Genomic DNA, 223,049 nt, shown 5'->3' on the forward strand with positions numbered 1-223,049 from the left:
TGAAGTCTATTTTTTGGAAATATAAAAACGATTCCTGTGCTACGTATAGTTTAGGAGCGATGTGGTAAAATGTCCCAACTGGCTTAAAACTTGACTTGCGAGTAAATCATTAAAGATTAAATTAAAGGTTATGCAAATTAAAATACGTACATATATTATTTTGAAGCCGGCTGTGAAAAAAAGTGGCTTCGAAAAAGAGAGAATATATGCTATTAAGTAAAATTTCTTAGTATTTATATAGTAAAACTCCATATATAAAATTGCAGCCGGCTTCAAGATTTTTTGAAATTTTTTTGATTTTTTCACATATATTTTTCAATAAATTCCTTTGATTAATTACCATTCTCAGATTTCGAGGAAAATGAAATTTTTTTTTAATAAGGGAAAATCAATAAAAATAAATTTTTCAAATTAATAAGTTAAAAAATCACTAAACTTGTCATGATCGCTTCTAGTTTTGTTGTAATTTACCTAAAAGGAATCTTTGAACCATTAAACCTAACTTTCTTGATTATTGACCAATTTCAACCATTTTTTTTTCACCTGGATATTCATTGGATATTCCAAATCTGATATCGTACTTTACCTAAAATGACTATTTGAACCATTAAATCCAACTTTCTTGTTTATTTACCAATTTCAACCAATTTTTTCCCTTTCACCTGGATATTAATTGGAGATTACAAATCTGATATCGTAGTTTACCTAGAATGACTTTCTGAACCACTAAACTCAACTTCCTTGTTAATGGACTGATTTTAACAAAAAAAATTTCTTTCACAAAGAAAATCATCTATCTATCTATCTAACGGACTATCTATCTATCTAACGGACAATCTATCTATCTATCTAACGGACTATCTATCTATCTAATGGACTATCTATCTGTCTATCTATCTAACGGACTATCTATCTATCTAACGGACTACCTATCTAACGGACTATCTATCTATCTATCTAACGAGCTATCTATCTATCCAACGGACTATCTATCTATCTATCTAACGGACTATCTATCTATCTAACGGACTATCTATCTATCTAACGGACTTTCTATCTATCTAACGGACTATCTATCTATCTAACGGACTATCTATTTATCTAACGGACTATCTATCTATCTAACGGACTATCTATCTATCTAAAGGACTATATATCTATCTAGCTAGCAAGCTAGCTAGCTAGCTTTCTAACTATCTATTTATCCATTAAACGGACTATCTATCTAACGGACTATCTATCTATCTAACGGACTATCTATCTGTCTATCTATCTAACGGACTATATATCTATCTATCTAACGGACTATCTATCTATCTAACGGACTATCTATCTATCTAACGGACTATCTATCTATCTAGCGGACTATCTATCTATCTAACGGACTATATATCTATCTAGCTATCTAGCTAGCTTTCTAACTATTTATTTATCCATCAAACGTACTATCTATCTATCTTTCTATGTATCTATATTTCTATTTTTTCTATCTCTCACAGGCCCCGGGATAATTGTAAAATGCTAAATCTTTTTTAAGAAAGTAACATATGTCTGTTAGTGTGTAGCATAAGATCTCGATAACTGCTGAACAAATATAAGTTTAATAAGTTAATAAGAAATTGAAAGTAAGATATTTAACAAATTGTTGTTTTAAACTCAAATATTTATTGTCAAGTGTTCCTTCATAACTACAAAACTTCTAGCTGTTGTAAAGTAATAAAAAGGGTACACTAAAAAGAAATATTTTGGTTTCTTGTGTTATAGACAGAACATGGAAAGGCTAAGTGCTAACACATAAAGAAATAATTGCCAAAGTGGGTATGTGAAATAATAGGAGTGAAGCAAAAGGTAGTGTACGTTTGTGCTGTTTTGTCAACCACACTGTTTTAAAGTTTTAACTACACACAACAAATGTCAAGTTTAATCGTCCAATGTTTCCTGTTACCCAAAAAAAAAATATTCTTACACAAAGTGACAAAAGTGATTCTTATAATAATAGAAATATCTATAAATATTTCTATCAAATATTATTTTCAAGGAATCTTAATGATGTCATTAGGTGGTTTTGATTACTGCCTTCCCACTCCCTTAGACCTTTGTCTGAAAGTCTTAACTATGCATGGCAATGATACAAATGTATTTTTAATTCAACAATTACATATATGCTTAAGAAATTAAAAATATATTATCTTAAAGTAAATGTTTCCCTATCCCTTTTAAAAACCTATCTTTAACTATTTTTCATATATGAAAAACTTTTCAAGATCTGTTAAAAATAAATAAAAATCAAAATTTAAATAAATACAAAAAAAATGAGTATTATGCTTTAATTAATTTACGTGAGATAAAAGGTCATACAAACATTTCACACACTCCCCGGGGGGCTAAAATGTAAAAACTTTTCCTAAAAGATATTCATGGATGAAGTTAACAGTAAAGTGACAAGAAATAAATATCTAATACTTAGTAACAACATTTTTATTACAATTAGTTAATTTTTTAAAAATTAACATTTGAAAAGAAGAAGTATGTATCTATATTTCTGGGTAAAATAGCCTTAATCCTGTTCTGGTCTAAATTAAAGATTTATGAAATAAAATATAGTTTATACCTTTCTTCATAAAAATACCAAAATCTTTCTCTTGTATTTTTTTCCTTTTTTCCTGAATTATTTGATACTAAAACCCAAAATGAAACGTGTGAAAAAAGGGATAGGGAGAATAAAATAATTCTCAACATTGACAACCAACATTTCCAATAATGATAAACTAAATTACCCCTATTGCACATTAAAATAAATTGTTAAAAAGTTTGATACAATCATATAAAAAATCAATAAAAATACCCAAAGTTTTGAATCAATAAACAAATAACGTAGTTAGAAAGCTTTGGGTACCAGTGAAAATGTAGCCTATCGTCCACATCATCCCTGAAATATCAATACATGGGGCCAAAGGACATTTCCAAAAACTATATTCTAAAAATAAAGTAAAAAGTAATATAGTATCTGTATGTTTTAGCTATGAAATTTTTGTTACGTTAGAAAAATGGATTATAAAGTTCGATATCCCATTTCCAAGATATTTTGCTTTTAACAAAAAAACTTTAATTTCTTATCTAATGGGTCATAGCCAATAGAATCTGTACTTTTGAGAGATTGCGTTTTAAAAAAAGCATTAAACCATTGTTATAGTATACATACAAAAAAATCACATTTAATTATTATAATATAAAGTTGTATTACTGTATAATTTGTATTTATAAAACATCTAATTTTAAAATCATTTATTTATCTTTATTTTCCAGCTAAAATTGTTCCATATTTGGTAAATTTTTATTTCTATTTGAGCTTAACTTAAACATTTTTCTTATCATCCAATTATAGGATACTTTTTTTGAGGAAAAGTAGCGTAGCAACTCTACTTTATTTCAGCTTTATTCAAACAGTGGCCATACATACTCAGTACAGTCTTCCGTACATCTAGAGATTTAATTTCTTGTTAAAGAAGCGCAGCTACTAAAAACTTTTGCTGCAGATACAACTATTTCCACATACCTTTGTTTACTATCTAATTATCTAAGACTAAATATATTTTTAAAAGATTAAGATCTAACTTCAAGTGAGTTATAGCCTAGATTTGCTACAATTAAATAAACTATAAGAATAAGTTTTGAAATTATGGATAATTTTGAGCGAAATCACTCCTTTACCCCCCCCCCCCCATCTCTTTGGAGGGTTGTGATTCCATTCAGAAAAGACCTATAAAAGCAACAATGTGAAAGAGAACTAATGGTCCAGTGGTTAGCGAGATTCTTGGTACACACAGGCAGAAAGACAAACACACACAGTCACAATGTTACTATAATCTAATTTAAGAATAGTTACCAACAAAGTAAAATTGTTAGAAGTGAAGCTTTTCTATAATTAGGGTCGGTCCGTCCGTCCGTCCGTAACAGATAGCTGTTTTCGTTAATTTAGGCATGTTAGAATTATCCTATTTATTCCTGTAGTAGTTAGGTACGATTTAGAAAGCGTAGCAACTCTATAATCACTACCAGAATGTCCGTACGTCCATTTTAAACATGTTGATTTCTTTACTTTTTTAACAACAAACTTTTATGTGATCTAAGTATCCGATTGATCTGTTTTTTGGTATACTGATTCCTGAGACAACAAAGTACAAAATCATAAGCGAAGCAACTCTATAAAAATGTAAGTATGTCCATAAACATTATCCTGTATCAAGCCGTTTTTCAACAAATTTATTTAAAATTTTGGTTCGACTCTTATTCATTTATACTCTGATTATTCAGTTCAGACACTATACAAGCATTTTGTCCTACCATTTCAGTGCTTCACTTTAATGAATGTTGTCATCCTTGTTATAATGAAAACCTATTGAATATGCTTTGTTTCTCTAAATTTTTTTATTTAGCTACATGTCTAACTATCTACTATCTATATATCTATATTTTGGTCCAACGAAATCTCTGCTTTTGCATGGAGTTAAACATAATTGTTTGTTTTTTTCAATGGGTAGTTGCACGAAATGCATTTAAATTTGAATTTAGTCAACTGCATAATTTTTCCTAATCAATGGTTTAAATTTACATTTATAGGACATACATTTGAAAGAATTTCAATATTCTACCATGTAGTTTAAAAATATTAGGACTTAAAATAGTATTTTTGTGATATATGTAATTTATATAACTGGCTATACATACATTCATAAAAAACAGCATGACGACTAATTTAGTTATGTCTAATTGTTTGTTATTTTGATTTATGTCCCCAATGATGATTTACAAAATTACCCTTTCTGTAGATTAAAATTAGTGTTTGTTGAGGCAACGAATAAGAAAACATTATCAGAAAACTTTGAGGACAAACAGACAGTCATCCAAAGACAATTACAAAGCTTCTTGAAAATTTTCAAGATTGAAAATAAAAACCTCACTACTCATTTAATTTTATTAAGGAAAGCATAATTATCTTCTATTAAATTAAAAAGCTGTGATTTTTAGTGAAGATTCACTCTATACATTGTTTTTGTCTGTGCGTCTAATTTTACTACTTACTTTTTCAGTCAGTTTATTTGACTCTTTGACTTTTTGCTGCCACAAGTAGATCCAATACCCCAAAGCCTTCAGCTTTAATAACAAAAAGTTTTAGGCATTTTAAAATGACATTTTATGTACAATGAAAATTTTAAAATATTTTCATTGCTTATGTTAAGAAATTTAAAATTAAACTACAAAGCCAAGAAACAAAATTATAAGCTTATTTTTGTCATAAATTTAGGTTGCCAGTAACTAATTATATTTTTACAATAAAAATAAGCATTTTTTTAGTAAAAATCATTAAAATAAATCAAGTTTAACTTACATTGTACCAAAAGTACTGTAGTATTTCAAGCCAATCAGAAGGCTGAATCAGCTCAACAACCAATCACAGGTGAGCTTGTATTTAGTTTTATTTGTTTCCGCTATGTTTTTATTGTAAAAAAATAATCAGTTACTGGCATTCTAAGTTGTTGATAAAGATAAGATCATAATTTTGTGTCCAGGCGATATGTTTTAATACTGTAATTTCTATTGTAAGCAATTGAAATCTTTCAAAAATTTCATTGTACTTAAAATGAAATTTTGAAATGCCTAGAACTTTTTTGATATTGAAGCTGAAGGCTTAGAATTTGGGATATTGGGTCTGCTTGTGGCAGTCTTTAAGCAGTTAAAACATTTATTCCTTGCAAATTCGTGCAAAACATAGCTTCTCTGTCCTGAAATAGCAAAATCTCACAAAACATAGCTTTTTGGTCATTCACATAGCAAATTTTTTCAAAACATAGCTTTTTTGTCCTTCACATAGCAAATTCTTGTTAACCAAAGCTATTCTGTCCTTAATATAATAAAATCTCACAAAAAATAGCTTTTCTGTCCTTAATCTAGCAAAATCTTACTAAACTTAGCTTTTCTATCCTTAATATAGCAAATTATTGCAAAACCTATTATAGGAAATTCTTGCATAACTTAGCTTTTCTGTCCTTAATATAGCAAATTCTTGCAAAACTTAGCTTTTCTGTCCTTCACATAACAAAACCTCACAAAACATAGCTTTTTGGCCCTTCACATAGCAAATTCTTGCAAAGCAAAGCTTTTGTGAATAACAGAAAAGCTATGTTTTGTAAGAATTTGCTATGTGAAGGACCAAAAAGCTATGTTTTGTGAGATTTTGCTATTTTAAGGACAAAAAAGCTGAGTTTTGCAAGATTTTGCTGTATTAAGGACAGAAAAGCTAAGTTTTGCAAGAATTTGCTATGTGAAAGACAGAAAAGCTACATTTTGTGATATTTTGCTATGAGACGGACCAACAAGCTATGATTTGTGAGATTTGCTGTGATATTTTATAAGATTTTGCTTTGTGAAGGACAGAAAAGCTAAGTTTTGGAAGAATTTGCTATGTAAAGGACAGAAAAGCTATGTTTTGTGAGGTTTTGCTATGTGACGGACCGACAAGCTATGATTTGTGAGATTTTGCTATGTGAAGGACAGAAAAGCTAATGTTTGCAAGATTTTGCAATGTGAAAGACAGAAAAGATAAATTTGTTAGATTTTGCAAAGTAAAGGACAGAAAAGCTAGGTTTTATGAATAGAAGGGAGGCTACTTATGTCCTCCATCTTAAAATATCTTTGTTAAGGTAGGCAAGTTATGCCCTTAATCTAACAAATTTTCACTCTAGGAAGGCTACTTATGTCCTGTATAGGAAGGTTACTTCTGTCCTAATTAAGGAATGACTTTGTTTTTTTTCCATGATCCGAAAACTTAAATATGCATAGAAAAAAATAATTATATATAATGATTTATATATTTGAAAACCTGTAATGGGACATTGATGTTTAAATTTTTATAGAATATTATGTTAGAATATTATATTAGAAACTGTACAGCAATATAACGGCTATTTATTAGGGTAATTTCTATTCAGTTTCCATAATTAGATATTTTGTAATTTTAGATGTTTTCAGCTGTTAAACAGCTGCATCTAAAGATTTCACACTTTGCATGGTGATTCCTGTAGTAGTTAGGTAAAATGTAGAAAGCGCATCAACTCTATAATCAATACCAGAATGTCCGTACGTCCATTTTTAACATGTCAATTTTTAACTTTTTTAACAACAAGTTTGTATGTGATATTATTATCTAATTGATCTGATTTTTGGAATACTGATTCCAAGGACAACAACGTACAATGTTATAAGCGATGCATATCTATAATTAAGTCCTAAAAATGTAAGTAAGCCATTAAACATTTCTCTGTATTTAAACAGTTTTTAACAAATTTACTTAATTTTTTTCTCAACTTTTGTACTTTTATATTCTGATTAATTAGTTCTGACACGTGTTCTGACATGTGTTAATGTTCGTTTGACCCACTCTTTCGAATCAGATTTTCGCTTTTATGAATGTTGTCATCCTTGTTGAATAAAAAAAATTAAAGGTAATATTTGCTGCCAATGATAAAATATCATTTGTTTTGATATAAACCCATTAAAATATATAGTAAAACCGCTACAAGTACTGACATGTACTGAAAGAGGTGTACTAAGCTCTACTATCCTTGTAGCATAAACTTATACCCCTATCTTATTCTATATTATAGGTTAGGATAAATGCAATTTTTGTTGCCTCCTTTCTGGTAAAGAGCATAAATATTTTTTGGACTTAAACAAAGTATTTTATGTTACCTGAGCAATCTTACAACAAATTCATATACAATTGTGCTTTGTGGATGTTTTAATCATTGTTTTCATAAAAATTCACAAAAATTATGTATAATAAAAAGAGTTTTCATGGCTTTTCATGATAAAAATTTTTGTATAGCACTGACTCTTTGTCTAATTCCGATATGAACTCGCCCTTATGGATGTATAGACAGGAAGACATGTTTTACCACATTTTCAGAGTTCAAAATTTAATAGATTTTAAGTTCTAATTGGAAATGTATGTGAAATCACCTATTTTTTCTTACTTTGCAAGTTACAAATTTCCTATATATTGAGAACTTTGAATAATCTATATTGTTTTTTTTATCGTATACATGCTAAAAAGTAAAAAGTCAGTGCAATAAAAAGATTTTGATCATGGAAAGAAAACGAAGTTGCAGGCTCCGTAGTATTTTCACAGTAGCTTTTCTCCTATTTTTAGCCCTGTGGGGTATATTTTCTAACCCTGCAGGGCAATCATTAACATTTACTTAACCTAACCTAACCTAAAATAACCTTTCAAAAGCTACTGTGAAAATACGATGAAACCCGCAACATAGTTTTCTTTCTATGACCCAAAAATAAAATTCAATTTTATGTTGGAAATTTTTAAAGAAGGTGTATCAACTATTTTTTTTATAGCTAGCCGGTTCTTTTAGTAAGTAGTAGATGTAAAATTTTTCATAGAATTCAGATATGCAATCGGTTTTTTTGTAGACCTCTTATTTTTTAAGTAATTTAAGTTTAAAAAAAAAAAAATTAAGTCGATTTTAAGGTACTAAAATGCAACAAAAAAAAGAAAGAAAATGGTCATTATGAACAAAAATAGTAAGATCTTTAATTTGACACCTTACTTTTAAAATTCTGTCAGGTAATTATTGAAAAAATCGATTTTTTTAAACCCACGAGAATAAAAACTTTGAACTTAATTTTATTATTTCACAAATAAAAAAATATGGGTTCATATATACCTTTAGAATCAGAAAAATATTACGAATCCATTGTAAGCAAAATTGAAAAAAAAAGTTTACAATATAGTATATAAACTACTGGGTCACCTCCGGGTTCCAGGGACAAATGTAATCCTTTATCACTACTTCACAGGACTACAATCTCTCACCAATGTCTCCTTTCCAGATCAGCGACGCATTAATCCCTGTTTGACAAGTATATCTAACCTTAGAATGGTGGTATTATTTCACACCGATCCTAAACCCAAATACACTTAAGAGATATTCTTTTGTCTATAAGCCCTATTCCGAAAATGGTACTAAGATATTACTGATAACTTTATACTGTTATTTAGTCTAAGAATTTTTATTCCTAGGTAACTAACTTTGCCAACACTTTTGGACTGAAAGTATCTACTGTGATTACTAGAGTCATGCGAACATGACTACAATATTCCGTTCTGCTGCCTGTATCCCCGTGAGGCGTGAAGTTCTTTGTTAGGTACCTTTGTCAGGTAAGAAAATCACTAGGCTAGCTCCGAACCGATCTTCCAGAGTATTAGCAAAGTAAAACTACCTTTAAGACGTGAACTTATTCAGAGTTCTAATCCGAAAATGTTAAATTGTCCGAATAGATAACGATCTCCAACTTTCCTGGACTTCAGAAGCATGGGGAGGATCCGGTTGTTAGTATCGGCCGTCAGATAGCAAGCTATAATCAACCGTTGGTAGCTGAGCCACCACCGTATCTCCCTATGTTATCCCTATTTAGCCCCGTAGTGACTTGCGACTTATGGTCGTACCGCGCTATAGGAGTTCTCTTCAGAACAAAACTTGGAGATAACTATCCGTCCGGATGCCTAAGCTTTTAGGCCCTAAGAAGGCCTTACCCTTAAATTTATCTCAATTGACCAACATCAAAATGATATTCTATAATTTATTTAAGAAAGTATTATGAATTTATCTAACAAAACTTTTTATTTTTTAGGTATGTTTTAAATGAAAAATCCTAAGTTTGAGCCGCCAGGACCCTCCAGAAAATTCCAAAGCAAGAGAAGGGAGTCTTCCCTTAAATTTTAGAATTTTTGAAAAGAGTCAGTGTGATATAGTAATTCCGTATAACGACTGACTGTTTCTCTCTTCCAGGTTTACTTTTATAGGCCTAAAGCCTAAGGAGAAAAGAGAGACAAAAAGGATGATTTTGATTTTTATGTTGATTTTTATGTTTTATCAGGAATTGGCGACCTAATTTTTAAGATTTTGCATTTAATGGTGTGTGTATAGCTCAACTAAATTACAATATTCATTTCATAAATTAGTAAGATCACATTTTATTTTATTTTACATCAAGAATACATTAAACTATTGGTTTCAAATTAGTTTTTCTAGTAATGTTTTTACAATATCCTCTTTAATTTTTACAAATTTTCATTCTTTTAATTTAGTTTTTTTATCACGAAACCTCTAATTTTATGATTCTTGTGTTGTTTTACTAATGTTAATTTGTACTGACAATATTTGCTAATAATTTTTTAGCTGTACTATGACCATTCTATTAAAAGGGTTATTGTCTAACATTTCATTATAGGGTCTTCGTTTTTTAAATCTTATTTCCCCATTTTAATAAATAGGTCTTTATACATGCTTTTTTACTTAAAAATTATATTAAATTGTTTTAGATTTGTCTAATTTTGATAATATTTTTATAGTCTTTTATTTTCATTAGAAAAAAATACATAATTTAAAGTATGGGTTGGATTTTTCCCTAGTAAAGCTACTCTACAAGTTATTCATAGAATCGGTTCAAGGGAAAAAGACGATCCATGTACCCCCCTCAAAAGAAAAGCTCGATTATAACACGTTCAAGAGGCTAAAAATGACTCGTGTTTCATACAGCCTTGTTTTTGAGGTGTTTTAAATCATAGAATATTATTTGTTTACTATTTTAATAATTTTTTTGTGTTTTTTGGCACAGACGAATTTTTTTATATAATATTATGGCTTTAAGACATGATTTTAAGTTATTTTTCAATTAATATCTTTATGTACTACATTAAAAGTTGAAGGCTCTTAAAAACTTATACCAAAACATTAATGTCGTCTTACCTACATTGGTGAGCGCGCTAATTTATGGATGCCGCGCTAAAATTTGAGTAGTTCTTATTTACCGCATGGCGACACTGTATAGGTTTTAGACTACAAGCTAAAAACATTTTTTAAACATAAAATAAGGAAATATACGAGTTAAAAGTTGCTTTTTTATGCTCGCTTTAAAGTGAGAAATAGTAATAAGAAAAGCTAGATCATTTGTTGCTATAATTTGTCATTTTCCCTAAAAATTGGTGATAAATTTTAATAAGAGCCTTCGTGATATGATAAATATGAAAATCTTAGTTTAATATAAACATTGTGAATATTTTAGATTTATCTTGCTTTATGTCGGGTGTTGCCATGGTGAAAATGTGCTTAGTTTTGAAATGATAAAGAATTGACTAAAGAAGAAATAAGCACACTATTACTGGTAAACTAAATTTTGTTTATGTTTTTTAAAGCTATAATTCAATGTCTTTTCATGCGTCGACTATTTAGCAAGTTAAACCAAGAGGTTTTCATAGACAATGGACATTCGGCTTCGAAACCGATTAATATCCGCTGTATTTGAACCAGCTCTCACCCATTCTAAAAGTCATGAAATGCATCGTATTACAGACAACTTCCCACGAATATATTAAAAAATTAATACCTTCAGCCCCTAGAGTTCAACAAAACTGGTTTTATACTTATATATTTTCATTTTAATGTAAGAGAAAACCTGTCTATAACACGATGCGATAAATTATTCTTACATCATTATATTATTTGTCTATATATTTTTTATCTCTTAGATATTAATCCACTCCTATCGGGAAGAGTTAAAAAATAGAAAGACATTCCATTAATTAATTATCTTTCATACAAATTTGGTCATTTTATTACTGTTTTATTCGAAAGTTCGTTTTTTAAGGTCATTAATCTTATGCTACGTTTTTATTATATAATATTTAGTCCTTCCTTTATCTCTCACTAAACAGATGTTTTTTAGACTAAATTTTATATGTATTTTTAAAGAAACAATATTTTTAAAATGTTGTTTTCCATAAAATTGCAATCATATTCCTGCATTATGACCTGAACATAATTATTTATCAATGATTGAATTTTATGTGTTTTAAAAATTGGATTTATTCTTTTTTGATTAGATCTAAAAATTGAATTTCTTATTTTTTCAGGCCCTTTTGCAGTAGTTTGGCTGTTTTTTGTTCTTGATTGTAGTCGTAGTTTGGGCTCTCAATTTTTGGTAAGTATCAAATTTGTAACTTTTTTATTTTTGACCTTTAAAACACTAGTTTTACTATATTGAACTAATGTCAAGTGGACAAATATGATAGCCTCGTCATATTCATCTCCTTTCTACTAGTTGTACATTATATAACATTATGTGTGTTGAAAAAAAATATAAGGTCCACATCAACTTCTTGGGAAATTGTTTTAAAGAGCAGCTGGGTTGTTTCAGTTTATTTGTTATGGGCCAAATATTTTTCCAACAATTACTTTTGTTATTTTATTTTATTTCCATATCTAGTTATAGAGCAGTTCTATTTAAACTGTTATAGTTCTTTTTACGCGTTAGCAAAAGCTACTTATTTTATTGATTTTATCCTATTTTATAAAGTAGTAAGCCTTTTTTGTCTGTAGCGAAAGATCTCGCTAACCGTTGAACCGATATGGTTCACCTTTAAAATGAAGCTTCTTATATGTCTATGGAAGGTTGTAAACTATTATGGGTGAAAAGACCTCACACATTAATTGCCCCTAGAGGCTTCTAAGGGCGTAACCGCTAGTGGGTATATGAAGTATTTTACATTTTTCTCATAGTCGGTTCTAATTTTGTAAAAATTACTTAGATCCTTTCAGATATAAATAATAAACTCTTAAAAAGTCCTTTTATAAAAAAAATAGCTAAAAACCCGACTATACAGTCAAAAAGACCCTAAAGTTAGTTGCTATTGCATAAATTTCAAGCAATATCATATGCCCAGTTTTGTTCTCACTTATTAGTTTCAATCTCTCGATGTCATGAGTCATCAGAAAGTTCCCAAAATAGGCATTAAATATTGAGAGATTGTCATAGAGTCTTAATTCTTTTATTATTAATACAAGTATAAGTTTCCCTGGTAGCCATACTGTTTTATATTTAGGAGGAATCCAGTCAAATCACCCCACGAAGACTGAGAGAAGGCTTCCCTAACAAGACTAAAGTTTAATAATTTAAAATATGTCAAGGTAAAGTCACGCAACCTATTTCTTCACCACAGAGCAAAAATTAAGTGTCGGAAATAATGTTAATTACTTACAAAACTTAAATTTATACTAAAATGTAATTGTTTAATGCAAAAGCCATTTTTATTTTCAAATTCATTTTTAGCAAAGAATATTTAATTTTGTAGAAAATAAAAATGAGAAAAATATTATCCAATCTATATATGTGATTAACCTATGACGCGCAAAAGGTTCAAATCTCTATATTCGTTGTATCAGTCTAACGTCGCCCGTCGGCCATCTTACTAAAAGCAAGGGAAAACAGTCTACATAAAAACTTAAAGAAAATTGTTATTTTTTAGTACAGAATACGCATTTAAATCAATTCAAAGCATTTATAAAAACAATTTGAACTTTTTTATTTCCAATTTTAGTAGTTTTCAACAACTTATTTTGTTTCTTTTAAGAAAAGATTGGTTAAATTAACTATCGTGAAAAAGTTTTCAAAATGTAATATTAAACTGTCTCTGCGGAGATACAAGGTAAAACAAATATTAAGATAGTCAATTCATTTACCCAGCGAAGCCGTATATGCAAAGATTTCATTTAAACCAAAATTGTAGATATGATTCCATTGAATTCACTGTTCCTATTTAATTGTAAAGAACCAATAAATGGGTACCGTAACAGCCTCCAAGTTAACTTTAAAAGCATTGTAGTCCATTAAAAGTTTGGGCTTAATTTGATATTATTAAGGCCTGGAATTAGCTGAACCTAAGAAGAGTGGATCTGCCCTCCCCATCTCTAGTGGAGAACTTTGTTGGTGCCCCTCGTGATGGATCAGAAGGAAAACCTGAGCACGAAGAACCATAGGTAAAATGTTGTTGATTGATTAGCTACCTAATGAAATTTGGAATCAAAGTTATAGTGTAGATTGCGGCCTATCCAAATATCACCTAATTATGTAAGTAAGTTTTACATTCTTTGACTAATGAACCATTGGATTGTTTTAATGAAATGTACTATTCTGAAAAGCCCTAAATCGAAAAAAGACTTTAAAAAGAAACTAACAAAGCAATGCAAACTTTAGTATTTTATTTATGTATTATACTTTATTGTTTTATTTGTAGTTCATTTATAACAACCTAATTTTGTGATTTTATTTTAGGTTGTTTAAAACCGCTGTATTCCACCTGAATAAACGAGTATTGAAAGCCTCTTTGATTGTTCCACCGGCAGCTGCTCATTCTGGGACACCTGCCGCATTGCTACATCTCTAACTAGTGGGTTGTAATACACATACAAAGTAAGTATATCATTGCATGTAATGGGTAAATTATGAATGGGAAATATATATTGTTTGAGTGTTTTTCACCTAAATTTTTCAGCTCTCTGTTGAGTTTCCTATCCCTATTTCCCTGATAGTTAAAAAAAAGAAAGTTTTTTAATATTCTTTACAGGGGGAGAAAAAGGTTGATTGAAAATATCGAAACTTTTAAATGCCGTCTTCTTTTTTTTTGAATATTTTTGTTAGGAAGAGATAAAAATGGACCATTTCAAAATATTTGAAGTCTTTAGTAGTTTAGTTTTTAACAGTCATTCGTTGGTTTTTTGTCTCAAGTATGAGACTGATATGGTTCTCCATTTTCGGATCCTAGGAAATTGATGATTACTAGCTGTTTTTTCTGGTGTTATCCTATAATAAAGGAGTTAGAAACCTGAAATAAAATTATTAAATATCATTATTGTTCCAATTAAAGTAGTAGAGTGTGTATCTATCTTAGCTTTACATTTTTTAAAAACATGGGTATCTTGATTTAATTTAGGAGGTGGTGTGGTAGTGTTGTGGTCCAAAAAGCTGTTTTTTCTTCCAATTTTTAAAGATTATTGAGCAAAGAATAAAACGTTTTTTAGATTTATGCACTGCACACCGACGACAACGTGATTAGACACCTTGCCAAGTTTTTTACATCATAAGAGCAACATCCTCTTTCACTTTTAAATTATAGCTTTTTTAATGATACAATAGATATATGGAGTATTAGACCGATACTTAAAAGATTGATTTTTCTAAAATTGTATAGCTATTTTAATATTTTTTAATTGTTCTTATTTTTCAGTTGTTTTGAGAAAGAAGATGAGATTTTTTGGGATTTGTTTGGGCCGCTATTTATCCGCCAAGACAACCTACATGGAGCAGAATGTTCCTGTCCTGGAACAAGGTTCCAAGAAGCGTGGTGTTTGCCGCTATTTGTGGGATGACGATGTAGGAGATCCTTTCTAATTTGGTTTTGTTATTTTATTTGGTAAGTTATAATTCTTTGATGAATTTTTAAGTATCGAACTCATATTTAATATTGGATAAGAGACTGTGTTTCTTCAAAACAACTAATAATTTTATCTTGTTGTTAATTTTTAAAATAATGGTGTTTTAATTACAAAGTTTTTTGGTTTTTTACTATTGTCTTATTCATTGTTGTCTCATTTTACAATTATTTTTTCTTTGTTTTAGATTATCATGTAGCTGTTTAGCTATTTGTTCTGCCGTTTTCTCACTTATTGGGCTTTGTTGTTGGTGTACAAAATTTACTTAAGATAGCAGTTATGAGGTAATGATATTATCATTTAGACTCAATTTAGATGGGTATTAATTTAAAATATTTTATTTATTCGTAATTTATGAGCTGTATAAGTTTTCATAGAATGATAAAAAAATTGGTTTATATTTATAATGGATTTTATGATGAGAAAAAAAGTATTCTGAACAAGAGTAGAACAAGAGTGTAGTGCAGATAATTAAATCCTAAGGTTTTTAGATGTAATTTTTTAAGTGTGAATGTCTTTTGGCTTATTTTCTGTGTGCTTTTCTTTTTCGAAGAATCCTATCTACTACAGTTTATATTTTGTAGAATATTTTTTAGCTTGATTTAATATTTATTTTTTCTGTTTTTTCAGTCATATCTCCTCGGCTCCCAGTTTTAATACAACAACTGTGGTTCCAACATTGCATTGCTGATCAAGTAACTGGTGAATGTCCGCCCTATATTTGATTGCAGACGGAGTAGCCTGTACACTGATTTTCTAGGTAAGTGTTCCTTTTGCTTCTATTTTGGTCCTTTAGGGCCTATGGTGCTCCCATCCCTTTTTATAGGATTGTGAAGCTAAAAGAAGACCCCTTAATTATTTTTTGGGGGATAAGATACATGCATGCTTATTCTTATTTTAGGTGAAGCAAAAAGATTAGGCTTTGTTTAATGTAAGCAGAATATGTGACTGATATATTTATAATTAGATAGTTATTTGCTTAGCAAAATAACTTCTCCCCCTTTGCAAAAAAAAATTTTGCTCAATTGGAGGGGTTTTAAAATAAGTTAGAGATAAATTTGAGAGTGATTTTTATTAGCTGCTTTATTTTTCAGTTCATTTTGTTGGGAGTTGGGAGGGTGGTTTATATTTTAAAAACTTAAATTTATTTTGTTAATATCATTCTGTATAAAACATATAAGGCATTATTTTCTGTCTTTCTATAGAGTAATTGACATAAGAGACATTGGCCTTTTGACTTATAGATTTAAGACAAGAGTGAAAGAAAGTGATAAAGAGAGGGGTCGAGAGAAAGAGAGAAAGAATTAATATCGCTTTTTTGTTTTATACTGATAGCTTTGGTGTTTTGTTTTTATTAAGGAGTGTCGTGTAAGGTGAAAAATCAAGGTGTGTGTAAAAAAAATATTGATAAGTAAAGTTTTAGTTTATTTATGTTGATTTTATTTTTATGTTGTGTGAAATGTGCATGTGCCATCCAGTTTGTTTGATATTTTCTTAATTTAGAGTTTTTTGTAAGTTTGTTTTAATAGTGTTGTTTTATTTCAGCTGTTAGCTTTTTAGCTATCCAGGCTAGTGTATGTGTGTAACCGATTTGGTTAGAAGAAAAATAGGCAGCTGATTTCTGCTTTCTCATTTAATTTTTTCTCAGCTAAGTGGGCAGGTGTGTGCTTGTCGCTGTTTAGTCTGGTAGAGTGTACTCTACAGCTAAATAGGCTGTGTGTGTGTGTGCCTAGGCGGCATTAGTTTTGTGTGTCGCTTAGGGGCTTGGTAAAGTGTACTCTACAACTAGCTAGGCTGTGTGTGTGTGTGTGCCTAGGTGGCACTGGTTGTGCGTGTAGTTTAGTGGCCTAGCAAAGTGTACTCTACAGCTAACTAGGCTGTGTGTGTGTGTGCCTATTGTTAGATGTTGAATAATGTATTTTAGAGCTATATAGCCTGCGTGTGTGTTCCGCCTAAGTGGGTTGGGAAACAGCTGAGTTGTGGTGTGTAAAATTGCTGCTTTAAAACATATATGTTTAGTTTCCCATTTGTTTTTAAATGACCTTATATTTTTTTGTTCATTTTAAAAGTTTAAAATTTTATGGCTTAGCAATTGTAACTTTTTATGTATAAATTTACAAGAAAGAAGATTTATAAGTGAAGTAAATATTTTAAATGTAGCAAAACAAGGATGACAACATCTATAAATAGCGAAACACAAAAAGGTCATTGATGGTAATATTTACAAGTAGATTTGTAGTGTATTTATTAATTGATTTATTGGGTAAAATAAACACTAAAACTTGTTTTTATTTATATAATGTTGTCGGTCAAAGTAACTTACATAAAGGATGCTCATAACTATGGGAAGAATTATTTTGATCATGATATCTTAAAGAGTTTTAAGACTGGTCCAAAAATACCAAAAATATGGGGGAAAATGTAAAAAATATAGAAATAGCCAAAAACCTGCAAAAAGGAAGTCTGATCGTCATGTCTGTTTTCTTTAAACAACAGGAAATTTTATTTTGCAACTAAAAAAAAATCTGGAAATCGTACCATAAACACTGAGGATATGTAAAGAAATGAAAAAATTACAAAAATAGCTTAAAAACCTATTCTATTACGCAAAAATTTTGATTGTTTTTATGCGCACGAAAACGAATTTTTCCAATAATTGTCTATTATTTTGCCAAAAATTGACAGAAAAATTATTCGGCGTTTTTATCTTCCTATTTTAAAGAGAATAAGAAAAAAAATTTATTTTTAAGGCAAATCGATTTAAAAACTGCTTTCAAGAAATGTTAGAAAGTAATTTAAGATTAAGTTGTCCTAAATCTTAGAAATTGTTATTAATTTATCTTAGGCTTGCGTGTGTGTGTTTAAATATTGCAAGTTGTACTTTCAAAATACGCATTATTTAAATTAAAAACTAAAATAATTTTGATGAGGTCTGTTTTCTATCTTGACATGTGTCAACTTTTTTCAACACTATATTTATGCATTTACACAAAAATTTTAATTATATTATTTCGGAGCAAAGCATTTCCTTAATTTACTATCTATCAGTTTAATAATATTAGAACCCTCAGAAAAGTTTTTATCATATAAAGTTTTTCAAATTTTACTATAAAAATTCAATTTACTTTCCATAAACAACTAATTTCAAAAAATAAACTGCATTTAGAAATATTCTTTGTTTAGGCCAAAAATATACAAAAAAAACTCGCCATTTTATCTACACATCCTAAGAAATACATGTTTCAAAGCATAAAGGCCCTATTCTTTACACAATGATACAACTATTGGCTGCGCCCCTATAAGAATATTCTTAGGGAAAAGCTTAAACTCATATTTAGGTTCTTAAAACCTTTTACAATGCCATAGATGCTTAGTGCTGTAAAAAGTATGAACAATATTTTAATTAGCTTATAGAAGAACGAAAGGTTGTTAATAGTTAATCATTTTAGCTTGCCACAATGCTATCTCTTATTTTAACATCGACTACAGCTATGATTTTTATCTCTAACACTACCCAACTATTGTAAAAATTTGGACAAGATTTGCTATAAGACTACTGATATCAATGTGTGAAAAATTAGGAAAAAGTATAAAATTAAGATATTTTTTACAAATCTGAATACAATGTAAACAAGGAGTTTGATACTTTTGCTTGTGATATTTTTCTACCGGGCGCGCGTGACCCCCGTTGTCAAAATCCTTAGCTCAAAAATGTAATGATTTACATTAAAATTATGTATTTTGATGGTGTTGTAGAGTTAGCAACAGTAAGGTGTTTACTGTTTAAGACCAGTGAGTTTCTTCAGGTTAATGCTGTAACAGGTTATGAGATCCGTAGCTTCTTATTAGGTATTTCTGGTATTATGGCTGTTGGTGAATATTCCAGTCCAAGTCAGGTGGAATCTTGCTAGGATACTGTGGATACACATCTGATAAACGTCTGATGACTTGTGTTGTATGATGCAAGGCTGGTTTCTTGACGTATTTGACTGTAGATCTACTGATTTTCAAGCTCAAGAGCAATGGTTAGCTGATTGTTTTTATCAGAATCAGCTACTTTGTTAGGAGCTAGTAGATGATGAATCTGGAACTCAAACTTGGGCATATTTATTCGCTTAGGTATTGACAAGGCTACGACATTTGGTTTTGTGAAAAAAAATCAGCAAGAAATCAGTTGCAAAAATATAAAAACTTGTATTCAAATTGGTCTTAAATATCTTTGCAAAAAGGAATTAAAAATAGAAAAACTTTTGTAGATTTTATTTGTTTTAACTTTTATTGGGTTTTAAATCTTAAATGTCATATTTTAATTTCGTATTATTGACAAAACTACCCCTCTATCTATAAAAGATGAAAATCAGAGATAGTGTAGCATGCTAATGTCCTTTTTATCAAAGCTAGGGTTATGTTTTTAAAATCGGTTTACAGTTAAGGAAAAAAAATAACTGTCAAACAGTTTACTTTTTGTTTGACAATAGAAATCCACGTAGGAGATTTAAATTTGAGTCTTTGTCAGACAGTTTTAATTGAAATATTTCGCCTTTATTATTTAACAATTTTAACTATATATATGGGAGAGAAATGGGCCAATTTAACTTACTTGGACATTCCTGTTTTTTGAGTTTGTGGTACTGGAAATTAAATAATAATGTTGTTCATTCTTATACTTTTTTTAATTTGCATAAAAAAGCAATTAATTGCAAATCCTTTGCATCTAGAAAAAATTTCATATTTTGGGTAATTAAGTAGAAAATTTCGTTTTTTAGTGAAATAAGAATTCTTTTTTCCCTATCTTTGGGATTATTCTTGAGATATTAAGGTTTGATAATCCGATGAGAAGTCCTTTATTTTAATGCTATAGAAATCCTTTATCCTGCCATACATAATCAAAAGGCCTTTATTTAAACATTTTCAGTTACATGCTACAAAAAAAATTAACATTTTATAGGTTCAGGGATAGCAGGATATGTAAAAATTGCTTTGAATCCAATTATTTCCCGATGGATTTTAACCGGTTCTCGGCCATATTAAAGCTAGTATATAGCATCGAATTGTACATAATTTTCAACCAATACTTAATTAAAAATTAATTTAGCAATTTTTCATTTTAATGTCAGCGGGAAACTGTCTATAATACGATGCGACGAATAATATTTTTTCCTAGATTACTATATGAAGTTCGAGGATACTTGGAGATTATTTATTTTGTATTTTTTAGGAAAAAGTATAGGCAGAAAATATTTAAAAATTGCAAGATTATCAATTTAGAGATAGGATAGAGATAACTTTTTAGGGGTTAATTATTGCTCGCCTAAACTACAAAAATTCCTGCTGGGGACATACAATAAAAGAACTGAAACCTAAAATCATAGTAAAGCCTAAAAAAAAAGATAAAATCTTTAAGTCTAAAGTGAAACTTAAATCAAACTTATACCAGATAGAGAGCCTAATCAGTTCAGTCTTATAATGTTGTATAATTTGTAGTTGAAAATTCAAGATAATCAATTTAATGTATTTAAAAGTTTGTAAAAAGTTGAATTAAATGTATGTTTTGGAGCGATTTTTAACACACATGTCTAAAAATCAACACATGTGTTCAGAACTAGGTCATAAACCTCAGAATTTATAAATTCATTTTCATAAAAATTATTAGCTAAAATTAGGCTTATTTTCAGGGATCTTAAGGGATAAGACAATGGACGATATTTTGTTGGAAATTTAAGACACATTAACTCATAATTAATGAAAATTGGATTTAATTATACAAGGATCTAAAGGGATAAGACAATAGATGATAAATTTGTTGGACTATTTTGCTACATAAACACATAATTTATGGAAATTGGATTTAGTTAGACTTTTCTTATGGAAATTTTTATTTCTTTTGGGATTAAGTTCATGCTTATTTAATAAGGTCTTGTAATTTTGGATGACACATTTCTGTTAGTAAGTTTTTGCCAATTATTATTTCAAAAGTACGGTGTCATTCTAATTTATTATTGTGTGGTGTTTTCTGATTATTACAAAAAATTTAATAGCTTATTTATTTATTTGTTACTAATTCTTGTATTTTATTTTTAGGTATCATGCCTGTTCAATATCCTGTGGTTGGAGGATCGAGTTTTTGTTGAAGAAACAGTAGAACTGAAATTGGTTATTTGTGAAATTCCTCCCTTGGGACCTTCGCAGATTTTACCGGTTTTTGTCTGCAGATTTGTATCTTTTACCCTGCTGACTGAAAGAAATGTATCTCCGAAGTTAAGGAACCTGTTTTGACTTGGAGATGGGGAGTGGTGCTCGAGCTTAGCCAGCCACATATTTCCAAAAAGAGTGAAGGGCTTGAGGATACTAATGGAGGTATAGGCAGGTAGGAATTTATTGTTTTTTAAGCAAGAAAAATTTATCTCTAGGTTATATGTTTTCTGCAGTTTTGTGGGGAGTTATTTTATAATTTTGATTGTATGTTGCAGCTTGCTACATAACTAGATATGTCTGTACTTGATAAATACTAGAGAGCATATCTGCTCTAAAACTAGAATTGTCGTCTGTAATTATTTTTTAATTTTCTGCTGAATTTGTTCATTTTATTAAGCACACATAATTGCCCTACTTTATAGTTATAATGATGTCTATTCTTGTTCAAACTTTTTATTATTTTTTCTTGCCTTTTATAAATAAAGCATTAAAGTAATGTATATAGAGCAACAAATAGTATATGTAACAACCACCCCTTCTCAAAGACCTTTTACACAACTTTTGGTTGGGTCTTTGACATAAGCTGAATCATTCTAAAATGTAAATACAGCCGGGTGCTGGCAAAAGAACCAAGAGCAAATTGCAAACTAATGTTAATACAAGGACGCCCAAGCTTTTTACTTAGCATGGGGGTACAATGAGGATTTCTATATGTTCAAGGGGAGTAATGTAAGGTATTTAAAAAAACTTGAGGGGTGTAAGGGACAAATACACCATTACCCCTTTTCTTGGACATCTATGTTTCACCTATAATGATTTCTGCATTTTGCCTAGTTAATTTTGTTTTTGTATAGTTTAAATACTGTTCATTTGTTAAAAATTATTTTGAAAATTATCTATTGATCTCTTGAACCTGACAATAACCCAATAATTGAAATAAGGACATAGTTAATTTGTCACCCCCACAAGGGAGAGCTCAACCATTTATGGAAAAATAATCGAAAACAACGTAAATACAGGCAAAAATTAAATTTGGGAACATCTGCTATATATTAGTTCTACATTTGTCGCTAGATGTCACTAAAAACTTGATAATTTTGATTTGCTACAAAGTATATATATCATTTGGAAAAAATGTCTTATTAATCACAAATAACTAGGTTTAAAAATGCAGTATTGTAAATCGGAAAAGATGATTATGAATATAATGGCAGTTTTAGTTACTTCATATAAGTTTAGACAGAAATGACAATTTTTCACAAAATTGTCCCTTTCTTTTTCAAAAAGCAGTAAAAAGCATTAAACAGCTATACTTAGAAAGCAAAATTTAATGGAATTATTTTTCGTCTGCAACGCTCTAGGTCTTTGCAATTGGAAATCAAATAATATGCTCTTTATACATTTATACTATAAATTTATTAATGAAACTCTGTGTCTCATTGTATAGTTCTAAGAATGGGATCTGGAGATTCTTAAAACGTTTGGATAATGGCTATTTTATACCTTATCTTTTTAGTTAGATAAACCCTAATATAATTTAAGACATTAATTATTTTATTTAGGGTTTTAATTAAACGGTTGATTGATTTAATTGGCTTAAACTCTGGCTTTGTTTCAAGCTTATTCATATCAATCCTGTTAGTTCCTCGTTCAGTCAGGGCAATGAGTAATAATCTCCCATCTGACATACTAATGTATGCACTGATAAAAAATAATAAGCCAAATAGCGCAAGAGTACTACCAATCACCATACTTGTTAATAGAACTAACATGATTGTCATGAATTTATTTTGAGAAGGAAAGTCTTCTAGATATTGGAGCCATGATAAAGCCTTTGTGTTTCTGGCCCCATTTTTCATGCACAATGCACTTTTAAAATCTGATTTTTCTTTAATTCTATTATTTTCAGATATGTCAGTGTTGTAAGAGGACTGTACAGTTTTGCAGTAGTCAATTTTCTGCTCATCTAAATCCTCAGGGTAATTTTCTTTGCTTTCTATTTTACTGATGTTTGTCTGTTCGTCTATTTCCTCTTTTTGCCTCAAATTATTTTCTAAATCGACTTTGTCTATTTGTACCTCTGGGCATAGCAATTGTTGAGACAAATTAACAGAAATTTTATTGCTAGATAATTTTTCAATTTTTTGACTTATTTTTTGATCCGTCGCGTAATTAGTGGATTTGCCAATATAATCCAATTTTGTGTTAGTCACATTTTCTTTTATATTGATAATTATTGGCGGATTAATTTTATCTATTGGATTATTAACAATAGAGTTTTCTATTATTTTAAAATCATTGTTTATAGACGAACAGTTTGATGTTGAAGTATTAGATGTTTGACTTTCCATTAATATATTTTCTATTAGCTTATTAGTATTATTACTATTTACACTATTTTGGGTATTATTATTGACATTATTTTGGGTAGTCGAACATTCTAGTACTTCAACATTCTTAATTTTTATATTTTCATTTTGATAATCAATATCTGAATTTTTCAGGTTTATCTGAATGGACAAAGAGATGTTGAATTTGGGACCAGTTTGATTTAATGGTGAGGTTTTCTCTAGAATAGGGGTGCCGGGTATGTCCCAAGAATCCGTAACTTGTGGTATTTTTACCTGTAATTGTATGTTTTTGCTTTCTTGAGAAATACTCGGCTGCCCTACTAGTTTTTTTCCATTGTTGGCGGGAGTTTGCACTCCGACAATGGATGGTATAGTCTTGATACACCATAATTTAAGCAGCGTGGGCATTGTTCTTTGGAGAGAGTGACATTAGGGAAAGTGAAACACTCCCCACTACCATGGGTGTCAGAATTACACAATAAACAAACTATACTGTTAGCTTTTTCTTTATTCTTTTTATACCACCATTCCATATTTGCTTTTTTAACTGCTTCATCTGGATGTTTTAAACAGTATCTAGAATAGTGAGGCTTTTGGCAATGTTCACATTTGGGTTTAGGTTGAAGTGCAACCTCTTGGGTAGGGTTTTTTTCCTTTTCTACCTGGTTTACATTTGCATTTTTTTGTCTGTCTATCTTTCTTTTTCTCTCAATTGCTGAGTTATAGAAGCTTCTATTATTACTAAACCAGCTTAAGATTGTCTCTTTAGAGAAGTTAGGAACATTTGTGGATGTCAAAAATGCAGATTGTAATAATGGTGGTACCAAATAGGTACATATTTTTTCCCTAAGTTTGGCCATTTGATTTTCATGACTATTGCCTGTTTTTTGCAACATGGCTGCCAAATATATTATTATTTTATTTGGTCTGTCTTCATCTTCAGCAGTGAATCTATAAGTGTAGAATTGTTTCTCATATTCATGTGGGTTGAGTAATTCTGCACCTATGGTAGTTAGGATCGATTTTACAAAATCCTGAGCACTAAGGGCATTAGGATCTATTTCTAGCATATCTAGTTTATTCCTTGATTCTGTATTAAAGTAGTGAATAAGAATATTGTTGTAGGAACTATGAGTAAAGGGGATCTCATATTCCTCCAAATATTTAAAAGTGCTAAAAAAAGTGTAAGGGTTAGTTTTTTCTCCATATTGGGGTGGGATTTTACCCAATATTTTGACTTGTCTGTGAATACGTTCGTGTTGACAACTGCCCCACACTAAATTATTTGGTATTAGATTAATTATTTTTGCTGTATTTAGGTCAGTGGTAGATGTGTTTGCCTGTAACAGCTTCTGGAGGACGTGTATTTGTGACTGGGAGAACATATTTCCAAGTAAGTTATTGTCTTGAGGTGTCTCTCTATGTCTATTATCTCTATTTGTCCTTGGAGTTCTTCTATCTGACTCTGTGTCTGAAGAACTTGTACTAGAACTAGGACCACTACTGTCGTCGTGTCTATTCATTCTCCTTGGCATAGAGAAATTCTGTCTGTCTTTATGCCTGTCTTCTCTGTCACTATCATCTCTTTTATTTTGTCTTTCTTTATTTGACTTAGTTTTGTCTTTATCGTGTTTATAACGATTTTCATGTCTATCATGATGTTGTTCATGGCGTCTCTGGTCCTCATTGCCATGTGGGTTAAGTGGATCATACATTCTGTCAGGCCTTTTTTTAGAATGTTTTTTACTTTTTTGTCTGTCAAAATCCTCACTATAATAGCTAGATTCTGACTCATAACCCGAAAAATCTGAAGTTGGTTTAACTACTTTTTTATTTTGGGGTTTATTTCCATTATTTTCTTGTTTTATTACTTGAATATTTGGCTCATGTTCATGTATGGGAGGAATGTCTTGTAAATGTATTTGAGGCCTATGTAATATGCGATTTTGTCGCCTATTGCCTAAGACAAGCATTGCTGTTGCTGAGTGAATCTCAGGCCTAACATGAACACTAGATATTTCCTCCAGTCTTAGATAATGATTTACTGCATTATTTAATCCAGGTTCATATTCTGGATTATAAGGTGGAGGATTTAATATTTCATCTTCTAATTGATCAATAATAATATCATCCATTTTAGGTTATTGCTGTACTACACATGGGATGAGGCCTAAATCAAAGATAAATGGAGCACCATTGTGCGTGGCCTATGCTCTGGCTAGAAGAGATAAATGTCAATGATGATGATGACATGTTGAATGTTTGTTTGTCAATGAGGAGCTGCGCTTTTATGGATGCTTTACTGGTAAGACTTATTTAGTGGCCTTGAGCCAATATCCCACCTAAAAGAAAAAAGTTAAATCTTACCTGGGTTTATCCGTGGGTAACGGAACCAATTTTATGGGTCACCTCCGGGTTCCAGGGACAAATGTAATCCTTTATCACTACTTCACAGGACTACAATCTCTCACCAATGTCTCCTTTCCAGATCAGCGACGCATTAATCCCTGTTTGACAAGTATATCTAACCTTAGAATGGTGGTATTATTTCACACCGATCCTAAACCCAAATACACTTAAGAGATATTCTTTTGTCTATAAGCCCTATTCCGAAAATGGTACTAAGATATTACTGATAACTTTATACTGTTATTTAGTCTAAGAATTTTTATTCCTAGGTAACTAACTTTGCCAACACTTTTGGACTGAAAGTATCTACTGTGATTACTAGAGTCATGCGAACATGACTACAATATTCCGTTCTGCTGCCTGTATCCCCGTGAGGCGTGAAGTTCTTTGTTAGGTACCTTTGTCAGGTAAGAAAATCACTAGGCTAGCTCCGAACCGATCTTCCAGAGTATTAGCAAAGTAAAACTACCTTTAAGACGTGAACTTATTCAGAGTTCTAATCCGAAAATGTTAAATTGTCCGAATAGATAACGATCTCCAACTTTCCTGGACTTCAGAAGCATGGGGAGGATCCGGTTGTTAGTATCGGCCGTCAGATAGCAAGCTATAATCAACCGTTGGTAGCCGAGCCACCACCGTATCTCCCTATGTTATCCCTATTTAGCCCCGTAGTGACTTGCGACTTATGGTCGTACCGCGCTATAGGAGTTCTCTTCAGAACAAAACTTGGAGATAACTATCCGTCCGGATGCCTAAGCTTTTAGGCCCTAAGAAGGCCTTACCCTTAAATTTATCTCAATTGACCAACATCAAAATGATATTCTATAATTTATTTAAGAAAGTATTATGAATTTATCTAACAAAACTTTTTATTTTTTAGGTATGTTTTAAATGAAAAATCCTAAGTTTGAGCCGCCAGGACCCTCCAGAAAATTCCAAAGCAAGAGAAGGGAGTCTTCCCTTAAATTTTAGAATTTTTGAAAAGAGTCAGTGTGATATAGTAATTCCGTATAACGACTGACTGTTTCTCTCTTCCAGGTTTACTTTTATAGGCCTAAAGCCTAAGGAGAAAAGAGAGACAAAAAGGATGATTTTGATTTTTATGTTGATTTTTATGTTTTATCAGGAATTGGCGACCTAATTTTTAAGATTTTGCATTTAATGGTGTGTGTATAGCTCAACTAAATTACAATATTCATTTCATAAATTAGTAAGATCACATTTTATTTTATTTTACATCAAGAATACATTAAACTATTGGTTTCAAATTAGTTTTTCTAGTAATGTTTTTACAATATCCTCTTTAATTTTTACAAATTTTCATTCTTTTAATTTAGTTTTTTTATCACGAAACCTCTAATTTTATGATTCTTGTGTTGTTTTACTAATGTTAATTTGTACTGACAATATTTGCTAATAATTTTTTAGCTGTACTATGACCATTCTATTAAAAGGGTTATTGTCTAACATTTCATTATAGGGTCTTCGTTTTTTAAATCTTATTTCCCCATTTTAATAAATAGGTCTTTATACATGCTTTTTTACTTAAAAATTATATTAAATTGTTTTAGATTTGTCTAATTTTGATAATATTTTTATAGTCTTTTATTTTCATTAGAAAAAAATACATAATTTAAAGTATGGGTTGGATTTTTCCCTAGTAAAGCTACTCTACAAGTTATTCATAGAATCGGTTCAAGGGAAAAAGACGATCCACTACAATAAAAGGAATTATATGAAAATATCATATTATATTGTACAGGCAACGTCTTAATTCTTCAATTGAGTATAAAAATGGGAAGGGGGTAAGGAGGGGGTAAAGAGGGGGTAAAGAGGGGGTAAAAAAGGGAAGACAATAGTGTTGCCTGAACAAAAAATATAATTGGCCATTTGAATATTTTTTTATTTTTTTACTTTTTTTCAATTTTGCTTACAATGGATTCGTAATATTTTTCTGATTCTAAAGGTATATATGAACCCATGTTTTTTATGTCTGTTTGAGAAAATATTTAGGTTAAAAAAATAGATTTTTTCAATAATTACTCAACAGAATTTTAAAAGTAAGGTGTCAAATTAAAGATCTTACTATTTTTGTTCTTACTGGCCATTTTCTTCTTTTATTTTGTTGCGTTTTAGTACCTTAAAACCGACTTAATTATTTTTTTAAAAAACTTAAATTACTTAAAAAATAAGAGGTCTACAAAAAAAACGATTGCATATCTGAATTCTATGAAAAATTTTACATCTACTACTTACTAAAAGAACCGGCTAGCTATAAAAAAAAAGTTGATACAACTTCTTTGTCAAAACTAATTAGCAACCCCCCCCCCCCTCCTGTATACCGATAAAAAAAAATTTTAGGATGGTTAAAAGTAAATCTTTTCTATATTTAGAGACTGTTCGTCCATTCGTCCAAACATATGAATATCAATAACGGATGGCTCTTATCATTAATTTATAATTGGGATTTTTCTGTCTATTTAAAGCTTGGCATGATGATTTAAATCTGTAACAAATAAGCAATAATTTTAGAAGCAAAGCATCAAGTCCTAGTGATATAAGTACATCGTGTATTTAGACAATCTTACAACGAATTTAAACACAATTATGTTTATGCTTAAAATGTTATATTCTGTTTATTAACCCTTAACAGTCGGGCCCCTTGCCGCACCTTAATCGGTCATGGGGGAGGGGGGCGTTCTCAGTTCCCTATTATCTCAGTTCCTATTAGAGCTAGAGGGCTAAACATTTTCAGCAGAAGTCCCCTGTTTGATAATAAATTTCCGACCTTAAGTAAGTCAAAGTCAAATTTCGCTTCCTTCAACCTTTTATTTAATAACTTTTGTTTTTAGGTCCTTTTTTACTTAAAACTTTAAAACGGCTGTAATTTTCTTATTTTCGAAGCTAGAAGAAAAATATTTTTGCAGAAAAAGTTTATCTATATGTAAATTTTATATTGGAAATATCAAAATATAAATTTCAGCGGCCGCAACTGTACTTGGCAGATGCCAGCCGCCGCAGTCGGCGGGAAAACGGCGGCGGATCTTTAAAAACGGCGGCGGATCTTTATGAAATTTCAATACGTTATGCAGACATGTAAGCAAAGCTTAAGTTTTAAATTTGAAGTATCTAAGTCAAAAATTGAGGCCACAGTAGCCTTTTCAAGATTTCTGACCTGGAGGATCAGGACCTGCAGGATCATACCTGGAACCTGAAATTGATTTAAACACATGTATTTAATATTAAGATGTACATTTAGAGGATATTTTAGTAATTTGGTAAGTTTAAGTAAAAAAAATATTTTTGCTCCTTACCTGGATGACCCTGCCAGGTTTGCTGGTATCCTGTGCCCACCAGGATGGAGGTATTAAAAAAATTCTAACTCTCAGTTATGTGTCATACCCAAACTTAAAAAGTCATGCAGTTTGGGCTCTTTATCTTTCACACACAGAAAATGAGATGGAAAAAACCGGAGTGGGGGGCCTTCAACGCCCCCCCCCCCCTGACCGTTAGGGGTTAAGTTCTAACAATCTACAAGGGTTAATGTTTGTTTTGCTATCATATTTTGGATTTTCGCTTTTATGGATGCTTTCATCCTTCTTTTAATAAATATATTTTTTTAATTAGTTAAAAATCTGATTTTACATGACATAGATATCATTAAGTATTGTCTTATTCATTATATTAATTAAATTAAAGGTAGAATATTTAAAGATTAAGTGTCAAAATTTTGATGAACAAGTTTTTTTCAGCAGATATGAAAATTTAGGGGTCGGCAGCAACACTTTCAAGCTGCTGAGTTGTCTTCCTAGCCCTGTGGAAACTTTATTCATGTATTCTTGTTGTTTTTTCTTGTTTAAGTAGTTTATATATTTTCATCTAATAATTCTATCTACAGTTACTTTTGAATTGAGCTTCAATAAATTATTCTCTCTTCCTCTACCCCTGTATTTTTTTGAACAAATATCCCGCACTCTTGTATCAAAACGAAAACTTGGTCTTTTTGGTCATAGTGATTCTAATAAATGTAATCTATGTAATGTAGAAAGTAGTATAGAACACTCGTTATTCTTCTGCCTTTACCCAAAATTCTTTATACATGCACTTGCCTTATATTTAGACTATTATTTTAATAATGACACCCCAGAATTCATTCATCTCAAAGAAAATTTTTATCTTTTTAATGTTTGGTACCTTATATTTGCTAAAAATGAAATATTTTTTCAACTATCATTGCTAATTCTAATTGCCAAAGAACGCTCATTAAAATTAGTAAAGATGAATGTTTATCAAGATGGACCATTTAAACTGTTTCTCTCAATCATTGTTTGTTGTAAAATCTGCACTAACAAATTTGAATAATATAGGTCTAAATTCCGATTTCCTAAATGATTTTCTTGAGTTTCTATGAAAACAAAAAAAATAATATCTCATACTTTAAATGTACATGATTTATATTCCTTAATTCGTAATTTATCTATTATAAACATTTAAAAATACATAAATTCATAGTTTGTTTCATGTTTAACTCGAAATAAATTATATATAAACAACATTTTCATCTAATAAAAATAATAGAATACTAATAATAGCTATGATAAATCATTAATTTCATTTTGTTTTTCCCCAATTAAATTATCAAAGAAAGGAACAAACAATAATTTTAATATTATTGAATAAAACAAGGATGACAACATCCATAAAAGCGAAGCTCTGAAATGGAAGGACATACGAACATTGACACTTGTAGATTGTCAGAACTGAATTAGCAGAATATTAATGCATCAGTACAAACAATATTGTTAGTAAATTTGTTGCAAAACTGCATAAATAGATGATACTGTTTAAGGACATACTTACATTTTTGGGACTTGTTTATAGAGATGCTTTGTTTATAACATTGTACCTTGTTGTAATAGGAATCAGTTTTTAAAAAATCAGAAGAATCGGATAATTTTAACAAACAAAAATTTGTTGTCAAAAAGTTAAAAATCGACATGTTTCAAATAGACGTACGGACTTTCTGGTATTGATTATAGAGTTGCTACGCTTTCTAAATTGTACCTAACTAATGCAGAAATCATCATGCAAAGTTTGGAATCGATAGGACAATTCTAATCTGTTTAAATTAACGAAAAGAGCTAACTCTCTGTGACGGACGTACGGACGGACCGACGTACGGACGGACCGACCCTAATTATAGAAAAGCTTCGCTTTTAAAAAGTAGAGTTTACATCCTATTAGTAGCAGGTTTTTGGTTGTGTAGCTCAAAATTATGGTAACTACTGAACCGAGTGAGTTCTTTATTTCAGGGAAGCTTCACATTGGTCCCAGAACTTTATTTTAAGTATTTGGATATCTTTTGGCCATTTTTCTACCCTTTTCAATGCAGAGCATATACGTGCTCTGCTGGGGACGCAATCGATAGAAGATAAAGTTATTAAAGATATATATGGGCTTGCTAAAATTTAATTTAACGTATTGTCATTTCACTCAAGAATCCCTTCAAAAATTTTTTTGATAATGGTTAGGACCCATATGATTTGGTATTAGGTTAAGTAAAACTACTAATAAAACTAATTCTTGTGCATGCAGTAATGGCCGTATATGATTCTTTAAAGTTCAATAAAAAAAAACATTTTTTGTATATACTTCATATGAACATACTGCTTTAAAATTTTGTTGTTTAAAGAGACTCTTAACTATAAAAATTTGAAATTGAAACTGCCCTTAATGACCTTACTATGGACATATTATTACTTGGCTTTTACATCAGATTTTCATGTTCTCTAATAAAATAAAACTTGCAGCGAGCTAGAATAACAATTACCCCCTTTCCACCCCCATGACCCAATCCACTCCCTTCCTATCTCCAACCCAATATATCTTTTTATGAATAATATTCCTTTATTTTTCAGAGTGACTTTATATAGGTCACAGAAACTTATTCAGAGGTTTATAAGGTCAAGACATTCCCCCCTCCCATCACAAAAGTCTATCCATCTTTCTATCTGTCTGTCTGTTTATCTTTTAACACTTTTTTTTCAAATCTAGCTATTTCAGATTTAAAAATTATTTATATTTCCAGAAAAAATGAAAATATGTGGTAAAAATAATATAATTAATTACTTAATCTAACAAGGGAACATTTGTTGGAAAAAAGGTGTCAGATATCTCCCACCTACTTGGCAAAAATTGAAAGTTCTTTTTCTGTAAAAACAAGGATGACAATATCCATAAAAGCGAAGCTCTGAAACGGTTGGACAAACGAACATTGAAATTTGTAGAGTGTCAAACTGAATAATCAGATTATAGATGTATAAAAGACGAATCAAAATTGTAAGTAAATTAGTAAGTAAAATACTGCTGAAATACAGAATAATTTTTAAGGACATACATACATGTCGGACAATTATATCACATAAAATTAATTGTACAAAAAGTTAAAAATCAGATATTCTGGTAACGATTATAGAGAAGCTATGCTTTATAAATCGTATAAATCGATAAGACAATGCCTAAATTAACACAAAAAAGCTATCCGTTCCAGACGGAGTTCGGACGGACGGACGGACTGACTGATTATAGTAAGGCTTCGCTTTTATGTTAAAAATCAATTGTAACCAGGATGATAATATCCATAAAAGCGAAGCTCTGAAACGGTAAGGCAAACAAACATAAGTGTCGAATCAAAATTGTAAGTAAATTTGTTGAAGGATAATGTTTAAGGACATACTTACGTTTTTAGGACTTTATTATAGAGATGCTTCGCTTATAACATTGTTTTTTGTTGTCCTAGTAATCAATATTCCAAAAAATCAGATAAATCGGATAATATTATCTGATAAAAATTTGTTCTTAAAAAAGTTAAAAATCAACATGTTTGAAATGAACTTACTGACATTCTGGTAACAATTATAGAGTTGCTACGCTTTTTAAATCGTACCGAACTACTACAGTAATCACCATGAAAGTTTGAAATCGATAGGACAATTCTAACATGCCTAAATTAACGGTCGGACGTATGGACGGAAAACCCCTAACTATAGAAAAGCTTCGCTTTTAAAAAGGGAGTACTTAACAGTTGAAAGGGGACGGAGGGTTATAAATAAGTTTTTAACATTTCTTGGACCTTAAGGGATAAGATATTGGAGGATGAATTGATAAACATCAAGCTCAATAACGGTAAATTAAATTACCCCATCTCTACATCATTTGTTGAAAAGTTTGAAACCAACAAATAAAAATTCAATAAAAGTACCCAACGTTTTTTAGTCAACAAATAAGATAAAGTAGTTTGAAAGCTTTAAGTACCAGTGAAGTTTACATTCCAATGTCCTTTCCATCCCTGAAATATCTACCCATCATTAAAAATATTCAAAAACCCATTTTTTAGGAAATGTAGCACACCAACTCTACTGTGTTGTGTTTTATTTAAATAGAAGCCATACAAACTAAATCTATATACGTTATTCAATTGCATTATTCTAGCAAACTTTGTGTTATATAAATCTCTATCTATCTATCTATCTATCTATCTATCCATCTATCTATCTATCTATCTATCTATCTATCTATCTATCTATCTATCTATCTATCTACCTATCTATCTACCTATCTATCTATCTCTATATCTATCTATCTATCTATCTATCTATCTATCTATCTATCTATCTATCTATCTATCTATCTATCTATCTATCTATCTATCTATCTATCTATCTATCTATCTATCTATCTATCTATCTATCTATCTATCTATCTATCTATCTATCTATCTATCTATCTATCTATCTATCTATCTATCTATCTATCTATCTATCTATCTATCTATCTATCTATCTATCTATCTATCTATCTATCTATCTATCTATCTATCTATCTATCTATCTATCTATCTATCTATCTATCTATCTATCTATCTATCTATCTATCTATCTATCTATCTATCTATCTATCTATCTATCTATCTATCTATCTATCTATCTATCTATCTATCTATCTATCTATCTATCTATCTATCTATCTATCTATCTATCTATCTATCTATCTATCTATCTATCTATCTATCTATCTATCTATCTATCTATCTATCTATCTATCTATCTATCTATCTATCTATCTATCTATCTATCTATCTATCTATCTATCTACCTACCTACCTACCTACCTACCTACCTACCTACCTACCTACCTACCTACCTACCTACCTACCTACCTACCTACCTACCTACCTACCTACCTACCTACCTACCTACCTACCTACCTACCTACCTACCTACCTACCTACCTACCTACCTACCTACCTACCTACCTACCTACCTACCTACCTACCTACCTACCTACCTACCTACCTACCTACCTACCTACCTACCTACCTACCTACCTACCTACCTATCTATCTATCTATCTATCTATCTATCTATCTATCTATCTATCTATCTATCTATCTATCTATCTATCTATCTATCTATCTATCTATCTATCTATCTATCTATCTATCTATCTATCTATCTATCTATCTATCTATCTATCTATCTATCTATCTATCTATCTATCTATCTATCTATCTATCTATCTATCTATCTATCTATCTATCTATCTATCTATCTATCTATCTACAGTATGACCCTCGAAAAAGTATTTTTAAGCATCTGCAGCCCTTATTTTTCAATGAATTATTAAAAAATGCATATGTCCTTGTTCTCCATAGTATTCCACGTAAGTAGATATAAAAATATTTTTTTTATCTCTATTAACACCAGAGATTTTTAGTGCTAAAGTTTTGAAAAAGTGACTGAGGAAAAAGTAATTTTTAACATGAAACAATTTTTTTTAGCAAAATTAAGCTAGAAATCCTTTTATTTTTGTTACTAGCAGAAACTTTATACAAAAATGAAATAAAAAATTTAGTTTTTGAGTGAAAAGCATTTTTTTACACATATTTTTTGAGTCTTTTTAGTTTAATGATATTTTGAAAACCCTACTTATTAGGCAAAATTGTTTAGGATTAAAAAACCAAATAAATCTCTATGAATATAGCAGGAAAATTGTTTTTGTTTCACAATCCTAACTTTAATAACAAAAAAGTTATAAAGAAAATAAAAATAAAACATAATGATTTTTCAGTCTAAAAAGCTTAATTTACCCCCTATTAAATAATTGAGATGTCAGAAAAGTAGGCGGAGCAACTGTCATAATTAATCCTTTTCTATAAATAAGGGTTAATAAATAACTTAAAATTTGCAAATAATCAATTCATTCAGTAGTATTTTTTGCCATTAAAAATTTATATTTTTTGTGGAATAAAAAAGAAATATTTAGTTAACTTGTTTTTCTTTGTGTCTCATTATTCAGTTGTCAGAAAAACATAATATAACCATCCAAAAAATAAGAGAAACAAAAAAAAATTCTTTTTCTCAGTCACTTTTTCAAAACTTTAGCTCTAAAAATCTCCTGTGTTAATGGAGGTAAAAAAAATATTTTTATATCTACTTACGTGGAATACTATGGAGAACAAGGACATATGCATTTTTTAATAATTCATTGAGAAATAAGGGCTGCAGATGCTTAAAAATACTTTTTCGAGGGTCATACTGTATCTATCTATCTATCTATCTATCTATCTATCTATCTATCTATCTATCTATCTATCTATCTATCTATCTATCTATCTATCTATCTATCTATCTATCTATCTATCTATCTATCTATCTATCTATCTATCTATCTATCTATCTATCTATCTATCTATCTATCTATCTATCTATCTATCTATCTATCTATCTATCTATCTATCTATCTATCTATCTATCTATCTATCTATCTATCTATCTATCTATCTATCTATCTATCTATCTATCTATCTATCTATCTATCTATCTATCTATCTATCTATCTATCTATCTATCTATCTATCTATCTATCTATCTATCTATCTATCTATCTATCTATCTATCTATCTATCTATCTATCTATCTATCTATCTATCTATCTATCTATCTATCTATCTATCTATCTATCTATCTATCTATCTATCTATCTATCTATCTATCTATCTATCTATCTATCTATCTATCTATCTATCTATCTATCTATCTATCTATCTATCTATCTAAGTTGATTTTCAATTTGGAAAGTTTAGTGATTTTTTTCCCTATTAAAATATTTATCTCAAGTATTAAATTGATAAATATAAATTGAAGCCAAATTACATATATTCTGAGTTTTTTTAGGTTGGGGTTAATTTTGGAAGAAAAAAGGGTTTTAGGGGTTTATTTTTAGTAAAAATGGGTCTAGAGCTGTCAACATATATTTTTATCTTTTTTCGGCTTTGAAAGTGTTTTTTACAGCCGGCTGCGAAATAATATATATTAACATTTTTAAAATTCTAATTGCTCAGCTTGTGTTAATAGTAGAAAAACGTTATGCATACCATTAGAACCGCTATGAAGTCTATTATTTGGAAATATAAAAATGATTCCTGTGCTACGTATAATTTATGAGCTATGTGGTAGAATGTCCCAACTGACTTAAAACTTGACTTGCGAGTAAATCATTAAAGATGATATTTTTCCACTTTTCTCACATTTATCAATACAGCTCCTAAACTAAAAATAGCACAAAAATTGTACTTATATTTCAATAAAAAATAGAGCTTATGACGGATCTAACGATATACATAGCATTTTTCTACTATTCACACAAGTCAAGCAGTTTGAATTTTTAAAATGTCCGCATTTTTGCACACACTTTTTTTTATCTTTCATGATTTACTCTCAAGCAGGGACAAGGGAAGGCTATTCTGGCAAACAATGCTTTAGAGCTGATTTCATAGATTTCCAGTTAAAACTAGATGATGAGATTATGCAACTTTTGGCAGAATTTGATAAGAATCTCAAGCATTATTTTATTAGTTTTTGCTCACTTTACTACAAGCCATCCAAAAATGATAGTCAGAGATTAGTTCCATGTTCAGTTTTGAGATGAACGAGTTGAATAATGCTTTTTACATATCCTTATACTAAAGTAACAGGATGTCTGTGTGTCTGTGTGTCTGTCTGTGTGTACCGAAGGATCTCGCTAACCGCTGAACCGATTGGGTTCTCCTTAACAGGGTAGATTCTCATATGTCCCGGGAAGGTTTATAACTATTTTGGGGGAGGGTACCACCACCCTCCCTAAAGAAATTAAATTTTTAAAAAATTTACCAATTTTAGAAAGAGAGTTCAACGAAAAATAAACATCAATCGTAAATTTTTTTAAACTTTTTCTTTTAAAATCTAAAATAAGAAATTGAATTATCAAATTCGACTCTCTCCTCCTCAAGTGCCCCTAGAGGCCTCTAGGGGCGTAGCCGCTAGTTTTATATATTTTATCTAAATCATAGACTACTCGTAAATTATATGTTTAATAGTGAATAAAATTTATTGAAAATCCCAAAGAGTGGATAGCTGTAATATTTTCAAAAATATTTAAGATTGTTTAGATATTTATCTCATCAAAAAATTTTACATAAAAAAAGTTTTTACAACACCTATCAATAAAATTCTGAACTACATAACTATTCTTTTCCAAATCCTAAATTTTATAATATATGTTGTGGTTTAATTTGGTATTTCTTGACAACATCTTGCCTCTAATTGCGAAACAAGTTGGAGGGAAGTGTCGAAATAGGAAATGTAAATAAGGAGCTTCCCTGAAATCATAAAATGATTTATCATGTCCTGCAATATTGAACATAAAAACAACTAATATTCTCGAATATTAACAATTTACAAACTTATTACAGAATTTAAAAATGGGTAATTTTCCCCAAAGTGCCTTGTAGAGCACAGAATCCCCCCTTTCCCCAACATTAACTTAAAACAAATTGTAAACGATCAAAGGGGCGGGGGTCCTTTTGGTATAGCATTAAGGAAACCAAAAGATATAATCTTAATAAGGAGGGGGATCAGTGCTTAATAGGCAACTTTGTGGTAAGGCACCAATATATATATTTTTTATGCTTATTTGTTGTTCTACTATTAACACAAGCCGCGCAATTTAAATTTTAAAAAGGTACATATTTTTTTATATACTTTAATCTTTAATGATTTACTCGCAAGTCAAGTTTTAAGGCAGTTGGGACATTTTACCACATCGCTCCTAAACTATACGTAGCACAGGAATCATTTTTATATTTCCAAAAATTAGATTTCATAACGGTTCTAATGGTATGCATAACGTTTTTCTACTATTAACACAAGCCGCGCAATCTAAATTTTAGAAAGGACCGCATTTTTTTTGCACACCCTTTAACAAAAAATATTAGGTCTTTACAGTTATTTATTTCAGCCAATGAAGAAAAAGAGGTATTAATGATTGATTTCTGTCAGTAATAAGTGGGTTAAATTAAACAATAGTTTTGATCCAGAAAAAAATCATATAGAAAAATTAAAATGTACTAAGGTCCAATTGAGAGTGGCATCCGTAAAAGGAACCATCAATATATTTATGTTCCAACCTTAGTCTAGTTTAATACTGAATACATTATAATGTGAAATAGACCTACATACTAGACTATAATAGTATCAGTTGGGGAAAAAAAATGGGCTTTCTATCTTCAACTTTATCATTAGACTTAAAACAATTTCTCTACATTTCACAACATGCAAGAACCTAAATCTGATTGGATCATTATTGTCTTCCAATATAAATATTTAAAATTGTCAAAAACCAATATAAACCTTTACAGCAACAGTAATTCAGTAAATACGTGTTCCATTTTCATAAAATACAAATACTCTTGGGATAGTCTTAAAAACCCCTTCTTTTGTCGTTTACAATAATGTGCTATTGTGAAATAGACAGACTTACATAAGTTAATGATAGAGTAGACTTAATATTCAATTCAAAATGCAAACAGATTTTTAAGTATTTATTATATTGGATTAAATGCAGTTTTTGAGTAAATAAGATTATATATATACTTTATTTAGAAATGGTTAAATATATTAATAATTCAAAACTACTGATTATTTAAGCTGGAAAGTTCTGAAGTAGCAGGGTGTCTGTCTGTATATCAGGACACCAAGCAACAGGATGACTGACCGTTTAATTAATACAATGTATTAATTAACTATGCACTTTGAAGGGGTAGAATATTTGCCTATGCAAACTAGCTAAAGTAGCAGGATGTCTGTAAATAGCTGTATTGGTCTTAATAAAGACTCGAACCCAAACCAGATAATGTTCTGTGTTAGGACTCTCAATATCAACTGACTTAAATATATTTTCTCTTTATTCTGTCTGAGAGCAATTGAAGAGTAATTAAGAGTAACAACTAAAATATGTCTGCAAACTTAAATATATGACATCACAACATAAATATATGACATTTACCCCCTTCTGAAACCATCCAGCTAGGGATGGTTTCACCATCCATCAGGCTGATCCAACAAACTGGGATCAACGTCTTCACTGGGTGAACCTACATCGAAATTAACCCCGGCCTCAAGTCCTTCATCTCCTTCACCCACTGGAGGAGGAGTGTTCAGCGCCCCTCCACCAACCTCAGCCGAGACACCCACTGTTGCCGCCATGACAGCATTACTCGCTGCAGCAGCTACTGGCCCTCCTACAGCAACCATCACAGCATCATTTACAGCCGCGGCAGTATCATTCGCAACAGCCACCTCTGCAGCAACCGCTGACCCATCTGCCGGCATTGCCACCTCCATCTCAACACCACCAGCGACCTGAACACCTCCCGAAACCATCATCACCCCGTTGTTAGCCTCAGCACCGCCAGAAGTCCCAGCCTGTTGCAGCTGCCAATATGCCGCCGCCGGTAAGTCATTGTTTATTCTGCGCCGGATCTCGGACAGCTCGCTAAAAATATTAGACAGGTGCCTTTGCACTTCAGCCTCTTTTTGCGCCATCTCAGAAATAGCCTCTTGAACCTTAGTTCCCTGCCCTGCCAAAACACTTTCTACTTGTTGCCCCACCTGTTGTCCCAACTTGGTTGAACTACTGTCCCAACTTGGTTGAACTACTTTCCCAATTATCAGCCACTGCTGTCTGTACACGCTGTACCAGATAAGAAGCCTTTTGCTGTGCAGTAGTAGCCACCATTTGCTGTACCTCCGTATTTACCTTCCTAATACATTCCATTAGATCCTTCTTATGCGTGGCCAACATGTCTTTAATCCGTTTATGACCGTCTGTCTGCCAAAGTTTCTGTGCAGTGTTCAAACTTTTGACTGATTCTTTTACAGCCTCACGAATTTTTTCCTCAACCATAGGCTTTAAAGTCACAGCAACAGAATTACTGATTCTACCTATATCTTCATCACTGAGCGGCGCCAAACCACGTCTGTCATTCTTGCGCTCAGCCTTATTCCTCTCGACTTCAGCACGCAAATCTGGTAACTCCCTCTTCTGTTTAGGCCCAAGAGAATCTGCCCCAGCAGGACGCTTCACCACGCCCCTTCTGGAAGTACCTTCCCCAGCATCATCATAAGCCTTGCTGGCTCCTTTAGTCCTGACCGACCCAGCAGCCTGTTTTGGCACAAACTTACCAAACCTGCGCCGTCCCTCACCAGAACTAGTATCTGCCACCTTTTGTTCAGGCTTGTCCGTTGGAGGCTCAGCCCAACTGTCTAGCTCCGAACCACTCTGTTCACTAGGCAGACGATCCCTGGAATCAAGCTCAACCTCAAGGCCCACGTTGCCAACATCGTCCTCGTCATCATACCCAGGCTCATACCTGGGCGACTCTACCTCATACTGCCTCCTCCGGGACCCTTCTCTATCATCTCTTCTATACACAACATGCCGCCGATTAGCTCTATCAGCATCCAGCATCTCAACAGACGGTTCACGCTCCTCCCGCCGTCCAGACGCCCGCTGATACCGCCTCTCGTTTCCATCTCCATTTCCTGATAATAATCAATAATTAAATATTAACATTTTAATATTATAACATTTTTCATATATAAGACGACATTCAAAACGAAATACTTTACACAAATTATATTTATCAGGGATGCCAAATTTTAATTACTGCCTCCCCGAAGGATAACGCGAAAATTTAACGCAGTTACACAGTTTGCCCAAACAACCAACACACAGCAATCCAACAACCACCCCCGCAGCACCAATCACAGCCATAACAAAATGCTGCCAACTATTAGTCAACCAATCAATCGAGGTATTATACAGATGTACAAACCAATCTTCTGTAACCTCTACAACAAAAGCATGTGAATTAGCAGCCAATTCCGAAAGTTTAGCCTCTTCCACAGACTCCAACACCTGTCCTATCTCTCCCTTATCCAACAGATGCTCAAAATTCAACGGTACCTTCAGCCAACTATCCTCCAGCCGTTTAGTCTGAACCCTTGTTGCCCAGATATAATCCAGGTTTAACTCTCACAAATACTGGATTTTTCCTGCACTCGACAGCCATCAACAAGGAAACATTTTTAACTAATCTTGTGAACGGTTCTACAGCAACAATTCTATTGTCCATGAACAAAGAAAAATGACCAAGATAACACGGCAAATTCGCTCCTAAAGTCACATTCAACCATCTTTTTTTACACACAGACACAAGTTCCATCTCCCCTAGATGTTGTACCAACAAATTTCCGACTTGTTTGATGTTGGAATGAAACAAATTATTCTCCCAACACCCCTGCTCTGCCTGCAAAATCCTTTCCACCTGATGGTATGAAGAAGTCAGCTGTAATAATAAAGCACCATCCTCCTCCTTTCTACGCATCCAAGGAAAAAAATTCTTTTTAGCTGTTGTAATCCACAAAAATACATCCGGAACGTTGGTATGAAAATAATGCAAATCAGTCAGTAAGTCAGAAAACTCCACTTTTTTCCCCAGTTTCAATCCCAACGAAAACTGTGGAGAAATCGCCAACCAACTTTGGCCACCCTGATTACTAGCATCATCCGCCATATTAGAAAATGTAAACAAAGTTAAATTTACAATTTCAACAGTCCGAAAATAACTAAAATGACGTCTATCTTCATGTGATTTATTGTGAACTATCACTCGATCAAGCCCAAGCCGCAGATCAGACTCCAGACAATGTGCACCAATGAACTGATCCTCAAGAAAACAACTGTTATCAGGTAACATTGAAATTTGTATATTTTTCAAATAACTTGTAATTTGAACTTCTTGAAAAGAATTAGGCACAAAGGTATTATTTAAATAAATACCATCCCCTCTGCACTGAGGGTCAATTCCGTACGTCATCATATCCTCATACAGAATGGTACCATTTATGAAATAAGTCATTGACCGGTCATAAAACGCTACAGGCAACCGTCGTCCATCTATGTCTAACACCCTCTGTTCCTCCATCCTTTTACAATCTTCACTAGAAATTAATTCATCACTACTAACCACAGCTGGTGCCCCTAAATGTTTATGGCTATATCTGCCACAATACCAGGTGTGAACCGTTCTGTCGACGTGACATTGTACCGCGGGCAGAAATCTCACTCCTACTTTTTTTAACAGGTGACCACTGATTGTTCCATTAAACTCATGCTGTCCAAACACTGTACATTCTGAAGCCCTCAATTCAGGACCGTCGCCAACACACTCCTTTACTAGCACAGGTATCACGTCAGCCCCACAGGATATTAAATACAATCCCCAAATTAAAAAATATTTACCTGATTTGAATTTATTATTATGACCAGACATTATTAGCTGATAACTGTTCACCAGTCCACCCGCAAATATCAACTGATTTAGCCTTTCATTGTAGAACAACTCTCCACCTACTAGCTTTGTCAGCACATATTTGTTATTAAAATAATCAAATAACAATTCATGAACTCTTATTATAATATATTTTTATAATATATTTTTTTCAAAAATAATTATTATCAGTTCTCCTTTCCCTACTTTTTCCGTCCTCGAGTTCCTATCTGAACATGTACCACAGGACCCCCTACCTGAGATCTTAACCTCCTCCCAGTGTCCCATAAATATTTCGCCACCCGTGATCCACTTTTCTTAATTGTTACTAATCTTTCAGGTGAAGATTGCGGCGGCGCCATAGTCAAAAACGACTGTTCCAATGGAAGCTCAACCTCGTCAAAATTACCCTCAACTACAGGAGCAGGCACCACAGATTCATCTGTCACTCCCACCTCTACTCCTTCACCTACAGGTATATTTTCCCTATTAATATTCCACTCATTTCCATCCCCTGAAACTCTGTCATTATCAACCGCAATCTCACTCTCCTTCTCCTGGATCTCGTCACTCTGTCTTTCCTCTGCCAATTCAAAACCATCATTTTCAGATGACAAATACACAACATCTTCACTCTCTCTCTCCTCTACAGTTTCTCTCTCTACAGGCATATTATCCACCTCCAAAAATATCTCATCGGAAGGGAAAATTTCAGGTAAAGGAAAAACGTTAAAATTAACCTCCTCTCCTAAAACTTCCGTTCGAGCATGAATTTTTCGAATTTTATCTCTAGCTACAACCTGATTTTTCTTGATGGGATTATTCCCAAAAGGTGCCAATTCATACAATGCATCCGAAAATTTCTTAACTACAATAAAAGGCCCCCCATAAAAAGACTGTAATTTCTTGGACACGTCAGTCTTCACAATATTAAAGAAAGCATAACAAACATCTGTCACCCTCAATGCCTCCTTCTGTACTCTGTGTTTATTTTGAACCTCTAAATATAACTTGGATTTTGTAGAAATTCTCTTAATTACGTCCTCCATATTTTTCAGAAATTCCAAATACGACCGCGAGGATGAAGATTCAACAGACGGAACTGGTGATAGAAAATCGAGGGGAATACGTGGCTGACGACCGAAAACCAGAAAAAATGGAGAATAGCCAGTTCTAGAACTCTTGGAGCAGTTAATCACTAACGTAGCCAAAGGTAATTTTTTAGCCCAGTCCTTAGTTCCATGATTTTCATCTACTTTCAAAGCAGCATACAAACTCTGATTTTGCCTCTCTACAGGATTCGAATTTGGATTCCTGGGAGGAAATAGGACAGTATCCACCCCCAATCCTTTCATCACCCCTTTAAACACACTGCTTGTAAAATTTGTACCTCTATCCGATCTCAAAGCCCTAAATAAACCATAGGTAGGTACAAAATTTTCCAATATAGCCTTTACAGTTGTTTCAGTTTTAGCATCAACCAACGGACATGTAAAAACATATCTAGAAAATAAGCAAACCATGATTAAGACAAATTTAACCATCTGTCCCTGATGATAACATGGAGTCCAAGGACCAACTAGGTCCACTGACATATTAGCAAAAACTTCACTACTTTGAACAGAATGAGTTATAGGTGAAACATGTTTAGGATTACTTCCAGCCTTTTTCAAACATGTAATACAACTTCGCATTCTCGATTCCACAAACTTGTTCACGCCAGGCATAAAAAATCTCTCATTTATTTTACGTATTGTCTCCTGAACACCTCTATGTCCAGAACCATATCCACCATGAGCTGAATCAAATATATCATTGTATAAGGAAAGAGGCACTACAGGCCTCTCGACAAAACCCCCTTCGGCCAAAGGCTGTCTGAAAATTACAACCCCCTCTAGCACATACATATGGCCAATAAGATTGTACAATAGTTCTTTTCTGCCCGATAACTCCGCCCTCTCATAAGAAGACAACTGTCTCCTTTCCAATATCCATAACCTTATTTCATTTAGAATCTCGTCCTGCTGAAGACTACGTTGCCAGACAAACTCAACATCCACCTCATCCTCTGCAGAATGTACCTGCATAATGGAATAGATTTGATCCAGAAATGGTGAATCATCCAGGTAAGGATCCAAAATTTTATTATCAGTCTCTCTACACTCCTGACAATCCTTCAGTCGATGTTCCTTACAATCTAACTCAGTTCTCGACAAATAATCTACGTTCACATGCTTAGTCCCCTGTCGATGGATAACTGTAAAGTCAAAACTTTACAAGAAAGTTATCCATCATTAGGTGACACCGTTTATTGATCCTTTAGCCCAACGTTTATAATGCACTAGTGAAATACTGTCTGTCCGAACCAAAAATTCACGAAACCTACAAAAGTGTAAAAAATTCTTTAATGCATATACTAATGCACCTAATTCTCCTTTATAAGAAGGATAATTTTGTTCCGCAGCATTACACTTTTTACTACAGACACCGAACACTCTCTCTACACCATCCTGTTCTTGCGAAATAATCCCTGCAAAATACTGAGAACTATAATCTACGTCCACGATAAAAAGATTAGGATTATCCCATTGAGGATAGCCTTTACACATCTCAGTCTTGAACATTTCCATAAATTCAGTCCATACTCTATTCAATTCTTCTGTCCACTTTATTATAGTGTCATTCCTGTGACTATCCAACATGCACGACCTCTTGGCATAATCAGCAAAATATCCTCTGTAATAATTGGTAAATCCCAAAAACTTCTGTAACTCCTTCCCTGTTCTAGGCTTGCCCCAATCCTTAATCCGTTCCAAATATGCAGGATTCATTTTCAATCCATCGGCACTAATAATATGCCCCAAATAATGGCATTCTCTAGTCAATAAATCACACTTATCTAAATTCAATTTCAGGTTGACCTGCCTAAGAACTTGAAACAGTGCCTGCAGATGCTCTACATGTTCCTCTGGACTTGATGAAAACACGATCAGATCGTCCAAGTAACTGATACAGAATCCATACATTCCTGGCAGGATAGACAGCACCTTATCCATCAGAGCACAGAACAGGCTGGGTGCATTACACAACCCAAATGGCAACCTGTTAAACAAATACATCCTGTTTGCTGCACTAAAAGCTGTCAACGGTTTAGAGTCTTCATCCATAGTCATCGAATGGTAGGCAGCTGTCAAATCAAGAGTACTGAACACCTTGCCAGAACCCAGCTTCGTCAGATTATCAGAAATCAGTGGCAGCGGCCACGCCACCCGCTTAGTCACGTTGTTCAAATTGCGGAAATCGATGACAAACCTCAACTTCGCCTCTGCTCCAGGTGCAGCCTTCTTTTTCACAGCAAAAATAGGACTAGACCAATCCGAGAAACCCTCTTCAATAATGCCGGTGTTCAACCATTTGGTTAACTGTTCTTTCAACTTAGCATCGTACTCTGGATTCAACGGAATATTTCTGGCCTTCACAGGTTTAGCTCCAGGTAACAATTCTATATTATATGTCATTAATCGACAATCACCAATATCTGAATCATTCATTGAAAAGATATCAAAATTTTCCAAACAAATTTTAATAATCCTAGGTTTCAATTCTGGATTTTCTTTAATCATCTGGTTTTCATCTAACTTCAATTTTTGAATAATAAACTGTACCCGTTCATGCATTTTTTGCCCCGACAACTTTTCTGGCTTATCCAACTCATTAATTGTTTTATTACAGGTGACATCTTGATTATCCATGACGAAACAATGCCCCATCTTCACATTTCTCAGCAAGGTAATAGGTTTTATTGACGCATTAACTACATTAACCACGCAGGACCCATCTTTCCGTGGCTGATACACTCCCTCAATAATCATAATCCCATTGCCACTTGTCATCTTAGAAGAATTAGGGGACACATACCAAAACCCATCATTCTTTAATCCAGCCACATGCACAACAGCTGTAGATCCTCCAGGATAAAAAATAGTTTTGTCCAGCAACTTCACATTATACTTCGTTGAATATAACTCTCCAAACCCACCCCCCTCCTTTATCCCTGGCAAGGTAGGTTTAGATGGAATTTCAGAATTCATTCGTCCGGACAAAATAGGAATTTTCTGTATCTCCGCCACCACCTGTTTCTGTAAACAGGAATTAATAGGAACAGATTCCCCACAAAATTCAAACTTATCCTCATCCAAACAAATATTAATTTTATTCTTTTTCAGGAAATCAGATCCAAGATTCACCAACCTACTCGTCACCTCAGGTACATAAAATATCTCCGTAAACACAGCTTGAGTTCCAGCAAATCTAAATTTCAACTCGACATATCCAATAATATTAACTTTCTTTAAATCTACTGAATACGCTGATAATTTAGCAGGACAAAACTCAATTCCATGTTTATCAAGAATTTCTCTAGATATTAAAGAATTAAAATTATTTCCTGTATCAATAATTCCTAACTCCTTCACCGTAATATCAGCCCCAGGCACAAAGAAATCTAAATCCGCACAAATAGGCATTTTCGTTATCTTCAAAAACTTCACAATCTCTTGAAAACACTAGTCATTTCTATCCATATATCTTCGAATTAAAATCTCAATGCAGGATTACAAATAATTAATATATCCATGTTAATTAATTTTAAATTTTAGATATACATCATTCCACTACACAGCAGTCAGCCCTCCATCCGTCACCAGCCGCCAACATACTGTTCGATTTATGAAATCCTGTACATCTTCCAGACTACCAGCATCACACAGCTACACACCAAGCCTTTTTTCATACAAGTAAGTACCTCTCAAAGTTTTAACATTTACTTCAACTTTGCATAGGTACCTATCAAAATATAATATATAATAAATATATATATATAAATATATATATATATTGTTTTCATTAACACGATCACACCTTGACTGAAGAATAAGCAAGACAGTAATACTTTATAAAGTTGAGAGCAATTATCTGAATACAAAACAGCAAAATTAACTAATTACACATAGCAAACCCAGAAAAAATCAACTACAGTACTATAGCCTATATAATGAATACGAATAAAAGAACGATCTATAAATTTCATCCCAAAATGAAATTTATATATCGAATCAATCATATCCATTACATAGGATATTGCTGAAAATTGTTCCTAGCTATGTCAGCAATCATAGCCTCATACTGTTTCTCATCTCTGCTCTTTTCAGAATCCACAACAGGCCCCACCTGATTGACTGTCTTCTTCAGAAACTGCTCAGGTATTACCCTATTATTAGGCACTCCAGGACCTTCTTTCTTCTCGCTACCCGCTGAGAAAAACCTAGCTTTGGTCTTTCCTATGCGAGAATCAGGAGCTGGCGGCTTACCGTCTCTCTTCTGCCAGCAACTAGCCACTACATGACCTTTTTTCCCACAATACCAACAAATCATAGTTTTAGCCTTCGAATTCAGAGCCCCAATCACGTTCTCAACCTGATCCCAAGGAATATCATCATCCCCTTCAATCCACGCATTATTATCGCCAATCTCAGTCCTGCCCTCCAAATCAGATACATGCACTTCACTGATTACAGGCCTAGCTTTTACCTCCCTAGAATCCTCTAGCTTCAACCCTTCCATAGCCTGAGAATAACAGGACGTTACATTTTCAGGTGAGACGTGTCCAGAACGGGCCCAGCTTGTGTAATGCTGACCTCTGCGAATCAAATAAGTCAAGAAAGCACTGTAATCTTCCAGGTAATGCATAGATTCAATGAAATTAGCCATATCTCTAGCTAAATCAGAAAACAGCAAATTCTTAGCCACATTATTGTAGAAATCACGCCAAGATTGTCTAGAAATTTGACCAGGATGCATAAGCCTAAACAGCCGTAACTTAGCATTGAAGAACACATCCACATTCTGACCACTCTTTTGTTTCAGGGCGTAGAAGAATTCAGTAGCTGACTCTGTATCTGCAAAGGGTATCACCAACCTTCTTATCAACAGGTAATAACCTAAAGCACTTAGGGAAGCATTAGCCTCCGGCGTAATAAGCCTCCCCATCTTCTTCCCTTTGCACTCAAAAATCCTATTGTACAGGACGTCCTTGAAAAGCATAGGATCCTCCAACTTTGCGAACCGAGCAACCCTCCATAAGGATAAGAAATAATCCTCAAAATCAATGTTTCCATCCCAAAATGGAGCATCCCGCACAAAATCACTATCCCACTTGACTCCTCTTACAAGACAAAACTCCTTAAACTGCTCCTCTACAGTCTGTTGGCTTACACTACCGCCGGCCACCTTTTTATAGGCCTTAAGCACTTCAGCCCTTTCCTCAATTAAAGGAAATATATCCAACAATTGATTCTCATATTCGGTCAGACAACTCTCACGAACATTCATCCAATTTCCATTCCCAACCGGACCCAAAAACTCAATCTGCGAAAACTTCAGATGTCCAGGAGCACTTTTCACCCTTTTAGCCTCGAAATTGGTAGAATCCAATTTAGCCTCCACACTCAAACGATTAATGAAAGATGTATTAAACGAATCATCTCCCGTCAATTTGACTGCAGATACACTAGCCCCCATACTTGTCTCATACAAAAAACCGCTAATATCCCCATCCGCTGGCAATTGCGCCACCTTTTTCTTAATAGTAGCCAAATCAACATCATAGCCTAACTTCTTATGCTCATCAGAATTCTTGAACTCTTTCACCTTATTCTCCAGCCGTTTATTCGCCGCCGTTAGCTTATCCACCTGACCCTTGACAGTCGTATGCTCCTTTAACATTGCCCTAACATATTTTTTTATGCTTTCAGGCACAACGTCATTCTCCACCTCGCCCAACGCCGACTCCACATTCGCATTGGCACCTGCACCAACATCCTCAGCCACAGCATCATCCTCCTCCCAATTTTCGGGAGTTCCATCATCATCCTGACTGTCAGTCTCCCGAGGACGCTTAGGCGGCCGTCCACGCTTGCCTTCATTTTTACCCCGCTCTCCTTTTTCTCCATCAGCCATATCCGAGCACTAGAACTAGATTCGCCGTGAAATTTAGATCAGAAGAGTTAAAGAATGAAATTCCACAGAAACCTAAAATATAAATCAAGTTAGAAATATAAAAAAATAAAAAAACTGTGAAAAATCCGAGATAAAAAATCTCAAAAAGTGATTGAATTCAAATTAAACACCACTTCCCCCACCCTTAACTCAGTAGCAGGTCTAAATAACACGTAGCACAATAAGACTGCGCCAAATGTGAAATAGACAGACTTACATAAGTTAATGATAGAGTAGACTTAATATTCAATTCAAAATGCAAACAGATTTTTAAGTATTTATTATATTGGATTAAATGCAGTTTTTGAGTAAATAAGATTATATATATACTTTATTTAGAAATGGTTAAATATATTAATAATTCAAAACTACTGATTATTTAAGCTGGAAAGTTCTGAAGTAGCAGGGTGTCTGTCTGTATATCAGGACACCAAGCAACAGGATGACTGACCGTTTAATTAATACAATGTATTAATTAACTATGCACTTTGAAGGGGTAGAATATTTGCCTATGCAAACTAGCTAAAGTAGCAGGATGTCTGTAAATAGCTGTATTGGTCTTAATAAAGACTCGAACCCAAACCAGATAATGTTCTGTGTTAGGACTCTCAATATCAACTGACTTAAATATATTTTCTCTTTATTCTGTCTGAGAGCAATTGAAGAGTAATTAAGAGTAACAACTAAAATATGTCTGCAAACTTAAATATATGACATCACAACATAAATATATGACACTATATTTACATTCAACAATTTGGCCATTAGGAGTCTTGTAAAGTTTTTTTTGGGAAATAATCGATTGCAACATCATTTAACAATGAACTATACCAGAACCAATATTCTCTTACTAATGGGAGTGTAAACCCAGCTTCTACCAATAACGAAATAAATTCGGGAAAAAATCACGAAACCTATACGTGTTTTTCAGCTGTCGTTGGGGGGCAACACATTGTAAAATTGACGACATCTCCATTTGCCCCCCTAAATATTATTTTAGATTTAATTTGCTTGTTGGTTATACCTAAACCCAATGACACAATTATGAAACAAATCCTTCTTATGTATTAGAATATATTTGTTAAGAAAGCTGCTATTCTTACCATATTGCACAAATACAGGATTAAGTTGGATGTATTCAAATTTCAACCAAATTGAAGGCACAATACAAACCCTAATTCATTTTACAACTTCAATTGCAAGTCTTTTCAGAAGGGTTTAAACTAATATGAGTAATTCACACACAAACATATATACATATTAGTTGGCTTCTAAATTAAGGGATCGAAGGCCGCTTCCTAATATACACCAGCCTGGAATCGTCTGCGGCGTGTACCTTATTTGTTTGAATGCAAAAACATTACGGCTGCGTTTGATTGAATTGTTTTAGCCGCCATATGGTAACTGTCCCAAATCTTAGTAGCGGTTTTTTATCAAAGTTCGTCTTGACTGAATTATTTTATAGTCAAAAAGTAAAAAAAAGGACCTACGGAGATTCAGGTAAAAATTATGGAGAAGCTAAGCTTTCTTAATCGTACCCAACTGTCACAGAAATTTCATGCCAAGTTTATTATTAAGTGTTTAATATTGATTTTTATTTATTGAATATAATAATAAAATATTAACATAGTTACAATGCCTTTGATAATAAAATTACATATCACAAAATAAAACAAATAAGATATAGAAGAGCTCGTTCTTATTTCAAATGCTTAGTTAGAAGTGTAACAGTATCCACGGAACCAGACAGCACCCAGGTCCTAAAAATGGTTCATAAAATAACTCAAAAAAAACTCACTTTAGCAAACAATGATCAGGGGCTGTTATTCACCCAATTAATTCAATTTGAAGTTGCCAAAATTAAATATTTTGTTAGAGTAAAGTTGGAGTCAAACTTGTTTTTTAGTGTAACTAAATGGGAAGTGGATAAGAAGGGGAGAAAAAAGAGAGGGGAATTGAGGGGAAATTTTAACTTAGAATTGTTTGTCAGAATCACATTCTCTTTTCCCTGACAATTCAAAACTTGTTCATTTATAAAGAGGAATGGAAGAATAAATATAATTCTGTCACAAACGTGGCAAAATTAATTTTTATTCATTTCAGAGTATTTAACTAAAAAAAGCTTTGTCGGTGATCGGAAGAAAATCCACGGTTACAAATGAAAGTTTTTTACTTTTGATAATTTATCAAACATGAAATGTTTCATTACAATCTTGCATTTAATAAAAATGTTTTAATAAATAAGAGGGGGGAAGTTCTGGCATATTTGCGTAAACCTGGTATATAATCTTTATCTTTGGACTGCGAGGATAGGTTATAAAAGATAAAATCATTCTTATATGATGAATTTTCCCAAGTTTAAGGATTTTTTGGATAGGCCTACAGGTTCCGGAGCTCCAGGCCTCCAGGTGGTCTCCGTACAGGTAAAAATGAAAAAATATTTTTTAAGAGTTAGAGGTCAACTTAAAAAACAAAATATGCATCTTTTTGAATGTTATTCACATATTTGAAGAAAAAACATTCATATTTTGTTTCATAAGCTGACCTCTATATCTTCAAACAAAATTCTTTTTGTTCATTTTTACCTGTACAGAGACCACCTGGAGGCCTGGAGCTCCGGAACCTGGAGGACTATCCATAAAACTTAAAACTTGAGAAAATTCATCATATAAGAATGATTTTAAAATCTTTAATAACCTATCCTCTCAATCCAAAGATAAAGCATATATACCAGGTTTACGCAAACGTGTCAGAACTCCCCCCCCCCCCCCTTAAATAATCTCATACCAAGTATTAGAATTTTCATCCATATTTTCATCCTCGTTTTCGATAGCAAATTCTATTTTCTAAAAACATAAAAAAAAACTTATTTTCCGGGTAAATATGAGTCATAATCTTAATAAAAATAACATACTTCCCATCAAAATAAATTATTAGAACTAGGATATCTGAGTACTTTGGGCTGGACTGGGAAGTGTAATTTTGCCCCCTTTTTTACCTTAAAGTTTAAATGTCAATAAGTTATGAGTTGTGTCTGTTTTGGGGCTAAGAAATCCACCTGCGCTGTCTATTATAAACTTTTCTGTCGTGAATTGTGTCATAATTCGATCACTTCACCTTCCGGGCGATTTGATGCCTCAGTCACGGGATGTTGATTATTATTATGAACAAAAATGTATACCTTTTGAAATAGAGAATACGTCACACGTTTCACATCAGGAGCTGTTAATTGGTTCAGGATCGGATATTTGTCTTATAGTATTACAATACATTAATACTAATTACATGGTATTGAGCTATTAAAGAGAAAAGCCAATTAAAACGTATACAGATAGCTGTATATAATTTAAATTTTAAAGGATAATTTAGAAGGCCAATTGTTTTACTTTATGTACTAAAATTGAAATTCAGACAGGGGTGTGTATTCTGCACAAGATTTATTTTTTTTCCCCTGCTACAAATTTTTTTATTTTTTTCCCCACCCTAGTTTTTTCTCACCAAGTAGGGGGGAAAATGGAAAAATATTTAAAGAACTCTATATTTTATTTATTTTATCCCTCCTACCACACATTTTTTTTAGTTTTTTTCACCAAGGAGGGGGGGAAATGGAAAAAATGTTTTCAGTTTTCTTAATTTTTACATTTTTTTCCCCTCCAACCACTTATTTTATATACCTCCCCCCCCCCCCCATGAGCAGGGAATCCCATGTAGAATATACACCCCTGAATTCAGATGAAGCCTCAAATATACTTAAATATATAGGGTGCAAGAAGGAGGTGTAGAAGGGTTTTCACAACCCCCCCCCCCCAAAAAAAAAAAAAAAAAAATTTGAGATTAACTACCTTATTCATTATTTCGTAACCCTCCCCCCCCCCCCCCCCAAAGAAAAAAAAGCTAAACCCCCCTGGTAAATTTCTGTGCACGCAACTGACACTTGCACTAACACACAGACAGACAAGCACAACAAGTGTATTTATAACTTTAGTAAATAATATTCCAAGGCTTAAATAGATTTAATTAAATGTGTGAATAGAGAATAAACTGAATACTCGGGCAAATTTCATTATCATGACGCCTAAAACTTTTAATTGCTGCCTTGCATGTTCCAATGTTAAAAATATCTACTCTATAATTTTATCTAATCTTAGAGAAAAAATTATAAATTTTAGTTTTTGGAAAAACATTAAAAAGAACAAGAGGGGGGGGGGGAAGTTTTGACACATTTGCGTAAACAGTGAGTATAGCGTTTATCTTTGGACTGACAGGATAGGTTATAAAAGAAAAAATCATTCTTATGTGATGAATTTTCCCAAGTTTTAAGATATTTTGGATAGGGCTCCAGGTTCAGGAGCTGCAGGCCTCCAGGTGTTCTCTGGAACGGTAAAAATAAAAATTAAATTTTCTTTGAAGAGGTAGAGTTCAACTTATAAAATAAAATATGCATCTTTTTTCTTCAAACATGTAAATAACATTTGAAAATATGCATATTTTGTTATATAAAATTTCTTCTAACTCATTAAAAAATTTTAAAAAAACTTTTGGTTTTGATTTTTACCAGTCTAGAGCAACTGGAGGTCTGCAGCTCCTGAACTTTAGGGCCTGCAGCTTCTAAACCAGGAGGCCTATCAAAAAAATCTTAAAACTTGGAAAAATTCATAATAAAAGAATGATTTTATCCCTAATAACCTATCCTCCATATAGTCTAAAGATGAAGCCTATACTCACTGTTTACGTAAATGTGTCAAAACTTCCCCCCCTCTTGATTCAATGACAAAACCTACGTTATAAAATACACTGGAAATTAGGAAGGGGACATTTGACAGTAAATTTTACTGGCACCCAAAGTTTTATAACCACGTTTTCTTAGTTGTTGGCCAAAAAGCTTTTATTTAATATTGATTGGTTGGTTCCCCACTAGTAGCGTACAAACTTTTCAACCATTAATTTTTATCTGCAGAAGGAGTTTTTACATCATTCTTGGGGAGTACTTCAATTTATCGTTCGTTGTGTTATCCCAATTATCATTGTTAAATGCCATGCGATGTGAAGCAGGAGCGGAGCCGCACGACATAGCTAATTAAATGAAACAAAAGTCAGATGTATTGATTTTCCTGTAGTTTGAGTTGATATAGATACTGTGGAAGTGACTATCTTCTCTTCACGGACATCATTGTCCAACAGAGCAAGAAATCTGTCTCTTTCTAATCCATCATTCCCTTAAACAAATTTTACAGATAAATAACTTGTCTGAAAATAAATCTTTTAAAAAAAATACTCGTTGATTCTTCACAGTTCCATCTTGTAATAGATTAAAGCAACTGTAATGCCAAATCTAATTGTAACCCTATTTTATAACTACGCCTCTAGCATCTATTGGCTCTGTATTCAAAAGAAAGAAAAAAATGCTTTAAACCATCCCAAGACTTAAATCTGGAAATGAAATAGCCTAAATCCATCACGGGGCCTATGTGAAGATTACCTAAAATTGAGAACCCCATGATAAACAATCATAAAACAATTACTGACGAGCTTTGTGGACTGGATTTCTTGTTATTGAAAAAAATGGCACATCCTTTACAAAATTAGATATCTTTATACCTGAGAGAAGCTGTCTATTTCCATCAATATTTCTGGATACAACGTCCAAACTCAAGAATTCCAGAGGTGACAATTCTTTAGAATATAATTTCTCAGAATATATAAATCCAAGAGAATTCTCAATCACACTTGATTCTAGAAATATTATTTTTTCAAAGCTTTATGTTTAGACAGACATAAAAAAATAGTAAATTTATTTCTTTATAACCAAAAAGTAATATTATTTGAAAGGTAAAAAAGGGTAAAAATTGATTCCCCTCCCCCCTTTAAAGTGTTCAAACAGAAAGGCAGAAAGTAGTACAATTTTAGCAGGGGCAAATTTTCTGTATTTCTACTGACCTATCCCTTGTGTACAGGTATTAAAAATGTTATAAAGGGGTAGTTGCACGAAATGCATTTAAACATGAATTTAGTGTACTGCGTATTTTTTCCTGTTTAATTGTTAAAACTACATTTATGGTGCATCATATATTTAAAAATATTTCAATTTTCCACGACCTAATTAAATAAATACCAAGACTTCAAAATCACATTCTTGTGCTATATGCAATAGGCCGACTCAAGATGCAAAATTTTTTGGCGCGCTATTTTAACCCATTCTATTCATAAATATAAGACTATTGATACCTTTAAAAGTGTTCTCAGACTATTTTTTCAGCAATATGTCAAATTCGAATTTCATAAAAAAGGGAAAGGTTCCCCCCTGGGGGTGAAATTTTTTTTCTTTCAAACCATGGCTTTATACACCTTCCTGAATTCGTCTTGAAGAGTACATTAAGAATCAAAAAACGTTTTTAAAAAATATTGATCCCAGAAAAAGTTATCCTCAAATAACCGTCAAAATCACCTGATTTTGCTAAAATGGCCAAAATTGTTAGTTTTTTGAGAATAGCTCTTGCTATGATCAAAATATTTTAAAATCGTTTTTTGATCCTTAATGTACTCTTCAAGACGAATTCAGGAAGGTGTATAAAGCCATGGTTTGAAAGAAAAAAAAATTTCACCCCCAGGGGGTAACCTTCCCCTTTTTTATGAAAATCGAATTTGACATATTGCTGAAAAAAAGCTACTAGAACACTTTTTTTGGTATCATTGGTCTTGATATCATAAAAGGAATGGGTTGAAATAGCGCGCCCATTGAATTTCAAAAAAAGTGGTAATTCTGAGTCGGTCTAATATGCAATTTTTACCTATACTTGGCATATTTTCACTAAAACAGCATGACGACTTATTTATTGATGTCTAATTGTTTGTTATTGTTTGTAATACAAAATTATAAATGTTTGATGGCATACTTGTAACTTTTGCTCTAAATCAGTTTTCTGAAATGTACAATTTCATGCAACTATCCCTATATAATAATATAGTAAAAATCCAACCTCTCAACACTAAGAAGAGATCCAATTGAAGCGGAAAAGATTGGGTATTTAAATTTTCCATTGGTATACTTGTATGTAGAGCATCTTCTTGTCTAGGCAAAGTTCTACATTACTTTAAAACTCAATTTATACAAGTATAAACAGTTTTTATTTTAGTTTGAGTTTAGAAGTTTGAATAAAGGGCATAAAAATCATTAATCCTATAATTGGAAAATAGGACGATTACACCCAAAGGAAGCGAGGATAATTTGATGGACATGGAAAAAAAGAGAAAGATTAGTGGTGTACGTGCAAAAAGGGAAAAATGGTAGAAAAGTTAAGTTATAACTCAGAGGCAGACGAATTAGCAGGGTTGACTATCAGAACAGCTTCGCAATTAATTATGACCATTTTAATAACAAATGTATAAATATTAATTTACCTCATGTTAGGCACAGGAACTGTTCTTTCAATTGTATCAAAACTAATCGAAATTACAAATATCTATCTATAATACAAAGTAGAACGATGTCTGTCTGTCTGTCTGTCCGTCTGTCCGTCTGTCTGTCCGTCTGAAGCTTAAGATCTCAGTAACCACTGAACCGATTGGGCTCTACTCTTCAGGGAATATACCTACTGGTCCTGTGATGGTTTTAAGCTATTTTCTTGGGGGGTGGGAAACCCCTAACCCCCCCCCCCAAAAAAAAAATACCCCCTCCCCCCCCAAAAATTTTTTTTTACTTTTTCTTTTTAAATCTAAAATACAAAAAATTAGGTTGATCAAACCTCTTGGGACAAAGCCCCTAGAGGCTAGGGGCGAAGCCGCTAGTCACTTATAAAGTATTTAGAAAGTGGGAGAGCGAAAGGGATGATTAAAAAACCAAAGCAAATGAACTGATACTTAAAAGGATTCGAGTTGGGTTTTCCCTAAAAGTAAAGTTTTTTGTATGTTTTGAATGGGAAAAACTATAAAATTAATTCCGCCTGCAAGAAATACCCAAATACCCCTTTGAGATGCTTTAAGCGGCACAGAAAAAAAATACAAGAGTAGTAACTTTATAAAATATTTAGAGAATTTACTTCTGATGGTTGAATTTGTAATTTTCCTAGTTTGAAGAACCAACTTGAAAATGAAAAATCCTTGTTTAATTTGTATTTGGGTGTCTGTAAGCTTGATAATTACTGATAACTTGTGAACAGGATCAAATGGAAAATTAAAATCTAAAAATTTGAGTATAAGTTTGATAGGTATATGATTATTTTTTTTATCTAAAATGTTATATTAAAAAGAAAATAATGCTTAGATAAATAATGAATTTTTAAGTAAAATTATATTATTACCTTGCTTAAAATTGGCTTCTACCTCAAATATTTTATCTTCTTGAATTGAACTAATCAATATTAGATAGATATGATTATTTAATTGATAAATTTTGAAAGCGATTAATATACAAAGTTGATATAACTTCTTTACTACGATTTTTATATATCATTAACAATTTAATGCATAAAAAGGGGGAAAAGGAGGCAATAAACAGCAGTTATCTATAATACAAAGTTGATAAAAAGTATTTAGGCAAACCTGAATATTCTAATATGATCTAATTTAGTTTGTTCAACAGCCAACATCTCATCAACATGACCAACTTTTCTAAACAAAATATTAAAATACAATTATTTTTATTGAATCTGCTAAGTATCTAAAAAAGTTTAAATAGTTTTTTTTGATTGGATTGGTTTAAACGTTCATCTTGGGAAGCTTCATATGTGTCGTATTAAGGTAAATTTAGCTTTTTTCAGTGAAGATAGAATTTATGAATCATGAGACATACAATCTGCAATTTGAGCTTCCTTACCCTCCATCCATCCCCCTTTATATCAATTAAATATTTGAATAAAATAAAACATATGATAAAAATAAACCTGGATAAATCAGAGACTGAATTAAAAGCAGCTTCAGTTGAACTTTTAGAGGATTCTTTCAAGTCCTTAAAACATCATTTGAATTATGATTAAAAGTATAAAGAATTGGTTGGTTATATTTTGATTTTATAGGTAATTATTTTTTTATTTATCGAAGTATTTTGTCAAATCTTTTACTAGGTAACAAGATTAGTTTTCATGAAAATTTTATTTCAATGAAAAAAAGATTACTGTCCATAAGCGTATAGTACAGATATACAAACATAAAAAAATATTTTGAAACTTACTAGGTAAATAAATTGGAAAACGGAAGAAAAAAGGGCGAAATACGCAGTTTTATTGAGACATACTTACTACTTTAGCAGATTACTGCATAGAACAATTGAAATTTTTTTCCAAACATGCAGGGGTGTATATTTTCAAATTTGACCCTGCTCAGAGGGGGGGAGGGGGGGGGGGGGTGGGGGGGTAAAAAAATATAAAAATATGTGGTTGGGGGAAAAAATGTAAAAATGAAGAGAACTGAAAGCGTTTTTTTCCATTTTTCTCACCTTTTTGGTGAAAAAAACTAAAAGAATATGTGGGAGGGGGGATAATATGAATAAAATAAAGAGTTTTGAAATTATTTTTCCATTTTATTTCCTTCCTTGCTGGAAAAAACTAGGACAAAAAAAATATAAAAATTTTGCAGCAGGGGAAAAAAATGAATCTTGTGCAGAATATATTATACACCCCTGCAAACATGCTAAAAAAGTTACCGAAATGCAACATATTAATATTTTGTTATCATTCCTCAGAGCAGTTAAACAGCCATTCGCTATAGAGAACCAAGATATCTGAATAAACAAGTATCAAATGCTATTGTAAAACTAAGCTAACACAATTCAAATAAGTCACATAACAAGATTTTATACCCAGGGATCTAAAGGGATAAGACAATGGCCGATAAATTGAGGTAAGTGAGTTTTGCCTTATTATATGATAATAAACTAGCTTAAAAATGAAAAACTTATTACTACTAGCTGTATAAATGTATACCTTTATTCTAATATACCTAATTTAAGGGGGGGGGGGGGGGGGGGGTTGACACATTTACGTAAAGGGTGGGAATAGACTTTTTCTTAGGAGAAAGAGGATAGATTATTTGGCAAAAAAGAGTTTCCTATGGGAATGTAATTTCCCTATTTTTTTTAATTGGATTTGGACACCAGGTTAAGGTAGGACTGCAGGCCACCAGGTGGATTCTGGACAGGTATTTTAACATTTTAGCATATATAAACATTAAATAATTTATAATACCTGTTTAGAAATGCTATATTTACCAGTCTCATCAAATAAAATCAAGCTTCCACAGGCTAACAAAATCACTTAATAAAAATATGTATAATTTAGGGATGGAAATTTTTAAACTACAAACTACCCCACGTTTCTTTTTATTTTCACACTAGCTATTCAGGCTTATTTTTGGTTATGTTAGGTTAAGTAAGGGTTAGAAAAATGGCCGCTAAAGAATTTTTTTTATTTATAAAAAGACTTTTAAAATATTGTTAAAATCCGCGGAATCATTCGCTTTTATTGGCGGATTTTAGTAGGAATCCGAATCCGACCCAAAAATGCGGCGGATTGCCATCCCTAGTGTAAATAATATATATATAGAAGCTTTAGTTATGTTATCGAGTGTCAGGTCTATCCAGAGCAATTTGATACAAACAGTTGTTAATGTTATGAAATGCTACTAGTTGCAAGATAAGGTGGGATTCCTAAGACAATAACAGGCATATGAAACTTAAAGAGCTGGTTGATTATTAGATGTATAATCAGCAAGATATTTTACTCACTGGAAAACCTACAAGACATTTATTTTTTTAACCCTTAAACATAGGAGTTAATAGAAGGTACAATGTATTTCATACCTGAGGCTTTTGAAGAGGTCTATATTTACACTATGTATTAACCACTTTTAGGGTAAATAATAAGTTTTCAATTGAAAAGCTTACCAAAAAATAAGTCACATATCTCAATTTGAATAATTTCTTGTTCAGAAAGGTATCCATTCATTTTCTAAACAAGGACAATGAAAGGGTGAGCAAAAAAAAATGCGTAGATTTTTAAAATTCCAATTGCGGGGCTTGTGTTAATAGTAGAAAAATGTTACGCATACCATTAGAACCAAAAAGAAGTCTATTTTTAGGAAATATAAGAACGATTCCTCTGCTACGTATAGTTACGGAGCTACGTGTTAAAATGTCCCAACCGACTCAAAACTTGACTTGCGAGTAAATTAGTAAATATTAGACAATAATTCTTGCAAAAAGACGTGCGTACATTTTAAAAATTCAAATTGCGCGTCTTGTGTTAATGGTAGAAAAATGTTACGCATACCGTTAGAACCGCTATGAACTGTATTTTTTGGAACTATAAGAACGGTTCCTGTGCTACAAACAATCTAGGTGCTAGGTGGTAAAATGTCCCAAAATTTACTCGCAAGTCAAGTTGCGCAATTTGAATTTTAAAAATCTACGCATTTTTTTTTGCTCACCCTTTAGCTATACTAATGAGGTAATCATTAAGAACAACAAAAATAAATTCAAGTGTTGTAAGAGTTTATGCTCTTTTTCTCATAACGTAGATGTTGTCGCTCACAGCATATCGCTGCGTAGAAATTAAAGTTTTAAATGGCGCTCACAATTTCCTGCTGCGTAGAATCAAATAGAGAAAGAGACGTAGTAAATGACGCACATACCCTAATAATACAGTAGCTGCGCTATTAAAAAACTAATCTTCAGAACTCAATTATTACCTTTTCTGTGTTAATGTTATTTAGTAAATCAGCAAAAGAATTCAACGATTTTTTCTCTCTGTAGAGTACAACATATTGTAAAATAAAGCTCATCTTTGAACAAAGACTGCGCCTAGATGGATAAAGAAGTTCAGACGATTATAACGTTAATATCTTTGAGAGAAGGGGGAATATCATCATATTTAACAAAGAGGTAATTGCACGAAATGCATTTGAACTTGATTTTTATGAACTGCATATATTTTCCTGTTCAATGGTTTAAACTACATTTTTAGGGCATATATCTTAAAGAAATTCAATTTTTTACCATGTAGTTTAAAATATATCAAGACTTGAAAATCATATTCTAGTGATATATGCAATTTATATTAGCTGGCTTATTTTCACAAAAACAGCATAAGGACTTAACTAATGATGTCTAAATGTATGTTATTTATTGTAAAACAAAATTATATGTAGGATGTTTGATGGTTTACTTGTAACTTATGCATCGAATCATTTTTCTAAAATGGACTTCATGCAACTATCCCTTTACAGGTGTGATTAAATTACAAAGAAATTAAAATAGTAAAAATGCTTTAGAAAAGCTAGTTAGTTATTACATGCATTTACTAAAAAAACCGCAATAGAGAAGGGGAAAACTTAGCGTTACAGATCGACAACAGAGGCTTAAAGCTACTTATAGAATAACTTTGCCACTTTAAAAAATAATACCTTAAAATTGGAAACTTTTGATCATTAAACAACAAGCATGGGTTAGATTCATTCCACACTAAATATATCAAATATTTTTTTTGTTTTCCTAAAATTTTTGACCCTAAGGGATGGAACAATGGACGAGAAATTAATGGACTCAACATTTATTATAACAAAATTACCCTTTATTAGTGAAAAAGTTATGAAATCGAGTGTATATAGTCTAGACAAATTAACCTAGGAAGTTTTCAAGCCAACGAATCAATGAACTTGTTTAGGTACATAATTATGGCTGTCCAATTAAATCATACATAGAGGTTGCATTTTCAAGCTAAAAATGATAACTATACATTTATTTATCAGGGTTGCAAAATAATTTTTCTTCAAATTTCAAATGAAACATCCACAAAGCTCATGTAATGAAATGTATCATTATATTAAACTTTCAAACAAAACAAAAATATTCCTATAAGCAAACAATCTTCATCTCCAACATCCAAACTCATTTTATTTTCAACATAAAAACTTTCATTTAAGTTTCTTCCCCTCGCGGCCAACATCCATTTTATTTCACTTTTACAAGCAAATATTTCCGTAGCAGAATTGTTGTTTAAATGAATAGAAGTTATGCTCCAGTTTTTACTTTTGTTGTTGTTTATTGAAAGGAATAACTGGTTGTTAAAAAAGTTTGTTGATTTGATTTCTTCATCTTGATTTATTTCTAAGATAGTTTCTTCGCGCATTTCATCTCCCTTACTTGTCTGATTAAGATATTTACAATATAATAAAGGAAAATAAACCATAACTAGGAAAATATAATTTAAGTTTAAATTTTCTTATTTCTGTAAAATAATTCAAATATTTTACAGATTAGGTATGTTTTACTTGATTTAAACGAATAATAATATTTTTAAGCTTCTCAAGACATCCTGACCGAACCTCTGGCCGACTAGCTTCGAAAATAATATAAAGATTATTATCTAGGAAAAAATCAAAAACGAAAATGATTTTAAATAAAAATTCACCTTAAAAACTTTGCACCTTGTTGCAACTATCAAATCGTCTAGAAAATACATTATAATTTAAAAATTTGGAGTTTTATTTTTTTCATGTAGTTTTTAAAATATGAAGAATTGAAAATACATATTTACTGATATATATTTAATTTTGGGATACGTCATGTCTTCATTTATTCAGCTTGCTGACCATTTAAGTAGTGACTAAGAATAGGACTAAACTTGAATAAACATAACAAAAACGTTTAGAGATATTGATATAACAATCTATTGTTTTTTTTTTTATATAAAACATTTCACCAAAACATGTACCACGTATTTATAAACTTATATAAAAACATTTTACGCACAAAAATAAACAAACCATAGATAAAACAAATCCCAGATTTTTTTTATGTTTGAGCTTGACTTTTATTTTGTGAGATACATCAACTGTGAATTAAAAGCATTTTAATATTAGCATAAAATGTTTAAAATAATGCTAACATCACACTACTTTAAATCAGTTCTACAAATGACATAAATAATACGTATTACGCGTTTTCTGCACAGACTTGAACAAAATGCTCTATCCTAGACCTACAGAGAGAAATAATTGAAACGTTTTATCCATAAACAAAAGGTTTGTTATAAAACTAAAGTTTTGTTTTGTTTACCTTTGAAAAGAGCAGCACTCAGAGGCTTATCTGATATTCTAATATCCTCACTCATCAAATATTTTCATAAAAACCAACAAATACAAACAAACAAAGTTTCATTCGAAGAAAGGAATTAAATTTTATTAGATACTTGTTTAGTTAGGGACAAGGAATCTGTTTATAACAAAAAGATTTAAAATATATGCATGATTATATTCTTCTTTTAACCAAGATCACGATTGGTAATGTTTAACATTTTTTAACAGTTCCCCCAGTCTTGTTTCAGGCTAACTTTAATAATGGCTGTAAAAAAATGTTTCCTCTTAAAAGGGTTTTATATCTGTAACTTTTCATTAAGAAAATTTGGATTTTTCTTGGTAATTTTGGCCGCGACATGGTAATTTCAAACAATGACAGATCTAGATTATTTTTGCCTAATTCTGAGACTTAGACTATGATGTGTTAGACAGAAAAATGTCATATATCATCACCGGGAATTACAAAATCTTAAAACTCGTGGTTTTGTATGCCTGTTATTAATGTTGTTTATTAGATTAGAGCAGTGGTGATGGAGTGTCTTCTCAGATATATTTAATCTAGTTTTATTTATATTACTTCTTTTCTATTCTATACATACTCATTTTTCCTTAACTTCATTAAGATTATTTATTAGTCTAAGAGGAAATTAATACTTAAGTGGTGTTTTTCTTAAAAAAGGGAAAGGCAAGCCTTTCCAATTTCAATTTTGGGTGTTGACATACACCGATAGGAACATTCTTGATATTTTTCATGGAAACTGATATCTTGTTGAAAAAAAAAGAGAAAAGGTAACTGTCCTTTCATTATATACAAATAGCACAACATAGAACGTCTGAAACTGTTTTCTAAACACAGAGACAAACTTTTTGGAGATAGTTGTTTTGGAGGTCTCAAGGGCCATAAAAATTACGAGGAATCATATTTTTCGTCTTGAAAAAAACCACAAACTACATGCCTTTCTTCCAAAAGCAATGCCATCTTAAATATTTGTATAGAATAGAAACATGCCCTTGATGATCATCTCTGCCATGTCTCTTCCTCTTGTCATATTGTTGTGAGACTGGTGGTGAGCTTGCAAAGCTGTCCTCTTCATCGCTCCACATTGTTCAATTAATAAATAATAATCATCTGAAAATAAATATTGATTGATTGCTCTTTGTTCAGCTTGACATCGGCCAGGACTTATGGAGTAGTTAATTCTGGCATCGTATTATAGACAGCTTTCCGTGGATGTTTTTTTCCAGTATGGCTCAGAACCGATTCTACGCTGTACCCAATATAACCTAACCCTAAATAATAAACGAAAAACTATCCCCTCTCCCCTATTTTCACTTTATCTAAAAATTAAGGGAAGGGGGGGGGGGTTCTGTGCTCAACTGCACTTTGAGGGAAAATCCAAGTAATATTACAAAGCCGCTGGTTTCAACATTGAAAAGCTATTCAATTAGAATGTAAAGCAAATATATATTTAATTTGCCAAAAGGATTTAGTCTATGTGTGTGTATATTAGAGGGTCCACAGATTTTGCCAAGTCTTGGTCTTGTATTATAGTTTTAAGTTCGTTGAGGCCTGTTTACATCATTATACTTTTATGAATTTTTTTTAAAGGTATTATTGTATAGTTTTATTTCTGTATTCAAATACCAGATGCTTTGCCCCTAGCCTCGAGGGGAGGGCGGTGGAAGTTAGGAAATGGCCTAAAACCATCCCAAGACATTTATGAAGGTTTCCTAAAAATTACAACAAATTCTAAACATTATTTTCCGAGGTTCAATCAGTTCAGCGGTTACCAAGATCTGAAGCTTCAGACGGAAGGATAGACGAACGGACAGACAGACATCATTCTACTTGGTATAATAGATAACAAATTCTGTGGTTCCTCGGATGTGTATGTGTAATGTGTATATGGACTTACATTCTACTCTACTTTACATAATATACAATTTCAATATAGAGTTAGTAGATACAAAACACCATTAACAAGCCACGGATAAAGGTTTGGATAAAGGTAAACAAGGTTTGGTAATATAAAATTAAAGGGGGGGGGGGGCGAAAGTGACACTTTTTGAAACCAAAACTAAAAGTCAAAGTAACTCAACTAAAAAAAGAGTTACAGGTCTGACATTTTGCATGGCAGTTGCTTTATAGGGGTACAATATGGAACTGTGAAGAAACGGCGGCGCAACCGCCGAAAACTGCCGAGAAAAGGCAAACAAATTTCGGCGGGAAACGGCGGTTTTCGGCGGTTGCGCCGCCGTTTCTTCACAGTTCCATATTGTACCCCTAAAAAGCAACTGCCATGCAAAATCTCAGACCTGTAACTCTTTTTTTAGTTGAGTTCCTTTGTTGACTTTTAGTTTTGGTTTCAAAAAGTGTCACTTTCGCCCCCCCCCTTTAACTCTTTCAGGGAGAGGACAACTAATGTTTAATATTGCTCGCAAATTTTAGCAAATGAAATTCCGCATTAACACAATCCTTTTTTTAGTATCAGATTTATAAATCATTACGAAGTTTCTAGCTGTAACCAAAAACTGATAAAATTCGAAAATTTATTTTTTTCCTCTAAGATTTTGAGGGGCAACTTATCGTAGTAAAGACGACCTTTTTATCTGCCTCATAAATATTATTTAAGATTTATTTTGCATTGGATATGCCTTATTACTGCAAATTTTCACTTAAGATTTTAAGAAACCTACTTTAATTCTAAGTAAACTTAACTATTAAATCTATTTAACCATTTTTAGATCCTTAGAAACAATAAAACGATTAAAAATATATTGAAATTTCTGGAATTTCTATGTCCTTGTCTCTCTGTGACCAGGTGGCCCTCTCTACTCTGTGTATCTGGCCGGATACAAACAATTATAAACTATACATTTTACGTATGCATAATTTATTCTGATAGAATCAACAAAACTTAGATCAAAATGCATTTCTCTCTCACACACACTGACGGAGATAGAGACTTGGTTGGATTAGTGTGTGTGTGTGTGTGTGTGTGAGTAGCCACATAAATGCAATCCACAGTTTCAGATAAATACAAAAATATGTTGACAAATGACAATGTAAAACTGAATTATTTGCTCTATTTTGGTCAAAAATGTTCATTTTTGTTCATTTCTAAAGGATTTTTTAAAAAATATACGTAAATTATTTACTTAAAATCTTAGGTAATTCTTTTTTTTAAAGCAATTACAAGCAAAAAAATGAATCATTTAAACTTAAATTAAAGGCCAGAAATAAAAAATATAGGCTTACTTTAATTTTTTTAAATGCTTATGATTAAAAAAAAGAGGAGTGAAATCTAATTTCTCCAAAGAATACCAAGAATATATTGCTTAATTCAGTTAAAAAAGAGTGTGTGTGTGTGTTGGTCCTTTGAAGATGGCAATATACAAGTGCTGAAATTATTTACTCCTTCAATGAATCTTCAAGCTGTAGTTGATTCTTTCAAGTATGCTATCAAATTAGCACGATCCTTCTTCTTTTTCAAACCTATAAGATAATTTATTTCATTAAAAATCCTTTAGATAAAAGCATTAAAAGAAAAATTAATATTTGAAAGATGTTATTAATAAAGGGGGACGAATTTAATCATGCAATTAAATGAAATGAAACTTAATCTAATAACTTGTAATACTTGAATATAACAAAAAAGTACAATAGCCAGTTGTTATGTGCATTTACAAAACATTGTGAAATCTTCAAAATTATATCATTTTTATACATTTGTCCTTAGCCAAAAAATATATTCAATTGCATTCAGTGGCGTGCACATTGAATAACCAGGGGGTTGTGAAACCATTAGAGGAGGAAAAAAGGGAAGGTCAAGGTTTCCTTTTTTCAATTTTAAGGAAGTTTTTGACACCCATCTTCACCCCCTACAGAACACAATTGATTGTTAATTTCTCAATTTTAAGTGACAATTGAACGTGGGGAATCCTGTCAAAGATGGTAAAGAACCATCCTCCCCCTCTTTTTCATGATTCATCATTGCCATTTTTCTCTAGGTAGAGCAAGGGCCATGTACAATGGATTTTCAATGTCTTGGGAAGCGGCACCTTGTGAAGCATCGCTAAGAGATGAGATTTTCTCTTATTAAAGATGAAAATTAAAAAAACTGTGCAAGGTCATAATAAAAGGGGTAGTTGCACGAAGTGCATTAAAACTTGAACTTGGTGAACTGCATATTTTTTTCTGTTCAATTGTTTAAACTACATATATAGAACATATTTGAAAGAATTTCAATCTTCTACCAGTTCGTTTTAAAAGTATCAATATACTTGAAAGTTGAAAATCATATTTTTGGATATATTCAACATAAATGGCTGTCATGTTTTCACAAAAACACCATGATGACTATTTCGGTGATGCCTAATTTTTTTCCATTTATTGTAATACCAAATTATATATGTTAGATGGTATTCTTGTAACTTATGCTTGCAATCAAACTTGTTAAATGCACTTCAGGCAACTATCCCTTTTGAAAAGAATGATAAAAACCTGCAAAAACCATCTTAGTTCCAGGAATGTACTTCTTTGGGTTGGTGAGGTAAACATCTAAAGTTTCATCTTCCCAGGTAATGCCCTTCTCTATGTTGGCCTAGATATAATATGCTATATATATTAACTAGCGGCTACGCCCCCTAGAAACCTCTAGGGGCACTTAAGGTAGGTGGGGGAAAAGTCGACATCATCCCATTTTAAATTTCAGTTTCAAAAGAGTAAACAAATATTTTTTTACAGGGGGTGGTGGGGAGTTGAAGACACCCTCCCCAAAAATAGTTTAAAACCTTCCCAGGACCTATAAGTAGCTTCACTGTAAAGGAGAATAATATCGGTACAGCGGTTGTCGAGATACTTCGGGACAAGCTAAAAAACGCTTACTACTTTATATAATAGGATTACTCAAAAACCACCACATGACTATAATCCCTGAGAAGTAGAACCTTGTTGGTTCACCGTATACCAAGATCTATAGCTTTAGACAGAAAGACAGACAGACATCGTTCTATTTTATCCAGAGTAGTGCAATCATCTAGTGTTTCTTCTACCAAAGCTATTCACTTTTCAAGGGGGGGGGGGGAAGTTCTGACACATTTGCGTAAACAGTGAGTATAGGCTTTATCTTTGGACTTAGAGGATAGGTTATTAGGGATAAAATCATTTTTATATGATGAATTTCCCCCAGATTTAAGATTTTTTGGATAGACCTCCAGGTTCCGGAGCTCCAGGCCTCCAGGTGGTCTCTGTACAGGTAAAAATGAAAAAAAAAAATTTTAAAGAGTGAGATGTCAGCTTATGAGACAAAATATGTATGTTTTTTCTTCAAATATGTGAATAACAATCAAAAAGAAGCATATTTTGTTTTATAAGTTAATCTCTAACTCTTAAAAAAAAAATCTTTTTTTAATTTTTACCTGTACAGAGACCACCTGGAAGCCTGGAGCTCCGGAACCTGGAGGCCTATCCAAAAAATCTTAAATCTGGGGGAAATTCATCATATAAGAATGATTTTATCCCTAATAACCTATCTTCTCAGTCCAAAGATAAAGCCTATACTCACTGTTTACGCAAATGTGCCAGAACTTCCCCCCCCCCCTTGTAGCACAAATGAAACATATTTTCATTAGTAAGAGAAGAGCATACAAAATTACATATTTTGATATAAACAAAGCATTTCACTATTTTGACAGCAAGGGACTGCATTTGAATATTCCTATTTATGGATAATAAAAACTACTATAAATAGGTAACTTAATAAATACAAGGCTATTATTCGACAAATACATTTTGACAAAATAAACCACCTCATACAAAAAAAACAACTAAAATGCCTGTAACCTGTGTATATGAGAAGCCGGTGGCCTGTCCAGTTTTCCTTCCAATAAGACCAAACAGGTTGGGTCCCTGCTTGTGTTTTCCTCCCTCCTCAACAGTGTGACATTGGGCACAAGCCTGTAATTCAATAATGACATCTCAGGGGTGTATATTCTGCACAAGATTTATTTTTTTTCCCCTGCTACAAAATTTTTTATTTTTTTTCCCCCCTAGATTTTTCTTTAAAAGTAGGGGGGGAAATAGAAAAATATTTAAAGAACTCTGTATTTTATTTATTTTATCCCTCCTACCACACATTTTTTAGTTTTTTTTAACCAAGGAGGGGGGCGAAATGGAAAAAATGTTTTCAGTTTTCTTAATTTTTACATTTTTTTTCCCTCCAACCACTTATTTTTTATTTTTTTCCCCCCACCCTGAGCCGGGGATCCCATGCAGAATATACACCCCTGTGATATCTTAAATTCTTAAGTTTTAAATGACGGTATCCGAGCAGGGGTTAGGCTTGAAGAAAACGTGTTTTTTTTCTTACCTTGCTTTCGTTACATTTGTTAATGGTTCTAGAATATTTGTAATATCCATTCCAACATAATCAATAGCCTTTCTCCTCTAATTTTAAAAATGTCAAAATTACCTTGGTGAAGATCTTTTTTCCTTCTTCAGCTGACATTTTAAACTAGACAGACAATATACACTCTGAAATTAGAAGTTATAAATGCTATTTCAAGGCACTGGTTTACTTTTCCATGATCACATTATCCATATGACATTATAAAATGTCACATTTTTCAAATTGGAACATCATACATTTTAAGACAATGGACTATAATATAAGGGGGGGGGGAAGTTTTGACACATTTGCGTAAACCTGGCACCCTGGCTTTATCTTTGGACTGAGAGGGTAGGTTATTAGGGATAAAATCATTCTTATATGATAAATTTCACGAAGTTTTAAGATTTTTTGGATAGGCCTCCAGGTTCCGGAGCTCCAGGCCTCCAGGTGGTCTCTGGACAGGTAAAAAAATAAAAAATTTCTTATTTGGACAGTTAGAGGTAAGTTTATAAAACAACATAACCTTCTTTTAATATATTATTTACATATTTGAAGAAAAAATTACAATCGGCCTCCAGGTTCAGGCGCTGGAGGCCTCCAGGTGGCCTCTGGACAGGTAAAAAATTAAAATTTCTTATTTGAACAGTTAGAGGTCAACTTATAAAACAACATAACCTTCTTTTAATATATTATTTAAATATTTGAAGAAAAAATTACAATTGGCCTACAGGTTCAGGTGCTGCAGGCCTCCAGATGGCCTCTGGACAGGTAAAAAATCAAAATTTCTTATTTGAACAGTTAGAGGTAAGTTTACAAAACAACATAACCGTCTTTTAATATATTATTTAAATATTTCAAGAAAAAATTACAATTGGCCTCCAGGTTCAGGTGCTGGAGGCCTCCAGGTGGCCTCTGGACAGGTAAAAAATCAAAATTTCTTATTTGAACAGTTAGAGGTAAGTTTATAAAACAACATAACCTTCTTTTAATATATTATTTAAATATTTCAAGAAAAATTACAATTGGCCTCCAGGTTCAGGTGCTGGAGGCCTCCAGGTGGCCTCTGGACAGGTAAAAAATCAAAATTTCTTATTTAAACACTTAGAAGTAAGTTTATAAAACAACATAACCTTCTTTTACTATATTATTTAAATATTTTAAGAAAAAATTACAATTGGCCTCCAGGTTTAGGTGCTGGAGGCCTCCAGGTGGCCTCTGGACAGGTAAAAAATCAAAATTTCTTATTTGAACAGTTAGAGGTCAACTTATAAAACAACATAACCTTCTTTTAATATATTATTTAAATATTTGAAGAAAAAATTACAATTGGCCTCCAAGTTCAGGTGCTGAAGGCCTCCAGGTGGCCTCTGGACAGGTAAAAAATCTAAATTTCTTATTTGAGCAGTTAGAGGTCAACTTATAATACAAAATGAGCTTATTTTTAGATCTTTTAAAGATATTTTAAGAATAAATTACAATCAGCCTTCAGGTTCAGGTGCTGCAGGCCTCCAGGTGGTCTCTGGACAGGTAAAAATCAAGCTTTCTTCTAAACAGATGGTGGTAAACATATGAGGCCACCTGGAGGCCTGCACCACCTGAACCTGGAGGCCAATAGTAATTTTGTCTTCAAATATTTAAGTAATATAGTAAAAGAAGGTTATGTTGTTTTATAAGTTGACCTCTAACTGTTCAAATAAGAAATTTAGATTTTTTACCTGTCCAGAGGCCATCTGGAGGCCTGTAGCACCTGAACCTGGAGGCCAATTGTAATTTTTTCTTCAAATATTTAAATATATTAAAAGAAGCTTATGTTGTTTTATAAACTTACCTCTAACTGTTCAAATAAGAAATTTTGATTTTTTACCTGTCCAGAGGCCACCTGGAGGCCTCCAGCACCTGAACCTGGAGGCCGATTGTAATTTTTTCTTCAAATATGTAAATAATATATTAAAAGAAGGTTATGTTGTTTTGTAAACTTACCTCTAACTGTTCAAATAAGAAATTTTGATTTTTTACCTGTCCAGAGGCCACCTGGAGGCCTCCAGCACCTGAACCTGGAGGCCGATTGTAATTTTTTCTCCAAATATGTAAGTAATATATTAAAAAAAGGTTATGTTGTTTTATAAAATTACCTCTAACTGTTCAAATAAGAAATTTTAATTTTTTACCTGTCCAGAGGCCACCTGGAGGCCTCCAGCACCTGAACCTGGAGGCCAATTGTAATTTTTTCTTCAAATATTTAAATAATATATTAAAAGAAGGTTATGTTGTTTTACAAACTTACCTCTAACTGTTCAAATAAGAAATTTAGATTTTTTACCTGTCCAGAGGCCACCTGGAGGCCTCCAGCACCTGAACCTGGAGGCCAATTGTAATTTTTTCTTCAAATATGTAAATAATATATTAAAAGAAGGTTATGTTGTTTTATAAACTTACCTCTAACTGTTCAAATAAGAAATTTTGATTTTTTACCTGTCCAGAGGCCACCTGGAGGCCTCCAGCACCTGAACCTGGAGGCCAATTGTAATTTTTTCTTGAAATATTTAAATAATATATTAAAAGAAGGTTATGTTGTTTTATAAACTTACCTCTAACTGTTCAAATAAGAAATTTTGATTTTTTACCTGTCCAGAGGCCACCTGGAGGCCTCCAGCACCTGAACCTGGAGGCCGATTGTAATTTTTTCTTCAAATATGTAAATAATATATTAAAAGAAGGTTATGTTGTTTTATAAACTTACCTCTAACTGTCCAAATAAGAAATTTTTTTATTTTTTTACCTGTCCAGAGACCACCTGGAGGCCTGGAGCTCCGGAACCTGGAGGCCTATCCAAAAAATCTTAAAACTTCGTGAAATTTATCATATAAGAATGATTTTATCCCTAATAACCTACCCTCTCAGTCCAAAGATAAAGCCAGGGTGCCAGGTTTACGCAAATGTGTCAAAACTTCCCCCCCCCTTGATATATGTGCATTATTTGCCAAATGTACCACTTTTCTGCACTACCTCTCCGATTTTGTTAATACTCTATATTTTGGTCCGTTGGGTCATTCAAGGATGCTGGATGGCCAAAAAAAAGTTTCAGAGTCCCTGGATGTCTAGATATCTAGCTATCTATGAAGGTAGGTAACAAAAATGTAAAAAACACCCATTTTTTCACAATTTTAAAAATTAATTTTTTCATCAATCTTACATCCAATCTATACATTTTATACACCAAAATGATCGTTTATTCATGTAAAAAGCGCACATAATGCTATTTTGGCCAAAACTCTAATTTTACAGGGTGTCCAACAAAAAGTGTATTTTGGATATCTAGCGTAATACCCAAAATACCTGTCCGAAAAAAATCATTTTTTTTGGCTTAAATCCTGTGTTTTATCTGTGTGCATATGTGGTATATAACGGTTTGGACCACCCGGGACTATAAGGTTGTCAAATTTCACTTTGGGACACCCTGTAAATGTGATTTTTGCGTCTGTAGAGCTAAAACTTGGTCCAAATTGGCTATTTTTTTCAAATTACTCTAATATGAGTCTTAGTATGTTTGGCCATAGTGTTTTCTGACCAGATCAATATTTTCATATTTTTTGGACACCCTGTATTTTCAAAAAAAGAGAAAAAATTTTTTTGTTTTTTTTTAAATTTTTTTTCTATTTTTAAGTTACTTAAAACTGTCATATAGATACAGATTTTGACTAATAACAATAATATTTGCCTATTTTACAATTTTTTACACTTTTGGGACACCCTGTGCATGTTTTTGAAAAATGATGGTTTTTGCCCATTTTTGGGGGGAAGGAGTCGTTTTAGGGCCATAGACTATTTCTTCATTTTTGTAGAACTTTTCAAGACACATCATTTGTTATTTATGCAAAAACCGCAAAAACCGAACCGTTTTGCCGTTATTCACCGCTAAAGGCGGAATTTTTTTACGTTTTTGCCGTTCCGGAGGTTGTAATGGGCATTTGTGGTAAGAAAACGTTGATTTATCAAAATCCCTTTTAAATACTTTTATTTAGGTAATTTAATTTACTAAATTTCATATTAAGTAAAATTTTTTGTGCAGCTAACCGTTTTTCGTCAAGATGGATTTCAATTGTTAAAACAAGAAAATTAAGTGAATATAACATAAATAATTGCTATAACATAAGTGATTAAAGAAACATAAATCATGTGCATTTGAAATTCCTTTTGACAAAAATCGGTTGGATATACAAAAAAATTTACTTCACATGAAATTTAGTAAATTAAAATGCCTAAATAAAAGTATTTCACAGTTATCTTGATAAATCAACGTCTTCTTACCACAAATGCCCATTACAACCTCGGGAACGGCAAAAAACGTAAAAAATTCTGCCTTTAGCGGTGAATAACGGCAAAACGGTTCGGTTTTTGCGGTTTTTGCATAAATAACAAATGATGTGTCTTGAAAAGTTCTACAAAAATGAAGAAATAGTCTATGGCCCTAAAACGACTCCTTCCCCCCAAAAATGGGCAAAAACCATCATTTTTCAAAAACATGCACAGGGTGTCCCAAAAGTGTAAAAAATTGTAAAATAGGCAAATATTATTGTTATTAGTCAAAATCTGTATCTATATGACAGTTTTAAGTAACTTAAAAATAGAAAAAAAATTTAAAAAAAAACAAAAATTTTTTTTCTCTTTTTTTGAAAATACAGGGTGTCCAAAAAATATGAAAATATTGATCTGGTCAGAAAACACTATGGCCAAACATACTAAGACTCATATTAGAGTAATTTGAAAAAAATAGCCAATTTGGACAAAGTTTTAGCTCTACAGACGCAAAAATCACATTTACAGGGTGTCCCAAAGTGAAATTTGACAACCTTATAGTCCCGGGTGGTCCGAACCGTTATATACCACATATGCACACAGATAAAACACAGGATTTAAGCCAAAAAAAATGATTTTTTTCGGACAGGTATTTTGGGTATTACGCTAGATATCCAAAATACACTTTTTGTTGGACACCCTGTAAAATTAGAGTTTTGGCCAAAATAGCATTATGTGCGCTTTTTACATGAATAAACGATCATTTTGGTGTATAAAATGTATAGATTGGATGTAAGATTGATGAAAAAATTAATTTTTAAAAATTGTGAAAAAATGGGTGTTTTTTACATTTTTGTTACCTACCTTCATAGATAGCTAGATATCTAGACATCCAGGGACTCTGAAACTTTTTTTTGGCCATCCAGCATCCTTGAATGACCCAACGGACCAAAATATAGAGTATTAACAAAATCGGAGAGGTAGTGCAGAAAAGTGGTACATTTGGCAAATAATGCACCATGTATATCTCATAGAAATGGTAGAAATGTCATTTACCCAAAGTGTTAAGGTATTTTATCCGTAGCAAAATATTACGGATATGACTGGACTGATTAGGTATTAGATTACAGGAAACAAGTTTGTTGAAACAAATGTGATTAACTTTTGTTTTGATAAGACATGATTAGGTCCTCGGGAACAACTCCTGTCTTACCATACTCAACACAAACATCAAGCAATGGCTTCACTCTCTGAATACATTTTCATTTAGTTCAGGTATTTATTAGTCCTAGCCCTAAAAGGGCGAAACACTGTGTCTATGGATATTATATAAAGTAGTAAGGCTTTTATGTCTGAAGCTTATGATTTCGATAACTTTAGAAAAGAACTCCCTTTTTTAGGGAAGCTTAACATTGGTCCAGAGATGTTTTTAAACTGTTTAATTTTTAGATTTATGCCTTGGGATGGTTATAGACTAGGTATTTTTCTTTAATATTCTTAACAATTTGATTACAAGGCCCCCTAAATGCTTTGGGCGAAGCAGCTAGGTAGTACTTATTATCTTAATAGTATTTATTATTGTTTTTTTTTATGTTACAAATCTAGAGAGATATAGAGAGTATATTTTCAAATAAAGAATCTTTTTTATTAAATTTATTTATGTTTTAGGTCATGTTGATAGAACTAAATATTCCTTAGATGCTTCTTCAACCAGATAAGTGTTGTTGACAACCTGAGGTTTGAAAACAGCTATCTGCAGCAGTTTATCATAATAATGGTCCATCATACTTGCACTGTTGCCTAGGTTTAACATTATTAATTATTCCACTAAATACATTCGAAAGTTTATTATCAAGAATCGTAAAACTTTGAAGATCTTAAGAAATAAGACAATAATAATAAACTGATTTATAATTATCCCCCCCAGTTTAATTCCCTTTTTTAATTCAAAATTGTTAATGGCAAAGTTTTTAAGCCAACAAATGAGAAGACTTGTTTATAAGATTTTGGAACCAGTGATGTCCCCTCCCTCTCTGAGTACAATTCTTTAACACAATATACTATATATTTAGACAATAGGAAAGCCTTGGTAAGACATCCCACTGAAATTAAATATTACCTAAGGAAAATGTTTCTAAATGTTTCAGTTGAATGTTTGAGTATTCACCAAAAAGAGTAGTTAAAAGTTAGATTTTAAAATAGACTCTTAGCTAATGATAGTAGTTCATTCCCGATTAATTATTATTTAAAAAGTTGATCTAGAATTACAATTAAACAGCTCAATTTTAAAACAGTCAAAGCATTTACCTCCATTTTGATAACCATTCCACCTTTCCTCAGTTACATAGTTCCATACTTCGTCTTCACTCTTGGGTCTTGGAAATGAAAACAAATTTGAGATGTCTATCTTCAATAGCAGCCCAGAAGATCATATTTTCCCATAGCATTACGTACTGACTGACAGACAAATTATATTCTAGAGTAGCTTTGCTGCTAACGCTGTTTAATAAATCAAGGACAATAAAGTCTATGTATTTGATTTATAGCTCACAATCAAGACAAAATAATTCTCATGAAAAAGAGGCAGGATGTTTGTCTGTCTGTCTGTGTGTACCGAAAAAAATGACCAATATGGCTCGTCTTTACATGTAGTGAAGCTTATTATAGGGTAAAAAAGATTTTTGAAATTGCCCGTAGAAAAAAAATCCGCTCTACATTCTTTAAAAAGCCCCTAGAGGCCTAAAAGAACTTGCATTATTATTTGTATGTTACCTGGGGGTAGTATCAGTGAAAAGAGGAGCCCCTACTTCTCTGTTGTACAGATAACAACGAACTGTGCCTAATAACAATATAAACACTAATAATTCCCGGGATCTAGAGTGATGATAAAGGGGGGGGGGGGGAGTTTTGACACATTTGCGTAAACCTGGTACCTAGGCTTTATCTTTGGACTGAGAGGATAGGTTATTAAAGATAAAATCATTCTTATATGATGAATTTCACGAAGTTTTAAAAAAAATTTTGAAAATGAAAAAAAATTTACCTGGACAGAGACCACCTGGAGGCCTGCCGCTCCGGAACCTGGAGGTCTATCCAAAAAAATATTGAAACTTCGTGAAATTCATCATATAAGAATGATTTTATCTCTAATAACCTATCCTCTCAGTACAAAGATAAAGCCTAGATACCAGGTTTACGCAAATGTGTCAAAACTCCCCCACCCCCTTGATGTACATACCCAATGATGATATATAAAAATTACTCCTTCTGCAAATTACAATTAGTGCTTGAAACGTTTGGACACTCAACTTAGTGAACCAACCAATCAAAATAAAAAAAGTCACGTTAATACCTATAGCACTTTAGGGACTATTGTATTAAACAGCCCCATGTCCATTGTCCACTCCCTCCCGAATTAATACAAAAAGGATCTCATTATTTAACCTATCAAACAATAAATTCTGACTAAAATACAATACCTAGGTACCTAGTCATTAGACATGTAAATCATAATTTGTATTAATATGAAAAAGAACTAAACCTTGTCACTACATATTAAAGTAGTTGCTACTTAAGAGACTCGGAACGAAATATCTACATTCAAACATTTGGTCTTTATTTGGACTAATAGAGGGTAATATTACCTATAACACCAATAGATTCCAGTCTGTCACAAAATCTTGGCCACAGAAAAGTTGGATCTGCCTTGGCCTTAAAAAATCTTAAATAAAACTCTACTACGCTCAAATATCATCATTTTTGGGGGCTCAATTAATCGCTTTGAAATTCTAAGAAAAGATAAACAATGATTTAATAAATAACATTGTTACTTCAATAATTTAATTTTCTGATATAAGAATTTCCTATGGAAAAATCCCACACCTTTTCAGGAACACTGTTTCCATTGACTGAAGCTGATACATAGGAGATCATCTCAAGAACTTCAGATTCAATAGTAGACACGCTGGAATATTCAGTTTGGCCACTCAACACCTAAAAAGAAGGTTAGACAAAGGTGGTATTTCCATGAATGGTTTTTTGAGAGTTCAGATACTTTGAAGCCGCTGTTTTTTCATATTCTGTCAATCATACCTGCATTACTTTTCAAAATCTTCAGTGGTGCCAAAATAATAAGATCTTCATGAAGACTTTGATCTTCATTTTTTTCGGCGTATATAAGTGTAATTTTTTTCGCTTATAAAAAAAGGGTCCTAGGTAGATGTTGTATTCAAATGCTCTTATTAAGTCAGGCTGTTCTTAATTATGGACCATTTCATTATTATACAATGGGTTATCATTAAAAAAACGTAGTCAACACTCAACTTAAATTACTCTGTTTATGATTGTACAATGGGGGTGTAGTTCCCCTACCCCTAGGAAGCTCTGTCTTTTGCAAGTAGTGTCTTTTACAAGCTGTGTCTTTTCTCTTACAAGCTCTGTCTTTTCTCTTGCAAGTCATGTCTTTTGTGAGTCCAGAATCTAGAAAAGACAGGGCTTGTATTAGAAAAGACACAGCTTGTAATACAATCTCTGTCTTAAGTGATTGCAAGTCGTGTCTTTTCTCTTACAAGCTCTGTCTTTTGTAGATTCTGGCCTTACAAAAGACTCAACTTGCAAAAAACAGAGCTTGTAAGAAAAGACAGGACTGCAAATGAACCTGTTTTTACAAGCTCTGTCTTTTCTCTTACAAGCTGTGTCTTTTCTATGCAAGTTTTGTCTTTTGAAAGGTTAAAATTCACAAAAGACAGAGCTTGTAGTAGAAAAGACAAAACTTGCAATCACTAAAGACAGAGGTTGTAATACAAGCTGTGTCTTTTCTATTACAAGCCCTGTCTTTTCTAGATTCTGGACTCACAAAAGACATGACTTGCAAGAGAAAAGACAGAGCTTGTAAGAGAAATGTGTCTTTTCTCTTACAATCTCTGTCTTATGTGGATTTTGGCCTCTCAAAAGACAAAACTTGCAAGAGAAAGACACAGCTTGTAATACAACTCTTTTGTGATTGCAAGTTGTGTCTTTTCTCTTACAAGCTCTGTCTTTTGTGGATTTTGGCTTCTCAAAAGACAAATCTTGCAAGATAAAAGACACAGCTTGTAAGAAAAGACAGGACCTGTTTTTGCAAGTTCTGTCTTTTCTCTTACAAGCTGTGTCTTTGCAATGTCTGTACAAGACAGAGCTTGTAATAGAAAAGACACAGCTTCATTTGCGGTCCTGTCTTTTCTTACAAGCTCTGTCTTTTCTCTTGCAAGTTGTGTCTTTTGTGAGGCCAGAATCCACAATAGACAGAGCTTGTAATAGAAAAGACACCACTTGCAAGAGAAAAGCCACAGCCTGTAATACAACCTTTTCGTGTCTTTTCTATTACAAGCTCTGTCTTTTGAGGATTTTGGCCTCTCAAAAGACACAACTTGCAAGAGAAAAGACAGAGATTGTAAGAAAAGACAGGACCACAAATGAACCTGTTTTTGCAAGTTCTGTCTTTTCTCTTACAAGCTGTGTCTTTTCTATTACAAGCCATGTCTTTTCTCTTGCAAGTCATGTGAGGCCAGAATCCGCAAAAGACAGAGCTTGTAATAGAAAAGACAAAACTTGCAAGAGAAAAGACACAGTTAGTAATACAACCTCTGTCTTTTCTCTTGCAAGTCGTGTCTTTTTTAAGGCAAGAATCCACTAAGGACAGAGCTTGTATTAGAAAAACAAAACTTGCAAGAGAAAAGACACAGCTTGTAATACAACCTCTGTCTTTTCTCTTACAAGCTGTGTCTTTTGTCTTACAAGCTCTGTCTTTTCTCTCTGTGTCTTGATAGTTGAAATACCGGTGTACCGGATCGGACGTTCTTATTGACTTTTTAAAAACCAAGATAGCCCGCCTCGAGCGGTGTGACGGCGCTACTCGTTGAGTTGGTAACGTTGCGGCTGAGAGAATACAAGAGCGAAGCGACTCGTTCCCTTTAGTTGAACGTCTCCGATAAGTTAAAGAACAAAACTACTCGCAAGTACCCACAGGGGATTTATAAGTTTCTGGATAATTAATGGCAGCTAGTAATAGCTGCATAAAAATTGGAGTTGATACTCTACTAACAACTGCTTCTGCGGAACTGATATATTTTTAATAGACAAATATAGTTTACACAAATTAATGAATACATATTATACATATAGGAAAATTACAGAGTATTGGAGGGCGTTTCTGATCATACAGGGATGGCTGGGGATACAAGTAGGTCTGCACATGACATTTAAGCAGGCCGGAGTGTATGCTGAGTTTCCCGAATAGTCACGTCCAGTTGTGCCGGGGAAATCTCCGTGATGCATTGAGGATGCCGTCCCTGGATATCTGGAGCCTTTCTAATAAAAGTACATAAGTTAGATATCTCCTAAAAACCTACACGCGTAGATTATGAAAAGGTCAAATGTACATATTTATGCGCAGATAAATATGTATATTGATTTCTTGGAAAATTTTCAGAGCTCACATGATAATATCATACTATTTCACAGAATATAAAAAGTACTAATGTTTCATAATTTTAACTCGAGATCCGTCATTTGTGGGCTTAAAAATGCAAATAAAAGTAAAATCAAAAGAGAAAAATAAATGCTTTAAAATGCTACTAATTTCATAAAAATCTGTCCACTCGTTTAGGATATCGAAAATGTCATTCTGCTTATTTTATAAGTATCTCAAGTAAGCCCCACTACAAAGCAAGGGGAGTACTACCAGATGCCTGACTGACACCCTGGCGAAGACTAGACATTGATATCTCAACCCTTACTCCCTTTGCTCTGACTTTGGGGCACCTGTACGAGTACTTAGAGTGACTTTAGACTATGGGTTCAAATGGTAACTACTAGTAGAATCTCATAACGAATTCATAGACACCAAAAGAATTTCTGTATCTCATCTGTGGCCTGAGCTAGACCTGTTTTGTCAACCCTTTGTAGCGCTTTTTTGCTCCCTACCTTCTCCCTTGTATACACAACCACTATACCGTACTTGCTCCAGTACCTCGTCTTTGGCGCTCTACCAGCAGAGGTACGGTTGAGATATCAACACCAAACTTGGTGTGGACATTCTTGTGTGCTAGTAGAATACTATAAGCTCTCCGTAGACACCAAAACGATCTCTGTATGTCATCTGTGGCCTAAGCTAGACCCGTTTTGTCAACCCTCACCGCCACTTTTCTCGCTCTATTGAACACCATTCCTTAATCAAGGTGACTACTAGTATGCTCGCTTCAGTACCTCGTCTTTGGGAATCTACTAGGCTGCCTATAGTAGACTCAGTTTAACCAAACTTAGTATGTGGTATCTCATGGCATCATAGATCATATCACGTTGAAGTAAAGTGCCCTCTCAGACAACTGTAGTCAAACCGAGGACTCTAAGCTGAAATCTTGGAAATCCTTATGTCAGCCTATCATTTTCAAGGTACCCTAAGGTCTAGAGTGACTTTAGACTATGGGTTCAAATGGTAACTGCCCTTTTAAGTACTCTAAACGCTCAGCATGGCAAGCTGAACAACTTTTATAAAAAGCCTTTTGGACAATTTTTGACTCCTTAGGGGGGTTAGTGACCCCCAAAGACGAGAACTGAGAAATTTTCAAAATTTGAGTTCTTGTATGAATTTTTTGGCCCATAGAATCAGTTCTAGGCAACCAAAACCACTTTCAAAGGTGTTTTTGGTGTCAGGGGACTATGCTGGTTCATATAAGAAAAAAAATCGTGATGTCAAAATTTTGAGATTTTTGAAAGTTGGACTAGAGACTTCCCAAGCTAAGCTGTGTCTGAGCTAGGAGGTGCTCAGACAAATGCTCAAGAGTATCTGTATCAAATTTGAAGTCATTATCTCAACTTTGATGCGTTTTACAGCACTTTTACAAAAACCCTCCAAAATGGCCATTTTTGGCAAAAATGGCAAGGCATGAAAAAATCATTGATTTTCATCAAAAATCATTTTGTTCTAAAAATCATCATAAATCATCTCAATGGACCCAAAACTAAGATTGAATGCCTTTGGCCTGCTCGATTTTCTTATTTGAGATATGACTTTACCAAGCTAGGAGATGATAGTCAGATGCCTAACAGACACTATACAAAAGACTAGAGGTCGATATCTCAACTGTAGCCTGACTTGTGGCTTGCCAAAGTCAAGACTTGGATTTAGTGCTAGGCTGGCAGCACCCTTCAGATTGACTACCAGTGTCTTCAGGGCGCCCTAAGTACCCTCTAGAGTGACTTTAGACTACCATATGTGTCGAGTTATCTCTTCAGAATGCCAAGAGCTCTCCATAGACACCTTAACCTCCGTTCTAGCTCAACTGTAGCCCATAGGGTTTTCATATTAGGCACTTTTTTTGATATTGGGCAGCCCAATTGCCCAAAAGGGTTTTGGGCGCTCAAAAGTGGTTTTGGGCACTCTTTTAGGGCAAATGTCGTAAAAAGCATATAAAAAGGATATAAAATAGCCTAAAACCATACTGAGACTTATTATTAGAAATAAAGTAGCATAAAACCATCTAAGGACCTATAAAAGCTCCACTAGAAAGGAGAACCATATCGGTTCAGCGGTTAGCAAAATCCTTTTTTAGATAGGGTAAAGCGTGGCGAACTCTGTGTTTTTTTTCGGTTTTTTGAACCTGCAAATCGTAAAAATAACTTTTTTTAAATGGGACCAAGACCTGACAAATTGATTTTATTACAGCATGCCCAAAAGGTAAAAGTTGCTAAATGTAATAAAGAGTATGCACAAAAATTTTTATTAAGATAGGTCAATTTTTTCTACCAAAAAAAATAATTTTCTGAAGTACGCGAGATTTGACTTTTTTTCCGAAAATTTTTTTGATAAAAAACATAAAAATACTTAGAAAAAATAACTTTTTATGACTTTTAAGGCCTGATCCTAAAAATTCAGGCAATTTTGAATAGATTTGGCCAAAAAAAAAATTAGTTCTATTAGCAAAATTTCCTTAAAAAATCAAGTTGAAAAAAAAGAAAAGTTTGGCAAAATCTGTGGTCGATTTTACAGCTTCAAAAAACCTATGACATATTGATTTAATTACAGCATGCCCTTTAGGTTAAAGTTGCTAAATGTAATCAAGAGCATTCACAAAAAAAATTTATGAAGATTCAACAATTTTTTCTACAAAAAAAAAAAAAATTTCAAAGTACGAGAAAGATGGAAGTCATTTTCTAGTAAATCCCGTAAAGGTGTGTGTTATAAGGCCTAAAAATAGTAGTAGAACGATAAGGTGCTCTATATATTTGTATTCCCTATTGAATAGAACAATAGGGAAATTTTTTTTTTTTTTTTGATAACCGTACCTGGAATATCTTTAAAAAATAAGAAATTTCTATCAAACGCTTTGTTTGGCTCAAACTGACAAAAATTTAAAAAAATATAATTATAATAATAATGTTTTCTATAGGTACAAGGTAAAGGTTAAGAACAATCTATACCATAAACAAAGGAAGAAGCCATTCTTTACAGGTTGATTTATTCAAGGTGACAAAAATTAGTTTTATGTTTGTGGAATTTCATGTTTGTTTGCTTTGAAGTAGAAGGTTTTTTCTGTAAATTAAACTTTCATTATCAAAAACTAACTTGTTTTTCAACTATATTTTGGTCAATCTTTATTATAAAAAAAAATATTCTGGCTTTAAAATAGGATTTGAAACTAAAAATGACATAATACACAACAAGCAAAGAAAGAATATGACATGCAACCTCCACTTTGAATCTCTTACCTTCTTATATAGATTGTATATCTGAATGTTTTCAAAATTGTCTGTATGTAACTTGTTGTGTTGGTTTGTTTCACTAAGTCATTGTATTAATGATTTGTTAAAGTTTCATTTTAATGTTCACTGCTCGTACAACCTGTAAAGAATGGCTTCTTCCTTTATTTAATGGTATAGATTGTTCTTAACCTTTACCTTGTACCTATAGAAAACATTATTATTATAATTATTTATTTTTTAATTTTTGTCAGTTTGAGCCAAACAAAGCGTTTGATAGAAATTTCTCATGATAGATATTCCAGGTACGGTTATCAAAAAAAAAAAAAATTTCCCTATTGTTCTATTCAATAGGGAATACCACTATATAGAGCACCTTATCGTTCTACTACTATTTTTAGGCCTTATAACACACACCTTTACGGGATTTACTAGAAAATGACTTTTCTCTTTGACTTTTTTCCCTCGAAAATTTCACTTTTTTATATAAAATTGAAAAAGTTAGTATAAAAAGTGAAAAAACCAGGTTCGCCCCGCTTCACTTTTAGTCGATTTAAGAAAAAACTATACAAGCTTTTTTAAAGTTTTAAACGGAAATGGATAGCCCATTAAAATCTTAATAAGTCCCCTGAAGACGTCTAAGCTCTAGCTCTTACCAGTTTTTGTCCAAATGACCATTTTACCGACCAAAGCAAAAAAATCGGAAAAAAAAATTTTTTTGTCGTCCGACATTAAGACCCAATAAGTGCCCTAAAAATTCATCTCACAAAAATTTCATTTATACTTTTTTGTAGGCAATTTAATAAGGAATAAATTTGATTTTATGTTTTTTTCTGTCAGTCGATTAGAACATGGAGAAAAATGTCATTTAATGAAGGTGGTCCAAAAAATACCGACTTCACCTCAAAACCGAGATCGCCCCGCTTTACCCTACAAAACAAAGCTTACTTAATTTATAAAATAGTTAATATCACCCAAAAAATATGCCCGCCCCATCCCCCTCTTTTTTACCCACTCCCCTTTTTTCACCCCCTCTTTTTTACCCACTCCCCTTTTTACCCCCCAAAACAGAGGGTGCTTATTAGGGTGGGGTCGACTATGGACATTTTTTTTCTGAGACCAAAGCGGGGATCTGCAAATGAATTTTATGAGTACAATACACCTCTGGATGATTTAAATTTATCCTAAGTCTACGGTGATGACCAGACATTTAATTGTATAGCTATTTGTAAATGGGTGTCAAAAATTTATTGAATCAGAACTATGGCTTCATGGTGCTCCCAGGAAAGGCATTGAGGAGTAGAATCAGGAACTTTTGACCGTTTCAAAAAATCTCGTTCCTAGCCTGAGAAAATCTCAAAAAACCTCTACAAGTTGGACAATTCTCAATAAACCTTTAAAAATGGTGGTTTTTTAGTCATTTCTAAGGCTAAGAATGAGATATTTTGAAACGGACAAAAGTTCCTGATTCTACTCCTCAAGGCCTTTTCAGGGAGCACAATGAAGCCATAATTCTGATTCAAAAATATTTTTACTCTGATTGACAAATAGCTATACAATTGTATGTCTGGTCGTTGGTAAATAAAGGATAAGGAAGCAAAATATGACTTTGACTGACTTATAGTCGAAAATTTATTATATAACTGGGGAAATGCACAAAAAAATTTAGCCCTCTAGCACTACTAGGAACTGAGATAATAAGTAAAGAGTACTTGATTGTTGTCTTTGCATATTTTTTTATTAATGAAATACATTTTTAAGTGGTTGCATTCTAAATATCAATTTTTTAAAATTCTTTTTCGGTCAGAAAATTTATTTAAGTTAGTTTTATCTGTTGCACATCTCCTCTTTGTCTAATTCCAATATGAACCCGCCCTAGTGCCCATATCTGCCCAAAAGGACTGTACTCAGAAAATATATGGTAAACCTTAAATTAACAATGACAATACAGAACCTCCCTGGACCCTGGATAAGTATTTATATTTTATATTGAGTTTTACTCCTCGAAAATTTTCTTTAATATTATGAGAAGGCAGCAAAATAGCCTTAAATCATGCCGAAACTTATTATTTTAAATAAAATAGCCTAAAACCATCTCAGGACCTATAAAAGCTCCACTGTATAGGAGAACCATATCGGTTTAGTGGTTAGCAAGATCCTTCACTGAGAAGAAGAAACATATCAGTTCAGCGGTTAATGAAATCCTTCTCTAGATACAAAAAAAAGCTTACTAATTTATATAATAGTGAAGTATCACCCAAAAAATAGGCCCGCCCTCCCCTCTTTTTTTCACCCACTCCCCTTTTTCTCATCCCCCAAAAGGGAGATGCCAAAACTGCCCAAAAGGACCTTATGTTGGGCGGCCCAAAACCGCCCGCCCAAAATGACAACCCTGCATATGGTGACTTGCACTTGTTTTCCAGATCTGCAGTTACTACTCCCGTCCTGCTGAGATGGGTTGCGTATGGTAGAATCTTCATAACTCCACTCTCCGTCAAGCTAGAAATGAGTTTAAGTACTCTAAAGACTTGTCTTGACAAGCTGAACAGCTTTCCGGACCATACTAGGGGTCTGGTGTCACTCTAGAGGGAACTTAAACCCTGAAGTCAAGATACAGGAATCCAAGTTTTTGGGTACCACAGTTCAGGGCGCCCTAAGTGCTCTCTGATATGTGATATGCTCTCTGATGCCTAAGGGTGCCCTGTACCAAGTTTGGTTATGCTAGTCTTCTCTAGGCTGCCTGGTAGACTCCCAAAGTCGAGGTATCAATACGAGCGCTAGTGTCAAATGCTATACAGTAGTCAAACTTACCCATATACTCGCTCCGGTACCTCGTCTTTGGAAGTCTACCAGCAGAGCTAGGGTTGAGATATCAAAACCAAACTTAGTGTGGACATTCTTGACACTTTTTGCTCTATCAAACACCATTCCTTAGTCAAGTAGACTACTGTATACTCGCTCTGGTATACAGTCTTTAGCATGCTTCTAGCAGATGTAGGGTTAAGATATCAACACCAAAATGTGTGGACATTCTTGACAGCATTTAGAGCATCTTTTATTAATAACTTTTTCAAATTGGGTCGCTCCTTCTACCGGTTAAGGTTGCCTGATTTTGGGGCACAGAGTGACTTAAAACTATGGGTTCAAATGGTAACTGCTAGTAGAATCTCAAAACGAATCCATAGACACCAAAATAATTTCTGTAGCTCATCTGTGGCCTGAGCTGGACCCGTTTTGTCAACCCTCGCCACCACTTTTCTCGCTCTTAAGGGCAGCTTGACTACTGTATAGTGTTTGACACTCAAGCTCCTGGTTCCTCGTCTTTGGCGCTCTACTACGGGAGTAAGGGTGGAGATATCGATGTCTAGTCTTCGTAGGGTATCAAGGCACTGAGAGAGAAAAGACACAGCTTGTAATACAATCTCTGTCTTTTGTGATTGCAAGTCATGTCTTTTCTCTTACAAGCTCGGTCTTTTGGGGATTCTGGCCTCACAAAAGACACAACTTTCAAGAGAAAAGACAGAGCTTGTAATAGAAAAGACACAGCTTGTAGTACAACCTCTGAAGTTGTGGCCAAAGATTAAACTGACAGGCTATCATAATCATTGCAATAAACTTTTTACACCTGTAATATCATGTTCAAAGATAAAAAATGTATTCATTTGCATTATCATTTAAATTATTAAATAATTTTTTTATATATTAATTTTACTTCATGGCAAATCTGTAATTGTAATCAGTAAAATTGACTTTAAAAATCTTAATTTGTGTCAGAATTTTTTTTAATATCATTTAAAAATCCACGCTTAGAAAATGAAGATCCATGCTTTTAAAATGAATTTACATGCTTAAAATAAGAAGATCCATGCTTAAAAAATAAAGATGCACACTTTTAAAATGAAGATACACTTCTAAAAATGAAGATCCACACTTAGAAAATAAAGATCCACACTTAGAAAATAAAGATCCATGCTTAAAAAATGAAGATACACACTTTAAAAATGAAGATACATGCTTATAAAATAAAGATACATGCTTATAAAATAAAGATCCACGCTTAAAAAATAAAAATCCTTGCTAAAAAATGAAGATCCACGCTTAGAAAATGTAGATACATTCTTTAAAAATGAAGATACATGCCTTTCAAATGTATATACACGCTTAAAAAATGAAGATCCACGCTTTAAAAATGAAGATCCATGCTTTAAAATGAAGATCCATGCTAAAGAATAAAGATTGACGCTTTAAAAATGTAGATCCATGCTTTAAAAATGAAGATCCATGTTTTTAAAATGAAGAAAAGTGCTTAAAAAATGAAGATACATGCTTAAAAAATGAAGATACATGCTTAAAAAATAAAGATACACGCTAAAAAATTAAGATTGCTGCTCAAAAAATGAAGATTGACGCCTAAAAATGAAGATTGGCGCTTTAAAATGAAGATTCATGCTTTTAAATGAAGATTGAAGCTTTAAAAATGATGATCCATGCTATAAAAAATAAGGTTTATGATTAAAAAATGAAAATCCATGCTAAAAAATGAAGATTGACGCTAAAAAAATGAAGATTGACACTAAAAAAATGAAGATTGACACTTTAAAAATGAAGATCCACGCTAAAAATATGAAGATTGATGTTAAAAAATGAAGCTCCATGCTTAAAAAATGAAGATCCATGCTTAAAAAATGAAGATCCATGCTTAAAAAATGAAGATACATGTTTAAAAAATTAAGATCCACGCATAAAAAATGAAGATCCATGCTTTTAAAATGAAGATTGGCGCTAAAAAAAAGAAGATTGATGCTAAAAAAATGAAGATTGACACTTAAAAAATTAGGATTGACGCGTTAAAAATGAGGATTCCCGCTTTAAAAATGAAGATCCACGCTTAAAAAATGAAGATCCATGCTTAAAAAATGAAGATACATGCTTAAAAAATGAAGATCCGTGCATAAAAAATGAAGATCCATGCTTTTAAAATGAAGATTGGCGCTATAAAATGAAGATTGATGCTAAAAAAATGAAGATTAACACTTAAAAAATGAAGATTGACGCGTAAAAAATGAAGATACATGCTAAAAATACTTAAAAAATGAAGATACATGCTAAAAATACTTAAAAAATGAAGATACGTGCTTAAAAAATGGAGACCCACGCTTTTAAAATGAAGATTGGCGCTAAAAAAAGAAGATTGATGCTAAAAAAATGAAGAAATAAGCTTAAAAAATGATGATTCCCGCTATAAAAATGAAGATCCACGCTTAAAAAATAAAGATACATGCTTAAAAAATGAAGATTGACGCTTAAAAATGAAGATTCCTGCTTAAAAAATGAAGATCCATGCTTTTAAAATGAAGATTGGCGCTAAAAAAATGAAGATTGACGCTAAAAAAATGAAGATTGACGTTTAAAAAATGAAGATCCATGCTAAAAATTTTTAAAAATGAAGATATATGCTTTTAAACTGAAGATACGTGCTTGAAAAATGAACAAGAATGAAAATATTTTACAGATTAGAACTATAGATTTTCCATGAAGTAAAATTAAGATATAAGAAGTATTATTTTATGATTTAAATGATAAAATAAGTGAATACTTTGCTATCTGAGAATCTAATATTTATGGTGAAAAATGTTCATTGCTATGCTTATGATCGCGTGTCCCGTTTATCAATGGCCAGTCTTCGGTGGCGTTTGGGTGGCGAAAACCCAAGTAATGCAGGTATGCTGTCAATTTTAAAATGTATGCATATCATACCTCTTTCAGGATATTTTGTGCGTTGTTTGTTCCATCTTTAAAATATTTGTGGTCATCCGCCTACAATATAAAAATAAATTATTTTTAGGGGGAGGGAAGAAACATCCTAAAACTATACCAAGACATACGGAAAAATAAAAATACTTAATACTTTGTAAAAAAGGATACCTATCTAATTTATGTTGTCCTTCTCGTTTTTATAATTCAGCCTACCTCATGAAGAAGAGCTGCTAGCCGCAATGTCAGTTTTTTAGAGTCTGTCAGTTTTCCTGAAGATTCGTCATCAGACTAAGAATAAAAAACTAAAATTTATAATTTTGGAGACAGTTGGTGCTTTTTCCACAGTGCCGGTTGAGCACTGATAACATCCCCCACCAACATCTCAATTATTTGATAAACAAATTAAAAATAAGGGGAGGGTATAACCTATCCTTACATAAAGTAAAAAAAACAAGAAACGAAACACTATCCATCCCCCTTATTTTTTATTTATTATAATTGCTCATGATAGCGCCTGACAGATTGCTTAAATAATAATGAATTAATAGTACATAGGTCACGAATTATTAAGATAACAAAAAAATAATATCAAGAAATGTTAATGGCTGATGAAACATCTTGTAAGCAAAAAAAAACCCGGAGATATTAAAAGACAAACAGACTGATTTTATAATCTTCAAAAAATATATGAATATGTTAATATTACTCATGCCAACCTGCCTGAATAGCTTTGTCCATATGATCGAGAACAGTGAGACAGTGTTGGAGTCCATGAGATTCGGGCATGTTCACTTCCTTAAGTATACAACAATAAAAAGTACTATTTTTGTCCATTTCGCAATAATCCAGAGGCTTTTATTCAGCAATTTTACTTAAGATTGTTGAAAATTTGGATATTTTGTTGGGTAAAACCACGATGGGAGAGAGATACTGTTATTGAGAGAGCAACTTTGAAAGTGGGTTAGAACAAATTTCCATTGCTTGTCCCTGACAGCAGGTTTTCGACACTATTGGGAGCTACTATAGACTTATTGGGAGCTACCTATAGACTTAAGGGAGCTACCTATAGACTTATGCTTTCTTAGGCCGAACGTTTATTTTCTTTATGTCTCAAATTTACAGCCGATTTTTTTTATCATTTAAAACTATTTTGTTTTCCATGCTTCCAACTAATTTTAGATTATTTATATTTCTTTATTTATTTCGTGTTATATCTTTTACTTGGCTTATCTACCATATATCGGTCTATCTTTCTCAGGACTGAAACAAAAGATCTATTAAATCGGTTAGGAAAAGAAATATAGGATAGGGTCATGTCAACTATAAATTGAAATAAAAACTGAAAATGTAAAACTACCCCAGTTCTAAATTTGATTTACATGTAAATCTGCTATAAAATATAATATTATTAGACTATGTACCGTGAACAATTTGTTGAGGAGTGCTTGGGTATTCTTCACAATACTTGCCATCTTAGTCAACTGTAAGGTTATTCTCTGAAAATATTAAAATGTAAATATAAATACAATAAAATTTTAACTACTTGATTTTTTGACATTATATCACACGTATAAGGCAAACATTTATTATCTATAAAATAAAAAGTAGAACAATACCTGTCCACATATGTCATTCTAGATAAGGCTTAAATATTAGAAATCGCCTTGTAACGGCTAGGCTCAGGATTCCAATAAATACCTACTTATAGGCCATACAATGGCTTTATATATCATATATCATGCATTACTTGGATCTATTAAGTTTTTAAGTTCTCGATCTTATAAAGTGAAATTTGAAGCGGGCTTAATTAAATAACGACAATTTGCCTCCTGTCATAAAATCCACGTATATTTCTAAATCCATTCTGATAGTACGTAAATTGTGAATGCGCTTGTATTCAGGCCCACACCACAGTATGCAATGCATAGTCAAAGAAGCCTAAATATTAATATTATGAAATTAATAACGAGTTTGGAGGGCTAAATTTTGAAGTACATGTGGACAGAAGTGCCATAAAAAATAATAATTCAAAAAAATATTTTCTCATTTGAAATATCTTTAGTAAAATTCAATCTGAAAGTCAAAAACTGTTATCAAAAGAATCTTAATTCTAAAATTAATATTGAGTATTTACGGAAATAAAAAAGTCGGCACCCTATTTTCGGCTTTGTTTTGACTGATACCGCTATTTCTTTTTAAAGTAATATGTCGTCTTTGCAATTATGAGGTTAATAAGGAAATTCTCTAATTAAACATTAATCATAATAAAAATAGTGTTAATTAAGATTTTAGGTATATAATATTAATTTCTTATATCTAAAGTGTCCAAAGTTTATTAAATTTTGATTGGTTGGCAATCCCTAAAGACCCACAGTTTTTTGAAAGACTCTCCAAGATAAAATTTTAATTACTTAAAAAAAAACTAAAACTGAAGTCATGCGTCGACTTTCTTCATTCATTCGCCCAAGTGCCTCTAAAGCCTCTTGAGGCGTATCCGCATAATTAATTAAGACTATTAAACTTTGATGACAAAATCATTTTTGTTTATTTCTATTTTCAATGGGATTTTTAATAGTGTTATGAAGTCAATGTGAAATAGATAAAGAAATTGTACAAGTGATCATCTTCCAATAAAAAAAATTATGGTGCATATTTTTATCTCCGAAACAGGACATTAGCGTCCAGTAAAAGGAGCTCATTTATTAACGTAATTGCGGCTACGCTCGTCGCTCCTAGAGACCCCAAGGCACTTCAGGAAGGGGAGTCGACCACCGCGCATTTTGAATTTTAAAGAAAAAGGAAACAATTTTTTTAGTGTATGGTGTTTTTTTTTCTGGAGAAATTTTTCCTGGGAGGTTGATGGTACCCTCCTCCAAAATAGTTATAAACCTTACCTGAACCTATTAGAAGCTAGATTGTAAAGGAGAACCAAATGGGTCCAGCGGTACAGACAGACTCACGGACAGATAAACTGTTACTTATGTGTATATTTACCAAGAACAATTCCCAGTTTACACAAAACGGCTGGGAAAAAAAGCATTACTAAATTACACTTCATAGATTATTACATTATTTGTGTACTAGCGGCTACGCCCCTAGAGTCCTCTAGGGGCATATGAGGAGGGGGGAGTCGAATTTGATAACCCAATTTCTTATTTTAGATTTTAAAAGAAAAATTAAAAAAAAATATTTTGGGGGGTAAAATTTTTTTTTTTTTTGGGGGGGGGGAGTGCCCCCCTCATCATTTTTAATTTTAGTTAAAAACGTAAATTTTTTTGTTTTTTGAGGGGGGGATATTTTTCATTTTGGGGAGGGGTTGGGGGTGTCCCACCCCCCAAGAAAATAGTTATAAACCTTCCCAGGACTTATGAGAAGCTACCCTGTTAAGGAGAACCCGATCGGTTCAGCGGTTAGCGAGATCCTTCGGTACAGACACACAGACAAATATCCTGTTACTTTAGTATAAGGATAAGATTTGTGATACACTGGGACAATCATAATCATGGTAAGAATACCAATAACTGTGCTTTAATGAAAACAGACAGACACTTGGATTACTTGGAATGTAGCTCTGCTACTTAAAATTATATTTACAATTTGACTCTTGAAAGTATTAATCCTCGTTTTGTTCTAGTAATAACAAGGACGATAGCAAGAGATAAGTGTCACAAAATTAATTTCTTGCAAATATTAAGAAATACATACAAATATTTATACTAACTTTAAATTAATGATAAATATTTTACATCTTAACTAAGCCAGGAATTTTGAACCCTCAACGCCAAGGTAGAAAAACAGATGATAAAGTTAAGTTTTTAAGTATGAAACAAAAATCAGCTTAAACTGCAAATAAAAATTAAAAACAATATGAATATTGAATGAAACCAAAAGGTATGCCCAGAAAAGAAAGTTTAAAAGAAAAAGAACATTTATACAAATGCTACGCACCTAAAAGTGACACTTTAGAGATAAGAATTGGATTTTACGTTTAAAAAAAAAAATTGATTACTCAATACTCAGTCCATATCTTCTTTTCAGTGAAGTAGGCTAAACAAATAACTTTTATTAACATAATTTGATGTTTGTCTATTTAGAACTTTTTCACGACAGGAAAGCTTAATGTTGGTCCTCGGCAGGTTGAAGGCTATTTTACTAGAGATTTTATAAATGTTCCCTAGAAGAAAAAGAATACCCCCTCCCCCTATAAAAATTCTCCACATTTTAATTTTAAACTAAAATCAAATTAGACAAGGATGACAACACCCATAAAAGCGAAGCTCTTAAACCAGACGGTGGGAAAAACGAAAACTCATAGAGTGTCAGAACACAGTGAGCTGAATATTAAATTATAAGAATAAACAATTCTGTTGCAAAATTAAATAAATACACGAAACTGCTTATGGACATTCTTACATTTTTGGACCTTTATTATATAAATGCTTCGCTTATAATATTGTAATTTGTTGTCCTAGGATTTATTACTCCAGAAATTAGATTAATAGAATGAGTATATCATAAATAATACTTGTATCGAAAAAAGTTCAATATCAGTATGATTTGAATTGACGTACGGACTTTATTGTAACAGTTGTAGAGTTGCATCACTTTCTTGGTCGTACTTTATTTTGAAAGAATCATCATGGAAAGTTTGATATAGTTAGGACGATTCAAACAGTACTAAATAAATTACAATAGCTATCCGTTACAGACGTGCGGACGGACCGGCCTTAATCAAATAACACAAAATATAGAATGTCTGTCACATAATTGCCATAAACAAATTCGTACCAAGAACCAATTTGTACAGAGGCTTCACTTTCAAAAATACATAAAAACTGTACAAAAATATAAAACAAGTTTGAATTCACCGCTATATATTTCTAAACATTAGTAGTAGCATCTATCTTTTTGTTGAAATTTCAAGTTGATTATTTCAAGTTTAAAATAGTAAAATATTGTACGTGCTACCACAGCAAATCTATAATATATAGTTGTGAGGTTATCTTGTTTAAAACAAATTAGTTATGCCTTCAAGGATAGCTTCATGAAGACATTTTAAAAGTTTTTGGTGGTATTGTCTCTTTCGTGAAAAGGCCTCTGAAGGGGCGATTCGTCGTATATACACAGTTGCTTTTGAGAGGTTATTTTAGGTTAGGCGATTGTCCCGCAGGGTTAGGAACCTCCGCAGAGACTAGAAATAGTTAAAAAGCTCTTATTAAAATACGATGAAATGCCCCATAAGAGGCGTTGTCACAAAAGAAGCTATACCTTTTTTGGCAATAATTGACACCATCAAAAGTTTTTTTTTTCAAATTAAAGGTTAAAATGAAAGAAGTGATAAATACAACAATGTTATCAAGGATGATATCAACCACAGACGCGACTGTGGAAGATTATAATCCTTGTTCAGAACCAGATATTCTTCCTACTACTTCACAATTCTATAATGCTTTAGGTAAATTTATTTTTTCATGTTAAACATTAAACATTTTAATGCTACTCTGTAAGAATTCGTATTTGTCTTTCTGTCTATCAGTAATGCTAGGGTAGTCGGCTGGAGGTTTATTATCATTTACACTGAGAGCATTGAATTATTATATATATTATTCTATAGGTCCGACTGAAGGAATATCGTTGTATAAACTTACACACCCCTCCTTAACCGAACTTTAGATTAAAAAAATTTCCCAAACATTCGGACAATTGGGCGTTCAAATAGGACCTAGTGGTAGTTAGAATCAGTTGAGAACAAAATCCCAGCCGTTCCTTCTTGCCAGATATCGCCATTTTAAGATTTTTAGTAAAATTGCACTAAATATCCAAATACAAACTTAAATCTTCTTTAAATTTTTTAGTATAATTTTAGTGAGACAGTCCCAAAATAGAGTATCTTTGCTCCTGTGGCCAAACTGACTGCCTGGTGTCCCTAACAGAGAGTGCCTTTATGTGTTAACACAAGTAGGGATTCGAACCCATTCCCAAAACTAACCAATGTGGAATAGCTGTGTATTACAGCATTAGGTTAGTATTTTCACCACTAACAGATGGAAAGCAAGGCCAATCCTAACCAGAAACCTGATCATTCACCCACAGGCCCCAGTGAAGCACCTTGGAGGTCTACTTGTTTTCTGGGGTGTTGTTCACCTGCACCTATGGATTGGGCAGGTTGAGACCCAATGGTGCCCTTAGACTCCCATGAACCCTGCCATTTGGGCCAAGCTCAGAGTGATGTCACACACCTGGCTTGTGCCCTGTCCATGAGATGCTTCCCTGCCAATCACAGATCAGCACAGCCGCCATGGAAGAATAGCTGCAGGTGGTGGGCCGCATACCTTTGCTCAAGATGCAAGTTAGCACTACCCTGATCTTGATCCTACAGGAGATCATGGTAGTGTGCATCTTGAACTATGCCCTGAGCCTGGGAGGGTTCTTTCTGAGGGAGTTGGGGACACCATTACTGTTTGACAAACCCGAGCTGATGGTATGGATCAATAGGGAGAGTAGCCATGGTTGCCCCCATTCACATTAAGCAATGCATGAGTTGGGGACACAGTTACTGTTTGAAACTATCCATGGTAGAATAGCTGTATATTACATTATTTGGATCAGGCAATGCATGCCCCTTTGGATACCTTCTAGCTGTTGTTGGTGATCAGCAGGTTCAGCTCCTTGTTAAAGTTTTACCTGGGGTCCCCTGCACTGGAAAGTTATGCCTGGTCTTGACCACCATCTCTCTCCTGGGGGGCCGTTTGATGCAGTCGCACCTCCTGGAGGCAAATTGAACACCATGGGGGTGTACAACTAAGAATAGCCCCTGTTCAGTTTTACCTTTTGAGGGGCCCAGGCCCCTATCTTGATGGGAATGGCCAAGAACTTCATGCTACCCATATCCTGGTCATCAGTCAGCTCTGAACAGGTGCTCCTTGACCTCATGAAAGACGATGGGGACAAGGGCTGTGGCCCCATGAAAGCTGCCCTGGCCAGACAGTTGATTTTACAGCTAGAGGGCTTCTTGTCTTTAGCAGCTGTTTGTGGGAGGGGCTCTGGGCCTTCCCCAGGCTTGGCAGGGCTGTGACCACTTGCTTAATGTGAGTGGGGGCGACCATGGCTACTCTCCCTATTGATCCATACCATCAGCTCGGGTTTGTCAAACAGTAATGGTGTCCCCAACTCCCTCAGAAAGAACCCTCCCAGGCTCTGGGCATAGTTCAAGATGCACACTACCATGATCTCCTGGAGGATCAAAATCAGAATAGGGCTAACTTGCATCTTGAGTGAAGGTATGCGGCCCACCACCTGCAGCTATCCTTCCATGGCGGCTGTGCTGATCTATGATGGGCAGGGGAGTAACTCACAGCCCATTTTAGGGGCCAAGTGTGTGACATTATTCTAAGCTTTGCCCAAATGGCAGGGTTAATGGGAGCCTGTGGGCACCATTAGGTCTCAACCTACCCAATCCATGGGTGCAGGTGAACACCCCACTAAACATGTGTTGCAGACCTCCAAGGTGCTCCACTGGGGCCTGTGGGTGAATGATCGGGTTTCTGGTTAGGATAGGCCTTGCCTTCCACCTGTCAGTGTTGAAAATACTGACCTAATGCTGTAATACACAGCTATTCCACTTTGGTTAGTTTTGGGAATGGGTTCGAATCCCTACTTGTGTTAACACATAAAGGCACTCTCTGTTAGGGACTCCAGGCAGTAAGTTTAGCCACAGGATCAAAGATTCTCTGTTATTGAGCTGTCACTAAAATTATACTAAAAAATTAAAAGTAGATTTAAGTTTGTATTTGGATATTTAGTGCAATTTTACTAAAAATCTTAAAATGGCGATATCTGGCAAGAAGGAACGGCTGGGATTTTGTTCTCAACTGATTCTAACTACCACTAGGTCCTATTTGAACGCCCAATTGTCCGAATGTTTGGGAAATTTTTTTAATCTAAAGTTTGGTTAAGGAGGGGTGTGCTTAGAGTATTGAATTATATTCTAGAAATTATCCTATATATTATTATATAGGTCTTGCTGGAGGAATATCTTTGTATACACTTGGAGCATTAAATTATATTCTAGAAATTATTCTATATTATTATATAGTTCCTGCTGGAGGAATATCTTTATATACACTTGGAGCATTGAATTATATTGTAGAAATTATTCTATATATTATTATATAGGTCCTGCTGGAGGAATATCTTTATACACACTTGGAGCATTGAATTATATTCTAGAAATTATTCTATATATTATTTTATAGGTCCTGCGGGAGGAATATCTTTATATACACTTGGAGCATTGAATTATATTCTAGAAATTATTCTATATTATTTTATAGTTCCTGCTGGAGGAATATCTTTATATACACTTGGAGCATTGAATTATATTCTAGAAATTATTCTATATATTACTATATAGTTCCTGCTGGAGGAATATCTTTATATACACTTGGAGCATTGAATTATATTCTAGAAAATATTCTTTATATTATTATATAGTTCCTGCTAAAGAAATCTTTATATACACTTAAAGCATTGAATTATATTCTAGAAATTATTCTATATATTATTATATAGTTCCTGCTGGAGGAATATCTTTATATACACTTGGAGCATTGAATTATATTCTAAAAATTATTCTATATATTATTATATAGGTCCTAGGGAGGAATATCTTAATATATACTTGAAGCATTGAATTATATTATAGAAATTATTCTATATATTATATAGTTCTTGCTGGAGGAATATCTTTATATACACTTGGAGCATTGAATTATATTCTAGAAATTATTCTATATATTATTATATAGGTCCTGATAGAGGAATAGCTTTATATACAGTTGGAGCATTGAAATATATTCTAGAAATTATTCTATATATTATTATATAGTTTCTGCTGGAGGAATATCTTTATATACACTTGGAGCATTGAATTATATTCTAGAAATTATTCTATGTTATTATATAGTTCCTGCTGGAGGAATATCTTTATATACACTTGGAGCATTGAATTATATTCTAGAAATTATTCTATATATTAGTGTATAGTTTCAGCTGGAGGAATATCTTTATATATTCTAGAAATTATTCTATATATTATTATATAGTTTCTGCTGGAGGAATATCTTTATATACACTTGAAGCATTGAATTATATTCTAGAAATTATTCTATATATTATTATATAGTTGCTGCTGGAGGAATATCTTTATATACACTTGGAGCATTGAATTATATTCTAAAAATTATTCTATATATTATTATATAGGTCCTAGGGAGGAATATCTAAATAAAAACTTGAAGCATTGAATTATATTATAGAAATTATTCTATATATTATATAGTTCCTGCTGGAGGAATATCTTTATATACACTTGGAGCATTGAATTATATTCTAGAAATTATTCTATATATTATTATATAGGTCCTGCTAGAGGAATACCTTTATATACACTTGGAGCATTGAATTCATCTAGAAATTATTCTATATATTATTATATAGTTTCTGCTGGAGGAATATCTTTGTATACACTTGGAGTATTGAATTATATTCTAGATATTATTCTATATATTATTATATAGTTTCTGCTGGAGGAATATCTTTATATACACTTGGAGCATTGAATTATATTCTAGAAATTATTCTATGTTATTTTATAGGTCCTGCTGGAGGAATATCTTTATATACATTTGGAGCATTGAATTCTGTAATACAAACTTTTCTTTATATAATTCTAGTAAAGAATTTTATAAATTCTCTTGATAAAACGAGGTAATGATTTATAAATGCACCTTTTTATAACTAGGGTAAGTCAATATTAAGCATTATGTACATGGATTTTATTCTTCTTTGATATGTTGCATTATTATTTGCATATTATAGACAGTTTTCCACGGTTAGTAAAATGAAAAAAAGGGTAAACAAAACTGAAATAAATTTAATGATTTTTTTATTTATTATTTGTGGAAAATTGTCTCTAATATAATATGATGCATGGTTTACAGTATAACTAAAGAGCTTATTCTAATCCAGTGGTTATTAATTGGTTTCGAATCCATACTGGAAAATATTAGAATGTTTTGTTTGTATTTAGATTAGTACCAACACTATGGGTGACTTCAATCTATATGGTTATCTCCACCTTCAACCTGATCAGCCTCTTCTTACCCCAGGCTAATGACTTCTTGTGGCTTGCCTACAAGGTTTATGTTGGTATTGCCATGGGACATTTTGTTGATCTAACATTGACTTTGTTTGGGGGTGAAAGTGCCATGATTAATCATGTGGGTGAAGACACACCATTAAGTTTCAGGTAAATCTTTTGATAAAAATTAAGTTATAAATATACTAGAACCTTTATCCCTAGCCAAAGGGGAAGGGGGGGGGGGGGGCAGGAAAATAGCCTAATCACCTAAATATATTTTAAAGCTTCCCTAATTAAGATGAGTATTTTCCGAGATCTTCAGCTTCATCACTTTATAAACAGGACTCGAAACCAGTCTATTTTTTGTATGTAAGCTTTCTGGCGGCTGCAGCTTCTTGAAAATTTGTTTGGCTTCTGTCTTTACTGCAAGCATTTTCAAGAATATGATTAAATCTATGTTAATAACTAATGTTTAGAGTAGCTCCGTGCTGCCTGTGTCTTTTCCTACCCAAAAAAGCTACTTTGACTAAGAACATGTTGCGGTAAGTTTTATATATTTACCTATAAAAGTAACCTGATGTCTGTCTGTGTGAATAGAATGATCTCGCTGATCAAAATTTTTCTCTTTGACAGCTTAACTTCTCATAGTTCCAGGGATGGTTTATAACTAATTTTGGAAAGGGAAAAATTGAAGGGAGGGGTGTCGACTTTCCCTCCCACCCTAAGTGCCACAAGAGGCAGTAGGCAACCCTTATTTAATGATATTTTTAAAATTTGTCTTTGTTTTGTATACATATCTGCAATGATAATCTATAATACAAAGTAGCTTGATGTCTGTCCGTCTGTCTGTCTGTCCCTTAAGATCTCGGTAACCACTGAACCGATCGGATTCTACTCTTCAGGGAATATACCTACTAGTCCTGTGGTGGTTTTAGGCTATTTTCTTGGGGGGTGGGACACCCCCAACCCCCCCAAAAATAAAAAAAAATCCAACCCCCAAAATTTTTTTTTTTTACATTTTTTGTAAAATCTCAGTAACTGCTGATCAAATTGGGCTCTACCCTTCAGGGAATATACCTACTGGTCCTCTGGTGGTTTTAAGCTATTTTCTTGGGAGGTGGGACACTCCAACCCCCCCAAAAATAAAAAAATCCCCACTTCCAAAATTTTTTTTTTTTTAATTTTTTTAAACAAAAACCTGTAATTGGGGTGGGGGAACCCCACTGCAACATGGGGCACAGCCCCCATAAATCCCCCCCCCAAAAAAAAAATCAAAATATATTTTTGTTAAATTTTAATTTTTGTGTATGCGAACAACCTAGGTCTAATTTTTACGAATTGAAATTTTTTTGTATACGGCACACAACCTGGGTTTAATTTGTACAAATTAAAATTTTTGTGCAACAGGGCACAACCTGGGTTTAATTTTATCACAGAGTAATTAAACAAAGAATATTTTTTTGAATATTTCTATTAAGGAGGGTTGACTTCCCAAAACTATATAGGGCGAAGCCCCTAGAGGCTAGGGGCGATGCCGCTAGTCTATAATACAAAGTAGAACGATGTCTGTCTGTCCGTCTGTCCCTTAAGATCTCGGTAACCACTGAACCGATTGGATTCTACTCTTCAGGGTATATACCTATTGGTCCTGTGGTGGTTTTAAGTTATTTTCTTGGGGGGTGGGACACCCCCAACCCCCCAAAAACAAAAAAATCCCCCCCCATTTTTATTTTTTTTCTTAAGATTTCCTTGGTCCTTTAACAAATTGCGCCTTAATTTTTTTATCACCTCTTGGGGCAAAGCCCCTAGAGGCTAGGGGGAAGCCGCTAGTAAAACATAAGATACTATTCTATGGTATACCTATGCAGTATGCATGCAGATACATGTACCAAATTATTTTGCATCTTTAGCTATTACTAGATTGATGAGAGGATCCGTGTATCAGATTCCCTATACAGAATCTTTGTGCTTGATTGTAATGATAAGTCTCCAGGTAAACATTTAAATTCACACTATCTGCCACTTATTTTAATAAAAAAGTTAAATTTCAATTAAATTTGATAAATACACTTTTTTAAAGATATAATTATCCTATTTATCTAATTTTTGTAATAATAATTACCATTACAATATAAAAGCAAAACATTTCTAAAGTCCTAAAATGAAAGTATGTCTTTAAAAAGTTTCCTGTAATTAAGCAGTTTTGCAACAAATTTTCAGACTTACACATTATATTCTGCTTGATAAATCCTACCACTTATAAAGTGTTCTTGTTCTTTAGCCCTACCATTTCCGTGCTTCGCTTTTATGGATGTTGTCATTTTGTTTAATCCAAAAGCTTTCACAAACTGAAATCATTTGATAACAACTTTAAAAAAAATTATTTTCCTTTAAAATTATTATAGTTAAATTGTATTTAGTTATCGGGGTATGTTCAGTCAGGAGGAATATCTTTCTATTCTCCCCATATTTATATCACCATCATGCTGGCTCTCTCATTCTTCTTTGGTCTCTGGGGACTTTTCATGTTTTTCAGTATTACTAAAAAGTAAGATTTAAATTTTTATTTTGGATATGCAATGCACTATTTTTTGTACTTTGCTACTTATGGATATTGCATCAATATTCAGTATAACACTATTTGTAAAGAAAACTAGGATCATGGAAAGAAAATGAAGTAGCAGGTTTTGTTGTATTTTTACAGTAGCATATCTCCTATCTCTAGCCCATATAGGGGGCTCTAACCCTGTGGGGCATCATTAATATTTACCTAACCTAGCCTAAAATAACCTTTTAAAAACTACTATGAAAATCTCTACTTTATTTTCTTTACATGATAAAACTTTTTTCTACTTCAATATCTGGTTATATGCACAAATATTTGACTTTTTTCAGGTTTAATTTATTGGGAAGTTATCAATACAATAAAAAGTCAGCATTGATGAGGCTTGCGATTATCATCATCAATTTTCAGGTATTTTTATCATCGTTAAAAATACAAAGATAATTCTTTATGTCAATGCTTTCTTTTCTTATTTGGAGGAACGTATTAACCAATATCTGAAGACTTTACAAGTTGTCTAAATTGACTATAAAAATTCCATAATATCCATACATTCTTTATCCAAAAGACTAATTTCTTTTTCAATTTTGTAGTCTATGATTATTGACACATGTAACAAGTTTGGAGCTGTGTCCTGTATGGATGGAAGGTTGTCCTCCTCCGGGGTCTCATATCTTATCAAGGTAACAATTTCAATTATTCACAATAAATCTAAAAATAATATAGCCTTTAAACATATTGTGACCTATGTGAAGCTTCCCTAAAATTAAGAACTCAATTAGTTTAGTCGTTATTAAAATCTTAAGGTTCAGACAAAAAACCTAATTACTTTATTATAACTAGTGCCTGCACCCCTAACATTTTTGAAGGGATAGTGAATAGAAGGAAATAGCCTAAAACCATCCTGGGGCTAATGTTAAAATTCTTTAAAATAAAGAACTCATTCGGTGTAGCAGCTTTCATCTTTCAATATAAACATAAAATGATTAGGAATTTTCGTTGACTTCATTTTGTACATAATAGTTTTTTAACTCCATTAAAAATTAATATTTCAGGTGATTTGTATTCTAATAGAATCTTTGGTCCTTGGTTGTGTATCATTCTACATTTACTATAAAGATCCTGTTACACAAATGTGATTAATAATATTCTTGTTTTCTGTTACTGATGATTAAAATTTTTGTAACTATTGTATTCAGAAAATATTAATTTATTGTGCAATTATTTTAGTTGCATTTTAATGAAAATTGTTTTACTTGACTATTACTCAATAGAGAGAAAGTATGACTTAAATTGACGAATCATTTTATGTGATAGTTTTTGTTATCTTTATGTAAAATATATGTCAAAATATTATGTCTTTTCCAAAAATGATATTTAGACAGACATCCTACTAATTGGCCAGAAAGACTTTAATTACTACATAAAGGGTGAGCAAAAAAATGCGTAATTTTTTTTATTCAAATTGCACGGCTTGTGTTAATAGTAGAAAAATGTTACGCATACCACTAGAACCGATGAGAAGTCTATCTTTTGGAAATATAAGAACGATTCCTCTGCTACGTATAGATAGGGAGCTACGTGTTAAAATGTCCCAACTGACTTAAAACTTGACTTGCGAGTATGTTAGTAAATATTAGACAATAATTTTTGCAAAAAAACGTGCATACATTTCTTAAATTCAAATTACGCAGCTTGTGTTAATAGTAGAAAAATGTTACGCATACCGTTAGAACCGCTATAAACTGTATATTTTGGAAATATAAGAACGGTTCCTGTGCTACAAATAATCTAGGAGCTAGGTGGTAAATGTCCCAAAATTTACTCGCAAGTCAAGTTTTAAGTCAGTTGGGACATTTTAACATGTAGCTCCCTAACTATACGTTTCAGAGGAATCGTTCTTATATTTCCATAAAATAGACTTCTTATCGGTTCTAATGGTATGCGTAACATTTTTCTACTATTAACACAAGCTGCGCAATTTGAATTTTAAAAATCTACGCATTTTTTTGCTCACCCTTTAGAAAATTATATATGTACAAGTATAGATGTATGTATAACACAGACAACTATATGGTCCAAATGTTACGGTACTTTTTCGATTGCTATAAAGTTGCTTTCTGCTCTTTTAAAGCGACTTGGCTCTGTTCCCTCTCTATTCTTTTACCTTAAAATAAACCGATAAGAAATTATTTTGTATTGCTTCTAAAAGATTAAAAACCGATGAAAAATTACCAAAATACGCAAAATTTCGTATACAAATACACATCCTAAAACGTTGGCAGATAAGACATCCTGTTAGGGAATAAAACAACTAGAAAAAAATCTTTAATATTTAGGGAGCAGATGTAAAGGTCGTCAATTTTTCTGAAAATAACGTACAAGTTTCCTGATTTGTTTTCGCATTAATTTCGTTGTTGGTAAAAGCTGAAATTATGCCCAGCTAAAATATAGATTACACAAACTTTTTTTTGAAGGTTACAAGAGAGATAATTAGGTATGGTTGAACTCCTTGTACAGAAATCTTGCTAGCTCTATCCTAAGAAGTTCAACTGTTCATAGCCGACTTATAAATAAATATTTTGTCATATGCTTTACGATACATGAGCGAAGAAAGAAATAATTTAACCTAGCAAAGCTTTATCTTAAATAATGCAACTATTTATAGCAAATTCCGAATAAAATGAATAAATATCAGCCCAAACTCTTTCTGTACATATTCTAACCAAAACAATGACCGGGATTATTCTTCCATTGTATTCCTATTAGCTTTTTTAAAAAGTGTGTCCCTATATTGTCTCTATTTTGCCAAAGCATTATTCCTTGAATTTTGATTTACTTGCGAACTTTATACTAACTGCTATAAAAGAATAAATCTAAGAAAATTATAATTTTTATTATAAATAAATAACAAAATATCTTTATAAAAGTTTAATCAGTGTCTGACTGTTGACCAGATTCTATTCTCAACCTACGCTCTCTAAATAATAATACATAATTAGTTTTGTAATAAAGATATTATTTTTTGCGTAATTTCGTAAAGTTGGATGTTGGGTTGTATTCAAATGCTCTTATTGAGTCAAACTGTTCTTAATTATGGACTATTTCATATTTATACATTTGGTTATAATTAAGAACACCTTGACTTGATAAGAGCATTTGACTACAACCCAACACCCAACTTGACGAAATTACGCGAAAAAATAACCCTCTTTATTATAACTTGGATCTTACACCATATTAGGTTCTCAAATAAAGTGAAATGAAACTTGTTTAGTAGCGAGTCAAAATAAATATCTCCCCCATCCCTCTCTGCTTCTGGATCATTAAATGACCGGGGAAATAGGATAAATTGACGACAATTTTTTCCCTTTCATAATATCCACATATATTCTACCTACATCCATTAATTTCGTTCAATGGCAAATAAAGGGGGGGGGGGGGGTAATGCAACCATCTCGTAATCGGTGATTAAATGGCACTTAGAATTCGAATTTCGATCTGAACTTTTGCATGAGTAATCCTTGGTAGGTCTATTTTCCCTAAATCGAACAAAAAGTTGGAAAAGTAACGGCTAACGGCTGGCGGCTCAGCAGTTTTGCCATTTTTTGGATATCTATATTGCAAATTAGTCACGAAACTTATATCCACATAATACTCTTTTCCACTCCAAAACTCTATCAAACAATTTTAGACGGTAGCTGTTGGAACTAGAAATTTTAAAAATGGTTATTGCTATCATTCAACATGAATTAAACCAAAAATATGTTTTAAAAAGTTGATTCCTACGTAATTGATGATGAATTTACCCTGAAAATAGGCAAAAAACGGCTAAACGGCTGAGCCGACAGCCGTTACTTTTCCAACTTTTTGTTCGATTTAGGGAAAATAGACCTACCAAGGATTACTCATGCAAAAGTTCAGATCGAAATTCGAATTCTTAGTGCCATTTAATCACTGATTACGAGATGGTTGCATTAAACCCCCCCCCCCCCCCCCCTTATTCTAATCATCAATCATGTATTGCTTTAATTAATTTTATCATTGGGCTGATCAATGTTTATTCCTATCTCCTATGACCTTACTGGTTATGACTGAATAATCCTATCTATTTAAAACAGGACATTTTCATTAGGTTGGGCCGGGTATCAAGTTTAGCCGTTTATCCGGCCGGCCTACTTCAATATCCGGTAAACCGGCATTAAAAATCAGACGGATATCCTGTATTTGGCCAAATAAGTATCTGGCCCATCAATGAATTTTTAATTAAATCTTTCCCTTTCTGGCCAAAATTCGTTTAATTAACACATCAACTTTAAAACAAAACAATTACCTTAGTTTCTTGATCTTATTATTGACTGAGATTGAAGGCAAAAACTTTTCAACGTCGATTTTATTTTCTTCTTCGTCTGATGAGTCTTTCTAAATACATCATAATTAAGTAAAATTAATTTTAAAACTGTTTTGTTTTATTGAGAAGATGTTAAATTATTAGGTATGAATTAATTAAACTATGAATATAGGGACTAAACATTTAATAAATCTACTACAACCATCCTATCTTCCCTTCATAAGCTAACTAAGAAATAATCTAGCACATGGGAATAAGATTATTTAATGGAACTATATTTTTTTTAAGTTTGAAAGAATTTTCAAACTTGCAACCTTCAAATAAACACCTGTTTATTTTTTGTAGTTGACACATGTTTTTTCCTCACGGATAACGGCGGAGAGACCGTGGAGGCTGATTTTGTTGATGTTGATGGTGAGCATTCTTGTTCTTGTTGTGACGAAGTAGGGTGGAGAGGATCCTCGCTAGTTGAGGATGGTGAATCATGAGCAGGTGGGGTAGATGATGCTTGTACTGGGGAGGATGTTGTTATAATTGGTGAGGAGGATAATACTCTTCTTCCTGATATTTATATTTTGTAAAGCAATGGGAAAAAGAAAGGCATTTCTAAGAAAAAATTTTCCCAGAAAACCAAAGAACTGGATAAAATGTTGCGAAAAATACATGGTACACTGTATGATGCGTTTTTAAAAATCTAATAGAGGTAAAAATATGTATTTGTTACGCATGCAGAAATATTTAAAATATTTACTTATTTACTTTATATAATACCTGTCTTTAGAAAATAAACGGCTGAGAGGTTTGAGGGCAATAAAAGTTAAATTAATAAACAAATTACCTCCTCCCCTCCCAAATATAAATAGTAAAGCTAAAAATAATTAATGAGGGCAAAACTAACTTTGTCGTCCATTTGAACTTCCTTAATGAAGTTACAACATTAGATACCAAATAAAGCTCTTTAAATTCACTTCGCTTCAACAGCTACCTACATTAAAGTCTAATTCTTGGATAGTCCTCTTTCTAACATAAAATCTAAATATCCCTGGTATGAAAAGTTCCGAATCAGATGAGGAATCATCTGAACAGGAACTTAAAAGTTCTGGAAGTGGTCTGTCTATAATACGTCGAGGTGCATCAACTATTTGGCCACGTCTAAAAATAAAAATCTTTATCAATAGTGATAAAATTAAAAAATTTCTGAATATTAAAATTATTGGTTAGATGGTTTGGATTACAATCCACCAACAAAAACACCCAAAGAATAAAATAACATGGTTGTAAAATTTTGGGTACATGTGTAATCTATACTCCAATTACCCCTTGAAATTACTGAAGATTTGTATTATGAAGGTATAGTTAAGCCGCCGCAGCACCAAAAAAAAAACAAGAGTCTTGCATTCCCGTATTGGTCTTTTTCTATGATTTAGTTATTTTTGAAATGGTATCTCAACAGGGACGTCCACCGGAATGGAATAAAGGACAAAAACCCTATTTATACATTTTATCTCCGGGGTAAAATATTTTGCAAGTTTTTATCCCTCAAAACTTGAAATACCTCCTATAAAAAGATTTTTACCCCATCCACCACCCCCCCCCCCCAAAAAAAAAAGCTTGAAAGTCCTTGTAGATAATTAAATCCCTGGCGCAAGACTTGCCTTCTTTTTTTCCAGACAGGAACATATCTGGGCTCTTCTCCCTCACTTGAGGAATCTGTGGAGGGGGAGAGACGATATCCAACAAAATTTTCATCACTGCTAGAATTTTCAGAACCAGAGGGGAATCTAAAATATGGGATTTTCGTTCAATCACTATATACACAATATTTAAAAAATAAATATTGAGCTACAATTTTTAAACTTGGTACATGAGCCTAGTCCAATAGGTACTACATCCAAATGGAAAAAAAATCCAAAACTTATTTTTTAAGGTTAGTTTGGGTAAAATGAACTTCCCCTGCGGGCCACACACCTAGCCAGCTGGTGTTAGCTTCAGGTAAGTTTAATGCTTATTTTAGCTCTGAATTTGAGTAACTCTACCTAAAACACCTATAATTTGATGTATAACAACACTTACTTTAGAAAAAAATGCACTTAACCCCTGCGGGCCACGGTTTACGAGCTTCCGGGACATAGCGAGCGGATAGGTCAGCTTAGGACCAACAAAAAAGCTAGAACCCCTAACCAATCCCCACAACCCTGAGCTTACCTGACTTCAGTATCTGAAAGCCTCAGCACTTGTCTAGCATGTTCAATTCTTTTCTGTATCAGAGATTCAGATGTATTACGTGCACGCCTTCCACGTCGTCGGGCTACCTAAACATACCACAGTTGTGTTGTGTGTACTACTCCATGACTACTTAGGTCCAAACACTAAGAAACTATGGCTACATGCACACATACCACAGTTGTGTTGTGTGTACTACTCCATGACTACTTAGGTCCAAACACTAAGAAACTATGGCTACATGCACACATACCACAGTTGTGTTGTGTGTACTACTCCATGACTACTTAGGTCCAAACACTAAGAAACTATGGCTACATGCACACATACCACAGTTGTGTTGTGTGTACTACTCCATGACTACTTAGGTCCAAACACTAAGAAACTATGGCTACATGCACACATACCACAGTTGTGTTGTGTGTACTACTCCATGACTACTTAGGTCCAAACACTAAGAAACTATGGCTACATGCACACATACCACAGTTGTGTTGTGTGTACTACTCCATGACTACTTAGGTCCAAACACTAAGAAACTATGGCTACATGCACACATACCACAGTTGTGTTGTGTGTACTACTCCATGACTACTTAGGTCCAAACACTAAGAAACTATGGCTACATGCACACATACCACAGTTGTGTTGTATGTACTACTCCATGACTACTTAGGTCCAAACACTAAGAAACTATGGCTACATGCACACATACCACAGTTGTGTTGTGTGTACTACTCCATGACTACTTAGGTCCAAACACTAAGAAACTATGGCTACATGCACACATACCACAGTTGTGCAAATATAATAAATATACAAACTCTAGATGTTAAGCAACTCATTTGGACAAAAAGGAATACACTAAAAGAATAATCCGATCACATTATTGGCTGAAAAATATACTCATTTTGGAAAGATGGTGCAGTTTTTGTTTTGTTTCATCTATATAATAAGTCGGCTATAAAAAGTTGACTTTTTTTATGATAACGCAAATTATTTCTTCGTGTATTAGATTTAATAACATGTGACTTTTCGTGTGATAGAAATATATTTTTAGACGGATTGTTGTGCGAGATTGGTCATCTAGAAAAATTTTCTCCTTTTATATCAATGCAGTTACACAATATTTCACCAATAAAATATTTTTTTTTCAAATTGAAATCCTAACTTTTTTTTATCAATATTATTCAATTAATTCCATTTTTATAAGATTATGACTTACCTTAAGAAGTTGACTACGAGTTTGTGAAATTAATTTAACGATTCTATTATCCGCCTGATCAGCCTGGCCATCACCACGCCCTTGCTCCGCTTCACCACAGCCTTGTTCTTCTTGTCCTTGAGATTCTGGAGACAAATTTTGAGGTAAACTGACATGACTGCCAGTGGAATCATTCGATGTATTCAAGGTACTGCTTCCAACTAAAATAAAAAAATCATATACCTACATAACAATTATTTTTTTTAAAAATGTTAACAAGTTTTAGAGTTAACTTTCTCGAATGCACATTTTTCTATATCTAAGTTACTAAGTTACATAGATCATGACTGTCGACCATTATAATAAGCGTTTAAACAATACACAATTTGCAGAGGAATCGTTCCATCTGCTATAAAGCACTACCAACAGACACACGTGTTTCATACCAAATCTTCGATAAGTATTTTCAACTTTTGATATTTATTTCAGGGGCTGAAAACCTTTAGAGGTGTTCATTAGACACAAGAAAGAAATAGTTCACCTGTATGTTGGGCTTCTGCTATGGCTCGTTCTTCTCTCATGACATCATCTGCAATGCTCAATGATATTCTTTCCATTAGATCTCTGCTTCTCCGCCCAATAGCCCGGTGAGAAAATCCTGCCATGCCTTCTTTAAAACACAGAAAGACATTCTTTTGTAATTGATCAAGATAGACATTTATAGTATCTAGAAAAAGAAAACCCTTTCAAAGATCATATACATCTAAGTCTGTTTGCTAACAAATTTATTGGTGCTTCTCCTAAAAATGCCTACCCCCCCCCCCCCCCGAAATTATTAAAAAATAATTGATAACAAGTAAAGAGGTATGATAGTTTTTCTTTTTAAGCCCAAACCCAGCGGGGCTACTCCTAAGTATTACTGAATATAAACTTACTTAAAGCAATCGACAAACAAACGAAAAACTACCAACTCCCATGTTTGCTTTTTTCCCTATCAATAGGGGGGTTCTATACTCGACAAGGCATTATAAGGAAAATTCCTCATTCATTCTTGAAATTGGGGATAGACCTAATAATAATGAAATAAATAATACTGGTAGAATGTGATTCCATCCCTTCATCAACACTGCCCTCTGATACTGCATCGCCGTTATCACTAGCTGCTGCAGCAGACTCGTTGTCTGTGCTAACGTTTTCCCCACTATCATCATCAATATCCCAGCCTTCTATTTCTCTCTGCACCATGCTGTCAAAGAACGCCATCATTTGAGGATTCTCCTGGGTTGACCTGTGATTAAAGTGTTCAGTCGTTTCCACAAAAAAATACGTATTTTTATATTAGGTGAAATTAAGTTTTTAAAAAAGCTATCAGGATTTTATTAGCATTAAGTTAAAATTAACCTTCTTGCAGTTAAAGGACATTAGATTATAAATAATACTACTCTCCTATATATACCCATTCTGTCATTGCTAAAATTCTTTGTCTTGACCAAGAAACTAAAACGTTGCAATTGTGCCATTCGTTGTGGAAACGATGAAATACCTATGATAAGTGTCCAGCTGGAGAATGTTATCTGAACGCAGCACCAGATCAATATAGTTCTGTTGAGTGTAAATTTTCCTTGCATTGTTGGCGCCTCCTGTCTCGGGCTTAAATTGCCAGTCCGACCACAGTTTGATCATTTTCTCAACGCCTGACGAGGCCAGCAGATGTGTTTGTGGATTGTATCTGACTTGGTTCACAATAGACCTGTGACCTCTGAATATTGCATGAGCTCTGTTCACCCAGGTTGTCTCATCGTCGTCCGGGATCTTCCAGGCGTACAGGTTGAAGTCATCAGATCCTGAAAATAAAAATATTTCTTTTACTTAAAGAAGACTGTCTCGTTTATGTATCATATTAGGTTCAAAAACTAACGACTTACAGTTTAGGAAAAATGTGACTTTTATGTCCAAACACCCAGGGTAATCGGTTAGGTCACATCTTATTTTATTTCTCTACCTTTGGCTAGAAGTACTAACTGTGAGTGGCGACTGTTAAAGAGCAAAGGTACCTACCCTAATATCATTCGACAGACATAGGTTAAATGGGTAGTATTCAGAAGTATCTAGTATAGAGGAGAAAAGTGGTCCAGACCTAACACCTTCTCCACGTAAGAAAGTCTCAACCGTATGAATACAAAACTTGATATTTTTACCTGAGAAAACGTATTGATCCTTTGGGCCTCCAAAACAACAACTCTTCATAGTGCAACTATTATAATACTGAGGATTATCAAATTCACAGACTGGTAACAGATCATCAATGTTGAAAAGAATGGGAGGCATTCGCTTTCTCAGACCAATAATCTGTGTGCCAGAACTGTTGAATCTAGCATGCATGCTGGACTTGGAATTGTAGTTGAGAACAGTTGATCTTGGCTTGCGCACATCATATAATCCAATACCAGTCTTCTGGTTGGCGGCCACAAGCAACCTGTGCTCCACAGGGTTGAATTGGACAGAATGAAACGCGTATGAGCATCCCGTTATCATAATCGCCTCTGACTTGACTGGTCGACGCATATCATACATCAAAATCCTGCCATCGCTGCAGGCGGTTAGAAATAAATTTGGCTGTTCTGGATGAACGGACAGCCCGTTGACCGGCTCCTCGTGCTGGAAACAGTCTACAAGATCTGTTGTCTGAGTATCGTGTACGATGACTTGATCGTCGTTACCGCCACTGTAAATTCTTGTGAGTGCATGATCAGTGTCGAGGCAGAATATGTTGGATCTATGCTCCGCCGCCATGCATCGAATATATCCTTGTCCCTCTAAAATAATCCTTATTATATAAAAGTAAAAATCTGTCTGTGTTTATCTGTCTGTACGGAAGGATCTTGCCAACCGTTGAACCTATATGTTTCTACTTTACAATATAGCTTCCCATTTGTCCTGGGAAGGTTTATAACTATTTTATGGGATGGTTAAACAACCCGCCCATAAAAAGTAGCCACTAGAAACCTTTTTTCTCGAAACTAAATATGAAAAGTTCAGGGCAGACCGACATTCCCCACACCCTCAAGTATCTCTTGAAGCCTCTACGGCATAGTAGCTAGTAAACATTAAATAAACTTTTCTAAAACTTTAGGTCATGTAAAGTATTTGAGAAATAATGTTTCTAAACAATAAAAACATTGGATGAATAATCTTTTATGTTGGGACAATGGAAAATAAATATATGTACCTACCCCAAATTATGATAATAAATTTACCCTATGTATAGACATTTCGGCAGTTTCTTTGAGTAATACTTCCGTAAGATTACAAGCTTAGTAATGGTAGAGCCAGATATTTAATTTTGAGGGAGAGTATCATTTACAATCCATTGTAACCGCCACGACCCTTCCTTATTTTACTTAAAGTGTACGATTTTAAGGAGTGAAAAGGGGAAAATACAGTAATAGTTATCTATCAATTTGTATTATAAACAGCTTTCTACGGATATAAAAATGTAAAATTATAAGATTAAAACAGTTTTTTTAGCCCCGATATGCTAAAGGATATAATACGATGCTAAACTAATACATAATTTTTCAGTATGGCTGAGAACCGGTTCTAATTAACCGGATATTAATCCGGGTTTCGAAGCGATACTGAAAATTATAAAATCTTACAACTTACCAATGCCCTTTTCCACGTTCCATAGCAGCACACGTCTACAATTTTATAAAATAGGTATAATAGTCTTATTTCATTCTTATTGATCATTAAGTGAGAAAACTTTCATAGGTAACTAACAGAAATAAGGTATAACCAACAAACAAAAAATGATATTTGGGGGGCAAATGGAGAGGTCGTCAATTTTACGATGTGTTGCCCCCCAACGACAGCTGAAAAACACGTATAGGTTTCGTAATTTCCCCCCGAATTAATTTCTTTGTTGGTACAATCGGTACACCGACAAACGTCATAATCCGACAAACCTCCTAAACGACAAACGTCCTAAGCGACAAACGTCCTAAGCGACAAACCTCCTAATGCGACTTCTCTTAAAAACTTTAAGTGATATCACATTTATTAAGTGTGAGGTAAGGGTCGACTTTTGTAATGCAAGGTTGTGTCGGGTTCGAAACCATGCTGCTTGATAGCCAACACAGACTTTGGGAAAACTGTCGGACGGATTTTTAAATTTCACCATGTGGACAAAGTTATTCAAGAATGAAATTTCGGTTTTGAATTTCGTCCCTGTGTGTTTTATCGCCATATTGGATTGGATTTTTACATTGTTTCACAGTTAGTACATAATTTTTGGAAGTTTTTTCTTTAATTTTGGAAGATTTAAAAATTAAATTTTTTAGGAGGTTTTACTTAAGATTTGTCACATTAGGAGGTTTGTCGCATTAGGACGTTTGTTCCTTTAAGAGGTTTGTCCTTTTAAGAGGTTTGTCCTTTAGGACGTTTGTCGCATTAGGAGGTTTGTCCCTTTAGAACTTTTAGGATGTTTGTCGCATTAGGACGTTTGTCTCTTTAGGAGGTTTGTCGGTGTTCCGTACAAGGTATCTGGGTAACGAATCTTATGAATTAAAATATTTCGCTAATATTACAACGTAATTAACATACAGACGGACAATGAGTAGATGTTTGTTCATTGATCTGCAGAATCTTAATACCAAATTCAGTTATTTCTCTTTTTTAACAAAAAAAAAAACAAATACATTTATCTAATATTAGCCTTCAAGTGCATTACAGATAAACCGACGGGACGGACCAAAAAGTTGATACACTTATTAATCAGATTATAACCCTTTTTTGAGTAGGTCTTGATACATTAAGACGGGAATTTTATTGCTAGGTACTACATAAGGTTTCAATATAAATTTTTCTTTGCAACTAAATAAAAAATTAAAACCCCCACTCATATAAAACAAAAACATCTTTGGCCCTTATTAAAATGAAAACACCTCGCTTTCAACCCCTTATAAGTTAATAATGGACTCTTCAACTTTATCAAAGAATAAGCATAAAGATAGCGTTGGTAGGTTTAATGGTTCTCTACTTTGACTTGACAATGTTAATAAATCACAGGACAAAAAAGCAGGCAAACCGTACCTGTCATCTCCGCCAGAAACTATCCAGGCTCCATCAGCACTAAACTCTACCGCGTTCACGCATCCAAAGTGACTTAAAATAAACATTGTGTAACCATAGACGAATAAAAGAGTTAATAATAACTACCCAATAAATCAAATAGTGGCATTTTGTGCTTAATTTACTCTTGCCGTTACAAAAATAAGTTTCTCATCATTTCTCGCTGGATTAGACATATTGATATCATTTGAGACTATGTAATTTTTTAATGACAAAATTAACCTTCAACTAACCCCTCCGGGGACACTTCCCTAAGCCTTATCGTAATTTATATGCTACTCCCTTGATTTCTAAGAGAAATGAACAAAATCTTTTCGTCATTTCAAAATAAATCTACTTTAGGTTGGGTAAAACATTCTTCTTAAAAAGATTTCACTCTATTATCTCCAAACCTTCCTGGTACTTCATGTTGCGAGTTGTTGCCTCTCCCCACCCACACTCTCGAATATTTTAAAATTAAAAAAATATCATGCTTTTGTCATGGAAAAAGCAATCCCTTCATGTGCAGCAGACATAAAAAATCCATTGCAACAACTAGAAATTGATTTAGCCCAAAAATTTTTAAATGCGATGCCAATTTAATTACAATCAATTTTAAGTAAATACAAACAGACATCATACTACTTAAACACATAGACATCAATAGAACGACTGGCAATACCTGACAAGGTCATGAGAATAAAATCTGCTTGATTCCTCCCATCTATTATCAAGAAATATTTTCCTATGTCTTCCCCTAGCCCCCAATCTTTCCTGACGTATTCGTGACACTAGGTTTTCTCTCATTTTATATCATTTTAATCCTGAAAGAATTACATAACTTAAATTAATAAAATGACAACATTTTTTAGAGTATCTTATTTATTCATTTAAGTATACAAGTAGCACCTTAGATAAATGGCAATAACAAACAGTTGTAAAAATATATTTAAAAAGTTAAAGCTCACAGCACTGACTTTATTTTAACTTAACATGGTAAAATTTAAATTGTGTATAAAGACAGATAAGATTACAATAATATCACACTAATATTGACATAAACAATTTAAAAAAAAACTAGAAAGATGATTTTACAGAGTTAAGGCTGCATCCTGATGGCGCCGTCCAGTCTGATGGTCTCTCCATTCATCATGTGATTCAGAATGACGTGCTGGACTAGGTGGGCAAACTCGTCAGGATTACCAAGTCTGCTTGGGTTGGGAACAGTCTTGGCCAGGAAAGCTCTCACCTTCTCAGGCAATGATGCAAGCAATGGTGTGTCAAACAGACCAGGTGCAATTGTGTTGACTCTAATGCCTTGACTGGCAAGATCACGGGCAATGGGCAGAGTCATGCCGACGATGGCTCCTTTGCTGGCTGAATAGGCAGCCTGGCCCATCTGACCGTCAAAGGCTGCAACAGATGCAGTGTTGATGATAACTCCGCGCTGGTTGTCTGCATCAGGTTCATTCTGTCCCATGAGTCCAGCTGACAGACGAATTACATTAAAGGTACCAACTGTGTTTACTGTTAAAACTTTGGCAAAATCATCAAGGTTATGTGGAACATTCTTGTTAAAGTTGTAGGTCTTGAAGGCTACGCCAATTCCAGCACAGTTGACAGCCGCATCCAGACGTCCAAACGTTTTCTTTGTAAGTGCCAACGCTTCTTCAACGTCAGAAACTTTGGTTATATCAGTAGGGGCAAAAACACAGTTGCTACCCAGAGCTTTGGCCAGATCAGCTCCTGCCGAGCTGGGTAAGTCACATAGAGTGACGCGTCCACCCTCCCGCACAATACGCTCCACAGTGGCCTTGCCAAGACCGCTGGCACCACCTGTCACAAGTCCAACTACATTCTTCAACATTTTGGCTCTGAAATTTTAAATAGATGCAAATTTTGAAAAAAGACTAGCTATGCTAAAATGATTTTGGTCACATAAAATTCAAAATAATACAAGTCTGACTAGATCTAGTGAAAGAAATAATACTCAAATAGAAAATAATACATAAGGAAGTTTAAAACAGATATTTAAAAGAGGAAAGGCAATTTTTTACATCTCATGACATATGCATGGAGGCTTCAAGAATTATAAATCAATATTTATATATACATAACAAAATATCTCTAAAATTCTTGCTTCATAATTTAGGTGCCAATGTCATTAAGATCTCTATAAAGTCACCTTTTATGTGAATTAAATAACAGTGTATAAAATAGGGATGGGAATCCGTCGAATTTTTGGGCCGGATTCGGATTCCGGATTCTGAAGGAATCCGTCAAAAAAAGTGACGGATTCTTGCGGATTCCGGATTCTTATTTTTGGCGGATTCCGGATTCGGATTCCGGATTCTAGCAGTATTTTAAAAGGCCGTCCGTCACAGAGGGATAGCTTTTTTCGTTAATTTATCACTATGTTACTTGGTTGAAGCCTTGATTTGTTTAAAGTGTTGACTTCCAGCATAACTAAAACATTTACATCACATTAGTAAATTTAAAAATTTAAGTGCTACGTATGTCCTAAAAATGTGCTTGGTATTTTCTAACCTATTTAAATTAAATTTAGCCTACAAATTTAGAATCCGGAATCCACTATAAAAAACGGATTCCGGATCCGGATTCGGATTCCAAAATTGGCCGAAAATTGGACGGATTCCGGATTCGGATTCCGGATCCGGATTCCCATCACTAGTATAAAATCTAAGCTACTACAATACTACATCCAAAAACAACAAGATATAAATCTAGATCTAATAAAATGTTTCTGAATACTGAGATAATTTTATTGATGGATGGTGCTATTGAGAAAGTGACGTCTCCCAGTCAAATACATCATGGCCTGAAAAATAAATATGTCACAAAGAGGATAACGTCAAATATTAACCAATCTTACAAGAGTTTAGTGATGAGTATAGTTATTTCTCGCATCGTATTATAAACAGCTTTCCGCTTTCGGCACCTCGGGACTAAAAAACTGGTTTTAATCTTATGATTGTACATTTTTATATTCGTAGAAAGCTGGATATAATATGATGCTAGACATAATTTTTTCGTATGGATGAGAACCGGTTCCTATCCACCGGATTCGAATAAATACGAGAAAAAGCATTCTTTCATATATAAATGTATTTCTTATTACTTTACAGTACCATTGGAATCTAGTAGCTGACAATTTTGCGCCGAGACTGAAACTAGTCAACCTCCAAGAAAGTTAGTGGATAAAAATCCTAATGCAAAATTGCACAAGCAACTTAACAAGATACTTTCTCGCCCAATGTCTTATTCCTAAATCCATAAAAAAAAACTAGAAAGCTAAAATACTCGACTATTAATAAATACCTCGTGGTAAGTCTTTGGAATAATCTGTGGAGGATCTTGTTTCCTCAGCTCAAAAGTAAACTGGAACACATTTGTGACAGACATTCGCCCAGTTTCAGGATCAACAACCTGACAAAACATTGTAAAATAATAGTTAAAAAGGATGGCAACAACCATAAGTAACGAAGCACAAATAAATCATGAATGGAAATATGGGCAAAATGATGTTTAAATTAGAAAAAATATGCAACTTTTTACATGTACTTATATATATTTTTAATGATTAAGGGTTCCTACGCTTCCTAAATTGTAAATAAAAGTTACAAGAATCACCGTAGAAAATTTAAAATAGGATACTAACCTCTGCAGAAACTCTAGTTTGAACATATCTATCCTCTGTGTAGCAAACTTGTGAGTTGAAGTATAGCATAGACCCGACCTCCACAGGTTTACGAAACCAAATATCATCCACGTGTATTATAAAAGGTCGACACTTGCCGTACACATGAGTATTTGCCCAGGCCAACTCAAAAGCTTGACGCATGATAAATCCACCAAAAATTTTGTTAAACCGGTTTCTATTTTCAGGTTGGCAGATGATAAGATTCTTGAGCTTGGCATCCTCCATCCACACAGAGTTATCTGGCTTAATCCGAGCCTTGAAGCTCATGGCCTTGTGGTCAACGGTTCGAATAAAGAATTCATGGATGATTTGCTGTTCAGCCACCGTGGGTGGTACACGGAATAGAGAGTCCTGGGACATTGCATATCTCCTAAACATTACAGTTTAATGTATAGATTTAACACAAGCTATTTCAAGCTATTTTTCAAGCAAGGATAAAAAACCCATAAAAGCGAAAGTTTAAATGAAATTTTATGATGCCTCAAATACTATTTTATAAAGTAATAAGCATTTTTTGTATGTAGCGAAGGATCTCACTGATAACCAAACCAATATGGTCCTCATGAAGCTTCATATAGGTCCTTGGATGGTTTTAGGCTATTTTTCTGTTCTTCCTTATTTCTTTGAATTTAGAGACTCTCAATGCTAGGGGCGCATCCGCTAGTTAACAACATAGGGCTATCCATTATTAACTCTGAATTAAAAACCTTACCTAACTTTATTTTGTTCGCCCTTTTCAAATATTTCTTTTTCTTCGGGAGTAGTTGTTTCTAACGGATTTATTACAGCACTTCCACTAAATAAATAACAATACTGTTTTTATGCATTAAGAAATAGATATTGACATACTACTATCAAATTAAAAGTATTAAGATAATATTTTCTTATCTTTTCTTGCAGAGATAATATGAAAGGGTAGGTAAGTATTTTAAGTTTGAAGATAAATCATATTAAAAATGTAGTATTTAATAAGGAAACCTATTTGTAGGATCTCTAGCCACTAGGACAAACTTGGCCTCTGTCACTTTCTTCCATTGTCCATCTCTGACTTGTTCCAGGTAAAGGGTGGATTCTGCCGAGCTTCTGCCAACCCAAGTTACATGACCTAATACAAGATATTTCCGCTCAAGCAAATTACATACTAATGCAATTAAATTAAACTTTTGAGGCATCTTACGTAACCTATACCCCTTTTTTAGTTTGGGGAGGTGGAGGTGTTAAGCACCAAATCCCAACCCTTCACAAAGTAAAGAGAAAATTTCCATTCCCAATAAAGCCAGAAAAGGTTGTAATATAACTTAACACATATTTTTAAAATCCACAGTAACTTTATTTTACCTGATATTCTAATATCTGTGTCAGAAAGAATTTCTCCTGTGAAATCAATTTGATCCACCAAAGCCGTCACAATTGAGAACGGGGAGGCCATTCCCCCCTTCTGGCGAGGGTTCAACACATGCTTGAATACTAAAATTAATTTAAATTTATTTGAAAAGAACAGAAACTAAAAGGTAAAATCAATAGGTGTAAAACTATTATATACACTCTAGCTTAGGTAGAGGATCCAAAGATGTAATGAATGTAATTCCGACTAGCTCTGCTGTTTATATTTTTAAAAAGGGGTGGATTTAAATATACAACATATTCCATAGAAACTCCGACAATTTAAACTTGGCACAGCTACTTTTGAAATGATGATACAATTACAAAGGTGCACTAGTCATGTTCAACAGAGCCAAATAAAAGTTTGGTTAATCCTTATAATAAAGTAACAGGATGTTTGTCTGTGTGTTTGTATGTTTGTACCGAAGGATCTCGCTAACCGCTGAACAGATCGGGTTCTCCTTAACAGGGTAGCTTCTCATAGGTCCCGGGAAGGTTTATAACTATTTTCTTGGGGGGTGGGTCACCCCCAACCCCCCCAAAAATGAAAAATCCCCCCCCCAAAAAAAAATTTTTTTGTTTGAATTTTTGTGACTAAAATTAAAAATGAGGGGGGGGGGGGCATCCCCCCCCAAAAAAATTTTTTTTTTCACCCCCCACAAAATTTTTATACTTTTTTTGAAAAATATAAAATAAGAAATTGAATTATTAAATTCGACTCTCTCCTCCTCAAGTGCCCCTAGAGGCCTCTAGGGGCGTAGCCGCTAGTATACTTAATTCTAATATAAAAATAGGTGTAATTTTGTCATGATAACTTTGAATTTGACAGCCTCGTTGAAAATCATGAGTGTGAAAATGACAATGAAACTGTTCTTGTTTTTAATAGTGGTAAAGGTGTTACTTTGATAGTGGATAAAAAAAATATTGCCAAAAATACAGACCCACTTTTTGTCAAAAACACAGTGGTTGTATTTTTACTAGTGGTAGAAGCGGCAGCACCCTAATAATAGTTACCTAAATGTACAGCAAATATATCCATGTCCTCAAGCAAGCGTCCAATTCTTACTCCTCCATGGATTGTAGAATATCTAAATTTTCTTTTTTTATTTAAAGAAAAAAAAAACACTTCTTTATGCCTGCGAGAATAAAAACTTATATGTTTAAGATTCAAATGTTTTAAGATGAGTTTATGAGGATAGGTTTGGTTAAAATAGTAAGATTCTGGGCTTTCAAATGGCAAAACATAAAAAGAAATACAGGATTCTACAAAATAAGGTATTGTTTGACTCAAAAACATACTTCAGAAAGTTCAAAATCAGGTATTTTCCTCTTAGTATTATTTTTAGCGATTTCGAAAATTTGAGTACCCCCCCCCCCCCCCCCCAGACAACAAAATAATAATTTAAGTAAACTATTATTAGGTTGGACAGGAGGAAGGGTATATAAGGCGAGACACGAGCCTTGCCTTGCCTCCTTAGTCAACCATGCCAACCAGTTTAGGATCTCAGTCCCTCGCTACAAGGCAGTCTGTCGACTAACAAACAGCTTCAAGCTTTCAGTCTATTTATATACAGAATTCTTACTGTATTGTTTACCCCTTTCCCCTCCCATCTGACCAACAACCCCCTTATCCCCGCCCCCTTTATGTTCTCCCTCTCATCATGTGAGTGTCCGCGAATTTTTACTGTATTGTTTACCCCTTTCCTCTCCCATCTGACCAACAACCCCCTTTTCCCAGTCCCCTTTATGTTCTCCCTCTCGTCCGCGTATTTTTAGCAAGAACAATTTTGTTTGTGGGTTGCGTAGCAATATTTAAAAGAAATAGCCTAACCTAAAATAGTTTTTTGAAATTTAGAAAATTAAAGTACCCCCGACAACGAACATCTGTGGCCGCAGCGCTCGGCTCCCTAGCCTATAACCTAACCTAACCTAAAATAGTTTTTTGAAATTTAGAAAATTAAAGTACCCCAGACAACGAACATCCGTGGCCGCAGCGCTCGGCTCCCTAGCCTATAACCTAACCTAACCTAACCTAAAATAGTTTTTTGAAATTTAGAAAATTAAAGTACCCCAGACAACGAACATCCGTGGCCGCAGCGCTCGGCTCCCTAGCCTATAACCTAACCTAACCTAACCTAAAATAGTTTTTTGAAATTTAGAAAATTAAAGTACCCCAGACAACGAACATCCGTGGCCGCAGCGCTCGGCTCCCTAGCCTATAACCTAACCTAACCTAACCTAACCTAACCTAACCTAACCTAACCTAAAATAGTTTTTGAAATATAGAAAAATAGAGAGTACCCCGACATCAAGTTGTGGACAAGGGAAAAAGGCAAGCTTCAATTTAATTCAATAACGTGTCCGTGCTGTGTGGGGAAGCTTGAAGCTTGCCTTTTTCCCGTGTCCAAATCTTTTCCTCCTCCCGCAGACTATCCAGACTGTCGGGGGGGGGGGGGGGGGGGGGGGGGGTACTAAAATTTTCAAATTGATAAAAATTTTTGTAACAGGATAACGCCCAAAATCAATGATGGCATTATGAACATGATAAATCCGCCAATTTTTAACAAAAATAAAAAAAAATGAATCCGAGAACCAGATAAATTTGGACTTTTTTAGATGATCGAATCCATCCGAGATCCGAAGCCTCTAAATACAAGACAATCCTATCAGAATCCGATTTAGTAATAAAATGCCACCCCTGTCAAATATGAGCATATTGAATAATATAAATGGTGAGATCATCAAAATTGATCTTGTATCATTTTACCTGTCTCTAAGAATTCTATCAGATCCAAGTGGTATCAAGGCAGCGTCGTAGCTGTCCAACATTTTCCTAAAGAATTTATAATTTTGTTAAAAAGATAAAAAATATCTGAATATCTATGATTTTTATTCAAAGTTTTCAATAAAACTACATAAAACAATAAGTAAAATTTTTTTTTTGCAGAACTTAAAGCTGTCCAACCTTAAATAGTAGCCGAATACCCTTTAATTCGAACTGTAGAGTAGCTACGCTACTTATTAACCTTGGTGGAAGCTCATCTTGTGACTTAGGTAAAATGGACATTAACTCTTCTCTTGCTTTGTTATACTGTTCAGGGTCATAATACTTGGGGCCACCGATAACATCCTAGTTTAAAGAACAAAATTAATCCAAATGCAAAGATAAAATTGGAATGTACCAAAAAATTATCTATATATTATTTATGGTAAACATCATATATTTAGATATAAAAAGGATGACATCATCCATGAAAACAAAAATCTAAAATGGTAGGACAAACGGTTACTAACACTTGTAGAGTGTCAGACAAGAATAAGCAAAATAAATTTCTGTGCAAGTCAAGACAAAATTTAAGTAAAGTTGAAAACTGCGTAATATAGGATACTTACTAATAAAATGCATACATTGTTGTTACTGAAAGTTTACTAAAGGTGGTGAGTCGACCTACCCCCCCCCCCCCCTTCTCACTTTAAGGTGGACCTAGATATCCTGTGGGGGGCAAATCCACTGGTGAATGGCAGAAGAGTAAAAGCTTATCGTCAAGACAATAATAATTATAGAGTAGCTTTGCTATTTTCACAAAAAAATAGCAAACTTACAAATGACAAGGAGCTGACAACTTGTTGAATTGTTCTTTCTACTTTAAAATCTGGAGGTACTATTATGGTTCGAGAACAATCTGGAGTATTTTATTATATTATCTCTATTCAAATATTACTTATACAGTGTTTTTTTATGGAACAAAGGTATTACTTAATTTAACCCACTTACCATTGACCGAAACGAATAATCAATATCTTTTTTTTATACAAAATGGCCCAAGCCATTTTTGTTTCATATATCACTATAGTATTATATGAGTTGGTGTACTTAATATTTATTCATTTTAACCTAATTCTTAACAGAAGCTTAGTCACTGATATCACTCTCGCCTGAATATGGCAGGTGTTATACTCCCATTAGATTAAACCATTACTTTTCGTCAACCCCCCCCCCCCCCTTCCTCCTGAAAGAACCAACAGTAGACCGACAAACCCCAAGTTCATTAAAACACTTAAAATATAATCATTCCTTTGCCAGAAGAAAGTATTTTTAATAAACTCTTATTTATTCGTCTTAACGCCATTATTGCTCTGAAATTTTAACAATTTTATTATATAAAATTTATTAGGTAATATATTACATTTAAATTACATACAAGTCAATTGATGTACGTACAATGTACATGCATTTTTCAATAAATTGAAAATATTTAAATAAGATTTTTAAGTAGGTAAAAAGCTAGGTAATTAAAAAGTTTTCTTTGGTTTTGATTGAATTTTATTAGAATATAAATAAACCGGGTTAACATTTGATTAGAGTAACTAGACATATTTTAAATGATTAGATAATTATTACATATTTGATTAGAGGTTTAAGTGAAAATATTTGTGAACAAAAGAGGTATAACAGTTTTTCTACATCATGCTGTTAAATAAAACTTTTTTCCATTAGGTATATGATTATTTTACAATTCTTAGAACAATAATTGAATGTTAAGCTATTTTTGCTCGTTAAATGCGATTTTTTAATTAAAAGTGAATAAATCCACAAATGATGATAGAATTTAGACCAAAACAAAGCTTTTGACGTTTAAACCAATGGGAAATATATAAAGAGGGGCGGCGTTTAAGCTTTTCCCGTAAGGGCATGTTTTCTCAGACTTTAAACAGGAGTAAAACGCTAAAATTTAGCATAGCTGTTGCTCTAATGGGGAATATTGTGGAACTAAGAAGAAACAGCTGACCGCCAATTTTTTTTGCTGAGTATAAATTGATGAAAAGCTTTAACATTTTAGTAGAAAACTTTTCTCCGTTCGTTCATAAATATTCCTCTTTCACTACCAAGCATTACAGTAATGTACACTTTATTATTACTTCTGTTTCAATTCATATTTGGATGGAATTTTTTATTTATTTTATTTTTTATCACAATTTTTATGATCACATAATATAAATTTTGTTACAATATATTTTTTAATATAATATAAGACACGATTCATTTCAATACAATAACAATATTTTATCAAGTCAAAATTATAATAACTAAAATGAAAAATAAATGTAAATTTTAAAATGCCAGTCATAATCTTTGTTCAATGGGATATTTCCACGAAAGGTCTTGTATGAGTTTGGTTAAAAGCTTTATACAAAGTTTTTACAGGGGTGTATATTCTGCATGGGATCCCCGGCTAAGGGGGGGGGAAAAAAAATAAAAAATTAGTGGTTGGAGGGAAAAAAAATGTAAAAATTAAGAAAACTGAAAACATTTTTTCCATTTCCCCCCCCTCCTTGGAGAAAAAAACTAAAAAAATGTGTGGTATGAGGGATAAAATAAGTAAAATATAGAGTTCTTTAAATATTTTTTCATTTTCCCCCCTACTTGGAGAGAAAAAACTAGGGGGGGAAAAAAATAAAAAATTTTGTAGCCGGGGAAAAAAAATAAATCTTGTGCAGAATATACACCCCTGAGTTTTTATGAGAAAACTAGCGTTAGGTCTAAAGATTCATTTATTTGTAAACGCGTTTCTTTTAATTTATTCAGAGCTGGAAGAATAATTGACAAAACCCATAACATGGAACAATCCCTTAATATTAATAATCCTATTCTAGTAAAGTTAATATTTACTGTGAATAGATTTATTTAGTTAATAAATGGATAGAAACAAGAAAGATAACATCCTCAAGAAGCAAAGCTTAAGAAAATTTGAAAAGATTCCAGAAATAAATATAATACCTTCCTTACAAATACACAATATTAACATTTGTTTTTATGAAAAATCTCTTCTACTTACAGATAAGACAATTTATATTCCGAAAGGCAAATTGGTAGAATTGTTTATATTAATTTTGTACGGCTAATTTTTCCAAAGGTGACTCATACGGATACTTAAATAGACCAAGGGACAAAGCAAATATTAGAGTAGTTATTCTATAGACAGAGTAATTACATTATTTTCTTAAGTATATAATATATAAATGTTTGTTATAAAATATTGGTAAAATTACAATATTTGGTCAATAGTTTATAAATGTTAAATTTTTGCTTTTCTGAATATTTCCGTCATTCAATACGTCTGGTCTGAAAAAATAAAATTATGATGAACAAAGCATTCGAAATCTACTGAATATTAGTTAATTATCAACCCTCTAGTGACTTATTAAATAATTAAAAATTCAATACATTCAATTTAACATTAAATTCCACAATCTAATCAATAGCATTGCATTCATTCATCTTTTCCCTTCCCCAACAAGAATAAGAACTTAAAACTATCACTAGGTACAAAAGCACAATATAATCGTTTAGCGAGATCATAAAAGACAGACCGGTTATTATTAGATTAAAAGTATAAGTTATTGAACCTGTCTAACAGCTTGAAATCCAGCCATTGCCATGCCAGCTGCCATTGCCATAGGACGTGGCAAAAAAATACTTAGATTAGATTAGATTAGATATTTATTTTATGACACACATAACAAGTAAAAATAATAACAGTGTTATAATACAGGTATTAAATATTCATATACAAACAAAAAAAATTGAATATGAATAAAATATTAAGGACAGATCAAATAATAATTATGTACAGTGTCAAAGGACTAAACAATCTCGTGAGAGGTAATATTGGATAGCCTTTGCAATAGATGATATACAAGTTTAAAGAAAATAAAATAGGAATATGAAACAACAACAGAAATTAACTAAAAGGATTATATTTCATTCCAATGTGAAAATGAGGGAGTGAGGAAGGGTGTATGTGAGAGGACTAGAACATTAGATATTAAAATATTTTTTAAAAATAAAATTGATAATAGATGAAGTATGGAGTTAAAGCTATTACTTAATTTAAATTTCTCAAAAGACATGAGCGGCATAAAATTCTATTACATGTGGTTACAATTCTATTTAGTAGGCACTTTTTAAGCTTGCTTATAAATTGCTTTTTAGTCAAACTATTTCTTATGTTGTCAATATCATTAAAATTATTCCATAGAGTTGGTAAGGAACAGTAAGGTAGTCTTTCAACTAGAGAAATGCGAGAAGCAGGTATAGTTAGATTATCATCATTTCTAAGATTATAATTGGCAATTAAATCACCCCTACGGGGCCACATGTTGTTAAAAGACCTAGGCAACAGATTGTTTTTGTATTCATACATAAGCTTAAGTTTAAAAAAGATACACAAAGAGTCAAAAGGTAGAATTTGAAGATTTTTAAAGATCGGACCAGAGTGACTATAATATGTTGCTTGTTTTATACATCTTACAGCCATTTTTTGCTTTATTTTGATGGCATTAAGAATTGAAGGCGATGCACAAGTATATATTTGAATTCCATAAACCAAATGGCAGTGAAAAATAGAAAAATACAAAGATTTCATAGCACTTTCTGTTAAAAGGCTTTGACATTTCCTTAAGCAAAAGAGAGATTTAGATAGTTTTTTGTTTAATTCTTTTATATGAAACTTAAAATTTAGGGCTGGATCTAGGTAAATGCCCAAAAACTTGATTGCGGGGATTTCACTTTCATGGTTTACAAAGTCAATTTTATGTTTAAGTAATGGATTTGGATTCAGTGTATTGGGATCATTTTCATCAAAGTAAAGGTTAATTTCATTCCAAGGTATAAGGGATGGGGATGGGGAAAATATTGTAAATTTGGTTTTGTTGGGATGTAAACACATCTGATTGGCTCTGAACCATTGAGAAATATTTTGAAGTTCAGTGTTAACAAACGAAATAAGATCATTAAGGTTTTTTCCCGAGGCTAAGATTGTTGTGTCATCACAAAAAAGGAGAAGTTTAAGTAATGTTGACTTTGGAAGATCATTAAAAAATATCAAGAACAAGATTGGTCCTAAAATGCTACCTTGAGGCACACCACTATCTACTTCTAATGGTTCAGAGTCAAATAGCCCAAGCCTTACAAATTGAGTTCGATTGGAAAGATAGGACTCAAACCAACTAAGCATATTACCATGAATACCAAATTTACGAAGTTTCATTAAAAGTGTCTGTTTAGGCACGCAATCAAATGCTTTTCTAATGTCACAAAAGATGCCAATTGTGCATTCTTTTTTATTCATAGCTTTACTCACATGATTTAGTAAGTGTATCATAGGATGAAATGTAGAATTTTTAGCTTGAAAGCCAAACTGAAGTTCATTAATCAAATTATTATCAGACAAATAATCTTGCAAGTGGTTAGCAATGTATTTTTCTAATATTTTAGAAAAGATTAAAAGAAGTGAAATTGGCCTATAGTCATTTAAATTAAAAATATCACCGCCATTTTTAAATACAGCAGTTATTTTTGCCATTTTAAATTGATCTGGTACATTTCCAGATTCTAAAGATTGATTGAAAATAAAACACAATGGATCTAGAATTGGTGTAATAATTTGTTTTAACAAGAAGGAGGATACTCCAAAATAATCAACAGACTTTTTACTTTCAAAATTATTGACAATTTCAATAATGTTAGCTGGTGTAATACGTGGAATGTTAAATAAAAATTCAGATTCTTCAAGATAACTATCAGGTGGCCTGTCAGTAGGATTGATAGTTTGCCTAATATTATGTGCAATATTTGAAAAGTGCCTATTAAATGCTTGACCCATATTGTTTTCACCAATAATATCAGTACCATCTATTACAAGTTTTTCAGTTGAGAAATTTTTTTTTGACTTAAGCCCAGCGACTTGTTTTATAATCTGCCAATTTTTTTTAAGGTTTCCCTGGTTAGCTAAAAGAAGATTGCTGTAATATACTTTTTTTGCTGTTTTTAAAACTTTGTTGTAAGCATTTTTATATTTTCTATACAATTCTTTATTCACTTCCGACGGATTTTTTGAAAGCTGAGACTGTAACTGAAATTTTCTAGCCCTAGACCTAAGAATCCCCCTGGTCATCCAGGGTTCTATCATGTGATAGTTTTTATTAAAACGAATTTCTTTCAATGGAAAGTTCTGATCAAATGCTTCCTTAAATATTTTCTGAAAAGTTTCATAGCTATCTGTAGGGTTATTATGGTTATAGACTTCAGTAAAAGGTAAGTTAGTTAATTTTTCTTTGAAATTTGCAATATTATTTTCAGAGAAATCTCGACTTGAAATTACTTTTGGGGTTGGCTGATATTTGTTTGTTTTAATAATGTGAAAAGTTGAGAAATGATCACTTAAATAGGTGGTGATTATTCCAGCCACCATTTGGTCTTTAACATCATTAGTCCAAATGTGATCAATTAAGGTTGCTGAATTAAGATTATTATGGCTGGATACTCTTGTTGGGTTAGAAATAAGTTGCAAAAAGCCAGCTGAAAACAACATATCAATAAACTCAGCAGTGTGATTATGAGAATTAAAGGAAAGAAGATCAAGATTAAAATCCCCACAAATAATTGCTTTACATTTGCGTTGAGAAATAGAGTCTAAAATACCCTGAAAATGCTCAAGAAACATTTCAGTTTGCATAGAAGCTGTTATATTAATTACTCCTTTACTTGGGCTACGATAGAAATTACCTACAAGAAGTTTTTTTCTATTGCCAAGTTCAATTTCAATGAATAAACATTCAATTATTTTTTCATGAAAGATAGAATATTCATTTAATATAGAAAATTTTAAGGATTTGTTAATATAAAAGCCAACCCCGCCACCTACAAAAGTTTTCCTTGTTTTGTATAAAACTGTATGGTAGTCATTAAGTTCATACATGGATGGCATAATTATGGAGAAAGTCTCTTGCAAACAAATTATGTCAAATACAACCCCTTTACTTTTCCAGAATGCAATTAAATCGGATAAACTAGAAAATTTAGAGTTTAGAGATTGTATATTTATACTTAGAAGTGAGATATTTTTAGAATTTTTAAATTTTTGGCTAAAACTTTCTGGGCAATAATATGAAGAATCAATATCAATGTCTTTGTATATATCTAAATCTACATCAAAGTCAGAGTTTTCTGAGAAAAGAAGCCTATGCCAATTTCGATTTTGTAATGCATTAACTCCATTTTGATGAATTAATTCCTCCATTTAAACATAATATCCAATAAGATAATATTTCTCACATACACACAAAAAAAAGGGGAGGAGTTGCTTTAAATTAACCATGGGAAAACAAAGATATGAAATGGGGCCGGCGGAATAAAAGGGAAAGGGGAGGAGTTGGTTTAAAAGATTCATGTGAACACGGAGATATAAAAAAATTATGGCGGCAGAATAAAGGGGAAGGGGGATGATAATCTGTGCAGAAAGGAGAAATTGATCCAATGGGTGTGAATGAGCACAGGTGAAAATTGTGGTCAAGTTAAAAGGGATTTATAGATATATTAGGGTGCCTTAAATAATCATTAAATTAAAAAAAAATTAAAAGGGCTTTGAGGATTTCTAATAAAAAAGAAAATGAAAACCAAACACAGTAAGAAATTTAAGAAATGTAAAAGAAAAAACCCTGCTAACATCTGTATGATTATGAAAATTTAAAGGTAAATTGTTAAGAAACAAACTCATAGTTAGAATAAGAATAGCAATACAGAAAAAAAAGCTAAATAATATTTCATATAAGTTTTAGCATTGTTCATTCAAAGGGGGGGGGGCGAAAGTGACACTTTTTGAAACCAAAACTAAAAGTCAAAGGAACTCAACTAAAAAAAGAGTTACAGGTCTGACATTTTGCATGGCAGTTGCTTTATAGGGGTACAATATGGAACTGTGAAGAAACGGCGGCGCAACCGCCGAAAACCGCCGAGAAAAGGCAACAAAAATTACGGCGGGAAGCGGCGGTTTTCGGCGGTTGCGCCGCCGTTTCTTCACAGTTCCATATTGTACCCCTATAAAGCAACTGCCATGCAAAATCTCAGACCTGTAACCCTTTTTTTAGTTGAGTTCCTTTGTTGACTCTTAGTTTTGGTTTCAAAAAGTGTCACTTTCGCCCCCCCCCTTTGCAGCATTGAATTTGTTGATTAAAATATCCTGGTCAGTAGGTAATTTTCCAAAATTAGATTCACCTTTAAATTTATCCTGAGATGATTTAGAATTGGAATTAATTGGGGCTGCCTGCCATCTCTCATGGGGGCTTCTTGATGGTGCTGGACTGCGGGCTCTTGTATCTGCTCTCACTCCAGAAGCTCCACCACGGCCATTTGGGGCTCTACTATGTCCAACAGACTGACCTCCACGACCTCCAGATTGTCTGCCACGTCCTCCAGATTGACCTCCACGGCCTCCTGAGTGTCTACCACGTCCAGCAGATTGTCCACTGGGGCCTCCAGGTTGGCCTCCACGCCCTCCACCATGGTTTTCGTCAGCTTTTTTGGTTGGTTCTCCATTATGCTTTTCTGCTACATAGGATCTAGTATAACGCCTATCATAATCTTTCCTGCTTCTTCTGGGAGAAAATTCAGTTTTATTTGCTGCAGCCTGGTCAACACAGATAGAGGGTGGAACTCTAATATCCTTAACTCTGTAAACTTCAGGCTTGACAGGATTAGCCGCAGCACCAGTAAAGGCTTTGTCAGCCTTTAGTGTAAACTTTATGTGACCATCAAATGCCCAGGCAGCCTTAACTCTTTGGTCCTCCTTCAAACCCATCACATAGGCATGGTTTCTGTGAGTTAGGTCTGGGTAGGCAGCATAAAACCGAATGCCTTTTGTAATTTCAGATGCTGATGGCTTAGGCATGTTTTCAAATTTGTGTTTGAGGAAGAGGTTTCTAAGGTATCTGGAGGTAAACCGGATGATTATTGTCCTAGGTTTACCTTCAACTTGTTTACCAACAAAGTGACCATTGCTTAATAGAGATGAGCATTTTGGTACTTTAGTTAGAAGGCCAGGCTTCCAGCTATCAGGATAAACAACCAACGTGGCCAGAACAGGATAAATAACTTTGTTGTAAGCTGTGAACATGCAAGCAAAGTCTTCTCCAGCTTCATGCAGTAGGTCAGCAGGCACAGAAACACCATGGAGCCTTATGGACCAATTCCGCAAGTACTGCTGATGGTTATTACTCTCCAACTGAAGGTCACTTATGGTAGTTGACCTAAAGTTAGCATCCTTCTGTTTGACTGATATCACTGATACTAGCTCTTTTAAAGTTTCAATGCTCATGTTATTGTCCTTTAGAATCTTTGTTATGTCAGCAATATCTTTTTCACTAGCCTTGTTAGATATGTCAGCAGTATCTTTTTCACTAGCCATATTAGATGTGTCAGCAATATCTCTTTCACTAGCCATGTTTATTTTTTTTCCAAAAAAATATATAACAAAATTTATAGAGCACCCTACACTATAAATCCGGCCGGAAGGATTAATACATAACCTGTCTCTAAGCTAGGGTGAGACACGTCTTATCACTTCCGAAGTTTACTGATTACTGCAGCTACACCAGCTACACCAGCTACTGCAGCTACACCAGCTACACCAGCTACTGCAGCTACACCAAACTAAATAAATAATATATCATTTCTACTGTTTAAAACATTACAAATTTAAGAGGTAGATAGCTACTTTTTGAAACCAACAACAAAGGAATTAATTTAAAATAGAGTTACAACACTTTGCTTAAAGTTTGTTAAACGTAGTTAAATACCTAGGGAACTTCGAAAAGAAAGGAACCGATCTACACTTCAATTTTCCGTCGTAATTTGACAATTTTACTAAAATAAAGCAATTACAATGATTTCCATATTTTTTTTACTTTCTTAAGCCCCCCCCCCCCCCTAAAAGTAAAAATATTTACCGCGGCAACTTTCTTGGCAACATCCACAACTTGATGCGAATAAATCCAGCCGTTTCTAGCCCAGGAGGCAAAGTGTTCGCAGTTATTTGTCATGACATTGTAAGGGGTGAAGCTCATGGAATCCTCACCCTCCAGCACCTTCATCAGACGCTCAACAACTAAACAAGATAAATAAGAATAGGAGGTGTTGAAAGCATCCAAAACATCAAACACAACAGAGAAAACTAAATGCCTTATTATGCATCTTTTGTACAATTAAGTGCATTGAATTCAAATTTTTAATGGAAAAAGGGTATAGTAGCTTCTGCAATATTGCGTTAAATTGTAAGCAAGCTTTCAGTCAAATGGGATTATTAAGTCTCACTGTTCTTAAACGCGTAGTATAGTTAAACGCATATTTAAAAACAGTTTGACCTAATATGCGCATTTGACTGGAATCTTAATCACAACTTTACGCAATGTTACAGAAGCTACTATTTCCTTTGTGACAATATTTGTAGTAATACTATCGTAAGGTAAATATCTGCAAACTTAACTATGAATATAAGAAAATGAATCTTCATTGCTCCAAATTGTAATTTTTAATCGGTTGAAGCTATGAACGTCCAACCCGGACCCCCTAGCCTGGCTTACCTTGTTTGCTAGGCAAAGGATCAAAACTATGATCAAGTTTATTATTAATTCTAACTTGACTGTTAGACCAGACATCTCTGAGAGGCTCGAGACAAACATCACCAATACCATAGGCGCCTTTAGACGACATTCTAAAAGTGGTAGGATAGGTTAGGTAAACGTTGTTGACCCGCGTAAATTATAGTGCCTGCTTGCTGTCGGGGATGTGCCGGGTTCAAGTCTGTTCCCCACCGCGTCATACTAGAGACGTTGAAAATGGTACAAAGTGCTGCTATGTCTGGCACGTGACACTAATAGTAAGAGTAATGGGTTTAGACCTGTACGCCCAGTTCAAAATTTGTTTTACTTAAGTTTGTCAGATTCCCCCTTCCCACTTAATTGAAAGTACAAATATGAGTAGCTACTCTAATGTATAGGAATTGCATTTGTTAGTTTCAGAAAGACAGATAGATAGACCACTTAAGGAAATAATATACAATACCTAGTGCTAGCAGAAAACCTTAAAAATCCAGCTCCAGCTGCCATGCTTGGATCATCAGCGGGATTGTTACGGTGCACAACACAAGGAACAAGAACGTGCTTAATCAAAGTATATAAATTAAAGCAAGATAAAACCGAAAATAGGAATATAGACAACATGATAATTTCTAAAGTAATAAATTATATTAATCTAATAGAAAATATATCAATCTACTTCACATTGAATTAACATTAATGAGTTCGGTGACGCGTCATGGACGGTCATAAAAATGATTGATTATTGATTAAAGTACGCAGAGTTATAACTTTGAATAGATAGGGCAATTTTTTCCTGTTAGTTAAAAAACAAGGATGACAACATCCATAAAAGCGAAGCTCTGAAACGGCAGGAAAAAGTGCATTAACACTTGTATGGTGTCAGAACTGAATAATCAGAATATAAATGTATAACAGTCGAAGCAAAATTGTAAGTAAATTTGTTGAAAAATTGCTTGATGCAGGATATTGTTTAAGGACATACTTACATTTTAGGACTTGATTATAGAGTTGCTTCACTTATAATATAGTGCTTTGTTGTCCCTGAAATCAGTATACCAAAAATCAGATCAATCAGATAATTAAATCATATAAAAGTTTGTTGCTAAAAAAGTGAAAACATCAACATGTTGAAAATAAACGTACGGACCTTATGGTAACGATTATAGAGTTGCTACACTTTCTAAATTGTACCTAACTACTACAGAGATCACCATGCAAAATTTGAAGTCGATAGGACAATTCTAACGTGCCTAAATTAACGAAAAAAGTTATCCGTTACGGACGTACGGACGGACCTACCCTAATTAAAGAAAAGCTTCGCTTTTAAAAATTCCTACCGGCCCGTCCTCCTCAAAAATAACATATTGAACTCCAACAAAGACGGCCCAATGACAGTAACCTTGTCTTTTCATCTCCAGCCTGTCGCCAATGCGAACCAGATCAAGGAAGAAGGCATATTCGGTTCTGTAAAAGGTTATTTTATATGATTTTTTATTCTTAGAAATTACAATTATGAAAGGTTTTGATCTATATCAGCATCGGAATAAAATTCTTTCTTTATCAAAATAATTTTATTGGAGATATTTGTTCCAATTCCATTGACTTGACCTTGAAATGAATAGAAACGGAAAAAGCAATGAAACAAAAAAATAGAGAACTATTCACGACAGTTGTAACAATTCATTAGAATAATGTGGAAAGCAAAAAGGCCAGACCAATATTACAAATGAAACTGAATTTTGGTCCAAAATTTTACATACAGTAACACATGAAGTTATGAATTTTTATTAGACTTACCCAATTGAGTGCCATTCTGAGATAAGACCATGATTGAACACCTGTTCCTCCCCATCATTTCCCTCTGTCACAGTCATTCTTTGTCTGCAGAACATTCATTTCATTAATATCAATAACATTTTCATTCATGCAGTAATTTTCAGATACAGGACCTGTGGTGTCAATACTATAACATAATAATAATAATAATGTTTGAACTTGTCTAGTTTTACAGTGAATTAATACTCGGGAGTGTTAACAGGTTTTGCATCAGTGTTTTCAGTGGAGAACCTCAAGATAAGGTCATCATTCAGTACAGAAACCACTTAACAAAATAAAATTATCTCTTAAACCCGAAAATGATTAGAGGGAGTCTCAAAACTTGAGTTTTGTTAAAAATAAAATAAATTTTTTTGGATAACTGGTTTCTGAACTCGAATAAAACCAAATTCAAAGTCCCCTTGTGTTAATTCTTAACTTCTTAATAATAATATCAACACAAAAAAATTAAGCTTCAAAAATATCTGATTTGAAATGAGAATTTTTCAAAATAATTAAGTATAAATAATATAAAAAATAATAAATAATTTTCTTTCCTTTAGCATACTTTTAAAAGTATAATTTTCGCAAGCATAAAAATGTTAAATGCCATATTCCATTAAAAAATCTATCAAATATCACTAGGTAGGTAGACAAACAAATATAACATAATAATAAATATCAATATTTCTTCATCAAATTCATAGAAAGTTTAGAGAAATATCCAAACGACTAAAAAGAAACTTTCTCTGTGTAATAATTGTTTAGAAATAGTTTTTAATATTACAGCAGTTATCACTAAAAAAATAGGCCAATGCAATATTAAGAATTTTCAACATATTGCTATTGAATAGATTTATTGAAAAATAGGTCTTTCTCTATCTTTCTTAAAGTTGATGGTTTAGGGTGAACTAATAATTTCAGAATCTTACTCTTTCATATCTGTGTCTAATAATAAAAATATGAAAAAAAGGAGAAGGTACAAATGTAGTATTACTTAGTTCATAGTGATGAAACTTTTATAAAAATATTTATACTTGTTTGTTGAGTTAAATCTACTCATAAATAGAATGTCTAATCTTAGATTTAAAGTCAGTATATAAATACATTAACAATATTATCTTTTAAATGATACTTTTGGTTTCTTCATAAAAATAGTTTTACAATAACTAAGATGAATCTTTATGTTTCTCTATACGCGATTTCTCTTTCTTGGTGGTGGACCCCCTTCTTTCTGTCCGTTCTGTTGAAGGTTGTTGCTGGTCGAATTGTTGGATGAATTATTGGTCGTCGTAAGGCTGGAAGCATCTCCATCTATCGTTAAAAAATTATGATTCAATAATTTTTTAATGATTATTCATTAAAAATGGCTTCACATAAAACCCTTAATACTGACTGCAAAGTTCTTCAAAGTGACCTCTCTGGATTCAAATTTTTCACACCGAAGGAATTGACGTTACATGAATGTATTTTGACCTTATAAGATTAAAACTAATTTTATTAGGTAGCCCCGAGGAGCCGAAGGCAAGGTTTTAACTGGTTTTAATATTATGATTGTTCATTTTTATATTCGTAGAAAACTGGATTTAATACAGAAATTTGTCTTTGTGTATGGCTTAGAACTGGTTCTAATCCAGCGGATATTAATAAGTTTCGAGGACAAACGGGAAACTCTATTCAACATATTGATAAACCTCCCAAATATTAATATTTTACCTTGATCATCCATATCGTGGTCCTGGTCATCATCCTCGTGTGCTCCATCCTTTCCACCCTTTGTAGTTGTTGTTGTTCCAGATCCAACTGTTTTCTGATTAACGGCCTGAAAATTTACATTTTTTAAACCTCCAACGTCAAGTGTAAATGTGCAGTCATGTAGTGTGAGTTTTGGCTTGAACCGGGACAAACCTAACAGTAACGAAGGTTCCTATTGTTACTTTGTAAGGCACTTATCATTTACAGAGTAAGGCGATTAACTTAACTAATGAAAATAATCAAAAAAGTAACCCGTAAGACTTAAATAAGCAATAAGTTTTTTATTTTTTAATTATTTGCATATTTAAGCTTAATATTTGACAAAGGGAAGGGTAGATTTCGCACAATTTCGTAAAGATGTGTATTTTAAGACTTTAAAACAGGAGTAGAACTCTAAAATTTGGCATGGCAGTTGGTTTGATAGGGTATAACTTGGATTTGTGAGAAAAAAATGGCGGCCGAACCGCCGAATTTTTTTTTCACGTTTTCTCGCCAAATTACGTAGACAATTTTGAATAAATGGAGACAAACTTTTTTCCCCTATAAAATTACTCACACTTTTTTGGTAGAGTTTGGACATGGTTTAACATTAAATTAAAAGAGAGTCCAGAGCAAATAAAAGGTCAACTTTGTTAGAAAATAGTAAGTTTGTCTTAGATGATTTAAAGGTGGGGAGGCGGTTATGACACTTTATGAAACCAAAACTAAAAGCTAAAGAAACTCAACTAAAAAAAAAAGAGTTACAGCACTAGATTTGGTATGGCAGTTTCTTTTAAGAGGTACAATGTGGAACTGCCATACCAAACTTCTACTAGAGTGTCTTAAAACACACAACAATACGGAATTATGCGAAAGTTACAGTTTCCTTACTTATTTGTCTTAACCTTCAAATTATGCCTTTATATGGACAAAAATAAAAGAATATTTTCAAAATTGTTTATCCCTGAGAAAGAAATTTAAAATTACCCTGAGATTCAACTATACTAGTGTATCTTTTTGGACAGTTATGCACCCAAATTTTGAAAATTTGAAGGTTGAAAAACATTTAAAGTTATTATTTTAGTATGGTTCCAGGACAAGGGGTAGGGGTCCACTCCGACGTTTGGGACTCCTGCGTTTGTCCACTCCGACGTTTGGGACTCCTGCGTTTGTCCTAGGACCTTTTAGTAGGATTTATTTAATCTATTAAATAAAAAAGGTTTTACTCACCGAAGATAAAACTTCTTGTGGAACATAGACTTCAGAGTTTTGGTAGTTAGGATTATCTGAGACCTTGAAATACGGAGCTGGAATCTTAGGCTCTGCCAGGAAAGCCTTTCTTTCAAACTTCTTTGACCTAAACATAAGTTAAATTACCATAAGCATAATATTGAAACTTCCGGAAATAGTCAATTTTATATTCCTTGATATGGGGCCTTCAAAATCTGATAATAGTTGTTTCTCGCATCGTATTATAAACAGCTGTCCGTGGATATAAAATGTACAATTATAAGATTAAAACCAGTTTTTAAAGCCCCGAGATGCCGAAGGATATAATACGATGCTAGACATAGTTTTTTTTCGTATGGATGAGAACCGGTTCTAATCCACGGGATATTAATCGGTTTCGAATACGAGAAAATTACTAACTTTGAAAAAAATCGGAAATTAAGGTTTCATCACAAGAAATTAGCCTTTTTAATAGAGTTTCATAGTGTTTTATGAAAACATTTAATGACGGCCTAAATATTCAAGGGGGGGGGGGGGGGGAAGTTTGTACACTTATAGGAAATGAAATTCAGTACCAAAGTTTGGGAGGGTCGTATGGGCTTGTTTTTAAAGTTATCAACCTAATTCTTTTTGTAGGCTCTCTTATATGACTTGATATACACGGAAAACTTTGAAAATTGAATTTCGGTACTTTCCTTCTAGGGGCTTGTGGAGCAAAAGACCCCCCAAAACACTAAAAATATGAGTTCTGACCTTATTTTTAAAGATATCGACCTGATTTTTTCTTTATAATACTTTTTTAACATACCCGATTCAACGAACCATTACAGATTTCATTTTGGGACTTTCCTTCTAGGGGCTTGTGGAACAAGAGACCCCCAAAACACAAAAATATTAGTACTGGGCTTATTTTTGAAGATATCGACCTGATTTTTTTTTATAATACTTTTTTAACATAACCGATTTAACGAACCATTACAGATTTCATTTGGGACTTTCCTTTTAGAAGCTTGTGGAGCAAGAGACCCCAAAAACATAAAAATATGAGTACTTGGCTTATTTTTGAAGATATCAAACTGCTTTTTTTACATAAAAATAATATTTAACATAACCGAATCTACGAACCATTACAGATTTCATTTTGGGACTTTCCTTCTAGGGGCTTGTGGAGCAAGAGACCCCCAAAAATCATAAAAATATGAGTTGTGGGCTTCTTTTTTAAGATATCAACCTGATTTTTAAAAAATGATACTGTTTTAACATAACCAAATTAAGAAAATATTACAGATTTCATTTTGGGACTTTCCTTCTAGGGGCTAGTGGAGCAAAGATTCCAAAACCACTAAAAATATGAGTTCTGAGCTTATTTTTAAAGATATCAACCTGATTTTTAAAAAATAATACTGTTTTAACATAACCAAATTAAGAAAATATTACAGATTTCATTTTGGGACTTTCCTTCTAGGGGCTTGTGGAGCAAAAGACCCCCAAAACACTACAAATATGAGTTCTGAGCTTATTTTTTAAGATAACCTGAGAACTCAATTAATTTTGTTTTGGAGGTGTTTTACCCTACTTTCCCCTAAAAGGAAAGTGCCAAAATGAAATTATTAGTGGCTACCTAGTTCAAACATGTGAAAAAAGTTTTACATGAAAAAAATCAGCTCAATATCTCTAAAAATATTTTTTGGGGGTCTTTTGCCCCACTAGCTTCTAGAAGGAAAGTCCCAAAATGAAATCTGTAATGGTTTCTTAGTTCGGTTATGTTAAAAAAAGTGTTCCTAAAAAAATCAGGTTGATATATTTAAAAATAAGGTCAGAACTCATATTTTTAGTGTTTTTGGGGTCTTTTGCTCCACAAGCCCCTAGAAGGAAAGTCCCAAAATGAAATCTGTAATGGTTCGTAGATTCGGTTATGTTAAAATAGTATTTTTATATAAAAAATCAGGTTGATATCTTTAAAAATAAGCTCAGAACTCATATTTTTAGTGTTTTTGGGGTCTTTTGCTCCACAAGCCCGTAAAAGGAAAGTCCTAAAATGAAATCTGTAATGGTTCGTAAGTTCGGTTATGTTAAAATAGTATTTTTTTATTATATAAAAAAAAATAAGGTTGATATCTTAAAAGAGAAGCCCACAACTAATATTTTTATGATTTTTGGGGGTCTCTTGCTCCACAAGCCCCTAGAAGGAAAGTCCCAAAATGTAATTTGTAATGGTACGTAGATTCGGTTGTGTTTAAATATTATTTTTATGTAAAAAAAGCAGGTTGATATCTTCAAAAATAAGCCCAGTACTCATATTTTTGTGTTTTGGGGGTCTCTTGCTCCAAAAGCCCCTAAGAGGAAAGTCCCTAAATGAAATCTGTAATGGTTCGTTAATTCGGTTAAGTTAAAAAAGTATTATAAAAAAAATCAGGTCGATATCTTCAAAAATAAGCCCAGTACTCATATTTTTGTGTTTTGGGGGTCTCTTGCTCCACAAGCCCCTAGAAGGAAAGTCCCAAAATGAAATCTGTAATGGTTCGTTGAATCGGGTATGTTAAAAAAGTATTATAAAGAAAAAATCAGGTCGATATCTTTAAAAATAAGGTCAGAACTCATATTTTTAGTGTTTTGGGGGGTCTTTTGCTCCACAAGCCCCTAGAAGGAAAGTACCGAAATTCAATTTTCAAAGTTTTCCGTGTATATCAAGTCATATAGGAGAGCCTACAAAAAGAATTGGGTTGATAACTTTAAAAACAAGCCCATACGACCCTCCCAAACTTTGGTACTGAATTTCATTTCCTATAAGTGTACAAACTCCCCCCCCCCCCCTTATCAAAATAATAACAGACCAAAAAAAACAATCCTTATTCTTCAACTGAACTAACCTTGAACTGACAATTCCCATGGCCAGATCACAGACGGCGTACATCTTCTTGTTGCTCATCTCGTCCTCCGGGTTCAGGGCGTCAGTACAATTTTTCATCTTCTGTATCATCTCTTGGTAGAATGGGTAGGAGTAGTTCTCGTTCTTGGTCATCAAAGGCTCCAGGATGAACCACAAGGCCTGGCGGATACGTTTCAAATGCTCAACATCTATTATGAAAAAATAAACATTAAAACAGATTTTTAGAATAATATTCCTTTTTAAGTCAGAAGAATAACAGCTTAAATACGCCAAGCTTTTAATGATGAGATAGATGGTCTTGGTCATACAAGGGGGGGGGGGGGGTAATGCAACCATCTCGTAATCAATGTATAAATGGCACTTAGAATTCGAATTTTGATCTGAAATTTTGCATGATTAATCTTTGGTAGGTCTATTTTTCCTAAATCGAACAAAAAGTTGGAAAAGTAGCGGCTAACGGCTCAGCCGTTTAGCCATTTTTGGGCTATTTTTAATTCAAATCAATCACGAAACCTATCTCCACATAATATCTTTTCCGCTCCAAAACGTTTTCAAACGGTTCTAGACGGTAGTTGCTGGTACTAGAAATCTAAAAAATGTTTTTTTTTGTATCATTTCACATGATTTAAAGCAAAAATGTGTTTCAAAAAGTTGATTCCTACGTAATTTATGACAGATTTGCCCTAAAAATAGCCCAAAAAAAAACGGCTAAACGGCTGAGCTGTTAGCCGTTACTTTTTCAACTTTTTGTTAGATTTAGGGAAAATAGACCTACCAAGGATTACTCATGCAAAATTTCAGATCAAAATTCGAAATCTAAGTGCCATTTATACATTGATTACGTGATGGTTGCATTAAAAAAAAAACCCTTATCCTACTCCTTTATGCATGGACAAATAGATATTTTCTTGGCAAATTTTTAACAAATACTTGATATAACAAAGAAACTAACCTTCTAAATCTGTGAAACTCTTGTGATGAGCTAGTACAGCCACAGCAAAAACTACCATGTAGTCAGCCAATAAGGTGCTAACACTATCTCCACCACCTTAAAAGATAATATCATTGGCACTGTCTAAAAGGTATGTAATATAAACACAAACTATTTCTTTTCAACAGGTAAAGATAAGGTAAAGAACAGTCCAGCTTATGTTTATTATGGATAGACTGCCGAACAAGAGGAGTTACAGAGCAGCTTCGCTGTTGATAAAACATATTTTCAATTATTACCGTATGCTTATCTTTTGAAAACTGAACATTAGTTAAATGATCTTATCAAGATTAATCTCACTTACAACATATACAAAACTATGATTCATAAATCTTTGTTCAGAGAAAACGATTTTAGTTTATCTGTGCAAAGCTACTCTACATATTACATAGTTAGTAATGCAAAATATGACCTTTCCGCACAAAATAATGCAGAGTTATAATGTAAAACTTACCAGAAAGCATGCGAGTCTTAACGTACTCAATTCTTCTATTGATGTCAGTGTTTAGATAACTTCGAGCTGTTTGCTTCAATTTCTTATCTTGCTCAAAACCTAAGCAAAAAGTTATGAATAATTTTTACATAAAAAAATTCATTGTTATCATTATATTGCACTTTGCAAAATATCTTTTTTGAAGTGTGTACTTAGTTATCTTTTTAAACTTCATTTTATATGTACTCAATAATATGATCTTTCCAAGAATGGAAAAAAAAAAGATAAACTTACCTGCTAAAACATAAACTCCCATGAAATCCAGCGGCAGGCTTTTAAACGGGAAAGTTTTAAATCCTTTGTGGAGCTTAGCAATAATTCTTTCTCTGACTTGTGGCACGGGATCATCTACGAGACCCGCAAGGTTGTAAAAATGTCCAACATTCACAATATCTCCAACACCTTTCTGTTCACAAATCTTGAGAATGGCACAACCGGCTCCAAGGCGTAACCAGGATCGTTCAGCAGGATTTGGCTTTCCTTCCTCCAGCAGATCACCCCCGTTGTCAATGAACGCGTTAAGCATGCGGAATGTTTTCTGTGCATTGATAGCATCATTTTTGAGACCAAGTAGCCAACGAGCCATCATTTTGAAGGCTTCTAGTTTGCACTGAGTCTCAAGGCATAGATCTTCGACAGGGGCCCACGTGTCAGTTCCTCCTCTGGCCGGGGTCAGGTCACTCATCATCAAATCTTTAACTATCCGCCGGGAAATAAGATTCTTTATTTGAGCACGAAATTTGTCAGGCAGATAGAAGGCAAGATGGCCAAGGGCTACAATTGCAGTGAGATAATGTTTGTTCTTTTCACCATTTAGGTTTTCCTTGACGATCTCAAAGACGGGAGAAAAGGTTTCTTCGATGTTGTCTTTTGTGTTGGTATACAAGCATTTGATAGCATGTTTAGTTTCCTTGGGAGTTCCAGTTTTGATGTATTCATTGCATATTTGTCTGATGATCGAATGAAGTTCAGGGTACAGTTCGCTGATGGGTTTAAACTTGCCAATGAATGAGATAATAGCCAAGACCAGGGGAGCAACATAATCCTGCTTTACCTCAAGGCAGTTCAAAATTCCTTTGATTGTATCCTTGTGATTGAAATGCGCAGGAAAAGTCCATGTGAGGACGAGAAGGAGCCGCAGTCCCTTTTCTCCTGCAGTGTCTGGATCCAGGTCGAGTTCGGCGATGGTGTCGCCACCTCTGAGAACGTCCTGTACAAGCTGGAGCAGGGCCCATACAGAATCAGCATCAATGATCACAGACGAGCCTCGTTCCATCAGCCTCCTCACTGTGTTCAAATAAAGATTGGTCATGACAGGGGTTCCCATGTGTCTGTAGATAATTCCCATACACTCAACAGATTCTTTGCAGGTCACGTAGGGGTCACAGAACTTGTCAACATATCTGAGCAGTTCAGCGTTGGATAACATGTGCATAGAAAACTTTCTGATAAATTCCAGAGATTTAACAGGCTCTGGCAGAAACTTGGAGAGTGTGTTGTTCATTGAGGCAATCATTTTGTTGCGTTCTTCGGAGGCGGGCAGCTTGATCTGAAGCACTAGGTCGGAAATCGCTTTGCGTACCTAGGATGATATAACATATATATAGTTCAGTACTCAAATGTAAAAAACTAGGGATGGCAATCCGTCTAATTTTAGGACCGGATTCGGATTCTTACAAGAATCCGTCCAAAAATAAAACGGATTCTCCGCGGATTCTGGATTCTTATTTTATGACGGATTCCGGATTCTATCAAAATTTTAAAAGGCCTTTTTAAAAAATAAACTAAGAGATTAAGTTATACCGGGTACTGGGAAGAATCTAAAGCTGCGTTTTTCATATATTCTGATCTCTCCAATTGGTGGGGTAGATGGGAAGGGATGGGGGGGGGGAATCTTTGCCTTTAAAGCGAGGGGGGGGGGGGTGAAAGAAAAAAGACGCTAGTTTTAGCCTAACAATCAAGAATCCGAATCCGCTATAAAAAAAAACGGATTCCGGATTCGGATTGCCAACCCTATAAAAAAACACTATCAAATTAATAATCAGCTTTAAAAAATCAAGGCCAGTAAAACATAAATATACCAAATATGGTCAACTTATCTTTTGCCTGATCTACCCGCCCTTCATCCCCCTTAACATTTGTAAATAAATATAGAAACCTGCCACTGGTGTCTTTGCATCTCAATGAAAGCTTTGGTAGCATTCTGGTCTATTGTACCAAAAAGGTAAAAGAGCTTCTTCATTCTGTTTTCTGTGTCTAGTGTGTAGGGAACAAGCTTCGTAACCATCAACTTTTCCACAAGAAGTCTGTTATCAATTCCTATTGTAAAAAAAGGTATTTTAGCGTATTAATTAGAAAAAATATAATTTAATGGAGCAACTGTATCCAAAGCACAACTTAAAATTTTAAAGATGGAATGCTCTCCATCATTACCTGGCGTGTAATATCCATGTAAAAGTTTGTCTTTTATCCATTTCACAGCATTCTTTGTTGCTTGTGGGACGCCACCAGGATTTGTCAAATGCTTGTTGTAAATCAAGGCAAGTCCCTCCATTGCCTCTTTCCGAATCTTAAACTTCTTATCCAAAGTCCTTTCCTAAAATTAGCAAAATAGATAAAATAATAAAGAAGTAGGTATAAAATTTGATGCTGATTTTTAAATCATAGTACTAAATTCATACCTTAACAACAGTGAGAAGGTCCTCTGAACTAGAAACAACCTCAAAATCTTTTTTGGCAGTAGCAAAAATGGCGTTCACCACTTCAAATCGGACGGATTCTTCAGGATCATGCTGACGCGCCTTCAAGGCTTCTGTAATATCATCAATGAGGCGAGGATGGTTCACCAAGAAATGCATAGTATACTGTACACATTTAATACGTATTGCCACGCTGATGTCATTAAATCTGCCAAGGAAAACTTGCCAGAGGGCCTTGTGTCTAGCTGCTAAAGTTGAATTAGGCTCACTGAACATTTTAGCCAACAGAGCGACACTGCCCATTCGTTCTTTTTCATCCGTTGACTTGATCTTAAACTCAAGCTGGGGTAATACAGCCAACAATATGCTCGGGCAGATGTGGTTCAACTCATAGATCAGGTCGTAAACCTTGTTCTTGATAAACAATTTGTCATCATCCTTACCCAAAATAAGAACATGATTGAAAAACTGTTGGATGTATGGCTCTAAATGTTCGCTTGTCTTGATGACGAGTTCTCTGGCCAGGTTATAGGCATACTTTCTTTGTGTTTTCACTGGTTCAACAATGTTAGTGAGAATAACATCTAATAGTTCGTTAGAAACACCATCTGAATCACTTATAAGGGGGCATAATATATCAAGAATGAACTTCTTCACTTTACTTGAGTGTTCATCGTTCACTAACTTGAACATGAGAGTAAACAGGGTCAGGCAGATTTCATTGCAATCCTCTAACTCACAGATCATGTTGAATGATTTGACATAGGCAAAGCTTTCCAAAAGGTAGAAATAGCGCTTGAATGCGGGATCCTAAAATAATTGCAAATCAAAAGATAAATATCTAATGGAAGAACTTGTACAATACTAAATTTATTGATTTTAAAAATAAATTTAAAAAGAGGGGGAGGTGGATGATGCCATTTTTGAAATTAAAAACTAAAAAGAGTCACAGCACTAAAATTTGGCAAGGCAATTGCCTTAATAAGGTACAATGAGGAACTGGGAAGAAACGGCGGTAGAACCGCGGTTCTCGCCGAAAACCACAATTTTTGTCAAAATTTGTTTTGCTATTTCTTGTCAAATTGAGACAAATAATTTCTTAGGCCATCTGATGTAAGGCCAAGCATATATAAGAAACATTTCTTCAAAAATGATGTTACTTTCGCGTTTTAAACCATTTTCTTCTTTTTTTACTATGACGTTTTTTGAGACGTGCCAAATTTTAAACAAAATAATTTTTACCTTTGGATCTTTAAGGCCACCCAATTGTTTGATGAGAAACATAAACACAGTTTTGATGTGCTGTGGTTCTTTATAAGGAGCATCCGGGGCAAATATTCGCAGAATATCTGCAATACAACAAGCAACCAACAGTTGCACATCTCTAAAATATTATGAAATATTAAACATACCTTCCTATTAACAAATGAAAAAAAAACAGCTTAGTATTTTCAAATTTTAAGTTTGTCAACTACAGTTGTTGACACATATTTCCCTATTTTTGAATTTCATATGAAATAATCTTACCTTGATGGATTATTTAGAAAATATTCATCTGTAATATGTAGAGCCAACGGTGTATACACGATGTGTTCATGTTCTTGTTTCATTTGCTAAACAAGTGGATAACATACTTTATACAAATGTATAATAATTAATAAGAAATAACAGCGGTTAGCGTAAATGGTAACGTCTGATCTTGCTGTGTCGAATTCGAGTCTGGTCCGTAGCGCATCATACTAGAGATTATACCTACTGCTGCAGTATCCGTCACATTTTATCAAGAACAGAAGTAACTTATTTCTATGGACATAGGACATCCAATCAATGAATTGATTGTAAGTCATTGTATTGAAAGTTTGCTTACAAGATTACAATAACCTTTTCATTTGCAGGCTAGAAAAGCTACCTGACATTTCGTGGTTCTTGACCCAATAATAATAAAAAAACTAGATGTAGGAATATCTAAGACTCACCTGAAACGCACTAGCAAGTTGCTTCAACCTCCTGACAAGTTCATCTGCTCCGATATCATCACTGATCTAAATAAGAAATTATTAACTTTAAGGAGAATCTGTCAAAAAAATTAGTAATCAATTTAGATTTTTCATGAGAAAAACTTGTATATGAGTTAGATTTTGACTTTTGAATGAATTTGTGGTTTTAAGAAAAAATGGTAAATTGCAATATTTAAAGTAAAGACTAAGATATTAATATCTATGAATAGTTTCTATTCTCGATCTTTTAACCAACTAACATCAATATGATGCAATCTCTAGAATAACATATGTAGGATAACAAATTAATATTTTTTATTACCTCTTTACAGCCAGGAGGGTACTTCATCGCCACTAAGGCCATTTTTAAACCTTTACATTTATTCTAAAATTAAAAGTAATTACAGGCATGTTTAATTTTAAACTGAGGATATATATTTGTGGAAAATCTTATGTTTAACATAATTTAGGACTCTGGACAAAATAATTAATACACAATTTTAAAAAAATGGTTTGCTTAGAACATCGTATTATATTTGAGGACAATATTACTAAAATTGATTATTTTACCTACTGTATAATATAGCTGTTAAATAGAGATCATTATGATTTTTTTAAATTTTATATATGAATGTGATAATTGATTCTTAATAGAATAAAATAAAGATCATGCAACAGAGCTATCCTTAACAGAAGAACCAATTCTATCTTTATATAGACTTAAAAGAAAGCAAGCCAAATTTTTAATATATTTAATTCAATCATTAATGACAGCTAAATAATAAGTATTTCATTTTTATAAATAATCAATTTCCTCAATGAAAATACAATAATCTACCACTAACAATCAAATTACATCATAAAAATTATTATTCATTCATTTCTTTCATCTTTTCTTTAAATCCACCTCTTTCACTAAAAATAATGGTGGTCTTGTTTTGAAAACTGGCGCAGCACAGAGAACACAACTTTTTATTTTGTTTTTTTTTATTAAAATTGATCTAGTCATAAATATAGCCGTAACAATATTTATGAAATGAATCTTAACATATTTTATAGCATTTTTAAGATTCTTTGAAAGATAAACCAATAGTTATCTACAATTTAATTTTAAAAGTATTTGAAAAAAAGAAGTTGTTAGCTCTGTTAAATAATCCGAAATATACCTTACAAAGACGACTTCTCAAAAAAGAAATATTTTGTAGATACAAATTTTTAAAAAATGTATAAAGAAGATATAAAGGTTTGTCGGTTATAAAGAAAATTATATTTTAGAAATTCAAAAAAATGAGAAAAAAAATAATTTATCGAACAATGTAAATATATTTTGCCAGTCAAAAGAATATTTTTAATTATGATCTACAAAACATTACGTGACCCTTAAATTTTGCGCATAATTGCCGCGTACATTTGTATATAATAAAGTATAAAATAATAAACAAGTGCGATTTTTTCATTATACCAATACGGTTTTCAAAATGAAATGTTCCTCTTTGTTTTCTTATATTATATTTATTTTTTACTTGATATTATAGCACACTATTATTTGATGAAAAATATAACTATGTAGGTATATGTAACTTTCATAAAAGTTGGATTGTAAAATGTTTTTCTCAATCATGTTTCTATTTTTTCTTTGATTGGAATTATTTTTGCCTTTATTAATTTTAATAAGATACCAAGCCCTTCACAACTTAAAATACACGGAAATTTATAGTAGAGTTGATTTTGGCTTTTCTTGAAAAACATCTTTGACTATATTTATTCGGGATGAATATATGTTGGAAATAGTTCTGGGCAGCACCTTTACCTAAAGTTACTTTTAACTATTAGCAAAATATAGTCAAATAATTCTATAATCTATCAATCGATAAATGTATTTTAAAGCGAAGCTTCTCTATAATTAGGGTCGGTACGTTTGTAACTGATAGCTTTTTCTTTAATTTAGGCGCATGTTCACTGCGGCCCTGCAGCGTATTAGTGTAGTGTATCTTTTTCAAGTATTACTTGCACTTCAAATTTTCAAAATTTTGAGCAATGTGTCTGAATTTCTCCCTCCCTGCGTTGAGTAAAACAATACGATATTTTTATCAAAAATTTGTATATCTTGGTAAAACAACAGTAGAATTGATGAAATAAATTATATTTTTAAATTTTCCCATTAAAATACATGCAATGCCATTTCGAAAAAGGAAAAAATTAAGTCATAACTCCTAAAAATAAAAAAGTTATGACAGTTTCAACTGTTAAGGTCAAGATTTTGAAGCCAAAGATACGCAAGGGCCACTGTGTGTTAGAATTGTCCTATCGATTTCAAACTTTGCATGGTGATTTAAAAAGCGGAGCAACTCTATAATCATTACCAAAATTTATTAATAGTTATAAGTTTAAACAACTTGGTCAAAATATTTAAAATATTTATAATTAATATTAATTTAAAAGTAGGTGTATTTTTGTCATCAAAACTGTGAATTTGACAGCATACTTGAATTTCATGGGTGTGAATTTGACAGTAAAACTGTGTTTATGACAGCAGAAAGTTGTAATTTTGACAGTGGATAAAAAAATATTGCCAAAAATACAGCTAAAAACGAAATTGACAAAAACACACCCAATTTTTGTCAATAACACAGTGGTTGTACTTTTGCTAGAAGTAAAAGTGGCAGCACCCCGTCCGTACGTCCATTTTAAACATGTTGATTATTTTACTTTTTAACAACAAATTTTTATGTGATCTAATTATCCGATTGATCTGATTTTTTTGTATATTGATTCCTGGTACAACAAAGTACAATATTATCAATATTATAAGCGAAGCAACTCTATAATTAAGTCTTTAAAATGTAAGTATGTCCTTAAATATTATTCTGTATCAAGCAGTTTTTCATCAAATTTACTTACAATTTTGCATCGACTCTTATACATTTATATTCTGATAATTCAGTTCTTACACTATACAAGTGTTAATGTCCGTTTGTCCTACCGTTTCAGCGCTTCGCTTTTATGGATGTTGTCTTACTTGTTTTTATTATAATTTTACTGTGAACTCATTCTTCATTAGGTAATCTAATTTTGAAAATCATACAAATGTGAAATCTATTTTTTTAAAATTTTTATATTTACTTTCAGAACCAAAATGGCTGATGATGAGTATGAGCCTGATTATGATGATAATGACTTCGGTGGAGATGATATCGATGGAGAGGACATTGACGAGGGAGCAGACTACACCGGCGGTCCAGAGGGAGGAATCGACGTTCTACCCGCCGGCGAGGGAGGCACAGAGGGACAGAAGCAAGTAAAAAGAATCACAACTCCGTATTTGACCAAATATGAAAGAGCTAGAGTGTTGGGAACACGAGCTCTGCAGATAGCCATGTGTGCTCCAGTTATGGTTGAGTTGGAGGGAGAAACAGACCCTCTTCAAATTGCTATGAAAGAGTTGAAACAGAGAAAAATTCCAATCATTATTCGCCGGTACATGCCTGATGGTTCTCATGAAGATTGGGGTATTGATGAACTTATCTATGTTGATCATTAATTTTTTTTCATTAAAGTTACTGTGTACCTAATTTTTTTCTTGAATAAAACGTTGAAATAAGCATTTGTTTAGTGAATTATTTTTCAGATATTCCAAAATGTCAATTCAGATTTTACCTCCTGAAGTTTTAGAGAGAATTTTACTCTCCGCAAACTTAACCCACAAGGATATTATTAATTTTTCACTAACTTGCAAAAGATTTCAAATGTGTTCGGATAGCAACGAAATTTGGAGGGAGTTGTATTCTAAAGAAATTTTTGATGCGTTAAATTTAAATGACACTGAAGAAGAAATTGATTGGAAACAACAGTTTATTGTGTACACACAAACAAGTAAGATTCTTAAGATTACGCTAAGATGTACATTTTTAAAAAAATATTTATAAATAAATTATGGTTGGCAATCCGATCATTTTTTTTTATTTGGGGGGGGGGGTGGATTTTTGTAAGAATCTGAATCCGGCGCAAATATTGGGCAAATTGCCAACCCTAAAATAATTCCAGACACAAATTTGCCGTTGAAAATTTCTTTTAGGCCGTCTTGTTGAAGAAAAAGTCACATCGCTATCATCAAAATTTTACAATAGAAGCGAATTATCTTTCTGTGATCTCAAAGAGTTTGACGATTTACTTCTTAAGGAAAGTTTATATTGTATCTGTTGTTAAGTATTTTGTCCATCTTTCCGAGATATGTAGATAATACATAGTTTCGAGACTTAATGCAATTCAAATCTATCCTATTCCTACCAATTAGAACGGTTTTTGTCTGTTATTTATCTTTTATTAAGATCTCATTAACCGTTGAGCTGTAAGGAAAATTATCCTGTTTCAAATGCTGCTTGTTTTTTTTTATATATATATTGTTTGTAATTTCACCTTCAACTTTAGTTGTGAAGCAACTAGTTAATTAAATTTTTTTTTCGAAATATAAATTTAAATAATGAACAGAGAAACCCAAGTAAAGACTTTACACATTTGTACATTCTTCACTCGTTGCGTTCCAAACTTAATGACAAGAACTCCAATACAGACCTTACTTACAAGGTAATTTATTACACCATTCATATACAAGATGTTTATTATTCAATAAAAAGTATTGACTAATTGAACTCAATTACCCTTTCAGAAATTAATCATAAATATCTTATTTTCTTTATTAATGTGAGGAGTTTTAAACCAGAAAATAAAATTTCCTAGTTTTTAACAAATTGTGCCCAAAAAACAGGTTTTTCCAAAGTGCCTTATTTTGAAATATTAATGAATCATAGGTAATCAATTTACAAAGTAAATGCTTCGACTTATAACTTGAAATGTAGCTAGCTCTAAAACGACTGGCAGCACAGTCTCTGTTCGCTCATAAATAAAATCGTGATTGAAAGGTATTAAAGAAATCTGATATCATAAATTACTAAAAACACACAGAAAGTGCACAGCACACATAAACGCGCAAAATAATTGACAATTTTTTAATCTAACGTAGTTCTTAAGAAATAAAGTTTTTCTCATTTTCTCAATTTGAGTTCTATTAATGTGCGCATCAAAACTGTGCTGCATTTTTAAAGTATTCTTAATACTTTGATCTCGAGATTTTAACAATAAGGTGGGGGGGGGGAGTTCTGACACATTTGCGTAAACCTGGTGTATAGGCTTTATCTTTGGACTGAGAGGATAGGTTATTAGGGATAAAATCATTCTTATATGATGAATTTCCCCCAGATTTAAGATTTTTTGGATAGGCTTCCAGGTTCCGGAGCTCCAGGCCTCCGGGTGGTCTCTGTACAGGTAAAAAATAAAAATAAGATTTTTTTTGAAGAGTTAGAGGTTAACTTATAAAACAAAATATGCTTCTTTTTGATGGTTATTCACATATTTGAAGAAAAAACATACATATTTTGTCTCATAAGCTGACATTTAACTCTTAAAAAAAATTTTTTTTTTTCATTTTTACCTGTAGAGAGACCACCTGGAGGCCTATCCAAAAAATCTTAAATCTGGGTGAAATTCATCATATAAGAATGATTTTATCCCTAATAACCTATCATCTCAGTCCAAAGATAAAGCCTATACACCAGGTTTACGCAAATGTGTCAGAACTTCCCCCCCCCCCTTATTGTAAAAATATCGAGATCAAAGTCTCCCTTTTATCATCTTTATATTTTTAGTATTATGGTCGCAAGGTAGTCAGTCATGTCCATCATAGATTATTAACTTCAGATGTGAAACAGTTTGTACAAGATACAAATTCAGGAATTGTAAACTCACAACATTTTTTGTAAAATGTCTTTTACATTCCCATGAAAAGCTAAATATGGGGCGTGCAGTAGGAAAGTGTTGATGATTTGAAGGAGGAATGTCACACGAACTTTACAATTCTATATTGCATAGTTTAAGTATTATATCCACTTACATACCCCTAAATGATAATGTTTATAGGTCTTTTCCCCCGATCGTCCTGTTTCAATAGAATAAGTTGAAAATTTAAAATAAAAACAAAGTGAATTACAATGATTTCAATTAGAAACAGACGAACAGAATTCTTATGAGATGTATGAAAAGGTTCTGGTAATGATAGCATCCTGGTGTCAACCTGAAAAACAAATTACGTACGAAAGTGTTGAAAATTCTTTGGACTCTTTGGCTAACAAAATTCTAGAATTATTGCAACTGAAAAATATTGTGGATCGGAATAAAATTCAATGTTTACAGGATTTAAGAACACTAGATAAAACTCCAGGTAGTTTGAACATTTTTCCTTCTTCTTTTTATGTCAAGGAGGGGGGGGGGGGAGTTGCTGTGTCTATTGACACGACATAACAGTTATTTTTTTTTAGAGATAATTGAGTAATTTTGTAATTTAGAATTCGAGGCCATTGTGTTGGATGTCACAAACGAGTTTCTTGTTACCGAGGGCTTCGATGGCAACAAAGAAAATTATTACCTTCCCGACAATTCATACATTAATCGTGTTCTTGAGACAAAACTTGGAATACCAATTTCCCTCAGCCTCATGTATCTGTGCCTTGTTGGTCGGATTGGGGTCAACGTGGAACCTGTAAATTTCCCCCGACATTTTTTGCTCCGATGGAGACAGTATCCTACCAGGACTGGTATCAAACAGTTCACATACATTGATGTCTTCAAGAAGGGAGCTAGGATGCAGGAATCCGAAACAAGTGAACTCTTGCCGCCTGTTGGTATTGCATTGGAACCTGATTATTTTCATGTTGCGACTCCTCGTCAAACTGCCCAGAGAATGCTTAGAAATTTGATTGCCATTGGTAAGTCAAATTTAATGAGGCGTTACTTTTAATAAAATCACTCTTATCAGTCAGAGAAGAAGATAGGAGCGAAGAGGAATGAATAAGTAAAATTTTATTTAATAAATTGCTCATAGTCAACCAATTTCGTACAAATTTCATTTTCCTTTTCTTGTTTACTAATGAAATCTTTGCGGTTGCATCTGGACTATAAACTGATGCCAGAAATCAGTGTTCTGGAGCCGGAGCCGTATTTTTCGTTAAAAACGGCTCCGGCTCCGGACTAGCTAAAAATTATTTTTTAAAGTAATATTATAATTTGGCAACGGTCTATTTCCATATAATAAACTGAAAAACTATTGTTACTTAACAAATAGACAACCATCCTTCTACTTTTATATAGCTTTAATCAAATAAAAGCAAAATATTTTATACCTATTATTTATTTTATTTTATCAAATTCAATAATGAAAAAAAATTGATATATTAATTTTAAGGTAGGAGCCGGAGCCGGAGCCGCATCAAAATTATACGGCTCCGGCACCCTGCCAGAAATATATTTATATATTTTTTAATGAAATATAAGGGGCAAAAAAATGAGTAGGTATTCAAGAAATTATATTAGATAAAAGCACCGAAAACCTTTTTTAGGCTCTTCAAGTTCCCACACGTCACGTGACTCAAACTTCACCCTCTTGCGATCAACATTAGAATTGATGCTTCTGGTGGTGAACAGGGGGGCAGAAATGTCTGACATGGGGTTTATGCTTATTAGAATTTACCTACAGCTCAATATTAATCACGAGGTAAGACAATTCTAATGCTTTAGTTTTTTTTGTAGCGAAGCTGCTCTATTATTCGAATTGTCCGTCTGTGTGTTCGTCCGTTAGCAACGGTTTAGGGAAATCGTGAGTTTATCTGCTGGATGTTGATTTATCTGGTCCTTTGGCCATTCTTTCATGCTGCAAAAGGCTGCCAAAAACAACTTTAATTTTACCTTAAAAATGAAAGCCATCTCAATTGTAACAAAGAATTTCAAAACATTCGAGATCTCCTAATAATTGTTTGCAGGAAGCCAATATATGAATTAAAAGCATTTTAGGAAATTTCGAAATGTATTTTAACTTAGTGTTACGGGGAACTACATTCAAATCCCATCATCATTTAAGGAAGTGGAAAGGATGTGTGAAGAGTGGCAGAGTGTTCCAGGTATAACTGATCAAGTAGAATATCTTCGCTTACATAGTCAGGTAAACATAATAATAGAATTACACCCACCCTGTTTACATCAACTTGGAAGTGTTTAGATAGACTATGTTAAGTTAACCTTAAGCTATGGTTGGTTTAGAATGACTTAGCTATGAGAGGTTTCAGCCTCACCCCTTATAAAACGTGTAAGTCCTTATGCATGAATTCAGTAGGATATTTTATAATTATATAAATAGAATATAAATTCATTTTTTATTAAGTGTGCAGAATAAGTAGGATAAGATGATAGAACATCATTTTAGCTTTGCCGTTGTTAAAAGCGAAGCTTTTCTATGATTAGGGTCGGTCCGTACATAACAGATAGCTCTTTTAGTTAATTTAGACATATTAAAACTTCCCTATCGATTTCAAACTTTGCATGATGATTCCTATATGAGTTATGTACGAGTTACAAAGCGAAGCGACTCTATAATCGTTACCATTAAGTCAATACGTCCATTTTAAACATGTTACTTTTTAACTTCTTCAACATCAAATTTTTATGTGATACAATTATCCGATTGGTCTGATTTTTGGAATACTGATTCCTAGGGAAACAAAGATGTTATTAGCGAAGCATCTCTATAATCAAGTCCTAAAAATGTAAGTATGTCCTTAAACAATATCCTGTATTTAGTCGTTTTTTCAGTCGATTTACTTACAATTTTGTTTCGTTGGACTTTTATACATTTATATTCTGATTATTCAGTTCTGACACAATACAAGTGTAAGTATTCGTTTGTCCTACCGTTTCAGAGCTTCGCTTACATGGATATTTTCATCCTTGTTTTTTATACTTCTATATTTCCTATTTGTTGTAGCTATGCTACAGTCTAGGTATAATATTCATATCCCCACTATTTTCGATTATTTTTAATTTTCCAGTTTCTACAATTGTTATGAAAATAAATATTTTTATTGAACTCTGATATAAAGCTTTTTATTATCTAGGCGCAGAAAGAAGCACTGCAACAAATTGATACAGAAATTACACCCAAGGAAAATAAGCCGAAAGTATTTGAATTCAAATATTTTATTAAATTTCCAAATAACCTTAAAATTGAAATATATTTTTTTTAATTTTAAATCACCTTAAAAAGATTTTTTGTTTATACATAGGCTTATTTAATTAGAAGAGAATAAATGAAGAATTTCCCCACGGAAACATAAGGTTAAACATTTTCTTTCATCCTTACAATAATTTTCTAACCGTACCTTCTAACTCCACAACCCTTAAAAAGCAAAAAATTTAAAAATCAATGAGTCCACGTTTTTTAATTTGAGTAGTTGGTATAAAAGTTTTACTATTGGGGTAAAATTTACCCCCTTAAATTTGTTTGGAGAGGTTTCAAAGGTTTAATTTTTTCGTAGTTGTGGGGGGAAAATCAATTTTTTTTTTAATTTGGCCTTGCCCAAATTCTGTTTTGGTATGTATTTATAAGTTGCCCCCTCCCCCTAAGAAAGGGTTATGGTATAATGTACTTGAACGTGTATCTTGAGCTAGCCATAGTAACTAGACAAGAAGTATCCATTTTCTTTAGAACTACATAGAAAGTTGAAACTATGGCGAATCAATGAATTTAATATCTAAATTGTCTCTTAAAGGTTTCAAGTAGGAAGTGTGACAAGACATAAGAAGTACAAATATATATGTGTTGTCTATGGCTGGGATAAGAAGTGTACAGCCTCGCAGGTTACACATTTAAATATTTTTTGGGTACTAAGTGTCTTCAAATTATTCTAAAGATATCAGGACGTGGAACTCAAAAATGCAAAATGTATTCTTTGTTGGGATCTAGAACAATGCACAATAAATTGATGTACATTCCCAACGATGATACATAAAAATACCATTTCTGTACATTACAATTAGTGATTGAAACGTTTGGACATAAAACTAAATAAACCAACCAATCAAAATTCAATAAAAGTCACCGAAGTTGTTAAGCCAACAAATAAGAAAACGTTATTATGTAACTTTAGGGACTAGTGTAATATACAGCTCAATGCCCCCTCCCTCTGCATTCCTAGCCTTCATAAGGTTGTATCGCATCCCTATTCATAATAATAAAATACCAGTCAACACAATTTACAACAATTTTGTTATAGACTTGGATTCGACAAATGAAAGTGGATCAGCTACCAAGGAAGGAGACTCAGCCGTTCTATAATGTTCTTGTCATGGATGGATCTAACAGGTAACACTTTATGGATATTACCAGGATACATATACAAGCAAAGGTTAGGGTCGGTTTGCAATTTACGTTCATAGATTTTAGGGTATTTATTCGTGTATTTTCTAAATAAATAATATTGAAATATCTGATAAATACAGTAAATTTAATGTCTTAAACACAGTTTTGTTGTCAAATTCACACCTGCATTTTTATGGGGTATGACATATTCACAGTTTTGCTGGATCTTATATAAAATAGCCTCGCAACATTTACTTAAGGAAAATAGTTTCAACTGTTATTTATGATCATGGCCGTATATTAAAAACAAATTGACAAAAACTCACCCACTTTTTGTCAAAAACACAGTGATTATACTTATACTAGTCGTAGAAATGGCAGCTCCCCATCCGACACTCTGTAGTTATTAATATTTATATTTGCTAGCGGCTTCGCCCCTAGCCATTAGGGGCTTTGCCTCTAGAGGTTAGATCAAACGAATTTTTCGTAATTTAGATTTCAAAAAAAATTTCTTTTGGTGGGGGAGGAATTTTCTTTTTAGGGGGGGGGGGAGGTAATCAACCCCACTATTTTAATTATAGTTTTAAGAAGAAAATTTTTTTTTTGGTGGGGTATTTTTAAATTTTTTTTATGGGGGTGTCTCACCCCCCAAGAAAATAGTTATAAACCTTCCCGGGACCTATGAGAAGCTACCCTGTTAAGGATAACCCGATCGGTTCAGCGGTTAGCGAGATCCTTCGCTACAAACAAACAAACTGACAAACAGACATCGTTCTACTTTGTATTATAGATGAAGCTTCGCCTTTATTGGTGTTGTCATCATTGTTTTTGTGATGATAATGGTGAGAACCCTTGGGTGCTTAACTTACATAATAGTTATTTATCGCATCGTATTTTAAACAGCTTTCCGCGGATATAAAAATGTACAATTATAAGATTAAAACTAACACAGGCTAACAAAACTGGTATTAATCTTATAATTGTACATTTTTATAATCGTACAAAACTGTATAATACGATAGAATATATGATTTTTCAGTATGGCTTGGAACCAGAATAATTCAGTTGATATTAATCGGTTTTGAAGCAACAAAGGAATTTAGGATTCTAACGTTATTTCAAATGTTCAAGGTACGCTGCTGATGAAAATTTAGAACCATGTGATCCTATTCCAATTACACACCCAGAAATTGGAAAATATTTTAAGGTATTTCATTTGTTGATTTATTTGCTCGTCTTACTATGCATGGTGTCTAAGAGGGGGAGGATAACACTTTTTGTAACCAAATCTGAAACGCAATGGAACTCAACTATAAATAAGAATTACTACACTACAATTTGTTTAAGATATATAGTATATCAAAGAAATTTCTGTCTGCTATTGTAGGGATAGAAAATCAAAGGTTTTCTACTAGTTCTATTTTATTAAGTGATAAAACTTTTTTTTTTAACTGATTTGTTTGTAGGAATTTGATGAAGAGCGAGGTTACATTCCAAATGATGAATTAATTAAAGAATATCCTGACGATCGTTTAGTATAAAATAAAATATAATTTGTGATAACTTATTTTTATATTATGCTTACACATTTATAGTGATACTTATCCCATTAATAAATCATATTGATAAAAAACTATAGAATTTATTCAAGAAAGCTTCAACAAATAATTTAGTGATAAAGAAATAGACATACAAGATTTATGGATCACATTAATTTTCAGCAACACCAAGGCCGCCAAGCGTAAAAAGTTGCGTTGACACAAAAGTAAACAAAAACTTCACTTATAAATTATCAGTGATATTACAACATTTTGAGACACATTTGGCCAGTAGCTGCGATATTGTCTTGCTCATATTCACACTTAACTCTCTTGTGTTACTAAAAAAAAGATATCTTAAAACTTAAATAAAAATAAGTTATGGCCATGACATACGATTTAGTTTTGCTGAAGCCTGCTAATTGCTATGTTAAATATATGTAATTCTTATATATACGTCAAAATTATTTAACAAAAAATATTCACCGTTACTTAAATAAAGAGAGACAGACATGTTAGGTAAGGTAGGTTTTACAGAAGACCCTTCTTTGTGTTGAATATTGAAGCTCATTCATTGGTCAGTTCGTTCATCCAGTAGGAGAGGATGGGGAAAAAGAGGTGGATCGTTATTTTAGCCAGCTGCAAGTTTCACTTACTAGAAAAGTCCATGATGATCTGGTGAAAGTAATTATAAATCAATTTGCCTGTTAATCTGAACAGACAGGTGTAGTTGAACTATATTGAAGAGAAACATTAGCAACAGGACCACACCTGCTCCAATCATAAACCTATTTATTCATTCAAAAATTAAAGCTAAATGGCAAAAAGTTATATTATCTTCTATCTTATATGATATATGGAAGAGTAATGTTTCTAAAGTGACCTATCGTTTCAGAGATCCTAATCCTTTAGATTTAAAACTTGCAAGGAAAAATATATACCTAACAAAAGATTATTTTAATGAAAACTTATGGTTTTGAAATGAGAACAGAAAAAAAATCATTTTTAATTGGTGGAAAATGTAAAAACAATAATCCTTTTTTTCTTTTTATAAAGGCATAAACTTCTTACCAAAATGTTGAATTCTCAAAATAATCCATAGTCTTCATCTTATTTGCTTTGTTGACATTCTAAAAATCATAATTTTATTTTCATTATATCTTATGAAAGCTTTTAAGAAATAAATATTAAACTAAAATAATAAAATACAATTCTTGAATTTAAGACTTTCGATAAAACAGGTCATGTGAAAATATTTTTTTTACCTCAGCATTTTTTGTTGGTTGCTGCTGGATCATAGGACTATGTTTGACATCATTCTTGTTAAGTTCTAAAATATATGTACAAGGTTAAAAATAAGGCAATACTAACACATCCAGTCTGGTCGGTGATCTCATTCTCACCTTGGGACTAGAGAATCTATGGTGACCTAGAGATTGTTATTACTTAGATCTTTAACCAAATTATGATAAAGTGAACCCTGTAGCTGGCTAAAATAACAATGATAATGGTGTAGTGACCTACAAACTCATAGCTCTATTTATGTTTGAATTTTTTGAAAGACATATCAAAAACCACTTATCTATCGAAACCACTCTGTAATTAACTTTAGACAGTCCGTAACGCTATGGGGAAAATTCATTTTTCTTGGCTGCTATTAAAGGTAGACAGCTGAAATTTTTAGTGAACATCCCTATGACATGCGCATCTAATTTTATACTTTGATCCGTCTGGCGGTCGGCCATGCATCAAATGCATATTTCCTCTTTTTTTTTCATTGTTACGAGAACTGAACATCTGCTCAATATTTCAATTAGTCTTTTTGTCCACTCTATGATTTTTGAGCTACGCTAGTTATGGATGTTGTCATATTTTTTTAGCACGTTTTAGTGCCGTAAATTAAAGCTTCTTGAATATACCTGTAGGCTTTTTGATAAAACGTGTCTCCAATCCTCTAAATTAATATTTAAATAGAAACTAACTATTAAAATATTTAATCTATCAAATGCTTTAAAAATAATATACTTGGATGCAAGAAAAAGATATGACATAGGCCATCGTTGAATTTACAATGTGCTACTTCTTAAGTTTCCGAGTAAAAAAATAATGTTTTTCAATACCTGGCTTGTAATCTTTCTCTAGCCTGCGCAACTTCAGACTCTGGATTTGTCATGCTAAAAAAGTAAGTTTTTAAAGCAGCATTTCGGAGCCGGAGCCGGGAGCAGCAACATTTTTGGTGGAGCCGGAGCCGTATTTTTCTTAAAAACGGCTCCGGCTCCAGATTAGCTAAAAATGATTTTTTAAAGTAATATTAAAATTTGGCAACGGTCTATTTCCATATAATAAACAATAAAAAAAAAAAAAAATTCTTTTAGTTTACATACCTAATAAAACAATAAATGAAAATATTAACTAATTCATTTTTTTTAAAAGAAATTTTCCAACAATTTGCTCAGTGTTTTTTGTCAATATAACGGATATAGTAAATAATAGCTAATGGCAAAATTAAATTTTTTTATTTTACAAGACCTACAAAATTTTACTTAAATTTTATTATCATATTTATGTATATACCTACAGTTATCTCTTTTTTAAAAATATTTTTGGAAATATAATAGATATAGTAAATGATAATTAACTCCAATATTAAAGAACCTTTTCCACAATAACTTTTTTAAAATGTTTTTTTTGATTATCAATAATAATATATAAACAGTTTAACTTTTAAATACCAATCTTTTGTCAATATAATAGATATAGTAAATGATAGCTAATAGCAAATAATTTTTGTTTTATTTTACAAGACCTAAACTTATAAGCAAAATTTTATTATCATAATTATGTATAAACAGTTACTTCTTTAAAAATCTTTGGAGTACTATAATAGATATAGTAAATGATAGCTTACTCCCATATATAAAAAAGTTTTTTCAAAATAACCTAAAAAATTGTCCTTTGACTATCAACAATAATGTATTGTATATACAGCTTGACTTCAAAATACTAATTTTATTCTACAGTATCTATACAGCATAACCTAATCCTAAATACTTTATCTATAAAAGTAAGCTTTAATTTTGAATGATAATTTAATAAAAAAGAAAATAGTTTTTTTCATATAAAAATGTTAAATATTAAAATTTATGTATATTAATGTATTTTAACCCCCCCCCCTGCTGATATTGTCTCTTGCTAAAAAAAAATCCCTTTTAGTTTACTTTTAACATCCAACTAAACTCAAGGTTGATCATATTTTCTTTTTTTTTTAGCAACATTTTCTGCCTTTATAGTTCTACAAATTTCTTTATTTTTACCTATCTTTAATATGTAAATTAAATTAATATGAATTATGTCATTTAGACTGATGAGGGTGCAATGTCCACCGAAATATATTTCAATAAATTGCTGGGAAGTATCAAGGACTTTTTCACTCAGTGAATTTATCATGAAAAACTATTGTTACTGAACAAATAGACACACATCCTTCTACTTTTATATAGCTTTAATCAAATAAAAGCAAAATATTTTATATTATTTATTTTATTTTATCAAATTCAATAATGAACAAAAATTGATATATTAATTTTAAGGTAGGAGCCGGAGCCGCATCAAAATTAAACGGCTCCGACACGCTGTTTTAAAGTACCAAAACTATTAAGTCTTTTCATTTCGTTTTTGTTAGATTTTAATAGTAAACCTTATTCTTCAATAAGCCTCGCAAAAGGGACCTTTATGTACTTTTGTCTTACAAGGTTAACCGTAAAAAGAACATATCTTCCATTGTATAGAAGAAATTGTGCATCATGGAAAGAAAACGAAGTAGCGGGTTTGTCGTACTTTTACACTAGCTTTTGATAGGTTATTTTAGGTTAGGTAAACGTTAATGATTGCCCCGCAGGGATTAGAGCGTCCCCAAAGGGGCTTGAAATAGGGGAAAAGCTTCTGTGAAAATACGACGAAACCCCGCCACTTTGTATTCTTTCAAGATCCATAAAATGTCCATGAATTGTAAATCCGCTAAAATTTTATTGTAGTTATTTATCCAATGACGCCGTTAAGTCAGTCACCGCCACATAATTGATATAAATTATTAAAAGTGTATGTCGACAGAATGTTAACTGTTTCGACATGGGTAAAAAATCAGCAATATCTAGTTTAGCCTTGAGTAATTCATTCCAACAGTTTTTTTGCGACAATAAAATGAAATTAAACTGACCTGTTCCATACAGTCTTAGCTGTAAGTCTTTCAATATCTGAATCCATTCTTCTAGAATCACTACTCTCACTGCTAGAGTAACTTACAATACTTAAATAACAAGAACATTCAAGTTTAACAGAAGCAAATCTTTTAAAAATATTTTAGTCCTGTTGTTTTTCAATTCTATGTACAGTTAAAAGAGAATAGTGCAAAGATTATCTAAGAAACCTATATAAAATAAACTTTCCTATTATTTGCCTTTGCTCTTTTCTGTTTATAATATTGCACTTTGATATGAAAACGAAGTTTTGAAGCTTGAATTAATTCGAAAATGATTTGCAGTATATATTATTGCAAAAATGGATTGAACCCACCTTTAATTTGGATATTTTATTTAGATTGAGAGCAGAAATTGCTAGATGCCAAAATATTTTCCCAAAAAGCATAAAAAATGTTCAGACTTTTGTAAAAATCTATTTCCCTTATTGTGATTTGAATGAAAAATTGATAACAGAAAGTCGTAATCCTTATTATTCATCCATATCTTAAGTTTACAGCCAGTTATGATTTCACCAAGAAAACCGTTGTTTTTTTGGATACAGTTATTTCTGTGACAAAGGATAACTTTATCAAAACTGACCTTTATGAGAAACCGGGGCGAAAATGCAACTATCTTTCGCCCTTATCCTGTCACCCCTCACACATTACAGAAAATATACCTTACTCATTAGCGTTAAGGCTAAAACGTATTTGCAGTGAAAATTTAGATTTTTTAAACAAATTAGATTGTTTGAAAATAAAGCTTTTATCACGTGGTTATAAAGTTAATTATATAACAAAAGCTTTTGATAAAGTAAAAATTATTGATAGAAATGTTGCTTTACAAAAAGTTGCTAAGCAATCTGAAATAAAACGCCCAGTTTTATCTTTACAATATGACCCCCGTTTACCCTCTATTTCAAATATAATTTTTAGATTTTGGAAAGTTATGGTAAAAAATCCTAGACTAAAAAGAATTTTTCCCCACCCACCGATGATTACGTGGACTAGGCCAAAAAATCTCAGAGAATATTTAATTCGAGCCAAACTTCCTGTTTTAAATGATCGAAAATCAGAGAGAAAAAAGATTGGTTTTAAACATTGTAATAGAAATTGTAATCTTTGTAAACATTCACCCAGATTTGCAAATTATTTAACATCATCAACAACAAATGAAAAATTTCCTATTCTCTCTAATATGAATTGTTTATCTTCTAATGTAATTTATTGTATAACATGTGTTAAACAATCTGGCAATTGTAGACTAAAACCACAGTACATTGGCAAAACAAAAAATCGTATTTGTGATAGATTTCATGCCCATAACAGTTCCATTAAACCAAATTCAACTAAAGCTGTAGGTATTCATTTTTCTTCTAATGGACACCAGCCCAATGATTTTCAAATGGTGCCATTAGAGCAAGTGCAGAGTAATGACCCTTGGATTTTGTTATCTAGAGAAAAATATTATATTCGTAAATTTGACCCTGTATTAAATATTAGAATGTAAAATGCAGTTGCAATGTTTTTAAAAAAATGAAAATAACAACCACACCACAATCCCCTCTTGCTACGCCCATTCAAAATCTTCAACCCTTTCTTTCAGCTGTTTTTTTGTTTGTTTTGAAATGGTCTGCTGTTAGACCATAAATAGATATGTAGCGGGAGTGTAAATATGTTTAAAATGTCAAAAAAGTTTATAGGTATGTGTTTTTATTAATATGAATTATGAAAATTTAATTTTAACAGCATTTCTAATTACATAACCTTTTATAAAGATGCGATGCATCTCTACAATTCTTCAAATCAAAAAGAAAAAAGAAACGTTAAATATCTTACTCAGATTCTTCAAAAATAGACTTTTTGTATGTATTATTTACTGATTTGTGTTTTTTTCCTTTACAGGACGATTGAGAATGATAACCTTAGTTATTGAAATATATATATGGCCTGTACAAAGATGTTAGTTTGATAAAGTAGTCTTGGGTTGAGATGGATCAATAGTTTTTAAAACTTATTATTCAGAATGCTTGGAATATGCATGTTGAACATCAACAACATTATTTTACAATAACCTGGATCCAGAATTTTCATCTTCACTCAGTGGTACACCCAATGTATAAAACCTACGCAATGGTAAACATTCTTTGTTAATATGTGATTTGATGCATTTTCGGCTGAAGATCTCTTTAACGATCGGACTGAATGGTAGTAGTTAGGTTCTAGTCTCGGCCCAACACTTCGTTATAACTGAAATGAGTGTTTCTTCTGCTGCTATGTCATATGCAAGACTTCTAGTCAGAGTAGGGAGAATGCCTTAGTCGAACATCTTATAACCATTCACAGGAAGAACTTCCCGAAAAAATCGTACAATATGAGATGCTTGAATGTAAAAAAAAACCGAACCTGTCACCCTGAACGCCACAACTCTTGAGGGAACTTGTTCTTTGTATGTTGTATTCACTGGCGGACCGAATCATATCTTGAGGTCTACTCAAAATTTGTCAATAAATGCTTTTATTTGAAATTTGAATTTTGACATTGAATTTTTGCCCTTTTGCAAAAATAAAAATTGACAAAAAATGAGAACTGTTAAACGGATTACTTTTTCATAAGACACATAGTAAACAAAAGAGTACAATCAACTGTGATTCCGAAAAAATATGTGAAATATAATAAGTCAAGCATAAGAGCCTTTTGAACATATGATGGCAGCATTAAAAGTAGAATTGCAAAATGATCATATATTTTGTGGATTGGAATAAAAAAATGTAGCTTCCCCCCTCCCCTCCATACCAGCTATATTACAATGGTAAGCATTTAATTAGTTCCTATTTTTTCGAAGCCCTTTTCTTTTAAAGCCAGACGCGGTACTCGGCGTTTCGGCCATGTTGAGACTCTCATTCTGATAACTTTCATCCCACCAGAATTCAGGATCTGTGTGGGTATCTGAATCGTCAATGTTAAGCTCCACTTGGCGGGCTGATCTCACAGTGTCTAGCTCCACATTGTCTCCGCCTCCTTGTGGAGTATCCTCCTTGTTGAGTTTGTGCTTCAACATTTTTATTTCTTAGATAAAACAGAATATTAATTTCAATATGGAAGAACGAGATCAAGTGATTTTAAATGTCTTCCAGAAGTGATTCGGAGTATTTTTTGGGTGAATATACAAGATTTGGGTTTGATTTAGTTATATTAACAAAAAGAATTAAGTTTCACCAGTGTTTTATGAAAAAAGCATTGAAATGTTAATTGACAAAATATCCTCAAATGTTTTGTTGAGTTCTAAGTGCAAATAAAATAACACGGCAAAACATAATTAAATGTGCTGTAAAAGATAAGGGTACATCAATCAAACTGTTTTTGTCAAGACCATGGTATAACTTAATTTTTCTTCCTTCATTTAGTCGTGTAGAACAGAAACCAGGTAGATGAACAAAAAATGCTTGAAGGTGCTTAACATCACATAAACTCTTTAAATAAAATAAAATTCAGTTTTCGCGAAATCTTTATAAAAAACGGAAATTCATCTCTAAATACGTCTGTGTTGCGAATAACAGGAATCTTAACATAAGCAAAAAAAACATCGCTCCATTAAATCTGCATGTTAATCTTTTTCTAAAAGTTTTTGAAACCAAAATTAATTCCATGTAAGTGATCTGAGTATAAAATTGAATCTTTTCAAAATATAGGGTCGGTTACTTTATAATATTCATTACTTCCGATTTTCGCATGTCATAATTTTGTTTTAAAAAGCGCAGAAACTGGCCCATTCAAATTTTTAGACATGATAATATTTTCGGTTTTTAAAACATTACTTAAATTTATGAATATCGTTTTCTAAAAGATCAGACACAATGTAATAAGCAACTCGTCAATTATCAATATGAAGTATCAAAACGTACTATTGTTCAAAGCAATTGATGTAATTTTAATATATTTGTTCAGACAATTAGTTGAATGTTAGATGTTCAGTTTCTATTTCTTTAATAATGTTCATTTGTTGAACTTCGCTTTTTATGGATGCTGCCATCTTTGTTTATTCGGATATAATATTTTTAAATACCATCAATACATTGATAAATTAAAAAAAAAAACTAAATATAACTTCAACAAGTTTTATTAATTAATAACTGTCATGGAATATTTATTACACAGGAAGACATTCCATATTAATTTTCACATTTAAAAAACAAATAATAATAATAATAATAATAAAAACGAACACAATTTAATTGTACATTCATTTACATTTTATGTATAGGCAAATTATTGAGATCAATCATTAAAATTTTTGAGCTTCAATCATTTAACTGAATTCTACACTAGATAAAATTATGTCTATGATTTTTTTTGCAAATGTCTAAAATACTAATCACACATATTTAACTAAATAAAAACAGCTTCTGGTGGCTGTTGATACTGCTGTTGTTGCTGTTGAACTTGTTGTTGGTGATAATTGGGCGGAGAATGAATATTTGCCTCGCTCCAGTCCGAGTGAGGGGAGTTGGTCCACTGTGACGGAGACTCGGGGGAGGGATTGTTCATGTAATATCCGCCCATTTGGTTCATCTGGGCGGCGTCAGGAAAATCAAATGACTGTTGGCGATGCTGCTGTTGTTGTTGTTGGTGTTGTGAAGCTCCGCGCAAGGCCGCTAAATGTGTGGGTGATGTTGGCATCATCATCATTCTATTTTTAAGCGGTGAGGTTTGTTGTTGCATCTGAGGTGAAGTTGTGTTGCCACAAGGCGGGGACAGGGTTGTGTTGGACTGTACAGATTGGGGCGGTGACATCATGGCACAATGAGGTGGTGGCGAAAGGTTTTGAGAATCATTTGGCGACATGTGGGCGAATGTCATGCCGACAGGCATGCTTTGTTGACGCTGGTGCGCCGCGCTCATGGCGTAAAATTGAGATTCACTGGTGGTCATGGCCATGTGGTGTTGCTGGGCTAACCCGCTGGCCATGGATTGGTGGCTTGTCATCTTGCCGTTGATAGTGTCGTCATAGCTAGGCGGAGCTTTCTGTGCCAACATCATCATCTCCTGGTGGCGGTGCATCTGCAGCTGGTGGCCGTACATGTCAAATTGGTCCGCCTCGGGCGACATCATCATCATATCATCTGGCTTCTTCCTCTTTACACTAGGCCGCCTATTCTTGGGCAATGTTGCAACTCCGCTCATGTGCATACCCATTCCTGGCGGGGATATCAAACTGTTGGCATCCATAGATTCCATAGGTTTGCGCTTTTTAGGTTTTGGCTTGTTGGGGGTCATATGATCGTTCGTGTGCATGCTAGATTGCATTGATGATTGGGTCATTTGTGGCTGTGGGGCAGGTGGGATGTGCTCTTCTAATAATCTTACTATATCCTCGTGTAATCTTTCTTGTGCAACATCCTTGGGCAATCTATCCATGTGATCCATGATATCTCTGTTGGCACAATGATCCAGCAAAGCCTTAGCAGCCTGGTAGCTACCCTCTCTGCAAGCCAGGAACAATGGGGTTTCGTCTTTCAAGTCTTGTGCATCTCTGTTGGCTCCGTGGGCAAGAAGAGTATTTACAGCATCAACATTATTAACACTGGCAGCCCAGTGAAGAGCAGATTTGCCGCTTTCATCACTAGCATTTATATCAGCCTCGGCTTGAATAAGCTCTTCAACAACACCTTCAATAGCCAATCTTGCAGCCAAAATCAATGGAGTAGTACCGTCAAATGTCTTGGCGTCCAAATTAGTAGCACGATGGCGCAGTAAAATCTGAAACACACCCTGGGCATCAGCAGCAACGGAGGCATGGAGGGGAGTACGTCCAGAGTTATCCTGAGCATTGGCGTCAGCTTTAGCATCCAGCAGCCTTTTTGCATGATCAGCACGGGCATATCTTGCAGCTAAATGTAGCGGAGTTTCACCAGTCTTGTCCATCTGTGCCTGAATGTTTGCTCCCTGGTTGATAAGATCTTGAATAACAGCATTTGATTCAGATTCTTCTTCCTCATTAATATCTCCACTATCAAGACCACCATTGCGGAAAGACGCCAGCATAAGAGGAGTAAGTCCACAAGGTCCACGTACATCGATATCATTAGTCATACGTTCGTTCAGGGTGACTTCAGCCTGGGGCGGAGTCAATGCGCCAAGAATATCAGGATTCTTCACATCGGCAGCGCTAAGATGCTGTTTGGTCCATTGTCTATGGTCATCAAAGTCAGTTTGTCCAGGAGAAGAATCATCCCGTCTGTTCCTCTTGGCGGGTCTTTCTGAAGGATCGTCATCCGACCATCCGTCAGCCATGTAGCGGTCAATATCAAACTGTGACGGATGCTTTGATTGCGGCATACCAAACATTTCCTGGCCGTCTGGGGCTTTCCTATGGCTCTGGCGGATTTGAGAATGTGCAATAAATCCTTCTGGAAACCAAGTGACACCCTTAGCTTTGCCTTTCTTGTTGGAAACTACAACACCAAGAAGAACAAGGACGAGAGCAATCACTAGCACACCAACAATAACTCCAACAGGACTAGTGGACTCCTTGCCTGATGTTTTAGTTTCACCAATCTGAACCACACCCCAGTCATTCTTCAGCTCGTCAGAGTAGGCAGCTGCAATGTAGCTGGCGACATCTTCACTTGTTGAAAAGCATCTTCCTTCACAATTAGTATTATCAACTTCCATGTATACAACAATTGTGGATTCTGCATCGCTGGCAATAAATTCTAGACCAGTCTGGAATGTAGTTGTGCTAGGCTCAGCAATTATTTCATTAGGATCATAAGGATAAACCATAGCGTGACCATTTTCATCATGTTTAACCTTTAGATCAGTTCCAAGCTTCAGAGACAAGAATCTTTCAAACAAAGTCTTGAACTGGTCATGGAATCTTTCAATTGGCATGTTCAAAACAAAGAAAAGAGCTCCGTCGGCAGGATGATGAGTTCTTGACTTGACATCACAATCTCCGCCATCCCAGCCACAAGCAGCTGTGTTGCAACCCTCATCACACTTTCCATTTCTGTAATTCAATGAACAGTACACGTCATATTCAGGCCTGCACTGGGCTATTCCTTCGCCAATTTCACAGTCCCTTCCATCAAACAAACAGGCAGCATTGTTGCACTCCTCATGGCATATGCTATCATTAAAAAGATTGGCGCAAGGAATTCCACCAGAGGTTGCTGTACACCTCTTCCAAGGATTGACTCCCAAATTACAGTCGCCATCATCAAAATTGCAGGCAAGAGTGTTACATACTTCGTCGCAAATCTTGTTACCAGCTTTACTGGCGCAATCAAACTGTTTGCATCTTCTGAGATCTTCTTCATAGTAATGATTTCTCTGGTTGCCGTGTAAGATACTGTCAATAGTGATATCAACGCCACCAACGGAAGATTCATCAAATATTTCGCAGTTCTTGCCTCTGTACTGTACCTTACATCTGCAAGCATAATCACCTGGCCTATCAATACACTGGCCATCATTGCGACATTTGTTGTACATGCACTCGTTTCTGTTGTCAATCTCACAATTAGTTCCGGTTGTGCCTGCTGGACATTCACATTTATATCCATAATTTGTGGAGACACAGGTGCCGCTGTTTAAACAAGGGTTTGTATGGCAGCTGTCACCCTCAAACTCGCATCTGTCGCCGCTGTAGTTTTGCATACAGGTACATTTGAATCCGTGGCTTGTGCTTGAGCATACTCCGCCGTTTTTGCAAGGACTGTCCGCGCAGAAGTTTTGCTGAAGTTCGCAATGCTTACCGCTCCATCCAGGTTTGCAGTTACACCTGTAATCATTGATCAGCTGGTTACAATTTGCTGTGCCAGGTCCATAACAAGGATTTGCCAGACATTCGTTAATATCACCTTCACATCTGGCACCGGTAAAGCCTGGCGGACAACGGCATTCAAACCCGCCAACCTTGTCAACACATGTTCCGCCATTATGGCAAGCTCCGTTGTAACATTCATTTTCGTTGTACTGACACAGTTGGCCGCTGGTTCCCGGCGGGCATGAGCATGAAAATGCGTTAATGAGATCATTGCAAATGCCGCCGTTTCTGCACGGATTTGGTTGACAGTCGTTGATATCATGTTCACACTGATTTCCCATGTAACCAGGCGCACATGTACAAATAAAGTCTGTTCGCATATTTTTACAAGATGCTCCGTTTAAACAAGGATTAGAAGCACATGCATCAGATTCATGCTGGCAGTAGGAGCCCCAGAATCCTTCAACACAGTCACAAGTATGTGAGGTTCCGTCGTTTCTGCAGCGACCGCCGTTTTCACACAAGCCTGAAACTGGTATACCACGCGCATTGGCAGCAATTTCACAGGAGACTTTTTTGACGTCGCAAAGTTTTCCAGTCCATCCCGAGGGACAGTTGCAGTGGTAGCTGGCTCCGTGTTGGACACACCGACCTCCATTCTCGCAGGGACTGCTAGAGCACCAATCAACAAGTTGGCCACAATTGATTCCTGTAAATCCAACTTTGCAATGGCATTTGTAGTAACCGTCCAAATTTTCACAGGTTGCATCATTCTTGCATGGACTGCTGTCACAAGGATTAATTCGGCTCTGGCAGTTAGAACCAATAAATCCTGGCGGGCAATAGCAGGTATAATTGTTGATTCCATCTTGACAGGTGCCACCATTCATACAGGAGCTCAAGGTACAATCGTTATCATTAGTTTCACAGTAGACTCCACTGAAGCCAAGAGGACATGTACAGGTAAAAGAATTCACATAATCTTTGCAAGTTGCGCCATTCTTGCAAGGATTTGAGGCACAATCATCCATGTCAGTTTGACAGTTCTTGCCAGTAAATCCAGGTACACAAAGACAAGTATAATCTCCAGTTCCATCAAAACATGTGCCGCCGTTCAGACACGGTGAATCGGCACAGTCGTCTGTGTTGACAATACAATCTCTTCCCTCAAATCCAGGGGCACAGATACATTCATAGCTTCCTTTGGTGTTAACACATGTGGCGCCATTTTTGCAGGGAGAATGGGGAAAAGCTGTACACTCATTTATATCCTCGTCACAATATCTTCCTTTGAAGCCAATTTGACAAGAGCATGTAAAGTCGCCGTAGTTTCCATATGGACTGCAGATGGCTCCGTTAGCACAAGGTTTAGATGCACAAGGATCAACTTCTAGCTGACAAGTTTCACCGGTATACGGTGGTACACAGATACACTTGAAGCCATTGACGCTGTCGATACAATTACCGCCATTTCCACATGGGTTACGTCGACAATCATCGATATTCTCTTCACAATTCTTGCCGGTGTAGCCAGTAGGACAAGTACACTTGTAGGATCCAAGGAGATCCAGGCAGGTTCCTCCATGTTGACAAGGGTTGGCATCACATTCGTTGGTTTCTTTTTCACAAGTGGCGCCCTCATACCCAGGTGGACAGTGGCAGATAAATCTGGATATTTCATTCTCGCAGGTTCCGCCGTTTTTACAGGGTCGATGGCGGCATTCATCAACGTCGGTCTGGCATCGTTTTCCGTACCAGCCGTGGGGACAGCGACAAATATAATCGTTTACAATATCCGTGCATTCGCCACCGTTTTGACATGGCCGATTCAGACACTCATTTATATCCTCCTCGCAAAGGCGGCCTCTGTAGCCAGCCTGACACTCGCAGCGGAATCCGTTAATCTCGTCCTTGCACTTGCCGTTATTGAGGCATGGATTTGATGAACATTCGTTAACGTTGACTTGGCAGTTTGTTCCATAAGTTCCAGGCAGACAGTGGCACTAAAAAAAATAAATTATTTTATATTCTATTATAACGTTTCCTTTGTATTAATTGTACAATATAAAGGAAAAGTTAAAAAAAAAATATGAATTGGCTGAACTCAACTGACAAAATAACCTTGAATTTAACTTCAAGCAACATAAAAAATAGTTGAATTGGATTTTCTACACCAATGTGCCATGATCTCCTCCGCCCCCCCCCCCCCCAAAAAAAAAAAAAAATATTTTTACCTGGTATCCAGTTCTAGTCTCTTCACAGATACCACCATGCTGGCAAGGATTATAGTCGCACATATCAATCTTGCGGTCACACAGTCTGCCCGCGTACCCGGGGTCACACCGACATGTGAAATCATTAATTCCATCCTGGCACACACCATGCTTGCACAGGTTATCCGCACAATCGTCATAGTTATCCTCGCACCGGGTGCCGTGGAAGCCCAGCGGACAGTCGCAGATAAAACTGTTGAATGAGTCGCGACAGGTGCCGCCGTTATAGCACGAGTTCGTTGAACAGTCGTCAAAGTTGCTTTCGCAATTTTTGCCACCAAATCCGTTGATACATGTGCAGCGGTATCCGTTGATTTCATCTGTGCATATTCCGTTATTTCTACAAGGATTTTGCAAGCATTCATCTCTGTCTCTTTCACAATTGTTGCCCTCAAATCCTAAAAAAATAAAAGTTATTATCTTATACTTAAAAATTATATTTGCATGAACATGATATAAGGACTTAATCAAGGTAGCAAAAATTCCTTAACAATACATTTATGATTCATTACGATACCAAGAAATTACTTTTTGTTGTAGTTTTTTTTTCAGAAAAACAGTAATAGGACAATGGATTAAAGCTTAAATGCACACAAGGGGTTGTAGATTAATCAAATCGTCATAGTTCTTAAAGGAACCCTATAAGAAATGCACTGATCTAACTGCTGAAAGACTGTCACAAGTAGATCCAATACCCAAAATTTGAAACCTTCAGCTTTAATAACAAAAAAGTTGTAGGCATTTTAAAATTACATTTTATATACAATGAAAATTTTGAAAGATTTTCATTGCTCATGTGAAAAATTTGCTGAAGGCTTCAAATTTGGGGTATTGGGTCTACTTGTGGCAGTCTTTCAGCAGTTAAGGCGTTGTATTTCTTACAGGGTTCCTTTATTGCCCTGCTTTAATCTTGCGGATTTTCTTTTTTTCTGTGAATATATTTATGAAATTGAAAAATAAATTAACCCCTAAAAATGGTTTCTTTAATAATACCCCTTTCTTAAAATTTAGATTTAAAGCTTATTTAATTATTCTGGGACCGGAAAGTTAGCAATTTTGACTCCTATAAAAAATACTTTAGACCCCGTAAAGGCTCTTATTACAGTTCAATTTTGTGGGTTGTATAATTGTTATTTCATTTTCAACATACAATACAGGTGGAGAGAGGGGTGTTGGGAAGGGAGGGGGGAAATAAGTAAAAATTAAAAGATAATGAAAAAGAGATGACAGTAGTTCGAAATCTCGGATTTTTTAAAACTTGTTTTGTTCCCCCCCCTTATTTTTGTGCATTAACTGGTGTTTATACAAATGCGCCAATTTCAAATCCCCTACCTAAAATTTTTTCATAATATTTTTTATTAAAACTCAAATTAAAAAGTAGAAAGGCGGTTGACTTATCCCCCTCCCACTTTAATAACACCTAAAGGCTTCTAGGGGGCGTTGCCCCTCGTCTATCTTAAAATAAAAGCTATATCTTGCATTATTTTTTTCAATTAGGTGTTTGAACACGAATTGCATATAGTAAAAATATTTTTCTTTTTTGATTGTTATCCTAATAAGATAAAAGTTATACTTAAAAATTGTTTTAATAGTTATCATTATATTTAGCATTTTTAAAAAAACACCAAAATTTACCAAAATATGCGTATATATTTTGTACTCACTTGCGTCATTTATATTTCAGATTTTATTTACCCGTCATCGAAAAAGAGTAAAGCTAAAAGAGAGGGGACGCAATATACTTATTATTTGTCCACTGTAGTAAGAAAAGGGTGAAATATAACCTATTGAAACGCAAAGAGTAGGGGAAATAAGGCCATAAAAACATAGTAAAGGGGGGGGGGGGGGCGTAGAATAAACATGACAACCAGTAAATTGGGAAGAGGGGGTTGCCTAAACAGCCCCTTGTGTCCGATAGCAAGCGGTTTAGTAGAGCCATGTTTTAAGGTTTATATATTTAAAAAAAAAATTTATTATTTAAAAAAATATAAATTTAAATAAATTCAAAAATGCATTAGATCAAAAAAACGTATAGAATTTTTTGAAATAAATATACAGCCCTGAAAGTTCAAAGTGTGGGAACGAGCAGAAACTATGTAGAGTACCCCCCACTAAATTACACCACCTTCCCCTTTCATTAACCAGACCTAAGCCCCACCCCCTTATTGTCCCCCTTGATAAGGCTTATGGCAGACTCTCAAATAATAAACCTCCTTCCTCTTCAATACCAAAGATAAAATCCCCTTTTTTTCTACCCTTAAACACAAATATTGTCTGACTAAATATTGTATAATATTTTTATCCAGAAAAAAAATATATTTTTATTAGAAAAAAATAATTATCCATAAAGAATAAAAAAATTAAATTTGTATCGCCAAAAAATATTTTTGTAATAAAAAATATAGATCCATCTATAATTTTGAGACAAACAAACAGGTCATTTATCCTCCCCACCGCGCCATGCGCCCCTGACTTGCCATGGCTCAGGCTCAAGCCTATAATTTCCTCATACTATTCCTACCAAACTTAAACCCAATTAGAATTCAACACAGATACATTTAATTGGCCAAATAAACGATCTAGGTTAGCTTGACATAATTTAATGTCACCCCAAAAAAAGTTAAACAAAGAATAATTTATATTATCTGGAAATATCAATATGGAATATTACAAGATGAATGTTTCCTATTTCATGTAAACAAAATAATCAAATTTCAATAACATGTGCAGTAAAAATTATACAATGCATTGCATATTTAATTTTCAATAATTTAGATAAATATATAATTTGATAATTAATATATAATTCAGTTTACTATTATGCATAAAATTGAGATTAATGATTTTAAAAGCTTTTAAAGTTTTAATTCTTATTTTATGTATTCAACAAAAAAATATGTACATCCAATAATAGCGAAGCTAAAAAAATGATAAAATCTAGGATGTATTTCAGTTAATTTAAATACTTTTTAAAACTTTTTTTTCAACCAACTCGCAAATCTGGGAGCGAAGCTTCTCTACACAAAAAAAAGTTGTTTACCTGGCATGCACAAGCATTCATATTCTCCACGCTTGTCAATACAAGTTCCCTGGTTCTGGCAAGGATTACTTTCACATTCGTTGATGTTCTCCTCGCATCTTGCTCCAGTAAAACCCTAGACACAAAATAGTTTTTTTACGATTTTTAAAAGCAAGGATTTTCAGAACTTGGGTCCGCACGTGACAGATAGGTTTTAGGCATGATAGAATTGTTTTATTAATTTAAAACTTGTCATAATGATTTCTGCAATAGTTTGGTACGATTTGGCGTGATTACTACAAGGTTCAATGTTATAATCAAGCTCTTAAAATTTAAGTCCTTTCACAGTATCCTATGTTTAATTTTGCCACTTATATGAGTTTTTCTTAAGATAAAATACCCTTTTCTGGTTACATATACAATATATGTTTTGATTTCTAAAAGCCTAAAAGAAAGGGCACATTTTAAAGATTAAATCCTATTGTTTTTGTCATGTGAGCATAAAAACCTTTATCAGGTGAATGTTTTCTCTTCAGATATATTCACAATGGTCCACAGCAAAAAAAAAATGGAAAATATTTTTTTAAATACCAAAAATAACCCCAAAATGATCATATTAATTATCAATCATGAAAAGTAAATTACGTTCAGTTATAGCAAATCATACCAACCATTTATGCGGCCCTTGGTTGAAGTAGCTGGGTTATAATAAAAAAAAAACATGAAAAATATGTCCACTTGTAACCCAGGGTGAATATATCGAGATGACAAGACTAAGATCTTATCGAGATCATGATAAATTGAGATTTTTCACAACAGAACAATCTACTCTAAATTGACATGTACCAGGAGTATTAACATTCAGACATCATTAATTCGGGTGTAATTCTTGATTTGGTTATTATCGGATTAATAAAAAATGATCTATAAACATTCATTCTTATAATCTACTTAAGTTGAAATCTAATATGCATTCCTATCTTATCAAATATATTAATATGGATTTGTATGAAATCATTGATGTGAAACTACTTTTGATTTTGATAGGTTTTCGACTTACCTTTTTACAGCTGCACTTGAAGGATCCAACTGTGTTGACACAAGTACCTCCATGTTCACAAGGAGAACCTTGAGCACACTCATCAATATCCTGAGCACAATTTGTTCCATTGAAACCTGGCAGACAAGTACAGGTATGGCGACCGTCAACAGGATTTGTATCGCATCTGGCCCCTGGACAAGGATTGCTGGCACATGCATCATCTAGATGGCAAAGAAGGCCCGTCTTTCCAGGTGGACATATGCAATCGTATCCACCGACAAGATCAACACAGGTGCCGCCGTGCATACACGGCTCATCAACACAATCGTCCTTGTTTGTCTCGCAGTTGTTGCCAATATAGCCGTTGACACAGATACACTCGTATCCACCCTCTGTATTTTGACAGGTGCCATGGTTCTGGCAGGGATTGTTTCTTATACACTCGTCCACGTCCTGGCTGCAGTACCTGCCCTCCCAGTTGACCGGACATTCGCAGGAATACGTGTTAATTCCATCAATACAGGTGGACCCGTGCTGACATAAGTTACCAGGGCAGTCGTCAATATTCTTCTCGCAGTTGTATCCTTCGAATCCTAGAAAAAATAATCTTGTTATTTATTAAAATAATACTTAAGGTATTTCTTTTTCATTGGACAAGTGAAATAAAAAGATGACTAAGTAATTTCTATTTTGTGTCCCTCTAACAAAGGACAATAATAATAATCAATCCAAAAACTAATAATAAATGATAAGGATTAGAGTTATGAGATAAGGAGACACATTTTTGTTTGCCCATTTTGAACCCGTCAATCAAGTAAAACTTAACACAGATAGTTACACAGAGTTAGAGGGAGAATGATAATAAGATGGACATTGAATGCCGATGGCAATTATGACTTGCAAATGGAAAAATAATGCATGAACTGATAAATGAGGAACCACTATCTCTAGCATACATTACTAATCTTATGAAAATCCATTAAACTGGAAATTGAAGCAAATTCCTGGCTGTCTGTCTGACCAATTTCAATCTCTTAAAACCATGAACATACACACACGCACATAAGCAGGAGAAACAACAGGGGCAGTAAAATGAGGATAAAGGAGGGGGGAGGTAGGGGTAAAAACTGTGGAATCATAAAAACAAGGTGAAGGAAGAGAGAAGCCCTGGTGGGGGATGGAGAGGGGTGCTGTGTAGTGGCAGGATGGTAGCGGACACACGAATAAATATTCTACAAAATTTGAACATGGTACATATGAATGAAATGTATATATTTCGAGTTTTTCAAATACATGATTTGCTCAGAAATGAAAATACCAAACCAAAAAAGTGGGAAAAGTACTAGTTGAAAGTTCTAAGATAGGGAGGAGTAGGTTGCGCTTAAAATCCGTAAAGGTGTGAGTTTTAAGGCTTAAAAATAGTAGTAGAACGATAATATTCACCAAATATACGTATTTCTTATTGAAAAGAACTATAGACCATTTTTCTTATAATTTTTATCGTTCTACTACTGTTTGAACTAGAAAAACACAACCTTTACGGATTTTACCCGCAACCTACGTTTCCCTTTATTATTCAATAATCCAATCCCCAAATCTAAAAGCAATTAAAATGAATCCAAATTAAAGGCATTTTTATACTATATTTAAGAATACTTATTTCTGTCCCTGAATGGTAGTAATGGTGGACAACAAAGTTATCTTCCCACGATCCGAAGCATGAAGAACAAGAGTAGAGAGTGCAAAGGAGAGAGAGTTAAACGGGATTAACTCAAAAATTGTGCTACCATTTTTTCAACATAAAAAAATACAATCTGAAGATATTGAATTGATATAAATTTTCAAATTCTAGTGAAAGCAAAATTTATAATTTATAAATATGATTTTTTGTATATTATTTTTAAAACTTGTATTCGCGAAATTTAAGTTTAACCGTTTGGTGGCTTTAATATTGCATCCGGCCAGGTTAATATGTGTTGCAAACAAATAAACAACATTACAGACAACCATCCACAAACCCTTTTAAACCATTTGTCAGGTTACAAACTTACTTGCTTATCATTCTTATACACCAAGACATATAATTTTATTTGGTAGCTAAGCAATTTTTATTTTTATTTGCTAATATGGTCTGTACACTGTACACAAATACATCAGATTAAACTTAAGCTATTTTAAATTTAGTTTAATTAATATATAAAAAGGTCATGCTGATTTTTTAATAGAAATATCATAATCCTTTATAATCAAACAAAATTGATGTTGCGAGTAGAAAGAATTGATCCATTGTTTTCAAATATTGAAATTCAATAGGAATTTGGACAATCAGTATTTTCAATTCAATTCAACCCCCTCCCCCTAATAAAATGAATCTCCTCCCCTTCCTTTCCTTAATCCTTTCTTTGATAATTTGTGTCTTCTTTTACGCCCAGATGTTTGTCCCCCCCCCCCAAACCCCATTTCTTGTAGAAGTAATAATTAGAGATACAAAAGACTTATCAATGTCACTGCAAAATAACAAGAGAGGCCATTATTTTTATATATTGTTACGTTATTAAAATCAAACTTCCAATTCAACTTTAACATCTTTGAAAGATATTTAATATTCAAAAAAATGTTTCAACTCTTTAATCAATTTTTCTTTCTATTAAATTTTGTTGTATTATTTTACAACCCCATTTGAAAGGATTGATAAGGTTGGAGAAAAGATTTTGGCTGGGTGGGGAGAGGGGGGGGGGGGTCAAATTAGACAGGAGTAGATAATGTACGGAGAGGTCGCGGGGGTCAAATTACATTTCTAAACATAAAATCATCTGGTCATAATTAACATCTACCGAAAATAGACATGCCTGTACTAACATAGAATAAGATTGTTTTACATGACATGTTTGTGTTATATTCTTTATAATATTAAAATAACAATACTTTAAATATTTCAATACGAAATTCTTTTTTAAAAATTTACGTAAAGGAATGGAATTTCCTGGAGGGAAATGAGTAAACTAGTTGGTAGATTTTAAAACAACAGGTTACTGAGATAAATAACTAGGCTGATAGATAGATAGATAGGTAACCGCATGACACATTAGCGCCTAACCGAGCTGAAACAAAGAAATGGGGACGGGGGGATGGTAGCCCTAGGGTTCAAATTTAAGCAACCGATTAATTTATGCAGAAATTTTGTGTGGGTTATTTACTAACACAAACAAGGTTAAGCAATTGCACTGGTGAAACTATTCATTCAGGCATTAAACAACTAAGGTACGTCTACATAATATATTAATTATTAACTCTACTATTTCACCAGTATCCATTTGTATATCTGACTGATTTTTAAAATACCATTCTCCCCCAAAATGTTGAATTATCTGTCGGTGAGTTCTTGTCGGTAATCATGCAATGTTGTCCCTTTTGGCGAAAAAAGCCAGTTTTAACCAAAAATCTAAGCTCACAAAAACTTGGCAAAAATTTGACCCATACATATTTGATTTTAGAGATAGATTTGAAAGGGTAAGATACAGAACAGGCACAAAAAAGCACAAGTTTTTAAAATATTAATTGATTAACATTCAAGAGGAGCAGCCTATTAACACAACAGACCAATAAAAGTAAATACGAAATAATTCTTTAAGGAAGATTATTCAATTTATAAAACAAAATTTGATGGTAAATATTAACTATAAAGATGTATAAGCATGATTTAATAGATTTTATCAATTAAGCACTCTATAACTAAAAAGTCGTTTTATCTAACTAACGGACTTAAGGAGATATCATAGTAATTTAATATCTCTGCTACAAAAACCAAATTCTACCTGAATGGCAATCACAGGTATAGTTGTAGAGGCCAACAGAATTGCAGAGTCCATTATTCTCGCACGGGTTAGGGTCACAAGGTATGTAGGGCTTCTCACAGTTTCTACCAGTATACCCTTGCTGACATTCGCACCTTGAATTAATATTTTTTATTATTCAAGTATTTCTAATAAATTGTGAAGCTTTTTATAGTGCCTATAAAAATGACTTTATTCTGGCCTGCCATTATGCCATAGGTAATATAGTCTGCTTATCTGCATATCATTTATATTGTATAACGTCATTTTTTTATAGGCACTATAAAGAGCTTCATAGAATGTATTACGCTTTTGTTGACTAACAAAGTGATTTTTTTACCCGCGTTCTCATGTTTTTTTCTTAAACTTGACATAAAATTTAAAATTTCCTAAAGACAGAGGGATAAAATAGGTAGAGCACATGCTAAATAAATCCATAGACAAATAGAGATAAGAGGATTAATTTCTTAAAGCACAATTTCACTATCTTTACATGTTTCATTATCATACATTTCGTTAACTATTTTGAAATAAAATTTTGTACCGTAAGAGAAAAACTTACTTGTAGCTTCCATACATATTAATACAACGTCCATGCACACAAGGATTATTGTCAAACTGGCTGTGGCATTCGTTCACGTCCAGGTTGCAGTCAGGTCCGTTGAATCCAGGTTTACAGGCGCATCTGTAGCCGTTCCGCAGGGAGGTACACGTAGCTCCGTTCCTGCAGGGCTGGCTGGAACAGTTGTCACGCTCTTCGCAGGTAGGACCTATAATTTGAAAATGGTTAAAATTCTTTAAAGAAGTATATCAGAATAGACCCCCCTTCATCCAAAAGGAAATACAAGGGTAATTTTATTGACTAGCAACACAGCATTAAATATCATTTCTTAATTTTAATTCTTTGCAGTTGTTATCAAAATCATTTTAAGAGTAAGACAATTTTTTCACATTAAAATGTTATAGACTTAACTTTTTAATAACAAAAAGCATAAGGCTCACCTGCTTCCAATTAAGACCCCCTAAGTATATTTAAATATCATAATGTTAGTTAATTCTTGAATAATTTTTTTACCTTTCCATCCAGTAGGGCAGCTACAGGTGTATCTATCCAAGGAGGAAAGATGACAACTGCCTCCATTTCTGCAGGGGCTTGTGTCACAAACATTTTCTACGCGGATCTCACACAAGGAGGCCTTGAAGCCCACCGGACATGTACACTAAGATTAATATTTGTTAGTCTTGCATTATTCTTAGAGATCATACAAATGGAACAAATCAAAACAAAAAATATTGAAAATGAAAACACAAAGGGACTTCAATTATACATTATTATCACAAAAAGTACTCGGTTTAAAGTAGGTAGTACAATTTCAATTTGAAAGCTGAGCATTATTACGTCGTAAAGACTTGAATTATATAAATTTTAGAAGCTTTTCCATTAATATTTCGAAATAAAATTCAAATGTTAAATTAAAAATGTTTTTACCTGAAATTTCGGCGGCTGGTTACCGCCGGGAAATACAACGTTACATGTTCCGCCGTTCAAACATTTGTTTTCTCCGGTTGTACAGGGGTTTTTATGCTCGCAGAATTCACCAACAAATCCGGCAGGGCAACTAAAAAAAAATAACTTTATTTTTTCATGCGTTGTGCATTTGTAAAGCTTCCCCAAAAAGTAAGTGCTCAAATGTAGTTAAAGCAGCAAGAACAAAAAGGAACTCTAATCTGAAGTGTCCGTTAAGATCTTATTAACCACTATTTTTCTATTTAGGGTAGGTTAACAAAAGTCCGTAAATGTCTTTAAGCCTATTCAATACAAAGCTTTTTGATTCTAGAGGCGCATCCACTAATGTTATATATAATAAATTCTATTAAAGCCAAAGAAATTGAAAGTTTCCATTTAAACATAAAACCGTTGGAAGGAAACAATAATAGCAACTACATATCTATATAGTGCATCTGCCCCTCTATGCTGTATTATGTGATAGGACTTGTAAGGGAATTTAAACCTCCCGCCACGCTCAACTGATCAGCTGATTTCCTTTCTTAATACTATGTTAACATTGGAATCTTAATAAATTTTTAAAAGGAAAAAGGCTTTTTTAATAATAAAAGGTTTTAAAATTTTAGCGTATAATTAATGTAATAGTAATTTTAAAGCTATTTAATCAACCTAGATTATTTATAGAAAACAGTATTTCAATTAATAATCCCCTGTTAAAGTTTTGTGTCGTTATGCCAAGATAAATTTTTTTTTGTAATATAATGTTTCTTGATGTCAATGTAAATGATATCTTTATAGTGTGTAAGCTGTAAAAAAATGTAAATCATTCCAAAAGAAGTTTAAATTATTTATGTGTTAATTTAATGCATTTAGGTTTAATTTGGGCGTGAGTGTGAGACATAAGTTTTATTTGCGGGTGTAACAATAAGACAAAATTGAAATATAAATGTGGAACATCGTGCAAGAGAAAATTACAAGCTCCGTGACTTGGTAAAATATGAATGGAATATAGAAATCATCCAGTACAATACACACAAACATACAACTACTTATACTTATCATTCAATAACAAAATTATCCTACTGATTTATATTTCAATTTGATAACAATAACAAAAGTTATAATTGATTAACGTAACATTAAGAAGAATAATTAAACATGTACTTTTAACTTTAAAGGTATGTTTAAACAAGCAATAAATAATTCATGTTTGTTAAGTAATAACTAATATGAATAACTAACCAAAATCCGTCCATAAAACAGCAAGTATAATCAACATACGTTTAAGAAACTAATTTTTGCATGCAGATAGTTACTACTCATGTAGTTGCTGCGCTACTAACAAACGAAAGGACGGACAGACAAGCAAACAAATATCGTTTTACTTCGTATTATATATGTACATATGTACACCTAAATTATTCAAACCTTTAAATGTTAGTGCAGTGGTTTAAGTACCATAAAAGAAACCATCAAAATTGCCCCAGGCCCAATAAGAGGTCAACATTGAAGTATTTAAATACACTGAAGTATTATTACATATAATACGTAAATATAAATGAAAATGAGATGTAATGTTGAGTTTATGTTTTGTAAGTTTAACACATTGGCAGATATATAATATATATTTTCAGTAAAATCATTTTTAAGTCAACTAACAAGATTTTTTAAACGCAATTTAGTGTTAACGAATGGACGTGTTTTTCCTAATTATGTAGTACCCATCCTTTTTTGTAATCTAAAAACATATTATTCTTGTTTCCTTAAAATTACATATCATACTTATTAATACAAAGGACCATGCGATTATTTAACAAAAAATGTCTTTTAAAAATTTACTGTTGCTTGGCACGACGCCTTTTTACACACACCAACACGCGCACAATTAGACTTTAAGGTTGCCTGAACTCCGTGAGAAAAAAGGTTGGCTGACTAGAACACAAATCTAATTCACTACTTGGAGAAATAATTAGACAATTCTTTATTTGAATCAATCAAGCGTTATATCAATATGTTTAACTATATATAAATATACATAGGTATATGAGAAACGAAATTTTTTAACTTTCCAACTTGTTGAAGCTTTAAATTAAAATTAATTAATGCTTTTTTTTGTAAGGAGCAGGAATCTAAGGAACAAAACGATGGACAATAAAAGGATTGTATACTCGAAATATGATAAACAAAATTAGATTTAAGTAATTTTAAAATATTTTGGATACTGCTCATTTTGTATGACCAAATCAAGTTTTTAATCCAAAGAATGAGATAAAGTGTATTAAAACTTTAGGGAATAGTGTTATTTACATTCCAATAAAAAGGATATGGCAACTAAAAGTTTAGTACCTTGGATATTTCAGTCTCGATCTTAAATTGTGCTTAAGAAACGTTTTTAACTTACTTTACCAATCTCTTGTCATTTTGAACACGAACATATGAGCAAAGTAATTTTATGTAATTATGAATTCAATAAACATATTGATTTTAATAAAAAAAATGGCATTGAATATTCAATTTTGGGACAGCTGGCAAAATAAGTTGAAATAATTCCCCAGGGAGGGTAGATATCTGTGGGAAGGCAGCATATTACACTTTCACACTGCAATGGTCACTATGGACTCACTGAGGACAAAATTTTGAATTGAAATAGTCATTGAAACAAAAAAGTCATAAAAGCACAATTAAATCTAAAGATTTTTTCAAGCAAATCCGTTCATTAAATTCTTTGTTCGAGACAAGAAGTTATAAGTTTAGTTTAAATTCCAGAAGAACAGCTATAGAAAATTAAACATATTAAAAAACTTTATGGTTCGGGTTTTAACTTGGTTTGTGACTTATAATTAAATTCATCATTACATAAACCTCGATGTAGATAAAAGTTTTTCTGTTTTATTTTTATATTTTGGTCGTTTTTTGTCCCATTGTGATTATTTTATTTTGAGATGCTCATATTTTCAACATGCGTTGTTAATGACATACAGAAGCAAATTACCCCCCACCAATTTTTAATAATGCGTAACAAATATTTATGTATTTTGTTGATACAAGTGGCATATTATTTCAATCAACGAATATTAAAAGGATCATGACAAATATTGTAACTAACAGGAATCATCAGGCCAAGGTTCAATTCGATAGAGCTATTCTAATTTGCATAAATAAACTATCAGAGATATTCGTTGCGAACCTACGGAACAACCCTTATGATGGAAAAGCTTCGCTTAAAGGAAGGCATCCCATTTGCATAAATCATGAAGTATGACATTTCAAACATTCTAACAAGAAAAAATATATTTATATAAAATAAACCTAACCTAAGCTGTGTCACCAAAAATAAAATTAAAAACTTACTCGCAATATGATTTTCCATAAGGATCGGTTTTACACACAGCACCGTGTTCGCATCTATTTGGATAGCAGCTCCGTAAACCTGAAAATAGTGAAACGTCAACTTACCATAAAGATATATAAATCTGCATATTAAATTAGGATTTCCAATGAGAAATTGGAAATAGGAAGTTTCAATGTTGCATAAAAATAGAAAAGAATACTCATATAATTTAGTAATATAAGTATCGTTGACCAAATAAATAGGCATTTAATATTTGTTCGGCAATTTTGGGATTTTACCTTATCAAAATTTATTTAGGGTTATTATAATATTTCTTGTAATATCATTGACTGACCGTCAATGATAATACCTAGCGATTAAATGATAAAAAAAAAGAATTAATCCAATAATTTCTATAAATAAACAGAATATTTTCTATACATTAGAGCCAGTTTTATAAAGCTTCATACAAGTACATGAAACTATTAAATAATGTACTAATTTAACCTAACAGAACAATGGTCTTTAATTACTTTGTACCTATATTGTTTTATTTAATGAAATAAAAATTCTAAAAACAACAGATTAGAGCCGGTTTGTATCCATGGAAATCAATTCGGAAATGGAGCCGTAATTGAATAATAATGGATGGTTGTCTGCAGATACAAGAATTATACGATTGATAGGAACAAAAAGGGAAAGTTCTATGGTTTCATTGCTTTTTGAACATGAATAAATGGCTTTTTTACAGAATAAGAATAAAAAACTGTTGTACCTGACGTAACAGAAGCAAATAAAAGGACGCCTAAGGCAATCCTTGCTACAGACAACATTGTGTATTATTTTATTTTCTTCTCACTTCATTTTATTCATATATTTATGTGAGTTATCACTATTTTCATGTTAATTCTAATTGTATCACCTATTATATATATATTAAGTAATAATATTCTTTTTCTTGTATTTACACTATCTTTAACCACGCTCAGTTAGCTTGTTTCACTCAAACTGGTTAGTTTACTACAAAACTAAGGGGTGGGGGTGAATGGGGGGATGCAATTGTTTAGGGTTGAGTAGTAAGCTTGAAGGGGTGATAGCATAGCTGCAGGTAGACCAATAAGGGGATGGGACAATGGCACTTGGGGGGAAGGGATGTAAACATTAAAAGCGTCGCAGTACAAAATATTTCGTGGTGGCTTGGGTCTGTTCCTCTGATTCTTGTATAATCTTTCTACCTCCCTGGATCTAATACACAGGATAATATGTCGGCCCAGCTTACAGGATTTTGTTTGGTTGTAGGCAGAACAGAAGCGGCTACCCAGCCAGGCCTGTACAAAAATAAATGAAAAATATAAAGCTTTCTTTCCTTCCTTCCCAAACCTAACTAACCTCCCCCTATTCTATTTTCTACCTCCTAAATTTCATGTGGGTTAATGTACTACGTCCGCTCAAAAAAAAAACGGTGCCTAACTTCACCCCCTTCCTTGCCTTTTATGTACAGCTACTTTGTCAACTAATTTCAACAGTAAATTAATCTATTTTAGCTAAATTTAATTTGAACATTACAAATCAAAAAATAAAAAGTCACATAATATATTTATCGAAGGCTTTGTCCATATTTTTTTTTACATTGACTAAAATAAAAAAAAATATTTTTAGTAGGTTTCTATGAACAACATCCATTAATTTCTTCGCTTGTAGCATGGGTTAGGTACTGTAGGGCATTTATTTGGGCAACCAAATTTCGTCTATATTAGAAGTGCGAATAATAGACTCTTAATCTCTACGTTTTATAAAGAAAAACTGTCATATTTTCTTTTACAAATGCATAAATAATTTCATTGGTAAAGAATTTATTTGTGAAATTGTGCCTCTTATTCAAAACTCTAATGGGACTAGAAGGGGGAGAAAAATGGGGAAAGGAGGTAAATTAGGGAACAACAATTAGGGGTCGAAAATTGGAAAGGGGAAATATTACGAATACTCGGGGAGGGAGAAACTAGGGGGTGTGGGGGGTGGATGTCTTCCCCAAAAGTACTTTATACCTTTCCCATTCCTTTGTACACCCCCAAAACTTATTTAAAAGAAAATAGGGTGTTTGTTTGAGAATGCCAACGCTAAATTTCGGCTAACAGAAACAGAATGTATATAGAATATACGTGGATATTATGACAGGGGGAAAATTGACGCCAATTTAGTGCTAACATGGATATCATTCATTGACAATTTCGTTTATCATTTAGGAGGGGATGGGTAGATATACCACACTTTTCTGGGATCTTGCCAGATCAAGTATCAACTGTGGGGAATACCAAAGGATGACTCCATGCAAAATTTGAGCCGGATCCGGCCAAAACCGGCCGGGATTTTTATAAAAAAACGGTTTTTTCCGGTTTTTAGGGGGTATCTTTAAATCAAGCCCCCTCCTGGGTACGCCCCAATGATGATTTTTGCTTTAAGGTCTGATCTGAATTCCTCAACACTGGATATGACCCCTAGAGTTGAAAAAATGGTTAAAATCCGGTCTTTTGACCGGTTTCCGGCCATTTCCGGCCCCAAAAAAAAAAATTTTAAATCAAAATTTCATCTAAAATTTAAAAAAAAATGCTTTAAATTACATTTTTCATTAATAATTTTTCAAAAACCAAAAACCCTAGGTAATGAAGATAATTTTAGCAACTTAAAATGTGAAAAAAGGTTGAAAATTGACAAACTTGTGTCAATTTGAAAAATGTTGGTAAATCTAAAAAATTTAACGGATTTATACATACATTAGAATTTAGGTTGACTATGGTCTTTAAGACACGCCATATCCAATAAAATTGCAATGAGAAGGTCTAAATGTTTTTCTGAACCAAAATTCTACATACCCTGGCGGTTCCAGGGATATATCATTAAGGCTGTACGGCTGGCCAGAAAGCTTTTAACAGGTGGCCGACTAAAAGCCGGATTTGATAGTTATCAACCGTAAAAAGTAGCGATTTTCGATTTTTTGGCCAAAACTCATGCAGGGAGTTGTTTTTTGGGATTGACACACAAAAGCAAGTTTGTACAACTTTTTGGGGCAGACTTTTTTTTACATACGCATTATCTGCCACAGGTGAACCGTTTGGCCGATACGCGCCGCCAAAGGCACGATTTTTGATGATTTTTCAAAAAATCTTGGTTTTTTGCCCCTTTAGGGGATGACGGAGCCGATTTAGCGACTTAGGACACTTCTTCATTAATGTTCAACTTTTTGAGGCGGACATTTCTTTACTTATGTATCATTCACCTCTGGCGGACCGTTTGGCCGTCATTCGTCGCCGAAATCGCAATTTTCGGCGATTTTGCCGTTCACGAGGTTTTAACGACCATTTTTGAGGGGAAGGAGTCATCCAATCAAGATAGCTCTGAAATACTTTTCATTTGCAAATTAAATTGGCTACATTTCATGTGAAGTAAATTTTTTTGTGCGTACAACCGTTTTTGTTCCAGTTGAAATTTTAAAAAAAGGAAAACAATTACTAATTACACCAACCCCATGAAATGTATTTCCCCCCCACAAGAAACAAGTTTGGGTGAAATAATTTTTTAAGACGCAGGCTTCAAATTATCTTATTATTGATTATAACACTATAATTATGAATTATATTATCATACCATATTAATGCATAATAATTATGATTATCTTATTATTATTATTCAGTTATAGTATTATAAGTATTAATTATCATATAATATATCCTATTACAAATCAATCAATAAAATATATTACATAACCTATTTTAAATCTATCAATAATAACTCATATTAATTATCATTATCTTTTTATTACTTATTATTTATGATTTTATCATTATTAATCATATAAAATATCCTATTACTAATTGATCAATACTTATTCATATTGTTATAATTTTTTTTTTATAATGTAGTAACTATCACCATTTCTAAATTACTTTATTTGATTATCAATTGAACTACCTAACCTAATACATATATTATAGTAATTTTTATTACTTTTTAGTTTATAAATAATTGCTAGAGATGAATAATAAGTATTCAGATTTACAAAGTAATAATCATTAGAGATTAATCAGATAATTAAAAGATAAATTAAAAATTACCAAGTAGTAAATATCAGTGATTGAAATGTGCAATTAATTATCAAAATTATGATGTACTAACAATTAGTGTTTAATTAGTTTTAAAATTACAAGAAAAAAATAATTATAATTAAAAAGTAATAATTTTTAAATTTCAACTGGAACAAAAACGGTTGGACGCACAAAAAAATTTACTTCACATGAAATGTAGCCAATTTAATTTGCAAATGAAAAGTACTTCAGAGTTATATTGATTGGATGACTCCTTCCCCTCAAAAATGGTCGTTAAAACCTCGTGAACGGCAAAATCGCCGAAAATCGCGATTTTGGCGGCAAATAACGGCCAAACGGTTCACCTGTGGCGGATACTGCGTATGTAAAAAAAAGTCTGCCCAAAAAAGTTGTACAAACTTGCTTTTGTGTGTCAATCCCAAAAAACAACTCCCTGCATGAGTTTTGGCCAAAAAAACGAAAATCGCTACTTTTTACGGTTGATAACTATCAAATCCGGCTTTTAGTCGGCCACCTGTTAAAAGCTTTCTGGCCAGCCGTACAGCCTTAATGATATATCCCTGGAACCGCCAGGGTATGTAGAATTTTGGTTCAGAAAAACATTTAGACCTTCTCATTGCAATTTTATTGGATATGGCGTGTCTTAAAGACCATAGTCAACCTAAATTCTAATGTATGTATAAATCCGTCAAATTTTTAAGATTTACCAACATTTTTCAAATTGACACAAGTTTGTCAATTTTCAACCTTTTTTCACATTTTAAGTTGCTAAAATTATCTTCATTACCTAGGGTTTTTGGTTTTTGAAAAATTATTAATGAAAAATGTAATTTAAAGCATTTTTTTTTTAATTTTAGATGAAATTTTGATTTTTAAATTTTTTTTTTGGGCCGGAAATGGCCGGAAACCGGTCAAAAGACCGGATTTTAACCATTTTTTCAACTCTAGGGGTCATATCCAGTGTTGAGGAATTCAGATCAGACCTTAAAGCAAAAATCATCATTGGGGCGTACCCAGTAGGGGGCTTGATTTACAGATACCCCCTAAAAACCGGAAAAAAACGGTTTTTTATAAAAATCCCGGCCGGTTTTGGCCGGATCCGGCTCAAATTTTGCATGGAGTCATCCTTTGGTATTCCCCACAGTTGATACTTGATCTGGCAAGATCCCAGAAAAGTGTGGTATATCTAGGGATGGGGTAATGGAGGTGGATCGTAATTTTAGCCAGCGACAAGTTTCACTTTATTAAGGTACATAATAATTTTGTATTAAAATATCATTTTAAAATAATATAGGGAGGTACACATTTATATTTTTTTAAATATCAGTTTGCTAAAATTATTTTGGTTGTATTGTATGCGAGGTATAACTAAACTCTGCACCTGCCGAATGGTCCCACGAATTTACGATTTACAGAACGAAAAAAATAGATCCTTTCATGATTCATCAATAACAATAAATGTTTTAGAACTACAAACAAGGAAGACAGGATTAGTAGTAGAACATCATAAACATAAAACATATAAATCATATTTGGTTTAATAAAATTTGGATTGTTTAGTTTTAAATACAAAGAAGTTTCGTGATTTTTCAGTTGTTTGCTGTAAACAATACCCCCAAAATTACCTAAACATAGGATTTTAACAAGGATAACAACATCTATGAAAGCGAAGCTCTGAAACGGTAGGACAAACCAACTTTAACACTTGTAGAGTGTAAGAACTAAATAATCAGAATAGAAATGTATAAAATCTGAAACAAAATTGTAAGTAAATTTGTTGAAAAAACTGCTTAATGCAGGATTTCAGAACATACTTACAGTTTTAGGACTTGATTATAGAGATGAGATGATTCGCTTTTAAAATTTACATTGTTGTCCAATGAATCAGTATTCCAAAAATCAGATCAATCGCATAATTATACATAAAAATTTGTTGTTAAAAAAGTAAACAATCAACATGTTAAAAATGGACGTACGGACATTCTGATAAAGATTATAGAGTTGCTATGCTTTCTAACTCGTCCCTAGCTACTACAGGAATCATATTGCAATGTTTAAAATGGATAGGACAATTTTAACATGCCTAAATTAACGAAAAGAGCTAAGCTAACCGTTACGGACGGACCGACCTTAATAATAGAAAAGCTTCGGCCTTAACAATACGGACATTGCAGATTACTTTTATTTATAGACTTCACTATAGAGATGCTTTGCTTATAATATTGTCTTTAATCGTCCTAGGAATCAATGTTCTATAAAATTAAATGAATAGAATAATTATTAATCAAAATAAAATTATGGACATTTTGGTATTTATTAAGTATATACATAGTTCTTTTCTTATGGTTTCTAAATTGTACCTAGCTGTTACAGGATTCATAATACAATGTTTAAAATGATAGGACGATTAAAACATTCTTAAATTAACAAGAAAAGGACGGACATACTGACAAAAATATAAAAAAGCTTTACTTATAACTTACAATTCACAGGAAACTAATGTAAACAAACACGATCATTTTATTTAAAGGTTTCTGAAAAAATAAACAATTTAGATCAGCGCAAAAAGGTTCCATATCAATTATTGTTACAATAATTTAGGGGAAAAATTATATATTAATTAGGATCTATATGTGATTCAAAATAGAATTAAATCACAGATCTGGACAGATCCAACGCTATGACAAAGTCAAAATATAATTTATTCTTCGATGTCATTTGAATCATTAGCAACTGTTCTCATTTTAGGGCCTCTACGCTCCAAACTTCTCTTCATATTCGACTCCTCACGTTCCTGAAAAGATAGGTAGGTACAAAATTAACGCAAAATTTCCTTGAAAAAAATTAATTTATGCCCCACATGTTTTATCTTGAAAGGTTAAATAATAAAGGATAATTTATTACAGTACATTCGGCTGCGCATCTTGCTCTGTATTAAAAATTTGAGGGAGTGGCAAAAAAAATAGTTCAAGACCAAAAATAAAAATAAAGGATTGCAAAAGCATCCTATGAAAAGCTTCCCAACAAATGAGAACTCTATCTGCTCATAGGTTGCCTCTAGATCTTAACGGACAAACAAAGAAAGTGAAATTTTCTATTTTTTTTTTCAGAGGGGGGGGGGGACCGGGGGTATTCTAGCAGCTTGTAATGCATGCTTATACAATTATCTAGTAACTAACCTTGGTTCCAGTTTTATCAAATTCACCAATTTTCTTTCCCTGGAAATCATTTGAAGAACGCTCAATTTGTTCCTGAATCCTTTTAGAGACCTCAGCTAGCTTTTTATCCTTGTGATTTTCCTGTTGCCAGAATATCTGCAGTAAATCCTCCAGCAGAACATCTTTGGTTTCCTGAGTCATCAGGAGGTCATCCAGTAGCTTCAACATCTCATCTGTTTCAATTCAATTTTGCTTAGTAGTTAGCTTTTTACAGAAAACTTCCTTCGTTAAAAATTAGATACGAAAATCATATAACATTTGTAGTTGTCATATATCTACTTATTTTTCATTTGTAAGATTTAAAACTTCTTTTTAATATTTCAAAAAAGCTTTTCATATCTTACGTTACTTCTCCTTAAAATCGACACGACATTTCTAACATGAACAAAGTTTTCGTATCCACTAAACGAATGGATGAATGAAACGACCTAAATGCAAAAAAGCTTAGCTTTTGTTTGTTTTTAAAATATAAATTTTAGGATATACTGCAGTTCACGGTAAAATATTGCTGGTAACGAATATTGCCAAAAATCTATGAATTTTAAAGGCTGCTAGCTGCCAAACGGCTGAATGTACAGATCATGCCCGCACACTATTTTAAGCAGCATAAGAAGGCCTACAAATAATCTGGAATAGCCATAAATCAATAATGCATAATTATCTTGCAGTGCAGAGAAATGCGCGAAAAAGGCCTATTTTACGCGTTTTTTCTTCAGTGAAGCTTTCCCTGTGCATCATTGGATCTTGGCTATCTCAGATTATTTGTAGGCCTTTTTATACCGCTAAAAATCGTGTGAGGGTATGATCTGTAAGTTCAGCCGTTTGGCAGCTACTAGCAGCCCTTAAAATTCATAGATTTTTGGCAATATTCGTTACCAGCAATATTTTACCGTGAACTGCAGTAGATACGAATTTTATAATGACAAATATATTGCAAATATTAGATACGCAGATAAATGGTAAAACTCTAAGCAAATTTTCCTTGTTTTCCATTAAGATATTGAATTATCTTGTTAATGCCAGTCTGCCGTTGGTCCCTGAATGAAATAAAAATACTAATTCATTTATTGACTTGTACAGTGTCAGATGCAAAACTACTTAAATACTTAAACGAAAAGAGCAAACTGTTAAGGAAGGACGAACCTATCCTATTTTAGAAAAGCTTCGCCTTTAAAAAGAACAACATTGACTGTGCGTACCTATCTGTTTCAGCCATCTTCTGAAGACAGGATTCAAGTTTAGCAGTGGCCACATCTGGAATTTCTTTCAAACATGTTTTCATTTTTTTCACACTCTCGTCTTCTTTTCCAGGCTTTCCCACCAACTTGGAATCCTTTAAGAAACAAACAAAATTAAATTACAAATGCAGTAATGACCCCCTTTCTTTGTCAATCTTTTCAATATTCTATGATTAAATAAATACGAATTCGTTTCGGATTAATCCGCAAATTTTAGAGAAAAAAAACGTTAGAATCCTAATCTGTTTAAAATATTCGTTTATTTTTTCAAATCCTATCAGAATCCAGCTTTATGAAAAGTACCTCATTTTACCATCCCTGGACTAAAAATACACACTACACTGTTTTCTCTACCTTTTCTCTCTCTTACCAAACAAATAACCAGTTCTGAATTTATTGTTCTATTTCCAGATTAATGCATTACAGAATATGTACAGTACAACATTGTCTTTGTTACTTTGCTATAAATTCCAAAAAAGTATCAAGATCTGCATACCTGACTTTCTTGTGATCCATTACTAACGGTTTCCCTTTGTGATGAAATTTCCTCGGTTCCAGTGCTCGTCTCTGCTCTTGTTGTATAATTTTGAATCATCGAAGATCTTAATCAAGAAAGAATACATAAAATTGTTATCGGACAGAATTATGCAGTTGGACTCAAACAAAGCAATTGATTAAAAGAGAAAAGGGTGAATAAGATTTGAGTCACTGGCAGTTTCCCTCGAAGTATTTAATGGAGCACAAAATCCCACCCATTACGCTTATTTCGAAGTAAATTGAAAATAAGGGTAGGGGAGTAGTTTAGTTTTAGTTTCAGGGTTAGAGCAACGCAAGTTTATGCCCCGAAAAATTAGGGACCCTCGTAAAGTTTAGGCTTATTACAAAACTACCCCCCTCCCTTTTTCTAATTAATTTAAAAAATAAGGTGGGAGGATTTAAGTGCTCGATAGGCTTTTTCAGGGAGGGCCTCAATTTATTTCAAACATAACAATCCTAGATAAAACATGTAGCATAAAATACCTGGATGAGATTGGAGCAAGACTTGTCCTGTTCTGAAACTCCAACTTTCTTTGATCTGAAATCGGCTGTTCTATCCTGTTCAGGTCAACAGATGAAGACCTAGCTGGAACCTGACCACCAAAGTTACCTGGCACAAATGATCCTTTTTATTTATCTGATTAAAAAAAAAATTCTTTATTAAAGTGGCTCATATAAGTTGGAATAAAAAGAAATTAGTCTGAATTATTTCTCTTTCAGGGAAAGTTTTAATCCTTTAAATACATTAGAAATTTAATAATCAAAAATAAGAATCATTTCCTTGCATAATAGGATCTACTGATAATGGTCTCGAAAACACTGATCTAGATCTATCAAAAGCAGCACTGTCGTCCATCATCAAAGATCTGCCAGTCCGAATGGACACATTATGTTGCTTCATTTCAGGTACAACCTGACGCGTGCCAACCAATAACATACTTTGGCTGCTCGGACGAATATAGGATTTTGTGTTATCTACAAAACTTTGACTGTCTGTTCTGTTATTGAAAATCTTATCATGTTTTGTTTTTATAACACCTTGGCTACTTGGCTTTGTATCAACTCTGTAAGATGGCACCGAAGGCTGATTCCAAGCAGGAGCAATTATACGTTGATGTTCATTATGACGTAGCAATGATTGATTTACATTTGAATTCGCCAGTGATTGACTTTCAGCTACAGACTGGTTTCTATGCTGAAGTTTGAATGGTTGGCTGCCATTTAGAGGCATTGACGATTGATATCCATTTTGAGATGGTATAAACTGACTTTCGCATAGCAAATCCATAGGCTGACTTCCATTCAGAGTCAATAGACTTTGGCTTTCATAATCCATCAGATTTTGGCTAGGCGCAAACATTTCCAGGCTAGAATCATGAAAACTTTTCTCATTCTCTGAAAATCTTCTCGCCCTATGATTGACCATTAAACGATTGTCTTGGTTGCGATTAGCCGGTTGGTTTTGACTTTTATGAAAAGGTAAAGTATCATTTTGTTCCTTTTCAAACATACTTTGACTTGGTCTGTTATTAAAAACATGAAACAAACTTTGACTTTCTGGTTCAATATTGATTCTCTGGCTGTTGGAACTTCCCTGACTTGACATAGGGAAAGATCCTTCGTTCTGATAGAAATGTTGTGAACTTTTGTGACCCATGTCACTGCTATTGCTCTGAGATTGTGAGAAATAATCCGAAGTATCTATATCAGAACCAAACTCTTCATTCCTAAGCTCACGGTTATTTTCCAACATTTTAACGTATTGATGAGCTAGTCCATTGTTGGGTCTATATTGGCAAGATCTATTTGATCCAGTTGGATTCTTATTACCAGAAACATCAGGCCAGATCTTGGTACGCAGTCTAGAAATAATAAGAGAAAAAAATTATCAACAGTTTTAGTTACAGAAATCGTAATGTTAGTTATGGTTACGTCCACAATTGTGAAGAGCTTTAGAAATTTTTATCAATATTATTAAATTTGCCAAGCTTAATACCACTAAAGATCTTAATGCCTAATATACGTAAAATTATTCATTATCACTTTGTCCGGTCAATTTGTTTGGCTTTTCTTATCATTTAAGTACATAGCTTTACAATTTTATTATGAGCTTCAATTTCAAAGTTTTTATGGATGTTGTCATCCTTGAACCCTTCAATAGGAGATGTAAAAACTAAAACAAGAACAAACCTTTTATACGGAGTTGGAACTTTCTTTCTTAGAATCTCATGATCATCCTTCTCCCCCTCATCATCCGCTTGAAGCCCCTGGCTATCATTTACTCCTCCGAAACTCCAGCCCTGACTTTCCACCTATCATCAAAATTTGAATATATTTTAAGTACTTCATAGCAGACAATTGACATTTAATGAAGATTTCTTTGTTCAATGTGCCGAACTTGCTTTTTCAGTCTTATTTACATTAAATTTTTAAAGATAAATGAGACTGTTTTTGTTATGCTGTGCTATTAAACCCGCGTCTACTGCGTAAAACCATGTACTCCGTTCGTCATTGGGAAGGTGATAAGTTCAATTCCCGGCAAAAACAACGTTATAATTGTTTTCCTTAAAAGTTGTTTCCAGTGCTGCTATTAGAAGTCAAAGTTGGGGGAATGCCTTAACCCTAAACAAGTGCAACTCATCACCATGCACAGTTAGGACTTTCAAACAAAGGTTGTGTCATCAAAGGGTTGGTTGTCTAGTATAGTTGGGATGTAAGCCCTGGAAAAAACTAGCCCTAGTCAAACGTTGTTATCAATTGTCTCAAGATGTATTTAGACTCTTCAATTTAATTGGCTTTTTCTTAGATTTTTCCAACCTAACAAGAACATTCTGTTAAGCTGTTCATTATAGCGGTAACCATGGATGTGGTCTTCTTTTTAATAAATATTTGTCAAACTTACCTGATCCGACATTTTAGACTTCCGAGACTGGAGCCATATTTTACTCCGACTGCTCTGATTCATTTTCTTTTTGTCTAATCTAAAATTAGTTTAACTGAGCTAGATCTTAAAAGTTAAATGGACAAGTCATAATTTATCAAGAATGCCCCAGTTATATTAAACAAACGCCTCAAACCGATAATCATCTTGGAGTCAATTAATGCAAGGGGTTAATACAGGAAGAGATCTTGAGTGACAATGGACGACTAATAAATTCACTTATCTTCTTATGATAAACAAAATTACCCCTTAAATAAATAAAATTACATATGGAAAATCCTAGCCATTCAACGTATCAAAGCCAACGAATGGTAAAACGCGTTAGAACCTTTAATTAACAGTTCAATATTCCTTCCTACTCTGAAAACTAGGGATGGCAATCCTTCTAATTTTTAGACCAGATTCGGATTCTTACAAGAATCCGTCCAAAAATAAAACGGATTCTCGATTCTTATTTTTAACGTGTTCCATATCCGGATTCTAGCAATATTTAAAGGCTTAATAAAAAAAATAAGGGATTCAATTTTACCGGGTACTGGGCAGAATCTAAAGCTGCTTTTTTTTTATCATATTTTAACAGTAGCTTTTCTTCTATTTCTGGACCCTACAGAGCGGCCAAAATGACTTTTAAAAATTAAAATATACATTCGGTCCAAAAAAACTCAAGATGATAATTTTAGCCTAACAATTAAGAATCCGAATCCGCTATTAAAAAACGGATTCCGGATTCCAAAATCGGATTGCCAACACTACTGAAAACAATGGAGTTTTTATTTAGAAAAACATTTTTGAAATAATAAGAAATTACGAACAATTTTGTGATCTCCGAAATTACCAAATCACTCACAGCATAAAGCTGTAAACTGCAGCAGCATTTGCTGGTCGTTTAAGAGTATCAAGTACTGTCGCACAAAAATTCAGCCGCATAACTCAAATGCAGTGTCACAGTTTTTACTATGAAAATTTTGTTTGGAATTTCCAATCTTGACTAGACCACTGCCATATATGGCAACCCAAAATTATCCATTTAAAAAAAAATTAAGATCAAATTTCACACAACCACTCTATATACGCTTAATGGATGCTGAATTTTTGTGACATTAGCAAAGCAACTGATAAAACATTAATTTCATTCCTAGTGTTTTTTTTTTTTTTGAAAATTAAACCGCATTTTCTCAAAATTCCAATTCGACTAATACCGCACCTGAACAAAATCTTTATGGAAAACAAAATATCCTACGACGACTCAAGTTATAATGGGATATAATTTCCCATTACGCAAAATCCTGAAAATGTCATGGGAATGGAATATACTATGCCATTGAATTCATTAGAAAATCTATATCACATTTTAAAATAAAAAAAAAGTATTCATTCGATTACAAAACACTGTGTATGTAAAACTATTTGTAAAAAATAACCAAGAATATGAACTGTAAAAAATATATTTAAAAAACAAAATCACACTATGAATGTTTCATAAATCATGATTTACATATTTTACTAAGTTACATAGGAAATAAACGGCTTAAATTAGAGAAATTATTATGATACAATTACTATTTTCTTTTGTAAATTTCAAGTTTTTCTTTTTATCCGAAATAACAATATTAACAATTTCGATTATTTAAATTGTAGAATTAACAAGATGTGTATTTACAAAAAATAAATTTTGATAAGAGTTGGTATACAAAAATAAATTAATTGAAAAATTCACTATAAAAATGCTAAGATGATTTAACCATTCTTAATGAAATGAAAATTGTAGAAATACACTAGAACGTGATCATCTCAGGGAGTACAAAATTTCATAAAAAAAGTTTTGAAGAATTTTAATTTATTTGAAAAATTTATGAGAACAAAATTAATATCTTACAGAATGATACATTTGACTGATTTTTCTATGATCAGTAATTCAGCTCTGTATTTACACAGCATTCAAAATCTAAAAACTTTGAATGAAAATAAAACATGCAACAAAAATCAATTTTACTTTCATTGACAATTATACAACATACAAAAAAATAATGAACATACAATTTAATACAAATATGAAACATCGTGATGTATAAAGTAGAATATAATGCCACGAGAGAAATATGAGCGCCATTTTGTCATCCATCCATCCTGCCATATTGTATCCAGGTACACTAAACCATGCCTTATACTGGATCATTTTGTCAGGAATTGTCATTTTTACCGACTGGATTATCTCTTACAAACCGCAGGCCATTGGTGATAACAGAGGTGTGAGTGTAGGGGCGTCCACAGGATCCTTCTTGTTGGCCAGTCGGGCTGCAATCTCCAGGGGAAACGGTGGTGTGAGCAACTAGCGCCTTTTTCATCAACGAGTTGGCCAGAAACTCCAAGGACTTGCGCTTTTTGGGTTGATTATCAGTGTTGACGGCAGTGGTGGCTTTATCAGTTGTGCGAATATCATCAGAAACATTGGTTTTACTGATAGATGGGGAACCATTGACTTCACGCGGAGGAGGTTTTCTTATCGTGCAAATAACTGACTTTGAAACAGCTGTTGTTGTGGCAGTTGATGTAGTTTTAGAGTCAACAGTTGGGGAAATGGCAGCGGAAGGAGATTTTGATAATGACTCAAGCTCGTTCGATATATTTGTACTAATATCTGAACTATCTCTAGGAGGTTTTTCTTTAGCAATGTTTAAGACATCACTTTGTGATGCTTTATTGCCAAGAACATTAAAGGCTAATTTCATTGATTTGATAAGTTCACTTTTATCAGGGGCAGTCTCATTAGCTGTGCTTTCATCAGAAGCGTTGACAACAGTATCATTAGCGACAGCTGCTTTATTTAAATCTTGATCACCCTCTGGTTGTGAGAAATCTCTTTTGTCATGGTCTACATCAACTGAAGGAATACCATCTGAAACTTGAAGAAGGGGTGTTAAAGATATCTTTTCATTAATACAAATAATTTCACTCAAATTTTGACAATTGGTCTTAACTTCATCGCTAGCGGGTGGCTGAACAGTTGCTAACTCTAATATCACGTTGGTACCGAGGGGAGGAACTTCATCAATAAACTCGACAGAACTTGTGTCATCGTTCACCATTCCATCCGTCTTGTCCTGCTCAACCTCCATCTGAACAAGCTCTTCGATAGTTTGATCTTCAATGTCATCAGCAGTTGTGCTGCCGCCAGGAGCATTGCCACGTGATTCAACATTCAACAATGCATCCTTTTTTCTCCACCAGGATGAGATGGTGGACACCGAGATGTCCAAGTCCCTGGCCACTGCAACCTGAGACTCACCGTCGTTGATCCTTTGAATTGCCTCTTGTTTCACTTCAATTGGCATAAACTGTCTGCATGGAGATTCTGATAGTTGATAACCTATTGTGCTCTGCCTTCGGGGTCGTGATTTTGTGCCTTGTTCAAAAATCTTCTTTGCTGAAACATCTTTTAGTTGACTTGGCTGTGGAGGCTCAACCTTATTTATTGTACTGACGGAGATGCTTTGAAGCTGAGCTGTAGACGAAGAGGATTCGCTGGAGCTTACAGATCTTCGCGAGGGTCTTGTCTTGACCAAGCTTTTATCATCATTGTGTACATCTGACAAATTTTGTTCTTTGGTTTTTGTTCTCTTCCTCCTTTTATCTGTTTGTGTAACACTGTCTCCACTACCAGCTGATTTGTCTTCTCCTGAACTTGAGTTGTCCTGTCCATAGCTGTCTAGATCTTTATCAGTTGCAGCTGTTGCCTTTCTCTTTACCCTTTCCAGCCTACGCTTGACAAAAGCTTTAGCACCTGCTCCGAGCATATTTTTGTTGCCATCATCAGAGCTCTCTGCAGAATTAGACTCTCTTGACTGAGGAATTCTACTACGCAGATCTGATCTCATTTGCCACCATTTTGTGACAACATTGACAGGAATGTCTAGATCAGCCGAGACAACGGAAATGATTTCTCCTGCGTCAATTCTGTCGAGAACAGATATTTTTAGGTCCAGTGGGAATATGCTTCGCCTTAGTCTGTGAACCGGTGAGGTCGGACGGGACACTACTCGTCTTCGCTTGGCAAGATCATGGCGCGGCAATAAATTTTCAGTAAGGTCACTTTGCAGTCTTTTTTGAACGCGGGAAGCAGGTGGGTCAAACTTGACTGGAGATAAATTACCAACACAGGCAGGTTTGTGATCAACATTCACAGAGATTTCCCTGTCAATTGGCTCCGTTGAACTGGACCTGGAACCTTTAATTGGAGACCCAAAGTGAATAAGACTTTCATGGTTGTAAATCATGGCTATCTCATTATCATCAAATGCGCTGACATGTAGCATCTTCTTTGAAGTACTCAAAACAGTTTTCATCACTTGATCAAGAATAAGATTTAAAGTTTCGGTTATCTCACTTGGAATGAGTTGAGCTTCGTCTTGAGTTTTACGCATGCTGCGTCTCCTATTACTTCTCCTCGTTGGTGTTTCTTGTTCATCTGAGGATTGTTTGACTTCTTTCTGTGTATCTTTAATCTCAAGTCTTTCTGAACCACGCCTAGGTAATGACCTTCTTCCCACTCTTGACGATGAGGCGGAATTTTCTCCAACTTCAGAAGATTTCTTAGTCTGCTTTGCTTCAACTCTATCCAATAAATTTCGCACAACTCTTTTCACATCCTTGTCAACCTTTTTATCTTTTAAAATACGTCCTCCCCTGGACTTGCGAGATTTTTCCCTTTTTTCTTTGGCTTTCAGAAGTTTCGCCTCCTTCTCCTTAGTTTCTTTGAACCTTGTTGTCCTGTTATGTGTGGGAACTAGAGGGACTTTGCTGAAATCCTTGGCCGGTCGAGGCTTCTTTCTTGGCGTGTTCTCATCTTAACAAAAAATATGAGTTGATAGTATGCAACCCAAAAATAGTCTCTAATTATGCTTATAATAAAGTTATAGGATATTTGTCTGTCTCTGTACCGAAGAATCTTGATAACCGCTGAACCGATGTGGTTCCCCTTTACAAGGTAGCTTCTCAAAGTTCATGTGAAAGTTTTTAACTATTTTGGGGGAGGGTACCACCAACCTCCCAAGAGAAATCGCCACTAAAAAAATTACTACCCCCTCCCCCAAAAACAAAAAATCCTCCCCGAAATTCATCTCCACTCTCCTTAACGGGGCGTAGCCACTATTTTTCTATAAATTGACTGAGATTTACCTGATTGACTAGACGATTTCTTCAACATCCTGACGGTTGACTTGAGACCCCCACCATGACCTTTCCTCCTACGTCCTCTTTTAGTAGGAGATAAAGCCGCCAGAGGGAGTCCACCACATAATAAAATATGAGCGTGGAAGTCGCTGGCTACATCAAATTTTTCCTCGCATTTTGAACAAGAAAAAACTTTGGGCTTTGGCTCTTCCTTTACTTGTATAACCTTGCTCGGGCCAACCTATAATAAATATGATTTGATTAGATACATGAATATGAATATTTATAAATAACAAATTGAGATGTGTTTAAGGCTTGCTAACGGAAATAAACAGGGTTCCGGAGCCGGAGCAGCAACATTTTTGGTGGAGCCGGATCCGTATTTTTCGTTAAAAACGGCTCCGGCTCCGGACTAGCTAAAAATGATTTTTTAAAGTAATATTATAATTTGGCAACGGTCTATTTCCATATAATAAACTGAAAAACTATTGTTACTTAACAAATAGACACACATCCTTCTACTTTTATACCTATAGCTTTAATCAAATAAAAGCAAAATATTTTATATTATTTATTTTATTTTATCAAATTCAACAATGAAAAAAAATTGATATATTCATTTTAAGGTAGGAGCCGGAGCCGCATCAAAATCATACGGCTCCGACACCCTGGAAATAAATATGACCTATATTCGTTTATAAAGACAATATATTAAATTGAAGAAAGTACGCAATTTCATGTAACTAAAGTAATAAAAAAAAATACCTAAACATTCCTGTAAAAAAAAAAACTTTGGGTACTCCTATAATAAATGAGTAATAATCATGAAATTAAGAGAATTCAATATCTTACCTGTGGAAAAAGCAAAGCTGGTGGCCTCTGAAGGTCATGTTTTATGAAAACATGAGTAACAACGCAATGAGGATGTGCCTCCCACTTATGATGCATTATTTCAACAACATCATCGTACTCAATACCACACCCGCTGCATACAAAGGTGTGTTCTATTTCCCACTCGCCAGCAAGGGTGTTTGATACATTCTTAGGGGTCTCCTGATCGTCAGTCTTTACTTTTTCTTCCTTGTTGTGGCGGCTTCGACCCTTAGAATACTTTATTGACTTTCCAGTTTGTTTTAATTCAAGTCGATTTGGCATGGTGGGATTTTTAAACTGTTGCACAGAATCGAAACTTTTGTCGGTTGCTTTCTTGTTCTTCTTCTGTGCTAATGAAGAGTCAAAGGATTCCTTAACCCGTCTTTGTTCTGCCCAGGGCAGTGAGGATAGTTTCAGTAGAAAGTTTCGTTGTACCTGGCTGTTACTAATCACCGGCCGCTGGCGGTCAGTGATTTGACTAGTTAGTTTTCGAGTCAGGGCCGATGCTGTTTGTAAAGTCGGAGACGATAAACCTGCAGATTTGTCCTGTTGCTGCTTTTTTCTACCACTTGAATTTCTGGTCCGAACAAGGCCAAGTTCATCTGGCAAATCACCAGACACAGTCTTAGGATCTTCCCGCGTTTTTGCATCCTCAGTTGAAGTCATAGTGGGTGATGGGGTTGAAATAATGCGACTATCTTCATTTGAGGTGTCCAGGTCATTGTTTAAAGTTGCTAGAACTTCATAGGACTGCCATGAAAGCTGGTCATCTTTAGGTTCCCATCCGCCTGTCTCCCAGACATCCTTCACCGTCCAATCTCCAGAATAGTTCATCCGCACCAGACCTAAATTTTTCAATTAATTAACCAAGAATAGCACAGAAATAACTAACAAACGAAATTTTAGACGTTAAAAGAACAATAAATGTTTTTCCTATCATATTTAGTAGTAAGGATTTTATGTTTGGTCTTATTAGGTTGTTCTTTACGGGAAAGCATTAAAAATATCCTTGCGGTGGTTTAAATATATTTTTCTGACCTTTCACTATTGTCACGAAGCTAAATTAGCTGTTTATAATATTAATCATATAAAAGATACTATATGAGGATTTGTGTGTGTGTGTGCCTGTCTGTACCGAAAATCTGGATAACCACTGCACTGAACCAATATAAATCTCCTTTACAGTATAACTCTCGAAGAGGTTTATTTAAAAGTCTAATCTGAATGAAATTATTTAACCGTATCATAAAAAACCACGACTAGAAAAAATCTGCCCCCCCTTCTTTCGAGAGCTTAAAGGTAATAGGCAATCAACATTAGCTAATACAATTTTGTTAATATACTCTAAAAATTACCTAAAGCATTTGGACGATTGTTTAAAAATTGATTAGCATCTTCAGTCTTTAGATGATTCAACTTGCCATGCATGTTGTTGAACGTTGTCTCAGGAACTCGAAATACAGATTCTAAATAAAATATAATATTGAAAAATAAGACTAATTTTGGCTAATTAATTTCAAATTTATTTAGGTATTTTATAAAACCGCCCTAAACCATGTTTCATTATAATACCTATTGAAAAAAAGGTTATGAATTTACCAGTTATGTATTTAGAAAGTTCGTCTGTGTGTTCTAAAGGTGGAACCTTAGCTTCCTTGGGCTTATCTGACAATCTTCTGACGGCGCCCATCATGCCACTGTTGGTCTCACTGCACTTCTTCTTGTGCGTTACAAGCTCGAGGTAGGAGTTGAAGCCGTTGCCGCAGCTTAGGCACACGTAGTCGCCCTTACCTAGGACCACTTCATTCACCAAGTGCCCAACTTTCTTTCTGTCTTTGATATTAAAGCTGGGAGATTTTGCCTTGGTCTGAGCCACGGCTTCATAAGGTTTCTTTAGAGAACTTAGTTTCTTCTTGGAAGATTTCGGCTCTTTGCTCTTCTTGGCTTCTATATAATTTAAAATTAATACACATTAAATAAAAATATTTTTTTAATAAATAAAATATACCTAGCATCTTTTAAGAGGTTAGGTAAATGCTTTTAAAACATCTTAATAGTTAGGACAAAGGACGATAAATTAATGTGCCCTCCAACTATGAAATAATAAATATTGCTTTTAAATTTTGTTGTTGTTTAAATACAACCATAGGAAAGCCTATTGGGTCTTTAGAATGTATTTTCAGTCATGATTTAACATTGTTCTCTACCATAGGATATAGTATTCAACCTTTTCTTAAAACTTTAAAGCATAATGGTAATACAAATTTTAACGTACCTTTTACTTTATTTTCTGAGGGCGATGCCATTTTCTCAGCATTCTCGGTTATTTGAGCCATGCCTTTAACAGCCTTCTTGAGATCAGTAGAAGTATCTTGACTATCGGCAGATTTAAAATGATCAGGCAACCTTTCAGATAATTGCTGGAGGCTTTTATTTGTGGCCTCCTTGAAAGATTCAGTCTCAGATGCCGGAACCTTATTAACTACATCAGTCTTGAATTTACCGAAATCTAAAAAAAAATATTATCTGATTATAACGTAGGAACTACCTTTCTTTATTTTTTTTTTAATAGTTAATAGCATTGCAATAGTTTGAACAACGACTATCAAAAAAACTGAAATACTTGGATTACCATACTGTTAAAAATATTTAGTGATGCTACGTTACACGATGCATAGCAAATTACCAAAGAGACGTTGGTTATTGTTGTCAGATTGGCTTTAATGACAATATACCCTGTGTGCTTGTTGAGAAATGGAGTATTGGAACCCCTAGTTGTTGAGTCTAAATAAAGTTAAGCAACTGCTTTTAAAAATAGTTTTTTTTGTTACCTAAATCAAATTTGTCATAATCTTGCTCAGCCAGGGAAATGGCCACCAACGTTTTTGTCCTTGACTTGCATTCACGTTGGGGCCTCGACGAGGAGGAGGTCCGGCGCCTGTTTGACAGGTCAGACTCATTTTCACTATTGCTATTGAACTCATCTGAATGATCATTTGTTTCTAGCTGGCTCAGCCTGTGCTGGACAGCAACCTGCCTTTGAGGCCGGGTGCTACGCATAGGCTTCAATATTTTACATCCACCTAAAATATTTATCGTAAAAATTCAAATAATAAACTTCAAAATAATAAGGGGGGGGGGGGGGTTTAATGCAACCATCTCGTAATCAGTGAGCAAATGGCACTTAGAATTCAAATTTCGATCTAAACTTTTGCATGAGTAATCCTTGGTAGGTCTATTTTCCCTAAATCAAACAAAAAGTTGGAAAAGTAACGGCTGGCGGCTCAGCCGTTTAGCCGTTTTTTGCCTATTTTCAGGATAAATTCATCATCAATTACGTAGGAATCAACTATTTAAAACATATTTTTAGTTTAATGCATGTTAAATAATAGCAATAACCATTTTTGAAACTTCTAGTACTAACAGATACTGTCTAGAACCGTTTAATAGCGTTTTGGAGTGGCAACGAGAATAAGGTGGAGATAGGTTTCGTGAATAATTTGTACTATAGATATCTAAAAAATGGCAAAACTGCTGAGCCGCCAGCCGTTAGCCGTTACTTTTCCAACTTTTTGTTCGATTTAGGGAAAATAGACCTACCAAGGATTACTCATGCAAAATTTCAGATTTAAATTCGAATTCTAAGTGCCATTTGCTCACTGATTACGAGATGGTTGCATTAAAAACTCCCCCCTTACATAGGTACCGTTGATTTATAAAAAGTAGTTATAAAGGCTAAAGGTTAGCATTTCCAAAATAAGGCCCCGGGATGATTTAAGGCTATATTATTCCTTGATTTAGTCTGGCAAGGGTTTTAGGCTATTTATTTGTCCCTATCGAGCTCTTCAAATACCAAAACCTGAGATGCTAGAGGAGTAGCTGCTAGTATATAATAAAGAAATCAAAATAATGTCTCATTTACTCGGTGGGAGAGTATAATTCAATATTAAGAAAATATTAAGTGCACATAATTTATTCTACTTCGCGACGTGAGGTAATAATAATATTTTTTGTAAATTATTGATTCTTAATTTCTTTCTCTATTAGTGCTTATCGAGTACTGAATCCTTTCCCTTATTTTAAAAATATCCTACCCCCCCCCCCCCTTTTGTTTATTAAAAAATGAGATGAGGGGGGGTCCGTGTTTCACTTGGAGGCACTTACAGGAAAACCACCGAAAAAAGTAATGAAATAACAAAGGAGTTATTTTTAGAAATTTACCTGACTCCGCTTGTTTTTTCAATGTTCTACGAATCTTTTTAAGGCCATTCTTTCTTTTGTGCGAAAAATTTTTAGATATCTTCTTATCGTTTCGTGGCTTATTGTGGCCATTAAGACGGTCAGTTTGGTTATCACCACGTCTCTTGTCATTCTCTTTGTGAAGAATGTGTTGTTCAGATTGTTTATGTTTGGTCAGGTGACCTCTTAAAGTTGAAGCTGTTCCCATTATTGCTAAGCATTCATGACACCTTAAAAAAAACAATATTGGACGACCTAGATTTTTTAGAATTAAGGGTAGTAAGTAGTGTAGTGCAGCATTAACAATCCATATAGGATAAAAAAAAATCAATAAAATATTGGCAGGCTTATAAAAATATTATTGCAAATGAATTCTTGTAAATTAATTTAAAGTAAATACTTATAATATGCTAATAAAAAAGTATTTGTCATTTAACGTAAGTGTCGTACACGTGCTATACTTTTTAATAGACATACCCCTAGTTGTCAAGGTTAATTTTAACATGTTTCAGTCTTTGTATGTATAATATAAGGGACAGAAAATCAAAAATAAATTTTAAAACTTTTGGTTACCTATAAAAAGATTGAGGTAATTCATCTAATTTCTGTTTGGTCACAAGATTTGTTATGCTGAATTGGCTAACCACATCTACGGACAGAAGCTGAGGATTTGCATGATACTGGTGCAGATGCACACTGTAACTATTCTCACTAGGTACACTAGTATCACACAACGGACATAGCCATGTACCGTCTGATCTTGCTTCACTGGGGTTGAGTCTTAATATTTCAGAAACCTCTATATGATGGCCGTTTATTGACGGGTTCACTTTAATTATTGCACTGCTTGAATGATCTAAATCTGTTACTTTATCTTTAGATGGTCCATTAAAGGATTCCTCTTTTACATTAGAAGGTTTAGTGTCATCTACAACAGTAGATGTAAATTTTGGGATATCTTCTACGTTTATAACAGATGATTCATAACTGTTTTGGATTGATTTTAATGAAATGCCATCATCTAAACTTGTTGTCGGACTTGTCTTGTCTTCCTGCTCTTTAAAAGTCTTCTCTTTTTTTGTTTCTGAAGTTAATATTTCGTCTAACGATGTTTTAGGCGTTAGTACTTCATCTGAAGTAGTTTTAAGCGATGGAACTTTTTCTGGAGTGGTTTGAGGACGAGGTATTAGGATTTCTCCAGTTGTTTCTTCTAAAATAGTTTCAGCTGTAAAAATATCTTCTTGGGTTGTTTTTTCGCAGGTTGAATTCACTAAGGAAACTTCTTCAGAGGTTGTTTTAGGTGTTGTATCATCTGGAGACGTTAAGATTTCTTCTGAAGTTTTCTGAACATTTGAAACTTCTTCTTGGGTTGTTTTTAATGTCGAGGTTTCTTCAGGAGATTTTGCAGCCTCTCCAATAGTCGTTAAATCCTGTTCTGTAGGCGTTAAAACCGGTTCTTCTAATGAAGTCTTTTTTGATAAGCTTTCTTCTAAAGTTTTGCTAGGCGTCAATTTTACCCCCTTCGTTATGTTGGGTGTTACTTCGACTTCAGGCGTAGCAACTTCTTGGGTATCTAAAGGTGTTACAACTTCTTCCGATTTAAGTTCAATATCTCCCTCGGAAGCGTTGGTTATCAAATTGCTTTCATTAGGAGAAAAAGCATCTTTTGACTTTAGCAATATCGATGATTTTTTCTCATCAGCTATAATAGAGGATTTATCTTCTGAAGTTTCTGTTGATGCAACTTTTTCTGAATTCGAGGAAGATTTAATTTCTTGTGATAAACCAACTTTGGGAGGGATTACATACTGCCCCTCAACTGAAGAATCATCACTGATAAGAGGCTTAGTGGACTTTTTATCTAGTAATTTATTATTGGCAATATTATGACTATCATCAACTACTATGGCACTGCTTTCCACTTTGTGTTTCTCTTTGGCGATTAAAATATCGACTGCTGAGTTCGCAGGAGTTAGAATTTCCCTGTCCTCCGTCATCCCCTCCTCCCCTTGCTCCCCCTCCTTGACAGGGGAGCTGTACTCGGTGCCAGGGACCATCGAAATTTAGTTCTTCTGACCTCACCATCGATATTATCGTCAAAGCATTTTGATCTGCAAATAAAAACATATTTTTAAACGTAAAAAAATAAAGCATCTTGGGGCCAAATGTAAAGAAAATTTTAAATAAAATTAAAATGTTAGGAATATTGAAAGGGAAGGGGGGAGGGGTTTCGATTGAAAAATATTGATTTTGTTATTATAATGAAAAAAGGCAGGTGCACTTTAGAGGAAATATGCTAGAACGCGCGCGCACGCACATTTACACATAAACATAGGAATTATATTACAATCAAAAGAAAAAAATCAATAATTGTGCCCTTCAAAACCTTTCAAAAAAGTAATATAATTAAAATCACGTTTTTTTTTATATTTAAATATAAAATATTTTATTACCAAATGTAATCAAATTAAAGAATGATTATATTTATAATACAAAATTATACTCAATTGTTAAACATTTTAATAACAAAATAATTTACAATTAAAATTTTTGTCTATGATGTAACTTTATTTACTTTTTGAGGGGATTTAAAGCCAAGGAGTAGTAGTGTATGTATATTGTATACAGACGGGTCCGCCATGTTTTTTATCCTGTGCTGGGGGACACACAAAGAAAAAGGGGTGGGATACACCAAGGGGACGGGAGAAAAGAGGGAGAGAAAGCTAAGATTAATTATAACATAGATTAGAACTTAAACAAGATACGTAAATGTACAGAGCTTTTATTAAAAATTGTATAAACATACAACCATTTAGAAATTTTTAATAAAAAATGCGATTGTTAATGGCCCGATCTATATCATGTTTAATCTTTCTAAGTAAAGTAGGGGAGTGTGGAAGGTAAGAAAAGAAAGGGGTATGGAGTCGAATTTAGACAATGGTCAGGAAATGAGAGAAGGTAGTGGGGAGGAAATAAAAGAGATGGGGCAGGAGGGGTGATCTGGTATAAGGCAACAATAACACACAAACACACCACAGCTCAGCTTTGTAAAATACTATAAAAAGAGACTTTATTTTATACGCTGCAAAGGGAAGGGGGAATGGCCTAAAGAAGGAATTATAAGGCATACATAATTATTGGCAGGAAGATGGAAAATGCCCTCTTAATTAATCTACAAACTTTTCTTCCCCCATATTTATAACAGCTGCAAAATCAGAATTTCAAATAGAAAATTTGGAAGAATTTCTCTTCCGTTGCCCTGTCCCTGTATCCCTGAATACAAAATAAAGAATACGCAGTTCTTTAACCCGAGATGGTTGAACCAACTTACAAAATGTATTTTGTACAAAAAACTGTGGCTACGCACAAAAAGTGCTTAGGTAATAGGCATGTTAAATAGAGCCAATCATATTCCCTTTAAAAATCAACTATTGGCTTATATAAAATTTAATTTTGTTAGATAATGTACTGAATTCACAAATTATACACTATACTGATAAGGTTTAATTTACAAAGTAAATAACATGAATAATAAAGCAAATTTTCTTACAGGGTGTAACAAAAAATTGTCTATGATTACACGGAATAAAATAAATTCAGTCAGTAATACAAAAGTCTTTTTTAATAGCTGAAAATCGGCTTGGTTTGCAGGAACCAGCACAACTAACTAAGCCCACAAATAATTTATAATTAGTCAAAAATAGCTTGTAACGCTCCAAAAAGATTTATTTTAAGAATGTTTGATAGAGTTGATTGTTTAAAATGCATGTTTCCCTTATTTAGCAAATCGCTAGCAGCTATACCTAATGTTTTCGAAAATATCCCTATTTATTAATTCCGTCTTAATAAAAAGCAAAAAATTAGAAATGCCGGGGTCAATTTTAATACTAAACCCTACTATAGTGTTTTCGAAAATACCCTTTTACTTGAATCCATCTTAAAACGGTCAAAATTAGAAATGCTGGTGTCAATTTTATTGCTAAATCTTGTAGTCCTGATTAAAAACTTCACAGAAACTCTGTGTTCAATTACACATAAAAAAAGAAAAATCACTGGTTTAAAAATTATACAAAAATGATCAATATTTAACACTAGAATGTTAACAAAAAAATAACATTATTTACAGAGGAGTATACTATTCATCCTTTTCATTTGATGAGTTTTTCATATGCCTCAGCCATTATGATGCTGCTCGTTCCAGTTCTGAACAATAATTTTATTTAGACTTGGTTCAAAATTTAAAAAATCCCTTAAGTTTTCTTCATTGAGGAGACATTACTTACACATACTACAGTACATAGCCGCTAAGAGGAATTGTTCCAATATTTTAAATAACATCCCAAATAATTTTTACAGAAGCTGTAAATTGGCAAAGACCTTTAATATTTCACACGATGCGCAGCGTTCAAAAATGCACGAAAAAGATTAATTCTACAAGAGTTTCTTTCAACTCAAGACTTTAATGCACAACAAAGATTAAACTGTTTAATACGGGGGGGGGGGGGGGGGGGGGCGAAAGTGACACTTTTTGAAACCAAAACTAGAGGTCAACAAAGGAACTCAACTAAAAAAAAGAGTTACAGGTATGAGATTTTGCATGGCAGTTGCTTTATAGGGTTACAATATGGAACTGTGAAGAAACGGCGGCGCAACCGCCGAAAACCGCCGTTTCCCGCCGAAATTTTTTTTTGCCTTTTCTCGGCGGTTGCGCCGCCGTTTCTTCACAGTTCCATATTGTACCCCTATAAAGCAACTGCCATGCAAAATGTCAGACCTGTAACTCTTTTTTTTAGTTGAGTTCCTTTGACTTTTAGTTTTGGTTTCAAAAAGTGTCACTTTCGCCCACCCCCTCCCTTTTTCCAGCATAGCTACGAAACAGATTTATATCCGCTGGATTAGAACCAGTTCTCAGCCATACTGAAATATCAGGCATAGCACCATATTACAGAAATTTTCTACGGATATTAAAATAAAAATCATAAAACCAAAATAGCAAGAGCCTTCGGCCCCTTGGGGCTAACAAAAATAGTTTAAATCTTATAATTTTTACAAACTATTACAGTCTTGTTGAATCAGATACAAAAGTAACAATACCTTACCTTAATAACCATGACTATGTGAAATTGTGAATAGCTTAGGATAAAGACAGACTAACCCTTAGGAATTATGGAATAGCAGCTTTGGAAGAAATGTAGAAGTCAATATTACCTTTTGTCGAATTTTGAGGTGCAAATCGTTGGTCGGATGGCATGGTTTCTAAAATGAAAATTTCAAATTAAGGCCTGGAAATTGATTGCATCAAGCCAACTAAAAATATTTCAACATATAAGTGAAAATATTTTTGTCTCATATTGATTATCCTGAATCTATAAGGCAAATTAAAGCTTTACGATATGACATCATATCAGTAGTTGGCAAGAGGATGAGGAGAGCGCATTCGAACATTTTGATTTTTCACACTCCTCTTTAACAAAACTTGAGTGTGGTAGGGGGGGGGGGGGGTTACCTTTTTATCTTGTTGACACCCCTCTTGGATGTTCTAGGGAATGTGATTAATTTGTTTTTTTTTCAGATGGATGGATACCCCTCCCTATTTTCCTATTATCGCCTCTGGATTGTAGAAAAGTATTTAAGTAAAGTAACCTGTAAATTCCGAGAACGGAGCAAATGTCAGGTTTATAGGTCATGTTGCATGTGATGTTCATCCTTCTCAGCTGGGTCTCAACCATCATTATCTAAACAAACATTCAAACACATTTTTTTATTCCTTATCCTTAAAAATATCTACAGGCCAATTCTTTAGGCTAGTGGTTGAGCCCCTAGCCTAGTTTGAGCCCAAAGCCTGAAAAAAAGCAGCTTCGGAGGATAATGGTTCTTATGTACAGTGAAGCTTGTTATAGGTCAAGTACAGGGAATATTTTATGTTATTTTGGTGGAAATACCTTCACCCTCCAATGAAAAATTAGCCCATTTTGCGCCTCAATTTTCTTCATAAAAAAAAAAAAATTTCAAGTTGAAATCAGACTCTTCCCATTTTCTACTATCAAATTCCCCTAGAGGCCTCTTTAATATATCAGATTCCAGCTAAGGAATTGCAATAATATTAAAAGATATTTTTACCTCGTCATAATTAGAGAAATCCTTAGTATACACACAAATAACATGTCTGTCTTCCTTCTCATCATGAGCAGATATCTGAAAATATGTCATGTATCACTAGACTAACCCGCGACCGTGGCTCAACACGTAGCACATCCGCTCGTCGTCGGGAAGGTGATAGGTTCTAACCTCAGTCCAACACGGCGTCATAACTAAAGACGTTAAAAATTGTTCCTATTGCTGCTATGTCAGATGCGCGACATAAATAGTTAGAGTAGGGGGGAAGGCCTTGGTCCATTACAGACGAAACTCTTTACCATGCATGCACAGTTAGGACTTCTCAGACAAAGGTCGTGCAATCAAAGGGTTGGTTGTTTGATGGGTGTTGATACCCTAGGCGGTTGAGCGCGTTACATTGCAATATATGTATAAAATGCAGAGTATGTTCAAAGGTGACATGGAGAGACCTTGTAACTGAAGCGTCACCACGCCCCAAGAGTCAATCATTAGACTACAGTCTAATAATCTACTGTTCTTTTTTCTTTTAATAGTGAAGCTTTTGCACAGTTAGGGTTGCGAATCAAAAAGTCTGTACGTTCAAACATGTTGATTTTTTGTCCTATTTGACATGATTTAACAATCTTAATATGATATTTAAAACGATTAGAAACAATGTTAAAAGCAAAGCAACTTTATAATCATATATTCTTAAAAATTAGCAGAAACAGAATTAACTTTACCTTCGCACTGAGAACATTTTCGCCGAATCTTTTCTTGAAAATTCCCCTGGCCACTTTCTTCCAGATACTATCAACAGCTGCTGGATTGTTGGCTACCAGCATTATCAACCATTTGCCCCCAGTAACCTGGCACCTGAAGTAAAAAGGTGAACAACATATCTATGTAGAAGTGCAGCAAAAGGCAACACTATTTCATAGGATAAAATTCATTAAACTCTAAAACAGTGAATTTGTGTATTTTTTTTTAAATTGGGTTTTCGATACGTGAAGGGATAGTTTTCTTTCACAGATATAAATCCACAGATGTAAGGATAAATTTTAGCATTATAGAACTTTTTAAATGAGCAATATATATACATATGTAGTTAATGTAAACGAACTATTTAGACGGTGAAACTAAAGTAATATTATATTGCCTTTGCTATATGATATTTTAAAGTAAAAGAAACCTTTTCGCTATCTCTACGACTTTTTCAGGCGTCTGGTCCTTGGTCTGTATTTGTTGCCATGAATCTCTACACACGTCCAGTTGATTTTCATATCTGTACCCAGGTCGTTTCTCAGAGACATGCCTTTAGAACAAATAATAATACATTTATTGTAAATATAGAAAGATGGATATTCTTAAAATATGATGACTTTAGAACATAAAAAAAGGATTGAAGAAAACATACATGGGACAAAAGGAGAATTTTTCACCATCCTCCAAATTCTAAATAATAAAGATAAAACCGCCGGGAAGCCGTTCGTTTTAAAATGCTCTTTCCCAGAGCCCACACATTAAGAGCTAAAACCATGCGGGGATACCTTGTACCTAATTTAGCTTTACATAACCTAAGCTACTCATTTTTTGGATAACATATGACGTTAAATAATAGTTAATAGGTTAATTTTGTTACTTGACAAGAATCATCCCAACTCCATCTTGAACATTTACTTTTGATGGTTGATTTTTGCGCAGCCAATCATCCAACTAAAAAAAAAACAAGTAGTAAAACTACACTTTGACTTTATGATAGTGTTTGTCAAACATGAAATATAAATGACTACTGCCATGAAAGGAAGCTAAAAAACTAACAATTTAGTAATAGTCTTACACATTTCAAGAAAACAATTATGTAAAGCTGGTGTTATTTTGTATCAATACTTTATTGGCTAAAACATGAACATGAACAACCTGTGCTTCAGTAGAATCTGGCATGACAGTGAATACCAACCAATCCAATTCCTTTCTCTGCTCTGCACGCTTGTGATACTCTTCAGAAGTGAGGTTAGAGCCCTCGCTTATTCTTAAATTGGTTTTGAAAAGATTTTCTAACAAAATTTGAACTTTTAAATAATAATTAACACAGTTTTATATTTAGTCATGTTAAGCCTCACGGAAGTGAGGGAAATAGAATAAAACCATCCCAAGATATCTTAAAGCTTCCTTACAAAATCAAAAAAATCATACAAGCATTTTTCTATCGCGATATTAAACATTAAATAAATTACATCTATGTATATGATCGAATTTTCCAATGTGTTTATAAAAATATTTAGATAGGTATACGGTATTTTTAAAAATAAGTCTCCACCGTAAAATAAATAAAAGTGCCTAAGTCTTTGTCAGTAGAATCAGAAGTTGTGGCTGCTTCTATGTTGTTGGAGTTGGAATCTAGAGTCTCTTAAAACAGAATCAGGTGTAAGGTATATCCAACAAGCAAATTAAGGTTCTTTCACACAAAGCGTTTGTTGAGCTCTGAAACCCCAATTACCATTTCTTTTGAAATAAATTTAAATTAAGAGGGGCTGGGGAGTAATTTTTTTCCCTCTGCCATTGTCATTTTTTCACATTTCTTGATTGTGATGCGTTTTCAGTAAAAGAATTTTCTTAACTAACGTAGCTTATAGTATAAAGAAAATAAAACCTTTTTATTTGACAAAAAAATCTCTAAAGACAAAAAAATTATTGAAGTTTGAAATTATTTTATAAAAATGCTTTTTTTAATTATTACCCTATTTTGATTATTAAGTTATTATGACGGATTATAAAATATAAGCATAATTTGTCAAAAGGGGGCGGGGATTTTGAAGATTAAATCAGGTCATCATCTGATAATCTGATTTATACTGTGAAAATTTTGTTTAGATAAATTGTATTTTTAAGATGTTAAATATTTAGAATCTGTTGAATAAAAACTTTAATGATTAAAGAATATGTTTGGTCATCTGTTTAGAATGGCAGAAATATTTGATTAGAAAGAAATCTACTTAAAAAACACAAAACAATAGACGAAAAAGTCATCACACACACTTTTTGAAACCTTCATGCTCTAAAAAGCGCCGTTGTTTTCAGAAATATTCAAAAACACCTTTTCTAAGTTTAATGTATATTTTTATAGAGAACAAGAACCTATAATTGTTTTTTCCATATTCCTATTGGTTATATCAGAAAATCGGAAAACTCAGTTTTTTCTGACTAACCCTGTATATTAAGGTAAAATACAAACAAACTCTTAATTTTTTATTTATTTGGAAAACATGGTAGGTGGGGGTGGTGTGTGTTGGATATTAGTACTCAACATGTTCTTTGTGTGAAAGCGCACAAATAAATTTGTAGGTTTAACATGTAAATGGCAGTTAAATGATATTTTCTTTTGTATATTTCACCTTTTGACCCAAAATTCTTTGCACGTCGGCTATAACGCTAATTCAGAACTGCGTTTACATTTTAATAAAATTCTAAATATTATTATATAAAACCTAATACAAGCCCAATTCAAAACAGCGTACTGTATTTACTCGCACTGTGGACACGGTTTTTAACAGATTAAAATTACATATTTGTATATCTAATAAGATTATGATCTTTCAGTATCGGAGGCTTTATTAAGATCTAAGTTATCTCAGAGAAAGGGAGACTATGTACGAACGAGAGTATGTGTAGTAAAGCACCTTCAGCAGTGATGCGGGGCATTTTTGAAGTTTCTTTCATATAGGTCTAAATGATTTTAAAAAGTTGTCTACCATAGTCTTGACAAAAAAAATTGAAAATGTGTAACGAGTTGATATTATAAACCATAAAATGATTTTACACAAAAGCTTACTTTTTTGATTAAAAATGTATATTTTGTAAAAGGGGTGGTAGATTTTTATTGAAATAACAGTTTGATTTGATTTACAGCACTTGATGATGTTTTACCTTATTATTTTACTAGCGGCCTCTAGTGGCACTTTAAATGATTTTGTTTGTTAAAGTTAATTTTTTTTATGTACGATACCACCTTATTTGACGCTGAAGTCTCCCAGATTTTAAGAAAATTTTCAATTTTTTTGTCATTTCTTTTGGGAGGGTGGTAGTACCCTCCCCCAAAATAGTTAAAAACCTTCCCAGGACATATGAGAATCTACCCTGTTAAGGAGAACCCGATCGGTTTAGCGGTTAGCGAGATCCTTCGGTACACACAGACAGACAGACAGACACACAGACAGACAAACATCCTGTTACTTTAGTATAAGGATTTTGCACTTCGAGTTTAACAAAACATTTGATAATATTTCTTAATTCGCTTAACATTCTTAAGATTTTAAGAAAAACCCTGGTGAAACTTATTTTTTGTTGTTGATATAATTAAACTTATATTAAACAGAAACTTAATATATTCACACAATAAAACTCAAAATCACTGCTGGAAGATGCTTAAAATTACTTAATCTCGTTCGTGCATAGTCCCCTTTAGCAATATCGAATATATTCTTATAGCAAAAAGAAATAAGCATAATAGTCTAAGTCTATTAACATTCAGAACATATAACAGTTATTTCTCGCATAGTATTATAATCAGCTTTCCGCGGTTATAAAATGTACAATTATAAGATTAAAACCAGTTTTTTTTAGCCGCGAGATGCCGAAGGCACGGGCTATAAGAATGGTTTAAATCTTACGATTGTACATTTTTAGATTCGTAGAACACTGGATATAATACTATGCTAGACATTTTTTCTAATAGATGAGAACCGGTTCTAATCCACCGGAGATTAATCGGTAGGTATCGAATGAAAACGAAAATAGTTATTTCTCGCATCGTTTATGATCGTACATTTTTATATTCGTAGAAAACTGGATATAATACGATGCTAGTATGTATGGATGAGAACCGGTTCTGATGCACCGGATTAGAATTGGTTTTGAATGAATACGAGAATTTGTATTATTTTATTTAAGTTTAATTTTTTTCTATCAAAAGAATGCTTACCTTGTCCTTTTTTCTCTACTTTTATCTTTTCTCTAATACGATCCAGTATCTCTTGGCGTGACATTTTTTGGAGAATGTTATCTAGTTGAGAATAATAATAAATAATTTCGTCATGTCCTTACAAAACAACTGGGATGAAATATATTACTCTAAACCTTCAAAAACAAGATTTATAGAATACACAGACATGCTTTATTTTTTGCATTTTTGGTGGCATGAGTAATCATAAGCAAAAGAAACCCATCAATTTAACAAGGAAAATTTAATTAAAAGGTAAAACTATGATAACTTTAAAAATGTACAAAATAGCAACTGAAATTCTTATCACTCGAAAAATTAAGTGTAAATTTACTAAGTAATTTTACACCAAAACTTTAAATCGAAGTCAGCAAATGCATACTACTCCGGGGTGCTTTAACTTTTGTGCCCCCCCCCCCCCCCCCATGTAAATTATCGTAAAACGCCGACTCGGCAATTAATAAAACGCTTACGATAGTAATTGCTTTTTCAAAAAGGGAGCTACAAAAGCTCAAAAAATTCACTAATTCTTTTAAAAAATCACTCAATTTTTGGGGCGAAGTAATCTTGGGAATATAAGCCTATCAAGGAATCCTCTTGCCAATTTTCATAAATATTCGATTGCTCACTTATCAAGATATGGTTGCATTAGCAATTATCTTATAAGTAAACTTTCAGTAAGTCAAAATTCTCCTGCATTGAGGGTAGAGGACAAACTCAAATTTAAGACAAAAACGTGTAGCAATAAATATCCTTTAGACTAACTCTCAATATGTTTATACTGAAATATATACTGCAAGATGAAAATTGCGGTTAGTCAGCTTATACCAATAACGAAATAAATTCGAAAAAAAATCACGAAACTTATACGTGGTTTTCAGTTGTCGTTGGGGGTGGGGGGGGGGGGGGGGGGCAACATATCGTAAAATTGACGACCTCTCCATTTGCCCCCCAAAATATTATTTACGATTTATTTTACTTGTTGGTTATACCTTATACATAACCTGGGTAAGTGTCCGTATAACCTGTTAGCTTTAAGGATATAGTCTGTGCTCTCCAATTGCAAGTGTAGCAGCTCTATAAGTGAGTAAGTGTCCGTATTACCTGTTAGCCATAAGCAGATAGTCTTTACACTCCAATTGCAAGTGTAGCAGCTCAATAAGTGAGTAAGTGTCCGTATTACCTGTTAGCCTTAAGCAGATAGTCTTTGCCCTCCAATTGCAAGTGTAGCAGCTCTATAAGTGAGTAAGTGTCCGTATTACCTGTTAGCCTTAAGCAGATAGTCTGTACTCTCCAGTTACAAGTGTAGCAACTCTATAAGTGAGTAAGTGTCCGTATTACCTGTTAGCCTTAAGCAGATAGTCTTTACCCTCCAATTGCAATAAAATTGTTATCAAATATTGAGTGACAAATGTAATAAATTGAAATGTAGTCTAATTGTTATCATGAGAGTATTCTTCTTGACCAATCACAATGCAACTTGTTAGGACTTATCCAATCAGATTCCAGGTTAAAATCAAACATATTGTAGTCAGTCATGAGAGTATTCTTTTGAACCAATCACAATGCAACTTGTTGAGACTTTGCCAATTAAATTTCAGGATTAAAAATAGTCAACATCACAGTATTCTTCATGAACAATCACATTGCAACTTATTGGGACGTTGCCAATATGATTCCAGGATTAACAAAAGTCATCCACGAGAGCATTCTTCTTGACCAATCGCAGTTCAACTTGTTGGGACTTCGCCAATCAGATTTCAGGATTAACAAATAGTCAACATTACAGTATTCTTCTTGACCAAAACAAGTGCAACTTGTTGGGTCTTCACCTATCAGATTCCAGGTTTTCTCTCTGCCAATAAGAGAGTGCGATATAAGTTCAAGTTCTTCTACAATAGAACAACTGGTCGTATTTTCATTTCTTCTTAATTACATTCAATGCTTTTGGTTCATTTTATCCAGAAATTCTTAATAAAAACAATAATGTTTTAAAATCTATCATAATTTTTAGAAAACCTAAAAACTAAAACTCGCCTCCTTATGGACAAAGGCCAGACTTAGCTTTAGTAGTTATTTTTTTTAGGTCTCACTCTCTAGTATAACATGGAAGTGTCCAGACTTTCCAGACACTCTACAATTATTACTGTTCATTTGACCTATTACGTATTATTTTAGAGCTTTTATGAATGTTGTCATCCCTGTTCTTATAATATTTCAACAGATATATAGTATAGATGTATATACAGACAACTACCTGCCCAACTTTTCCAATGACCTTTTCCGTCTACTAGCAAATTGTTTTCTGCTACTACTTGGTTGTGTTAATATTCCTGACATTATTGATTGATTTCCAAAGACCCAGAATAGCAATGCTGATACAATAATAAGCTCATAATTCACACTAATGTTTCATTTTATTTTCACGACATTAACACCTACATCATTTTTGTCTTCCATATATTATTAAATGTAAGAAATAAAGTTAAATTAAATGAATTAAATATTTGCGCGGTTACTTTTAGACACCTTATACCAACAACGAAATTAA

General features: G+C 33.3%; 17 protein-coding genes and 3 long non-coding RNA genes across 29 annotated transcripts; 6 read left to right on the top strand and 14 right to left on the bottom strand.

Annotated features, from left to right (window-relative positions):
- The first annotated feature begins 11,099 nt into the window (after positions 1–11,099).
- LOC145316032 (uncharacterized) lies at positions 11,100–14,321 on the top strand. The gene is made up of 4 exons (XR_013878274.1): positions 11,100–11,238; positions 11,987–12,054; positions 12,956–13,040; positions 14,185–14,321. It is a non-coding gene; the product is annotated as an uncharacterized LOC145316032 (long non-coding RNA).
- Positions 14,322–26,565: 12,244 nt separating this feature from the next.
- Positions 26,566–27,937, top strand: LOC145316033 (uncharacterized). The gene is made up of 2 exons (XR_013878275.1): positions 26,566–26,703; positions 27,177–27,937. It is a non-coding gene; the product is annotated as an uncharacterized LOC145316033 (long non-coding RNA).
- Positions 27,938–43,390: 15,453 nt separating this feature from the next.
- LOC145318378 (uncharacterized) lies at positions 43,391–47,848 on the top strand. Its single transcript, XM_080159673.1, has 6 exons — positions 43,391–43,482; positions 44,066–45,133; positions 45,923–46,500; positions 46,740–46,796; positions 47,234–47,274; positions 47,666–47,848. Exons 3-6 carry the CDS (start codon positions 46,311–46,313, stop codon positions 47,846–47,848), a joined length of 471 nt encoding a protein of 156 aa, XP_080015799.1. The 5' UTR covers positions 43,391–43,482; positions 44,066–45,133; positions 45,923–46,310.
- Positions 47,849–51,643: 3,795 nt separating this feature from the next.
- Positions 51,644–53,345, bottom strand: LOC145316036 (uncharacterized). Its single transcript, XR_013878276.1, has 3 exons — positions 53,245–53,345; positions 52,851–52,909; positions 51,644–51,823 (listed from the first exon to the last, which is right to left on the bottom strand). It is a non-coding gene; the product is annotated as an uncharacterized LOC145316036 (long non-coding RNA).
- A 1,776-nt stretch (positions 53,346–55,121) lies between these two features.
- LOC145316034 (uncharacterized) lies at positions 55,122–65,451 on the bottom strand. 3 transcript variants are annotated; one of them, XM_080156301.1, is made up of 18 exons: positions 65,140–65,451; positions 64,623–64,688; positions 64,111–64,172; positions 63,464–63,501; positions 62,905–63,199; positions 62,457–62,514; positions 61,743–61,854; positions 60,940–61,003; positions 60,242–60,309; positions 59,701–59,778; positions 58,943–59,007; positions 58,602–58,670; positions 58,361–58,410; positions 58,126–58,240; positions 57,462–57,503; positions 57,041–57,132; positions 55,662–55,796; positions 55,122–55,279 (listed from the first exon to the last, which is right to left on the bottom strand). In XM_080156301.1, the coding sequence occupies exons 1-18, from the start codon at positions 65,232–65,234 to the stop codon at positions 55,137–55,139; spliced, it is 1,647 nt and encodes a 548-aa protein (XP_080012427.1). In that variant the 5' UTR covers positions 65,235–65,451; the 3' UTR covers positions 55,122–55,136. The 3 variants fall into 3 exon arrangements, with proteins under 3 accessions (XP_080012427.1, XP_080012428.1, XP_080012429.1); XM_080156302.1 differs by having other exon boundaries at positions 64,111–64,160; positions 65,140–65,449; XM_080156303.1 differs by having other exon boundaries at positions 64,111–64,156; positions 65,140–65,200.
- A 1,556-nt stretch (positions 65,452–67,007) lies between these two features.
- LOC145316037 (cytochrome c-like) lies at positions 67,008–70,718 on the bottom strand. The gene is made up of 4 exons (XM_080156304.1): positions 70,604–70,718; positions 69,976–70,089; positions 68,635–68,734; positions 67,008–67,626 (listed from the first exon to the last, which is right to left on the bottom strand). Exons 1-4 carry the CDS (start codon positions 70,637–70,639, stop codon positions 67,562–67,564), a joined length of 315 nt encoding a protein of 104 aa, XP_080012430.1. The 5' UTR covers positions 70,640–70,718; the 3' UTR covers positions 67,008–67,561.
- A 5,086-nt stretch (positions 70,719–75,804) lies between these two features.
- LOC145316038 (uncharacterized) lies at positions 75,805–92,248 on the bottom strand. Of its 2 annotated transcripts, none has more exons than XM_080156305.1 (10): positions 91,735–92,248; positions 91,034–91,108; positions 90,527–90,601; positions 90,314–90,373; positions 78,701–78,811; positions 78,463–78,529; positions 77,591–77,657; positions 77,126–77,193; positions 76,512–76,618; positions 75,805–76,068 (listed from the first exon to the last, which is right to left on the bottom strand). In XM_080156305.1, the coding sequence occupies exons 1-10, from the start codon at positions 91,783–91,785 to the stop codon at positions 75,976–75,978; spliced, it is 774 nt and encodes a 257-aa protein (XP_080012431.1). In that variant the 5' UTR covers positions 91,786–92,248; the 3' UTR covers positions 75,805–75,975. The 2 variants fall into 2 exon arrangements, with proteins under 2 accessions (XP_080012431.1, XP_080012433.1); XM_080156307.1 differs by having other exon boundaries at positions 91,030–91,108.
- Positions 92,249–95,243: 2,995 nt separating this feature from the next.
- Positions 95,244–104,373, top strand: LOC145316051 (organic solute transporter subunit alpha-like). Its single transcript, XM_080156337.1, has 9 exons — positions 95,244–95,768; positions 99,970–100,081; positions 100,404–100,622; positions 100,931–100,996; positions 102,375–102,447; positions 102,875–103,002; positions 103,350–103,428; positions 103,611–103,700; positions 104,073–104,373. The coding sequence occupies exons 1-9, from the start codon at positions 95,639–95,641 to the stop codon at positions 104,154–104,156; spliced, it is 981 nt and encodes a 326-aa protein (XP_080012463.1). The 5' UTR covers positions 95,244–95,638; the 3' UTR covers positions 104,157–104,373.
- A 1,521-nt stretch (positions 104,374–105,894) lies between these two features.
- LOC145318385 (uncharacterized) lies at positions 105,895–116,754 on the bottom strand. The gene is made up of 15 exons (XM_080159679.1): positions 116,590–116,754; positions 115,890–115,961; positions 114,462–114,496; positions 112,994–113,611; positions 112,339–112,639; positions 111,865–112,083; positions 111,650–111,704; positions 111,337–111,538; positions 110,817–111,016; positions 109,574–109,680; positions 109,024–109,149; positions 108,410–108,520; positions 107,697–107,928; positions 107,351–107,439; positions 105,895–105,997 (listed from the first exon to the last, which is right to left on the bottom strand). The coding sequence occupies exons 1-15, from the start codon at positions 116,712–116,714 to the stop codon at positions 105,949–105,951; spliced, it is 2,541 nt and encodes an 846-aa protein (XP_080015805.1). The 5' UTR covers positions 116,715–116,754; the 3' UTR covers positions 105,895–105,948.
- Positions 116,732–117,812, bottom strand: scu (hydroxysteroid 17-beta dehydrogenase 10). Its single transcript, XM_080156340.1, has one exon. It carries the CDS (start codon positions 117,772–117,774, stop codon positions 117,007–117,009), a length of 768 nt encoding a protein of 255 aa, XP_080012466.1. The 5' UTR covers positions 117,775–117,812; the 3' UTR covers positions 116,732–117,006.
- On the bottom strand, positions 117,781–125,151 carry LOC145316053 (acyl-coenzyme A thioesterase 9, mitochondrial-like). The gene is made up of 12 exons (XM_080156339.1): positions 125,087–125,151; positions 124,615–124,694; positions 124,038–124,141; positions 123,779–123,844; positions 122,026–122,099; positions 120,967–121,095; positions 120,607–120,733; positions 120,341–120,424; positions 119,587–119,998; positions 119,247–119,354; positions 118,599–118,746; positions 117,781–118,116 (listed from the first exon to the last, which is right to left on the bottom strand). Exons 1-11 carry the CDS (start codon positions 125,139–125,141, stop codon positions 118,690–118,692), a joined length of 1,296 nt encoding a protein of 431 aa, XP_080012465.1. The 5' UTR covers positions 125,142–125,151; the 3' UTR covers positions 117,781–118,116; positions 118,599–118,689.
- Positions 125,152–125,860: 709 nt separating this feature from the next.
- LOC145316055 (phospholipase A and acyltransferase 3-like) lies at positions 125,861–137,219 on the bottom strand. 2 transcript variants are annotated; one of them, XM_080156341.1, is made up of 8 exons: positions 136,246–137,219; positions 135,786–135,912; positions 134,912–135,009; positions 134,431–134,561; positions 133,798–133,955; positions 133,484–133,501; positions 127,420–127,491; positions 125,861–127,135 (listed from the first exon to the last, which is right to left on the bottom strand). In XM_080156341.1, exons 1-8 carry the CDS (start codon positions 136,338–136,340, stop codon positions 127,118–127,120), a joined length of 717 nt encoding a protein of 238 aa, XP_080012467.1. In that variant the 5' UTR covers positions 136,341–137,219; the 3' UTR covers positions 125,861–127,117. The 2 variants fall into 2 exon arrangements, with proteins under 2 accessions (XP_080012467.1, XP_080012468.1); XM_080156342.1 differs by lacking the exon at positions 127,420–127,491 and having other exon boundaries at positions 133,378–133,501.
- On the bottom strand, positions 136,325–149,236 carry pds5 (cohesin associated factor B pds5). 4 transcript variants are annotated; one of them, XR_013878281.1, is made up of 16 exons: positions 148,620–149,236; positions 148,277–148,342; positions 147,828–147,913; positions 147,543–147,684; positions 146,283–147,110; positions 146,035–146,197; positions 145,760–145,920; positions 143,836–145,183; positions 143,563–143,661; positions 143,070–143,165; positions 142,098–142,305; positions 139,228–139,354; positions 137,980–138,085; positions 137,301–137,577; positions 136,670–136,904; positions 136,325–136,515 (listed from the first exon to the last, which is right to left on the bottom strand). XR_013878281.1 is itself a non-coding variant. In XM_080156338.1 (14 exons), exons 1-14 carry the CDS (start codon positions 148,659–148,661, stop codon positions 137,456–137,458), a joined length of 3,594 nt encoding a protein of 1,197 aa, XP_080012464.1. In that variant the 5' UTR covers positions 148,662–149,236; the 3' UTR covers positions 136,325–137,455. The 4 variants fall into 4 exon arrangements, 1 of the variants encoding a protein (XP_080012464.1); XR_013878279.1 differs by having other exon boundaries at positions 136,325–136,904; XR_013878280.1 differs by having other exon boundaries at positions 136,670–137,577.
- A 1,410-nt stretch (positions 149,237–150,646) lies between these two features.
- Polr2F (RNA polymerase II subunit RpII18) lies at positions 150,647–151,926 on the top strand. The gene has a single exon (XM_080156345.1). The coding sequence runs from the start codon at positions 151,434–151,436 to the stop codon at positions 151,836–151,838; it is 405 nt and encodes a 134-aa protein (XP_080012471.1). The 5' UTR covers positions 150,647–151,433; the 3' UTR covers positions 151,839–151,926.
- Positions 151,927–151,935: 9 nt separating this feature from the next.
- Positions 151,936–160,223, top strand: LOC145316056 (F-box only protein 21-like). 2 transcript variants are annotated; one of them, XM_080156343.1, is made up of 14 exons: positions 151,936–152,170; positions 152,373–152,474; positions 152,784–152,881; positions 154,000–154,082; positions 154,354–154,571; positions 154,696–155,115; positions 155,746–155,900; positions 156,264–156,344; positions 157,294–157,339; positions 157,474–157,513; positions 157,948–158,035; positions 158,452–158,540; positions 159,669–159,744; positions 160,004–160,223. In XM_080156343.1, the coding sequence occupies exons 1-14, from the start codon at positions 151,936–151,938 to the stop codon at positions 160,076–160,078; spliced, it is 1,806 nt and encodes a 601-aa protein (XP_080012469.1). In that variant the 3' UTR covers positions 160,079–160,223. The 2 variants fall into 2 exon arrangements, with proteins under 2 accessions (XP_080012469.1, XP_080012470.1); XM_080156344.1 differs by having other exon boundaries at positions 154,000–154,081; positions 154,359–154,571.
- A 515-nt stretch (positions 160,224–160,738) lies between these two features.
- On the bottom strand, positions 160,739–167,453 carry LOC145316060 (uncharacterized). 2 transcript variants are annotated; one of them, XM_080156347.1, is made up of 9 exons: positions 167,144–167,443; positions 166,719–166,802; positions 166,388–166,438; positions 164,292–164,381; positions 162,196–162,249; positions 161,995–162,029; positions 161,341–161,405; positions 161,147–161,205; positions 160,739–160,863 (listed from the first exon to the last, which is right to left on the bottom strand). In XM_080156347.1, exons 1-9 carry the CDS (start codon positions 167,371–167,373, stop codon positions 160,764–160,766), a joined length of 768 nt encoding a protein of 255 aa, XP_080012473.1. In that variant the 5' UTR covers positions 167,374–167,443; the 3' UTR covers positions 160,739–160,763. The 2 variants fall into 2 exon arrangements, with proteins under 2 accessions (XP_080012473.1, XP_080012475.1); XM_080156349.1 differs by lacking the exon at positions 166,388–166,438 and having other exon boundaries at positions 167,144–167,453.
- Positions 167,454–168,416: 963 nt separating this feature from the next.
- On the bottom strand, positions 168,417–188,290 carry N (neurogenic locus Notch protein). The gene is made up of 10 exons (XM_080156346.1): positions 187,864–188,290; positions 187,109–187,187; positions 183,740–183,869; positions 183,326–183,470; positions 182,813–183,020; positions 182,233–182,366; positions 178,436–179,010; positions 177,397–177,511; positions 174,318–174,754; positions 168,417–174,086 (listed from the first exon to the last, which is right to left on the bottom strand). Exons 1-10 carry the CDS (start codon positions 187,919–187,921, stop codon positions 168,702–168,704), a joined length of 7,266 nt encoding a protein of 2,421 aa, XP_080012472.1. The 5' UTR covers positions 187,922–188,290; the 3' UTR covers positions 168,417–168,701.
- A 5,429-nt stretch (positions 188,291–193,719) lies between these two features.
- Positions 193,720–199,188, bottom strand: LOC145316061 (uncharacterized). Its single transcript, XM_080156350.1, has 9 exons — positions 199,084–199,188; positions 198,372–198,493; positions 196,961–198,043; positions 196,665–196,790; positions 196,141–196,246; positions 195,606–195,739; positions 195,388–195,443; positions 194,368–194,579; positions 193,720–193,982 (listed from the first exon to the last, which is right to left on the bottom strand). Exons 1-9 carry the CDS (start codon positions 199,144–199,146, stop codon positions 193,890–193,892), a joined length of 1,995 nt encoding a protein of 664 aa, XP_080012476.1. The 5' UTR covers positions 199,147–199,188; the 3' UTR covers positions 193,720–193,889.
- A 1,363-nt stretch (positions 199,189–200,551) lies between these two features.
- LOC145316062 (uncharacterized) lies at positions 200,552–211,460 on the bottom strand. Its single transcript, XM_080156351.1, has 9 exons — positions 209,977–211,460; positions 209,386–209,633; positions 207,996–208,247; positions 207,440–207,673; positions 206,764–207,111; positions 206,520–206,630; positions 205,144–206,009; positions 204,298–204,532; positions 200,552–203,965 (listed from the first exon to the last, which is right to left on the bottom strand). Exons 1-9 carry the CDS (start codon positions 211,458–211,460, stop codon positions 201,303–201,305), a joined length of 6,441 nt encoding a protein of 2,146 aa, XP_080012477.1. The 3' UTR covers positions 200,552–201,302.
- A 55-nt stretch (positions 211,461–211,515) lies between these two features.
- On the bottom strand, positions 211,516–220,610 carry LOC145316066 (UPF0696 protein C11orf68 homolog). The gene is made up of 10 exons (XM_080156355.1): positions 220,481–220,610; positions 217,840–217,908; positions 217,420–217,556; positions 217,142–217,215; positions 216,692–216,814; positions 216,243–216,375; positions 215,524–215,598; positions 215,047–215,138; positions 214,612–214,659; positions 211,516–213,606 (listed from the first exon to the last, which is right to left on the bottom strand). Exons 1-10 carry the CDS (start codon positions 220,542–220,544, stop codon positions 213,552–213,554), a joined length of 870 nt encoding a protein of 289 aa, XP_080012481.1. The 5' UTR covers positions 220,545–220,610; the 3' UTR covers positions 211,516–213,551.
- Positions 220,611–223,049: the final 2,439 nt, after the last annotated feature.

This window comes from Acartia tonsa, chromosome 4 (genome assembly GCF_053477335.1).
Source record: "Acartia tonsa isolate MP-2025a chromosome 4, ASM5347733v1, whole genome shotgun sequence".
NCBI lineage: Eukaryota > Metazoa > Arthropoda > Copepoda > Calanoida > Acartiidae > Acartia > Acartia tonsa.

Excerpts from the sequence above, each read along its gene's own strand:
- LOC145318378 (XM_080159673.1), top strand. The coding sequence starts at position 46,311 with ATGACAAACCTCAACTTCGCCTCTGCTCCAGGTGCAGCCTTCTTTTTC. Across the intron at positions 46,501-46,739 it reads CTTCACAGGTTTAGCTCCAG|GTGACATCTTGATTATCCAT; the intron begins GTAACAATTCTA and ends GTTTTATTACAG. Across the intron at positions 47,275-47,665 it reads CAACCTACTCGTCACCTCAG|ATATACATCATTCCACTACA; the intron begins GTACATAAAATA and ends TTTAAATTTTAG.
- LOC145316034 (XM_080156301.1), bottom strand. The coding sequence starts at position 65,234 with ATGTGGAGCGATGAAGAGGACAGCTTTGCAAGCTCACCACCAGTCTCA. Across the intron at positions 63,502-64,110 it reads GAGTGCTGCTCTTTTCAAAG|ACGATTTGATAGTTGCAACA; the intron begins GTAAACAAAACA and ends TGTATTTTCTAG. Across the intron at positions 60,310-60,939 it reads GATATGTGACTTATTTTTTG|TGATTTTGTTAGCCTGTGGA; the intron begins GTAAGCTTTTCA and ends ATTTTTATTAAG.
- LOC145316037 (XM_080156304.1), bottom strand. The coding sequence starts at position 70,639 with ATGTCAGCTGAAGAAGGAAAAAAGATCTTCACCAAG. Across the intron at positions 70,090-70,603 it reads GAAAAAAGATCTTCACCAAG|GCTTGTGCCCAATGTCACAC; the intron begins GTAATTTTGACA and ends ATTGAATTACAG. Across the intron at positions 67,627-68,634 it reads AACTAAGATGGTTTTTGCAG|GTTTGAAAAAGAAGAAGGAT; the intron begins GTTTTTATCATT and ends ATTATCTTATAG.
- LOC145316038 (XM_080156305.1), bottom strand. The coding sequence starts at position 91,785 with ATGGCAAGTATTGTGAAGAATACCCAAGCACTCCTCAACAAATTGTTC. Across the intron at positions 78,812-90,313 it reads CACAAAATATCCTGAAAGAG|GTGTTGAGTGGCCAAACTGA; the intron begins GTATGATATGCA and ends CCTTCTTTTTAG. Across the intron at positions 78,530-78,700 it reads GAAACAGTGTTCCTGAAAAG|GCCAAGGCAGATCCAACTTT; the intron begins GTGTGGGATTTT and ends AGATTTTTTAAG.
- LOC145316051 (XM_080156337.1), top strand. The coding sequence starts at position 95,639 with ATGAAAGAAGTGATAAATACAACAATGTTATCAAGGATGATATCAACC. Across the intron at positions 100,623-100,930 it reads GACACACCATTAAGTTTCAG|AGTAGCTCCGTGCTGCCTGT; the intron begins GTAAATCTTTTG and ends ACTAATGTTTAG. Across the intron at positions 103,003-103,349 it reads TTTTTCAGTATTACTAAAAA|GTTTAATTTATTGGGAAGTT; the intron begins GTAAGATTTAAA and ends GACTTTTTTCAG.
- LOC145318385 (XM_080159679.1), bottom strand. The coding sequence starts at position 116,714 with ATGAGAGAAAACCTAGTGTCACGAATACGTCAGGAAAGATTGGGGGCT. Across the intron at positions 113,612-114,461 it reads GAACGTGGAAAAGGGCATTG|AGGGACAAGGATATATTCGA; the intron begins GTAAGTTGTAAG and ends GGATTATTTTAG. Across the intron at positions 112,084-112,338 it reads CAGCTGGACACTTATCATAG|GTCAACCCAGGAGAATCCTC; the intron begins GTATTTCATCGT and ends CTTTAATCACAG.
- scu (XM_080156340.1), bottom strand. The coding sequence starts at position 117,774 with ATGTTGAAGAATGTAGTTGGACTTGTGACAGGTGGTGCCAGCGGTCTT.
- LOC145316053 (XM_080156339.1), bottom strand. The coding sequence starts at position 125,141 with ATGGCGTTAAGACGAATAAATAAGAGTTTATTAAAAATACTTTCTTCT. Across the intron at positions 124,142-124,614 it reads TTGTCAGCTCCTTGTCATTT|GATGTTATCGGTGGCCCCAA; the intron begins GTAAGTTTGCTA and ends TCTTTAAACTAG. Across the intron at positions 121,096-122,025 it reads TATATTTGCTGTACATTTAG|TATTCAAGCATGTGTTGAAC; the intron begins GTAACTATTATT and ends AATTAATTTTAG.
- LOC145316055 (XM_080156341.1), bottom strand. The coding sequence starts at position 136,340 with ATGTTCTGCAGACAAAGAATGACTGTGACAGAGGGAAATGATGGGGAG. Across the intron at positions 134,562-134,911 it reads AGGTTTTCTGCTAGCACTAG|AATGTCGTCTAAAGGCGCCT; the intron begins GTATTGTATATT and ends TACCACTTTTAG. Across the intron at positions 133,956-134,430 it reads TCCTTTGCCTAGCAAACAAG|TTGTTGAGCGTCTGATGAAG; the intron begins GTAAGCCAGGCT and ends TATCTTGTTTAG.
- pds5 (XM_080156338.1), bottom strand. The coding sequence starts at position 148,661 with ATGGCCTTAGTGGCGATGAAGTACCCTCCTGGCTGTAAAGAG. Across the intron at positions 143,166-143,562 it reads TAAGACTCGCATGCTTTCTG|GTGGTGGAGATAGTGTTAGC; the intron begins GTAAGTTTTACA and ends TTATCTTTTAAG. Across the intron at positions 138,086-139,227 it reads CACAAGAAGTTTTATCTTCG|GCCGTTAATCAGAAAACAGT; the intron begins GTGAGTAAAACC and ends GTAAATTTTCAG.
- Polr2F (XM_080156345.1), top strand. The coding sequence starts at position 151,434 with ATGGCTGATGATGAGTATGAGCCTGATTATGATGATAATGACTTCGGT.
- LOC145316056 (XM_080156343.1), top strand. The coding sequence starts at position 151,936 with ATGTCAATTCAGATTTTACCTCCTGAAGTTTTAGAGAGAATTTTACTC. Across the intron at positions 152,882-153,999 it reads ATACAGACCTTACTTACAAG|TATTATGGTCGCAAGGTAGT; the intron begins GTAATTTATTAC and ends TTATATTTTTAG. Across the intron at positions 158,036-158,451 it reads AGAAGTGTACAGCCTCGCAG|ACTTGGATTCGACAAATGAA; the intron begins GTTACACATTTA and ends ATTTTGTTATAG.
- LOC145316060 (XM_080156347.1), bottom strand. The coding sequence starts at position 167,373 with ATGTTGAAGCACAAACTCAACAAGGAGGATACTCCACAAGGAGGCGGA. Across the intron at positions 166,803-167,143 it reads AAAGGGCTTCGAAAAAATAG|ACCTCAAGATATGATTCGGT; the intron begins GAACTAATTAAA and ends AATTTTGAGTAG. Across the intron at positions 162,030-162,195 it reads AGAGAAAGATTACAAGCCAG|AGGATTGGAGACACGTTTTA; the intron begins GTATTGAAAAAC and ends ATATTAATTTAG.
- N (XM_080156346.1), bottom strand. The coding sequence starts at position 187,921 with ATGTTGTCTGTAGCAAGGATTGCCTTAGGCGTCCTTTTATTTGCTTCT. Across the intron at positions 183,870-187,108 it reads TATGGAAAATCATATTGCGA|TTGCCCTGCCGGATTTGTTG; the intron begins GTAAGTTTTTAA and ends ATTTTTTTTTAG. Across the intron at positions 174,087-174,317 it reads AGACTAGAACTGGATACCAG|TGCCACTGTCTGCCTGGAAC; the intron begins GTAAAAATATTT and ends TATTTTTTTTAG.
- LOC145316061 (XM_080156350.1), bottom strand. The coding sequence starts at position 199,146 with ATGAATCAGAGCAGTCGGAGTAAAATATGGCTCCAGTCTCGGAAGTCT. Across the intron at positions 198,044-198,371 it reads GTTCCAACTCCGTATAAAAG|ACTGCGTACCAAGATCTGGC; the intron begins GTTTGTTCTTGT and ends TATTATTTCTAG. Across the intron at positions 194,580-195,387 it reads ATATCTTAATGGAAAACAAG|ATGAGATGTTGAAGCTACTG; the intron begins GAAAATTTGCTT and ends GAATTGAAACAG.
- LOC145316062 (XM_080156351.1), bottom strand. The coding sequence starts at position 211,460 with ATGGTCCCTGGCACCGAGTACAGCTCCCCTGTCAAGGAGGGGGAGCAA. Across the intron at positions 207,112-207,439 it reads CTCAGAAAATAAAGTAAAAG|AAGCCAAGAAGAGCAAAGAG; the intron begins GTACGTTAAAAT and ends TAAATTATATAG. Across the intron at positions 203,966-204,297 it reads GAAATCGTCTAGTCAATCAG|ATGAGAACACGCCAAGAAAG; the intron begins GTAAATCTCAGT and ends TTTTTTGTTAAG.
- LOC145316066 (XM_080156355.1), bottom strand. The coding sequence starts at position 220,544 with ATGTCACGCCAAGAGATACTGGATCGTATTAGAGAAAAGATAAAAGTA. Across the intron at positions 217,216-217,419 it reads CAGATTCTACTGAAGCACAG|TTGGATGATTGGCTGCGCAA; the intron begins GTTGTTCATGTT and ends TTTTTTTTTTAG. Across the intron at positions 214,660-215,046 it reads TCCGTTCTCGGAATTTACAG|AAACCATGCCATCCGACCAA; the intron begins GTTACTTTACTT and ends TTTTCATTTTAG.